This window comes from Myotis nattereri (assembly GCF_964212035.1).
Source record: "Myotis nattereri genome assembly, chromosome: 1".
Taxonomy (NCBI): Eukaryota; Metazoa; Chordata; class Mammalia; order Chiroptera; family Vespertilionidae; genus Myotis; species Myotis nattereri.
Genome location: NC_138075.1, coordinates 52,641,447 through 52,929,804, shown reverse-complemented (window position 1 = coordinate 52,929,804; position 288,358 = coordinate 52,641,447). Strand labels below are relative to the sequence as shown.

At 45.5% G+C, this 288,358-nt stretch overlaps 3 protein-coding genes across 3 annotated transcripts in view; 2 read left to right on the top strand and 1 right to left on the bottom strand.

Annotated features, from left to right (window-relative positions):
- The first annotated feature begins 104,517 nt into the window (after nt 1-104,517).
- Nucleotides 104,518-250,086, top strand: LIPC (lipase C, hepatic type). Its single transcript, XM_081100506.1, has 10 exons — nt 104,518-104,722; nt 125,119-125,250; nt 214,922-215,109; nt 217,631-217,813; nt 218,337-218,454; nt 221,046-221,279; nt 223,718-223,963; nt 234,004-234,121; nt 244,088-244,306; nt 249,563-250,086. The coding sequence occupies exons 2-10, from the start codon at nt 125,166-125,168 to the stop codon at nt 249,672-249,674; spliced, it is 1,503 nt and encodes a 500-aa protein (XP_080956632.1). The 5' UTR covers nt 104,518-104,722; nt 125,119-125,165; the 3' UTR covers nt 249,675-250,086.
- On the top strand, nt 183,249-183,503 carry LOC308526510 (small nuclear ribonucleoprotein F-like; the record flags this gene model as incomplete). The annotated part of the gene is made up of 1 exon (XM_081101616.1): nt 183,249-183,503. The coding sequence occupies one exon, from the start codon at nt 183,249-183,251 to the stop codon at nt 183,501-183,503; it is 255 nt and encodes an 84-aa protein (XP_080957742.1).
- Nucleotides 250,087-276,308: 26,222 nt separating the features above from the next.
- The window catches only part of ADAM10 (ADAM metallopeptidase domain 10), a 168,303-nt gene continuing 156,253 nt past the window's right edge, over nt 276,309-288,358 (bottom strand). The window contains exons 15-16 of the mRNA XM_081105358.1: nt 278,546-278,672; nt 276,309-276,546 (exon numbers count right to left, since the gene is read on the bottom strand). Of these exons, the coding sequence (XP_080961484.1) occupies nt 276,452-276,546; nt 278,546-278,672 (222 nt within the window). The 3' untranslated portion in view covers nt 276,309-276,451. The remainder of the gene's footprint in view (nt 276,547-278,545; nt 278,673-288,358) is intronic.

Below are 288,358 nucleotides of genomic sequence, written 5' to 3'. Positions count from 1 at the left end.
AACAATTGTGTTTCTGCTGAGTCAAGGAACAGACACAGCGGACTTGAGCTGATAAATACAGAGAGAGAGAGAGAGAGAGAGAGAGAGAGAGAGAGAGAGAGAAACACACACCAGCTAGCTCAACCATTCAGAAGGACTTTTTAACAAGTGAGGCTAGAGGCAACAATCATGCAACTTCAACGCTGCAAGATGTGGACTAGAAGAAGCTCTATCAGAGCAAACACTGTCTGGAAGGGACAAAGACAATCTCTCCTGGCTCTATCACCAGTTTGCTTCAGAACCTGAACTAAACCCCTTTCACTTAGGCTTCCTCATCTGTCGAGAGGAGGGTTCAGAAGACGTGTCAATACAAAATAAACTCAAAATGTAATGTAGAGCTAAATGCAAGAGCTAAAGTTATAAAACTTCATGAGGAAAACAGAGGTAAAAATCCTCATGACCTTGCATTACATAAAGATTTCTTAAATATGACACCAAAAGCATGATCCACAAAAGAAAAAAGAAATAAATTAATTAGACTTTTTCATAGTAAAAAAAATTGTTTTCTAAAAGACATTGTTAAAAAACTTAAATAGGAATCAAAGACTATTTAAGTCTTTGACAGAAAATATTTGTAACATATAACTGAAAAGGGATTGTATCCAAAATATGTAAAGAATTCTTAAAATTCAATAATGAGATGATATTTGAATAAATATTTGGCCAAAGAAGACACATCCATTACCTTAATCTATTATATCTCAGCTTAAATTTCATATCTTCTCAGACGCATTCCCTGACCATGGAGACCACTGTATTTGTTTCCTAGGAAACACTGCTCTAAGCCTCCTTAGATGGCCCCTTAAATAAGACGAAAGTTCAAAGCATTAAGAACATCTGTCATTCAATCTGTATTGCTCTATTAGCAACTTCTTTGTTTTATTCACAGAAGTTATCATAAATTTTTCTTGGCCCCTGCACCTCCAGAAGTTACCATAATTTGTAATTTTGTACTTTGTTTTCTATCAGCCAGAATAGTCTAGATCAGTGATGGTGAACCTATGACACGCGTGTCAGACGTGACACGTGAACTCATTTTTTTGGTTGATTTTTCTTTGTTAAATGGCATTTAAATATATAAAATAAATATCAAAAATATAAGTGTTTGTTTTACTATGGTTGCAAATATCAAAAAATTTCTATATGTAACACGGCACCAGAGTTAAGTTAGGGTTTTTCAAAATGCTGACACGCCAAGCTCAAAAGGTTCGCATCACTGATCTAAATTATGGTATAGTAATCCCACTCCCACCCCCCAAAATCTCAGGAGCTTAAAACAACAAGGGTTCATTGCTTTCTCACTCCACATGTCTGTTGTGTCAGCTGGGAGGCTCAGTGCAGGGACCAGGTTGATAGAGGAGCCACTACATGTAGTACTTCACTGGTCATTGTGCCGAAGGGCAGAGAGCTCCAGGGGCCCTCCATTAAGTGCTCAGCCCAGAAGGGATGCACATCACTTCCAGTCATGACTCACTGGCCATAGCTAGTCTATGTCCCCACCCCACATAAGGGACACCTACCACTGCACTCCTAAGGTGTGCTTGAAAAACAGAAAGTAAGAAGGTTTGGGAGCAGCTCTCACAACTCCTGGATTATTTATTTGGTTTTGTCTAAATCCCCTGATCAGAATGGCCCATCAGAGCAGGAGGGTCTGTCTTGTTCACCATTTTATCCCCAATGCCAGTACCTACTTGGTGCTTAATAACAATCTGTTGACGGGCTGATAGTTCTGGTAGTTTAGGATTTCATGACTTACACTGTTGGTTGATTGATTGTCAGCTCCCAGCAAACTGCTTAGTCAGCGGTTCTCAACCTGTGGGTCGCGAACAATGAAAATACATCCTGCATATCAGATATTTACATTACGATTCATAACAGTAGCAAAATCACAGTTATGAAGTAGCAACGAAAATAATTTTATGGTTGGGGGTCACCACAACATGAGGAACTGTATTAAAGGGTCGTGGCATTAGGAAGGTTGAGAACCACTGGCTTAGATCCTGGAGGGCTTAGAGCCCAGCTTTCCCTGGTAAATGGACCCTCTGAAAGGTGAAGAATAATTTCCAACTGCTGCTTTGCATAACTTTCTCCTTGAGGGTCTAACTGCAGAGGCAAATGAATGAGAACCTCTGGGAGTCTGGGATCTGGGAGCAGAGTCCAAAGTGGTGACTTAAAATGAAATCTCTGTAATTTTATTCTTCATCTTAAAAACTAATGTGAATTTTACATTTTGTTCCATATTGTTTCCATGGTCATAAAAACGTTTTAAAATATTTAACAGAGCTTAAATTAATTGATGCTTTACAAAAATGCGTCATGCTTATCACATGGTTTCATGGTTCCCTAACAACCTGCCCATCCTCCCAGGGTGGTATGCCCCAAGTCAGGAAACACAGCCCACCCCCACAAACCCCCAGAGTGGTATGCCCCACACCAGGAAACACTGCTCTAAGCCTCCTTAGATGGCTCACTAGTAAATAAGGCTTAAGTTCGAAGCATTAAGTACATTCTCTGCATTTCTTTCCTGGTGACTTTTTTTTTCTCTGATGGGGATAAAATTCCTATTGTGTGTGGGAATTTGCCTTTATCTAATGGAATAAGAAAAAGTTGAGAATAAAGGCCTCATTTGCTTTCCCACAGGCTGATGGACTAAATTCTTCTAAACCAGTGTTTCTCACGTATTTCTTACCATGACCCACACTTAGTGCCTTTTATATCACTTGCTGTAATGGACACTGTTGGTAACCCGTGCAGGCCGGTGCAGGCTGGGGCACCTCCCCCACTGCTGGGTGCTGGCTGCTGCAGATCACAGCTGCCCCTCCCCTGGAGATTGGCCTGACTGAGCTAGAGTCTCTTTCCAGAAGGTGATGCACCCGTTTTCCTCCAGCAGCCTGCAGGCAATGACAGATTGTTGACATGGTGGGGCAGGTGGTCAAGAAGTTTCCCCTTGCCTAGTGGTTTGGCTCAGTGGATAGAGCATTAGCCCACAGATTGAAGGTCCCAGGTTCTATTCTGGTCCAGGGCACGTATGTGCCTCTTGCAGACTCAATCCCTGGCCCTGATTGGGGCGCATGTGGGAGGCAACCGATCGATGTGTCTCTATCACATCGTTGCTTCTCTCTGTGTGTCTCTGCCCTCCCTTCCACTCTCTCTAAAAAATCAATGGAAAAATATCCTCAGGTACAGTTCAAACTTCAGAGCTCCCCCCGGGATCACGTTGAGAGCACCCCCCCCCCCCCGCCCCCCGCTCAGCTCCTCCCTGCTCCCCTCACTCCCCTTTATTCTGAGAGCACTCCCTAAAGAGACCACACTCCCCAAATCCTTGCCTTGAACTCTGCTTCTAGGGGGCCTGACTTAAGTTACTACCCAACACACACACACTACACACACACACACACACACACACACACCTCTGCAAAAAAATCTCAAGGCAATATTTATGCTTACTTTATGTGGTTCATATTGATAGTTATATAATCTGTTTGTTTAGTGCTTGTTTGTGACCCTCTAATTTGATTCCATAATCCACTAATCGGTCACAACCCACAGTTTGAAAAACACAGCACTGAACCTTCCAAGCTTACCTTTGGGAGGCTGGTGTTCAGCACACGAGCAGGTTAGAGAGAAAGGGGAGCAAAGGGACTGTGTCTCAGTGCGCACAGCAGCAGGAGTTTAGAGACACAGGAAATGGATTCTAATAGGGCTGAGCCTCTCCAGGGAGGGCCAGGGGCCCACTGCCTTCCTACACGGGGGCGGCCACCAACCTCCTCTCCAACCTCCTCTCCATTCCCGACGGGAATGTACTTACTCGGGGCTTCAGTAGGAAATGGGGTTCCAAGGAGATAAAGCAGTTTTTGACTTTGCAAATGCACAAAGATGGACATGTGAGAACATTTACCTCAGCATTCTCTCTGATGGCCAAAACAGAAACATCCCAAATGGCCATCATAGTACGACCAAACAAAGAATAGCCACGAGTCCATTAAAAAAAATGAAGAGTAGGTATCCACGTACAGACAATTTTCCATGATACACTAAGTGTGAAAATTAACTGGCCCTACCATTCACCAATATAATTCCATTTTTACTTTGTAAATATTAAGAAGTACAGCCCTAGCCGGCTTGGCTCAGTGGATAGAGCATTGGCCTGCAAACTGAAGGGTCCCAGGTTCGATTCTGGTTAAGGGCACATGCCCAGTTTGTGGGCTTGATCCCTAGTAGGGGGCATGCAGGAGGCAGCCAACCAGTGATTCTCTCTCATCATGGATGCTTCTATCTCTCTCTCCCTCTCCCTTCCTCTCTGAAACCAATAAAAATATATTAATAAATTAATAAATAAAAGAAGTACAGCCCTAGTCCAGTGGATCAGTTGGTTGGAGCATCGTCCCATACACCAAAAAGGACTGCAGGTTTCATTCCCAGTCAGGGCACATACCTAGGTTGCAGGCTCAATCCCCGGTCGGTGTGCGCTTGGGAGGCAACTGATTTCTCTCTCCCACTCTGGCGTCGATGTTTCTCTTTCTCCCCTTCCTCTCTCTCTAAAATCAATAAAGAAAGCATATCCTTGGGTGAGGATTGAAAAGAAAATTAAGTACAAATTGCCAGTTATAAAAATAGTCACAGAGATATAAAGTACATCATGGGGAATACAGTCAATAATATTGTAATCACTGTGCCTGGTGCCAGGTGGGCACTAGACTTACCAGTGCGGTCGCTTCAGACGGTATATAAATGTCTAATCACTATGCTGTAACCTGAAACTAATATAATATTGGATGTCACCTGTAAATTTAAATACATTTAAAAATTAAAAATTAAATAAGAGTTACTATGTGTGCAGTAAAAATGTGGAAGAATGCACTCAACATTCTTTGCAATAATCTGCGGGAGAATGATTAGGGCAGGCTTTCACTTCCTAAGGCCTACATGTCCACAACATTCAAACTTTTTACCACAAGCGTGATCTACTTTTGAAATGAGAAAAAGCAATAGTTTTGCTTTAAATAAATAAAACACAAAAGAAGCTCTAAGCAGCAGCACGTGTCCCTTTGAAGTCGCAGCAGCAGCCCTTCAGCAGGTATCCAGTGCTTTTAAATGTCTGAGAAACCGATTCTAGGAGATCATGCTGGGAGGCAACATCCTTGCTCTGACACGCAGACCTGTTCGATAAAATACAAATCGAGGGCATTTGTAAGCCACAGCGAGGCTCAGAAACTAGGTAACGGTCCCTGTGCACCAGAAACAGAAGAGAAACCCCACCTGGCAGCAGGACTGAGACCAGCGCCTCCGCCTCCGGGTCAGGCTCTGGAAACTGGCAAAGGGCCACAGGGAGTAAAGGAGGTGGGTGTGGGGGTGGGGGGGGGGTGGGGGCAGCACAGCGTCATGCTCGCTGCTCGGAAGGGGCCTGCCGACTGAGGCGGCTCTCCAGCTGGTGGAAGGCACTGGAAAAAGCTGGAGCTTGATTTTTTTCTTTTTAGTTCAAGGTTATTTACCCTGGATGCACCTTAAAATCACCCAGGGACTTTTTTTTGAAAAATGTTTTTATTGATTTTAGAGAGAGAGGGAGGGTGATGGAGCGAGAGGAAGAGAGAGAAGCATCAATCAGACCCCCAGGCACCCTGACTGGGATGGAACCCAACACCTAGGCATGTACCCTGACCTGGAATCAGAATAGAACCAGCGACCTGTTGGTGCACGGAGGACACTCAACAAATTGAGCCACACCAGCCAGGGCCACCGGAGGACTCCTTTTAAAAAATACCATTGCCTTGTCCAGTTGGTTTGGCTCAGTGGTTGAGTGTCAGCCTATGAACCAGGAGGTCATGGTTTGATTCCCGGTTAGGGCACATGCCCAGGTTGAAGGCTCGAACCCCAGTGTGGGGAGTGCAAGAGGCAGCCAATCGATTCTCTCTCAACATTGACGTTTCTATCTCTCTCTCTTTCTTCCTCTCTGAAGTCAACAAAAATATATTTAAAAAGAATTTAAAAACATAATTGCCCAGAAATTCTGATTTAATTTGTAAATTCTCTCTCTGTCTCTCTCCCTCTCTCTTCTAAAAATCTCTCTTGGAGATTCTAAAATACATCCAAGATTGAGATCTCACTGAAACTTTGGGCTTAGATAGAAGTAGGAAAATACAAAGAAACTCTGTCCAGGCATGCCAAGCAAGCCGCCTAGAGATAAGACCTGGAATTTCCCCAATTAGGACCTCAGCGTGGGCATTTCTAACCCTCTGTAAGGGCTAAGCCTCTAACCCTCTGTAAGGGCTGCTTTGGGACTGGAGGCTCTGGGGAGGGGGCCTAACACTGCTGGCCAGGGTGTGGTATACAGAGAGATAGATGGGGGAAATGTCCATCTAAAGGTAAATGGACAAATCCATGTATACATGGCATATTCATATAACAGAATACCATATAACAGTGAAGTTTAATGACCCATCAGTAGCATGGCACCAACATGGATAACCCTCAAAACCATGATGGTGAGTTATAAAAGCAGCTTGCAGCCCGACATGGTATGTTATGACATCATTTATTTAAAATTTAAACTTGCCCTAGCTGGTTTGGCTCAGTGGACTAGATAGAGCATTGGCCTGTGGGCTGAAGGGTCCTGGGTTCGATTCCAGAAAGGGCCCATGCTTGGGTTGTGGGCTCAATCCCCAGTAAGGGGCATTCAGGAGGCAGCCAATTAATGATTCTCTCTCATCATTGATGTTTCTATCTCTCTCTCCCTTCCTCTCTCTGAAATCAATAAAATCTATATATATAAAAGGCTAATATGCTAAGTGTCCCTCTCACTGTCTGACTGGTCACTATGATATGCATTGACCACCAGGGGGCAGACGCTCAATGCAGGAGCTGCCAAGCTGCAGTGACTTGGCAGCAGTGGTTCTCAGGTGACACACCCCGAAACCAGAGAGGAGGGAGACTGATTCCTCACAGGGCCATGTGATTCCACCTTCAGCCATGGATTATGTTGTTGCTGGGGCACTGAATCTGGTTTGCATTCCAAACCCCGTACAACAGCAACTTTGCAGAGTGCTCTCTCGCACTCCGGGACCCCTCGGAGGATGTCAGAGAACCGGTTTCGGCCCGATCCCCGCAAGCCAGGCTGAGGGACCCCACCTGCCAGAGTGAGGTAGACACCCTTTGAGCCACAGTGCCACCCCAGGTGCGGCCAGCTGGGGAAGGACCGCAGGAGATTGGCTCCAGGGCATGCCCCGCCCATCTTGCCCAGTCTGGCCCCACCAGCCACCTTCTAATTTATTTCCTTTCAATGTGCACGAATTTGTGCACTGGGTCACTAGTATAAATATAAAATTTAAACTTTAGGAAACAAAAAGCACATATTATTTGTGGCTAAATATGTATTCACTAAAACTATAAAAATAGCCATGAAAATCAAACACACCAACGTAAGGACTGCGGTTACCTGTGGAGACAGGGAGTCACACAGAGGAACAAACTTGGATGACCCTCAAAGGCATCACACTGTGTGAGATCACCCGGGCCATGCTGTCATTAGAACATTTGTGAAAAGACAAAGCCAGAATGATGAAAGCAACCTAACGGTTGCCAGGGTCAAATGATCGGACCCTTCGGTGTCCTGAGTGTGGGGACAATGTCCGTCTACAGTGTATTAACACTCACAGGACTGAAATTCACAAAGATGCACAGCGGAAGTTTCCAGGAACTCGGGGGAGAGAAGGTGGGAACTTCCGTTTGGGAAGACGAGAAACGTCCTGGAGCTGGGTGCTGGTGACGGCTGCAGAGCAATGTCAACATCTCTCATGCCACTGAACTGAACACTTAGAAATGGCTAGGATGGTAAACGTCGTTATGTATCTTCTACCACAATTTTTAAAAAAGGTAATTTAAAAAAATCATAGGACTCTACACCAAAAGATGGGGGGAAAGCCAGTTTTATTGCATTTTATTGCATGGTAATTAAAACAAAAAGAGAAAATCTGAAGCAAATTTGCAAAATGTTAAGGTGTATTAAATCTACATGACAGATACATTTACATCTGTTACTCAATTCTGAGCCCTTTTCTGCATGTTTAAAATGTCCTGCCCAGCCAATGTGGCTCAGTGGTTGAACACTGACCTATGAACCAGGAAGTCACTGTTCAATTCCTGGTCAGGGCACATGCCCAGGTTGGGGTTCAATCCCCAGTCGGGGTTGTACAGGAAGCAGCCGGTCAATGATTTTCTTTCATCACTGATGTTTCTATTTTTTCCTCCCTCTCAGCCCTCTCTGAAATCAATAAAAATATATTTAAAAAATAAATAAGTAAATGTCCTAATACTTTTTTAATAGTTTAAGGTAGAATCAAAATTTAGGGCTGCTGGAAGCTTTTGAGATTATTTCCTTCATATTCCTTACTTGAACAGAGAGAAACTGAGTTTTCTCAGTTAAAACTCCAGACCCCCAAGCCACTATTTCATGCACACTGATAATTTGGTGTTGAGGTTTCTAATTGATAATAAAATTAGGCTTCTTCAATTTGGGAGAGCTCTTGAAATAAATTTTTAAAAAACTACAAAGAGCATGCTCAACTTTCCCTAGTCTATAGGAAACAATTTCTACATAATCAGAACCCAAATAAGTATTCTAAAGAACAGAGTTAAAATTTAATTAGCAGCCTTCTTCAAAAGAACTATTCAAACAACTTTAAAGGAAAAAAAGTCACAAAAAGTGTCAGTTTTAGGCCAAGATATTCAAATTGATCTCATAAAGCATTTTAGTTTGTTTCATCTCATCTTTGCATTGGCCTATCTTTGCTCTCACCCTACTCTCTTCCTTTCTAAATACAAGTTCACAATGAATAGCTTCTGTGACCTCTCTCACCCTGTGTCTAGAGTGAGGGTTGCTTGAATTAGAACAACTTTTTTTTTTTTTTTTTTTTTTTTAAGAAAGTAATACTTTGTAAAACTCTCCAGTGGAAAAAAAATATTCTGCCGTTGCATCTTGCAGGGTTCTTAGTTGCAAGCAACAGAACTGACTTCAAAGGCCAGGAAAACCAGGTGTGCACAGGGCAAAACTTGAGGAAGAAAGTCCAGCCGTGGACCTGTCCCTCCCCCAACATAATCTTGTGTTGTTACTCTGTTTAAGACTCTGCCTCTGGGACCCATGCCGCAGGATTCTCACCTTGCTGCAGCCACCGCGAAGAATTTCTCCGCTGATGGAATGTCTTCTGTGTGTCATTCCGCTGACACAGAAGGTGTTGTGTGTGGGCATCCCGTTAGTTGAGCCTAGGTCCCTAGTCCATTCTTTTGCTACCAAGAGCTTCTGTAAAGGGAGTCTGAGCCCCACATTTCAGTGACACCCACACAATGAAGGACTCTCCTCCCCCACTAGGGAGAAAATTCAACATGGGGTAGCAAAACAAACAAGAATTGTCTATCATACTGGATGCCTATAGGCTTCCAGATACCTACCTGTGCCCTTCTTTCCTTAACCTCACCTCATCGCCCCACCCCAGCCCCTGGGCTTCCACTGTAACCCTTTGGGCAGACACTGCAATACTTCATTTTACACTTGAGAAAGTGTTTTTATACCTAATATAAATTCTTCCTAATGCACTTTACTAATTCTCTTCAATTATCCCATCAGTGGGAAGAGCAAAGCTCTTCATCACCACTCACACAACCTTCATATGTAGAAGAGCAGGTAGGGACAGCCCCATGGAGCCAGCTTGAGAAGTCCTCTTTGCCGTCCGCTTGGGCTGCCATAACAAAATTCCATAGACTGGGTGGCTTACACAACAAACATTTCTTCTCTCACACTTCTCCGTGCTGAAACTTTAAGATCAAGGTGTCACTAGAATTGGTTTCCCCTGAGGCCTCTCTCCTTGGCTTGCAGATGGTCATAATCTTACTGCCTCTTCACATGGTTGTCCAGATGTGCATGCCTGACTGTGTTCCTAATCTCCTCTTTGGATAAGGACATGAGTCAGATTGCATTAGCACCTACCCAATGCCTTCAGTTGAACTTAAATACATCTTTTTTTTTTTATGTCTCCTTTTCCCCCCATTGACCTCTCCCTGGCCACTCCCACCCCCCAGCATATGCCCTCACCCCCCTATTGTCTGTGTCCATTGGTTATGCTTATATGCATGCATACAAGTTCTTTGGTTGATCTCTTCCCCCCCCCCCCCCCCACACACACTCTCTCCCCTGCCTTCCCTCTAAGGTTTGACATCTGTTCAATGCTTCTCTGTCTCTGGATCTGTTTTTGTTCATCAGTTTATGTTGTTCATTATATTCCACAAATGAGTGAGATCATGTGATATTTATCTTTCTCTGACTGGCTTATTTTGCTTAGTATAATGCTCTCCAGGTCCATCCATGCTGTTGCGAATGGTAAGAGTTCTTTCTTTTTAACATCAGCATAGTATTCCATTGTGTAGATGTACCATGGGTTTTTAATTCACTCGTCTGCTGATGGGCACTTAGGCTGTTTCCAAATCTTAGCTATGATGAATTGTGCTGCTACGAACATAGGATGCATCTTTAAAGGCCCTATATCCAAATACAGTCACATTGTGAGATTCTGAGCATTAGGTCTTCAATATATGAATTTGCAGGGAGAAAGGGGAGACACAATTCTACCCATCACACCTTCCAGGCAAGCATTCTGTCTCAGACAGAAAAAGAAAAGAAAAGAAAGCTCGCTTGCAGAAAGCCATGGGGCACCTCCCCAATTTAGTCCTTCATCCATTCTCATTCCACCAATACTTAATGAGAGCCACTCATATATAATGACATGGTCTATATAAAACCAACAGAGTTACTTTCAAAGTGCATGTCTGGTTATGCCTCCCTTCAAGCAGAAACTACTAACGTTTCCCTGTGCCTTTAGGAAGATTCCCAAATCCGTGCATGGTTTACAAGACATTCCAAGATCAGATGCCACTTGCCTGCACAGCTACAATCCCCTCACAGGCCTTTAGCTCCTGCTAAATGACTTGCGAATAATGGTCCTCCAAACAAGTTATGCTGAGTTACTCTTCACTGTTCGATCCCAGGAAAAAAATGTGTTTGTTCAACAAATATTTAATTATCACCTCCTTTCTGAATCTGTGCTAGGCGCCAGAGCAGATAACAAAACCCCATCTTCAAAGATCTAATATGGAGGAAATGTCAGACAAATAAACAAAAATTACAATTTTTACATAAAAGTGCAATTGATGGGCGATGGAGTGCAGATGTGTGCAAATGTGTCAGGATCTTGGAGGAGGATCTCCTTAAATGTACAGAGTCACTAGTTTCTCCCGCAAAGTAATACACCAGCCTCCAAAATTAGACTAAGGAGAGGGCCAATTTATAACACAACCTGTACGTTATGCTAATACACTGCAGAAATTAAATCAGAAAAGTGGTTCTAATTATTAAGAATGAGATAAGCGACATCTTACATAACTAATGAAATGGAAATTGATTACACACCCATCCAAATAGGCAGAGACCTCAGTGGAAATTAAAATCCCTCCTTGCTAGCATGAATCCACCTCCAGCGTGTTTTCAAAATGCACTCATGAAAATCACATGGGCCAACCCCAGCCCAAGCCCCTCCCCCAAGCCCGAGGTGGCCTAGCTCATTAATCACCTGAAGGGAGCAACCAGAGTCTGCCGATGCACTAAAACAGAACCATGCAATTGGTAGTGAGGGTCATTTCCTGTATTTTTAAAACCTTCTAGCATGGTTGCCAGGAAGTTACCAGATCCAGAAAGGAGTAAACGAAAACTGGAGAGAGAATAAGAACAGGCGTGGTTAAGCCGCCAGAGTCACACAGGCTGAACCCTTCCCCCTAAGACCACGTAGAATGCTGGGTGTCACGTGTGCTTCTGTTTTCGTGCACAGCTGAGTTCACAGCCAGAAAGGGAAATTCCAAGTCATTATAACAAAGAGAGGACATAAACGATAAAGTGGTAGGTGATGCACTGACTGAGCAGTTACTCAACTGGATGAGGTAAGATTGGAATCAGTTTCCAAGGAGTTTGGGTGCAATGCAGGTGGAAACAGGAAAGCAGTCCTGAGTGCACCTGGGGGAGGGAGTGGGCAGGGACCCCTGTACAAAGCCAGGGCTCCCAAAGGGCACACCTTCAGCGAAAGGTAGACTAACAATGACATACCACGGGCACACAGACCCAGAGCGTGTGTCTTCACCCACTTTCTGGGTAAGGAAAAAGGTCCATCTCGATGGGGCACTTCTCAATGTATTGCTTTTCAGTTACAAATTCACTTTTTAGTACCTGGTTTGTGACATTGGACACTTAGGCATTTCTCCTTTACAGTAAGCGTGATACAATGCTTGGTCAGCAGAGGGCGCAGGAGGGACACTGCCTTGGGAAGGGGCTCTCCTCCTGGTTCCTCTGTGCTGGGTTTCGCTTTTTCTTGCTGCTGCATGTCTGGTCAGCAGTGTGGGTGCATAGGGACATCCAGTTCTTCACTGTCCCTCCGTGACCTCAAGTCTTCAGCCCCGGCCCCGGCCCCAGCCCAGGTCTGCGATCACCTTTCCATGGCCCTCCTGACACAGATACCATATGATCCAGACTCCATGCCCACAATGGTGTCCCAGGTCCCTGTGTGCACCCACATAACAGCTTTGGCATGGCTGCACCCCAGAGAGTTGTTTTCTGCCTGCCCCACAACTATGGATCCTCTCAAGCCTGGGCAGCCCAGGAAGCGAGGGGAGCTTTCTCCTGAGCTTAACCACATCTTCACCAATGACGTCTGAACCCCAGCCTTGGGGAGGGCCCCCATTCCAAGTTTGTCCTTCCTTTTAGCATTCTCTTTATATCTTTTTAGTTACTCTCTTATCATTGCTTAATGATTCATTCCTTAAGCTTATCAATGTAAATTATTGTGCGGTTTCTGTCTCCTGATTAGACCCAGTCTAATATAACTGATAAGTCAAAATCCCTGGCCTATGCCTTAGTAAGGGTTCGAATTTACATTATCTAGCAGGAGTAAACACAAAAACACTGTGAAGGAATATTTCCTCAGCCTAGTTTGCATGGCATTCTCACAGAAAAAAAGCATGCTGAATATGAATTCACAACCCAAAATATTTAAACTCACAAAAAGTAATCCTTCATGAAAAAGTGTTTGTTGTCAAACGGGGTAAGTATGGAGCTTAGAACTGCAATAATTTCTGATAATGGAACAGTTTTTTAAAAAATATTATAGATTGCTTAAAAAATTGATAACAGAAGGAATTACCTTAAATGTAAAGGGAATAAACAATTCAATAAAAAGACAGAGATTATATGATTTCTGTTTATTTCCTGATTTGGATGGTGTTTCCATGGGTATGTTCATTCTGTGAACATTTATATAGCTGTCCTTTTATGATTATGCACTTTTATGAATGTATCATATATTTCATATATATGTTTATAAAATACATATGTAAATTTATACATACTTTGTAGGTAAAAGAAACAAGATATTTTAGAAATAAATCACGATAAAACACTATATATGAAAATATAAAAACTTTGGGGATATAGATAAAGCAATACTTGTAGAGAAGAAATTCATTAATTAAACAACTATATTGATAAAGAAAAATCAAAGCGCTAAGAAATGAGACAAAGAAAACAGTAAATTCAAAAAAACATAGAAGGAAGGAAATCATGAGGTTAGGAAAACCATGCCTGATAAATTGTGAATATTAATAGTTTCCAGTGTCACTGTGTCCTTGCCTTCCCAGATAGTCCATCTGGGCAAATAGGACCCCTGATCCTTGAAAGGCCCTTTGCCCTGAGGGCTTTTGCTAATCCAGGCAAACATGGACTTCAGTGTTGGTAGCTTCACTGAGTGAGAAAGAAAGTAGTGGCCCAGGGCTCACCCTGAGACTGGGACTCTAATAGGAGACCTTCTTCCACATCCAGCTGGTCCCAAAAGACCACATCCTTGGGGTAAGGTAAACCCCCACCCCCACCCCCCTGCCCCCCAGGGCCCCTGGGTGCTGAGGGGAGCTGGTGTTCGACTTACCTCCCTGGTCCTCCTTTTCCTGATAGTTCTTTATGATCTTGTCATTTCTGTAACACCTTTACTAGATTTTAAAGCATAGTTTAGAAATATATATAGCATTTAGGTATATTTTTCACAAGGAAGGGTTTGAATTGCTTAGTCCAATGTTATCAGAAATCAAAACTCTATATGTGGTAAAATTGTAAAAATCTATCTGTGATAAAGGATAGAGATAAATAAACTTAAGGATAAAGGTTACCTCTGGGGTGGAAGGCAGGAAAAAGAGATGGAGGTGAGCCTGTAGGTGGGCTTTATTTGTAATATTTCATATCTTTAAAACAACAACAACAAAAGATCTGAAGCAAATTTGCAAAATAGTAACATTTATTAAATCCTATAATATGTGGCAGCAGACATTGGTGGAGTGCTTACCCAATATCCAATCTCTCCCTCTCTCTTATTTATTTACTAGAGGCCCGGTGCATGAAATTCATGCACTGGGGGGAGGGGGAGGGGGCCAGCCCAGCCTGTACCCTCCCCAATCTGGGACCCCTTGGGGGATGTCTGACTGCTGGTTTAGGCCTGATCCCTGTGGAATTGGGCCTAAACTGACAGTTGGACATTTCTCTCACAATCCGGGACTGCTAGCTCCTAACCACTCACCTGCCTGCCTGCCTGCCTGCCTGCCTGCCTGATTTCCCCTAACTGCTTCTGCCTGCCAGCCTGATCACCCCTAACCACTCCCCTGCCAGTCTGATCACCCCCTAACTGCTCCCCTGCTGGCCTGGTTGCCCCTAACTGCCCTCCCCTGCTGGCCTGGTCACCCCTAATTGCCCTCCCTCCCCTGCAGGCCTGGTGTCCCCTAACTGACCTCCCCTGCTGGCCATCTTGTGGTGGCCATCTTGTGACTACATGGAGGCGGCCATCGGGTATGAGAGCGTGATGATCAATTTGCATATTACCTCTTTATTATATACTAGAGGCCGTTGCAGGAGGATTCCTGCATGAATAGGGCTTCCTGCTGCTGGAGCAAAGCAGAGAAGGGAGCAAAACCCGCTGAGGCAGGCTTCGCTCCTGCCTCCCAGACGCTGCGGCTGGGTTTGCCCCCCCCAACCCCCCCACCCCCGCCTCCCAGCGGCTCTGGCTGGGTTTCCCCTCCTGCCCCCGGCCGCTCCGTCTGGGTTTCTCCTCCCGCTGGGTTTCCCCTCCCGCCCCCAGCCGCTCTGGCTGGGTTTCCTCTCCCGCTGGGTTTCCCCTCCCACCCCCAGCCCCTCCAGATGGGTTTCCCCTCCGCCCCCAGCCACCTCTACTTAGCTCCCTTCTGTAGTGCTTCGCTTCCATGTTGTCTTCAGTCTTTGCTCCCAGCCAGTATATGCAAATTAACCGCCATCTTTGTTGGCAGTTAATTTGCATATTGTGCTGATTAGCCAATGGGAGGCGTAGCGAAGGTATGGTCAATTACCCTGTTTGTCTATTATTAGATTAGATGATTAATGGGACCCCAACTTTGATGAGATTGATAATATCAGTTTTCCAAAGTCCCTCGTAACCTGGAATGGCCATGTGACATAGTTTTGGCCAAAGAGAGGTAGGCAAAAGTCCCAGAGAGAGGCTTCCTGATGCAATAAAACAAAAACAACAAAGTTCCATGTATGGAGAGGAGCTTTTTATGTCTTTTTTCTGCTGGAATAGAACAGGCAACAGTGGTACTCACCATTCAGACCATGAGGATAGGAGCCACCTGAGAGGGCGAGCAGGGTGGAGAAGAAGCAAGAGAGAAGCCTGGTCCTGTGGGCATCTCAGAGATGCCATATCAGCTCTGAACTGCTACCTTCAAACGTCTCCTTCTGGCAGAAAAACAAACTTTCTAAAGCCACTATTTTTTTCATTTTTCTTTTATAAGCTCCTGAACCCAGTCCTATGTTGTTCGTTGGTACATGGGTTTTATTCTATACTTTCCTTTCTGTTGAAATGTCTTATAATTAAAATTATTTTAAAATTTAAAGAAGTGACAGGAAATATGGAAAAGTAGAAACAATTTCGCCAAATAAGTGCAGCCTCTCCATTCTGTTGAGTCTAGCCAAAGGGAATTAATCGCTTCATCGAGACGTTCCCTCTGTTTCTGAAAAGTTATTCAAGCAGAATCTGATTCCTTTTCCAAGTTTGAAAATAATCAAAGTGGAGTAGTGTGCACTTCTGCTGGGTCAGAGCATTTCTTTCACGTCCTGAGCGCTAGTGGGGAGGAAGGTCGTCTTCTTGTCGGCTGGGTACCACGTTTGCAGCTGGTGGAGCTGAGCAGGTCTGACCTATGTGGCGTCACTTACTGTAATGCTGCTTGTTCATACTGTGCCATACGGTGAGTCACCTTAGGGTGGTTTTTAGCAAACAACCGAAAATAACCAGGTAGTTGGGGCAGAAAGAGAATGTATGGGAAGGAAGCTCACACGACAGAAGAAACCAAGTGGGAAAGAGGCGGAAATAAACATCTTTGAAGATGTAGTGGTAGGAACAACTCAAAGGCTTTGGCAGACGACTGACTGATGAAATGACGCCAATCATTATTTTATCCTTGTGACACTTCAGCCCAAATTCAAAGGTGAGAGAGAGAGAGAGAGAGAGAGAGAGAGAGAGAGAGATCCTTGTGAGCTAGCATCAGCCTTGGGCCTTCTTGTCTGCTATCAGGCTTGGCTTTGGAGAACATGGTGAACAGAGGCTTTATATTCTGGAAGGAAAAGCATGCCACTGGTTTGTCACTTCTCTGCACAGGTTTAAGAGTGTTATTGCTCTGAGAGTAATTTGAATGAGCGGGTCTAGATACTGTGTGCAGAAAGAAAGTAGTTTTTTTAATCCTAGAAATTCCCCAAACCCCACTATTTTTCTACAGTTTTGAATTATACAAATACTGCTGGTGGAGAATCCTATTTCTGCAGATAGTTTTGAAAGTGTATTTCTAAATGTTCCTGTCAAATGAATGTATAGGTATTATTATCAGCTGAAAAGTATACTGCTCAAAACAGGAACTTGTTAGACATTAAATCAGAAAACAGGAACCTTTAAACTTATCTTTACAAAAAATCCAAAGATCATTCCAAGGTAAAGTAGTACCTTATAACATTATTTATTTAAACAAGTAATCTATCTTAAATCAATAAATATGTAGACAATGACCCCCTGCATACAATAAGTTAGACTTACTTTTGAAATAAAAAGCTTTGCAAATCTTTGGAAATTACTTTCTGAAAATGTTCAATTCTTTTCTTCATCATTTTGAAGTTCATTAACTAAATGGCAATTTTGTTTTCTTAGACCTTTGGTTGACATTTCTATTTATTTTTAATCTGTCCTTTTGGTGTGCAATCAAAACCATTGAACAGCAAAGCAGAGCACATTTAAACTCACTATAAAAAACTGGTCTGGTTTGTGGTTCCACATAATACATGAACACACACATTTACCTCCTTTTTGTCCAGAGACCACATTAGGATGGACCTTCAGGAATAGAAAAGGACAACGTCAACAATAATTAAAATAATCAGAAGGGATCAGGGATGCATGAGAGATTTCCGTGTATTTATGCAAGATGAAAAGTGGACCAGAAGTTTCGCTTCTGGGAATGTAGTAGGTTGACTATTCTGAAGGGTTCTGCTGCTAAAAATGAAATCTGGTATACTTTACAACAAACATAACTTTAAACAATACTGAGATCACAATAAAGGGAAACCTCCAAAAGCCAAAAGTCAGAAAAGAAAAATAAAGAAGGAGGTGAGGGAGAAAAAAAGGATGGGGAAGAATCAAAGAAAAAGGGTGAGTCACACCCAAAGGAGGAAGCAGTCACCAGTATAATGTAACTTCATCCTTCATGCAGTTTATGTGTTTCTCACACCATCAAGCTATGGAATTTTGCATAATAAAAAGAACAGGAGCCCTAGCCAGTTTGGCTCAGTGGATAGGCCTGTGGACTGAAGGGTCCCAGGTTTGCTTCCTGTCAAGGGTACATGCCCAGTTGCTGGGGCATGAATGAGGCAGCAGATCAATGATTCTCTCTCATCATTGATGTTTCTATCTCTCTCTCCTTTTCCCTTCCTCTTTGAAATCAATAAAAATATATTTTTAAAAAAGAAGAAGAAGAATAGGACATACAGGAAAGGTAGGATTTGGAAAAACTCTAAATTTGTAAGGTCTCATAAAAAATTGACTGAAATCCTATATAATAAAAGCCTAATATGCAAATTGACCGAACGGCAGAACAACCAGTCACTATGATGTGCACTGACCACCAGGGGGCAGATGCTCAATGCAGGAGCTGCACCCAGCCTGCAGGCCCTAGGCCAGTCAAGGCAGGTGCCAGCAGGGGCCCCCCGCTTGTCCCTCCAGTCACCCCACAGATCAGCCCTGATTGGCCAGAACTAAGGACCCTACCCAAGCACGAATTTCATGCACTGGGCCTCTAGTATAATAATAAAAGTAAATAAACATGTACATAAATGCTACTGCCATTTTAGCTTTCTAATAAACAAATACAATAGTGGTCACAGACAAACACCAGTCTGCTTGCTGTAGTGCAGTGCTGTAGCTCCGGGTCCTGGAGAAAAGTTGGAAAGAAGGATGACATGCTCAGGCTGAAAGGCTGGGACACCAGATGTGGTGTCAGTGTTTCTTTGTGGAAAAGACTCATTGTCCGTTTATCTTTCTTTTGCTATGACCTAAAACAGAAACCCTACCTTTGTTGTTTCCCAGGTTCCTCTTTTCATAAGGAAGCTGTAAAGGCAGCTTCAGATGGGGCCAAACTCAGGGTGCCATCCGGATGCTCTGAGCACTGCGGTCTTTAGCTCCAACCATCATTCTACAGTTCAGTCAATTTGCATATTAGGCTTTTATTATATAGGATTTCAGTCAATTTTTTTTATGAGACGTTACAGATTTAGAGTTTTTCCAAATCCTAGCTTTCCTGTATTTCTTCTTCTTCTTCTTCTTCTTCTTCTTCTTCTTCTTCTTCTTCTTCTTCTTCTTCTTCAGGCCTATCCACTGAGCCAAACTGGCTAGGGCTCCTGTTCTTTTTATTACTCAAAATTCCATAGCTTGATGGTGTGAGAAACACATAAACTGAATGAAGAATGAAGTTACATTATACCTGTGACTGCTTCCTCCTTGGGGCGTGACTCACCCTTTTTCTTTGATTCTTCCCCATCCTTTTTTCCTCCCTCACCTCCTCCTCTTACCCAGGCTTCCCAGTCCCGGTCAGCACAGATGAGTACCCATCTCTCCTTTCTTTGGGTTTTTTCAAAGTGTTGTCTCTGATAGAATGTGATATCACATGTTCACTCATTTATTTAAGTTTATAATTCTAAGCTTCTCGGCACTTTAATACCTGCTTTGTTTACTACTTGGATTCATATAACCAGTGTTTACTTGTGATTGGAATGCTGTCTCTAATATTTATATTAAGAAGAACATACAAGCTTTGGAGAACAGTGCAATACGAGCTCATAGGTTATATGAATATACTGAGGAAAGAGGAAAGTTGAAGGGTGTGTGTGTGTGTGTGTGTGTGTGTGTGTGTGTGTGGTGTGGTGTGTAGCCTTTCATGAGACACTGTGTTGAACAGAGTGGCTTTTCTTTTTTAAATCCAATGTCTGGCACAATCACAAAGCACAGGCAAATTGTGGATAGGCTAATACAATTTCTAGTCTTGGCAATTTTATTCTTTTGCTTATTTATTGTAAATATGTGAATTTTCCCATTACACACAAATAGAAGAGAGTGTAACAATGCAAAGATCGAGATTTCCCCAAAGGAAAATGTTGATAACAGTTATGCAATCTGGAGATGAAACCTTGGCAAAGTATGGGCTAAGTCTGGGGTTCATCCAGGAGGCCAGGACCCTTAAAGGGGGAAGAATTCTGGTTGTAACTCTAGGTCCTGGAGGAGACAAATACCCAGTCCCTCTGGACGAAATGAACCAAATTTAAGCTCTCAGGATTCTCACAAGCCAATCTCCTTCATGAACATGGAGACATAAACTTTAAACAAAATACTGACAAATCAAATCCTGTGATATATAAAAAGATCATACATCACACACAAGTAGGGATTATTTCTGGAAATTCAAAGTTGGTGTAATACTTGTGAATCAGTTCATGTAATTCACTACATTAACAACACAAAGGAGGGGTAGAACATAAGGTTGTCTTAATAGGTAAAAGAAAGCATATGGTAATTACTCATAGCAAATTAGGAATAGAAGTAAACTTCCTTAATCTGATAAAGAGTACCCATACAAAAATCTACAGCAAACACGTTATTACATGGTGAAATCATGAAAGCATTCCCCTGGAGACAGGAAATGAAATAAGGATGCCCTCTATCTTTTTTCATTGTGCTGGTTCTAGCCAAAGCAATAAGGCAAGAAAAAAATCACAAAGATTAGGAAGAAAGAAATCACACCATCCTATTCACAGATGGTATGGTTGAGTACATAAAAATCTTAGTACATCAAAAGGTAATTTTAGAAATATTAAGTAAATGTAGCATAGTCCTTGGATCCAAAGGCAACATATGTAAAACACTTTTTATGAGTCAGAATACATAAATAGAATATGAGATATTTTAAATGATGCCATTATAATAGCATCAAAAAACTCAAGCCATCAGGGAAATGCAAATAAAAAACACAACATTATACCACTAAACACCCACCAAAATGGTTATAACAAAAAAATTCAATTGATACAAAGTGATGGCAAAGATGAGGGGAATAAGTAGCTTTCCTACACTGCTGGCAGGAGTGCAAATTGGTACAACTACTTGGGAAAACGGTTTGGCACTATCTAGTGGAGCAGAACACATATGTATTCTATGAACTAGTGATTCCACATCTAGGTATATACACAATAGAAATGTATACTTAAGTCCATCCAAAAATATGCATAATAATGTTTATTGCAGAACTACGGTAATGCCCAAATATTGGCCAGACCATAAGTGTCCATCAACATTAGACTGGATAAATAAAGTGTGATATTTTCATACAATAAAATACTCTACAGAAATAAGGAATGAAATATTAGTACATCATCAACAGGGATAAATCTCACAAACATAATGGTGAACAAAGCAATCCAGATTCAATAGAGGGCCTACTGAATAGTTACATTTATGTAAAATTCAAAAGCAGGCTGAACTTGCCTCTAGGGTTAGAAGTCAGGATAATGGGTACATTTGGTAGAAAGTAGTAAGTGAAGGAGCATGAAGGGACTCCTGGGTGGTGGTAAAGTTAGTTCTATTTCTAGTATAGGTGCTGGTTACAGAGGTGCATTCACTTGGTGAAGACTTACCAAACTTTACACTTATGATTTCTGTACTTTGGGGGGTGTAATTATACTTAAATTAAAAGGTGTGTGTTTTTGTTTTGTTTGTTTTTTTGTTTTGTTTTGTTTTAAGGAAAGAAAAGGTAGAGCCTAAAGAAACAGGGAGGTGGAAGGGGATGATTCAGACAGGAAGGGAGGGAGCAGTAATATTTTCATCTTAAAAGTGAAGGAGTCAATAGATATTTTTACCCATGGAACAAGTAATTTAAGCTTAACTATTTTGAGGTTGTGCAGGTATTGAAAAGAGAAACCTAGACTGGTGATAAGATTACAAAATGACGGCGTGTGGCAGAAGGGGCTGAAGTAATGAACTAACTCCTCATTTGTCATAGCAGGAAATTCATGGACAATGCAGACACTAGATAAAGAAACGAAGTTTCTTAAAACAGCAACTATTAGTTCATTCTCATAATCCCGTGGGGTTGCTGGGCAGTTCCTCTGTTGATTTTGCGTGGGCTCACCTGTGGCTGCATCGCCCTGGAGAGATGGAATGGCTGGACGGTCCAGGAGCCTTGGCGGTTAGCTGCGCTGCCTCAGTTCTTCTCCATGTGGCCTCTCACTCTTCTGCCGGCTGGACCAGCTTCCTGAAGTGACAGTCTCAGGACAGCACACCAAACAGTCAAAGGCAGAAGCTGCAAGGCCTATCAAAGCCTAATCTCAGAATTTGCAAAGTGTTACTTCTGCCCATGCTACTGGTCAAAGGAAGTTCCAGGGCCGACCCAGATTCAAGGGGTGGAGAAATCCACCCTGCCTCTCAGTGGCAAGTCACGTAGCAAAGGGGTAAACACAACAGGATAGGAGGAATTGTGGCCACATTCACAACCTACGCCATCTGCCCTCTGCCCACCGTTATTTACATTTTCTCACATGCAAAAGAAACAAAACAGAAAGTTAAAATTGATTGTCTCTGGACAGTAGAACGTAAGGAAGAGCAGGGGCAGGGCTTTATTTTCATCCTTAGCCTTTCCCTATTATTCTTTTTAAACACTTGCATGTTCTATAAAAATTAACATGTCTAGTGTTAAATAAGGTTTAGTATATCTAAATCCCTACCTCTGAATAGAAAAACTGAAAAAGCAGTTCCCCATCCTCATTCAATAAATGCTGAACAATATTTACTGAATATGGATTTTAAGAACTGTAAGATCATCAAGCAACTCGGGACCAATATTCTTCAGTTTTGCCCTGCCTACACTATGGGACTAATGATTCAATTTAAAAATGTGGTCGTATATGTGAAAAATGCTTCTTAAACCGGAAATGTTATATAACTCACTATACATTATCCATTGCTCCTGGATAGAAATGTTGTGCTCAGCGCAGTATAAAGCTGTGTAGAGGCCACAAAAAGGCTAGAGACTAAGGTTCCTGCCAGCAAGGAATGAACCATCTAGGTGAGGATGCAAGATGACACCCACAAACCAATTATGGTGCATCATGCACGACCGCAAGGGCCCATGCAGACAGGAACAATTACTCTGTGCACTGCAGCCTCCTCAGGACTCCACAGATAATAAGATCTTGATAAATATGCGTTAATGAAGGGATGGATCAATTACCTGGCAGCCCATCATTCAGAGCCTGGACACAGTGCCCATTGTGAGTGCTGGAAGCATCTAAGAATCCGCCGTCAGAGGAGCTGGTTGCACTTAGCTAAGGCACCAAGGCTGGGCTTTCTTTCCAATTAGCATGGGGCAAAGTCACAGTGCCACCACAGGGGAAGATGAATATCCCAGCCCAGGAGAGCCCAGGAGAGGAAAGACGCACAAAGGTAGAAAGGAGTTCAAACCAGGTGGAGGTGGAGAAATGCAAGGAGGACTCTAGGGTCTCCCAGAGCGCCCATCTTCTGCCCGGGAGCAGCTGGGGAGACAGGAAGCTGGGGGTGGGGGAAGTGAGCAGGCCGGAGTGCTAGGGACAGGATGCACTCTGGCACCTGAGGAGGAAGGAGGAACAAATCCCACCCCAGCAGGCCACAGAGGAGCCCCAGTCACAAGCACTGCTGTCCCTCCATAAAGAAGAACCCCGCCCCCACCTTAGCCTTACATTTTTATTTAGCACCCAGTTCTTACTGCAGTAACCCAGGAACACAAATTGGGCATTCTCCCGCTCCCCAGGACATGAGAGCCTTTACCGCAGGAGAGACCCACTTACGTAACTAAGGGCCTTGGAGCATCCCAGGATGGTGGAAAGCCAGCTCTGAGCTCAGGCACACTGGAGTTCCTATCCTGCCCCCAGCACTCACAGCTTGAGATCCTTACACAAGCTAACCTTCCTCAGCCTCAGTTTTGTCACTGGAGACCAGCTCCTCCTCGCAGGCTGGGAGGATGAAATGAAGCCCCATGTAAAGGTCTCCGAGAGTGATGGCTCTCCACAGCCTTCATGTGGTTAGGGAGAGCCACGGCAGTCAGACCAGGGAGGCTGCTGGAGGTGCTGACTTTTTTTTTTTTTTTTTTATTAGTTAAGGTATTACAAATGTGTCCTCATCCCCCCCTTTAGCCCCCAACCTCCCCCACACACACAAACTCATGACTTTTGATCTGGACTTGCAAAGAGGAGAATTAGATATGCAGGAATGGGTAAGCCAGGGTGTCCCAGGCGGCAGCAGAAGCAAAGCCCCAAAGCAGAAAAACTGTGGAGGGATCCTGGAGGACTTTCATTCGACTGGCTGTGGGAGGGCAGACAGGGTATCCTGGGGCATTCAGAGCCAGAGCCAGACCTTGCTCTGGAGTCAGCAGAAAGTTCTGAAGGATTTCAGGAGGGAAGTGACCCTGTCAGAGACGGAGGGGGCCGGGGGCAAGAGGCTGGTGAGGGTGGGCTGGATAGAGAGAGGGCCAGTGGGTGGTGTCTTTCAAAGAGTTCCACTCTGGCATGTTTTGGGAGAGACCTAAGGTTCAGATGTAGTATTCCTTAGGACTATCCCTTTCACAACTGGCTTCAAAGAGGACAAGATTGAGTGACAGGAGAGAAGATAAAGGGCCATGTTAATGATTGGAGAGGCAACATGGTTCAGAAAAACATCGATACAACACATCTAATCATTCACCAAGAAAACGTCTGAGCCCTGGCTGGTTTGGCTCAGTGGTTAGAATGTCAGCCTGTGAATTGAAGGGTAACAGGTTCAATTCCAGTCAAGGGCACAAACCTGGGCTGCAGGCTCGTTCCCTGGCCCCAGGTTGGGGCGGGTGCAAGAGGCAACCAATCAAGGTGTTCCTGTCATATTGATGTTTCTCTCCCCCTCCCTTCCACTCTCTACAAAAAAAAAAAAAAAAAAAAAAAAAAAATCAATGGAAAAAGTATCCTCGGGTGAGGATTAACCCAAAAAAAAACAACACCAGAAAGCATCTGAAAGTACAACCCTGCAACGTTGACGAATGAGCTAGAGTCCAGACATGCACAAAATGAAAATCGATTGCCCTCTAGATCTCCCTCAAACCTCTTAGGGTCCCATTGCCCTACCAGTACCAGCCCCACCCTCCACTGCCCAGACCCATGGCCACACCCACTGTCTCCTCAGGTGGTCGTGGGGTAGACTTTCGAATCCCTACAGCTGCTCCCCTGCTGTGGGACTTTGGGCAGGTGATTTAACTTCGTTATTGGGATCTCTGTAGTCAATTGAGATAAAGGTGAGTCCTTCGGCCGTGACTCACTGCCTGTGAGCTTTAGTCTCTTCCTCCAGCACAGAGGGAAATCTACTGAAATCCGACGGGCCCTGGGCCGAGAGTCCCTCTATGTCCCTGACCTGAAAAACTGCTGAGCGCATGTTCAGAGAGCTCATGTGCTTCCCTTTCAGGTTGGTCCAAATACACAGACACTGTTTGCTCATAATAACAAAGATAGGTCACAACCTGTGAGAATATCTGAACTTATAATAAACTTAGAGGCAGGCACTGGGGTAAATGTGCCAGAGACTTGCAGGTATCTTCAGACCAAATTGAAGGGTTAACACTGGCAAATCAATTCCCAAATGAAATCTGATTCAGAACATCTTTCTGCTGGTTTTGAAGTAAAACAGATTTATATAATGTTATTTTCCTTTTGACTCTGGCAATGATCTAATCAGAGTGTCATCATTGTCAGTTGATACGTCTCCACTGAATATTAAGCTGTCAATATCACATGTGTGTGCGTATAAACCTGGACCATCTCATGCTTTCTCATTGGGAATACAAAGCTCGTGACAAATTTTATTTTCACTACATCTAATTTGATTAAGGTCCTGGGCTAGAGTTTAATTTTTTATCTCCACATTAAAGAAGTGTGAGTGCAGATGTTATCACACTATGGACCGCCAGCGTGTCTCACATGGAACACTGGAGAGTGCTCAAGTGTGTTAGAGGCACCGTTTAAAGAGAACGTACTCTTATTTTTCAATCTCCAGTGAGCTTTACTTGCAACATTTTCTTTGCTCAGGTAATGTTCCTCATAAAAATTGAAAATAACAAAACTATATTTTAAAACATCTTTGAGTATTCTATGCCAGGCTTTCTTCTATCTACTTGGAACATGTAAGGTTTTACATGTTAGCATTAGGAATAACTTTGAAAGCAGCCTTGCTGTTCCTTTCAAACCATTCAGGTCTTTGTCTTCATCATAATCACCTCATGAGATATCACCTCATGAGATGAGATAAAGTGAGAGAATAATCATCAGAGTTCCTTCTTGCCCAGAACTAAAGCTGACTCATGAACTCAAGCAGAGAAAGATTGTATTGGAGTCACATCAGAAAGCTTGAAGAATTGACAGGAATACCTGTAAGAAAACCAACGGCATGAAAAACTAACATAAAACTAAAAGAAAACTTGATTTGAGAAAATAGAGATAATTGAAAGAATAGAAAGTATCAAATCACAAACAAGCCAGAAAGCTAACAATAACGTAAGTATCTAAAGGTAAATATGAAAATATATGTTATGTGTGAGTTATATGTAGAATATGTGTTAGTTACATATAATATAACTAATATGTCTATAAACTTAGGGTTTTATAATTCTTTAGGAAGAGTAAAAAAGCAAGAATGTTTGTAAGATAAAGTATAAGTGTTTTATAATATAAAACTAAAGCACAACTAAATAAGAAATGTGACAGAAAAGATGAGGTGTAGAAATAATATATTTATCAATCTAGGAGGTCATGATCCAAGTAATACGTATTATAGAAAAGTGAAGAAAATGAAGAGAAGAAACTTATTTAAAATAACGGAATAGCCCTAGCCAGTTTGGCTCAGTAGATAGAGCATTGGCCTGAGGACTGAAAGGTCCCAGTTTTAATAATGGTCAAGGGCATGTACCTCAGTTGCAGGCTCAATCCCCAGCCCTGGTCAGGATACATGCGGGAGGCAACCAATTGATATGTCTCTGTCACATCAATGTTTCTCTCTCTGTCTCGCTCTCTCTCCCTTCCACTAAATAAATAAATAAATAAATAAATAAATAAAATAATGGAATAGCTCTGACTGGTTTGGCTCAGTGGATAGAGTGTCAGCCTGTGGACCGAAGGGTCCTGGGTTCAATTTCAGCCAAGGGCATGTACCTTGGTTGCAGGCTCCTCCCTGGCCTGGGGCCTAGTCAGGGTGCGTTCAGGAGGCATCCAATCAATGTGTTTCTCTCTGTCTTTCCCTCTCTCTTGCACTCTCCCTAAAAATCAATGGAAAAATATCCTCCGGTGAGGATTAACAAAAATAATAAAAATGGAATAAATGTTCCAAAATGAAAGTTATGTCATCAGAGAATGACTTTGCTCTGTACAATAATATTTCTGAAAAATCCACAATGAAACAAGTGATATCAAGAATAAGGAAATATAAACAGGCTGACTTCTCATAAGCAACACTGGATGTCAGAGAAACTGGAAGGAAAATGATGTTGGAAGGTAGAATTGTATACCAGCCAAGCTATCAATCAAATGTGATTGACCCAAATAAAGACATTTTCAGACAAACAATGCCTCAATACTTCTGACTTGCTTCAGAAGTTCCTTAGGGATGTACTCTATCAAAACTGAGTGAGAACAACACAGAAAGAGAAAGAAATGGGATCCAGGAAACTCAAAAGAACAGTATACCAAAGAGAGCAACAGGTCCAATCTTGGGGAGGAACCCATAGACTCTGCAAGAGTAGCTATGTCTGAAAGGCTTACTAAACTTGAGATTGTGATACATTCCTTTTGTTAGAAAGAAAAGAAAGAAGGGAGAAAGATAAAAGATGAGAAATGTCAGGAAGGCCATAGGCTCAAGAAGATATTAATCCAAATACAAAGCAAAAGTAAAATGTGACATGATTTTAAGCAAAGGATAGAGTGAAAGAAAATAAAAGGCATGTGACCACGATATGCGCCGTGTCCCTTTCAAGTAGCCCATCGCTGCTGATATTGGACCCTTAGAAAGGGACATGCATAGCATAATGTCTGTCCTTGGAGTGGGCAATCATTAACTGGTCATGACAACACAAATGCCTTTTTAAAATCAGCCACAGGAAAGCAGGAAGCCTTTACCACAATTGCAGAACTGAATGCAAATCTTACGAATGTTGACAACATAAAAGAAAAGGTTTAGCTGACAAAAACGGGCTCTAGAGCAATTCAAAGGTTGGCTTGCATCCTCCATAAGAATGAAATTGCTGAGGAGGAACCCAAAGCAATCAGGTCAACATGAAATGCCCAAATCCTAAATTTGGCAAATTTATTTTTCATCAAAGTGCGCGTTAGAGAATTGGGCTACTTCTTACAGGAGGTAGGAGATGAAAGAAAGTGATAATCATGAGGGGAACAAAATACTGACTGCATGTGATAGAGCAAGAAACAGAGATTTAAACTTAGTATTTCAAGTTAAAAGTGTCAGCAATTGAGGAATTTTTAGAAAATAGTATTCCTGTCAAATTAGAAGAAGACATAGGGGAAGTATAGGGTCGTGCGACCTAAATCCTCATCTTATGATCATACAAGGAGTCAATTAGAAATTAGAAAACAGTGATACAAACTTCATATTCTGAATTATAGAATGAACTGCAGAAAAATAAAAAAGCGAAACAGCTAATAGAGGTTGCTTTAGGGGAATGGGACTAAGGCTTAAAAGAAGTAGGCCAGGAGAGTATTGCTTTTCATTGTAAGCTCTCTTTGCTATTTTATTGTACCAAGTGCAATTATGTCAATAATATTTTTAGGGGTGTGTGTTTGTGGTGTGTGTTTTCCTTACAGGCAAGGACCACATCTTAGCCATCTTTGTTTCCCTAGGTCTATCCTATAGTAGGCTAGTAATTTGCCTAGTAGTTGGCACAATAGCAAAAACAAAAACAATACTAGAAAACTGTTTGTTAAGCACCTACCATGCCCCAGACACTGTGTCAAGTGCTTCACATAAATATTGTTATTCTTTACACAACCCTGCAAGGTAAACATTCTACTTTTCCAATAGGAAATGGATGTAAAGGAGTTCAAAAAAAAGAAGTGTTCTGAGAACACACCACTGGTTGGTGGCAGGATTTGAACCTGGGTTCTGAAAACCGGCAGTGTTTTAATCTAAGTCCTGACTCTAAGTCTCTAAGACCTTGGGCTTTTTTTTTTTTTTAATCTAAATTAGCATTTGAATGATAATTGTGAATGAAATATTGTGAATAAATGAATGCATGCAAAATTTAAAATGAATGTCAGTTATGTTGTTCCTGTGCCTCAAGAAAATACCAGTTTATCTTGCTACAAGTATCACCATCTAGATCCAAAAAGCTTTAGGCTCATAAACTCATTATGCCTGAAATAACTGGAAGAGGCTATTGTGAAGAATAAATAAGGTCTGGTGGAAGCCAGAGGGAAAATTTAGATTCTCAAATGTAAGTGGAGAGATTTTGTCCAGTAATAGAACAAATTGAAATAATCCAGGATGAAGGAACAGTGGGAAGTAAATATACATTGAATCAACCTCAGCATTTTCAGCTTTCTTGACTAAAATTGTATTTTCATGTGGATTTAAATGGCTTAGGCATTACAGCTTTAGGCAAAATTAGTCTGTCTATGTAGCTGTGTCTTTGAGCCCAAAGAAGGTCACATGGGTGCAAGAGTGTGCCCTGCCTCAGGAGCACAGCACTGGTCCCAGGCCTTACTGGTCATTTAACTCTATCAGTGAAAAAGGTAATTTGCACCCTTATACATGGTATGTATCTATAGATTATATTCTAATATAATGGATTAAGAGGTGCATTTATAGTCCGGCTGGTGTGGCTCAGTGGTTGAACATTGACCCATGCACCAAGAGGTCACTAGTTGGATTCCAAGTCAGGGCACATGCCCAGGTTCTGGGCTCAATCCCCAGTAGGGAGCCCGCAGGAGGCAGCTGATCGATGTTTCTCTCTCATTGATGTTTCTATCTGTTACTCCCCCTTCCTCTCTCTCTAAAAATCAATAAAAACATATTTTTTTTTAAAAAAAAAAAGAAGACAAAAATAGTCCTGGCTGCTGTGGTTCAGTGGCTGGTGGGTTCCATTCCTAGTCAAAGGCACGTGTCTGGGTTGTAAATTCAATCCGGGGGGTGGTGTGTGCAGGAGGCAACCGACTAACCTCTCTCTCTCTCTCCTTTCCCCCTTTCCCTCTCTTTAAAAAAAATCAATAAGCATATCCTCAGGTGAGGATTAAAAAAACACAAACCTTCACCATGACACTGCAGTGCCTCCCTGACCCCTGAATGAGCCTTTTCAAGCATCACAAGAAAAACTCCAGGGGATGATTTCCAAGTCATATGGTTTTCATTTACCACAAATAGCTTCCTTTATTAATCCAATGTGTCAGGAGTTCCCTTTGCCATTGCTTTTTCAATTTTTTAAAACTGTGGTAAAATACACATCCCATAAAATGTACTCCCTTAACCATTTTTAAGCGTGTGGTTTCCTTTGTCTCTGAGGTTGAACAGCCATAGGTCCTCTACAAAGGCCAGGTGCTCCTTTAAAATCTGTTGGGTTATTATTAGGGGCGTGAAAGCACTTTCCCAGGCTAATGGCAGGAAGGAAAGATCTGGAATAGGAAATAGGCAAAGGGCAATAGGCTTTGCAAGGCAATGCTGCGGGTGGCCCAGTCTCCCCGGGCTGTGCCTGTCCGGTGCCCAGGGTGGCAGCTCTCAGCGGGTGGCAGAGATCAAGAATCCAATGGGGCCCAAGCAAACCTCCACAAGCAAACCTTTTGTCGAGATACAACGTAGGTGCCATACAACTTCCTCCTCCTACCTTCCTGATCTTTGAATTACTGTCAAGTTCTCAAGGGAGGATCTTCACAATTGGCCAAAGGCTAGCAGACACCGTCTGTGGTTGGATGTGGGTCACCAGACTGGCAGTTAAGGAAAACCTATCCCCACATCCTTATCCCCTGCAGGCAACAAGGGATTGACAGTCCTGAAGCCTCATCCTTAAGCAGCCTGGTGACTCCCAGCAAGGTCCAAGACCTGGGTGGGGTTACTAATTTATACATGTTTGAACAGAAAGGGACTATTTTTTTTGAAAGGGTTACAAGATTGTTTCCCTAAAATAGCTACAGAGACAGGAGGATAGAGTCTCAGGGCAGTGGAAGGAACCCCCAGAGGCACAGCTGCTCACCTGCTCCTCTGCAGGTCATCCCAGGCCTCACCTGCTCCTCTCAGCCCACCCACAGCCCTCACCTGCTCCTCTCAGCACACCTGCAGCTCTGCTCTGCAGGTCAGAGGCAGACATAAAAAAAATAAATAAATAAATAAATAAAAAACAAAAACAAAAACCCACAAAAAAAAAAACCAGACAAAACTTTCAGGATAGAATGAGCAATTTCACAACTTCCGAAATCTGTCCAGTATGCTGCATTTGCCCACACCACCTACCCCCTGCACAGATGAAACCTAATGCTTTGCCCTCCTTGGGGTCCATAGTTACTGCTCAAAGAGCACTGGGAGCAAGAGTGGCCTAAATGGACCTCAGACCCCCTTGAGCATCTTTTAAAAATCCTCTCCAGCCAGAATCTCAGACCCATCTGAAAAGGGCAGATTTAAACTTCCCGTCTCTGCTTCAGGAGCTAGCCTGGAGTCAAGGGTGTTACAATGTGAGGCTAATTACTGTAGCCTTTTAATATTCTCTTCTCCGATGCCCTCCCGGGAAGGATAAAATAAAACGCTGCATAGCAATAGGTGAAATGAATGGTGGACTGGGAACCTTCAGTAGCTTCATGACCTTGGACAAAGTAGTTGACCCAGACTTGCAATCTCATTAACTCAAAGCGAGACATAGAGAAGAGGCCCATTTCCTTTCCTTGCCAAGGCCAGGAGGGTCAGGCTGGAGCCAGGGTGTGTCAGAGACTCGCCTACCAGGGAGTTGGCACTCCCTCCTTGCAGATACAATGCTGGCTGTTCAGCATGAGGTTCCCCGTTAGAGTTCCCCACAATTTTTGCTCAGCTGACAGTCTCAGTTTTATTTGTTTGACTTGTTTTGTTGTGAGCTGCGGCATACACACAGAAGGGTATAAAAAGCTTGTGTGTGGTTTAGAAACTAGTAACATCACAAACACCTGTGCATTCACCATTCAAGGCTAGAAATGCACCCTTATCAGACCCTAAAATCCCCTCGGACCCCTTCCAGCCCACTTCCTCCTCCTTCCCACGGAGCTAGCCTTACTAGCTGACTTTTGTGTGAATGGTTCGCACTTGCCTTTTCTTAGCACCTGTGAATGCGCTTTTAACAATATATGCACTAATTTTGGTTTTGACATTTATGTGAATGCCATCATACGGTTATGAGTTCACCTGTTGACTTGCTTCTTGTGCTCAATGTTGTGTTTTTAAGATTTCTTCAATGTTATTGAGGGCAGCTGTGCATAGTTCATTCATTTTCACTGCTGTATCCTATTTCTTCACAGACTGAATGGAATATACCATAATTTATGTATTCATTCTACTGCAGATGGGCATTTGGGTTGTTTCCAGTTTGGAGCCACTAAGAACATCCCAGCTATGAATGTCCTTGCATGTGTCTCCTGGCACATGTGTGTAAGAGCTTTTCAGGTAGGAGTGGAATTGCAGGTCATAGTGTGTTCTGATTTACTAGGTAACACAAGGTAATGCTACCATGTTTTTCAAAGAGGTTGTACCAATTTATATTCCCACTAGCCGTCTATAAGAGTTCCTTGTGCACCCTTACCAACACTGTAAATGACCAACTTTATTGTTGTTGTTTTGCCATTTGTTCGTTTTTGCCGACTTGTTGTTCCCTGGCTAATGATGCAATTGGGCATCTTTTCACATGATTATGAGTCATATGTGTCATTCCTCCTCTAAAAAATGCCTCTTTTTGTTTTGGGCCCAATAGTCTACTGAGTCATTTGCTTTGCCCTTTTTGCTTCATAAAAATCATTATATATTCTGGAAGTCCTTTGTGGTTTTACATTGCAAATCTCTCTCTCCATTCTGATCACGCTCTTAAAGGTATCTTCTGATTTTAGAAAAAGTTCTTAAGTTGAACATGATTGAATTTACAGTGATTTACATATGAGATGTTTTGATCTGTAGTAGGGACAGTCCTGCCACCTTCTTCTGCTGCTTCCCAATTGTTTTGACTATCCTTGGCCTTTTGATTTTATGTATAAATTTAAGAATCCGCCAAAACAAAACAAGACAAAACAAAACCCCTATCCTTCTACTGGGATTTCACTAAATTTAGTAAAAGAGAGGAATTACATATTTATAATATTATGTTCCCATTAAAAAATGTGGTAAACATGGTGTGTGTCTGCCTGGTTTTAGGATTAATTTAAAATCCTTAAGTGAATTTTTAGAGCTTTATCTCTAAAGACTGACATCTTTTTATTTTATTTATTTATTTTTTAATCTATCTTTATCGTTGAAAGTATTGTGGATGTCCCCTTTGTTTTGTTTTGTTTTTTCCATTGACCCCCTCTACTCCACAATGCCCCTTCCAGGCCTTCACCACGCTATTGTCTGTGTCCATGGCTATGCATACATGCATATAAGTTCCCTGGTTAATCACTCCCCACAAAACTGACATCTTTTACTAGTATAAATTTATTACTAAACACTTTGTATATTTTATTGCTAATGTAAATGGTTCATTTTTTAAATTAATTGCCTCTGGTATAGAGAAATACAACTGATTTTTTAAAATATATTTTTATTGATTTCAGAGAGGAAGGGAAAGGGAGAGAGGGATAGAAGCATCAATGATGAGAGAGAATCATTGGTCAGCTGCTTCTTGCAAGCCCCACACTGGGGATTGAGCCTGCAACCCAGGCATGTGCCCTTGACCAGAATCGAACCCAGGACCCTTCAGTCCACAGGCCGACGCTCTATCCACTGAGCCAAACTAGCTAGGGTACAACTGATTTTTATATTAATTTTATATGCAAGCATCTTACTGAACTCTTATTAACTCTAATAATTCATATAGAGATTATTTTTTAATGTCTACATCTGCAATTAATGATAGTTTTATTTATTCCTTGTAAATTCATATACCTTTCATTTCTTTTTCTTGTTTTACTATCCTAGCTATGACCTCCAATACATAGTTGAGTAGGAATATTAGAAGTGGGCATCTCTATCTTATTCCTTGAACTTAAAATTTTGACTATTAATAATGACGCTTATTTTAGGTTTTTAAGAGGTCCTTTTTAGATTAATGAGTATCTCTTCTATTCTTAGTTTGCTTTAGCTGCATTCCAGAAGTTTTCAAATATAGTGTTTTCATCACATTTATTTCTATGTATTTTTAAATTTTCATTATATTTTCTTTGATCTAGGAGTTGTTAAAAGTGTTTTTTTTCATATTCAAATGTAAGGGGTGTTTTTTCATTATATTTTTCGTTATTGATTTCTAACTGAATTATATTAGAAATTTATTTATAGAAAATTCCACCTGTGCTTAAAAAGAAGCAATAATCTCCAACTGCACAGAGCAATGTTTTCTATATGCCTATTTTATTAAGTTTATGAACATTTTCCTAAAATCTTCTATCATCTTACTGATTTTTATCTGCTTAATTTATGAATTACTGGGAGAATTGTATTAAAATCTCTCAATAGCACAATGGATTTGTCTATCTTCCCTTGTAATGCTGTTATTTGATTTTTATGTATTTTGAGAAAAAAATATATATGTGGTCTTATAAGTTGAGAATTGTTATATATTTGGGGGAAATTAAGCACTGTAGCATTATGTGGCAATTTCCTTATCATTCATAAAGCTGTTTATCTGAAGTCTGTTTTTTTCTGACATTAATTTATTTTCCAGCTTTCTTTTGATTGGTATTTGCCTGTTGTATCTTTTGTTATCCTTTAACTTTCAATATTTCTACAACCTTATGTTTGAAGTATGTCTCTTATAAATAGCATATGCTAGATTATATTTCTTTATTCAGGATATTGATTTTTGTCAATATTGATTTTTGTCTAATATGTATACTAGTTACTAATATATTTCAATGTATTTCTTCCATCCTACTAGGTGTTTTATATTTGTCTCACTTTTTCTGTTCCCCCACATATCATTTCTTATAAATTAAGTGAGGTTTTTCTTTTTTGTTTATATTTTATTAGTTTTCCCCTTTCTATTGGATTATATTTGTTTGAAAATACATTCTCCATGTCTTTTCTGTTTGTGGTTGCCATAAGAATTTTAAAATGCATTTTTAATTATCTAAAAATTAATATCTTTAACCTCCTCCTGAAAAATTCAAGGTCCTTAATTTTTTTTTCAGTTCCAATAATCCACCTCACCTAATCCAATGCTTATTTTTATTATGCTTTATTATTTTACTTCCAGTATGATTTTTTTCTCTCTGAGAATTTGACATTATTATCATATTATACAGTTAAAATTTATTTAAATTTCAGTTTAGGTTTATTCATATTTATCCACATATTTATTTAACACATATGTTCACCATTCCTTTTTGTATCTCAGATATTTCTAGTTGGATCATTTTTCTCCTACCTGAAGCACATTGTATAGAATTTTATTTAGTGGGGACTAGCTGGTGATAAATTATCTGTTTTGTTTTTTTCTTTTATATGAAATATCTTTACTTTGCTCTCTTTTTGAAAAATCATGTTGCTGGATATAAAATTTTGTTAATTATTTTCTCTCAGCACATTGAAGATATTCTATTGCCCTCTGGATTCCATTATTGTGGATGAGAAATCAGCAGTAATACTAAATGGCATTTTTTGTGTGTGTAAGATCTGTAGGGAGTGGCTATAAGGTTAAGGCTCAAACTGACCTGTGGCAGGGCCACAAACAAGTCCCAGCTTGGAGGGCAGAGCCCTCCTAGCATAATTAAGCTTGACCTTATGATCCTCCCTAGTTCCTTCCTAGGTAGCTAATGGACTGTGGGAGATGCAGAAATTGCTGCCAAAACAAGGTGAAACTCACAAGAACATTGTAAACATGTTGACCACTTCCCTTGTTTTGTTTTGTGTGCTTTGACTATAAAATAAAGCTTTGGCTTGCAGGCTGGGTCTCACTGTGTCCTCATCCAGGTACAGGAGATCCACCTAGCCCCAGCTGTATTCTCTTGTCTGTCTTCTGTAGTCCTTCACTGCTCCTCCTTAGGTTCAACCCTTGTCCATGCTGGATGGGGTTCAAGATCCATTTTTCTTCTCTGGCTCCTTTTGAGATCATCTTTTTTTCTTTATTCTATAATTAGTTAAATCTAATCTAATCTAGTATGTTTCCTTTTTATTCAACCTCCTTCGTATTTGAAAGATTCGGAGTGGGCCGGGGTCGCGCACCTATGACACGAGGCCATAATGTATCAAAAGAGATTTTATTCCCGACATCTGGGTGCAGGTGGGCTGAAACCGAGAAAGGAATCAGCAAAGAGAGCAGGGAGAGATAGGTTTTTATTAATTTTTGATGGCTGCAAGCCACTCTGCTCATAAAAGGGTCTGGTCCGTCCTTGGTTCCTTCTATGCCAACTATCTTCTGGTTATCTGAGCTATGCTGTACTCAAGGCTGCAAGCTTTCTGCAAGATATCTGCTAAGCACAATAAGTTTTTCCTCTGCCCCATTTTATTCTCTTTAATTCTTTGAGTATTTATTGAAGATTAGTCAATTAGATAGCACTGAAAAAAAATTCTCAGCCATTATCTATTAGAATAGAATCATCTCCCCATATGACTGCAACTTTTCACTTTGTCCTCTCTCCCTTTCTCAATATTTTAGACTTACTTCTCAAATTTACATCTTTGATTATACCATTGCATTCACCTTCATTATTTTTTTAAACTATATCCAATTTTCTAGTTACTCTACTCATTGAAGTTTTAATTTTAATTATGTTTTTCATTTTTAGAAGTTATGTTCCATTGGTATTTTTCAAGTCTGCTTGCTCTGTTCAAATTTTCAAGCTTCCCTCTTATATCTTTAAAATATGTTGCATGGTTATTTTATTTTTAGTGTTTAATAAATTCAGTATCTGGAGCTCTTATGGATCTGTTTCTACTATGTGTTTGTTTAGTTGTTTGTTTTTCAGCTGGTTCTTTCAGTTATGATGCTTTGTTTTCTTGTGTGTTTTGTTATTTTTGACTATGAGCTGCTCATTTTCCTTGGCCATTTACCTGTGGAAACCTTGAGAGAACTGGGTTACAGCAGGATTCCTCCAGAACATACTTGTGTTTATTCAGAGGTAATGTAAGCTAGTACCAAACTGAGAACACTGTAAATTTTCAGACTTAGAAATTTAGGACCACACAGGTGGTATGACCTTTTACTGCAAATGTAAGTGAGAGTCACTGTTTGCCAACCCAAAGTGATTGTTGGAGTTGAGACAAACAAGTTTTCTTGCTCCTCTTTGCCATAAACATGTGTAATCTTTGGGATTTAAGTGTTATTTAAAGAGCTTTTATGAGATACCCCACCTTAGTCAAGCCCTGGACTTAAATCCCTGTCTCCCATTCCTATACACTCTCCAAGGCTCCAGCATTTGGCAGAAATGGCCTGGATAAAAACAAGCTTTGGTATTTGTTTACTTCCCAGAGTTCTTAGTTTCAGCTTCTTTGGGAGCTAACAAGATTTCATACTTTCTTGTTAGCTCAGAGGTGTATTTTTAAGGGTTTTAAAATAACCATCATCCATTTTTTCAGTTGTTTTGGATGGAAAAATTGTTCTGGTAATCTAATCCACCCTATTGCTGGAAGCAGAAATGATCAAGCTGGTTTATTTTTAGCAAAGGCTAATTTCCAGATCACTCTGCACCTGTGAACCTGAACCAATTTGCATGAATATTCCTTCCTCTTCTAGCTAAAAGGAATTTCCAAAGAGAATAACCAATGGACTTCTGCTGGAGAATAACAAGTAGCATGCCTGTCTACCTATCCCAGAGTCTCCCAGAAATGATGATTCTAACCTACATTTGTAACTAACATGCCAAATTACTACTACTAATAATAGCTTATGTCCATCAGGGAAAAGCTTATTATCATTTGCCAAACACTGAGCATATTATATGCATTACCTCAATATTCACAACAACTCTCTGAGGTAGGTATTATTATTTATTCCATTTTACAGATGAGGAAACTGAAGAGCAAAATGGTTAATTTGTCCAAAGAATGCAGTGGAAATGGGAGGCAGCTGGGCACCAGAGCATGCATTTATGCCTTCCCATTAGGCTATCTCTGTTGGAAGATAAGCAATCAGTGAAAAGCACACTGCCTAAGAAATATGGCCCATCAGCGACTGTTCAGGGGAGATTATTCCTCTAGCACCAGGTTTCTGAACCTGAGAAACCTGTCAGAAGTTCTTGGGGAGGGCCTTCAAAATACACCTGGAACCTACCAGGAAGAGATTCTAATTTAATTGGTCTGGGGTGGGACCCCAACATTTTTATCTGTTTGTCAAGGCTCCTCAGACAGTTCTAATGAGCCCTCTTAATTAGGACAACCCCTGGATAGCTCTGTCTCTTCCTTTGTTCACATGTTGGAACATGTTACCAGGTCTCAACTTCTCAGAAAAATGGGCATTGGACAAGAAAAACGTTGTCATCTTACTAGTCACCATCTGGAGGTCCTCAGGCAATTCATCTCCCTAAAATCAAACCTTGGTTTCTTTCTGTATAAAATGAGAGTCTGTGTTAGTGCTGACATTTAAGATTCTCAGGTTTCTGAGTGGCCATTGAATAAGCCAAATCTCTTTTGGATCAGTACTGTGTATCAGCAGGTCCGGACTGGGAGAAGGGCAGCTCTCGCTTAATTAAGCATGAGGATTATTTATGAATTTCATACATCCATCACTGCATACCTATGCATGGATAGGTATGAAAGGGTGCTGCCATCTAAGTGACCCTGAATGGTCTCCAACACAGAGGAACTTTGCTGAAAGTCCATGATCTTTCTTTCCTATTAAACACTTAAGAAAAGCAAAAAGTACAGTCTAACTAGGGAAGAGTCACAAAGGGACAAAATCCTAAAAAAAGAAGGGGAGGCCCAGATTGAGAATGTCACCCACCTACATACACACACACACTCACACACCACATACTCTTCTGCCAAGGCTGCCGAAGCCATCTGGACAGAAAGAAGCTGCTTTTAAGGAATTTGACTTTGTTGGGTCTACACATAAAATTCTCACACAGATGTTGCTTGGCAACCAAGCACCTGACTTCTCTGGTCCAACATGGCAACAGGCTCTCTCTCCTTGGCTGATTTTGAGCCCTGGTTTGCATCATCAACTTAGTCCTTCCATTCAGCGCTTCTGGCCAGAGCCTCCTGATTGCACTGGATCCCTCCCAACGGGTACCCAAAACTTCCCCTCAGGGCTGAGCCTGGGTGTCATCCTCCGTGCTCTCAGGGCTTCACAGTGCTGCTCTGCTCACTCACAGTACCCCCAACCCTCAGAAGTCAGGGGTAGATGTCACTCTGTGTCGTTAGAAAGGTGCCAGGAGCAAGCACTGAATTTTCTGAGGACCCCTGACCAACCATGAGCCCTGATTGATGACTCAACCTCACCCACTTCCGGTGGGACTCCCCCTGAGAGGTGACCTGGCTTCCCCACCAGGCCCTGGCCTGTCTCTGGATCACCGATAAGCCTGGTTCTGTCTCCTAGACACCCCAGGCCTCCTGTGGCTCCTCCATAAAGCTCTGGTGAGGCATTTCAGGTCACCAGTTCCTATAGAGAGGGGATGGGCTTAATCTGCTTCCCTCTCAGCAGTGGTTTTTAAAACCCATCGATTTCTTAGAAAGGCGTCTGGGCAGGGGGCTGAGGGGAGAGTGGTTGGAGAACAGAGGCCAAGAGCACCTGGTTTTGTACCAAATAAGCTCATGTGCTTAGTGCGTTACCTGGCGCATCCTCAGGGCTCACTGCCCCCGGCTATCATTACAGAGTACAAAGTGCTGTGGCAGATTTTTCAGGCACATGTGAAGCATTCTACATATATTCTCCGTGAGTCCCAAGGAAGTTCCTGCAGGGAAGGTACCAGTATTATCACAATGTTATAGAGAAAGAAACAGAAGTTCAGAGAGGTTAGGAAACTTATCCCATGTCACACAACCAGTAGCAGAGTCTGAATTCAAATACAAATGAGTCCCACTTTAAAACCTGGACTCTTTCCACTCTTTCAGGCTGTCTTATTTCCCCTACAAAACAGCAAGTTTCTCAAAGCATTTGTTTCTTAAAATGATGAATAAAGCAATATTTTTGAAAGGATTAATGAAATCTATGAGGGAAAAGGTCAAATGCCAATCAATGTGGTTATTGTAATTGAACATAAGACCGTACTCTGGTTTCTTGGAAGAACAAAAAGGGAAATAGCATGGTACAATGTGTCTTCCTGGGCCCTCCTTTTCTGACGGCTCTTGTTCCCACCATCCCAGCATCTACCCCTACCCTCTGCCAGCAGCTCGGTACCTGGTGCTGCATCCCCATCCACCCCATGCCCCGCCCTGTCCCTCTTCCTGCCCTCAGTGGTCATTTTCCCTGCATTCTGGGCATGCATACAAATCAGAGGATAAATCATGTGCAATAAAGGGCTGATCTGGGCAGCACCGGCGTTTGCAGATCAGGGCAGAGCACAGTGAAGGGCCGAGTTTGAGGTTTAGACAGACAGGGCAGTAGGTGTGTTCCCAATGGCAGAAGCAGGGCAGCAAGTGTATATGGGGAGAATTTCGAACAGGAGTGTCTTTGGGGATCCTACACATTAAACCACAGAGTCCTCTGCCTGCTCTGCTGTGGATTGGGCTGTACATTCGCTCAACAAGTCAGTACGAGGTGAAGCAAGTTTTACTAAATAAACCTGGAGGATCAGGACTGCTTCCCTGAACATCATGTCTATTTCCTACTCTTCTGGCATGCCGGGCAAGGGCAGCTAAGGAATCCTAGACCCAACCCAGGGTATGGCCCACCTGTGCTGCCCAGCCCCTGGAGGCTGCAGCTATTCCGAGACACTGAGAATCCATACGCGCATCGAGCGTTTACTATAGACCAAATGACTGTCTCCCACTACTATGAACCAACATTTCTCAAAGGTACCAGATACTATTGAATTTCCTGACTCCAGAACAAACAATCCTCACACGGCCTTAACATGGGCTGGTATGTCTTTTGATTTTAAGAAACAAAGTCAGGGGGAAGGGTTCTTTGGCAGCAATGTCGTGGAGTGATGAAGGAGGCAGACTCTCATGACATATCAGTCAGGGTTCTCCATAGATATAGAACCAATAGAGGCAGGAGTAATGCTGCAGTCTTGAGGCAGAATTTCTTCTCTGGGAAACCTCCGCTTTTGCTCTTAAGGTCTTCAACTGATTGGATGAGGCCCACCACTTACATCATTAATGAGAAACCCCTTTACTTAAAGTCAGCTGATTGTGGATGTCAACCACATCTACAAAATGCCTTCAGAGCAACACCTAGATTCGTGTTTGATTAAGTGACTGGATAGCTTAGCCAAGTTGACATGAAACAAACCATCACACATAGGCATCCGGGAACAGGAGCCTTCAGGCCTCATGGAGCCAGGAACAAAGGATTGCTCTGGACTTGCTACTCCCCAGACATTAATGTGACTCAGCCACCTCCTCGAAGTCTCCTCTACGCCCAACGCACATTCCTTTTGTACACTGAGCTCAAATTTTCAAGAGAGAAAATCGTATTGATTTACACCAATTTTTTCATACCAGCCCATGTTAAGGCCGTGTGAGGATTGTTTGTTCTGGAGTCAGGTGATCTCCCAATGGCCTGGGCCGTGGTTCTTCCTGAGACCAGCCAAGGGCTCCTCCTCAGAACAGATGGCTGTGAGGCAAAGACTTTCAGCTCAAAGAGAATGTGAAACACAGCAGGCCCATGACTGCACACCTGCAACATATCCGTCTACCCTCACAGCTCCGATTCAGTGTCTCCCAATCATCCAGGCACAGGCGCAAACATAGCTGCACGCAATGCACATGCTCCCACCAAGGAGACAGCCAAAGGCATGTCCTGTGTGCAGTGGCCACTTACAAAGTTTTTTTCAGCATCAAGCCCATGATGTCTTGATGATGCTTACTTCTGTGATTCTTCTGCAACCCTTCCTAGGGGTTAGTCCTTAAAATTTTGCAAACTAGGCACAAAGGATGAATGGAACCATCGCCAAAATACCTGATAAACATGATGGAAGGAAAACAGAACATTCTTAAGCTGGCCAATAACTATAATAATAACAGCTATCTTGTTAGAAAGAGTGAGGGTGGTAGAATGGACTATAACTACTCAATTTTCAGATACCGTAGCAGAAAGAGGAAAATAAACCTGAAAAGGGGGTTGGAACCATGCCCTTAATCCTAAGTGGTCCTAAGGCTGTACCTAACATTTATCGCTTCCTTCCCCCTCTTATCCAGTGTCCCTTTGCTTCCTGCCCAATCTGGTGGCTCTGACTTTTGCTATCAGCAAACATTTTGGCTGCAAATAACAGAAAATCTAGCTAACAGAGGCTTCAGTAAGTAGGGATTCGTTTTTCTCAGATAGCAAGAAGTTGAAAGCAATTTCTGGTGTTGATTTAGCTATAATCTCAGGTCGCATCTCCATTTCACTCTCACCTTTTGCTTCATGATCACAAGATGTCACCCTGGGCTCCTGGCCACGTTCAAGGCAGGAAGACCAAAGAGTGATTGACAACAACTACCTCTGGGCTTTTTATCAGCAAAGCCCAAGATTTCCTGGGAGCTTCCAGCAGGCTTCCCCTTCCATCTTCTTGGCCAGAACATCATCAAATGACCACTTCAGGCTACATTGGAGGCGGTGAAATCAAATATCTAGCAGAGAGAAAGGAATGTCATTAACTGGCATAAACCAAACGTAATTCTTTACCTGGGTCATGGCAGATTACCTTCCTCCAAACAAGACCAGCAGGAAAGAGATGGGGAAATGGCTGAGTGTTAGTGCACCTGCCTATATGATGTAGTCACAATTTTCTGATAACTTTTATAGTCTCTTGCAACCTTCTTGATAGTACGCCTTCCCTAGATAATCAACATCAAGCTCCTTCGTCAATGCCCTGTAGCCCCCACATTTATCAAAAAGCCCTTGCAGTCCTAGTTCCATAGGATTTTTATCATGTGCCTCAGCAGAAGCACATCTCCACTGGAAGGGAAACTTCCAGACCAGCAGAGTCCAGCCGCAGTGGTAAGAATACATCATCAGGCCCAAGCACGTGAATTCACAGTTGCTTTTCTCATTGTATCTTCTCTACCAACTGTTGCCAAAGGGGAGTTATATGAATACCTGTGAAATGGTTCTGACTTTCAGAAAGGTTCCTCATACTTGCAGGAGCTGGAGGCCCCTGGTCCAGTGGGAAGATGCTAAGGAGTTAGGAGCCTCCGGTGCTAAGCCTGGCCCTGTGGCTTAGCTGTGCAACCTTGGAGAAACCAGCTCTCTGCTCAGGACCTCAGCTGCATGCTCTATTAGATCAGCTGGTTGGACTAGATAATCATGAAGGCCCCTTCCACCTTGAAATATTTTCTGCTCATTTATTAGAATCTTGCAATGCTAAAACTCTATGATCCTATTACTGTCAGGGTGAACTTTCTTGCTCTTTTTAGTTTGCCTTCATTTCAGACCCTGGAGATAGACATCTCCTCATTTCCTGTAAAGGGAACGGGCTTCTCTCTAGATTAATTATCTCGAATGTTGTAGCGGCACTTAAAAGACTCCCAGTGGTCAGTGGTCATACTATATTAGTCACAACTTCGATTTCAAAAATAAGAAAAACGAAAGGGAAAAGGCAGTTTGATTCATAAAAATCTTAAATCCCCCCCAAAAGAAAAATAAAGCAAATTGAAACTGTCTGGATATTATTGGGGCCTTTCACCTTGTAGGCTAATTGGCAGTGCATCAAAAGTATCACAAGGTTCTAACAGAATTCATTAGTGCCAAAGTTCATTTATTCACAAATGGTACAAAAAGGATGGTGTACTATGGCAAATAAATCTTCATTTAAAAAATAAATGTCAAGGCTATTTGAAGATTTTTTTTAAGTCAGGGTTTTTTTATGTCTTTTTTTTCTCCAGTCAACATTATTTTGTATTAGTTTTAGCATAGCAATTAGACAATCATATACTTTACAAAGTGTCCCCCCGTCCTCCCCAAATATACCAAGTAACCACCTGGCACCATACATATTTATTACAATACTAGAGGCCTGGTGCACGAAAATTTGTGCACTTGGAGGGAGGTCCCTCAGCCCTGCCTGCCCCCTCTCATAGTCCAGGAGCCCTCAGGGGATGTCCTACTGACGGCTTAGGCCCACTCCCCCCAGAGAATGGGCCTAAGCCGCAGTCTGGCCTCCCTCTGTGGGAGGCGACCAGCCAATCAGGGGAAGACAATACCCCATCATGCCTCTGCTGCTGCCACTGCCCACCATGAGACTGCCTGAGCCTCGGCCCTCACAGCCACTGCAGTTTACCTGAGACTTGGCCTGGCCCTCATTGCCTGAGCCTCGGGCTCTCCCTGGGCAGCGGCAAACACCATCCACTCCCCCGATGCACCTTCTGGTCAAGTCCCAGCTAGTGATGCAGTGTCAAGACCCCACCCACCCGCACGCACCTCACAGCTCACACAGCCCTTCCCGCCCGCACACACCTGCTGTGCACGCAGCCTCCTGGTGATCGCTCATTGCGGTGTGAGGGCATCACGGCGTGAGAGCGTGACGACCACATAGGCTTTATTAGTATAGATTGTTGCCAGTATTCCCTATGCTTTACTTTATATCCCCATGACAATTTTGTAACTACCAATTAGTACTTTTTATTCCCTTCACCTTTTTTCATCCAGCTCCCCTTCCCTCCTCCCCTCTGGCATCCATCAGTCTGTTCTCTGTATAAGTTTGTTTCTATTTTGTTTGTTTATTTTTTTCTTTATATTCTACATATTAGTGAAATCATATAGTATTTGCATTTCTTTTTATAAAAAAAAATTTTTTTTATTGATTTCAGAGAGGAAGGGAGCGGGAGAGAGAGAGATAGAAACATCAATGATGAGAGAGGATCATTGATTGGTTGCCTCCTGCATGCCCCCGACTGGAGATCAAGCCCGCAACCCAGGCATGTGCCATTGATGGGAATCGAACCTGGGGCCTTTCAGTCCACAGGCAGACACTCCATCCACTGAGCCAAACCAGCTGGGGCTGTCTTTCTCTGTCTGTATTTTCTTAGCATAATATCCTCTAGGTCCATTTGTGCTTTTACAAATGGTAAGATTTCATTACTTTTTTAGGCTGAGTAATATACTATTGTATATATGTACCACCACTTTTATCCACTTGTCTATTGATGAGGACTTAGGTTGCTTCCATAGCTTGGCCATTGTAAAAAATGCTGCAATGAACATGGGAGTACATATATGTTTTTGAATTAGTGTTTTGGGTTTCTTTGGATATATACCCAGAAATGGAATCTTGGGGTCAAAAGGCAGTTCCATTTTTTTTGAGGAACCTCCGTACTATTTTCCACAGTGACTGCACCAGTCTGTATTCCCACCAACAATACGTAAGGGTTCCCTTTTCTCTACATATTCATGAACACTTAATATTTGTTGATTTATTGATGATAGCCATTCTGATAGGCATAAGGTGATATCTCATCATGGTTTTCATTTGAATTCTCTGATGATTAGTAATCTTGAGTATATGTCTATTGGCCATTTGTATGTCCTCTTTGGAAAAGTGTTTATTCAGGTCCTCTGCACACTTTTTAATTCGGTTGTTTGGTGTGTGTTTTTGTTGTTATTTGTTTGTTTGCTTGGTGTTGGTGTTGGGTTTCTGAGTTCTTTATAAATTTTGGATATTACCACCTTATTGGATGTGTCATTGGAAAAATTTTTGGTTAGATATAGCCCCATTTGTTTGTTTGTTTGTTTGTTTCCCTTGACAAAGGAGATATGTCTGAAAAAATATTGTTAAGAGAGATGTCAGAGATTTTACCGCCCACGTTTTCTTCTAGGAGTTTTATGGTTTCAAGTCTTCCTTTTAAGTTTTTAATACATTTTTTGTTTATTCTTACATATGGTGTCAGAAGGTGGTGTAGTTTCATTTTTTGCATGTATCTGTCCAGTTTTCCCAACACCATTTATTGAATAGATTGTCTTTACCCCATGTTCTTGCCTCCTTTGTCATAGATTAATTGGCCATATAGGCATGGACTTATTTTCAGGCTCACTATTCTGTCCCATTGATCTATGTGGCTGTTTTTTATGTCAGTAAAATCATGCTGTTTTGATTACTATAGTCTTGCAGTATTCTTTGATATCAGCATGCAAAAGCATGCTGTTTTGATTACTATAGTCTTGCAGTATTCTTTGATATCAGGTAGCATGATACCTCCAACTTTGTTCTTTTTCAAGATTGCTGTTGCTATTCAGGGTCTTTTGTGTTTTTATACAAATTTTTGGATTATTTGTTCTAGGTCTGTGAAAAACACCAATGGTATTTTGATAGAAATTGTGTTGAATCTATAGATGGTTTGGGGTAGTATGGACATTTTAACAATATTAATTCTTCTAATTCATGAACATGGTATATGCTTCCATTTATTTGTATCTTCTTCATACGTCTTTCTTTTTTACCCATAAGTGATTACATGGTGTGCTACCAAAGAGCACTAAGCTGGGAATCAATTATCAAAAACTTCTGGCTGCACTCATTGTATGATCCCAACCAAGTCTTTGTACATTCTTTAACTTTAAAATAGAAGTGATACTAATTGATACCCAGGGCTTTCATGAGAGTAAAATCACACCAGAAGAAAAACTCAAGTTTTTATAAACCATAAAATAATATAATTTTAAAACTTCTTATGAGTTCATGTGGATATAATGAAAAAAGAATGCTTTGTAAAATATACGATTTGTGATTTATAATTTGGTTTGAAGTTCAAAGGTCTTCTACATCTGAGAGTTTTTTAGATATATTTGCAAAAAATCCAAAGCAGCTGAACCAAGCTTTCTGGAAGCCAAACTCAAGAAGAGAGTGTCCATAAGAGTAAATCAACTGCCCAGTGGCTTGGACAAAGTTTCTCTCATAGTTCCTTCAGGAATGCATACAGTGAACTGTAACCCACAGTCAACAGTAGCCTTATTACAAGTGAAGAGTTTCCAGGTTTATTTCTTCAGTTGCTCTTCAGTCTGTTTACCTATCATAGAAAAGAACAATTCAGCAGAGCAATGTCACAGAGGCCCATTCAGTGAGGGCATGCCCAGAGGGCAGCTTCACCCGGAAGATGTGGAAGCAACAATTCTTAAATTTGGGTGTGTGTGTGGGTGTTGAGATTCCCTTCCACAGCCTGAAGAAAGCTACAGAATGTCTCCCTGGGAAGAAATGGACACTTTGCACAAACACAAAATACTCTCTGGGATTCCAGTTTCCGAACCCTGAGAGCCCCAGTCATGGACTAGTTAGGGTTTGTGGGGCCTGGATGGAGAACGCCTAACCCAGAGGAATGGATGGAGGGCACCTCCTTCAGGCCACCCTGCATAAATGTTTTTGGTTTTTTTCAACTGGGCTTTGAGAAGAATGAGGCAGCCATGACTTTCATGTTATGTTCTCAACATAAGCGGAAGCAGCTGCCACTCTACAGTGACATCATGAACATAGAGATTCATCATGATGTCTCAGGCTCATCAAATTCCTGCAATTAAAATCCTCATCGCCTTAGTTTACTCACTTCACCTGGGTTTGAAGAGGCCTCATCTTCAAGAACCCACACTAAGATATAGATGGCTAATGGTCCCACATTCTCCCAGGGATATTTTCATTTCAAAACGTGGCTGAGTGTTTATCCAAATGGTGACATTTCAGAACAAGTGACATAGGAAAATAAAGAATCCCAGAAGGAAAAAGAGAAGGAAAATAATCAGCAAGCACCTTCTACATGCCAGGCGCTGCGTGGATTCATTTCATTTTCCCACAAGCTGATGAACTGGGTATTGTTGTCCACTTAAAAAATATATATATATACACAGTGGGGCCTTGACTTACGAGTGTCCCAACTAACGAGTTTTTTGAGACACGAGCCGTCTCTCGGCCAATTTTTTGCTTTGAGTTGCGAGATAAAATTCGGGTTATGAGCCAGCTTCAGATACCCCACAGCTAGTTGGCGCAGTGAACGTCACAGTGAATGCCACAACATCAGCCCAGAATCACGTGTCTCACTCGTTCACTTTTGATTTGACATACGAGTAATTTGAGTTACGAGCTCCATCACGGAACGAATTAAACTCATAAGTCAAGGCTCCACTGTGTGTGTGTGTGTGTGTGTGTGTGTGTGTGTGTGTGTGTGTACATATCATTGATTTCAGAGAGGAATGGAGAGGGAGAGAGAGATAGAAACATCAATTATGAGAGAGAATCATTGATTGGCTGCCTCCTGTACTCCCACTACTGGGGATCAAGCCTGCAACCGGGCATGTGCCCTTGATTGGAATTGAACCCAGGACCCTTCAGTCTACAGGCTGACGCTCTATCCTCTGAGCCAAGCCAGCTAGGGCAACTTGTCTACTTTTTACCAAAAAGGAAGCTAATGCCCAAGGGACAAAACAACTTAATGTCATAGAGCAAAGTTGTCAACTTGTGTGCACTTTGTAATTGCCTGGGGAGCTTCAAAGACACTGGGTCCCATCACAGATATTGTAGCCTGGACTTTGGTATTTTTAAAAGATCCTTGGGGATTCCATTGTGTGGGTAGTCTGGGAACCACTGTCGGAGAGTGGATGGTGGAGATGTTAATTGCCCCAGTTCTTTCTTACTCTTCCAGCAAATATTCCACCGGGAAATATCATGTGGCCGTTCCAGTTGGATACATTTTGAACTAGATTGGTATCTGTTGGTATCCACCTGCCAATTCAAACCCCTGTCCTGTGCTAGAAATGTTGTTAAATATCTTGGAGATCATCCCTGGCAGTTTCAATGCCCATTTCCCTTTGCCCTTGTCACAACTCAGGAAGAAAATATGGGGCAAATAGCTTCCTGGGCATGCATTACACAAGCTGAAAACACCTAGCCCGTGGCCGTCCACCATGCTGACGCCAACTGGAAATGCCAACCGCAAATTGGAATATTGGCTCCATTTTTACAAGAGACAACTCAGGACTTGAGGTCAAAACATATTTTGTTCCCAAATCTATGAAGTCCATAGTCAGATGGACTCTTTGAGTTGTCTGGAGAACAAGAGATACTAAGAAAGAAATAGAAAAAAAACAGCTAAGAAATGATCTCACAGTTCCCAGCAAACTACATTTTCCTGTAACACAAAAAGCAGGCCAAACAAGTCTGAGGTTTGCCCCTCTGGGGGCAAGGAGCAGGGGAGTGCAGCTTTCCATCATTAACCAGAGTCAACCACGCTAAAAGGAACAATCAGGCAACACGCAAGGACAAGCTGGAAGCATCTGACCTCTGACCTCTATATATCTGGTCAGAGATAGTAAACACAGAAAATGAAAACAATGTGCTTCACTATTAGTTCTGTCTCATTCATAATTAACTGCAGAAGAATTTAAGTAGTGATACAGATCTTTATCTTATCCAAGGCGCCTCCTCTCTCTGCGGACCCCCAGAAAGTGGGCCCTTCTTCATTCATTTAACAAGCATCGCTTAAGAAGCTACTATTTGCAAGGAACTCTGCTGGGAGCGAGGGTAGAATGCAAGCCTGAGTAGGACACACTGTTGGCCCCCACAGCCCAGGAAACATGCTAATGAATAAGTATCATGCACTCTGGGGAAAGCTATAACTGATGCCCCAGACTAGGTGCATGGGAGCTTAGAGCTCAGAATTATTTGGCTGCTGAGTTCGGAAAGACCTCACGGGGAGGCAGTATCTGAAATATTACAGATGGATGAGTCCAGATGATCCCTACTCTTTATCCCAATTCTGTCTTCAGATTCTATAAAAGAAGAAAGAATACAGTGGAGACACACACTGGGAGAAGTTCTATATTGAACATGAAGATTCCGTAAAGCCTCAGATCAAGGGTTAGGGACTCCTTATGCATCGTTGAGGCCCAAGAGTGCCTGTTAATATCCACTGGGTCTTGAAAAGGTCAGGCTAGGGTTTGGCTTGAGGAGTATGTCATGGCATTAAAGAATTGGCCTCAGTGAGAAAACAGTGGGTCTCTTATTCTATGAATCATGCATTTCCCAGCAGCTTCTGATTCCCTGAAATTTCCCCTGGGGAGTTCCAGATGCACTGATGAGCTTTTCAAATACCACAGGTTCTTATCATGTTTGCCTTGGCGTCAGTAAGGAAACTGGGCTGAGTCTTTCACATTGATTGGGTTTCATTCACGTCCTCACCTCCTCTCCCTCTGCCTCTTTATGGGCTGGCTTGGAGTACTGATTTAAAATAAAATTTAAAAAGAAACTCCCGAAATTTCTAAACAGAGGCTTTGGGGGACAGCCCTTTGCCATAAAGAAAGCCCTCTTTCAAGGCCCACTGTCTGGAAGCTGCATCAAAGGCAGGACAGGGGAGAAAGAAAGTCATCCTAAATAAACTTAATAGCAGGCTTTGGCAGACAAGAAAGAAATAGATTTGCCAATTCGGACTCCTCTCATTCCTATCCAAACATCACTGTAGGTAGAACTTCCCCCATAAACTCACTTGGTGTGTTTATCTATTTATGGGGCAGCTATATACGCCAGGAATGGGAGGCAAGGAATCAGAGTACAGACCTGAAGGACGAGGCTCTCAAAGGAGCTTGCGCTCTATTTACAGGCATGTGCATTGATTTTATTTTTTCAGAGTCTTGAACAAAGCATAGGGGGCAGTGCTGAGTGGGAGGTAGAATCTGGCACTAGGTGTGCAAGGGCCACAAGCAAATTCTGTGCCTGAGCGTGGACAGTATTAGGGAACCCTCCCAGGTCGGGGGCAAGGAGAGTCTGCTGAAGAACCAAGTGTTTGGGACATCCATCTTTGACCAGCTCCTTGAGACTGCCCTCCCCCTCGGGAGCTGTGGGCATCCATGGCTTCAAAGGCGTCTGCTGCATTACACTGAGGACAGTGAGTCCCAGAGAAGATGAGCTGCTGAGTGAAAAGCTTCCCGGGGAAAAAGGCACTCAACCGGAAGTCAGGACATCTGGGTTCCTGTCCCAGTTTTGTGAATCACCAGGTGTGACTAGCTCTGCCTCTTTGGCCTCAGTTTCCTCACCTGCTAGATCAGGGGAATGGGTGATACCATCTTCAGGTCTCCTCCTCAGGCTTCCCCAGGACCTGGGTGGGCTGTCCCTCAGGGAGCCTCCCTTGCCCTCACCAGAGGCTCACATAGAGAGCCAGGTGGTCCAAGCGGCTTCTCAGGAAGCCAGCCGCAGAGAGGGCAGTGGACACCAGGCCTGGGAGAGACGCGTCTCCTGCTCCTGAAAGCACTGCCGGGTGGGTAGTAAATTGGTAAGTTGGCAGCCTGGTGAGCAGCCTCCAGCTTCGTGAGCCTGCCCGTTTGGGGTCACTGACGAGGCAGAGGGAACATCTGCAGGGTAATGCCACTGGGGTCCTCCTGCAGGCCCACCTTCTCCTCTCTGCCACCGAGGGTGTACTTGCCAAGTACTAACGGAGGCCGTCCTGGCCCAGAGCTTACAGCCTAGCTGGGGACAAAGGCATGGTTACAGGCTGAATTGTGTCCCTCACCTCCAAACTCACAAGCTGAAATCTAACCCCACATCCTCAGAATCTGGCCTTTTCTGGAAACAGGGTGGAAGCAGAGGTAATTAGCTAAGATGAGGTCATTACAGAGGGCCCCATCCAACATGACTGGTGTCCTTATAGAGAGGGTTAATGATGGGTCTGGTCACAGGCACACAGGAAGAATGCCACGTGAGGAGACACAGGGAGGGGACAGCCATCCACGAGCCAAGGAGCCAGGCTGGAACTGAATTCTCCCTCCCAGCCCTCAGAAAGAACCAACCTGGCCGCCACCTTGATCTTGGGCTTCTAGCCTCTAGGACGGTGAGACGACACATTTCTATCGTCTGAGCCACTGTTCGTGGTGCAGCCCCAGGAGACCTATAAAGAAGTGCACTCTACTCGAAACTGGAGCCCAAGGCAAGGCCAAACATAATATAGTAACATCTCTCTCTCTCTTTTTTTTTTTTTATCATCTTATGGCTTTTTTTCCTTGCAAAGCATATATATTTGAGATCATACTAAACATACAATTTTTGAATTTTTAAATGTTATATGAAATAAAACAAACATTTTCCCATATTATCAAAATGTCTTAGTGTCATTTTTAGTTAACTGCCTGGGATCGCGTTGGTTAGGTGTACCATAACTCAGGTTGCTCTGGCAGTAGTAAGTAATCATTAACATATGTGCCCATACACCTTTGTCTGCATTGCTGATTATTTCTCTAGGAGGTTCCCAGAAGAGAAATTACTGGGTAAAGAGTCTGAACATTTTCAGGCTTTTAAATGCCTATTGCCACATTGCTTTCCTGATCAGCTTGGAGCAGTGCTTCCCCCACACCCTCACCAGCCCTGAGTAGTGTCATCACCTTAACTTTGCAGCAGGGAGAACTCAGTCTTTTATGGCCATGATTTGCATTTTTTTTTATTGCTGTGATGACTGGTACCTCAACATTTCCCCATATATTTGTAAGCCATTTTTATTTCCTTATCCGGGAAACGTCTGTTCATATCCCCTATCCACTTTCCTACATTGGTGTTTAGTGTTTTTCTCATCAACGTAGGAACTCTTTAAAGACTAGGGCTATTAACTCCTCTACGACATGTGTGATCAGTACTTACTACTAGTTGGCTTTTAATGAAGGGGAGGGGTGTTAACTTGCATTTACCAATACTGGTCAGAATCATTTCCGCGCCTTCTTTGTCAATTAATGGCCCTATGCCTGGAAACTCAGCGTGGCGTGTTCTAATTGGGGCCAGCATGTGAGCAATGGCCTGGGAGCCAGAGAACAGAGAAGAAAGAGACAGGCGATGCTGGCAGACTTTTACCAAAGCCAGTCTCCTTCAGATGCGATGGTGTGATGGACTCAGTGTGTACACGGAAAATAAAAACGTCACCACCCCTAGACGGTGATGTATTGGTTGGCTACAGAGAAGTGCTAAGATTGATCACATCTGACATGTATACAAACTAGAGGACGGATTGCGTAGTGAAACACCCACCTCTGCCAATGGCACCGAGCTCTCCAGGCACAAAGGTGCCAAGAGTACCAGGTGGGAAGCACGAAGAGCACTGTGTCCTACACGTGCGGGCACAACGTGGACTGGGAGCTGTTGGATCAAACCCAGACGGCGGCACAGGGAAAGCGGAGGGCGGTTGCCCGGGCAGGGGGAGGGGAACGGGGAAGAGGATGAAATTCCGTTTTGGACATACTGCTTTTGCGATGCCTGTGAGATCCAGGCATGAAAGTTAGACGGGCCGCTGAAAATATAGATCTAGAGCTAAGAAGAGTCTTTCAAGCTGCAAATATTACATCAAAGTTGGGGCAAACTGAGGGTGACCCATAGACTCTTTCTTGGCTTAGCCAACAGCAAGCTGCCTTTACAGAATTCATTGCCTTCCACCTGGCTGCTAAATGATCCCATCTCTTCTTTTCTATTGACCTTATGGGTAAGCAGTTTGTTAGCTCCGGGGAGACTCAAACTCATGGAATCAGTAAATGAAAAGGGGCCCCTGTAGTCTGCATCTAGGCCCCCAGTCCAGGAACCCCCTCCACAACATTCCAGATGGATCTCACCCTCAGCCAAACATTTCTCAGGATGAGTAATTATCCCTCCCTCCCTCACTGCCCATCTACTACTGAATAGACCCCAGCAATACAGGCGGCCTTCTTGTCCTGACTGGCGTCAGCCACTCTGAGATGTCACTTCTACCCCTTAGGCTAACACAGAGCAAGTTTTTCCCTTCTCTAGACTGTAGCTGAGTATTCCATCATGACTTTAGAAATGAGCCACAACAGACATAACTACTTATTTTTATATAACATTTTTAAATTTTTTTATTATAGTTGATATACAATATTATATTAGTTTCACGGGTGTACAACATAGTGATTAGACATTTATATAGCTTATGAAGTGATCACCCTGATAAATCTCGTACCCAGCAGACGCCATGCATGGTTATTATAATATTATTGACTACATTCCCTATGCTGTACTTTATATCCTGTGACTATTTTTATAACTGGCAATGTGTGCATATTAATCCCCTCCTCTTTCTCACCCATCCTTCAACCCCCTTCCATCTGGCAAACATCAAAATGTTCTCTGTATCTATAAGTCTGTTTCTGTTCTGCTGATTCATTTATTTTGTGTTTTAGATTCCACATATAAGTGAAATCATATGGAATTTGTCTTTCTCTGTATGACTTATTTCACTTCGCATAATTCCCTCTGGGTCCAGCCATGTTGTCACAAATGGCAAGATTTCATTCCATTGCATATGTATCACATCTTCTTTATCCATTCATCTATCAGTGGATGCTTAGATTACTTCCATATCTTGCGTGTTGTAAGTAATGCTGCGATGAACATAGGGGTGCAGACAGACATAGCCATCCTTGATCTTCCAAAGACAGCGGTGTCTGTTTGGTGGGCTTGGCAAGACTCTTGCCCAGTTTTCTTTTCCCACCCAATTTCCATGAGTTGTTGTTGTTGTGTTCGTTTGTTAAAGCTTGCCCACCTCCTCTAGAGAAACTGAGTAGAAAAAGAGAAAGAAAGGTAAGCACCAATCCTGTCCATTTGCTTCTTGCTAGAGAAGATGTAAAGAAAGATGTGACGGAGAAGGAGGTGGAACTTGTCCAAGGAGAGCGGAAGGGCACCTGCGCTCTGCAGTGAGCTTCTTCCTCTCCCCCTTACCATTAAAGCGGACCAGGATATTCATCTTAAAAATAATTGTTCTTCTAAATTCGTCTTTTGCCATTTCACTCCTTTTGGAAACTACATGTGAATTTCATGCAGTCAAAAAAATCACTTGCTATTTGCCAGGCAGCATTCTAAAGGATATAATAGTGAATGAAACAAAGTTCCTGACCCTGGGGAGCTGATATTCTAGAAGAGAAGACAACAAGTAACTAATAGTTAAACTTATAACATAACCAAACGTCAAGAACTGACATGCACTACAAAGGTAAACAGAGCAATGTAAGGGACAAGAGATGATAGAACTGCTATTTTGGAGATGGGGATGAAAGAAGGCCTGGGAGATGACACTGGAGCAGAGATGGGAGTGGAGGACCGGATCCCTCCTTAGGAATATCTAGGGGAAGTGTTCTAAGATGAAAGAATTGCAAGAAATCCCTGATCAGTGTGCAACTAAGGTCAACTGGAACGAGTTTCAGCTGACTTTTCAAAGATGAAATTTCTTTTTTTTTCCACTTAGAATTGACATACAACCTTATAATAGTTTCAAGTATATGACATGTGGATTAGACATTTATATAACGTACAAAGTGATCACCCAATAAGTCTAGTACCCAAGTGAAATTATTTTCAAGCCAAATTTTGCCAATAGCTGAAAAAACTCAACATGATGTTACCTGCATTTAGAAGTCTTTAGCATTCATAACCTGGTTTCCAGTAGGTGGGACCATTGGTATATGAATGAAGTAATCAAACAATCTCACCTTTGTGGAGAGTTCCCTCACATGTTATCCTTTTTAATAATCACAACCAACCCACAAGGTAAATATTATAATTCACAACAGTGCTACAGATGGGGAAGCGAGGCTAGGAGAAGTGACTTATCTAGAGCATGGCAGAGCCAAAACTAATAGAATCTGGTGTTCTGACGCTGGTCCTGACCAAGGACATCAGCATGCACAAGTGCTCTGTATCTAGAGGAAGTTGTCAGGACTTTTCTTCTTTTTTTTTTTCCACTGAAACAAATGGTATAGAGCAGGGGTGGGCAAACTTTTTGACTCGAGGGCCACAATGGTTCTTAAACTGGACCGGAGGGCCGGAACAAAAGCATGGATGGAGTGTTTGTGTGAACTAATATAAATTCAAAGTAAACATCATTACATAAAAGGGTACGGTCTTTTTTTTTTTTTTTTTTTTAGTTTTATTCATTTCAAACAGGCCGGATCCGGCCTGCAGGCCATAGTTTGCCCACGGCTGGTATAGAGAAAAGTACAAGAACACCTGGACTTGTAAATTTAATTTCAAATCAGCACAATATCCAATATCGAAGATCAATATCTCTGTGGCAGCATGGCAATGCACCACTCAGCTCCCCTGCAGGGAAACCTGCCGGGGTGCAGAACTGTCTGACAGCCCTAGTTAGTGCCCTTGACCCCACCTCCCTGTTGGTGCCCCCAGCCAATGGCTGAGCACAGTAATGGGGATACAGTGCGGGCTCCTCCTGCTTGACACAAGCTGCCTCCAGCAAGCACCTGTGAGCTCTGGGACTCCTGTTGGCTTTTTCTACTGAATTCTTCTTTTTGTTTTTCTTTTCACAGGTGTCCAACTTGCATGATGGTCTGAAGGCCCTCCCTGCCTTCTCCTGCTTCCTCCCCCTTTCTCCTCCATAGACATTTCTCCCAATAAATCTCTTGCATGTTCAAGCTCATCTTGGCATCTGCCCCAGAGCATTTACACTGACATAATTTCTAATCCAAGTAGTTTTGTCTTACTTCTTCATAGAAGGACTACATTATCCTATATAATAAAAGCCTAATATGCTAAGTGTCCGGTCGTCCGATAGGCCATTCAACCAATCAAAGGGTAATATGCTAATGATATACTAAGGCTGCTCAACCGCTCACTATGATGTGCACTGACCACCAAGGGGCAGATACTCTGACCTGTAGGTTAGCTTTCTGCTGGGGTCCGGCCCATCAAGACTAAGCGAGATAGGCCGGACTTGCCCTGGAGCCCTACCGCAGTCCCTCCCCGGCTGGCCAACCTCCCACATCCCTCCACTGTGCACTGGTGGAGTCCCTCAGCTTGGCCTGTGCCCTCTCACAATCTGGGCTGAGGGACCCCCCTCTCCCCCAAAGTGCACAAATTTCATGCACCAGGCCTCTAGGTACTCTATAATTTATTTGTCTTTCTGGACTTGGAAAAATCAAAAGAAAAAAAAATAAATGTTTTTTTCTCAGCTATTTGTGTCCATTTAAACAGAAACATATAGGGAAACTCTAGAATTTTACTGGTATTAACTGAGGTGAGGGTTTGGCCTGAGTTCTAGCATCAGCCCTTTATCTTAGTAGCTTCCAATTTGTTTTCACAGGTCCTTGTCTAAGGGGACAACTCAACTGTTTTGTTCCCAGGCTGTGAATTCCAAGCTAGGAACTAATCAGAGCTGCCAGTCATATTCAAGTGTCTAAGTGGTTATAGAAAGTTGCTGGAAATGCTGAAGGCCAGTGTAGGAGTCTGAACTAGCACTGGCCAATAGAAATATGATGTGAGCCACGTATGTAAGTTCAAATTTTCTAGTAGCCACATTGGAAAATGGACAAAGAAAAAGGTAAAATTAATTTTAATAATATGTTTTATTTCACTTAATACACCCAAAATATTATCTATGAACATATATATAGACATTATCAATGAGCTATTTTATACTTTTTTGCACATGTTTAGACAACTCATATTTTAAGTGCTCAATAGCCACATATGATTAATGGCTACCATATTGGACAGGGCAGGTCTTGGCACTCCCTGGTCTGAGAAATCACATTTGGATATGGAGCAGCTGACAGGCTGTTTTTCCTGGTGTTCCTCTACTGTTTATAGATCCCCGCCCACCCCCATCCCATTGTAGAATTTGTCAAGTCAACACCCAAGGGGATTTATATTCAGGGCTTTGTTTTGTTTGCTAGCAGATAGAAAGTATTCATTTTGAAATAAAATATTCCTGGGATTGAGAAATCAGCTCCCACAATTATTCTAAATAAATCTTTGTAGCTAGAGAATCAAGTATATTAAAAATGAGGTTATTTCCTTCTCCATAACATGTCTGATTCTAGCAGCTCCAGCAGTTCTCATGACTGATTTCTTCTGCCCCTAAAAGTCCCCAAAGTAGCCTCTGCCAACTCACCTCTCAATCTATGCCCCCAGCAGAGGCCACCAATTATGTTCGTTACTATTATAAGGAAGCACTATCATACCCCAATTCTTAAAAACTGGAATCATAACTTAATACTGACTTTACAGGAGGCAAATATTATGTGTTTGCCTCCTGAGCATACATAAAGGGCTTTCTGAATGCCTAAGTGAGTGAATACGGGTAAAGCATTTAGAATAGCACTTGGCATTTGTTTACTTAATGCTCACCCTTATATTACCACCTCCATTTTACAGTTTAAAGAGCTTGAGTTTCAGAAAGCTGAGTAACTTGCCCAACGCCACGTTACTAAACATTCTACATCCCTTGAAAAGCTGGAATTGGGAGACCAATATCCCGAACCCTTTTACAATGTTGATGGCATTGTAAATTGGGTCAATCTTTTCTGAAATTAACGTGGTAATGCTTAACAAGTTATAAAACAGTCCAGTCCATTTTACACAATGATATTATTACTAATTATAATTTACATGGGTATCACTGTAACTCACGCTGACTGCATAAAATATTCAGATAAACACAATGCACGTTATAGCAGAAACATTTAAAAAAATCAAATGGAATCGATCACCTGACACCGATTAGATGGGCCAAGTGTTTACCAGTAGACGACAGGAAGAACTTATTCGATGCAATGAAATGCCCTACTAAACCCTATAGTGTGTTTCACAGAAAAGTATTTTATATGGCCAAAGCTTTTCATTTAGATTGGATTAATTTAAATGAAATTAGTGGTGCTATTCCTCAGTCATCCCGGCCACCTGTCCAGTGCTCGGCAGCCACAGGTGGCTACTATTAGACAGCGAAGCCGAGGGCAAGACAGAGGAGGGGCCCGATCACTGGGCTCCTTCGGAGCTGCCTCCTGTTTCTTCCAGGTTTGTGACCTTTGGGGGGAGAAAAGGCATTTGGGGTGAGGCTCCTGGCTGCTCCCTCACCTCAACCAAGGTGGCTCCGCTTTTATCTGCTTCACTGTTGACTCTACAAATAAAATTCAGTTGGAAGAAAGTGTTCCAGTGTTTGCTTGCCTTTAAGGCAGGGGTTCTCAACCTTGGCTGCACATTAGAATCACCTGGGAATCTTTTTAAAATCCTGATTTCTGGGCCTCATCCTCTGGAAATTCTGTTTCTTTGTTATGGGGTGGGGCCACAACATTAGTAACAAAGAAACAGAATTTCCGGAGGATGAGGCCCAGAAGTCAGGATTTTAAAAAGATTCCCAGGTGATTCTAATGTGCAGCCAAGGTTGACAACCACTGCTTTAAGGCTTTGAAGACTTTGGTCCTTTATCCCCTTGCTTCTCGAAGTGGTAGATTTCACATTGACATCCCCCAAGAGCTGGTGGGACATGCGCGTTCTCAGGCTCTGCTCCAGGTAATGCCTATGCGCAGTCAAGTTAAGAAGCAGTGGGCAACGTGGGTTTTTCAGCTTCATGATCTTTCCCTATGAATCACTCTCTTCTCTCTCTCTCTCTCTCTTTCTCTCTCTCTCTCTCTCTCTCTCACACACACACACACACACACACACACACACACACACACATACACTCACATTACTCACTGTTTTAATGAGTAATTAGCTCATTATGAAACCATAGTCAAACTGTGGCATTTGAAAAACACCCACAGGTCAGGGAGCGCAGCCCAGAGCATCTCCTTTCGGCAGCTGCGACCCACATGGAGCTCCTGGATTCTGAGTTAACAGCCCCAGCACCTCCGTCCTCCCCCACCCCCCGCTCCTTTGGTGGCTGTGCCTATGGAGCTCCCAGGAGAACTGTCATTGAAATAGATGCTTCATCAATGTGAGGGATGCTTAGTGGTTAATAGAATGAGCCCTGGAGCCAGATTGAGTGGATTGAAATCCCAAATGCTCTGTGACCTTGGGAAAGTCTCTGCTCTGTGACCTTGGGAAGTCTCTGAATCTTAGTGTCTCAGTTGCCTCATCTGGAAAATGGGGCTAATATTAGAGCATACATAAAGGGCTGTTTGAATGCCTAAATGAAACATTTAGAATAGCTCTTGACACATCGTGCTTTTATATAAGCAACATAAAAATCAATCTCTACAATTGTTTTAATTTTTAATGTAAGGACAGTGAAAATACAGAATTTTTTTTAAATATATATTTTATTTATTTTTTACAGAGAGGAAGGGAGAGGGATAGAGAGTTAGAAACATTGATGAGAGAGAAACATTGATCAGCTGCCTCCTGCACACTCCCCACTGGGGATGTGCCCGCAACCAAAGTACATGCCCTTGACCAGAATCGAACCTGGGACCCTTGAGTCCGCAGGCCAATGCTCTATCCACTGAGCCAAACCGGTTAGGCTGAAAATACAGAATTTTTGTTCAACAGTTTCCTATCTCTGGGCCAGTGGAAGTTTTATCCACTATATGGGGCCTATAAGAGGCATTCAAAATATGGTTGCTGAATGACTGAGTCCATGAATAAACAGATAACCAATTACAACAGGGTGATGTCCACAGAAGCTCAGAATCCTGCCTTCTCCTCCGTGCCGGAACCCCCCGGCCTTCCTGGGGACCGTGGCAACACTGTTATTTTTCTCTCCTCCTGTATGTTCACCCCAGAGCATTCCAAGAATCACTTGAGTGTAACCTCAATAAATGCTTTTCATAATTGAAGATTCAAAACCTACAGTCAGCGCACAAGCAAAAAAAAAAAAGAAGAAGTATTTACATAAGATCAGGTTGGAATACAGAGTGAGGCGAAAATACAAAATGTTAAAAAAGGTAAAAAATAGGGCTTGTGGACATTTTGCTGGAGCCCTAATGTCACTTTATTAAAAGGAGCATTCATTATTCCTCCTATTCTTCCGTAAATGGCTTTGGTCAAATTCTGCTTTCGATTTCCTCTAATGGACCCATGATGGCCGAGTCTGCATAATGCCTCAGGTCTCTGAGAGCATGCGCCTTGCCTGTTTCCGGGAATCTGATTTCAGATGCGATTTGGAGCAGCGATGGGGACATGGGGGATATTATCTTTCTCACGTACACAACCCATTCTCAACCATAGCCTTGGAAAAGTCCTCCATAGAAAAGGTGGTGAGCCCTGACCCCACTCTCCACATTTCCTGAGAAAATGCAAAGTAGACATCCCTCACTGACAAGGCGAGGGCTCCCTGCTGAGAACAAAGCAGACTGACCAGGACCTGAGCAGGGCTGGAAGGTTGCATTCTATTTGTTGGAAGCATGACTGCCTCCAGCAGAAAACAAGGTGGTGTCTGGGGTGTGTCCAGGGAGTGTGGAGAGGCTTCCTGGAGCTACCTCTGAGAGCAGTTGCCCTCTAGATGGGAGTGGCCACAGACAGAGAGCCCGGCTCATGCCAGAAGGATTCCTGGAGCTTCCAGGAGGACGGGGCACAGGGACGCTGGCCCTGGAGCCAGGAGATTTCCCCAGTCCATCTTTGTGACTGTGGCCTGCCTACTAAGTGATAAGCAGCTATGAGATGGAGGGCAGGGAAGCATGTCTTTGTCATCTGTGTATCCTCAGCCTCTGGGACTGTCACAAAGTAGATGCCCTGAAGGCTTGTGAGTAAATGAATTCATTAAAGTGGGAAGATACCAAAAATAGAGCTTCAAGCACTTAAAGGACTTGAATGCCCAGGTGAGTCTAGGGTCCCAGGAGCCAAAGCCAAGGCAGGTGGGCTGACCCTTGACAGTGAGATTTAAAGGAAGGGGATCTAGAAGCCATGTCCTCTGCAGAGGGTCAGCAACAGGTACATAGAGGGCAATGAGGAGGGTTGAGGGCAACCCCAAGGTCATTGTGTGAGGAGAGAGCCTTCCTGCAGCTTGGAAGGCAAACCAGCGGGCAGGGAAGGAGCTGCCAGCGGGGAGGGCTGGGTGGGCCACAGGTGCTTCAAAGCTGCTATTGCTGTCTGTCTGCTAGTAACTAAAATGCTGCAGCGGGAGCGGCCTGGGCTGCCCCCTTTGGAGGTGTCCTGCAAAGTTAAACCCCGACACAAGTGAGGGTCCTGCCTGACCTGACCCGACTGTGTGTGTAACCAAGATCCTGCGTGTTCATGTGTTTCCGCTCACTCCAAGGCTGTATTCCTAAGATGTTTACGTTGTGGTTTCCTCTCCTGCCCGGGTTCTCATCCAGGCCTCCTCCCCTGCCTGCATTCCTTTCTTAGTGTAACCCATGGATACCTACTGCTTGCTGCCTCCTTTTCCCACTCCCTGAGCTATGTCCTCGGGGTAGAGATGAAGCCAGAGGAGTGTGGTGGGCACAGGGCCCTCCCTGTCTCTGCTGTGGGTTGCACAGAGGAGTTCCCTGGCTCTGGCCCTCACGCTGATTGTGGAAAACAGTGATAAAACGTATTCCTGAGGAAAAGAATCAGAAAGACCTATCTTCTATAGTAAACTTCATGATGACATCATAAACTCTCTGATAAACCTTATGCTGGTGAGCATGGCCAAGAGAAGGCCAACGTTCTTGACGAAACGCTGGGTGCCGCTTCAGAGAATTCTAGACATGTCGTGGTCGGGGGAATGCTGAGTGCTGACAAAGGGACAGTCCCCATTTGAATCAATGACTAGCTCCGCACCATCTTTCTTTAAATCAAGCCCAGGCCTTCTGTCTGCTGGAGGCTCTAAAACACAAGTGAGATGATGGACCAGGATGATGAAAAGAGGTTGGCTGGGTTGTTTTCAGATGAGATCAATGTTGCTAAATGATTCAGGATAAAGTAGCAGGTGCTAAAGCAAAAGCAACTGAGATCATCAAAGGAAAGTATCACTCCAAGCACTGTTTCTTTTCTCTAAAAATGTTTGATCCTGTGTAAAAATGGTGTAACTACAGTCAGGGGCAGCTTTCGAATGTAGATGAGTTGGGCTTTTCGAACGAGTGGGAACTTTCTCATCAAAGGGGAGTAGAAGGCAAAGCCACATCAGAGAGGACATCAGGCCTTGGCTGCCGGCAACATCACATGTCCATCCCAGCTTCTGCTCCTAAATCACCACCAATGATGCCGGGCTAAAGTCTGAGTTGATGGATCCCTTTGTTTTGGTGGAGAGAGCAAGGTGTTTTGTTTTTTTCTTTTTAATTGATAAATTTTCCTTATCAATTGTTATCAATAAAATGATTCATGCTCATTGTAACAACTGAAGCAAGTAGGTATATATCCTTCCTTAAACACATATGGAAGGTGGGTTTGTCTGTTTAAGTTTCCTTAAAACTCAATTATACCCTGGCTGGTTGCTCAGTGGTTAGAGTGTTGGCCCAAGGACCAAATGGTCCTGGGTTCAATTCCCTGTCAAGGGCATGTATCTTAGTTGCTAATCCATCCCAGTTGGGGTGTGTTCAGGAGGCAAACAATCAATGTGTCTCTCTCACATCGATGTTTCTCTCTCTCTTTCTTCTCCGTCTCTCTCTTTCTCTTTCTCTCTCTGCCCCGCCCTTCCTCCCTCCCTTCCACTGTCTGAAAATCAATGGGAAAATATCCTCAGGTAAGGATTAAAACAAAATTATGATTACCTATGCATATTACTTTGTGGCTTACATTTTCCATTTAACAATATATGATGAACACTCCTCCAGGTAATACATATAGATCTAATTATTTTAAATAGTTGTCCATAGTGTGAATGGGCATACTTTATTCCATTATTTCCAATTTAATGAATATTCAAATTAATTTGTGGTGTTTTTGGTTTGTTTGATTTTTCTTTGGGCCACTATACATATTATTACATTAAACATCTTTGTAAATGTATTCTTACAAGTGGATCTTTTATTTCTGAAGAAAACATTTTTAAAAATGGCACTGTTTGGAAATTGGGATGTGTTCTTTTAAAAATAAATCTACCAAATTACTTTCCAAAATTAGAAACCTACCTGCCCAAACACAAAAAAATATGAAAATGTCAGTCTTCCTCCATCTTTTTGTTGTGACTTTTTATCGCTGTTTTCTGAAGAATATGCATTCATGGGAAAATAAGAGAGTGGGTGACCTCTTGACCTCAGCCCTCATCACATCTCATTCCCATGCCGTTATACTTCTGTCCAAACCCACAGAGCCAGTAGTACCGAGAGTGAACCCTAAGTCAAGCTGCAGACTCTGGGTGATTACGACGTGTCAGTGGAAGCCCGTCAACTGTAACAAATGTACCGCTCTCAGGGGGATGTTGATAGTGGGGAAGGTTATGCATGTGTAGGGGCTGGGGGCATGTGGGAAATCTCTATACCGCCCCCTCAATTTTGAACATAAAACTTATTTTTAAAAATAAACTCTTTTTTAAAAAAAGAAAGAACAATTCAAGTACAAATTGTGTGGTGGGCACTGTGATACACCCGCCAGGTCCTTCTGCAGGAACACAGGCCCTCTTCCCTCAGCTGCTGGGAGTGGCGCGGAGGACAGCCCTCGCTCAGGAATGGCCTCGGCTGAAAGGAGAGTCACTCCCCCAAGTCCACGTCCCATTCCTGACTAACACAGCGCATTCCTGCTCTCTTGTCTCCACTCAGGACAGTGCTGAAGGGTCGTCCATCTTTAGAACTGCCCGCAGGGTCACCAGGGCAGCTTTCCTGCAGACTCCATCAGCGCCGGCTTCTCCCTCTGCGGACCCTGCTCCCCTCCCAAGGGCATTCCTCCTGAGCTTCCCACGTGATGGTCTCTATCCCAGCTTGGCTTCCCAGAGAACCCAGATGGGAGCTGTCCAGGTTAAAAGAAAGTCACACTTGATATTCAGAGTGTGTCACCTACAGAATTCATAACATAAAGTTCTTTTGATTCTGGAGGACTGACTTCCCCATTGATACCTCCCACACATGAGAAATGCGCACACACACACACACCAGTAATTATGTTGCTTATCATTTCTGTAAAAGAAAGTTGGAGGGAGTAGGTAATTCAGCAGAACTCCTTTCAGCTTTTGCCCATTAAGTGAAAAGTGGTTCTCACTTTGTCCTTTTAATTGGCATTTCCTCAACTAGTGAGGCTGAGGATGCTCGCAGGGGTTTAATAGCCAGGTGGCTTCCTCTTCCGTGAGTTGTCTATTCATATACTTTTGCCCATTTTTCGTTTTGCTTCTCCTGTCTTTCTCATAATAATTGGTAATTAATTTTTGGATACATGTCATTTGGGCTTGTTTTATGTGACTTCCATCATTTTTAGAGATAACACTTTATGTGTTGATTTTTGAGGGGTTATTCCAGTTTTGGTTTTAAATCCATCTATACAGAAAGCTACAAGGAAGAAAGTAACTGGCTTAGTCAGCTAATAACACCACAGACTGGGTGTGTAAACCGCAGAAATGTATCCTCCCCGTTCTGGCAGCGAAGTCCAAGGTCAAGGCACCAGCGATTCGGTGTCTGGTGAGGGTCTGCTTCCCGCTTCCCAGAGAGCGGGCTCTTTGCTGTATCCTAACGTGGCCAGAGAGACAGGGAGCTCTCCGGGGTCCCCTTATTTGGGCACTAATCCCAATATCAGGGCTTTATGGCCTAGGCACCTCCCCAGGCCTCACCTCCAAACACCATCACATTGAGGATTAGGTTCCAACATATGAACTGGTGGCAGGAGGTGGGCAGAACAGCGCAAACATTCAGTCTGTAGCAGTAACCGTTACTTAAACTCTCTCCACTTAGAGACAGCCATTTGAAATTTTTCATTTTCTCTTGCAATTTTTCCATGCCCAGTTTTCATCATTGAGACCATCTTACATCAGATTTCATATATAACTTTGAATTCTTGTTTTGTGGTATAATATCATATCCTAAGCATCCCCCAGGTTGTTCAAAGCCTTAATAAACATCTTTTAAATGGCTGCCTAATAGTTTATCAAGTGGATAAACCATCGTTAGACATAATCCCTTCAAAAGTGTTAGACACGTGGATCATTTCCAGTTTATATCACAAATAATGCTATGATGAGCTTTCCAGAAATATCTGTTTGTGTTTCAGATTATTTCCTAAATACAGTCTCTATAGCAGGGGTGGGTAACCCCTGGCACGCGTGCCAAACATGGCATGCCAGTAACTTTTGCTGGCACACGAAACCCTCTCTTATAATCTTCCATTTACAATTTTTTTCTTAATATCAACTTTGTTATTTTTCAGATAAATTCAGTATAGGTGCATCTTAGATAAATAAATAATTTTACATAACAAGTTATCTTAAAGACCATAGACATGGCTGACTTTGAAATGCAGTTGACTGAATTTAAGAGTAGCTCAATTTGGAAGCAGAAATTTATTGACCTTAGAGTTGACTTGGAAAACATTGAAAAAAAGCGATTAGAGACAGAAGTACCAGAGAGAAGTGTCGAAAATGAACTATTGAGGACTTGGAATGCCATTCCAGAAAATTTTTTCTGTTTAAAAAACTTTGCAACGGCGTTATTCTCCATGTTTTCATCCACATACGCTTGTGAATTTTTGTTTTCAGTGATGAATTTTGTTAAGTCTCGTAATAGGAGTAGCCTGACGGATGAAAGTAGTAGCTCGTGCATATCTCTGAAGGTCACGAAATATAAACCTGATGCAACATCTCTGTCATCAGTGATGCAGCTGCAAAAGTCCCACTGATAATATCAAACGGAGTCATAAAGTCTTCTGTCGGACTATCAGTATACATGTATACATTAAAAAATAAATGTATTTTTCATCATCATATACTGTGTTTTTGTTGCTCGAATGAATTTTATTATTTCTTCAAGATTCTTGACATACGTACACCTTAAGAGATATCAAGTAGGCATAACATGTTCTCAAAAAATTAGGGTTGGCACGCAGAAGAATTTTGCGTCGGAGATTTTGCTGATTTTGGCACTCACTCACAAAAAGGTTGCCCACCCCTGCTCTAGAGTGTGATTGAGTTCAAAGGAAAAGCATTTAGAGGCTCTTGTTATATATCTCAGTTTGTCTTTGAGGAGTCATTTGCAAACCAATGTCTTACATCGGAAGGGAAATACAGTAGTCCCCTTATCCATGGGGGCTATGTCCCAAGACCCCCAGTGGATGCCTGAAGTCACAGATAGTTCTAAACCGCCTATATACATACTTATACATACTTACCTATGCTAAAGTTTAATTTATAAATTAGAAATAGTAAGAGATTAACAATCCCATATAATAAAAGCCTAATATGCTAAGTGTCTGATCATCCAGTCACCCGTTCAACTAATCAAAGCATAATACGTTAATGATATGCTAAGGCCACTCAACTGCTCACTATGACATGCACTGACCACCAGGGGGAGGACGCTATGACCAGTAGGTTAGCTTGCTGCTGGGGTCTGGCTAATTGGGACTGAGTGAGACAGGCCAGACATGCCCTGGAGCCCTCCCACAATCCCTCCCTGGCTGGCCAAACTCCTGCATTCCTCCCCAACCCTGATCATGCATCGGTGGGGTCCCTCGCAGCCTGGCCTGCACAGTCTCACAATCCATACTGAGGGACCTCCCCCCCAGTGCACGAATTTTGTGCACCAGGCCTCTAGTAATAAATAATAAAATAGGACAATTATAACAATATTGTGTAATAAAAGTTATGTAAATATGGTCTGTCTCTCAAAATAGCTTATTGTACAGTACTCACCTTTTCAATTAAAGGAAGCAGTTTAAGGCTTCTCTTTGGCACATCCGAATTGCCAGCATCACTACTCTTGGGACCATTATGAAGTAAAATAAGGGTTACTTGAACACGAGCACAGTTATACTGAGACAGTTGATCTGTAACCCAGACAGTTGCTAAGTGGCTAATGGGTAAGGGCCTCATACAGCATGGATATGCAAGACAAAGGGGTGGTCATGATCCAGGAGGGAGGGAGCAGGATGGTGAGAAACTTCATCCCACTACTCAGAACGGCATGCAATTTAAAAGGGATGAATTGTTTATTTCTGGAACTTTCCATTTAATATTTTTGGACCTAACTGACACTGCAGAAGGTGAAACCATGGATGGGGGGGACTGCTGTGCTGCAGTAAACACAGTGCACTCACACTTAGGCAAAGCATCGTTGGTTCCGGCCAATTCTCAGGGTATTGCATTCAATTAGGAGACGTTTACTACACCTTCTGTTTACAGGTGATTCTTTTTAGGCACTAGGGCAGTGGTTCTCAACCTTGGCTGCACATTAGAATCACCTGGGAATCTTTTTAAAATCCTGATTTCTGGGCCTCATCCTCTGGAAATTCTGTTTCTTTGTTATGGGGTGGGGCCACAACATTAGTAACAAAGAAACAGAATTTCCGGAGGATGAGGCCCAGAAATCAGGATTTTAAAAAGATTCCCAGGTGATTCTAATGTGCGGCCAAGGTTGAGAACCACTGGACTAGAGGGATATGGATGACATTGACCAAGATCCTGTTATCAAAGGGCAAAGGTCAACATGTTTGGGAGAAAGATGAACAATAATTGATTGAAGGCAGGATGGGGGGATGGCCCTGGAGTCATAAGTCATGAATTTGACCTTTGCTTTCCCCATTGAGCAGCCATTGAACCTGGACAAGCTATTTAAACCTCTCACCCTCTTTCCTCAACCTTAAAGCAGAGTCAGGCATGATCATGAGGCGACAAAAAGATAATGGATATGAAAGCATTTTTAAAAAGGGAATTGTCTTTGAAATATGTGCATTTATTATATTTTTTAAATTCTAAATGAAAGCTTTTGTAGCTTTTCTTATCTGAACAAAGTTTGATTTCAATGAGGGATGGGGCGAGAGAGATGGTAGTGCATTGATTTACTCTTCGTTAATTTTTCAAAGACATGCTTTAAGGCCATGTGACCGACAGCTATCTTTCTGGCTTTGTTACATCGCTGGAGAGGTAGGCTTTGCTAGGTAAGGACATCTCTTTATGTGTACTCCTGGGTTTTTGAAAGTCAAGAGGGGACTCTGGTAAAAGGTTAGCTGGGAAAGTTTCTTTGGGGTTTATAAGTTGACACCAGGCTCTGCCCCATAAGCACAGACCTCAGAGCCCCAAGGAATTACCTTGCCCACCCTCATCTATGAAGGGTCCTGGGGAGCGGATTCTAACACAATGGGGGGAGACTGAGCCAGGCTCCTGGACCGATGAAGCTCAGAGGATATTCTAGCACAGATTTGCAAAGAAGCAATTCCACTTTATAGGCCTATAAAGGAAACTGCAGAATTGCTTTTTATCCAACTTCTGTGGGATGGAGAAAACATATGACTCCTTTAAGAGCCCACTGCAGGGGTGGGCAAACTTTTTGTGAGTGCCTGCCAAAACCAGCAAAATCTCTGACTCAAAATTCTTCTGCGTGCCAACCCTATTTTTTTGAGAACATGTTATGCCTACTTGATATCTCTTAAGGTGTACGTATGTCAAGAATCTTGAAGAAATAATAAAATTCATTTGAGCGACAAAAAACACAGTATATGATGAGGAAAAATACATTTATTTTTAATGTATACATGTACACTGATAGTCTGACAGAAAACTTTATGACTCCGTTTGATATTATCAGTGGGACTTTTGCTGCTGCATCACTAATGACAGAGATTTTACATCAGGTTTATATTTCGTGACCTTCAGAGATATGCACGAGCTACTACTTTCATCCGTCCGGCTACTCCTATTACGAGACTTAACAAAATTCATCACTGAGAACAAAGATTCACAAGCATATGTGGATGAAACCAAAACATTGGTCAGATCTAGGAAGTCAGGGAGAGTTAAGGCAGAGGCATAGAAATTGCTCTTCCCCTCTCTAGTCAGTCCATGTCTATGGTCTTTAAAGTAACTTGTTATGTAAAATTATTTATATATCTAAGATGCACCTACACTGAATTTATCTGAAAAATAAAAAAGTCGATATTAAGAAAAAAATTGTAAATGGAAGATTATAAGAGAGGGTTTCGTGTGCCAGCAAAAGTTACTGGCATGCCATGTCTGGCACGCGTGCCAGGGGTTGCCCACCCCTGGCCTACTGGCAAAATAAGGGCAGCCTTACCTGGGGGTTTATTTAGGCACATCTGGAGGCCAACCCAAGGAGGCTACACCTTCATTCAGAGATGCTCAAGGAATAGAGAGAAATGACTGGACCACCCTCCCTAATACATCTCCCCTGGCCCTTGCCAGCCAGTCATGTAACAGCCCCTGGAGAGCAAGATTAAGGTGTCCTTCCCCACTCACCCTCAAATTTCCATCCTCACTGGTGCCCCACACGGACAGGCAGTCCCTGTGCCAGGCTGACAAGGTGCTGCAAGGATCATGGTGGACCAAGGTGGCTTCTCCGAGGTCCACTCACTCCCTTCTCCTGCCTTCCTGCAAGGGCCGTCTCCTGCTCTCAGCAATATCCCAAGGCACCTGCCTCTTCAGGAGCGAATCCTAGCTCCTCACACCTGATGCCTCCCACTGACTGTCACCAGCTACTGGGCAGCATCCGCTCCAGCTCTGCTCTCCCCTCAGGCTTCCATCTCATTGCTGTTCCCTAAAGATCCTTTCTACCCTCTGCTCTAAGATCCCCACACCTCCTGTGCTTAAAAGGGGACTCAGGAAATTCCCAGGACACTAGCCATAGCTCAGTCCCCGGTTTGTGAGTCTTCTGCCCCGCCAGAAACACGTGGAGGCTCACCTGCGCTCCCGTCCGGAAGTGGGGAGGGTCAGTGCAAGCCGGAAGGACAGCCCCCTGAGGGGAAGCCCCTGCTGGATGCAAAAATCACCATAAGAGTAAGAGTTGTTGTTTTCTGAGACCGTTTCCTAGTGACTTTCCTATTTGCCCATGTCCATCATCTCTTGACTCCTCTGCATCCCTCGGTGAGAAAGATAAGCAGGCGTTGGCTCTGCCTCACAGATAAGGAATGAAGCACCCACAGAAGCTGAGTGAGCGCTGCAGCAGAGCCCACAGCTTGGGGGTGTTGGTATGTGAAGCCCCTTCTGCTTTAGCGACAGAGAGCAAACTCCACGGGCAGCAGGGAGGCCTCCTTCGCGCTGGTGTCCATAGTGGTGTTCATGTGAGTGTCCACACCCCCATTGGTGTCCACACTGGTCTTGGTGTCAGTATTAGTGCTTCAGGGGACAAATGGTGGGTGTGCTCACAGCTAGAAATTCCAGCTGGACCCTCCTACCTTCTGTTCTCCACAAAGACTGGGGGTTATTTGGGCAGCAGTGACAAGTACAAAGGCTCTTGAGTTCTGTTTAGCCTGGGGCAGGAATGAGACCACAGTGCACCCTCCTGGGACTCTGAAAGGAGAGAAACTACACAGGTTGTGCTTCAAGCACAGCCCCAAATCCCACCGGTGAAGGCAGGGCTACCGCAGGGAGTAGGAAATCCTGCTGGGAATGAGGATGGGAGGGCACGTTCTGGACAACATTCTGGTTAAAGAGGGGCTTGTCCTTCAGAAATGAGCCATCACTGAGGTTCTGGGGGCTCTCAAATCCCAGGACTCAGGGCAGGATTCTTTCCCCTGCTCAACACACCACACACCACACACATATCACACACACAGCACACTCACACACCATAAACCACATATATATCACACACACACACACCACACACCATACACCACATACATATCACACACACACACCACACACCACACACCATACACCACATACATATCACACACACACCACGCACACATACCACACTCACACACAATATACACACACAGCACACTCACACACCATACACCACATACATATCACACACACACCCCACACACCACACCACATACATATCACACACACACACCACACACCACACACCATACACCACATACATATCACACACACACCACGCACACATACCACACTCACACACAATATATACACACAGCACACTCACACACAATATACATACCACATGCCACACTCACACACCATACACCACATACATATCACACACACATGTACCACACTCATACACAATACACACACAACACACATATCACACCTATATCACACACACCATACACCACACACACATACCGTACTCACACACCACATACACTCTGCACAGAGCCTTTGACAGTCTTGCTTCGAGCAGCCTCACAGAGCAGAGTGAAGCTTGTTAACTTAGCCACAGTGAGTCTGACACATCAGCCTCAGGGTGACGGTGATGGTTATGTTATTCACGGAGCTTCTACACCACCCAGCACTTTTTTGTGACAGGAAACCAAAGCCTCCAGCTTCCCAAAGCATCAGCCGGCCTGCTCTGGATGGCACCGTTTAGCCCATGGGACATCCTGAGGTACAGAGGCCTTTGTGGGGAGCAGCGCCCGGGGACCCTGCGTCACCTTCAGTATCTCAGGCTTTTCCAGGAAGGGCCAGCACCTTCTTTCATCTCACGTCACAGGCACACAGTGGGAGGACACAGTACGAGACTTCATATCTCTGGAATGTTCCACCACAGGAGGTAGTACAAAGCCATGGGTTTCCTCTTTTCATGTTATTTCATGTCATGAAAGAAAGCACCCACCCAGGGAGCTAGAGTCTGGAAAATATGCACATTCCCCCACATTAGCATCCCTTTGATCTACAGGAACAGCACAGAGAGGCCTCTGAATGGAGGTGGGCCAGCTCCTTTCCAGTTCACCGTCTCTGTCCTGCTTCGGGGGCAGTGATTCTCACCCCTGCCTGGAAACCAGGCAAATGTCCAAGTTCCTGACTCACGTGAAAGGTCAAGGTCAAGCATCAGAGCTAAACCATTGACATCAGCAACGCAAGCTTCTCAGGCTCCTGTTTGCACCATCGGAAAGAACACTAGACCTTTCCTGCTGAAGAAACCTGAGGGCTCATCTGCCTTCATCATTTCAGAGGAAACTTAGGGATCAGTTTCTCCCAAGTGCGAGCCTCTGACCAGCTGCACCAGAATCGCCTATGAGCGGGTCCCTCGAGTCCTCCCCCAGACTTGCTAAATCAAGATTTTAGTGGAAAAGCCTAGGAACCTGCGTTTTCAACAGACTCCCCAGGAGATCATGTACCGAATAATGTTCTAGTACAGCTGGTTCATACGGCTCTGAGACCATCACAACAACAACAACAACAATAAAATAACAACTACAATATCGAGGAGAGGCAATTCTGAGTAGCCCCAGGGACTCATCTTCTCCTCACGTAGGGGCTTAGCAAGAGCTGGCTCAGCAGGTTTGAACAAACCAGGAGAGGCTCTGTCCCCAGCCACAGAGCCCGCCAAGATGCTCCCTTTCTTCCCAGCCAGCGTGGCTCAGTGGTTGAGCATCACCCTATGAACTAGGAGGTCACGGTTCGATTCTAGTCAGGGCACAGGTCCGGGTTGCAGGCTCAATCCCCAGTAGGGGTCATGCAGGAGGCAGCTGATCAATGATTCTCTCTCATCATTGATGTTTCTACCTCTCTCTTCCTCTCTGAAATCAATAAAAGTATGCTAAAAAGAAAAGATGCCTCTTTTCCAACAAGGCTATTTCCTCAACCAGAAAGCCCGCTGACCCACAGATGTCCCCTGCCCTTCTGTTCCTACAATGAGGCAAGGTCACTCTACTAGAGCTTTCCAGGGTCCTGCTAGGTCCAGTCCAAACATGCCTTGTTGTGTCGATTCCACAAACATCTGAAGAAGCTCAAGGCCAGCTCGAGCATGATAAAAAAAAAAAAAAGGCATGGCACCCAAATGTCGGTCTCCACATAGAAGAGGCTGAGAAATTGCTCCTCTGTCCTGAGGATTAGAGGCTAAGTGAGGAAAGCCTTCAGATTTGCTCAGAAGAAGAGCTTCTCTCCAGAGTGGCCTTGAAGGGGAACCAGGGAACATGTCCTTATGATGGCCTTAAAAATGTGTCCCTTGACCTTCTGTATCATGTCAGCCTCCCACAGGAAATTGCATAGGGAATGTCTGATGGTCTGAAAGCTCAAATGTGCGCACTTTGCTGCTGACCTACCAGCCACAAGCAGCGATCTTGAGACACGGTCTCTTACCATCCTTTTCCACAGAACTCAGAGCACGTCCACCCAGAATTGTGTGCCTGCAGCAAGCCCTAAACCTTTGGCAATGTCATGGCAACCCCTACGCTACACACACACACACACACACACACACACACACACACACACACACACCACAAAGGGCTCCTGCATAGTCCTCCACTATTCCTCCTCTCCCAGTCCCATGCCCCAGTTGGATTAGTTAGGTTTCTGCTCTCCCCTGAGGAATGGGCTCTATAGGGTCTGGAGTCCAAGTTCTGAGCTGCTAATCAGGACCTGCTCCCTAGGTGACTCTGGCCCTATGTGCCTGCCTGGTCTCCACTGAGGTCCTGGCTAGTGATGAGAGCAAGGGCTTTGGAGTCAGACAAGCCTGAGCTACCATCCCAAGCCCCCCGCTTCTTCACTGCGTTACCCTGTACAATTTCCTCAATCTCTCTCAGCCCCAATTCCCAACACTATAACTATAAGACCTACCTTACAGGTTGCATTGTGGACTAGAGATGACCTTTGTAAACACCAGGCATCATGTCTGCCTAGCAGGTGGTTAGTCAATGGTGGCTACTGCTGTCACTCTCTGATAGGCAAATAACCTGTCCTCCAAAGGACCCATTCATTCAGCCAAGTCCTTGTTGAACACCTACTCTGTGCCAGTCACTGGGAATAAACCATGAACAGGACAAAACCCCTGTCCTCGTGGCACTTAGATTCATAACAAAAGAGATAGAGCGCCTGTATGAGTTTGCTAGAGCTGCCATAAAAGTACCACAAACCGGATGGCTGACACAGTAGAAATGGATCCCTGGAGGTCAGCAGGGTTGGTTCTTGATGGGGGCTGCTCCACACATCCCCCCAGCAGCTGGTGGTTTGCTAGCAGTATCTGATGCTCCTTGCATTGTAGATGCATCAGCTCAATCTCTGCCTCCATCTTGATGTTCTTCTTGTATCCAACTTACCCCTTTTTATAAGGACACCAGTCATTTTGGGGTTAAGGCCCACCCTAATGACATCATTTTAACTTGATTACCTCTGTAAAGACTATTTCTAAATAAGGTCACGTTCTGAGGTACTAGGGTTAAGACTTCAACTTATCTCTTTTGGGGATATGGACACAATTCAACCCATAACGGTGCCCCTTTCCATCCACTCATTCAGCATCATTTGATTTCTGAGTCTAATTGATTCTACACAGGCCTCCTTCCACTCTAGTTTAGTCTAGAATCAGGTGTACCAGCACGTTAGTGCTCTTAAGGGCTATCTCTAAGAGCCATCTCTGTCTCTCTCCTCTCTGCCTCAAGAAGGTAAATAACCTTGACATTGACCTTTTCCTATCTCAAAATAGGGACTGTTTTGAGACAGGTCACAGCCCTCATCCCTTTCCCAGGTCTCGGGCTTGGGCCATCTGTCCAACAGGCATGGTGCCCGATGGAGCACCCTTGCCATGGGCCTTGGGCAGGTTTCACACTGGCCCTTATACTTCCTCTTTTGCCCATGATCGTCTCATATAAATGGAGAAAGCATCTCTTTGTGAAATTGCCTATCTCCTGCAGCTTAAGTTGGAGGAATGTTTACTGATTTCGCCCTGGGGAATCATAACCATCGTGGAGCGTATGTTAACAGTTACTCCATAACACCGTTCATTTTTAGTATCTGAAATTACAAAGTGTTCCCCCCAGGATTCACCTCCAGTGGTTAACAGAATGATGGGCTCAGATTTTCTTGTCTCAGGCCTCGAAGCGACAACGTGATTGGTTCTGGTTTGTTCCCTTCAAAACAGCAACAAAACCCACCATCTCTTGATGTGAAAAAGCAGAAGGGAGCAGACGCCAGGAACAAGCCTCATCACAAAACTTCTATACGCGCCCAAAGAGGAAAAGAAAGTCAATGGCTATAAAAGAATGACAATCAATAGATTTCATTTAAACGAAGGGTCCCTAAACAAGAACCTGATATGCATTTAAAGTACAGACAGCTCCCCTATAACCTACTGAAAACCAGAGTCTTACTAGTAAAAGGAGGGGATCTGCATTGTTAAAGAGACAGTGAAGCACAGCTGGGTTTGGGAAGACCCTGTTATAGAGCCAAGGTGAATACTGCCCCATCCCACACGTGTTTCTGAGGCCCCTCCCTCCCAGCTCCCAGCTCTGCTACTCTCCAGTGGTCCCATGAGGCTGTATAATCACCCCCAGTTCCTGGAGCCAAGGAGAAGGAAGGGAGGGAGAGGGAGAGGCAGGACTCCTCACCCAGGCCAGCAGGCCAGTCAAGGGGCTGTGATCAGAAGCCAGTCACCCTCAAGAAGGGGAGCTCAGCCAAACCAAGGGATTGCCATCCCAAAGCCATGGCTCACTGGCCCGTCTGCCCATGCTGGCGGCGGCAGCCCAGCCATCCTCCAGAAGCCCGCCCTGAGTCCACCACACCTCTGCCCATGTCAATAAACTGTCAGAGCAGAAGCTTCGCGTGCAGGTCTGGGTGTTGAGGCCTTTCATGAATCTGGGACCCCATGATACGCAGCAGGAGGGTGCCAACTGCTTCCAGGAGCAGGGCTGCTGGCTGAGCTGGCCCAGGGAGAACCATTGCCAGGTGGGTGCTGTGACAGACACTTTGAGATGAGCCAACCTGGCCCAAACTGCAGGGCGGGGGCGGGGGGGGGGGGAAGAGGGGATGGCACTCCTCTCTCATTGGCACTGTCTGAAGGAGCCTCTCAAGGTGCCCAACCAGGATCTTGTCAGGATCCCAGGAAGATGCCCTTGCTCCTCCCCAGGATCAGCCATGTCACAGCTGTGCTTTCTCTCTTCCCACCTCACGTGTGGACTGTGCGAGGAAAGCTGACACCAGGGTTGGTAGGGTAGGTGGCTGCTGACTTGCTGTGATTTCATTCAATTGTGCAGCAAGCACCAGGTGTTGTAGGCTATGCCAGCCTCCATGCCTAGCAAGCCCACTGACCATACCTTGTCTCTAGAATTGGTGAATTTCACAATTGGAAGACACCCTTTGTTACGATGTCAATCTTATATCTCTGGAAGAGGAGGCCCAGGGCGTCTCTATGGTCATTTACACCTCACTTAAATTATCTGCCCGTTTTCAGAGTCTGTATCTATGTGTGGAAGGAAAAGAAAACTCCTGCTCAACTTTCAGAACAAGGTTAGTTTTTTCCTTGAAACAGCACCTTAGCTTTTCAGAACTTGTTCATGTTGTCCGAACTCGATTTCTTGGGTTGTCTTCGTAACAGCCTTCTAACTTAAGCATGGAAAGCAAATGCCATTTCTCTCATCAACAACTTAAAAAATAATCTGAAAGTGTTCATCATGTTTAAGAGCATCTGACACTTTTTAGTTTTACTTTTAGCTGAAAGGGATAAGAAAATGCTAAGTTTATAAAGGGCTGTGGCATGTTTAAAGGAACATGATTTACTAGAATTGTACATTTATTGGACACAAGAGTAATCTTAATGCTTAAGAGGGTTTGCTTACTAGTGTTGCAAGGATATCGTGCCAGGCATTTGAAGTGTTCAAAAGTAAATATATTAAATTTACAAATGCAGCTGAAGATGTTTAAGAGAATGTAATTAACTAAGTTTGTAAATGGGATTACATTTATTCTGTGCCCATGAGTTAATTGAAAATCAATGAACAAGTGAAAGTGTATGTTTGTAGTTTTTTTAACAAGAATAATTAGATGCATGAATAAAAAGACTTGAAAGTTCATTTTAATGGCATAAAGAAAACTAGCCTTTTGCATTTGAACTTGGATGTGTAACTATGCATCTCACACATGTTCTAAGTGGAGCTGCTATCTCCCCACAGCCTCCCCAGCTCAATAAATGTCAATTTTATTTTTCCGGTTGCACAGACCAAAAAATCCTTCATCATCCTTGACTCTCCTCTTTCACTCACACCAATCCAAGAGAAAGTCCTGATGCCTTTACCTTCAAAAGACATTCAGAGTCCGACATGTCTTAGGGCCTCCCATGCTGGACCCTGGACCAGCCATCATCCTTTCTCTCTGGGATTATTGCAAACACCTCCTTCCAGCTCCTCAGCCCCCTCTAATCTATTCTCAACTCAGCAGTCAGGGAGATCCTGTTCAAACAGTCAATTCATGTCACTCCTCCACTCAAAACTCTCAGAGTAAAAGCCAGAGTCTTCACAGTGGGCTGCAGGGCTCAGTGCAGACAGGCTCCCTGCCCCATTTACCCATGACCTCACCTTGCCATGGGCTCTTCTCGCCCACCCAGCTCCAGCCTTTTCCACCCATGGGCCTTGGCTGAATAGTTTGACTTGAACAGAGTATTCATTTAAGTCTGTATAATTATAGACAACCCTTTCCTCACATAACACCCCCTCCCCCAAAAAAATGTTCAACAAAGAAATCAACCAAAGACCTTGTATGCATATATGCATAAGCCATGGACACAGACAATGAGGTGCTGAAGGCCTCGGGTGGGGGATGGGATGAGCTAGAAGGGATCAATGGGGGGGAAGGGGAGGGACATACATAATACTTTCAACAATGAAGATTTAATTAAAATTAAATAAAAAATCCTCAACAATTTGGTGGTGGTTGTCTCTTTATATTTTCTTAACACAGTTTTAGAATCCAACAGAGCCTGCTCTGTCCTCAGGCCGGCCAATCAGGAAGGGGCAGCAGCAGTGAGGAGCAGAGGAGGCATAACAGCATCGGGCAGCAGGTTGGAGGGGGAGGTCTCACCAGTGAAGTACAGGGCGGCTGTGCCCCCACTCAGGCCGAGTCTCAGCTCCACCCCAGCTGTTTCCTGTGCTCTAAGAACAGGAATCTTTGGAAATATTAGTCATTTCCCCGGAACAGGCACATGCATTTCTTTTGTTCTTGAGACAAGTCTGAGAGTCTGACACCAAGTGAAATGAAGATAGGAGTTTTCTACCCAGTGACTGAGAAGAATCAGGGTGTGGCTGCTCCCCTCTGCCCCACCTGCCTCCTCCACTCAGGAGAGGGGGACCCTGGTGGCCCAGGGAGCGGGCTGCTCCTCCACTTCCTGCTGCAAATCTCAGCAACTCTTTTTCACTCAAATTTACCCTGTCCAGCCCTCAGTTTCCTCCTTCCTATGAATAGTTTTCAAAAACAAACCAAAAGCCAAAGAACAAAATGCAAAAACACTAGAGATTTACACAATCCAAAGAAGGGATGGGACCATATAAAGGAACAAACAAAACAGAATCAGACTCATCGATACAGAGAACAGCCTGGTGGTTGACAGAGGGGAGGGGGGTTGGGGGGCTGGGTGAAAAGATAACGGGATTGAGAAGTACAGCATAGGAATATAGTCAATAATATTGTAATAACTATGTATGGTCCCAAGTAGGTACTGGAAATAACTGGGGGGGGGGGGGGGGGGGAGGAGTGTCACTTTGCAACATATATGGTTGTCTAACCACTTTGCTGTACACCTGAAACTAATCCTATATAATAAAGAGGTAGTATGCAAATTGACCATCACATCCTCGCACAAATCGGCCCCCCCATGTGGTCATAAGATGGCCAGTAGGGGAGGGCAGTTAGGGGTGACCAGGCCGGCAGGGGAGGCCAGTTGGGGGATCGGGCCTAAACCGGCAGTCAGACATCCCCTGAGGGGTCCCAGATTGGAGAGGGTGCAGGCTGGGCTGAGGGACACCCGTCCCCAGTGCATGAATTTTGTGCACCAGGCCTCTAGTACAAAATAATATTGAATGCAAAAAAAAAAAAATGCAGAAGGGAGGGGGCGATCTAATCCCCCAGTCCCACGCTGAGCTCTGGTGTCCATTCAGTCCATCTTGCCATTGTTTCTCGCTGCCATTGGTGACACTGTTGAGCACAGTCCTTGGAACTTGGAGGAGCCCACACTCCTGCAGAGCTAAGCTCAGCCAGTGAGAGGCTGCGGCTCAGGCTCCCCGGTCACAGCTCTGAGTGCTCAGCGATTTCTGCCCTGAGTACACCCAGTTGCAAGGAGCCAGTCGCCCAGCCTACAGGGCAGAGATTCTCACTTGCTCTTCAACCTTCACTTTCTGCTTTCTTTCCCCAAGGAATCACGCTTCTTTTCAACCTGTGAAACTCAAAGGGTCTTATCACAACCTCTCCCCAAATAGGTTTCCCCCGAATAGAACCATCATCCCATCTCTTAAAAATAGGTTGTAACAATAGCCTCAAGGGGGTCTATCTTAGCATGGGTGCCATAACAAAACATCATAGACTGGGTGGCTTAAATAACAGACATTTATTTCTCATGGTTCTGGAAGCTGGGAAGTCCAAGGATACGATGCCAGCAGATTCAGTTCTTAGTGAAGGCCCTCTTCCTGGCTTGCAGATGGCCACCTTCCTGCTGTATGCTCACACAGAGGGAGAGAGGGAACTATGTTCTCTCTTCCTCTTTGTATACAGGCACTAATCCCACCATTGGGGCCCCACCCCCATGACCTCATCCAAACCTAATTACCTCCCAAAGATCCTACCTTCAAATACCATTGCATTGGGGGTTCGGGCTTTGGCATACAATTGAAGGGGAACACAAGCACTCAGTCCATAACAGGACCTGAAATGAAAAAAAGTCCTCTGTCTCTTTCCCCTGGGGGAAGGAGCTTCTGCAGAGCTGAAAGATTTCTTTTCCTCCAAATCTGACAAGATTGATTTGCAGGGACTTCCCTCCGTGGAACAAATAAATGGGAAACATACACATAACATGAGTTACATTTTCAGCAGGATGAGCTGCTGCACATCTTGATAAGCTGCATAGTGATCTGGCCCAGGGGCCTTGTTTTCTCATTATCTACTCAGATGACTCTCTCCAGTCACAGTAGAGATGTGTGGCAGCAGGTCCCACAAAAAGGAAAATATGTGCAAACTCTGCTTGTGTTTTCATCCCGGTTGAATCCCAGTGAGGAAAAGGACTTTCATATCCCCCTATCCACACCCAGTCAAGGCTCCACTCCCCTCTACATCTCTGCCAGTGGTTACTCAGCTTATTGTAAACACCTTCAGAACCGGACTACTTGCTGTGTCTTGCTGGTTTCCTCATGTGCTTGCTTACTTCAGAAAACACACCCTCATTTTTAGAAGGTCAGCAGTATAGAGTCGCAGACAAAGCCTGGGCTTTGGTGTTCAACGGACCTAAAATCCCAGCTCTGCCCGTTGCTGTCTGGATTGAAAGAAATGTTTTAACATTTTTGAGCTTTAATATTGTGATCTGCTAAAAAGGGAGGAAGGGCAAGAATACCCACTTCCTGGATTCCCCTGTAAATTTATTAGATAACAAAGTGCCCAGTCTAGAGTAGGCGTCAATTAATATTAGTTCCTCTTCCACTTCCTCATCACATTCCCTACTAACCTTTCATTCACTAGAGATATCTTGACTGATGATTTGGGTTAATACAGAAACACTGTAGCCAACATAACATTAATAAAAGCATTACAAGAAGTAATGAAGACATCATTATATTAAAAAGAGAGACCCTTGTCTGGCCAATAAACTCATAAATCCACAATGATAATTAATGTCCTTACTTGATAGATAATTTTTCAAGGGCATGACTCTTGCCTATGCCCCCCAAAGAATCTACCATAGATCCTATGTATGGTAGAAACTTAAGAATATTTCTAAATTGAATTATGTTCTCTTTTTGTACATTTTCTTTTAGAAAAATTTATAGAGATCATGACAAAAATATAAATAATATTTGGATATCTGTTATTTTTGCATTATCTGCTTCCATGTAGGGATGTAAAGTCTTGTGCTGCATTGAAACGGTCAAAAAGAAAAATGTATATTCTCTGAGATTGGCTATAACCCTGAGGGCTATTGCATTAACTAGGTAGTAAGTCCTAATCAAACTTCTGTTAAAATTTCATTATATGAAATTTTACACATTTCTCCTTTTAAGATACTAGAGTATTTGAAAAGTTTATTCTCAGTTACCCCTATATTCCTAGTGTCTAGCACAGTGACTCACAATATTTTATGGATGGATAGACCCATGGAGGGAACTGTGGATTCCTGAGTTTCTATTCTATTTTGAGTATATTTTCTGAAAAACATAGTGAAAGTAGAATTTAAGATTATACTTAAAAATCTAGTATATGCATTATTTACTTGAAATAATTTAAATGTCTACATTATTATTTAAGTTTTAATACTATATTCTATATGGTTCTTTGAGTTATTATATAAAGTATGGTAAGAGCATACATTACTTTAAAATCATAGAGATAACTCATCCTCTGTGAATGAATTATACAAATCAACATATAATGATGAGCTTAACCACTGCAGAAATAACTTTTCCCAAGAGAGAGTTTGTACATGTGTTGCAGTTACAAACTTAGGAATAAACTAAATCCAATTAAGGTCATTAAAATATGATTTGAGAGAATTCATTAGAAAAAAATACGAGAAGAAGAAAAGTGGACAGCAGGCAGTCTTCTCGTACAGTTCTCGGCACTGTATTACCTTCTTATATCTGTGTGTCCCCCACTCCCCATTAAACTAAAAGCTCTAAGAGAACGGGGACCTTTCTTTTTCACCATGGCGCCCCCAACTCCTAGCATCAACCCTGGCACACCATGCACTTTGGAGTTTCCAGAAGAGCCTAGATGTTCCCCTCCTGTCCCCTCCAGATTCTGAACCACTTAGGAATGGCCCACTCAGGAATCAATACATCAGCTTTCTTAATGGTAGAGCTGGAAAGCCAAAACAGTTCTATTTCCTCCTGCGATGAGATACAGGAGTAGGGAGAGCTAGGTGTCCAGGACAGACCCTCATTACCTGGCTAGGAATGTAAAAAAAATAAATAAATAAAAATACACCTTATTGCCTGGAGGGAATCAAAGCCTTTTACTGTGAAAAACTGTGGAGGGTCTAAAAACAAGCTAGCCTATAACTGTGCCATGGATGCTGGCAAGAGGATAGAAGACTCCTGGATCAGAGACAAAGAACTTGATTACTCACAACAGATGAAATAGCCAGAGTGTCAGCATGATGTTCACACCAGTTGCCTATGCCCTCCCCGCAGGCCCCATGAGGACAGTGTGGTGGCCCTAGATGGATTGTGTAACAGGAGAGGAAGTCTGAGCTTGGGTGGTTCTCCACTTTTATAGCAAGCTTGCTCTTTGTCCAGGGAGAATAATACCTCCTTTCTCAAGGTACAATGCAATCCTTCGTACTCTTACACCCATGGCATATGCAGGAAGAGCATGCAGAAATGCTCAGGGCCCATAGCAAATTGCCTCTCCCAGCACCAATTAGAACAGGTCCCTCCCCCCCTCCCCCCCCCCCCCCCCCCCCCGTGGAAGGGGAAGAGGAGGGTGAGAAGAACAGGGTGTTATTCCAGTACTTCACTCTCCTGGGGAATAGAGCAGTGGTCCCCTTATGGGAGGTAATCCTGTTCCCATATTTACCGGGATATATCCAAATCCACAAGTGTTCCTTTGTTTCACCCTTTGGAATAAATTGTAGGCAGTTTAAATTCTTCCCACTATGATGGTGAGGTTTATGTCAACGTGGCTAGGCTATGACCCCCAGCTATGCAATCCAACACTAACCTAGGTGTTGCTGTGACGGTATTCTGTAGATGTGGTTGACACCCACAATCAGTTGACTTTAAGTAAAGGTCATCCTCCATAATGTGGGTGGCCTCATCCAATCAGGTGAAAGGCCCTAAGAGCAAAGCTGAGATTTTCCTGAGGGAGAAGACATTCTCTCTCAAGACTGCAAGCTCAGCTCCAGCCTGAGAGTTTCCAGCCTCCCAGCCTGCCCTACGGGTTTCAGACGTGCCAGCCCCGACACATGTCTGGGCAAATTCCTTGCAATATATTCTCCTGGTTCTGTTTCTCTGAAGAACTCTGACCTTAATACTCACACACCAGAAATAGGTCAGAAAAAGAGAGAAACTAAATAAACTGGCAGCGCTGCTGCATCTTTGCTCACCACACAGCCCTGGCATTGCTCCCTCGGGGCCTCGAGTCTCTGGAGACCTGGGGGGACACAGGCCTCGGCAGTCCAGCCACTGTGAGATAACAAATTAGCATCTTTGCTGTTGGGTCCATATTTTCTAAACAAAAATATCAGCGCACACAGCCTGACAGATATATGTGTACTTCTACTGTGTTTATACATCATACAGGTTTGCCACCCCAATCAGTTCCACTGTCCCAGATAAACTCTAAATGCACTTCACAAAGCAACCTCTGGGCACTGCAGGATTGAGAAGCTCCCAATTATTCAACAAATTTCCACTGGATGCATGGCAGGCCAGCCACAAATCTTGGCATTTTGGACAAAAGGAAGGAGGCACCATTCCTCTCACTAATATTTCACAGCCTGCTGGGACAGAGGGGCAATTAATGAGGCGATTACAAAACTGAATACTTGCATCCTGGCAAAGCCAGACCCCAGGTACCCCCGAGGCTGTACTACTCCACCCCAGAGGGCCCCACAAGAGGTCCACCTTTCTGTGCCATTTTATCCCTTTTTAAATTCAACAAAGGCGATTGTAGTGTCCAGTTGAGAGTAACTAAATTCTTCTCTCTGCAGCCCAGGGTCATCTCAGCTTCCCACACCCACGCTGTCAGTCACCCAAGGAGAAATCATGGGGACAAGGCCCACTCCGGTGATAGCCATTCGTGGTCAGCCCGGCCTTTGCCCTGCTCAGGTAGGCTCATGGTCACCTGGCTGTCCAGGCCTCTGGACCCAGGACCCATTCCTCAAACCCTGCTTTCGAGAAAGACTGGACTAAGAAACATGACTCCTGCATTCACATCTCCTAACTGGCCTCCCCCACTGGCTGATCACTCCAGAACGTATGACTCTGCTTTCCCAGAGCCTGGTTCAGCCTAAGTGCCCAGCACCCTGTGCTGAAGGGAGAGCAGGAAGGAGTCCAAGAGACTATACAGATGAGAAAATCCAGTGGCAGAGTAAAAAAAGCACTAGTCTGCTGAAGGAGGAGTCCTAGATTTGAATACTAACAGCTCTGAACTTGTAGTGTGACTTTGGGCAAATGACTAACCTTTCTGACCCTGTTTCCTCATCTATAACAATGGATCCATAACAGTGTCATAGACATAAAGGAGATGTCATAGAGCACTCAGCTGAGTGTCTGGCAGACAGTTAACACTCCATATATGTTAATTTTACTATTATAATTATTACTAGAGGCCCAATGCACAAATTTGTGCACAGGTGGGGTCCGGCTGGCCCGGCCCCGATAGGGGTTGGTGGGGGGCAATCAGGCCAGGCCAGCCAGGGGGAAGGGTTGTGGGAAGTTGGCCGGCCGGCCCCACCCCTGATCGGGTCAGTTGGCTGGCCACAGTGCATGTCATAACGGCCGGTCATTCTGGTCGTTTGATCACTTGGCTTTTATATATATAGATAATCACCGCTCTTGACCTGCAATTCCTCATCTATAAAATAAGGGGTTAAACCAGGTGACCCCCAACTCCCTTCAAGTCCAAAATTCAGCTCCACTTAACAAATAACAATGGACCAGGAGAGCAGAGGTGCTAGAGCCCAACTTTGAATTATGTCTCAAGCGCCCAGTTCAGCTCCAGCATCCAGTTCAGTGCGATGCTATCGCGAAAGCCAGCTGAAAGGCTTCCATCCCTGGTTCTGCCCTCCCCAGTTTGACTTGTGTTTTGCTCCTGCTGCAATGCTCAGCTAACATTAAATCCTACTGCTCAGCTCACACTGTCTTGCTATTGATTGCCACATTGTGTCTCTGATTGGCTTTTGTGCATTACATATTCAGCCATGTACAGCCTGCTAACACCAGTATACATGGTCGCCTCTCAACTCCCTGCAGGCTTTCCAATGTTTTCAGAACTGTGAATTTCTTAGAGAATTGAACACATTTTTCCTTAACAACTGGTAACTTTCATTGGATGATCACATTGAACAACTAAAGAAAGGAACCTCAAAAGTTCTGTCTGCAAAGAATATAAATTACTAATGATCAATTTCAATGACTCCTACCACATGAATCATTTCAGCAAAGGACTGTTTGGGGAAAGAGAGAAGGATTGTGTCTCTTAATCTTGCACTCCCAGAATTCTGTTATTTAATATGTCCAGGGCAACAATGATTATAAGATTCACTTGAAGAATAATTTAATTCCTCAAAACTATCAGGACTCAAGTGGAATTTATAAGTGGAATTGGACAGAAGATTTGTTGCTCACTAGTTAGTCAGTAGAGCTGAACCATATTGGGTGATTTTTCTCTCGTTAATGAATCTTTCAATACTTGAAAAGTAATAACTTCTTAAGAATTGCATTTATCTGGGGCAAACAGGATAGAGCACTGTAATTTTTCTTACTTCATATGCCAGATGCCTTCCCTTTTCCAATGAAAGAAATCTCGCATTTTTCCTAATAAAGGCAGCTTCAATTTCTCTCTGCTCCTCCCCAAAAAAGAAAATCACAAGTTTAGCTAAAAATTAGATTGCAACACAGTTCACAAGTTGCACTGAATTGTCCCTGAATTGATTCCTCAAACTTAGTCCTGACTCCTAAGCAGACTGTGAGCTTCTCAGCAGTGGAAACACCAGTGGGAGCTTGTGTTTTCTCCCACATGCTTAGAACAGTGGTCCTCAAGCAGGGCGACTTTGCAGTGTCTGGACACATTTTCATTGTCAGAACTGGGCTGCGGCAGATGCCACTGGCATCGAGTAGATAGAGGCCAGGATGCTGCTAAACATCCAATGAACCGGACAGCCCCTGCAACCAAGAATTATCTCACCTGTATTAGCCAATATTCTCCAGAGAAACAGACCACTAAATATATATTTATTTTTGTTTTATTTTATTATTTTACTAGAGGCCCAGTGCACAAAAATTTGTGTAGTTGGAGGGGTGTCCCTCAGCCCAGCTTGTGCCCTCTCGCAGTCTGGGACCCTTCGGGGGGATGACCACCTGCTGGCTTAGGCCCGCTCCCCGGGGGATTGGGCCTAAGCTGGCAGTCAGACATCCTTCTGGCAGCCCGGGAGCCCTCAGGGGATGTTCACATGCCAGCAGGGAGCAGGCCTAAGCTGCAGTCAGACATCCTTAGTGCTGCTGAGGAGGCGGGAGAGGCTCCCACCACCACTGCTGTACTGGCAGCTGTAGCCTGGCTTGTGGCTGAGCAGAGCTCCCGCTGTGGGAGCGCACTGACCACCAGGGGCAGCTCCTGCATTGAGCATCTGCCCCCTGGTGGTCAGTGTGTGTCATAGTGACCAGTCATTCCCAGTGGTTCTGCTGTTAGGGTCAATTTGCATATTAACCTTTTATTATATAGGATAATATTTATAACATTGCACTGTAATTAAATATATAAAAATGTTTTAGTGTAAAGTATTGGCACACACTCTTTTGGAGGATTGCAAGTCCCAAACCCACAGAGCCCATGTCCCAGTTCACATGTGAAGGCTGGTGGGCTACTGCAGACGCAGGAAGAGCTGATTGATGTCCCAGGTCAAAGGCCACCAGCAGGAGAATTCTCTCTGACTTGAGAAGGGTAAGCCTTTTGTGCTGTTCCAGCCTTCGACTGATTCGATGAGGCCCACCCACATTGGGGTGGGCAATCTGCTTTACTTAACGTTCACTAATTTAAATGTTAGTCTATCCCAAAACCACTCTCACAGAAAGACCCAGAATCATGTTTGATCAAATATCTGGGCACTCTGTGGCCCAGTCAAATTGACACGTAAAATTAACCATCACATCACCCAAAATGTCAATGGTGATATGTTTGAGAAAGCCTGATCGAGAATCATTGTAGGCACATAATAACGGCTCAAAATGTTTGCTGTTAGCATACAACTGGCTTATGTTCACATTGAGACACAGGAGAGCTCAAAGTGGGGTTGAATAGTCAGGGAATCGTAGAGGAGATGGGCGAGGTATGAGTGGCACTTAGGTGGGCAGAGAGGAAAACAGGGGATATTCCTGAAGGGGAGAAGCCACACGTGCCTGGCACATGGGAGGGGTCTGAGAGGACTAAAACCCTATAGAAAGCCTTGAGATCATGGGAATCTTAGTAGAACAGAACCCAATATTAAATGTGAGTAAATGAGGTAGTTTTGTTTCTAAAGCAATTGAAATTATGTGTTTTAGAGAAGGGGAGCAGGGAAAAACTTATCTTTAGCACCATTTATATTTCTATAGATAGCACCACTAATCTATATTAGCACATTTTACAGATGAAGGAACTGAGACATTGAGACATTAGCCATAAGGTCTGGGAATTTTTGCTTTACAAGTCGCTTATTTAAGTCTTTCGATATGAGTTGGGTGGTATTAGATAGAGACAATACCTTTAATGTGCGGTATCATGTGGTGTTTATGGAGCCAGAGCCTGCGGGCTCAGACTGGCTTCACGACTCAGTAGCTTCATGACCCTGGGCAAGGGGCCGAACTTGTGAATATCAAATTAGCTCAGCTCATAAATGTAAAGCAGGAAGAACAGGGCCAGCACATAGAATGTGCTCAGTTATGTTGGCTGTTACTATCACCATTCCTTTTAAGGATGGTTGCTTAGCCCCAGCTACAAGGCTCTGCTGGATTTCCACCCTAATGAGCCTCCTCAAATCACCTGGTGGTGGCAAAACTGAGGAGGCATTAGCAAACCTCCTTCGGGACTTTCCCAAACTCCTTTCAACACAGATACTTCACAGATTTCTGAAAACTAAATGATTTCAATGGCACTGTTTGAGCTGAAAACATTTTCTCCTGCAGCCTCCTGATTAGGCCTGTAGTTTGGACAAGCAAGCAGTAAAAAAAGAAAAAAGAAAAAAGCATGTGCAAACTATTGCTTTGAGTAACCAGCTGAGATACAATTTCCCTAGAGGTTGGGGACCTGGAGGAGAAAGGGGTTCAGGGAGGGGGGAGAGGGAGATGTGCCCCAGGATCAGCTGGAGTTTCTGAGAGCACAGCATCAGGCTGCAGTGGGCAAGGACCCAACTAACAGCACCTTTACATGCAACTTTTGTGTCCAATTTTCAAAAGGGAGGGTGGGTAATCTCATGAAAGGTACCTCCCTGCCTTTTAATGGCTCCTCAAATGGGGAAAGATCTAAAACAGCGGTTCTCAACCTGTGGGTCACAACCCCTTTGGGGGTCAAACGACCCTTTCACAGGGGTCGCCTAAGACCATCGGAAAACGCATATATAATTACATATTGTTTTTGTGATTAATCACGATGCTTTAATTATGTTCAATTTGTAACAATGAAAATATATCCCGCATATCAGATATTTACATTACGATTCTTAACAGTAGCAAAATTACAGTTATGAAGTTAGCAACAAAAATAATTTTATGGTTGGGGGTCACCACAACATGAGGAACTGTATTAAAGTTGGGGGTCGGGGCATTAGGAAGGTTGAGAACCACTGATCTAGAAGATGTCACCAAGCTGGTGAGCGAGCTGAAGGCTGGGCCCACGAAAGGACTGGGCAGACTGAACCCAGAGAAGAGACACTAATGGGGCATCAGGGCTGCCTTCAACTAGCCGTAGGGTCAACAGTGGTAATGATAATTAAATGTTGTATGTAGGAGCCGGTTGCAAGAAGCGGTACATGGATGAGGTGTGCAGCAAAAGGATTGGTGATGTGATCAGAAAGAAGAGAAGGAGCGATCTATCTGAAGGACAACACCTAGCGCTGCCGACTGCTGCTCACGGAACAGGCACTTGGCACCCTCACTGCCCAAGCACAGCCAGGAGCCCAGCAGTGCAGGCAGCACCCAGAGCTAGTCAGAAACCCAGAACAGCAGGCCATATCCTAGGCCTAGGACCATTCTCCCCCCAGCTTTATTGAGATATAATTGACATATAATAGTCTGTAAGTTTGTGTATAATATGATGATTTGATGTATATGTTGTTCAGCATATACATGTATATACTAGAGGCCGGGGGCATGAAATTCATGCACTCAGGGGAAGAGAGGGCCCCTCAGCCCAGCCTGCGCCCTCTTGCTCACCAGCCATGATCCTGGCTTCTGGCTGAGCAGCACTCCCCCTGTGGGAGTGCACTGACCTCCAGGGTGCAGCTCCTGTATTGAACATCTGCCCCCTGGTCATCAGTGCCCATCATAGCGACTGGTCATTCCTCCATTCAGTCGATTTACATATTATCCTGTTATTATATAGGACTAGAGGCCCATTGCAGGAGGATTCCTGCAAGAATAGGGCTTCACTCCCGTCTCTGCGGCTCCTACCCCGCCCATCTCTGCCGCTTCTCTCCCGCCCGTCTCTGCTACCATGGCTCCATTGCTTGGCTTCAGTCTTCTCTCCCAGCCAGTATATGCAAATTATCCGCCATCTTTGTTGGTGCTGATTAGCCCGTGGGAGGCATAGAGAAGGTACGGTCAATTACCATGTTTGCCTATTATTAGACAGTATATGTTTACCTCAATAAGGTTAGTTAACACATCTTTCACCTCACATAGTTACTATTTTGCTGTTTTGTTGATATAATGAGAAATTGAAGATTTACTCTCTTAGCAAGTTTCAAGTATATGATACAGTATTATTAACTACTAGAGGCCTGGATTGCGAGAGGGTTGTTTTCAGGTGATGCACCCCGGAATCAGGCTCCCTCCTCTCTGGTTCTGGGTGTGTCACCCAAGAACCACAGCTGCCAAGTCACCACAGCTCGGCAGCTCCTGCATTGAGCATCTGCCCCCTGGTGGTCATTGCATAGATACCAGTAGGACAGTCAAATGGTCGGATGGTCACTTAGGCTTTTATATAGATAGACAAGAGGCCTGGTGCATGGATTCGTGCACCGGTAGGGTCCCTCGGCTTGGCCTATGCCCTCTCGCAATCTGGGACCCCTCGGGGCATGTCATACTGCCGGTTTCAGCCCAATTCCCACAGGCCAGGCCGAGGGACCCCACCAGTGCACGAATCCATGCACCGGGCCTCTAGTAAGCACATAAGATCTTTGGTTAATCTCTTCCCGCCCTCCTCCCTCCCCCCTTCCCTCTGAGATGCATCAGTCTGTTCCATGTTTCCATGCCTGTGCATTGAGTGTCTGGCCCTTGGTGGTCAGTGCACGTCATAGCTACCGGTCGAATGGTCAAATGGTTGGATGATTGCTTAGGCTTTTATATAGAGAGATACTTACCATGCGGTACATTAGATCCCCAAACTTATTCCTCTTGTAACTGGAAGTTTGTATTGTTTCCCCAATGTCTTCCCATCTCCCCTACCCACTACCATTTATTTTCTGCTTCCATGAGGCTAGCTTGTTCAGACTGCACATACACATGAGGTCATCTAGTATTTGTCCTTCTCTGTGTCTTAATGTGATCCCAGGACATTTGTGTGCATGTTCAAGTCAGAGAGGCACCACTGTGCATGATTTAATACAATCAATTCAACACAAAAATTTTGAGTTGAATATTCTCCCCACTCTACAGATGATCAAACTGAGGCCCAGCCAAGTTCACATATCCAGTAAGTGGTAGAACCAAGATACCTACCCAAAAAATCTGACTCCAGACACCACCCTCTTCTCTACACCCCAAACTCAGGCTCCTCCTGAGTTTGCTCCCAGACAAATGTGTGCTGACAACTGTGTTGATGCATGCCTAGAATGTTTAGAATTATCTGTGGAGATACAGCCATGACAAGAGTTCCTTTTCCAATATGTTTTCCAAAGTAGAACACCAGATATTCATGATTCATTCCATGTCCAAGGTTCTGTGTAATCAAGAGCCCCAGGTATTTTAAGCTTTGGGGCAAATCATAGCTATCATGTCTAAATTATTTTTCTTATTCTAAATTTGCCCTGCCTGTGTACCTTTCAAGAACAGTTCTTTTAACTGATAAACCCCTGTTTTCAAATGCAAATGTGTTTTGAAACGTATCTGCGCAATCACTTCTCCCTCAAAATCATACCACAGCCAAATTATTCCAAAGGAATCCGTAGTGAAGCACGGAACATTTTCAAGCACAATCCTGTGGTGCTTTTCATCTAAAAAGGTGACTAACAGCTTGCATAAGCTTATAACCAGACTTAAAGCTTAAAATCCCTGCGGAGTTTGCAAAGGGTATTGAGAGAACGAGCCAAACCTGGGAAACATAAATGTCTTTGCATGCTGACTTATCTACCAGTCATGAAACCAGTCTGATTTAAAATTGCTGTTACTCATTTCAGCTCCACAACCTCTATTTTCCTGACAGAGTTGAAAAAGCCTTCCTTCCTCTGTTAAGAAAAAATAGAAATGGCTCCTACCTAACACATGTTAATTAGGTCATGCAATGTGGCGAAAAGAAATCTGAAGTCAGATGAAACCCATGCACTGCTACCTGACATCGAGTGGGTGATTACAAACATAACGTTTGGAAAGACGAATGAAGCCCAGCCTCGGGTCTGGAGCTCACCAGCAATGTGACCTTGGGGAACTCACTCTCCTCTCCAGGTTCATTTTCTCTGGCCTCCATGACTTCCTAAGACTCCTGCCAGCACCATGGCCTCCCATTTTAAATCAGACCTTAATTATGTGCTAAGTAACGTATAATAAACTTAATTTGAATGATGGCATACCGACAGAGATAGTTCAGAAGCTGACAAGGCAGCACAGAAACCACTCATTACATAATGCGGGCATGCAAAATGTTGTGTACACTCCCCAAAGCTATGGAAGATGCGGCGTGCTTTTGAACAGAAGCTGCAAGGAAAGAGAGAACAAAGAAAACAGTGAGATCACGGGTGGGTGAAGTTCCCTGATAGTTTGAATGCCGTTAATTTGCTGTTTGTCTGATGTTGAAAAACCATAACCTTTGGGGACACAGCTCTTCATGTGCCAGGAAGAACTGTTTGTGTGGTAGTTTGCTGTCATTTCTTTTTCTCGGCTCCCAAGGGGATGGTCTCTCTGCTCCTATGGGCTGTTGTCACCGTAGCTCCATATTGCTTCCAAAGTGGTCACACCTGTGCCCAGGAGCGTGGCCCCCTCTTCGGCCCAAACCTACAGCCACAGACTCTGCTCTGACTGCCCCTCCTGCTGGCGGGCAGAGAACATGCTGAACATGAGAGTCCAATCGGAGCATCTCGGGCGGGGAGGGGCCTTGGTGTGTGTGCTGTCCTCCCCCCGAGTCTATTGGAGTGTCCGTCTGGTTTGTGAAAAAGCCCTTCTTATAGAATTGTACACCTGAAACCTACATAGTTTTATTACCCGATGCAATTTCTTTTAAAAGAAGAAAAAGAAGTCTTTCACTGCTGGTCCTTGACCTACAACCAACGTGTCTCTGCTCCCACCATGGAAACATTCGATTGGGCCAGCGCTAAGCAGCGGACTCATGACGGCAGTCAGAGCCTCTTCCCCAGAAACTGAGACGAAGAAAGTGAGTCTCTGTTGAGACGTTAAATTCAGCGCGTGTCTGCTCAGGTGCTGTGGGACAGGCCCTTCCGACCACCTTCGTGAACTGGAAAAGCAGAAAAAGCTCGTATCGGGGGTGGGATGTCAGTGAGGAGAAAAGGAGTCTGCGTGCCATTTGTCTCCTCTTCCAGGACCCCCTCAGGGGGGCTGCCGCCGCCGTGGGCTCCGTGAAACAGCCTGAACCTTAAAGGAAGTCCCCTTGCAGCTTCAGCGAAGGCAAGTGGGTTTCTGTTATTTGCAATAAAAAATGTCCCCATACAGTTTCCCTCCCTCGGTTTCTCTATGGGAACCTCCCAGCATGCCCAACTCCCCCATGTGACCTGGCCCTGCCTGGGGCCCTGCCGTGGCACCCACTGGCATCTCAGCCGCCTTGGGCCTCAGCTGGTAGCACCCACACACAGACTGCCTCTCGCTGGCTGCTCTGCCCCAAATGTCCATCAGTCACAGACCTCTGTCCCCAGCTGGAAACCACAGGCGGGTAAAAAGCCTGGCTGCAGGGGCCTGCCTGCTTCCTGCCTTTACTCTGGCTTTGCTATGATTAAAGCACTCAGGCTCAGTGCGCCCTGGGAGGCTGGGCACTGCTCCTTCGACCTGCTCCCCAGAGCAGACTTTGAGCTTTCGGAGAGCACTCCCCTCCCCCTCCTACCCCCAAAGCCGAGGAGACAGTCTCCTGGCTGCAGCCTGAGAGGAGGTTGATCTCATTAGCTTTTGCCGCATCCTTTATTTATAAGGACTTCCTGGGCGTCCAGGTTAAAGGCTGGCTGTGTCCAACACCCCCGGGCTTAATGAGGAGTCAGCACCATGGTGAGAAAAGTAGGTCTGGGAGATGTTTGCATTAAAGGTCACAGCAAGTGTAAAAGAGAGCTCCTCTCAATGTGCCTGGGGAGACTACCGCCTCCCCCAAAAGCTTTCCCGCACAGCGGCCAACGCGCATGTTTCCATCCCACCTGGTTGGAAGGAAGGGCAAACTGTTAGCATTCCATCGTGCAGAGGCAGTGTCTCAGAAAGCCCGCTCCGGTAGGTGGTATTATCGTCCCTCACGCACAGGCAAGCAAGCTGAGGTCCAGAGACTAAGCATTAAGCACCTTGCTGAGGGGACGCAGGGACAGCGCGGGCCTCCGGCTACAGAGCCAGGCACCTGGCTCCAGGGACTGTCCTCTGAGCAGTGGCCCTGGGAGTGTGTGCTCCGGACCCGCAGCACCAGCATCACCTAGGACAGTGGTTCTCAACCTTCTGGCCCTTTAAATACTGTTCCTCATGTTGTGACCCAACCATACAATTATTTTCGTTGCTACTTCATAACTGTAATGTTGCTACTGTTATGAATCGTAATGTAGATATCGGATATGCAGGATGGTCTTAGGTGACCCCTGTGAAAGAGTGGTTGGACCGCCAAAGGGGTCGCGACCCGCAGGTTGAGAACCACTGACGTAGGAGGACCTGGTTAGCCTGGCCCAGCCGAGACCTACAGAATGAGACACTGTCCGGCCGCCATCGGTGTTACCCAGCCCCCGGGGGTTCTGCTGCCCCCGCTAAACCCTCCCTCTGGAGAGGTCTCAGTCCAGCTGCGTCAGCATCACGTGGGGGCTGATTCCAAGCGCGCACTCGGGCCCCACCCAGACCTAGTAAGTCAGAATCTGCACTGTAACATCTCCTGGGGATTTTTTGTTCCTACATTGAAGTTTAAGAATTAAAAGGCGCAGCTCTTCACCCTGAGGCTCGAACAGTGGCATTGAACACAGCCTCCTCTGAATCCTGCTTGAAGTCCAGAACATGGGAGTGGGGTGGGGAGAGGACCCCAGGAGGGAGGAGGATGCGCTTGGGAGTGGTTTCTTTGTGAGTGGGTGGTATTTTCCTTTTCTGCCGTTTACTTCCTCACGTAAGGAGGTAATTTGGTTGTTTTCTTCATCTTATTTTGAAGCACTCTTTTCATTAAGTTGAGGCAATATTTACATTGATGCACACACAAGCACCCCCCTCCAGCCCAGTGGGAATATGGCTCTCCTTCGCAGAGGTGAGTTGCATAACTCTGAGCTAAGGAGGTAAACATGGCTTTCACTGCGCCTAGGGAAGTCAGAGGGTGACAATCCCTCAGTCCCTACCAGAGCAGTCATGCTTTAGGGGAGGCCGACCTACTCCCAGCCCAGGGCATGTGCCGCTTGTCTAAGTGAGTCCTGGTTCCATTTTTCTTAATAGTGATGGGTGTAGAAATAGGCATGTGAACATAAGTCTAACCAATGAAACAGGACAAATGAGGGTAAATGGGTCCTCAGTCTTAAAAACAAACACAAGGACCACCTCACACTCATTAGAATAGTGACTATCAAGAAAAAAGAAAAGAAAAAGAAAAAGCAAGTGTCGGCAAGGATGTGGAGAAGTTGGAACCCGGTGCACTACTGATGAGAATGTCACCGTGGAAAACAATTTGTCAGTTCCTCAAAAAATTAAAAGGAGAACTACCTATGATCCAGTAATTCCACTTGTGGATATAGAACCAAAAGAACTGAAAGCAGAGTCTTGAAGATAGATTTGTAGCCAAGTTTACATCAGCATGACTCACAATAGCTAAAAGGTGGGCGCGGTCCAAATGTCCATCAGTGGGTGAGTGGGTAAACAAAATGTGAGATAGACATGCAACGGAATATTATTCAGCCTTAAAAAAGGAGGAAATTCTGATGCGTGCTACAACGAGGCTCAACCTGGAGACATTATGGGAAGTGAAATAAGCCAGTCACAAAAAGACAAATACTCTGTAATTCCACTTACACGCGGTAATGAAATTTGTAGAGAGAGAAAGTAAAGGCAGGTTGCCAGGGGCTAGGTGATGGGGTACTGGGGGTTGTTATTGAATGCACGTAGGGTTTTATTTTCCCGAGATGAAAATAGGCCTGGAGATCTGTTGCACAGCAATGTGAATATACTTAACACTATTGAACTGTAGGCTAAAAAATGGTGAGGCTGGGAAATTTTATGTGATGAGTGTTTTACCACAATTTTAAAAAAAATTTAAAGAGACACAAAGAAAAGACCATCCCCCCTCCTGCTGCTGGATGTGATCAAGTCTTCATAGGGGACCTGCCCACACTGTGGGACCCTTTGAGGGGAAAAATGGAGGGAAGAACACACATCTTTGGTGATGCCTCCGAATCATTATATTAACAAGCCCTAGATCCGCCCAGTCTCCAGGATTCGGGTAATGTGAAGTCATATTTCTTATTGCTGAAGCTACATTGAGTGGGGTTTCCTGTTACATAGACAGAGACAGGGTCCGAAGTACCCGGGGAGAGGCCCGCAGCCGGAGGCTCAGGAAGACACGAGATCGCTTCTCGGCCTTTTGGCTAAGATCAAGTGTAGTATCAGGAAGACACGAGGCCTGGCTTTGAAGTCTGGGTCCTGCTGCCGCAGCAGTGAAATCATCTAGTGGTGACTGATGATGACTCCATGCCTGGTTTCCCATAACCACAGTTTTGTATTTTCCAGACATTGCTGTGCAATATATGCCTTTGTGAGTGATCATTACATTACTATCTCCCCTTCGGTGGCTGTCACACCCTGGAATACAATGCAGCCATTAAAATGGTGCTGAAGGGCTTTACTTAGTAACACGAAAGCTTCCTACCTGGTCATTACTAGTAAGTGGGGTCAATGGGAGTTACAAAGTGGCATGATCTAATTTCTTCCTTTTTAAATATATTTGTATTGATTTTAGAGAGGAAGGAGGAGGGAGGGAGAGCTGCAAACATCAATGATGAGTGAGAATCATTGATCGGCTGCCTCCTGCACTCCCCCTACTGGGGATTGAACCTGCAACCCAGGCGCGGGCCCTGACTGGGAATGGAACGGTGACTTCCTAGTTCATAGGTCGATGCTCAACCACTGAGTCACCCCAGCCAGTAATTTCTTATTATTAGTTCCAACTAGTTATAGATAGGTAGGCAGGCAGATAACAGGTAGATAAGTAGATATAACTGTACAAATATATGTGAAGAAAGAACGAGAGAGCAAACCAAATATTAACTGATTGTATCTAGGAGGTAGGGGTTATAGCTATGTCTTATTTTCTTCTTTTTGCTTATGTATTTTTCTAAATTTTCTTCAATGAACCTATCATATTTTATGATAATGAAATATAGGTCTTTTAAAAATCCATACGTAATATTTTAATTCGCTTTACTCATGGATACATGACTTGTCTCAAAGAGCTAAGTGTTTAATTGCCCATGTGTCTAATGTTTTCATTTTAACCATTTAGAGAGGATGTCCCCATCATGTATGAGAGAGATTCCCATCCCTAAAATGGTGTCTACTGATCTTAATTAACAATGCTGACGCACAGCTTTATTATTCTAGACTCCATTATTATGCACGGTGCCGTCCCTGGGTAATAATATTCAAGGGCTGTAGCACGCTTTGCCCCTCACTAAATGACCCCCATTGGCGGTGTTTTCCGCACCTGGATCTGCTTTTAACCGTGTCAGTGTCTTCAGGCACCCTTCCCTCTCTGTCAGTGTCTGTCCGTTACACACCCTCCCCTCCCTTCCAATCTGCAGTCTCCAATATGCTGAGCCCGTGGAGATCAGATGAACTCCGTGGTCCTCGCTGGGTGTACAGTCAAGTCGGAGGCAATCTTTCAGAGGAAGGCTCCGGAAGCTTTCTGATGAGGGCGGCCCAGAGCTTTGGAGCGCAGGCTTCCTTGCCTCTCGGCTGCGCACAGCCTTGTTTTGGCTTGCCTCCTGGTTCCCGCGTGTATTCTAAATTGGTGAAGACGCTGGAGAGCCGAGTTCAGCAAACGTGAAGTGGGAGTGTTTCTGATAACAAATAGCTACTCAATTAAGAACTAGCACGACTGATTCTCGGGACATCTCGCTCCAAAGAAGGAGGCTGCAGATGGCAAGAACAGAGCCAACTGGGGTCCCTTCTACCTCTACCAAAGTGAGGTTATTTAGGTTCACCATCTGGTTGTTAGATTCGCCAGATGGCAAGCCTGGGCAACTGCTCAGAAACAGAGTCGCTAGCCAACCCATTACCCTAGCACAGTCCATGCCGTGAACTTAACATGGGATGCACATACTAGTACATAACATGGGCAATGAGGCATCACAGAGCCATCACAAAGGCAGCCATCTGGGCTCGTGCAGGGCAACCGTGGGCACAGGGGCCATGGGGAAGCCCAGCTGAGTTCCATGCAGCAGGATGGGGACCAGGCGTGGGGGCAGGAGGCAGGGGCGGGCCTGTGCCAACAGGGGCATGTCCACAGCATTGAATCACTGTGCTTCTGTCTCCGGGACAGTCCTGACTCCTATCCAGCCTCACCTAGCTCTCAGGTTTTCTTTGCTGTTATTTTCAGTTTTGATGAAAAAGTAATGATATTTTTACACCAATGCAGGGAAACTAGGGCTGTGACTAGCGGTGGATTTGAATTCCTTGACAGTTCTAGTCCAACTCTGACAAGTGGCTTTCTTTTAGGAAACGGCGTGTGTCTGGGTTGGGGTATAGGGGGAGGGCTCATGCCCTCTGACTCTTCAGCAACAGGCTTGCGACAGAAAAGCTCCAGCTGGTCCCCCTGGGGCTGGGCACCCCCGAGAGAAAGGCCCAGAAAGAAGAGCAGTGAACCAGGCCATGCTCAGAGTCAGGCCTGTAAGTGGCAGGGACAGGGGTCTTTTCATCATGGTTCCTATCCCTTCCTATTCCCCTGCATGACCCCACACTACCCAGTGCCAGCACTGCCCAAATCAAACAGTCACTGTTATGTTTGTGGAATCAATTTCCCGACTGAGCAAACATTTACTAGCTGCAGGGCACTAGGGCAAACTGGGTGGATCGCACATGGAATCTCTCTGTATTATTTCTTACAACTGCGTGTGAATCTACAATTATCTCAAAATAAAAAGTTTAATTTAAAAAATTAAATTAGAGCCCAGCTTGGTGGCTCAGTTGGTGGGAGCATCATCCTGTACAGCAAAAAGGTTTCAATTTCGATTCCCAGTCAGGGCACATACCCAGTTTGCAGGTTCGATCTCCTGTCAGTGTGCATAGGAGAGGCCATCGATAATTCTCTCTCACATTGCTGTTTCTCTCTCTCTCTCTCTCTCTCTCTCTCTCTCTCTCTCTCTCTCGTCAATAAACATATCCTTGGGTGAGCATTAAAAGAAATCTATAAAAATATTAAATTAGAACACTTGAGTATGTATAAAAGACAGTGACTAAGCAGAAATAAAAGAAGAGATCCAGAAATGTTTACAAAGAGAGAGAGACAAACATTGGATATTCTCGTGTGGAAACGGGCATCAGTGTGTGCTGTGGGGTCCTCTCTCCCATCACTGACCCCACACTTGGCCATCCCGTGTTTGTTCATCAGTGTTACACCAGCTACGTCTTAGTGCTTAGATACTGTGTTCAACTTCTGCTACTCATTACGTCACCCAGACTGCGGCGTCTCCAGTCTCACTCGCCTGATGCCTTTCAGCGCCTGACACCTGACCTTCTTCCCTGTCTTACTCCAATATAATTCCTTCCAGGGAGCGACCCAAAACAAGCCCTTTTCATATGCCATGCCGTCGGTCCCCAGCTGTGTTCCTGGTGTTTCCCATCCCGCGTGGCACAGAGCACAGCCAGACCAAAACCAGGGGCAGCTCAGTGTCAGGGAGTCAGCAGCGAGCAGCAGGCCAGGGAGCACAGCAGGGAGAGGCCAAGAGGCAGTGAGATCCGGGAGTGGACGCATAAAACATACGATGATGTGCAGGTGGGGAAAGTGGGTGATGTTACCAGGGCCAGCCTGAAAGAAGCAAAAAGTCCCCTGAGTCATCTGGCTTAGGGAAGCTTTCGAGAACCAGTTGTCACTGTCGCCTTTTGTCCTACAAGGACTTACAGGCACCACCTGTCACCTGGCGGTGCCCGATTCAGCAGCCTGGGCGTTCACAGGGGGCCAGCCTGCCTTGGACACGTCCCTGTCAGTTGGAGCCAAAATATCTCACACAACAGTGATAGGTTAAAGCCACCAGATGCCTTCACACCCTAAATCATAGAGGAAGTCGAATGGGAGGAATAATTGACAGTGTCCTTGATCAAAACAGACACCTCTTCACAGCATATTTAGTGGGAAATACAAGAGCTGAATTCTCTATCCAGGCCGCAGTACGCAATCCATCATTGCCCAGGAAAAATGCATTTAATAAAACCCTTTAAGTTATGTCTGGAGTAGGTGCTGCATAGAGCAATTAGTCAGACAGCAGCCCAATCCCCAGGCTCAGGATGCAGTGCCAACAACCCGCATGGGGACAACAAGCACAGCGCATCGACCCAACAAATACTTATTGAGCACCCCTGCTATGTGCCAGGCACCAAGCTAGGCTCTGACATGGCATCGGAGCTGCCCTTAAAAATGTCCAAAGCAAGTTCACATGCACAATCAAATCCGATCCTCATCAAACCAAGTGACATAGGTGCTGTTATCCCCTCTTGAAGATGGATGAGCGGAGGCTCGCCGAGGTTAGAAGGAAGGCCCAAGGTCATGTGACTAGTACTTAGTGCATAGCATAGGCTCATGCCCACACCCACTTTTCTGCACTGGGAAGGAACCTCAGGGAATGCTTGCCCTTCAGGCCACCTGCACATTTTTGAACCCTTCCTGCCTGTGCGAAAGCCTGGTCCTCAGCCTCTACACTCACTCAGTGTCAGATGTCTCTGTGCGCCACCTGCTACACTCTTTCCTCAGGAAGGGTAATGTGTCCATCACGGTGCTTCAGGCAACAGGAAGCCCGACTAAGAGAGGCTCAGTCAGTAAGGACACCCAACTGGTCAAGGGGAAGGGGTGGAGTCCATGGTGCTGTGACAAGTCTGCACGTTGACAGAGGATTACTAACCTTAGTGTGGTGATCACATGGGAAGGTTTCTGTCAAATCACCATATTTTACACCGGAAACTAACATAACATTGCTTGCCAGCTATACTTAAATTTGTTTTAAGTATTTAATATGGCTAGATTTCTCCTGTTCTGTTTTAGCTGGTTTGTTTCTATTAGGCAAAAAGGAAGGACAAAGGCTGAGGGGAAGAGGTGGCCCATCTCCCAGAGCTTGCGCAGAGCAGGTGCTAGCGCCGCCCAGGTGTTTATAAGACGCCATCGCAGGGCTCTGCGTGTCTTTCTAAAGAGAAATCGCATGCCCTCTCCCAGGCAGGGATGCTCATCCCCAGCTCTCTCAATGCATTGTTTCCTGTTCCACTTCCTTAGACCCCGCTCGGACCGCCAGTGTTTTTATTTCACTTAGATTTCCCTGCTTTGTGACATCTATTTGGATTTAACTTCTTTTTTTCCCTCCACCAAAATCCCAAGTCCGGGAGCTATGTATTTTGGCACAAACACGTGGAGATCCCTGGGACCTACAAATTCTCTGTCAGGAACAGCTCGGTGCCTTTCAGGAATCTTTACTTTTATGGAGGCTGGTGTTTACCTGTTATTTTAAGTGCTTTCAAGCCCATTCTCTTGAAGTGCCTTGCCTTACCAGGAGCTCTGCCCGTTTGTTCTCCTTGCCTCTCTCATTCAGAAGAACCATCAATCAGTTTCTGAAACAAGGTGCTTCTGTGCAGAATCAAAAGCCACGCTATTGCAGCTGATGGCAAGAGAATGCGGTGGGCATTGTTGTTCATACACACAGGCCTTCGTCGCTCTGAGAAGTGCCTCTGTTTGAAATGAATGAGGCAGACAAGATTGGTGGCTTCAAACGCAGCTATCCTCCTCCGGGCTTTTCCTGTTGAAAGTCCTGTGCAGCACTGTTCCTAGAAAGTAAAAAGAATAAATAAAAGACCAAGCGGAGGCAGGCCACAGGTTTCCGATACCAGAGACATACCAGGCCTCGCCAGGCTGTGTGGCTGGACACCTGTCTTTACTTTGCAGATCTGGGTTTGCACGGTTAATGTGAAAGAAGCTGTTTATTTTCCCCCCGTGATAACGCATAAAAATTACATTTCCCTCACCAAAAGCACAGCCCAGAGTATGACAGGCTCATGTCTTTGCTGGTGCCTCTTAAGGGTGTTATTGCTGGCTGGGGTAGAATGGCCATCACAACTGTTGCCATGGTTACGGCTTTGGGGCCAGGCTGAACCTTTGCCAGCTCTTCCACCCAGCTACCATCTCCTCTGCCGCAGGGGGCCTGCTTATTCCTTGATCCATTTTGCATTTGGCTGGAATGTTGGAGAGCACATAGTTTTCTATGGTGATTCATGTCCCCTCTGTAGATTCTTAATGACCCTAATGTTGACCCTAAAGTCTTGGGCTAGTAGTGGAAAAGTTAAAACAATGTTCAGAACTCGTAGAGATGATCACCCTAATAACCGGGTTGAGGGTCATTACCTTCATCTTTTTTCTGCAGGGAGTTTGCTGTGATGGCTTGAGAGTTCAGAGCCAAACATCTGGCCCACGACTGGGGAGTGAAAAGAACAGTACAACATATATTTGATGTGTCACCTCATTCCTGAATTCACCTTCTTTTCCCACTCTCTCTTCCCTACCTAAATTATCTTTTTAATACATCATACGTTATTTGAATCTTTAAAATGTTGCCTTAAATCCTTTTGAAGCAAGGATACATAGAAAGTATAAATATATTGCTCAGAAATCCATTGCATTCTGGCTATTAGGATGGAAGAAAAAAAAAAGTACAAACACTTTTCTGCCCAGGAAGGGAAAACTGCATAATGCAAATCACCTAGAATATTTTTGTGTGAAAATCAAATGGAATAATGTAAATGTATATTTTCTGTTGAGGGAAAAAAATATATATATACATGGTGCTTGCTTTGACAGCACATATACAAAAATTGGAACTATATAGAGAAGATTAGCATGGCCCCTGCACAAGGATGACATGCAACTTTGTGAAGTGTCCATATTTTTAGATGTTGGTCAAAGGATACAAATCCCATCAATGAGATCTGTGGATCTAAGGTACAGAATTGTAACTATAATTAGCAATACTGTATTATATGCTTGGTTTTTAAGAGAGTAGACTTTAATGTTATTACCATACACACACAAAAATGTTTTTTGTGAAAGAATAAAGATGTTATCAGCCTTATTGTGGAAATCATTTTTGAAACATATCCATGCATATACATCATACTGTACAACTTAAACTTACATAGTTTATATGTCAATAATATCTCAATAAAGCTGGGAGAAAATTGCCTCCACTGCAGAGAAAAGACATACAGATATGATTGGATTCAAGAAAATTGGAATTTCTGGTACAAGGGAGGACTAAGACCCTGGCACTGCTAACATCAGGAGGCACCCTGAATAATTAGGGGAGGCTACGTGAAGCAAGACATCTGGGCAGTCCCTTCAGAAGCCTGGGATGGGCCATGGGGACACACCATACCATCAGGGAGATGCTTAGAATCCCAGCTTCTTGCACACCGTAGACGCTGGACAAATGGAAAAGGTAAGTTTAAAAATGTGTACCTGTGTTAAATTAGTTCATGGATAATCTTCAAATTAATCCAGGTAGAAATGACTTAGCAGCACCCAGAAAAGTGGATGCCATAAAGAGGTTTAGTCCTTTTAATCCTCTCAATAGTTTGAGGTAGAGGTTTTTATCTCCACTTTTTTTCAGATTCGGCTAAGAAAGGTGAAGTAATTTGTGCAAGACTACATAAGCAGTAGAGAAAAACCCAGGATTTAAGCCTGAAGCTGTCTGATTCTAAAAACAGACTATTCCCTCATTCTCCTCCAATATTTCCCAAGCTTTCCTGATGTTAAGAACTCAAATCTGAGGTCCCATCCCAGACCCACTGTATGTGAATCTCCAGGGAGGGACTTAGAACGGTATGTTTAACGAGTGATAAAAGTGATGATGCTTACCAGAGAAGTTTAAGAAAACCACTCCATTGCGTCAGGTGGGGGGCCCATATCTCCCTCTGAGTGATCCCACAGAAGCCGTCAGACATCTGAAGCCACCAACTAAAAATAAATCATGTCATTCTGGAGTCCATCAGATGGTAATATTATAGATTATTTTATTCTTCAGTTTGGCACCATAGCATTTTGTGATTTAAGGTTATCTGGATTCTAAAATTCCAAGACCATTTTGGAAAGTTAAATATGGGCTCTCATTTAAACCTCAGACTTTTTTAGCTTTCCTCTCTGTCCCTCGTTGGTCCTCAGGAGCAGAAGTGAATAAGAATTCCCTTTCACTTCCTAGCAGCTTTCACTGATCAGAGGTTCCGGCTGTGCAGGGGCTGGAGGGCTGCTGGATGCTGGCCGGAGACCCACAGGCTGAGAGTCAGTCCTCCTGTCTGGCTGCCCACCAGATGGCTTTCATTGGACGAGCAAGTTACCCGATCCAGGAAGTAGAGAAATTCATCACTGCTTGATTTGTTTTTCTTCATTTCAGGTTTTTCTACGCCTGCTGAGAAGAGCCGACTAAGCCTGCAGCTTCAATATCCATCATGAGAGCAAACAACGTATTTGTACAATCTAAACACCTCGCTAATTAAACGAAAAGCAAGGTGGTGATTCCGGACATGGCTGAACTTAAGTCAAGCTGTGAAATTCCGAAGTAGAAGCGCACAAGTGGAACTGAAACCTGAGGGGTGTTGGGGCCACCGCTTCCCAGCAACTTTAATGTAAGTTATTCCCATTCTGTCAGAGAGAAATCAGAGACATGGTTTGAGAAAAGTATGGAACTGATTTCCCCATCTCAAGCATAGATCTTTATTTTAAGGGACTTTCTTTATATACTATTGCCCAGAAACTTGCTTTGAATGATATTTCTAGGCATGATGTCTATAATAGTAAATAATGACAATTACATTTTACAAATAATAGTTTAATATGCTTCTATTTTTCAGTGTTCTTGATCTCATTTAATCTTCACAACAACTCCATGAGGGTGGTATTCTTATTAACAGAATCTTACAGATGAGCAAGCGGTGAGATTATGTAACTTGCAGGAAGTCCAAGGTCAGGCAGTAGCTGATCATCTCATATCACTATCTGCATCCCAGTGGAGTCCATATTTTTAGGCCATTCATTTCTCAAAGGACAAATTCTCATATTGATTAAAGATCGCCCTGGCCAGGTGGCTCAGTTGGTTGGAGCATTGTCCCATACACCAAAAGGTTTCAGGTTTGATGCCTGGTCAGGGAGTGTAAGGGAGGCAACCTATCAATGTGTCTCTCTCACATCAATGTTTCAATGTTTCTCTCTCTCTCTCTCTCTCTCTCTCTCTCTCTCTCTCTCTCTCTCTCATGCTCAGGAGCATTTTTTTAAAAAGCCATAAACCCAAAAATATCTTTGTTGCTTAAAATAGGTGTCTACAACAAAAAAGATGCAGAAATGTTAAAAATAAACAAGTTCAACTGTAGAAACTCATACAGCAAAAAGAAACAAAATTGATAAAGTTGGTAAAATTAATATCACATAAAAAAGATTTTGAGGCCAAAAAGATGAAGGGAGGGTGCAAAGAGGCTCTTGAATAGAATGAAAACTACAGAATCAACAGTGAGGACATGGATTACCAAAGTAAGAAATGCAAAGAGAAATAGAATAAAGATAGATAGATAGATGGATAGATAGATAGATAGATAGATAGATAGATAGATAGATAGATAATAACCAAGGGTAATGGGAAGTGTTAACTCATTATCAAGCTGACAGTCCAGGGTTTGAATTATAATTCTATCCTTTACTGCTGTGTGACCTAGACAATTCACTGTGCCTCTGAATCTTGGATTCTTCACTTAAAAATGTAGCTCTACTTTGCAAAGTTCAGTGGGGCCTTGACTTATGAGTTTAATTCGTTCCGTGACGGAGCTCATAACTCAAATTACTCGTATGTCAAATCTTAAAGTGAATGAGTGAGACACGTGATGCTGGGCTGATGTTGTGGCATTCACTATGACGTTCGCTGCGCCAACTAGCGGTGGGGTATCTGAAGCTGGCTCGTAACCTCCTTTATTTCAGGGATTAAGTATCCCAAATCTTCCTGGGTTTGAGTGGCACACCCATTCTGACCAACCATCTCTGTTCCCAGGTGTGATTGACAACCAAATGCCTTCCCTTTGTCATCCCAACTTTACTGGGCATGCATCTATCTTGCCTTTGCCCAGTCCAGTCCCCTTCCCCCAATGTTTTGCAGGGAACATGCCTATAATGTCTGATCTTCCCTTTGCTCCTTTCCTATTAATAATTAGCTAATTACAACAGTATCAATACCATCTATTTGCTAGCTTACTCATTACTTCATCTTTGCCAAGCCCAATAAACATAGGCAGAAAATTCATTTAAATTGAGCTTATAGAATGCAGCTGTAACAAGAGTGGGGTAACCAATAAAGATAAATTCAAAGAAAGCTGAAAGATTATGACCAATCACCGAATACCTTTTATAAAAGAATTGCTAATTTGGAGGGAGGGGCAGGGTGAGACTTAAAAGAAAAATTGAAGAAATGAAGACTCAAAGGGTTTAAGGATAACAGACTATCCCAAAATATGCCACTCTGTCATAAGGATCACTTTGAGCTAAGGAGCACTTGAAAAAAAGGAGATTCAAGAAAGGTATTCTAATTTCCCCTTTTCTTCCAAAAACATGAGATAAAAATTAATTCCCCTATGAAAGATGCCCTCTCAGTACCAGGGGAAAAGAAACATTCTTCCATGAAGAATAAAAGCTGAGAGAATTCTGTACAGACAGGCCTTGTTTAAATCATTCTTATCTTCCTTTATCCTCCCTACATAGTTTTGTTACTCTTCCACAATTTCCTCTTTTGTTCAACTCAGTATAAAAGCATGTAAGTTTCACCCTTCCTTTGGGTCTTCATTTCCTTAAGACGGCTCCTGTATCAGGTAAAACATACCAATTTGTATGCTTTTCTCGTGTTTGTCTTATGTCAGTTTAATGCTCAGGCCCAGACAAAAAAGCCCTAAGCGGGTAAAGGTAAAATTTTGCCTTCTCTACAGGATTGTTCTTGGCGGAAAAGACTGATGAATCTGACTACATGAAAATTTAAAACTCTGTTCAATAAAAAACACCACAGGCATTGTGAAAAGACAAAAAGGAAATAGACTGGGCGAGGGTATTTGCAATACATGTAACCACAGAGAATTAAAATTAGTAAGAAAAACACTAATGAAATAATAGAAAGATGATGGGCAAAAGGTAAGAGACAAGCAATTCATAGCAGAGGAACTTTGAATGATTAGTGACATACAAAAAGATGTTCAGCCTCACCAGTACTTAGAGAGATGAAAAATAAGGCAATGTTACACCATTTTCATTCATTAAACAGGAGGAAATGAAATAATCCAACACTATCAAGAATTAGAGAAACATTCACATTTTCATGATGATGTGTTCACTGGTGTAACCATGTTAAAGAATAAGTTGTCAACATTTAGTAACACTGAAAAGACACACGTTACAAACCAGCAATTTCACTTCTAGATGTAAACTCTAGAAGCTTCCACTTATGGACAATGGAAGTCCATTGCAGCATTGTTTGCAATAGCAGAAAAACAAACAAAAAAAGTAAACCACACAAATGATCATCAATAGGATGAACAAGTTGAGATATATTCACATTAACGTAGTGGTTCTCAACCTTCCTAATGCTACAACCCTTTAATACAGTTCCTCATGTTTTGGGAACCCCCAACCATAAAATTATTTTCATTGCTACTTCATAACTGTAATTACGCTACTGTTATGAATCATAATGTAAATATCTGATATGCAGAATGTATTTTCATTGTTACAAATTGAAGACAATTAAAGCCTAGTGATTAATCACAAAAACAATATGTAATTATATAAGTGTTTTCCAATGGTCTTAGGCGACCCCTGTGAAAGGGTTGTTCGACCCCCAAAGGGGTTGCGACCCACAGGTTGAGAACCGATGCACTAAAGGATCATTTATAACAGTTTTATCAATAGAAATAAATCTTAAAAACATAAGGCTGAGTGAAAAAACAAGTTGCTGATAAATATGTGTACATATACAAATTACAATTGTATATTTTATAGCTACATACATATGATGCAAACATATACATAGATGAAAATTATAGGCACCAAACTCAGGATGGGGTTGGCTCTGAGGTAAAAAAAAAAAAAAAAAAATGAGATTAGATTGGAAAGAGGTACACGGGTATACAGGTATTCTATTTCTTAACAAAAATAGGAAGCATATATGGCAACATTTTAGGATTTGATGGATCCAGGTATTGATGGATCCATATAAAAGGTATTCGGTGATTGGTCATAATCTTTCAGCTTTCTTTGAATTTATCTTTATTGGTTACCCCACTCTTGTTACAGCTGCATTCTATAAGCTCAATTTAAATGAGCTTATAGAATGGTGGTATTCATAAATATTCATTATACTATATGTTTGAAATTATTTTTAAAAATTGAAATGAGGACCTCAAATTTAAAATAGATTAAAAATATATGAACTAGTATATGACATAAAACATCATTAATAGGTAATTTATAAGAAAGAAAATATTAAATAAAATGGGGAGTGGTAAATTCAACTTTAACACACTGGTAAAAAAAAGTAAAATAAAATATACGTATACCATTTTGGCTTATCAATTGAAGATCAAATTGTAAAAATGTTAATAGCTAATGTTAATATGGGGAGAGGGTAGGGTGGGAGGGGAGAGCACTATCCATTCACTGGTGATGAGAACATAAAATGATATGCATTTACTTAATTTAGCAGTACATGTAAGAAGGCAAAAAAATATATATATTCATATATATTTATAACCTTTGCTTCAGCAATTCTACTTTAAGAAATTTAAACAAAGTAAGTGATTGAAAATGTGAACCAAGATTTAAGCTTAAGTATGTTCATAGCAGCATCATTCATAATAGTGATATCTTAAATCCATTGAAGTTAATTAAAAATTAGGGAATTAAGGTAATTATGGTACATCTATAAACAGAATACTCTATAGTTATTTTAAATAATATTTTAAAAGAATATTTAATGCCACTGAAATATGTCATTAATATATTAAGACAGGTTATTAAGGAGTTTGTGTAGCATGTGCACAGTTGTATTTTTTAAAATAAATACATAGGAAAAATAATTTGGAGGGTATTCATCAAAATGTCAACTGTGGCTATGTATGGATGGTGAAATTATATATATTCTTCATCAGGTATTTTTAAATTAAATTTATTGAGGTAACATTGGTTAATAATGTAGTGGTTTTCTACTCTTCATTTTCTTATTTTTCATAATAAAGTTATTGATTTTATAATATAAAAAGTTATTAAAAATAAAATACTCACCAAACTTAACTTTGGTTGATTAAAGATTTAAATATGAAACCTAATTATGGAAGAACTGACAAAAAATTGAAGTGTTTATCACCTCTCAGGGAATTTTAGCTTTCTATTAGCTTTGAAACAATTAAGTGATTTCACTATAAAAATTAGCACTACTAAAGAATTTTTAAAGAGGGGGAAATATTTCCATCAAACAGCATAAAGAATTAAGATCTATCATAAATAACAAATTCAAATTTGTAAAATCAATGTCAAGATTCCAAACGATAAATAGGTAAAAGACAGAACCGTTCCCATAAGGGAAATACAATCAGTAGACAGAGTGGGGAATGTTCATTCTCTCTAAAAATCAAAGACATGCAAATGAGAGCAATCTGAAGGTGACAATTTACATATTCTAACAGAACCCGAAAAAGTTGAATGCTAACATCCAGTGTGGGGGAAGCTGCCCAGAAATTGACTCACACATTCATTTACAACCATATTGCTCCCACCCTTTAGGCAGAAAAGTTACCAATAAGAATTTTTTTAATTTTGTTTTATTGCTTAAAGTATTACAAAGAGTATTACATATGTCTCCTTTCCCCCCCCCCCTTGCCATTCCCCCGGCGTCCCCTACCCCCCAGTGTCTTGTGTCCATTGGTAATGCTTATATGCATGCATACAAGTCCTTCGGTTGATCTCTTACCGCACCCCCCCCAACCCTTCCCAGGCTTCCCACTGTAATTTGACAGTCTGTTCAATGCTGCTCTGTCTCTGTATCTATTTTTGTTCATCAGTTTATAATGGTCTTTATTATCCATAAATGAGTGAGATCATGTGGTGTTTTTCCTTCATTGACTGGCTTATTTCACTTAGCATAATGCTCTCCAGTTCCATCCATGCTGTTGCAAATGGTAAGAATTCCTTCTTTTTTACAGCCGCATAGTATTCCATTGTGTAGATGTACCACAGTTTTCTAATCCATTCATCTGCTGATGGGCACTTAGGTCGTTTCCAAATCTTAGCTATGGTAAATTGTGCTTCTAGAAACATAGGGATGCATATATTCTTTCAGATTGGTGTTTCTGGTTTCTTGGGATATATTCCTAGAAGTGGGATCACTGGGTCAAATGGGAGTTCCATTTTTAACTTTTTGAGGAAACTCCATACTGTCTTCCACAGTGGCTGCACCAGTCTGCATTCCCACCAGCAGTGCACGAGTGTTCCTTTTTTTCCACATGCTCTCCAGCACTTGTTATTTGTTAATTTGTTGATGATAGCCATTCTGACAGGTGTGAGATGATACCTCATTGTTGTTTTGATTTGCATCTCTTGGGTGATTAGTGACTTTAAGCATGTTTTCATGTCTCTTGGCTTTCTGAATGTCCTCTTTTGAAAGGTGTCTATTTAAATCAGCCATGGGCAAACTACGGCCCACAGGCCGGATCCAGCCCGTTTGAAATGAATAAAACTAAAAAAAAAAAAGACCGTACACTTTTATGTAATGATGTTTACTTTGAATTTATATTAGTTCACACAAACACTCCATCCATGCTTTTGTTCCGGCCCTCCGGTCCAGTTTAAGAACCCATTGTGGCCCTCGAGTCAAAAAGTTTGCCCACCCCTGATTTAGATCCTTTGCCCATTTTTTGATTGGATTGTTTATCTTCCTTTTGTTAAGTTGTAAGAGTTCCCTATAAATGTTGGAGATTAAACCCTTATCAGTGATAACACTGGCAAATATGTTCTCCCATGCAGTGGGCTTTCTTGTTGTTTTGCTGATGGTTTCTTTTGCTGTGCAGAAGCTTTTTATTTTGATGCAGTCCCATTTGTTTATTTTCTCTTTAGTTTCCAATGCCCTAGGAATTGTATCGGTGAAGAAATTGCTTTGGCATATGTCTGAGATTTTGTTGCCTTTGGATTCCTCTAGTATTTTTATGGTTGCCCATCTTACATTTAAGTCCTTTATCCATTTTGAGTTTATTTTTGTGTATGGTGTAAGTTGGTGGTCTAGTTTCATTTTCTTGCATGTATCTGTCCAATTTTCCCGGCACCATTTATTGAAGAGACTGTCTTGACTCCATTGTATGTTCTTGCCTCCTTTGTCAAATATTAATTGAGCATATTGGTTCGGGTCAATTTCTGGGTTCTCTATTCTATTCCATTGATCTGTTCTTGTGCCAGTACCAGGCAGTTTTGAGAATAGTGGCTTTGTAATACAGCTTGATATCTGGTATTGAGATCCCACCTACTTTGTTCTTCTTTCTCAGGATCGCTGCAGCTATTCGGGGTCTTTTTTTATTCCAGATGAATTTTTGGAGAGTTCGTTCTAGATCTGTGAAGTATGCCGTTGGTATTTTAATGGGGAGTGCATTGAATTTATAGATTGCTTTGGGTAGTATGGACATTTTAATGATGTTGATTCTACCAATCCATGAACATGGTATGTTCTTCCATCTGTTTATGTCTTCCTCTATCTCTTTTTTCAACATCCTGTAGTTTTCTGAGTAGAGGTCTTTTACCTCTTTAGTTAAGTTTATTCCTAGGTATTTTATTTTTTTTGGTGCGATGGTAAATGGGATTGCTTTTTCAGTCTCTCTTTCTGTAAGTTCACTATTGGTGTATAGAAATGCCATTAATTGGCATTAATTTTGTATCCTGCTACATTGCTGAATTCATTGAATTTATTCTTAAGAAATAATTTGGGCCCTCGCAGGTTTGGCTCAGTGGATGGAGTGTTGGCCTGCGGACTGAAGAGTCCCAGGTTCAATTCTGGCCAAGGGCACATGCCTGGGTTTCGAGAGCGATCCCCCTCCCCCCCCCACCAGTAGGGGGCGTGCAGGAGGCAGCCAATTAATGATTCTCTCTCATCATTGATGTTTCTATCTCCCTTCCTCTCTGAAATCAATAAAAAATATATATTTTAAAAAAGGAATAATTTGGCCAAAGCAGAATGGTCCTCCTCATCTCCTTGACCTCTAAATGCTGGACCTCCCAGGGCTCAGCCCTTGGATACCTTCTCTTTTCCATCTGCTTTCACTGTTTGGAAGAGTTCACCTCTACACCCAGACTGCTCTCCTCGTGAGTCCCCAGGGAGAAAGCAGACCAGACAGAGATTGTCCTGGGGTCAGGGGTGAGGAGGGTCTTGAGGGCAATTCCAGGGCTCTGAACTCAGTCAAAGCAGCAATGAAGACAAGAGGGGCCAGCAAAGAGAGTCCGAGAGACGCCTAAAGTGAGCTTAATTCCTAATTAATTAATTCCTAATTAATTTAATTCCATAAAATTAATTCCTACGTTAACCAAACATCCCAGGCTTTATCTGCTAGGGAGTACCTGTGAGGCCCCCAGGAATTCCCTAATTGCAGTGGCCCTCAGCTCACCTGCAGGCCCCTAGATCTCAGCTGCCCTTGTCTCCCTCCCCAACTCCCTCCCTGCCACCTCCAACGTCTAAGGCAGTGGTTCTCAACTTTGGCTGCACATTAGAATCACCTGGGAATCTTTTTAAAATCCTGATTTCTGGGCCTCATCCTCCGGAAATTCTGTTTCTTTGTTATGGGGTGGGGCCACAACATTAGTAACAAAGAAACAGAATTTCTGGAGGATTAGGCCCAGAAATCAGGATTTTAAAAAGATTCCCAGGTGATTCTGATGTGCAGCCAAGGTTGAGAACCACTGGTGTAGCGAGACCCAAGCTTGGCCAAACTTGGTGCGACAGAGAGAGAAAGGCATGGGTTTGAGGACCAAAGATACGGGTGTGAGCCCAGCTCTGCCTTAGGCACATCTGAACCTCTAGGCCAGTGGTTCTCAGCCTTCCTAATGCCGCGACCCTTTCATACAGTTCCTCATGTGGTGGTGACCCCCAACCATAACATTATTTTCGTTGCTACTTCATAACTGTAATTACGCTACTGTTATGAATCATAATGTAAATATCTGATATGCAGGATGTATTTTCATTGTTACAAATTGAACATAATTAAAGCATAGTGATTAATCACAAAAACAATATGTAATTATATATGTGTTTTCCGATGGTCTTAGGTGACCCCTGTGAAAGGGTCGTTCCACCCCCAAAGGGGTCGCGACCCACAAGTTGAGAATCGCTGCGCTACACACATTAACAGCCTACCCTTTCCTTCCTTGTTTACACATTAACTGGAAAATGGACAAGGGAAGTTACTTTTTTATCAAGAGCTAAGACAAGCAGTTTTGCCCGAGCGAGATGATGCGATAGCAGAGGCTCTGGAGGCAGGGAGCCCTCGGTAAATCTGATTGTCTCCTCCTCCCAGATGCAAGAGCCCAATGACACACCGCCCGACCTCGGAGACCTAATCACTGCTGTTTCCTAAGGCAGCAAAGGGACATTCGCTCTCCCAAGAGTCCTCCGGTCGCCTGGCAGCCAGATTAGGCGAAGGGAGTGGAGCTAGGCAGTAACAAATGGCTCTCTCCAGGGCATCTCTCCAGTGGCCATCAATTTAAAGGAAGCCCAGACAGGGCAGTGTTTTCGTCCTCCTCTGCCTGAGCTTGGCCTGGAGGTGAGTAAAGCTGGCTCCAGCAGAGCACACGCTGGCTCCTCCCCAGCAGAACACAAGCAGGCTGCTCCAGAACCTGTGGGGTTCACCTCAAGGCATGAGACCCGAACTTCGGGCTGACAGGGGAATCCACGCAGGCATCCTGACCCTGATCCGTGCAGGAGTTCCTCTTTGCGGTTGAAGAGATCCCCCTTCCACCAGACCCAAAGGGGAAAAGCACACTTCCTGAAAGCAGGTGTGCACCGCGCACCGTCGGCAGGGTAGTGCGGGCCCTTCTCTCTGGTGCTCGGTGCACACGGCCCGCCAGGCGCACACGGGCTCGCTGGCCCTTCAACACAGCCCCTGGGGTCTGAGGAGTGTCAGGCTGGGGAGAGGCTCACGACCAAGTTCCTGGTCCTGACTCTAGTGGTCACCTCGCCAGCCCGTCCCCTGTAAGGAGCCCCCTGAGAGCCTTTCCCACCCAAGATTTTCCCAGGCCGTGAACCTGAGAAAAGGGACCACCTTTTACATTCAGGATTAGCTGGCCCAAGACGGATAGTGGGAATTACTCAGAAACACACAATACAACAACAAGAACAACAAAAAGAAAGCAAATATTTGGGTCAGGGGGTGCTTTATTTTTAAATGAAAAGGACTATGTAACAATTTATACAGTTAATTTCAAAGTCAAGAATAAGAGACATAGATGCTATATGTAGTTTGGGGGTTTTTTTTCCAAAAGCACTATTGTAGGGAAGGAAAACGTTTCCCTTTCTACGTCCTTTAGCTGGCCTAATAATTAAATTGACATAAGACGGACTAACAGGAGAAAAACAAATTTAATTTCGTGTGGACAGGAGCCCCACCACGAAGACCTGAGAGGCCCTCAGTCGGTCGGTCAGCGGAGGCTTCTGTGCCATCCTGAGTAAGTGGGGCAGGGTCTGCGACTTCCAAGGGGAGGACAACGAGTCACAGGGAGATGGGAAGAGCAAATGCTTAGTAAGCAGATGCTTGCCATGCACGCAGATAAGTCCTTTCAAAAATCCTCTCCGGAGGATAGGTTTTTATTTATTTTGGTGAGAGAGGAAGGGAAGGAAGAGAGAGAGAAACATCCATCGGTCGCCTCCTGTGGGAGTCCCCGGCCAGGGATCAAACTTGCAACGTAGGTATATGCCCTGACCAGAATCAAACCTGCAACCCTTTGGTGCCCGGGACCATTCCCCAACCAACTGGACCACCCAGCCAGGGCCAGATAAGTCCTTCGGATGTAAAACTGTGCCTCTGGTGACAGCTCTCTTTCTGGCCCAGGGTCCTTATCTAAATTCTTTTAGGCAGTGGGGGGGGGGGGGGGGTAGGGGGTAAAAGTCTCTTGGTACGTCTGTCGGGCCTTGATTGTCTTCAGCTCCAAATAATCCACATGTGCTGTGGCAGCACATTCGGGGCAGCCCGCCCTGAGCCCCATTGCCATAAAGAGTCCTCCTGCTCTTTATCACAGCCAGTGAGGTGGGAAGAGAAAAAGGAAGGGGCGGAACGTGTAAAGGTAGGAGAACTAGAAAGCACAACAACAAAAATCCCGTAATCAATAAAAACAATAACAGCTGAGGTGATGTGCGAAGCACAACTCATGGATTTTCTCATTTATTCTTCCCCCAACCCCCTTTTTAGAGTGAGGACCCCGAGGCACAGAGATTTTAAATGATTTGCCCACTAACAGGGCCACGCTGCAAATCCAGCTCCGTTATCACAAAGCCTCCACTCAGGCGACACAAAAAGAGGCAGCCCTTCCCCTGGGAGGAACCTGCCCTGTTACCTTCAGCATTCTGTAGCTGGTACTTTCCTCTATCATTTCTTAACAATAGGAATTAGCGGGGAAATTTTGTGTGTCAGTGGAACACTAGCATTATTGCCACCCAGCACAGCCTCCTGAGTTATCTGATTCTAGTGTCCATTGTCCTGGAGGCATTTTATAGCTCTGTAGATACCTTAGTTATGTTGCAGGTAACTAGTAGCAAGGTAACATGCAAATTCTGTCCTGAACTGTGAAGTTGGGTTGACTTCCCTCCCTCCCTGTGCAAGGAGGTATTTTTGTTTTCATCTGCACATTCATTTCAGCATTCCTTTATCGGTATACATTTGTGGCGGTTTCTGGCTTTTCCTTGGAACTGGCTATAATTCCATTACCAGCTTCTTTATTGAGTTAAATAAATAACCACATGTTTATTTTCATATCTGCATGAGAGTTATGATTTGACCTTTTAAACAATAATGATCTCTTAACAGAATTATCAAAGCATATCAAAATATCTCAGTGTTGCTTCCTGGAGGACCCTGGACATGTTCTAACCCAAATGGTTTCAAGAGTAACTGGATGACTGATATGGTGTGTAAGTTAGGTCTTTCATAGCAAAGTCTCACCCTGACAATTTCCTGTCAAGCACTCTGGTTCATGACAAAGCTTCATGGGGAAAGGCTGTGTGCCCTCATCTTGGCTGGTCTTTGTTACTGTTGATGGGGGGAAAGTCATCTGCACATAAACGAGATAAATCTATCCTGCCATAACATCTCCAGGATGCCTATCTGCTGCTATCGCTCATGGGCCGTTCCGAGTTATCGCCATCAAATAGCTGAGAAAGGGCTTCAGAACGTTTGTTTTGAAAATAATAGTAGTAAACCCATGATCTATGTCATGATCTGCAGAGCAAGCGCACAACACAATTGCATTTTTTTTAATGTTAGACACATGAAGACCTTGCAGCCAATTCGTACCTCCCTTGGCACGGCTACTTTTTATTGTGTGGGCTTTGGAGTTAGACACACATAATTCAAATCCCATCTCACCCCTCACTAGAGTATGGATTTGGGCAACTCAGTAACCTCCCTCAGCCTCAGTTTCCCTCTCTGTACATAGGGAATAATCACACCTGATTCACAGTGTCACTGGCCCCGTATGGTCAGGACCTCTAGGCTGTTGATTCGCGCAGGGAAAGAATTCAAGAGCAAGTTTGAGTGAGTTCGAAAGCAAGTTTTATTTAGGTAGAGAAAGGAAGAGGCCAGGACATGGGTTCCTGGAGACATGATCAGGGGGCAAGCCCGGAACTGCCTGCCCCCACCTGCTGCTCCCCTGGTTGCGAGTCTCACAGGGGTCTGCTGTGCAAGAAGTGAAAGTACACGTCCGAGTAGACGCGGGTGAACTTGAGAGTGAGTTGTGACCAGATCAGTCAGTTCTTAGGAATTTATGTTTCCAAGGCTGGTTGTTCCTGAATTTTGTGGCACCAAAATCCTGTGTCCACCTTCTGGTTGAGAGGGGGTCTTGTTTCTAACACAGTCCATCCCCCTCGGTCCCCTTCTACCTGTGGTGTCAATTTTTATTATAATGAGAGTACAATGAGCTTGGGGGTCGTTTTCCCGTCAATCTTTCCTCCATCTTGGATTGACCTGGTTTTAGCCAGTTCTCATTGTTGCCTTCTGCAACCACCAAAAGAATTTCCTGCCATAAACGGTTTCCCTTTGATCATGCGTGGAGGTGGGGGCTCGGAGGAGAGCACCTAGCGGCTTAGGGGCCTGTGATGTCCTTTCCTACTTCTCATTTCACTTGTGGAGAGCTTCCTGAACTGTTGTCTGTCCTGCCCCCACAGGATTGCTCCTGAGGTTTCAATGAGATCACGGAGAGAGTGTGGCATCTTCGGGAGTTAGCCCCTGAACTGTAGGCCCCTGACTTCTAGGCCTGCCTAGGAATCAATGAGTAACCACGTCAGCAAGATATTCTGTCCGTGGAAAAATGATGAGTCAGCAGCAGCCCTTGAAGCAGATCCCTGGGAACTATTCCTGATTTCCTGCACCCAAGGACTGCATTTGCTCACCCCAGAAAGCTTCCGTGAGATGAGTGATGAGACATGGTGTCAATAGCAGCTGCTCTAGAGAGACTTAGGCCCTTCCCATCCCAGCCATGCCCCCGCCCTGCCTGATACCCAGGATGAAGGCTGGGCCTTGGGTATCTCATAGTCAGAAGCACTGGGACCCAGCAAGAGAGCTCACCTGCCCAAACTGTGCCTCTGGTTTGCTGCAATCAGCCCATTCAGTCTGTTTTGATTGGTCTCTCTGAGGACCCTAGCATGATCACTTCTCAACAAGCTAACCCACACCACAAGCAGCTGGGTGATGTGAGCACAGAATCTAGTCTATGCCCACCCTCTTTCTCATAGAAGAGAAAACTCTTTAAAAACTTTAAGGATCCAGCAAGGTTCGATCTGGCTGTTCAAAACCAACTTAAATCTTTATTTCCTTTTGCTTCCAACCATAATGCAGAGAAAAAAAGTCTTCCATTCTACTGGGACTACTAAAGTCATAAAATGCATTATTGGCTCCAAAGTATCTAGTCACAAAAAAAGAATGCTCTAGTTTCTGTGGGGGGTTTTGTTGGTGGTGGTGGTGGTTGGTTGGTTTGGTGCTTTTAATTGTTGCACAAACCAGCAGCTGAAATTCGAATGGGACATGTAAATGGGCCAGCACAGAGCAGAAAACATAAAAGTAAGTGTAGGAAGAGATCTCAGCTCTTTGCTCCATAGGTACTCAGCTCTTTACTTTAAACTTGGAGGACGAGAGAACAATAGTGCTTACAGGGACCTCAAGTCCTTCTATCCAGTCTACGTGGATTAAACACGTGACCTTGGGCAGAGACTCTCCAAGCCTCGGTTTCCTCACCTGTAAAATGGAAGAAGTAATTCCTAATTTGTTCGTTACAAAAACCAAATGAACTTTGATTGTGCCAGGAGTTGTGTAAGCCCTTTCCTTCTACAGAAAAGAAAACTGACGCAGGGAGAGGTTACATAATTCACCCAAGTTCACACAGTGAGTCAGAGGCGAGCTGATAAGAAGGACAACCTGCAAAGGTTAACTGATGAGGCATGATGATCTTGAAATGCTTAAATGCTTGAACTACTTCATTCTTTCAGTCTAAAACATCATCGTCAACCTTGTTTTCCCCTTTCATTTGTGTACTGTTCTTTAAAAAAATTGATAAGAAAAAGGTTAAACTCCAGGCCAACCCCTTTCCGAATGAGGGCATGGTAGAAGCCAACTCAAACTGAGGAAGACTCCCGACTTGTTTTGCCATATCCACACATGGTGCAAGAATGTCCACACAGATCGATTGGCCTCGCAATAGAAACTTGGTCCTTTTCCTAGTGGCAGTCTTGCCCCAAGCAGGAATAAGAGAGAGTCGTCATTGTCTAGTGACAATGATCCTGAAAACTTGACAAATTTTATCTTTCAAGAGGAAGAGGGTGCAGTCCCGGGAAAGCAGATGAAGGGTGTGTGGTTAGGGAAACTGACCCTGGGCTCAGATGGCCCTGATTTCCCTCCTCTCAACCTTTTACTAGTAAGATATGGGTTTTGTCTCAGTTTTTCATCTCCGAAGTCTCAGCTGTAAAATTGGAGAAATGATAGTACCCATCCAAAAGTTATTGTTTTGATTACTCTTTTCTTAGAACCCCACATGTGGCTGCCCTTCTCAGGTATCCCCAGTTTCTGAAGACGAACACAAACAAATCCGGCCCTGAATATAAAACCCTGTCTCTCTCATCAGTGACCTTCACCTTGATCCCCTGGCTTCTCCCTTCTGGGACTTGCTCTCGTTACCTCTGTAAAATATTGATTGCTCTTCTCCTGATTAACTTTCTTATCGCCATTACACTAAAAGGAAAGGCTACATTCAGGTCATCAAATGCCAATCTCTGAAAATCTCTATTTCTTTAAGAAGCTCTTCAAATTAAGAGAGAACAAAAATGGGACAGTTTAAGACTCTAAATATAATACCATCGTTATTTTAGACTGAGGAGTGCAGACGAGAGAAACCACTGGGCTGTACTACCGTGGGCAGCGCTGAGAACTCTACTACATGCTCCAGCCGCCCTGGGACTCAGGCCTGCCTCCTTTCCAGCTCATGAAAAATGAAAGGTCCTCCATAAACCACTGGGATTTCTTGCGTGTGGAAATGACTAAAGATCTCACTAAAGTATTCAAAGACTGTTCCAAAGTATTGATGGAGTCAGGTCTTGAAGGCCTGGGGGCCACGCTATTCCTCTATGGCAGAACCTTCGCACCCTTTCAATGGAGTGCCTGTATCAGTTTTTTAAAAAATATTTTGGGTGCCCCTTCCCAAATATATGGATGTTTATTTTCTTATAAACTATACTAGAGGCCCTGTGCATGAATTCGTGTTTGGGTGGGGTCCCTCGGCCTGGCTGGTGATTGGAGCCAATCAGAGCCATCTCACCCAGTCCCAAATGGGGCCAATCAGGGCCAGCCAGGGGGAGGGGCTGAGGGAGGTTGGCTGTGGGAGCACACTGACCACCAGGGGGCAGCTCCTGCATTGAGCGTCTTCCCCCTGGTAGTCAGTGTGCGTCATAGCTACCAGCCAGTCATTTGGTCGTCCAGTCATCCAGTCGTAAGGGTCACTTAAGCTTTTATATATACAGATAGCACTCAGATATTACATAGTACGATATATAAGTTATATAGTGCGAATATATTATAAACATTATAAACACACAAACAAAATCTTCCAAGGTGATGTCTTAGTCTGTTTGTGCTGATATACTAGAACTAGAGGCCCACTGCATGAAGAGAGTCGTGCAATAGGCCTTCCCTTCCCTTGGCTGCCGGCACCGGTTTTCCTCCGGCACCCGGGACCCCGGCCTTCGCTCCGGCCGGAGCCTTCAGTCTTTGCTCCACTGCTTCACGCCTATGTATGCAAATTAACCACCAGCTTTGTGGAGTTAATTTGCATACTTTCCTGATTGGCTGGTGAGTGTAGCAGAGGGACTGTCAATTTACATGTTTGTCTATTATTAGGTAAGATACCATAGGCTGTGTGGCTTACAAACAACATATATTTGTAAATGTATTTCTCACACTTCTGCAGGCTGGGAAGTCCAAGATCAAGGCATCAGACCTTCATGAGGTCTGATGAAGGCCTCATAAATGATCATGTTCTCATTGTAACTTCCATGGAGGACAGAGCAGTGGATCTCTCTGGGGTCCCTTTTATAAGGGCACTAATACCATTCATGAGGCTTTGCCCTCATGACCTTCTTACCTCCCAAAGTCCCCACTTCCAAATACCATCACCTTGGGGGTTAGGATTCAACACATGAATTTTAGAGGAGACACCAAATGGCTCTAACATATAATATAAGGAAAATCTGAAAGATCTATTATTTTCTTCTTGTATCCCAGTAGACCTCTCAAGCAACACTCTGAGGCAATGGTTCTCAAACTTCAGGGAACTAAGAACAATTTGGAGGGCTTGTTTACAATGACATTTCTCCAGGCCCCACCCTTAGAAGTTTTGATTCAGTTGTTCTTGGAATAGGCCCATAACTCCCCCTTTTCCTGAACTATTAGCTGACTCTGACTCCAACGTGCAATTAGATTTTTGAATGACTGGTCCAGATCCTTCTGTTTTCCTAACCTTTTCATTGTCTGCTAGAATTTGAACTGTGGCCCTGCTGTTATCTACCTCCTGGACACCCTCTTGGTCCCAAGAGTGAATTAAAAACAATAAAAATAATAATTATAGCTGACATTTTTTATTTTCTTCTTGCCAGAATTGCTAAGGGCTTTACCTCTTTAAGTTACCACCTTTACTCCAATCAGGTAGGTATTATTAGTCCCGTTATACAGACAGAGAAAAGTCAAGTTCAGAGCATGAATGTCTTGCCCTAGGTCAGTGGTCAGCAAACTGCGGCTCGCGAGCCACATGCGGCTCTTTGGCCCCTTGAGTGTGGCTCTTCCACAAAATATCACGTGCGGGCGCACATGTACAGGGTGATTGAAACTTCGTGGCCCATGCGCAGAAGTCAGTATTTTGTGGAAGAGCCACACTCAAGGGGCCAAAGAGCCACATGTGGCTCGCGAGCCGCAGTTTGCCAACCACTGCCCTAGGTCACCCAGTTAGTAAGTGATAGGCCAGGGATTTGAACCTAGATCTGTCTGATTTCAAAATATGGACTCTTGACTCCTAAGCATATTTACTCTAAAATAAGGCACTATAATTTATTGAACTTCTACTGTGAACCAAGCATTTGGCTGGACTACGTCACATACAAATCTCGAGTTCTCAGGACATACTTGTGTTTATAGAGGTGTGAATCTCAGGCCACAAATTCTGCTGTGTAAGAAATGTCTTTATTTTCTTTAATCCATCTGAATTATGAGTCCAAACTTATTTTTCAGACTTTCCTGGATCCCTTCTCCCCACCCCCACCCAGCTATGCTGTAGTTCTGGATCAGACACACTATCCAGGCCTGGTTGGGAGTGAGCACCTCATCTTTTGTCATCAGTCCACACAGGTGGCCACTGAGGGGCCAGTCCTGCTCATTTACATGACCTGTTGGCACCGGAGGTTCACTACTGCTCCCACCCCATGCCAAGCACAGGGACATCTTTTGCCAGGCTGCCAGTCCACACACAGCCATTTCCTCCCTGGGTTCTTACCACCTCTAGCAGAGTCCCTAGGAAGCAAGGACTGTCCCTCTGCCCTCATGGACAATTTCTCCCTCCCCCTCCCACTTGCAAAGCCCAAGAGACTCTCTTTCTAGTGATGGGAAGGTCGGTGGGAGTGTTCCTTATTCCTTCACATTTCTTTAACACATGTTAGCCATTTGCTTGCCTTTGTTGGTTCAGTTCCCTTACCCTAAGTTCTAAGTTTTGGGAAGACAAAATATGTGTAGACTTCTCTCTACTTTGCCCTTCTTAAGTGGGAGGGAGAGCAAGGGGGAGATGGGAGAAAAATAATATTAAGTTGATATCTCAAAATATTGTTTCCAGCTCATGTTATCCCATTTTACAGGTGAGGGGACGGACCTCATTGAGGTTACATAGCATTCTGCACAGCTAGTAGACAGTAGACCAGTGGTTCTCAACCTCTGGCCCTTTAAATACAGTTCCTCATGTTGTGACCCAACCATAAAATTATTTTCGTTGCTACTTCATAACTGTAATGTTGCTACTGTTATGAATCGTAATGTAAATATCTGATATGCAGGATGGTCTTAGGCGACCCCGGTGAAAGGGTCATTCGACCGCCGAAGGGGTCGCGACCCACAGGTTGAGAACCGCTGCAGTAGACCCAGGATCTTTGGAGGCACTTGGTTGCACTGCGTCTTTGTAGGTTCATCTGCAGAGCAGGGTGGGGGGTCCTGGCAGTACCCAGAGGACAGGAGATGGCGGTGGGGCAGGGAAGAAGAAGCCAACGTGCCTAGTCAGCTGGTTTTAGGTTCCAATGTTCTGGGAAATAAATGTAAAATGGAACCCTCAGATCGTGCTTAAGGGGGCAGAGTAGGACAGGGCAAGCTAGGGAGCCAGGGCAGAAACCTGAGTGGGTGATCCCCATGCTGCAGCCTCTGGAAGGAGATGCAGCCATAGGACAGCACTGTGATTGATAGGTTCTGGCCTTGGGCCGATCTGTCCAAACCTGCTGGTGGCTTCAGACATCCTGTCTGTCAGCTTTGGGTGGGCAATGATCACCAAGTTATCTAACTGTCTACCCATTTGGGTGTCTCAGAGACACGTCAAACTCCACAAGGTCAAAACTGAATTCCTAGTCTTCCCCCAAAACCTGCTCCATTCACAGCTTTCCCCATCTCAGCTGATATCAACCTCATTGTCCCATTGCTCAAGCCCGATTCCTTGAAGTTGTCCTCAACTTTTCTCATTCTCTCACATCCCACATCCCAGTGGCCAGGAAACCCTTCTGCATTTACCTTCAACATATGTCCAGCATCCACCCACCACTCCCCCATTCCACTTCTACTGTGCTGAGTCAAGCCACCATCATCTCTTGCTGGACCACGGCAATAGCCACCTAACAGATCTCCCCACTTGCTCCCTTGCTAATAATCTGTTTCTAGCCTTGCAAACCAGAATGATCTTTTAAAAATATAATACAAATCATGCCAGGCTTCTCCTCAGAATGGTTGCCCATGTTTCATAGAGGAAAAGCCAAAGTCCTTTTAATGACATTTCCCTAACCACTAGTCTCCTTGCTGTTCCTGGGACATACCAAGCATGTTCCTACCTCAGGGCCTTTGCCCTGAATGCACTGACTGTCCTGGCTGCCTCGGCTCTCCTCTCCTGCAGAGGTAGCTCACTGAAACTTTTTCTTCAAGTTCAACTTGCAAACAAGGCTCACCCTGACCATTCTCCCACCCCCTTAACTCTGGCCCTTTAAGATCACTACCTTCTCCCACCCCCTTAACTCTGCTATACTTTTTCTTTTTCCATAGTTCTTATTGCATTCTACATAAACATCTTATTTATTGTGTCTGTTGTGTATTATTTGACTCCTTACAACCCCAAGTGTGTATCAGCTTCACAAGGATTAGAATCATGGTCTGTTTTGTTGGCTTGAAAATCCCAAATGTCAGAATAGTGCCTGGTATACAGGAGGTATGCAAAAAAAAAAAAAAAAAGTTGAACAAATGAATAAAGTTAAAATAAAACTAGAGAGTCAAGGAATATTATGAGAGTCATACACAGTATCATTTTCCCAGCCTGATGTTACCTAGTGGCCTCACTTCCTAGTCCTCTACACCGCTGGCGCATTAATTAACACAGAGGAATGAAGACTGTGTTTCTTCTAAGGTCATCTCTCCATGGGGTCCCAGCAAAGACATCCAGGAAGGCCTCTTTGCTTCTTCATACACTGAGGTTAGAGGTTTCCTGTCCCTTTCAGTTTTAGAAACATTGCCCCACAGCTCTGGCCACAGGCACCAGCGCGTTTGCTCTACTCAACCAAACACAGATCCTCTGGGAGCTCTCCGCATAGCAGAGCCCTTTGCTTTTCTTCGGGCTTAACCTGCAATTTAAAACATCACTGCCATGAGCCTGCAACCCCTTTGCAGTCCTGTCGGGGAACTTGGGCAAGCGTCACCTGCCCTGACCTCTGAGAGGATTTCCCAACACACACATTAACCTTACATTGATTAGTTTGGAACTGTGGCCTTGGCCTAAGGTGGTAAGAGTACGTGGCAAGATGTTTTATTTTCAACATGTATCAGGATAAAAAACACTTTTGTAAATCAACCTTTTTTTTGTATTAAATATACTTAGATTTGGGGTTGGGGGTAGCAAGGAATGTCTGAACACTAGATAATGTGTTTAAAGGTTAATTATTAACGGGCAGCCTTTCCTAACAAAGCATCAATAGTCAATCTGGTCTCTTCAGCTTCAGAAATTAGCACGAAGACATCGACCCCGGGCGATTCAGGAGAAATGGGAAGTCCCCTGTGTGTCTCCATTTTCTTGCTTTTGAGCATCTTTATCCAATCAAGTGCCCATGGACAAAGCCTTGGACTAGGTAAGAGCGTGCCTTTTCTCCGGAGATGGGCATGGGTTTATTTTTTTAAATGTATGTCACAAAGTGTCCCCGTGTTCTTGACTGTGTGGGACAGAGCTGGCTGCAAAGCATACCGGCGGTTCTGTTGGTAGCATGACTGACAGGTCACAGGGACATGTCGTTTCCTTGTAACAACGGGCATTTTAGGAAACCACTGGGAGTAGACGTCTTGTAAAAGCACTTGCAGCTGGCAGTGAAGTCTCTTGCTCATCTGGTTCACAAAGGGTCATCCCTCGCGGAGAACAATCGGAAAGAATTCCCGATCTTTCTGAGCATTCATTCGGCATCTGATTTGCACTTGGTAAGCACAGCTTGCAGGGAAATGCTCCGTCTTGCTGAGGTTGTCCCAGCACGAGCTCTCTGGGACAAGAAGGAAATGTGTAGAGTCCTGCTTCCGGTCAGGTCTAACGCACAGATACCATTGCACATTCTCTAGACTTCATTGTTCCTGCCCAAGTTTTACTCTGAGTCTGGGGAATCCACCAGCAATTATGCCTGTCTGGTCTGTGAATTCACAAACTAGACTGATGGCCAAAGGGATCCAAATGCTTGATCAGGTAGGTGGGTTCCAGGTTCCTGGCTGAACAGTGCACAGGATCAATAAACGATAGATACGAAACAAATCGAACAATGTGGCCAGATAAGCCTGGCCTCTGGGACTTTGTTTCTGTGCTGGTTACTGGTGAGAGACTGGTAATGCTAAGGTAGAGGCTTAGATTTTTTCTTTCCTTCCTCAAAGACGATGCTTGAAGGAGGCTCAAAAAAAAAACCACCGAGAATCAGGAATTTACTAACCAGAATGTACCTGAAAATTCCAGAACCCTTATTTCTCCTTTAAGAAATAGGGCTGTTCGTTGTATTTAATTATGATCCTGAACCCTAGGTCAGTTGATAACTTAATATTAATATTACTTATTACTGTCCACTGAGCATTTCATGTGCCAGCCACTAATGCTAATTATTTTGCATACACATCCAATTTACAAAGCCATGTTCTAAAATGATAGTAATCATTTAGAGCCATGCAGGCCAAATTGCTGGTGATCTTTATTCCCTGGGTTTGCAGGGTTTTTCTGAAGGGGCTGTCCTGAACTTTGGTTTGGAATGTTGTTTTGTTTGTTTGCTGTTTATTAAAGTACTAGAAGCCCAATGCACGAATTTGCGCACTGGTGGGGTCCAGCCAGCCCACCCTGATGGAGGCCCCTGATTGGGGGGAGGGACGCTGGGGGGCAGGGCCAGCTGGGTCGAGGGGCTGTGGTTGTTCAGGTGATTCTGCTATTCAGTTGCTGGGCCTTTATTATATAGGATGACACCCACATATAGGAAAGTGCCTATGTCATAAAGTGCTTAATACATTTTCGCAATCCAAATCCGCATCCCAGAAGCCTCTCCTGTGCAGCCCTGGAGCCTTCAATAGATTATTTTGCCTTTTGTGGAACTTTTTGTTGGTGGGCGCATACAGTATGTGCTCTTTTGCTTCTGGCTTCTTTCACCAACATTATGTTGGTGACCTTCGTCCCTGCAGCTGTGCGTGTGTGCTGGTGACTCGTTCCTCTGGCGCTGTTGCATTCCATGGTGTGAAATGCCTTTCTCCGTCTGTCTATTCTGCTATCGATTGGCCCAGACTGATCTTCAGAGGAGACATGGGAGCTGGAAGCCATCAGTGTCCGAGGTGGAGGGGGAAGGGCAGGTCTGCCTCCCCGGGCTGCAGAGTTCTGTCCACACGTCACTCTCAACAAAGCCCAAGCTGGTCAGCTGCTGTTTTCCCGGGACCTGGTTTGTCTAAAAGCTGAGGGAACCCGGCCAGTGTGTCTCAGTGGTTGAGCACTGACCTATGAACCAGGAGGTCACAGTTCAATTCCCAGCCAGGGCACATGCCCGGGTTGCGACCTCGAGCCCCAGTGTGGGGCTCGCAGGAGGCAGCCCACCAATGATTCTCTCTCATCATTGATGTTTCTATCTTTCTCCATCCCCCTTCTTCTCTGTAATGAATAAAGATATTTTTTTAATTAAAATAAAATAAAAGTGGAGGGCAGTGGCCACAGTTAGCAGGAGGGGTCCTCAGGAAAAAGGACTGGAGTCAGGAGGCCTCTTGTTCCCTTGAGAGCAGACTCTCTTGGCAGAATTCTGTCTGCGAGGAGAGAGCCAGATCTGCGTGCGCGAGGTGGGTGTGTACCTTCTTGGGTACTGCTGGGGAGCAAGCATCCCTTGTCAATGAGGATCTATTATGGTGGCAAAGCCACCTTGGGGACACTGGGCAATGTCCAGAGACATTTTTGGTTGTCACAACTGGGGAGAGAGTGCTATCGTCATGTAGAGATGAGAGGCCAGGGATGCTGCTAAACATCCTGCCATGTACACCACAGCCCCACAACGACAAATTATCCAGGTAAAATGTCTTTGGTGCCAAGGTGGCGAAACCCTGGTCCACACCAAGCTTCAACTGTCACTAGTCATGGGCCAGAAAGAACTCCCTGGAGGACCTTATAACCCCACCCCTCCATTTATTAATAATGACGTTACTAATGGACCTACTAATGCAGCCAGAGCTGCACAAATGTCTACCCCACCCCCACCACGCGGTCACCTAAGCCAGCAGTGGAGCAGCGTGGTCCATGGCTGTGGGGCAGAGCAGGGAGAGGCATCTAGAGGTTAATCTGTCTGATCCGGGCTGCAGGCCTCTCTCTCTATTGTGCTCACACCCGGTGATGTGACAGCCAGGGTCCCTAGGAAACCATTCTGCTCAATCCCTCTCCTGGGAGGCAGGTTCGCACAGTCTTTCCTGCCTGCCAGCACTAAGGGCCACAGGATGTGGGGAACCTCCTGGAGCCCCCAGGACACAGAGCTACCAGGACCCTCATCCTCAGGCCCGGGCCCAGCCCACTGGTGTTGCCATCACTGCCTCAAATGGAAGCTGCTCCTACATCCCTACAGCCCCCACCTTCCAGCTACTCACCCCCACTGCCTGCAGGTGTCTGCCCCTCCCTCCAATTCCAGCGGCAGCTTCAAATCCTAGAAGCAGCTGAAGCCCATTTACTCAGTCGCCCATTTGATTAACAGGCATGCGCAAGCATCCGCCACATGCAAGGCTGGCCAGTGTGCACCGGTTCTCAGACTTTCTGGTCTCTGGGCACCATTACATCCATAAGAACTATTTAGAACTCCAGAGAGCTTCTTTATATGGACTAGGCCAGTGATGGCGAACCTTTTGAGCTCGGCGTGTCAGCATTTTGAAAAACCCTAACTTAACTCTGGTGCTGTGTCACATATAGAATTTTTTTGCTATTTGCAACCACAGTAAAACAAAGACTTATATTTTTGATATTTATTTTATATATTTAAATGCCATTTAACAAAAAAAAATCAACCAAAAAAATGAGTTCCCATGTCACCTCTGACACGGGTGTCATAGGTTCGCCATCCCTAGACTAGGCTATCAATATTCACCATAAGAGAGACTAAAACAGACATTTTTACATTTTAATGCTTTTAAAAATAACAAATTAATCACATTAACCTGTATAACATGATGTTATGAGAAATAACTTGTATTTTCTGGACAATAACAAAGTGAATCAAAAGAATGATACTTTTTACCAAGAAATTTCTTGAATGTCTGGCTTAACGAAAGACAGCTAAATTCTTCCATCCGTTTCTGTATCCAGTCTGTTGTGGCGTGTTGCTTTGTTTGACGTGCATGAGTGAGATCAGCCCCATAGGCAGGAAAAGGGAGGACCTCCTCAGAGACGGTGCTGGGGTCTCGCCCACACTCAGCCTCTGTGCTCACGCAGAGGAGGCCCGTCAGTGAGTGCACGGCCGCCCCTGCCCACCAGGGCTCGGTGTCCAATCGGGGGGTGAAGATGGGAGCCATCTGCCCCGAAAACCGGCAACAAGGGGACCACCATGCATAAAGAATGTACCTGCAGTCATAGAACTTACTAAAGTTGATCTTCCTTTCATGATCACAGTTCTAACTGATGTCAGGGATAGGAAGAAAGCTGCTCCCCTCCAAAATAGTTGTTTGGTCAACATTATAAACAACTGCTCCGGTTACTGTTGAGTTTTATTAATCTATATGTAAACTTCAAATGAGCACATTTTCTCACCCTTTAATAAATATGATGTTCTCCGTCACCATTAATATAGAGAACTCCCAGGTAAGCAGTTGACCTCTGACACAGATTTGGTGACGTGTGCTCATTGCAAGAGGCTGGGTGGAGTGGCTGAGAGTCCTCCCAGCTCACCCAGGTCATCTCCTGCCTCCACTCTCTGGTCCTGACTGCGTGTTCCTGCGTTTAAACAAAGTGGAAAATGATAGCACAGTGATTGTAAAGACAAAGAAACAGAATCTAGAACTTCAATTCTGTTATCCTATGTGACACTTAGAGTTTGTGTGTTTAACATTTAAAACAGTAAAACAGATTTTACAGCAAACTGTGAGGTGTAATATTTTGTTTGGTAAGTAAAAATTTAGTTCTTACAGGAGGTACTTTTAATGCATTTGAGTATCTTTAAAATTGAAATGTATTCTTCTTTTTAAAAGTGTTCATTGCTCTAAAACTAAAGAACAAATCAAGAAAATAGTGATATTTAATGATTTTTGCATGAGTATTACTGAAAATAATTTTGTCGTGTAGAGCAGAGGAGTATTAAAATGATCCATTCTCAAATACATGCAGTATACCATTGAGTCTAATAAAGGAGATAAGATGTGAATATAAAATTTTTCTCAACTAGAATATGGAATGTGTTGAGTATCACTAGAGAGGAGTGCAATGCACTAAGTGATTGTGTCCCCTCAAATTTATATATTGAAATCCTAACCCCCAATATGATGGTATTAGGAGGTGGACCCTTTGGCAGGTAATTTGGTCATGAGGGTGGAGCCCTCATGAATGGCATTAGCACTCTTATAAAAGGGGCCCCAGAAGAGGGTCATCACAGAACCTGACCATGCTGGCACCCTGATCTCGGACTTCCAGCCTCCAGAACTCTGAGAAATAAATGTCTGCTGGTCCCCAGCCACCGAGTGTATGTACTATGGTACTTAGACCAAGAGCAGGTAGGGATACAGAGGAGTTTACTTCCAAGTGTGGGTGGGAGGAAGGCTTCTGGGAGGAGGCAGCATTTGAGAGGGGTCTTGCAGGATGGAATCTGAACTAAAGAGAGCGAGTCTTTCCTAAGCAAAGGTACAGAGCCAATAAAGTGCATAAGTTTTTCAAGCCCAAGCACCTTCCCAAAATAGGCCTCTGGGAAGAAGAAAAAAAGGGGGGGAGGGGGAGGGGGAAGGGGTTGGCGGGAGTAGGAAGGTATTAACAAAAACACAGGCTCACAACTGCAAACTGGAAGCAATTTGAATGCTCAACAACAAACTGCCAAGAGTGGAGGGGCCAGCTAGTTACCAAGTCTTTTAAACAAGCAGTGTTTCAAACACCGACCACTAAAAGTTCCAAGTAGTTTTGGGGATGGAGCCCATAACCCAGAAATGTGCCCTTGACCTAAATCAAACTCAGGACCCTTCGGTCCACAGGCTGACACTCTGTCCACTGAGCCAATCCAGCTAGGGCAACACTCACAGTTTCACGCTGGGGATCCTAACCCAGCGCAGGGATGAGTCAGAGGGAGTCTCAGTGCCTCCTGGCATGGCACCTCCTGGGTGTACGTTTGAGTGAGGGAGAGAGGTCAAAAGTTTGGACAATTATCAGAGGGACCTGGGACCTTGAAAAAGTTGAATAACAACGGGGCTTGTAGCTTTAGAAATGAGTATGAGGAAATTTTATATGTGATAAGGTGGGGGCAAAAAAAGGACTAAATAAACTACATGTTGAATCACGACTAAAAAAAAAAAAATTCTATACCTACATATTGCTAGGAATTCAAAGTATATTTAAAGAAATATAAAGAGTTTTAAGGCCATGGAGTACGTGTTCTGTTAAGTTTTTAAATGTAAAAGAAAAAATTTAAATTAAAGAAAAGAGACCCTGATTATCTGCAATTAAGTTGGCCCTAGATTTGTCCCTAGAGGACTCCTGGGAGAGAGACCAGGCCCTGTCCCTTAAGACCTGCCAACTCCACCCCCCTCACAGGCACAGCCAGGCCTGAATCACTCCCCAGAGGGCCTGCCAAAGGCCCTCGGCCTTCCTTCTTTCATGAGTAATACCCAGAGGCATCCAGAGGTGCTCATTCCCCTGGGGGTGTACAGGAAGCTGGGATCAGCGGAAGGCCAGCCCAGCATTCATTCCAGCCAAGTCCTATCTGCCCCCTGCTGGATGCCCTGGCCCTACGCTGGGCGGGTCTGGAGCCTCCTGAGGGTGTCACCCCCGGAGGAACAAGCCAGAGTGAGAGGACAGCAGCCAGTTTTCCACCTGCTTGTCCTTCACAGGGACCCAGGACTTACACCCATACTCTTTCATTCTGGGCCAGGTGAATAGTCCATTTTTCAGAGTAACTGAGAGGGCTGATTGTTGAAGGAATTGAGCCTGTAAACTGACCCGAACACATGAATCGCCGAGTGGCCGAGCCAAAAGTCGTCTGTCCAGTACCAAGATCCCCACTCTGCCTTCTCTCTGCCCTGTTTTCCACACCAGTGGGCACAATGCTGCAAGGCATGCTGGGTCTTAGCAGGCAAGTCAGCAAGGAGACGAGGAGGGAGTAGGAGCTGGGCCAGACGCTTGGGGTTTGAGGCCTAATTCACAAGACAGGACTGAGCAGTCTCAGGTACATTCTCCAAGGGGATGTGACCACCCACCCTGACCTCATCTAGGGTGTCCCTGGCATCCATGGGCTCCAGACAGGCAGGGGCACAGCAGTTCTCATTGCCAGGAAGGTGGTTGTAAGCTGGTCCAAGGAGGGTATCCATTTCAGAATGGGGCACTCTCAGCCCCAGATTGGGGTTCAGCCCACTAAGGACAGGGGCTGGCCAGGGGCAGGCAGGACATCTGGACCTCTGCCAAGCAGGCTGGGGGTGATGGCCAGACTTCTGCCGGGAGTGGGGTTGCTATGGTAAGGCGGGCAGTGGTGCCTGGGGCCCACCCTCCAGTTGCTCCCCCCCTGGAGGTTCAGGGTGCCAGCCTTGCTTCTCAAGAGGAGGTGTAATTCTTAGACATAGCCACTAGGCAGCACATTGCCCTCCCGACTGCTTCAAGGTTTCAGGTTTGAGAGAATCCCGGCTTCTGGAAGACTCTGGAAGACTCAGGACTGTTGGCTAACTTCCTTTTCCTCTCTGTTCATGACTCTATTTCGAGGAACACTCATAGTTTCATTTTTCACAGTGGGCTTGGGAGGCTGGTAGTGGAGAGAAGTAAACAGGAGGCAATCAAATTCATCGGAGGGGAGGCCTCCTTGCCTGTCCACCGCATTTTCACCTTCACATATACAAGTTCACATTCGGGGGCCTGGTGAAGGGTTGTGGGACCACTGAAAATAGTTCTTATGAAGATAGAAAAGTGGCAACACTGAGTAGTATTTCTGTTCCAGTGCTAAGTGGACCAAAAGCAGTATGCCTAATTGTGGGGGTCCTGTGATTACAACTCTCAAAATACGAGTGTTTGAGAGAAAAAATACTAGAAGAAAATAAGTGTACAAAAAATGCTCGTACTTCAGTTGAGTTTATATCTGAATTTTCATCTCCTCCGAATTTTATGTAATGTTAAAGTATGTCTATAGTATATTTGTTTTAATGACCTGAATAGTTAAAAATAAATTTACGTCAAAATGATATAACCAAAGGATTTGACTAGATCAGAAATTCTTGACCTTTAGTGTGTATCAGAAACTTATTCAAATAAGGTTTTATTAAATCTTATTTATTTGTAAAATAAACACATTTTATTAAATTTTTTTAATAAATTTTATTAAAATAAGATTTCTGGGCCCCATCTGCAGAATTTTTAAATCAGTGGGCCTGGGTGGACCCGGGAATTCACATTTCTAACAAGTTCCCAAGTGCTGCTGGAGGTCTGAAGACCACACCTTGAGAACCACTAGAACAGCAAAATAGAGAGTTAATGGCAAAACTTGAACAGGACTTGAACTTGGGGCTCTTCCCACAGAAGCAATGCAAGCTTCCAGGGCAACCCTGGCTTCATGCCTGCCTCTCCTTGGGGAAGAGGCAAAATATCAACATCTGTTGATCCTGGATATTGACCTCCCTCAGGGGTAGCCAAATCCCAAATAATATAAAACCCCAAGATATTTGTGACAATGTACAATAAAATATCATAAAATAAAGTATCGTCATGCTGAAAAGAAAGTGGTTCTTGAAATGGAAAAATTCCCAAGCTGTAATTGGTGGAAAAATACTAGTTGCAATAGCTAATTAACCATCCACATTGAACCACTCCTTGGCAGCCTGAAGATAGGATCAAGAAAATTCTTTTCCTATGAGCTGGGCATTACCCAGAGCTGGGCAGGGCCTGTGAGTCTCACTTGACTAGGAGTGGCCTTTCTATGATTTCGAAAAACTTTCCAGTAACAAATGTTCCCGCTTCCTGGTCCCAAGAGAAGGCAAAGTAGTGAAAACTATATCGTGCTTTATGCTGAAACAAGATCAGCAGCAGCAAATTACAGCATTTATTAATTACCTACTGTGTACCAGGCCCCACAACATGTATCCCTGAGGATACAAAAATGAAAAAGCTCGCTTCCATTCATCAAGAAGCTACCCAACTGATGGGGTTTCCAGCCCCCTATAGCTGTGTGTGTGTGTGTGTGTGTGTGTGTGTGTGTGTGTGTTACAAATTGGGAGTGATATAATTGCAACCCAATGTGATAAATGCACAACTAGGTACAAGACATCCCAAGGCCCTGAGGCAGGAGAGGCTGGCTGAGAAGCCTTCCTAGAGGAAGTGATATTGGACTTGAGTCTTGAAGGAGCAGAAGTTCGAGCAGAGGAAAAGCATGAATCAGTTTTTAAAGCTTGAAACACAGATCATAAAATTGGGAATCCCTGAGACGTTTGCTATGGCCCAGGGGTGGGGCACAAAAAGAGAAGTGGCTGGAGGCAAAGGCCTCAGAGGCCATGCTAAGGAGTTTGGAACCTCATTCTGGAGCAGCGGGTCTCTGTTGAGGTGGGTGTTTGGAAAAACAAAGGGACACAGTTGCTGGCTGCCTCTCTCGCTAGGTAGACGGCTTTATCTCCTGGCCTGACTGACTCCCCAGCCACCCTCTGATAGAAGACAATATCATCACCAGGAAAAGGCGGAGGTGGGGCTCAAATGTCACCAGCTCTGCAACTTCACCTGGCCGGCACCAACAACCTCACCTGGCCGGCACCCATAGCCTCACCTGGCTGCCACCTGCAGACACTCGTTCTTCATGCTCTTCCTGCCAGACAGGCCCAGCCATGAGCAAATCTCAGGAAACTGAGGCAGGAACACAGAACAGATGATGCTTAAACAGGAACCTTCCATTTAAAAAGTACCTTATTCTAGGTCTGATAAGAGAACCATTTGGAAATTCCACGTCATACCAACTTACAGACCTATAGCCTTTTCAGCTCTAAAATCTCCTTCCCACCAGCATGACACCCCTTGCTTCTCACAACCTCCCTGTGAAAGGCTAGGAGGCAGGTATTACTGTGACCATTTTACAGATGTGAGAGTTCACCAACCAGGGCCACCAGGAACACACTCAGAGTCAAACGGAAGTTAGATTTGTTTAGCTCACAGCAGCAAGGAGGACCCTCGGAGAAACCCAGGCGGTCCCAGCACCAAGGGTTAGAGGGGCTTCTTAGAAGGTTTGGGCTGTGCTGTGGAGACTAAGGAAGGGCTGGGAAGCAGGGGCAGTTCTGGGTTGGAGTCTATCAGAGGGAGGGGGTGAGCAATTCAATCATCAGGTCTCTTCAAAATTTAGTTAATTAATTCACGTTTCATTAATTGATTATTATCAACTCGCTCTTGCTTGGTTTAATCCATAATGATCCAGCAGGCAGGAAGACGTCAGTGGGGCTGGAGCCAGCGTTGGCGAGGGCGCAGCAGTCTCTCCCGTTTTTGGTTTCCGAGGGGCCTCCCCTCTACCTTGTTGCAAACACGGATGTGGAGAGTCTTTGTGGCCTGTTGTTTGTACGCTGTGGGCATTGTCTACCTTCCCTTGGGGACATCATGGTCTGACTGCCAGCAGCACTGGGTTTTGTTATTGTTGTGTTTTTATATTGTTGATAGTATTATCCCCCTCCTCCCAGCCCCTACCCAACCCCCACTCTCCAGGTCTTTACCACACTATTTCCCATGTCCCTGGGCTATGCATGTAAGCATATAAGTTCTCTGATTTTATCTCTTCTAGTCCCTCCACCCCCACATCAAGGTACATCATTCTGCTGCATGCCTCCCTGCTTTAGGTCTAACTTTGTTGGTCAATTCATTTTGTTCATTAGATTCCACAAATAAGTGAGATCATGTGATATTTGTCTTTTTTTGACTGGCTTATTTCACTTAGCATAACAGTCTCCAGGTCCATCCATGCTGTCCCAAAGGGTAAGAGATCCCTCATTTTTATAGCTGCACTAGCTCCCTCAGCCTGGCCTGCCCCCTCTCACAGTCTGAGAGCCCTCAGGGATGGAAGGCGACCCTGCAATCAGGGGAAGGTGACGCCCCCATCACACCTCTGCTGCTGCCACTGCCGGCAGTGCAAGCCTTGGTGGGTCCTGGTTACCTGAGCCTCAGGCAGCTCTGGGCAGCTGGGCAACCACCATCCAGGGCTTGTCTGTGCCTCGGGCCAGCCCTGGGTGGCTGGGGGGCTGAGGGGACTGGGGGACTCCAGAGGCAGGTACGCGGCAAGGCCTGCCACCCCAGCAGGGCTAAGGGAACAGGGCACCACCATCTTGTGGCTGTGGGTGCTGCCATTTTTGAGGGTGTGGCAGTCAATTAGCATATTCCCTCCTTATTGGCTGTGGGTGCTGTCATCTTTTGTGATGGTGTGAGGGTCAATTAGCATATTCCCTCTTTATTAGATAGGATAGTACCTAATCTCCTTTTATAAGGGCACCAGTCATATGGGGCTAGGGCCCACCTCAATGACCTCATTTAACCATAATTACCTCTTTCAAGAGCCTATCCAATGAGAGTCACATTCTGACATACTGAGGGTTAAGACTTCGACATGGGAATGGGTGGGAGACAAATTTTGCCCATAACTTCCAGCAAAGACTTTGAAGACCCTGTTCTGACCTGGTTACTAGGCCAGGCCTGGGGACACCACAGATATATTTTTGTTCTCTTTGAGCTTCAGCAACTCCTCAGGGGCTTCAGAATTAGAAAAAGAGGCTTATAAATATACATGAGATTGGAAAGTGAGTAGTAAGTCTACACGCTCTGAACCAGTCCAAACAGGGGCCTTTGCTGTGGGGGTGCAGGAGCCTGCTGGCAACTGGTGGTGGAAGGACTCAGCCCCTTGCAACAGCAAGATTAAGACTTTCTGGCAGTGCAAGCAATGACGGGCAGGAGACCAAGAAGGAGCCATTTATCTGGCTCATGTTGTGGGTAAGTGATAAAACGCCCTCTGGCTGGGCACCAGTTGCTCCGGGTGAGCCACACAGAGTTCTTTCTGGCCTTGAGAGGCAATCTTCCCACACAAGCTGTCTTTAACAAGGCCATTGCCTAGGCTCACCCTAACTTCAGCCCCTGAGAAAGTACCCTCGGTAGCTGCCATCTTTTCCTTCACCCCTAGCAGAGCCCAAAAGGAGGAGGCAATGATGGCTGGTGCCCAAGGATGAGCATGAGTGGGTGGAGAAACACCAGCACTCCTCTGCACGTCTGGGCTCTCGGTTCCTGGCACAGGCAGGGGTTACACCACGACTCCTGAGGGAGGCTCTGGGTGACAAGGGAGAACTGGGTTTGGAGTCTAAAAACTTGGGTCTCAGTCCCGGCTGCACCACTTACCAGCAGGTGGCCTTTGGCAAATCACCAAGGTCTCCAAGCCTCCACTAGTGAATGGGGTGACTACCAGAGACCCCCACAGGGTTGTTCTGAGGGTGAATAGGGCTCATATACGTGGAAGCACTTTGCAACTAGGCATCGCTGGCCATGAAACAAACATTTGTAAGCATTTACTATTTACCAAATCATCCTACCGTTGTAACGCTCACCTGGTTGATGTAGTACTCCCAATATTTTCCCCACTTTTTATTACAAAAGTGTCCAAGTACAGAAAAAGTTGAAAGGATGGTACAATGCATTGTCATATTCCCTCCAGATAGATTCAATAATTGTTAACATGTTATTATATTTGCTTTATCTCTATACTAGTATACGCATGTCTGTATGCATGTGTGTTGCAGAGCCATTTGACTTCTGTCTCTCTCTGTCTCTAGTATGTATGAATATATGAATACAATCATGCACTGCTTGACGACAATGAGGCTAAGTTCTGAGAAATGTGTCATTAGGCGATTTCGTCACTGTGGGACCATCAGAGAGTGCACTTACACAAACCTGGCTGGTACAGCCCACTGCACACCTGGGCTATATGGTGTAGCCTATTGCTCCGAGGTTACCACTCACATAGAAAAACAGTAGGAGAGTAGATCCAGCACAAGAGAAAAGGATGCAATCGAGAGGCGTAGTAAGCAGGGGATATATGAGGCTGCTGCTAGCGTAGCATGGCATACTGTTTTACAGCAAACACTTTTCTATAAGTAGAAAGAGTACACTCTAAAATAATGAAAAGAGTAGAGTAAATACATGAACTGGTAACATTGTCATTTGTTATCATTATTAAGTATTATTAACTGTACATAACTGTATGAGCTGTACTTTTATACAACTGCTAGCATGGTAGGTTTGTTGACATCAGCATCAACACAATGAGTTGTGTTGTAATATGAGTAGTATGCTACAACCCTATGACAGTTACAGTGTCACTAGGCAATAGGAATTTTTCAGCTCCATTACAATCCTATGGGACCAGTATCATACATGCGGCCCGTCATCGACCAAAATGTTGATATATGACACCTGACTGTGCATGCACCTCACTCCTGTCTTTCTCTCACATATATATATGAGCCCACGGTCCCAGGTCCCTTGGGGACCACTTGTCCATACCTCTTGGCTCATTGCTCTTTAATTATCTGCCAGCACACTCTCTCCCCATGAGACCATGAGGACTTCAAGGGCAGGGTGAGTCTTATCTGTGTCCCCAGGACGCACACAGGCCTGGCATGGAGTAAGCAGGTGGCAAATTACCATTGAATATCTGCCACTTCACCAAAGGGCTAAGTGACATGCACCTTTTTTTTTTTTAAGTTGATGAGTTCTAAGTCATTTCATCTGGCAAATTCCACACCTCTGCTGGAGACCATATTAAACATCCCAGAGGTATGAGAGAACCTGCTCAGGTCCTGCCCAACTTCCCCATCTAAAACCACAGGACACTGCGGTCACCTGGGGCTCCCTAGTAAAGGCTGCTCTCGACATCTGCGATTTGCCAGGGAGAAATGCTCTCCACACCAGTCTGCTCTGGAAAACACACACACCGCCACGCATCGAAGCTGGCTCAATTCCCTTTATGGATCTTGCAGAAGTGATTCTGAGTCCTTTGGGTTTCCATGGAACCAGGAAACTACTTCCAGACCAGCGCGAGTGGGAAGAGGAGATGTATAGCATGCTCGTGTTGTTTTCTGGCCTATAAATCCCCCACAATGCTCACTGCCTTAATAGGAGTTTTAAGCCTCCCCAGCTCCGAGGCTTCCTAAAGCAGAGCTCCTCAGACTTTAATGTGCATGCACATCACCTGGGGAGCTCAGCAAAGAAGTGTGCTGTTTCAGTTCAGCTGGGACAGGAGCCAAGATCTTGCATTTCTAACAAGCGTCCAGGCCAGGCCAGTGCAGCTGGTCCCAAAACCTCACAAAGTTCTAAAGAACCCAAAATCACTCCTCTCTTATGCAGTGAACTAGTAATGAGTACCTACTACTGTGCATAAGGCAGCGTGCTAGCACTGCAGGGACAGGAAAATGGGAAGAAATATGCAGGCAGGCCCGGCTGGCATGGCTCAGTGGTTGAGTGTTGGCCTATGAACCCAGAGGTCATGGTTCGATTCCCGGTCAGGGCACATGCCCGGGTTGTGGGCTCCATCCCAAGTACGGGGCATACAGGAGGCAGCCAAACAATGATTCTCTCTCATCATTGCTGTTTCTATCTCCATCTCCCTTCCTCTCTGAAACGGATAAATCATCATTTAAAAAATAATAATAATAAATATGCAGGCAAATGAGACACAGCCCTTTGCCCCGAAACCAGTTTGATATGCCTAATTACTGTGTCTAGCATTTTGCTTAAGTCTGCTTAATTCTTATAACAACCTATGACCTATAAAGTGTATGCTGTTCATCTCATTTTACCATAAGGAAACTGGGGCATGCACTGCCTAGTGGTCTTATCTAAACTGGTAAAAGGTTGCAGTGAGCTCCGAATTGAAGGCTATTTGACTCCCAGCCTGTATTTGCCCCTATACACCTGGTCTGGATGCATTCTTCATCAGGTCCTTGGACTTGAGAAGGACAGGGATAGCCCTGGACCGAACAGTCGGGGGAGAAAAGGGGAAGGTGGTGGAGTGGTACCAGATGGGCGGTTCTAAATAATCTCAGAGAGAGGAATTACGACCCAGCAGGCTGCACAAGGCTGCCTTCCCTAGGGTCTTCTGCCTGTTTCAGGTACTATCTTTTCTTTCTTCTTTCTTTAAAATATATTTTTATTGATTCTAGAGAGGAAGAGCAAGGGAAAGAGGATAGAAACATCAATGATTAGAGAGAATCATTGATTAGCTGCCTCCTGCACGCCCCCTACTGAGGATCGAGCCTGCAACCCGGGCATGTGCCCTGACTGGAATCTAACCCGGGACCCTTCCATCCTCAGGCCGATGCTCTATCCACTGAGCCAAACCAGCCAGGGCTCAGGTAATATATTTCCTACGGTGGTGGCTCAAACACTACCCACACTAGCAAACCGTGGCCATGAATTACAGTCTGAACTTTGTCACCAAATGACTGTGACTTGGGGTAAGTCACACCCTCACGTGGACTCAGGGGAGCTCTTTAAGTCCTTCCCTCTTGACCAAAGGTTTCTAAGCTCTCTCTTAGTTTCTGCTCAAGCCAGGTGAAAGCCTCATGGTTATATTACCACATGGGGTCCTGCCGCCCCACATTCTTAGCTCAGGACCACAAGTAGTCTGCCTCATTTCCGTCCCTACTTCACACATGTTTACAGGACACATATCTGCCCCAGGGCTGGGGGTGCTCAGGACTGGGGCTGCAAAGGCAATAAGGAGTGCCCTCCCCCACCCCCAGGGAGGAGACCCAAAGGAGATGGAAGGTGTTGAGTAGAATGGCCCAGGAACATGGTGGTGAGCACCTCACTAAGCATGGGGGGTGCGGGGAGAGGGGGGCTACGGGCAGGGCTACAGGGCAGCTTCCCCAAGTGCCAGGGCTCCCCTGGAATATTTCACTTCAACCCCCAGCAACCCAGGAGGTGAGTGCTATGAGTGAGCCCATTTTATAGATGAGGAAACTGAGGCTTACAGAGGTCAAGTGACAAGCCCAAAGCCACACAGTTAGTAAGGAGTAAATGGAATATGTAAAAACACTTAGCAATGTCCAGCAAGTAATAAATAAATGGGAACTAAAATGCCTTTTTAAATGTCAGAATGGGGAGGAGGAGCCAGTTAGTCTCACTCTCAGACACAACAAACTGACAAGTCAGAGAAAGGGCTCTTGACTCCCCGGGAGGACAAAGACCAGGCTCAGGACTGGCCACGCTCATGTGATGAGAAAACTGCTGAGGAGAGAAGAAAAAGGACCCTCGGGAAAGGGCATGGCAGGCTCCAGAGCCCACGGGAGGGGCAGTGCGTGGTGGAGGTGGAAGCAGGTAGTCAGGCCGGGGAGGGAGCAGTAACCAGGGCCCTTTGTCCGTGCTAGATGGCTGCTCCCCGCGGGCTCAGCGCCATGCCCCCGCTGGGTCATGGAATGCTGTGAAGCGTGTTGGAGGCCATCAATTAGTGCTTAACTCGGTGTTAACCGGGCTGTGTTTCCAAGGATGCTCCACTCCGACCCACAGCAGAGGTCAGACTCACTCCTTCTCCTTCGAGGGTTTGGAATTAAAATGCCGACCAACCCTTTCTCCCAAAGAAATTAAGATGTATCGGTCACTGTCGATATCAGCACATGTTGGCCATTATTTGAACGTCTCCTGGCTTGTCAGCGCTGATTGCTATTTACTTTGAAAGATAAATGTGGCTTCATAATCTATGCTGGTGACTGGGAGGAAGGGGTTTTTAAGTGCATTTGTTTCTTCCCTTAGAGACTCCTTATTCCACTTTATTCCGTGTTGTCTGCTGCTGTCAGCCTCACCCAGTGCCCACTCCCCCCACCTCAGATACTCCGGGGTCTTTGAGACTCTGGGACGAGAGGAGCCAGTCTGTCCTCAGTCCAGGTGCCCAGGGTGACAAGGCCGAGACTTAGCAGCAAATCGCCCAGTTCTATGGGCTGAAGCCGCTCATACACAACCTGGGGCCAGAGTGGAGACCACTAAGGCACTGGCTTGCGGAGCTACAGGTGGGCTCCCCTTGAACACTTCCGGCCTTTGTGTTGCTGGGTGGGAGCTGAATCACTTAGGTCAGTGGTCCTGACAGTGGTTCTCAGACCTGAGCCTGCGTCAGAATCACCAGGAGGATTTGATAAAACACAGATTTCCGGGTCACACTCTAGATTTCTTGACTCTAGAGCCCAGGAATTTGCATTTCTAACGCAGTCCCAGGTGATGCTAACACTGATGCTGGTTCTGGCCCACGTGAAGAACCGCCTTAGAACGAGAGTGGGAAGTCTTATGAGAGACGCAGGCAATGCGTGGGAAGTGTGAGAGGCCACGGGAGGGAGAGGTGCGGCTGCTGGCAATGGCGGGCACCATCTAAAAGGGGATTTTTATTTATCTTTTGCTGGGCCATGTATGATTGAAAACTTTTTAAATAAAATGTTTAGTTAGAGGTCAGTTTCCATTAATAAGCTGTAAAGTTGGCTCTATTTTGGAAATGCCTGAAGTGCTAATGGGCCTGGGCCACCCAGCCCATCCATCAGGGGCCTGTGATACCTAGATTACCAAGGTCACGGTCTGGCTGCTGAGACGTTTTGATAACTTTACTGGGTGACAGTTGTAAGGAGACTCCAGTGTTTATAACAGCGTCGTGGTGCTGGCTCACACACAATGGTTGCCAAGAGATGTCCCCTGTGGTAGTCAGGATTTGCAGTGAAACCGGGCCCAGGGCAAGGAAGGGGCGCAGTCCATGTGAACACCAGGAGGTCATTGGAGGCAGATGATAACTTTTTCTTTGCTTCAGGAACCTCCCGTGATAAGTCACAAGGCTGCAGTTGCCCCAGGAAATGTGCTGGGAAGAGTCATTGTGTCCTGAAGCTGGACTGCCCCAGCCTCCCCATCAAAGTCCCGTGGGCTCAGCAAGTCACTCCAGACGCACTACCTGGAGGTGGGCCTCCCCAGAGCAAAGGCCCTGATTCTCACACGTTGGAGCACAGAGGGGATGGAGGCAAATCAACACATTAGAACTGGAGAAAAGGTCAGGAAGACTGCCCATTGATGGTATTAGCTGAGGCTTTCCGTCTCAAGGACAGAAATCCAACTCTAACGAACTGAAACCAAAAAGGGAATTTACTTACATAACAGAGATGCCAAAATACAGGCTTCAGGCACCGCTGGATCTGTGCCTCTAATAGTCACCATCTCTCAATTCTCTCTCCTCCCTCCCTTTTCACCTGCCCTTCTCTCTTTCTCTTCCTCTCATGCCCTCCCTTCATGACGGCACTTGGGAGTCCCAGATGTTCTTGGACCTTAGAGCTCAAGATTCCAGAGAGACTATGATACCTTACCACATACCTCTGGCACACACTCGGGAAAGGACTCTGCTTGGCCAGGTGCTCTAGCCCCTAGATGACAATGTCCCAGAGGATGGGATCTCAACATCTCAGCCAGCATCTGCCTAAAACAAGTCAGTTGCTGCCTCCTGCAGGCACCCTCACCCTGCGTCTCCACAGTGATTCTGATAGATGACCCCAACGTGACCTCCAGATGAGAGTCACATGGGAAGGGCTGAGTAAATTCTTTGCCCACTCACTCCCACCTCCCTTCTCCCACTTGCTTCCTGCATGGCGCAGGGGAGGGTGTGGTGGTAACTGGGCCCACTTCCTTGCGAGCCCAGGAGCTGAGGCATCTGGCCCCATGTGCTGACAGCTCATTAGAGAACATGGGCGACTTCGCACCTGATGTTTCCAGCACAGGGCCTAGTGCCAGTCCTGTTCACTTGTCCTCTTTTTGCAACATGTGTTTATATAGATTATCTCAGTTGACCGCACAATGATCCTGGGAGGCGTTTAACCTGCAAGGAAATAGGCTCAGAGGGGTTAAGTCACAAGCTCAAGGTCACGCAGCCTAGTGGTAATGGTGGCAAAGGAACCTGCAGCTCCTGGACACCTGTTCTCTCCCTGCTGTTTCATGCAGAGGCCTCAGCAACACTTGTCTTACAGCAGCTCTGGGCAAACATAGCAACTAGCCAGAAAAACACCTTGTATCCAAGGCTACCGAGCAGGTGGCATGGAGGGTAGGGCATGGGATTTCCTTAGAGAAAACACCAACTGGTTCAGATCATGGGTCCTGCCCCTTGTCTTCCCAGGCCAGAGCCACCTGAACCCAGAGAACCTTGAGTTGGCTTTAGTCAGCTAGCCCCTTCGGGGGGTATAAGTTAGTACTTTCAGAGCAGGAAGCTGGGCCCGAGCTCCAGGACTGGCTGGCTGGCAGACCCTGTGCTCCAGCCCCACGGAACACCCAGCCCAGGTCAGCCGAGGTCAGGGCACCATCTGGGCCATCTAGATGGCTCTGCCCAGAATGACTCATTTCCTCGCACGGTGGGTGGAGGCTCGTGGTTGTGCTTTCGATTGTGGCCAGAGTGCATGGCAATTTTCTAATCAGCAGATGAGGCTGGCACCCCTGCCATACACAAGAGGCTTCTTTCTTTAAGTAAAGGCTTGTGACCAGCATGAGATGCTCACATGCCCGCGTCCTGGGCAGAATTTCCCCCAGGCCCAGGGGTCACATTTCCCCAGCAAAGATCAAAGCCCTCACCCTTGACAGAACCATTGTTAAATTTTCAAGGATTTTGCAAGCTGATTGTTAAGTACAGCCATTAGTTAAAAATTAAATGATAAAACCTTACAATTAAAATAAATTATGTTAAAAACACAGTAGTAAACGTTCAAAACTCCTCTGCTCCTAATTATTTTACTACATTTTACGGTTATATCTATTTTTAAGATTATTGTCACTTATGGTGGAAATACTATCTAATGATGAACTAAAGTGCATGTCTACCCAGCTCCCATTAGTAACATCACCCCGGTAGCGCAATAGCAGCCATAATGATTGTATTCACACGTGGAAGTTTATTTTACATGGTAAATAAATGGATGAATAACTAAAATTAATCAGGAGTTGATTTATTGTTTTGTTGACTGTGTAGAGAAAAGATTAGCAAAACTTCTCTATAAAGAGCCAGAGAGTAAGTATTTTCCCTTTGTGGGTCATGCAGTCTCTGTTGTAATTACTCATGTCTGCCATTGCAGCACAAAAGCAGCTACAGACAATGACAATAAACAAATGGGCACAGCCGTGTTTCAATAAAACTTTCTTTCTGAAAATAGGTAGTGGGCCAAATTTGGCAAGCCATAAATTGCTGGGCCCTGGTCGAGACTTAAAGCCATGTTAATAATAAAGATTATACTCAAAGCTATGGCATCTGGAATTGTTCCAGTTGTAAATAGCACAAAAAATTGAGGGATTATTCTTCTAGGATTCAAAAACTGTTATCTGATACAGCAAAGAATTAACTCATGTTATCGCTAAATGACTGAAGTTCTGATACACAGCTCCATTGTCATATTTGTCTTACTTTTTAATGTAAATAAAAATATCAACCAACATTCATGTCAGAATTATATGTTTGTCCTTTGAGACCAGGGGTTGACTAACAATACAAAAGTTCAGCAAAAATTGCTGACATCATTCTGCAAGGATCTATTGGCTATATAGTGTTTATAATAAAGAATATTAGATATTTTATTATTATTGTAAAATTCTGTAAAATACATTTTATATTAATAAAATAGATAACATATATGCATACATTTTTTTCCAGGGAGCTAGTTGTTAAATATTTCCCATCACACCACTGCCTGAGGAGAGGCAATACATAAAGAGAGACCTAAGTATACAGACCACCACATGCTATGAACCAGAGGCATGGTCCACAGCACAGTGTCGGGGATGGAGGGACAATCAGGAGAGCCCTTTGAGGTGTCCTGGAAGGCTTCATGGAGGACAACCTAGGGCCCTAAGGCAGCGGTCGCCAACCTTTCGGACCTCACAGACCACCAGTGGTCCGCAGACGACCGGTTAGTGACCGCTGCCCTAAGGAGTCACAGAACTAAAAATGAATGGAGGGTGGCTGCGCTTCAGGCAGGTAAATAGTGTGGGCAAATGAGTGGAGGTTAGAATGTCCTGACTTGGTCAGGGCTACCAAGAGAAGAGGGTCAGCCGTGAAAGTAGTGGGAGATGAGGTGGGGCCAGACACATTTAATGCCATGGAAACATGCCATGAGGCTGAGCAAAAGAAAAAGCAGGTTACATAATGTATGCATTCATGTTAAGGATAAAAGAAATAGATTAGAAGAAAATGCACTTAAATGTAAATAGCTCTGGGCGATAGGATTACAGCCGATTTTATTCTCATGCTCCTTAATACTTCTCTGTACCTTCCTATTTTTCTGAAGTGTTGTATATTACTCTGATAATCATGAAAACAATAAGGTTTTCTCATCTGAAGGGCATCAAGCCGGCAGCCCTGGAGCAGGACAGGGCACATCCAGCCGGATGCAGCTCAGAGGCCCTGGAGCGAGGTACTGAGGAGGGGTGTAGTATGGACTAGGGCAGCGGTTCTCAACCTGTGGGTCGCGACCCCTTTGGCGGTCGAACGACCCTTTCACAGGGGCCGCCTAAGACCATCCTGCATATCAGATATTTACATTACAATTCATAACAGTAGCAACATTACAGTTATGAAGTAGCAACGAAAATGATTTTATGGTTGAGTCACAACATGAGGAACTGTATTTAAAGGGCCAGAAGGTTGAGAACCACTGTACTAGGGTGATCCCCTGTCCTGGGAGGATTGCAGGAGCCCATGGGTAACCAGCGCTAATGGCCCCGCCCCCTGCCAGTCCGTGGGCCTCGAGGAGCCCTGTCCACACAGGAGACCTGCCCCACCCTTCGCCTCAGGCAGATGTCTTCTCTCTCTTTCTCCCTATGTACTAGTTCGCAAAGGTTTCCCCTCCATACTCACAAATGCAGAACAAATTGAGATAAACAAGAGATCCTCTGTCTTTTCAGGTTTTCACCATTGCTATTTTCCCAACTGAAGAGCATACTTTTTTTAAAAATTGCTTTATTGCTTAAAGTATTACAAAGGGTATTACATATGTCTCCTTTTTTTCCCACCCTTGACAATCCCCTGGTCTCCCCTACACCCCAGTGTCTTAGGTCCATTGGTTATGCTTATATGCATGCATACAAGTCCTTCGGTTGATCTCTTACCCCCCTCCCCTCTTGCTCCCCAACCCTCCCCGGCCTTCCCGCTGTAGTTTGACAGTCTATTTGAGGCTGCACTGCCTCTGTATCTACTTTTGTTCATAAGTTTATAATGGTCTTTATTATCCATAACTGAGTGAGATCATGTGGTATTTTCCTTCATTGACTGGCTTATTTCACTTGAAGAGCATACTTTTTTAATTGATTTTTAGAGAGACAGAGAAAGGAGAGAGAGAGAGAGAGAGAGAGAGAGAGAGAGAGAGAGAGAGAGACTTATTGTCTCACTTACGGTTGCTTCTTGTGTGTGCCCTGATGGAAGATCAAACCTGAAACCTTGGTGTTTCGGAACGGTGCTCTCACCAACTGAGCCACCCAGCCAGAGCAGAAGTAAACTTGTTTAAAAGTGCGTCTGATGCATAGAGTTGGACTACAGAACATCTAGTCCAACTCATTTCTTTTACTGATAAGGAAATAGACACTAAGGAGGTCAAGTGACATACGCAAGGGCACAGAGCAAAGTGGACACTGGTCTCCAGCAGAGCTGATACCCAGGGCCTGGCACCTCCGTTATCAGCACCCCAGTCCTGTGAAAGGAGCCAAGGGTGCATTGCCGACGGTGTAGGCTGAGCAACCCAGGGCATGGGAGCATGGAAGACTGGAATCTTTCCTCGCACTTCCCCATGGAAAGCAGACGTGCCTCCCAGTCACCCAGCTCACTCTCTGGCCCTCGCTTCTCCCGGCAGAGCTGCAGGAGTGGTGCTTTCTTCCTCCACACCACACACCTGCAATGCCGTCCTTGGGCACTGGGCTGCTTCCTCCCGCCATGTAGCATGAGACTTGCAAAGCTGGCTTCTCCTTCAAGTCTTGTACAACGAAGGCCATGCCATCTTGTGATCAGTCGCCTTCCTTGTTATTATCTTTAGTTGCCCCACCAGCCAGGTAATCCCATGTGGTCATCAAAAGGCCAAAAACATCAGCTTGGTCATTTTCTCTGTGTAAATTTGACTAAACTATATATCAGGTGAGGATTTTTATCTTGCACCTAAATAGCCAGCAGCCTCCGTGAGCCACAGGATTCCCTTCCTCTCCCTCAGGGCCAAAGCCCATGTCTTCATCCTGCCACAGCGGCTGGCTCTTTGGGCATTCTCTGCGTATATGCCGTGTTGCTAGTCTTAAATGGCATGCTCCTGGCGTACATGGAACATATCAGTTTAAGCCTTTTCTGATCAGGAGCAGCTGTGGCTACAGGATTAGGAAATACATTTTCATGATCTGGATAATAATAATAATTAAATGGCAAAAGTCTCCCAGGAGCTGGAGAGCTTTAAAAAACTAAATAAGCCTCTATTTCCATTTTTTACTCCTACAGAGATGGGACATTCTGCAGAAAACTGTGTGCCCATATATCTTTAAAAAATAAAACAAAAATATACGTGGGGTCACCAGGAGAGCTTCCTAAACGTGATGCTCACAAACTAGCCTCTGAAGTCTGGGAAGGGACAGCCACGAGCAGGGCCGGCATGTGCTACTGTTACACCAACAGCTGAGCCTCCCTGCCATGGCCCTCCACCTCCTGCCATTATAGCATCACCCAGGCAGGTGACACAAACAGCAAGCTAGGTGTACATGTTGTTTTCTCATTTAGAGCAGAGAGATTGTCCTCATCCCTGGCTCTTTCCTCCAAGACAAAACCTCTAGGATGATTCTAGACCTTCCAAAGAATAAGTCTCTTTTGAGCTTTCTCACCTCTAAATTCTCTGCCTTGGACACCTTCAGAGCCACAAGCAAACAAACAAAAAACAAAAACAAAACCACTCTGTGGTTCCTTTCCGCAGGAGAGAAGCTCAGAAACCAAACAATTCCCGGTGTCCAAGCTCTTCCCTGAAGAATCTGGGTCATCCTTACGCCCCAGGAATGTTTACCAAGTACCACCGGTTTCTGTCTCAGAACCACCCCCGTCTCTTGTCCTTGACCCCAGTGTCCCAACAGAATGGGATAAAGGGAGTTACGGCATCTTCTGAAAAGACCTGGCCCAGCATGTCTCTGGTCTTAGGAGGTGGTGTAATTGTGCACCAGGTCAACTGCAACGCCTGCCATCAGTAATATACCAAGGGCTCCACCCATGGCTTTATCGCTCTTCTAATGAGTGTTTTAAAAAATAAAGGAAAAGGTCATAGAATGTAAAGAAAGCTATCAATCTCCCTTTGGCTATAGAAGCAATAGAGGGGAGACCTGAGCAACTTGCTTCATATTTTCTAGGTGAGATATGTGTTTTCTAGTTCTGCTGGGACAAAAACAGCTGTTAGTCATTGAAAGCCAATGGCCTGGTGGGTGTGAGGTGGGGCTGGCCTCTCTCCGCACGGGAAGACCGCTGGGAAGTCTGGTCAAAATCCAGTGCCCCACCTTCGACCTTTCCCAGGGAGTAGGCAGTGACGCAGAAAGTGTCCCTTGGAGCCCTGCTTTGGGTAGTGCTCCCTGAAGGGGCAAATATTTGTGGGTGAGGTTGTATTTCGGTCCTTTGCTAAATTTGAGTGAAACCATCTTTTCAAAGCTTTGGGAGAACGGCTTCCTTGTTTGTTTTTTTCCCATTTGGAGGCCCCTTTTAGAGAGGTAACAATACACTCGCACATACACAAATCAAATCTGATCCAAACGACGACGACGTAAGTCCCGATTTGGCCCGGGGTTTTCAGGAAAGCAGCAGTTTCTGCAGGAAGCCCTATGCACCCCTAAAAACGGAAAAAATATGCAAGATGGGAGTCCACCAGCAAACAGGTGTTTCATATTCCCTTGAACCACATAAGTAGATTTTTACGTTTATGAGAAAACAAACTTTTTCCCGCATTGGGCTTGGCCGGCAGTAAGGCAGAAAGCCAGTCTGGGCTCCGTGCGCCGCCTGCAGCTGTCACAGGAAGGAACCGGAGAACCCACACCCCCTTCCCAGGACGCTGAACGGGAACAGTTTCCGGCTCCATCTACCCCTTTGGGGAGGGACAGAGTTAACTTACAGCCTCACAGGCCTGGGCGCTTGCATGGCTTCCTCCTTGGCCTGAGGGCCCAGGGTGGCCCCGGCGGGGGCCCCGGTTCCTCTGAAATCAGAACAGTAGCCAGATGTGGGTGCAGCTGGCTCACACCCAACAAGAACAGACTCTCCTTTTCCTAAGAAGGGAGAATCACCCTTGGGGTTCATGCTGAGGGCTCTCATGTGAGGCGTTTCTGGCCTCTCTGCTTCCAAGCCCGATGGTGGGTGTCAGGACGGCACCATGGGGTCCGCTCTGGAAGTCCTTGACTCTCCTAATGAGCACCACTCAAGCCTCCAAAATTCCCCAAACCCCCAGCTCCTGGAGCCTTGGCCCACGAACAGTCTGGCTGCTTCTGTCCTTAAGGATGTTCAAGACATAGTTCTGATATAAGCTTTTGGCCCTTCCCTGGAGCTCTAACTCTATGTGAGGCAGTGAGCTAGGGGCTTTGGGGAACATGGGAGGGAGAGAACAGCTCGTGGGGAAGGAGGATGCTGAGCTGTCAGGGCGCCTGGGATGGGGGAGAAAATGGAAAAGGGACGGGCCGAATGGGAGGCAGCGTGGCAAACAGTCATGGTGGGCTCTTGGGACCACCTGACCAGAGAGGAGAGGCGTCAACATTCCTGAGCCCTGTCCCGGGCGCCAGACGCCCTACCACGCCCTCCACTTAGGTTACGGTCCCATGTGCCACCCTCACTGCCACCCTGCAGGAGCTCTTACAGCATATCAGCGACTGGGAAACTCAGGACACTTACTTTTCTTGTTCAAGGTCACTCAGCCAGTAAGGGGGCAGTGCTGGGGGGAAGACACCAAGTGGCTGACTGCGCAGCCCTGCAGGTCCACTTCCACCCTGCCACCGTCACCGAGGGAGCATTTGGAGAAGCTTGGAGCCAGGAAATAATAGGGCATCAGAACGGGGAGCTGGGGAAACGGGGCAGCCTGCTGGAGGGGGCTGGGTCAGCAGCAGGAACCAGGGGACCTGAGACCCTGCGCCACACGGCCTCGGCGTGTGGCCTGGCTGGTTTGCCTCTTTGGCCCTCCGTTTCCTCTTCTGTAACCGGACAATAGGCCAGATTGGTGTTCCTCAGAAACAGGAAGCGTCCAGTCTTTTGAGCAAAGATATAACTGGAACATGATGCTAAGGGGGCTCTGTTTGGGGCCCGTCCACAGATGGGTTGCAGGGAAGAAAGCCAGCCAGCAAAGCCAGCTTCCCAGATGTGCAGAACTCCAGGTGTGAGGTGGAGAGGGTAGAGCTCAGGTGCAGAGGGTGAGGTGGTCTCTGTGGCCACGGAGAGGTCAAAGCAAGACACAAGGAACCCTTCGAAGTGGAACCTCAAAGCATTCGGAGCAGGACTGGAATAATAACAGCAATGAAAGCTAACACTTACTGAGGGCTCTGCCAGTTACCCCGCCAAGTGCTCAACGACCAGTCGGCATAACAGCCGCCGCTGAACAGTCATCAATCCCAATGGGGAGGAAACTGGAGCTTAGAGAAGCAAAGGAACTTGCGCCTGCTCAGAGCTGGGAGGTGGTGGAGTCAGGATTTGAACTCAGGCAGTCTCAGCGCCCTCCATTCACACTGACCTTCTTAGGGTGTCTCCACCTCTCCCTGGTCCAAATTCCCCTCCAACTCCAGATTCCAGCTCCTCCTTCAAACTGTCATGCCCTCTCTGTCCACCCCTCCATACCTGCCTGCCACTGTTTCCCACCATCCACGCCTGCTCCTAAGGGTCCTGGAATGTGTCATGCTCATCTGTTCCCTATCCCACTTCCCTGGTGTCCTCACCTCATCCAAGCCGCAGCCAAATGTCATCCCTCTGCCCCCAGACTGAGGCCCACCCTTCTCTTTGCTCCTATCATCTCTTTACCAGTTTCTTGGATGTATCACACTGCATGGATGATATATTTTTGTCTGTTTTTCATATTTCTACCTTTGAAGGCAAAAAGAGGCTGGACGAAGGCACAGTGCCTGGCATATAGTGGGTGCTGTATGATTGATGGATTGGATGGATAAATGAATCTGGGTCCAGGCTAGAAGAGTCCTCTGGCTCCAACCCCATCCCACTAAACAGGATCATGTGTAGTGCTTATCATACAGGCTTTCTGTGTCCTTTAATAGCTGGTACCAGTGTTCCACTTTCTGCCCTGTCTGTAATCCATCCCATTGGCTTAGACACTCACACACACACACACACACACACACACACACACACATACACACACTCATACACACACACACACTCATACACACACTCATACACACACACACACTCATACACACACACACATTCACACACTCACACACACACATTCATACACACACACACAAACACTCATACACACACTCATACACATGTGCACACACTTCTTCCCTGACTGGACCCCCAGATCAAAGCCAAAGAAAGAACTGTCCCTCCCCCGCTCTGTTCCCACTAAGACAAATTAATTCTAAGCACGAGAGGAGTGAACTCGGGCCAGGCAGGAACAGGCTAGCTGCGCGGAAGGCAGCACCTCAGAAGTGAGGCTCAGTGGAGCAGCGTAATTGCCAATTTGGTTTTCTCACCTACATGGCAGCTCCTGGCCTCCTCCTCCTGCGGGAGGGGCCCAGCCCTGGCTCAGAGGCTGCTCCGAGCATCCTCCTTCCCAGGCGGGCCTCTGCAGGCCGGACAGAGGGAGCGGCCTGGGGAGCCCTGCGAGGCCCAGCCCAGCTCTGCTCCTCCGTGGGGCCCTGCCGGCTGAGACAGGGAGCGGGGTTATCTTGGTTCTTAGCATTGACGCAAATTATCGAATCGTTCCTATATTCCTAGGTGGACCCCAGAATGCTGCAGCCTCATACTTACTTTCAAAGTCCTGGTAGGAGAATCCAAGAAGTTGATTCTAACTCTTCCTCCCAGTAGGGACCCTGCTGGAACAGCAATGGGGACCTCCAGCTGTTACACAGAGTGAAAGCCGGGGCCAGGTGCCAGGGATGGACAAACACACTGGCCGGGGGCCTCCCGCCCTGGCCTCTTTGTCCTTGTCTTCTGTGGACAGGGGTGGGAGGGGATCGTGTGTCATTTACTCCAGGGCCCAGCAGCCACTCACTCTGAGTGAAGAGTGCTGGCGGGGCCTGCAGTCTGGGTCCCAGTTTCAGTGGGTTCTGGGAACTCGGGAAAGGGGCTCAGCCCTCTGAACACTCTAGTACAGGGGTGGGCAAACTTTTTGACTCGAGGGCCACAATGGGTTCTTAAACTGGACCGGAGGGCCGGAACAAAAGCATGGATGGAGTGTTTGTGTGAACTAACATAAATTCAAAGTAAACGTCATTACATAAAAGGGTACGGTCTTTTTTTATTTTTTAGTTTTATTCATGTCAAATGGGCCGGATCCGGCCCGCGGGCCGAAGTTTGCCCACGGCTGCTCTAGTACCTGCCCTGCCTCCTGGTGGAGAGAGCTGTGATCCCAGGTGGAGTGGGCGCTGAAGTACAAAAAAGGATGTCAATGGACTTGGGGGTCACAGAAAGCTCTGTGCTCTCACTGCACTGGAGCAGATGGTTTGGAGCGAGGGAGATAAGTCAGATCCTCACCCCATGGCAGACTGTCGGGACAGCGCCGACGCACTGGTCCCCCGCTGCCCGCTTTAACCACGGAGACAAAGAGCAGAGGAAAGATTCCTGGGCAGTGGCTCTTCCTGGGCCCTGAGCAGGTGCCCCCACTGAGTCGTCTCAGACAAGGGATAGGAGACCAAGGGAAGGAGAGAATGGAAGTGCCAAGTGCCTGAGTCTAGCATCTCTCACCACCAAAACAAACAAGTCTGGATGTTAGGTTGGGGGCTGTAGCAACAATCTAATTTTTTAATATGTCTAGTGAGGCCCAGTGCCAGTCTGTGCTGGTGTGAGAGAGGGGACAGAAAAGTATGGAAAACTGATAGTTACTAACTCAATGAAAGCATGTGGGCTGGCCCAGAAACACAACCCCCTCCCCCATCCAACATGCCTTACTTCTTTGCTTATTACAATTACACACACACACACACACACACACACATACACACACACTGTCCTGGGGACTGTCCTCCATCCCTAAGTCCTTTACCTTTGCTCCCTGGATCAGTCACTGACCTCCTCTCACCAGGAAAATGAGAGAAAAACCCACCAGGTCTCTGCTCTCCCTGTGCTCATATTGTCGTCGTCCTCCCCATCCCCCGCCCCCCCCTCTCTCCAGCCCTTCTCCTCCTCTCCCTCAGGAACCCAGCTCTGGGTTCTTACCAGCTTTCCCAGTTTCCCATCACTCCCTTGGGAACCCTCAGTGCTGTGCTCACCTGGGGAGCGGGGGAAATCAAATAAAGGTACTGATTGTCTCTGAGCATTTGATTTCACAGTACATCTTGCATGACTCCCAAATATGAAGTCAATACAAATAAAATCATTTAAATTGCCTGATAGTAAACACTTCTGACCCAAAGAGTAGAAAGCTTTTTGAGTGATAGTTACATTGATACCAGAGTCACAATGACAAGTTTCAAAGATGAAAGTAATGGATTAGAAAATAAGGCAGTAGAGAAAGCACAGATGAAAGGCGTAGAACCCCATTTGAAATCTGAAGCTTTCATTTTGGGGGAAAGAATTGCCAACGGCACTAAAACAGATCATGATGAAAGGAACAATCACTTGCCACCTACTTCAGTTTTCTTTCTTTAAAAAAAAATTTTTATTGACTTCAGAGAGGAAGGGAGAAGGAGAGAGGGATAGAAACATCAACGATGAGAGGGAATCATTGATCAACTGCCTCCTGCATGTCCCTGACCAGAATTGAACCCTGACCTCCTGCTCCATAGGTCAACAATCAACATCCTCCAGTTAAAACCTCCCTAACCTCAGCCTTTTGTCCTTTATGAGCCACACCAGCCAGGCCTACTTGAGTTTTCATCCCCCACATACATGTCCCTTTCCGTCTTTCCGTGCGTGGGCCTCGGCTGTGACACAGGTTCCCTAGGCTGGTCATGCCAGTAATGTAAGTTCTGTGGGTGGTGCCACCTGAGGGACTGAATGACCTCCATCCACAGGGTTGAACCAAGCCAAACACCAGCCTGCTTCCCACCCAACCAGAGCTCCATGGGCTCCACTACAAGAGCACACAGTGGCAAACACTTGACTAGAACAGATCAAGCATCTTGTTTAGAGCAAGGTTTAAAAACAAATGAACATTAAGCATCCAGAACAGTGTTCTTTATTGCTATTCACCGGGCCGGTCCTTGAGTCCTCTCAAATTTTAGTAGAATGCAATTTCTCTAACTCACCTTTAACCTTTTTGGGGTCAGTCCCTCTGGGCTTCTTGTTTTTCTAGAATTTTCAGTGACTTTACCAGAAATCAAAACAGGTGAGGTCCTTCTTCTACTTTACCTTTAAAGTCCAAATAAAAGAATATTACTATTATTGGTTTCCACCAGAGCAAAGAAATGTGCTATTACCACGGGCCTATCCCTTCTCTGGGCATTTGGAGTGTCTAAATCTTATCCCGCCAGGACCAAGGGAGGAAGAGGACTGTCTCCTATACCTTACATCTGCCCGTGTCACTCCCGTCCTCCGAATCAGAAAAGGTCGTTTTCCCCACTCTACTGCCTCACTAACCTCAGCACTTTGTCCTTTGGAGCAGGATGTGTTTGTTGATTGATTCTATTTATTTACAATTTGTACTGATAAAGTCGACAGTTTTTACCCCTGGCTTCTGACACAGACTGTGCTCTTCCATAATGAAGATTTAAGACTTAGAAAAACAAAATATGAAATTCCACATGAACAAGGGGAAAGGTTTTAACTGGGGGATTAAAGTGATCAATTAAGTAAAGATTACATGATATTACTGACATGCAGGGCTGGGCTGGACAGAAGAGACCAAGACCGAGTGTCCAACCAAGAGTGGAGGTGAGGTGTGAGTACCGCAGGATCGCAGATCAGACCCCTAATGGCTGGAGTTCAAAGAGGATACAGCGAGCTGGAGGGAGAGGGCTCAGAGCGTGGGTCAGGCGTCCATGCGCCTAGGAAGTCAGCTAAAACAAGAGGACCCAGACAAGTCCCACGGTTCAGGAACCGGGAAGTTAGGGTCAGAGAGTGCTGTCATCGTCAACAACACTCTATGTACCCATCATCTCCCCTACTCTCTGCAGTGTGTGGTCACACTAGGTGTAGGTACACAGGAAACCAGAGAGAATCATAGCCCACGATGTCTGTCACCTCTAATTGACACAAGGGCAGAGGACTTAGACCTCCTGGTGGATGTCTAAGCATCTTCTGACGTTCTAGTGAGCCCGCCTCCTGATGATTATGCCAGTTCTAAAATAGGAAGACTTGCTCCCCAAACCAACAGATGTCTGGGCTGTCATCATCATGCCTGTTCTAAACTCACTTGTGATTTCACTGTGAAGCTCTGTGTGTGTGATTTATTAGGAATCACCTGAAAACGGTTATTTGGGAAATCTTACTAGTCAGAGGCATCTAGCCATCTCAATGATTTGTCTTTCATAGCAATGCAATGGGTCATTCTGAAGGAGCAGTTGGTCCAGCTTCCACCTCATCAGCTTAAAAAGGTTCTAGAACTCCTCCCCCACACTCTTTAAGGCGGCCTTTATCAGATACCTTGGTTTCATGAAAGGCAGACTAATGTCTCCCGTCTTGTGTGCAGTGCATTCCCTCCTTGGGTATAGGACCTTGGACCAGCTTCTTAGCTCCCTAGGCCTTAGTTTCCTCACCTATAAAATTAAAGTGCTCAAGAGACTACATTATCTCCATGGCTCCTTTAGGTACTAAGGATCTAGAGTAATTTTAAATGCTTTGCTAGCTATCTTGACCAAACTCGCATCACAGGTGAGAAACGGGCTGCAAAGACCCAACTTCCCCTCTGGTTTATACCCAGTAGGTTAGAGCCAACCACTATGTGTTATTTGGGTTACTTGCTGCTAAGCACATCATGACCTTGTCCACGTTGAAGGTCATCTTCTATTTTTCTGCCCATTCACGCGGCCCTCTTCCATCATCATTATCAACTGAGTATTTTACCTCTTAGAATTCATATGGATTCTTTCTTCTCTTTTCAAAACTGTTATGTGATAGTTATTGCAATTACCAAGTCACTTTTCACATCTCTTCATTTACAAAATTCTTCCAATTTTTGTGCATGTTTTTATTCTAATGACTAACAATTCCAGTTTTCAAAGCACTTTTCAGACGTCCATTGCTTTATCTGACTCTTGACAACAATCCCATTTTTTTAAAGTAATTTGTTACACAACATTCCTACCCATATATAATAGTTGTAACAACTTTTCTTCCTGATAAACTTTGGCATGAAATTTCATCAAATTCTTTCTGAGAATTACATTTTTTATTACTATCCATTGTATTCCTACCCAAATGCCTGCTTACCTGGAGAAGAAATCTGGTAGACCAAGGAAGCAGGAGGGCCCAACTTACAGAGGGTCATTGGAAATAAGAACTAAAATGGCCTTCAGTGACCACCTGTCGCACCCACACCTGAACAGGGGATCTAGTCCTCAGTGACCAAAAGGTACTCATTTTCAGGGGCTTCCTGGTTTGGGGTGCAGAGCCTTTGATCATGGGCCCCCATCTCTGTGAGCTCCCCCGAGTCACTCCTGAGCTCACAGTTTCTGATTTGCACATATCGGGTCCCACTTGGTAGCTTTTCCTGCCCCCAACTTGTGATCACTTTTTTTTCTTGCTTCAAAGCTGTCCCTTCCCCACTATGGCTGCTTTGACTTTAATGAATCAGCGGCAGCGTTTGTGATCTGCAGCCAGGATTTCTGGGAGGAAGGTTCCTGGGCTTTCTCAGGCTGTTAAAGAGCCCTCTGGTCTCCTGCTGGCTGTTTGCTCTGCTCCTTCTTCCTCCTAATTAATGTGTCCGTCTTATCAAGAGTGGCCTTTTCTCAGAGTAACTGAGTGATTGATGTGTTGTGTTTTCTCTTAGAACCCTCCCTGTCTGCCCAGGCTGGAATTAATTGGGGTTTGCTCGTGGTGGTAAAGTGATTTGATACATCAAACCCTGCTTACCACTTAGAAAAACCACAGCTGAAGGGTGTTCGGGCCAGTCTCAGCGTTCACAGGGTTTCCCTGGAGGGCTCAGGCTGACAGCTCAGCAGTGATCTTGTGCTCTAGGGTTAGCCGGAACCAGCTCTGACACAATGCTCTTGACCAAGTTCTAAGCTTCCTGAACCTCAGTCCTTGTGCCTGTGAAATAAGAATAATAGGGCCTGTTTCATAGGAATGTAGAGAAAATCAATTGAAATAATGCATGGAAAATGTTTGACATCGGTAAGTATCCAATGATAGACAGAGCAGCTCATTTTATCTCAGGTTATGGATGAAGACACTGGGCTCAGAGAGGTCACATGGCTCACCCAATGCCACCCAGCTCATGCACGAGCCATGGCAGAGCCAGGACCTGCACCCAGGTTCTCTGCCTCCGAGACTGGCACTCTTTCCACTTTTCCAACAAGACTTCTCAGAGCCAAGACCTGAGTCTCCTATGACAGTGGTTCCCCAAGTGTGCACCCGGGGCCACAACGTTAGCATCACCTGGGACTTTGTCAGACATGTCAGCTTGGGGCTCCCAGACCTAATGAATCAGAGCTTCTGAGGGGGCCCAGCAATCTAGGTTTTAGCAAACCCTCCAGGTACTTAGATGTGTGCTCCGGTTTGAGAACCACAGCTTCGTGGAGTGATCATTTCTCTCTTGATCTCACTCCTGAGATGGGCAGTCCACAGATCCAGCTGTGAGCCCCAACATCCCAGCCCTGTGACATTATCCTCACCAGGGACTTGAGGATAATGATAGAAAAATGCATTTTATAAACATTTTATAACTTTTTTATAAAAGTTAACCCTTCCAGCCCTGTGACATTATCCTCACCTGGGATTTGAGATGAATACCTACTGAGACTATTGAACTGTGGAGTGGTTCTTGCCCCTTGATGTACATTAGAATCATCTAAGGAAGTTTTAAAATAACACAAAGGCCCGCCCCAAACCAGTTAGCATTCTGTTATAAAGATAACCTGGGTTAAAAACCACGAAACTCAGAGCCGTCCTTGATAGATTCCATGGAACTCTACTAGGCTGGGAATATGTTTGCCTTATTAAGGTTTGTGTGCTTTACAACCCACTTCCCATAAGTTGGTTTCTTTCCTTCCTGTGATTCTCCGACTGGTCACGTCCTCTACCGCCCACTTATTTGCACACCTGCTGGCATTCATAAGGAGTATTTACTTAATATAGCTCAGCTTTGCTGCCTCTGTACACACCCTGGGTTGGTCCTGCTTGATCTAAAAAGATAGTGACAGCCCTAGCTGGTTTGGCTCAGTGGATAGAGCATCGGCCGGCCTGCGGACTGAAGGGTCCCAGGTTCGATTCTGGTCGAGGGCAATGCCGGGGTTGTGCTGGCTTGATCCCCAGTAGGAGGCGTGAAGGAGGCAGCCGAACAATGATTCTTATCATTGGTGTTTCTATCTCCCTCTCCCTTCCTCTCTGAAATCAATAAAAATATTTAAAAATAAAGATACTGACAAGCTATGATAAATATTAAACATGGACTGACTGTAGTTCTTATTTTTCTTCTATTAACTTAGAAGGCATAAGGGAAAATAGTTTTATGAGCATGTTAGAGTATTAAGGATACTAAGCTTATGCTCTGGCCCACCAGGGTCACACCCACACAGAGTCCTGGTCACCAAAACAGACACCAGTGTGTCAGCCTTCCTCGCCCTCACAGTGACCAGGAGCATCTGGCTTGGACCCAAGGCCACGACGAGGCCTTCTGCTCCATCCCCAGTGTCAGCATTTTCCTGACACTGTAATTCCTGCAACCTTCACAATGGCCCTCGGAGGGTGACTAATATTCTCACCCCCTCTTGCCCACCTGGCTCAGTGAGGAGGCTGAGACGCGTGGGGCTGCCTCGCTCACTCCAGGTGGCCTGGCCACAGTGCTTACAGCCCAGAGCTGAGGCAGACCCAGCCTTTGCAGGACTGTCCATCGATGTGACCCCGCCCTCTGGAACAAACAGGGCCCTTGGATTCTAGTTACTAACAAAGAAGGCTCCTGGGGAAGAAGCAAGAAACTAATGGAGAAAAAGGCAGGAGCTCCACCCCCAGCACACCCCGCAGGAGCACAGGCTGCCGGTGGACAGCGAGCGCTGTGCAGACCGCGGGGAAGAACTTCCCTCTGGAGGTGGGCAGAGCAGGTTCAGGGTGTGGGCTGGCAGGGGGCGCTCACTTTAAGAAAAAGAATATAAAATGATAAATACCACATTAGGTAGGAAACGACCCAAGGTGCCTTGCAAGCGAGGGCTTCAGTTTACATGTCACTTGCTACAGAGTAAATTCACCCCAACCTAGACTCCTTCTTTTTAAAGCTGTTCGGGGTGTGTGTGTGTTTCACTGATCATCCTCAGATGAGCACCCTGCCCAATCCTAGATGACTTTCCATTATTTCTGTGGAATGTGTTCTTTGAATTGTAAAAGACTCTGTAAATGGGAAATTTATTCATAAAAGAGGGTATTCACATGTTCAAACACAAAGACCAGCCTTTTGTTCATTAATTTTTATTAGTATGTTCACATGGTCAGTTGTTCAAAAGGTACAAAGGGGCATATAGTGATAAGTCTGAGCTACTTTTATAAACTTTTTTTTAAATGCATGTTTATAAAATGCATTTTTCTAATATTAAAGAATACTTGCCTAATGCAGAATTTTTAAAAAACAAAAACACAGAAGGAAACAGCTTAACCCTGTCATCCAAAGCCGAACTTAAGATCCTTTCAAACACCTTCCAAATCTGAGTAGATTAAGGTGAAGACTTGCCCTTTTGTCTGCCTGCCTTTCATCTTCCTAACACCTAACGCCACTCTCATCTTTCAAGCTGTGGGTGAAACATGGGCTTCCATAAAGAAAGGCGGAAAGAATTGAAGCATGATAGCATTTGGGGGGGAAATACAAGCCTTTGACATTTATGAAAACTTCAAGGCGTTCTGAGAATCTAAAACAAAGATGGTAAGGGGCTTTCGGCTGAGGTAACAATCCCATTCTGCAAGGATGACTGCACAGGGGGACTACTAGATGAATCCAGGCTCCATGGAGAGGAAGGCTGTGGTCCATTAGCCATGTCTCTCATGGTCATGGGGGAAGGAGGGACAGTCTCAGTGACACACACACACACACACACACACACACACATCACAGTGATCTAGGAGTGGGCTGATGGTGAATGGAGATTCGTCTAAAAGAGTGGTTCTCAACCTTCCTAATGCCGCAACCCTTTAATACAGTTCCTCATGTTGTGGTGACCCCCAACCATAAAATTATTTTCATTGCTACTTCATAACTGTAATTTTGCTACTGTTATGAATCATAATGTAAATATCTGATATGCAAGATGTATTTTATTGTTACAAATTGAACATAATTAAAGCATAGTGATTAATCACAAAAACAATATGTAATTATATATGTGTTTTCCAATGGTCTTAGGCGACCCCTGTGAAAGGGTCGTTCGACCCCCAAAGGGGTCGCGACCCACAGGTTGAGAACTGCTGGTCTAAAAGAACCATCTAGAGCAGTGATGGCGAACCTTTTGAGCTCCGCGTGTCAGCATTTTGAAAAACCCTAACTTAACACTGGTGCCGTGTCACATATAGAAATTTTTTGATATTTGCAACCATAGTAAAACAAAGACTTATATTTTTGATATTTATTTTATATTTTTAAATGCCATTTAGCAAAGAAAAATCAACCAAAAAAAATGAGTTCGCGTGTCACCTCTGACACGCGTGTCATAGATTCGCCATCACTGATCTAGAGTCAGTGCTGCAAATATGTGAATTAACTGAATGAATGAATGAATGAATGAATGAATGAAACCAAACAGAAAAGCATGACTATCCAATCCTTCTTGTGTAGAGACTTAGATAGGGGAGGTGCCTGAGGGTCCTTCACTCTCCTCTCTCTCCTTCCCCTCCCCCAGCCCCCACAGCTGTCCTCCTTGGTAATGCTGCCTCCACCAGCCCAGCCACGTGCCCTTTCCCTCTGAATACGCCCCGGGCTGCTCTCACTCTGACTCTTGCCATCTCTCCACTAGAGCTCGCTTGGGGCGGGACTCCTGCCTTGCACCGTGTCCCTGCACAGGCTGGGAGCGTTCCACACTTGCCAAATGTAACTAAGCTCTTAGGGGTGCTGCAGGTGTTGGGCCACACTCCTCGCCCCTCAGACAGGTATTGGGGACTTACTCTGCCCTTTGTATTCAGATGTAGAGAAGGTTTGGCCCATCCCCTCGAGGGGCTCCTAGTCTGAGGGTGGGGCTGGGATGGGGGGATAGAGAGTAAAGCATATACACAATTATAAGTAAGAAATTATGAAACTATAAATGTTATAAATTCAAAATGCAATTATAATAAAATCATTATAATCATTGAAATGAGATATAATAAGAGCAACTGAGAGCCAGGCATGGTGCTAAGCATTTTACTGACACTGTATTTCCTACAACCTCTACAATGGCCCTGTGAGGTTTACTAATATTATCCCCCTTTTACAAATAAACTGAGGCTTTAAGCATTTAAGTCACTCATGGAGAAGCCTTGATTCAAACCCAGTGGGTCCAGTTGTTATAAGAGGGGAAGGGGGGTCACTCAATCTGGGTTTAACTAAGAAAGGTGCGTGTTTGGGGTAACTCCGAAACCACCACCCTCCAACATTGGCAGAGGGGAGCTGGATGGCGGGGGAGGCAAAGGACCGAAGTCCCGACTCCTCAGGCCCAACCTCAACCAAGGATCGCCCCGCCCGCCTGGCCCCTGGGCGCCCGGTGTCAGCTCAGAACAGAGAAGGCAGCTGGGAGCACATGGCTCCTGCATGGCTTGGCTCAGGCTGCGGGCTGGGTTTTATGTGACCAGAGAGAGAGGCGAGGACACGGATGAGGAAGCAGAGCGTTGGAGATGAGCTACAGGAAATGCTTTTGTCTAAAAATATGCCATTTCTGAAAGAAAAACAGTCATTAGAGGGTGTGAGAAGCCCCGTGGTGAGGAAAGCAAAACAGTGAGACTCACTGGGCGGCCAGTGGAACAACAGAGAAGCCCATTACCCACCCACTTCCTGTGCGATGTGCGATTAGCGAGACTTTAGGAGGATGAAAGGCAAGCAGACAAAATGACAACCCACAGACCGGGCTCCAGGGGACAGCAGCCGAGGTAGGAGGAGGAGAAACTGTTCCAGCTAATATTTTCCTCGTGGCACGGCTGGTTCAGCTATGGGTCTGACTAAAACGTCCTGCGTACTTACTGCACGCCAGGCGCAGGGAGGGGCTTTGCCTGCATCTCCTGCAATACTCTAAACACTGAGCAAGAGGACCGTGAGCCCCAGGGGTGAGGTGACCTGGCCGAAGTCACAGTGGGTAAGGGACAAAGGCGGGGCTCCAGCCAGCCAGGCTCTTCTGACCCCAATGCCTTGCTCATTTCAATGTACCAAGCTGCTTTCACTAAGATCAAGCGTCCTGACCATCCCCACCTATACAAGCTGTACAGGGCCAGTCACTCCCATTTTCCTCTCCCTTCCTCTCTCTCTGGAAATCAATAAAATAAAAATGCTTAAAAGGATTGAGTGAGTTAGTTTATACAAAGTGATCAGCACAGGGCCTGGCACAGGGTGAACAGGGAACCAATGTTAGCAATAAAAGTGACAGGTCACTTAGGGGACACTTCTCACGCCAGGCAGCGTGCCACGCCCGTCCCTCGCATTGTCTCACTGCTCACAACCCTGGGAAGAGAGCATTCGTATTGGACCCCATTTTACAGGTGAAGATATTGAGTCTCAGCTGGGCTGGGTGATTAGCACAGAAGTGATGGCCTTGGGTTTCCAGCCCAGACCCACCTGCTCGACGTCCAGGTCCCCATGTCTCCGGTGCCGCCGAGAGCCAGCTGCTCCCAGAGCTCCCTGGGGAGGAAGCAAACCAGGCTGTCCCAGGGCAGAGCCCAATGCGATATCCAGGGGGAAACGCATGGTGCCGGGGGCCTTCCTCTCCTGTTCCATTTCATCCACATCACATTTACCCACCATCCTCCAAGGGACACACTCCATAGGGAGTGACGGAGACTAGTTCTTCTTGAGTTCTCCTTCGTGCCAAGTAATTATGCCTCCCTCCTAGGCCGGCATCATCATGTAAATCTGACTCCGCCCCCCCGTCACACAGCTGGATACACTGAGGTCCAAACAGTGACAGTGATGCACACGAGCTAGGGCACAGGGTCAGTCCTTCCGCCCGTCGGGGCCCTATTCTGCTGGCTGCCCACCAATGGCAGTGGCACGGCGCCCCTGGTGCTGTGGAAGGAGCACAGGGTTTGCCGTTGGACTCTCAGAAGCCCCGATTCTGCCAGGTGCCAGCTGTGACATTTTGGACCAGCCGTTTCGAGCTTCAGTGTCCTCCCCTATGAGACAGGCTTCCTCACAGGGCTGAGGTCAGAATCAGATGGATGGTGTGCCCCATGTTTGGGGAGCTGCAAAATGTTCTTCGGTTGCTGCCCGTTAGCAGTTAGCTCAGAGAAAATTCCTGCGGCCTTCAACTCTGTAGCCTTTCTAAGTCTGCGAAGTTGCACGATGCCCAGGGTTCTTCCCGAACCCCCACAACAATAGGGCTCATTCTGACTCAATCTGCACCAGTCAGGAGCGGGTTGTTTAGGAACAGTGGGTCCTACACCACCGAGGCATCAGGCTGAGTTCCCATTCAGTCAGTGTTTGCTGAGCTCTGGGTAGGAGTCCCCCCTGCCCAGGCTCCTTTGCATTTTAAAGATATTTTCCCTTCAACTGTGGTCCACAGGCGTCAGATGATGAAGCCCGCAGGGTATCTATCGAGTTTCTGCCAGGGAGAAAAGGGTCTCAGCCATCTCTCACCTTTAAAAAAGGAAATCCACCTTCATTCTCTCTGCCAAGATGTATCTCTGCGTGGGGCAAGGTGCTTCTGAGGCTCCATGAGCCTCAGTCTATCTGAATAAAGAAATAAAAGATGGAAGCAGGGTGAGAAAACCTCCATGGCTCATCCACAGTGGCCCGGGCTCCTGGGACAGAACTGGAAAGGGCTGAGAGAGAGGACATGTGGGTGGGGCTCACAAACATTTTATGGGCCAAGGAGCTTTTGAAATCTAATAATTTGGGGGGTTAGGGGGGAGGTTCACTATGTCATCTTAAAGGGCACAAAACTCCACCCAGAGGAAAATTAAAAGGATTCGAATATCATTACTAATGCTTCTCCCTTGAATCCTATAGAAAACATGTCTCCGTTCATCCTGCCTGTCCCTGTTGGAAGCTCCCAGAGTCTTAAAGATGGATGATGTGAAAGATAGAAAATGCCTGGGTTTTCTGCTGGCTTTAATTTAGGAAATTGCCTGGCTATGTAGTGATGGAATTTTTTTTTTTATGATAAAATACTTGATCTCCAGAGGATCCAGGCCTCAAGCACCATGTCACTTCCCCTTGACCTATGAGGTCTGGCCTGATTCTTTGGGAAAATTTGAATCACAGGACATTCTGCAGGATCCACAAGTTCCTCCATGATCTGATCCACCTACCTTTCCAGTTTCATTTCAACTCCCTCACTCCAGTCAGAGAGATATACCCTGCACCTACCCGCTCCTACTTGCCCAGGTTCTAGCTTTCAGCTCCTGCCCCCAAAAGGTCCACCTCCTCCTGCCAGCTCAGTGTACCCAAGCCTGGCCCATCCTAAAGCCATCTCTGATAACTTCCACCACCACCTGCCTTAACTCCAAGCTAGAAGTAATAACTTACCTCCAAGAAGAAACAATAATAGTAATTAGCAGTAGTACAACTTGCTTTTCTTGAGCTGAGTGCCAGGCACTTTACAAGCTCTCATTCATTTACTGCTCTCACAACCCCATCATGTAGGTATAACTGTGATTTGGCCCCATCACACAGATGAGAAAACTAGTACTTAGGGAGGTTATGTAAATTGCCTAAGGTCATATAGTTGGTAAGTGTAGGAGCCAAGAGTTGAACTCAGGGTCTGGATCTAAGTCCATGGCATGTTGCTTCTCCCAAGGACATTGCTTTTATGCCTGGACCACTCCCACCTTACATGACCAGAATTACTGCGCACTTGTTTTGTAATCTTTACAGGATTATAATTCAGTGAGCAAAGACCATGCATGATTCTTCATACCTCCAACAGCACTGACCGCTCAGGAACGAATGAGTGAATGAATGATGAATGAATGAATCATCAGGTTAGAGAGTTAAGGCAACTTTTATAAACACTGAAAAGATGTCATATCAATAAAGATTCATTTTGCACTGACCATGTGGCCCACATTCTGAAGGTCTCTAGCCCCAGAGTCGATGCAAAGGTTCATTGGACTCTCAGATGGTCCACAAATTCCTACTTTCCAACTTATAAGATCCAGTTGTCTATTGAGAACTGATTTTCAGCCTCCTAGCAGCTTCTCTGCTCATTATCACTTGGCAAACAATGTGATTTATGCATGAGACACACACATTAAGATGCAGTGTAGTTATTCCAACTGTCATAACTACTAAATTGAATTGAATGGCAATCCACTGATAGTTCAACCTCTGCAGAAAAAAAGAAATCAGCCCGAAAATAATCAATTCCACCGTATTTTACAGACATTGCCAGAAACAACTGTCCAAACAGTAGGAAGGCGATGTCATCACTGTCATTTGTTAACACATGGAGTGTTGGTGTTCAGCACCGAGACGAAGACCACTGAAATGCGAAGCTAATTTGTCCAAACAGAATTTCTAATAAATACCTTTGATTGTTCCTTTGTCTCTATCCTTCACTAAAGATAGGCAATTAGCGGCGTTTGCAATATTACAAGCAAATGAAATTGGGTCTCTGCCCAGCCGGCCTACAAAGGACTTCTACAGCAATAAAAATAATCAATTGAATTCTTCATTTTCTGCTGGGTCCATGTGATTTCCTTAATAATGTCAATGCAGGTTGTAATTTGCAGGAAAAAAATAAATGTCACTTGCATGAGGCGTGAAATTTCAGACCACAGAAATGTCACCTTTTTACGGAATTGTTTTGTTACAAGGGTATGCAGCTTGGACAAGTAGAATAGACCTCGGGTCTGGTGCCCTATTTGCCTTTCACAATATGACCTATATTTTGTCTCCCAAACGTGTCTTCTGCATTTCTCCGTTTGTACCTTTGCTCTTCGGCAGTTGTTGAGGGAGAACAGCACAATTAGGATCAGAAGACCAACGTTAAATCCACCGCTTGGCCACTCACTAGCTGGGTGAGCTTGAGCAAGTCATTTAACCTCCAAGGGCCTCCGTTTGTTTGTCTTTAAAATGAGGCACAGCCGAAACCGGTTTGGCTCAGTGGATAGAGCGTCGGCCTGCGGACTGAGGGGTCCCAGGTTCGATTCCGGTCAAGGGCATGTACCTGGGTTGCGGGCACATCCCCAGTAGGAGATGTGCAGGAGGCAGCTGATCGATGTTTCTCTCTCATCGATGTTTCTGACTCTCTATCTCTCTCCCTTCCTCTCTGTAAAAAAATCAATAAAATATATTTTAAAAACTAAAATGAGGCACATACATATGAAAGTGCCTGCTGCCTAAGTTCCCAGGCTTCCAAGACAGTGCCTGGCCCATAGTCGGAGTGCAGGACACGTTGCTTGAGCAAATGAATGAGTGACTGTTTCACACAGTATCTGGCGTGTGGTCAGCTCAAGTTAATTGTCGCTTAAAAACTAAGAATCTATACCCCCACCTCAACACCCACCTTCTTCCTCTTGGCCCAGCAAAATCTTAGCCATTCTTCAAAGCTAGTGTCAAATTCTGCTTCCTTTTCAGACGTCTTCCCAAGACCACGCCAGCTAAAAGTGATCTGACTTCTCCAACAACTCCTGGTTATCCATAAGCCTCCCTTAGAACTTGTGTTATTGCTTCTCTTCTCAGAAGGGATTTCTCAGCTGCCCACAACTTCCTGAGGGCAATTTCAGAGTCTTTAGTTCCTGTACCTCCTGGTAAAGTGCATGCACACCATGGGTGCTCCCCCAAAACCCACAGATTAACTGACATAGGGAAAGCCAAGCCCCCTGGGAGAGGGAGTTCCCAGATTCCCGACCCTGCCCTGGGGTGGCCGCAGCACCAACCCTCACAGCTCTCAGCTGAGTGCACTGTGTCTCTAACGACTTCTCCCCCATAGACGGTTTGCTCCACTTCCCATTTGTGAGCAACCGACATCCTCGCGGTGAAGGGAAACCGTATGGCAATAGCGCTCAAATTTTAAACTGCACATGCAATTTTTATAAATTAAAGACACACAGATATCCTTTGAGCCGACAAATGCACTTCTAAATATTTATCTCACAGATTGACCTGCACGTGTATGGAAAGGCATATTAGGAATATTCACTGTTGGGCGATCTATCGTAACAAAGACTGGAAATAATTTAAATGTGTAGTAACAGGGAACTGGATCAATAATTCATGGGGCATCCACACAGAAGAACACTGTGCAGCCTTTAAAACGAATGAAGCAGACCTGTACGTACGGATGTGGAATAGCCTTCAAGATGTATTAAGTGAAAAATCAAGATGCCGCCCATGTGTATGGCCTAGTCTAACTGGTGTCAAAAGAGGACATGTGCTCATGTGTGTTTGTCTGTGCAGAAAGAGTCCCTGGAACAATAGCAGTAGCTGACAGTGTGTGTGTGGGGGGGGGGGGTGTAGCAGGAGAGCCTGGAGGGCCAGAAGCAGGAGGAGGCCTATCACCATGCTTTGTATTTCATTTGTTATTATTTTCTTTCTTTTTTTTAATTGATTTCAGAGAGGGAGCGAGAGATAGAAACATCAATGATGAGAGAGAATCATTAATCGGCTGCCTCCTGCAAGTCCCACACTGGGGATGGAGCCCGCAACCCAGGCATGTGCCCTGACCAGGAATCGAACTATGACTGCCTGGTTCATAATTTAGCCAAACTATGACCTCCTGGTTCATAGGTCAGCCATTGAGCCATGTAGAGTGGGCTACAGACAAAATTCTTTAGCAAGTGCATATATTATCTTTCTCTTATTTTCCTTCTTAAATTTTTCTTTACTTTGAACAAGGTAATGCATTCACATGTATGAACTTATGAAAGACACAAACTGGTGTGGTAAAGAATGTCCCTCCCAGCCCAGCCCCCAGCCTCCCGACGCCGGCCACCAAGGGACTGATGGGAGTCCTTTCTTCTGCCCCTTTAGAGGCAGCCTGTGCAGTGCAGGTGTGCCCTTTAAATCATCATAATAGAGTGAACTGGGGGAACGCCTCCGTCGCCCTGTCACCTCTCCAGCTAACACGCTGCCCCACGTTCCCTTACACAGTCAAGTCAGCTTGCGGACGGGCTTGTCTTACTCAGGTACAGACGTGGGAAGAGCTTCCTTGGGCTTTCGAGCCAGGCAGGCCTGAGTCTTCAGTAAGTGACCTGCCCTCTCTGGGCCTCATGGCTTCACCTGGAAAAAGGGTGGGGGTGGAGGGAGCCCTGCTCTCCCTTCCTCTCTCACTGCCACATCACCACTCAGCATTCAGACTCCACTCCCCAAAATAAACCACGGACTTAAAGCAAGAAGACGGGTCACCACCTACTTTTTAAGTAAACTTGGGGAGTGAAAGAGCACAGCCAGCTGCCTCCCATCATGCCATGCTCATTGAGTAAAAACGTCTCTTAGCAAATTGTCCCAAATCAATTTTTTTTTTAATGAGTCCTCTTTTTTTCCCTACTTAGTATCGGTAATTTAATAGCTCTGCAACAAGTGCTATAAAAGCAAGAGAGCTGAGTATTTTCTAATTTATTCTCTGGGAGATGTATCTGTTAATCAAATATCTTCATTCCCTCCATACTCAAAAGGGGCATTTTTAAGGGACATTCCCAGCCATTCCAGATCACTCCTGGAGTCTTATTGGCTGTTTTAAAAGGCACGGCCCACACGGGTTTTCTTCCTGAGGACGAGCTGTTCGAGAACATTCCTATGGAAACACTGGGTGACTGCAGTGGTGTTGCATCTAGCTCAGAGGGCGGGCCACTAACTCCCTGAGGACCAACCCTGGGACCCTGTCTTCCGCGGTCGTGCTGACCGGTATGAGCAGTTAAGCCTGCAGCCTGCCTCTGGTATCTGGTTCTGTCCTTGGCATCCCAACTCTTCTTCATCACGTGCTATTCCTCTCCAGCTCTGTCTGTTGGTAACTGGACACTTGCTGAGCCACCCACCTACAGAGAGATGCCTACATCATAGTCCCTGCCCTCAAAAGGAACTTAGCATCCAAGGGAAAAGGAGACAGCACATTTGATGAAATGCAACATAATAACCACCACTCGTGAGGTGTGAGCAACATGCTGGGGGAAAATTCATTTTACTTACGTAACAAATGCTTATGTAGCGCTTCCTGTAGGCCGGGCATGGTGCTAGAAAAGGCTTTACCGATACTCACTCATTTAAGCCTTGCAACAAACTGAGGTGGATGCTATTATTATCCCCTTTGTACTTATGGGGGAATTGAGGCACAGGGTGGGTAAGTAACTTGCCCAAAGTCACACAGTAAGTAGGAGTCACCACCGGGCTCTCTGGGTCCCCAGCTCATGCTCCTACCACTGGGTACGCTGACTCTCAAAACACCTTCTCCCCCTCATTCGAAGACACTTCACTAAAATCAGCTGCAAACGGAGTGCACTGAGAATGCTACAGAGCACAGCGTGGAAGTGACATTTACACCAAAACCTGGAGGATGAACAGGAGTTAACTGGTCTAACAGGGAGGAAATTGGTTTCAAGTCAAGCTTCCTGGTGGGGAAGGAGTGAGAAGTGCTCTGGGAACGGACAAAGCCAACGTGGCGGGAAGGTGGGAGGAAGGAGGAAGTAGCTCGAGCGGTGGGCGGGGACCATATCACTCAGCACCCTTCCTACAGGCTCGGGTCGCCTTGGGACCAGGTTCTCTGGGAGTAATAGGAATCCATCAAAGGGCGTGGGCAGGGGAATGGCAGCATCAGCTTTGCACCATGCGCTGCTTTGATAACTCCGGCTGCTGTGTGTAGAGGGGCCTGGAAGAGGGCAAGAGTGGAAGCCGGGAGGCCCAGGGGAGCAGCAGCCAGGAGAGCTGCTGGAAGCTCATGGAAGCTCATGATCCCTTGGATGGGGTGAGAGGAACGGATAAAACTGGAATAAAGGAGACGACCTCTGTCCCTCTGCCTGTTTGCGCCTGGACAGGTCCTACTCTTTGTGTCAGTATCACCCGCCGCATTCCTTCCACGTCTCCCTGGTGCGGGGGGACAAGCTGCCTCAGTTTGCTGGGACTGGGGGATTTCCTGGTGTGGGGGGCTTTGGGTGCTACATCAGGCAGGCCGTGTAAACCAGGACAGTCACCCTCGTTAGGTAGCTGGATGGCCTCAACTTACTGCAAACCCAGCAAATGTCCAAATGGTTTTGTACCCATTCATTGGTTCTCTCCTCTGAGGTCCTGTGCCTAGTGCGTCCCCACCCCCTAAAGTCTGGGCAGTGTGTGCAGTCGGTGCCTGGGATGAATGTACGATGTGAGCACAGCCCAGAGAGAGCGTGGTAGAGGATGGCTCCCGCCACCCAGCAGCCACAGGAGCAAAACTCGTGGCCTGAGAGAGATGGAACCCTGGCCCAGGGAAGCCAAACAACTGGCTTTGCTTTTCGTTTGTTTGGTTCATTTGCCACCTGGAAGCTTGGGGGATAGTTTAGTGGAACCACATCCTAGATGCATTTAACTTGAAAGGATTCAACTCGAGGTGCTTGGCAAACACACCACCAGGGAGCAACACCAGAGGGGGAGCTAACAGTGCATAGGGAACCGGGGGATGGTTTCACTCGCCAGACCACTTGGTGAGCAGGTGCCCAACGTGGGTGTGAAGTGGGAGATGGGCACACTTTCCTCCTGGCCTCCCTCGTCATGTGAGTATCCTGCTGCTCTGGGTATGACGCTGACATACACGTGCACTTACATGTCGCACAGCTGGCCCCTAAACTGAAAGAAATGCCTTCATCGGATGATCAACTTGGAAAAAGAGGATGGACCCCGCACTTTACGAGTGACGAAAAGGTTTTCGAGGGTAGTTCCGGCTGCACCCTTTAGTTGGAGTCCCAGCTGTTCTGCTTAGTTACTAAGTGGCCTTAAGTCTGTAAATGACTTAACCTCCAGAACTTCAATTTCCTTCTTGTGTAAATGGTGCTGAGGGCATCAGCCGCACCTCACATCTTGCGGTGAGGATAAAATGAAGGGAATGCGTGCACAACACTTTGGAGAGTGCCTGGGACATCGTCAGTGCTATTGCTTTCAGGTAATGGCATTGCTTTTATTTGGCACTTAAATTTTTTTCTTAATGAAAAAACTGCCTAGTCAATCTGAGCAGTCCACCGTGCTCCTAAAGCAAAAGACAGGCCCTTAATAAATAGCTTCCAGGCATTTGTCACTTAAAACTGACTGCATTTGTATTTCTTGCTGATCAGTCCTATAATTTCCTACCTGACAGTTCTTGCTCCAGAACAGTGTGGCCCAAACAGGCCAATTATAGCATTTCCTTAGCGCACACACTCATTCACAGGAGCTGGGACTGAAATACATGGGCAATTAGCAGATTAACAGGATATTCTCCCCCCTCCCCTCCCCCAGAACCTCTAACACATTAAGTTGTTCACAACAGTTATTTTTAGGAAATTCAGCTGAGGTATTTGTGGGGTTTGGGGTCATCGTGTGTCTGCCGTGGAAGCATCCTGAAATCCTGTTGCCGGGAGCAGCGTGAGGGGTGGCAGGGAGGCTGGGAGGTCAGGAGGCCAAGTTCTGCCCCCAGTAACTGTGTGGCCTGGGGACGGTTGTGAAACTTGGGTCCTCGGTTTCCCCATCGATACAGGAAGGCAGGCAGACTGCTTGATCCCTAAGGCTCCTTCCAACTCAGGAATTGGGTGGTTCTGAGACCAGGGCCCACCGTTGGGTTGGCCACTGAATTCCAGGCAGCCGCCCCTATGCCTCAGCTTCCTTTCTCTGCCAGGCACCCAACCTCGATTTATCAAATCTCAGTTAGGCACTGCACTGCAATAGGTGTTTGGAAGTCTCCCTTGTACCCCTCCTATCTCGGCAACCTGTAAGAATGTCTTCGTTTTTGGTTAGGCTCCTCGGAAGGAAAACGTTCCAAGCTCTGTTGCCTTCTGGACTCCGCTTGGAATCTTTAGGGGCTGTCTCTCTGTGACCTGTCCAACCTTCAGGACACAAGGACCAGCCGAGCAAGCCTCTTCCCCTGAATAATTCTCTTAACACCTGGGGACCCCTCTGTGAGGGCCACACCCCAGTGTCTCCCATCAACCGAGGGATGAATTCCCCAATTAAATCTTACTGGGGGAGGAAAACGGCCTTTGGGAGTCCTAGTTGGATCGCTTGAGGAAGGACCTTCACCTTGACGTCTGGTTTTGTCTTTTGCAAAATGCATGTGGCATTGGTGGCTGCTCGCTAACGCCCAGTGTGCACTCGAAAGTGCACTGTAAACGCTAAAAACAATAACCGGGGTCCCTCTTGGCCTTCTTCTGCTTCGTGACATTACAGAGCTGACCCCGCAAATGAGCTGCAGAGAGGGCCCTCTCCAGAGAATTTGAAGGACACCGGAAAGTGTCACCTGCCCCAAAATACCTCCCCGTGGCCTGAGATTCAACTGTCTGTGATTCATTTAAGCACCTATCAAATAGCGTGGCCAGCTGTAGCCTACCTGCTTACATTATGAAGAAAAATTATATTCATTGGGTCCTTGCCATTTGCAATACTTTTTTTTTTTACCCTGAATACACAAAATAGGGATTATTACCCAATACATTTTTAAAATAGGAATGTGAGTTTCAGAGAATGGCCCACATGAGTGGTGGGGTCAGGACTTAACTTGGGGGGTTGGGAGGTGGCAGGCCCAGGTAGCTCGCAGGACAGCAGCCAGGGGGATGGGGCCTGTAGGAGACCCCAGCGCAGGAGCACCAGCGATACTCAGCCCACACACTAGCTCGGGTCCCCAAATGCTAGGGCGGCCTCCACCAAGACAACCAGAGTTCCTGCGGGGGCGGGGGGGGGGGGGGGCGGGAATGTTGACGCTGCTTATTTTCTGAAACAGCGATCCCCTCGGGCTAATCGGGAATGCTGTTTACAGGGCCCTCGGATGCCCCTTGTAGCTGAGTGGGTGGAGAGGCATCTGAACGTTTGGCAGGGCCGCTCCTCTGAGAGCGGGCACCGTTCATTGGATAATTACTCTGTTGTCTTCTCACCTCGGGAGAAAACGCAAGACGCCCTTTTTCCAAATCTGGCCTGTCATGCTAGCAACACTTGTATTTTTAGAAGCTGTTTTCCCTAATAGTTTCACAACCTCTAATCTGCCACTCTCCAGATGAATGTAAATTAAAACACAACAATGCACAATGAAGAAATGCTTTCTCCCACCCCAGTCTCCAGCTCTCTGAGCCCAGGGCCAGGAGTGGGTGGGGCCCCGGATTTATCTCCAAAGCAACAGGGAGAAGGAGGCACCGGGAGGAGCCGTACCTGTTCCTTCGGGCTCTGAGGAATGGCTGCCAACCAGTGATTAGGGAGGGGAAAGGCACTTGTGAGAACTTCAGGTTTCAGAGCCCGGAGCTGGGCAGTGAGAGGGCTATAATTACAGGCAGGTGCAGCCTGGCCTGACCGCAGCTCGCCTGCTGAGGAGGGAGAGAGCCGGTGAAATAGCTGGGAAGAAAAGGAGTTCACAGGGGATCAGATTTCTAGATTGCAGCCCCGAAGTCATTCTCAAATTTATCCCCTAAAATCTAGAGGTGAAGGAACAAAAGCGCCCGTTAAGAACTGGAAAAGGGAACCCTGTCGGGAGGGAGGGCCGCCCGGTCCTTTGCTCCTGACAGCATGGCCACACGAGGACAGACATCCTGTCTGCACAGCCCAAGAAGCCCCAAAGCTGGAAGCTCAGGCGCTGACAGTGCCCTCCCTCCAAGCCCAGGAGAGAAACAACAGTGGCCTGACGCAGCAAGGCACTGCCTCGCGTGGTGGAGCATGGGGGTTTGAGCCAGACAGTCACGGTCCCAATCCTGACCCTACCTCCTCCTACTAGCTGTGCCCTCTTGGGCAAGTTGCTCAACTTCTCTGAGCCTCAGTTTTTTGGCCTGTAAAGTGGGAATAATTTTACTGCTATCTTGGTTGTGAGGATTAAGAGACAAAAGGAATGTGAAGTGCCTGGCAGATGGCCTGGAACATAAGAGGTGCCAGGGTTAGTTTAGTCCAGCCGTGGGCAAACTACGGCCCACGGGCCGGATCCGGCCCATTTGAAATGAATAAAACTAAAAAAAAAAAAGACCGTACCCTTTTATGTAATGATGTTTACTTTGAATTTGTATTAGTTCACACAAACACTCCATCCATGGTTTTGTTCCGGCCCTCCGGTCCAGTTTAAGAACCCATTGTGGCCCTCGAGTCAAAAAGTTTGCCCACCCCTGGTTTAGTCTGTTCCTCTCTACCCCACCCCCACGTACCAGCAAGCAAATTCCTAAGTGATATCTCTGCTAAGTACTGGTTACAGTTCTGTAACCGGACGTTAGGCAGCAGCAGCTCCACAGTTGTACCCCCTTTGGCCAGTCATTCGGGGACAAGAATCAGAGATCCAGGCTTTAGTGGGAACCCACTGTTGCCTGACCAGGGACACACAGGCCCCTTCTGCTGGGACTGACCACAGACCGTCATCATGGAGGGCTAGGTGGTGCAGGACTGTACCCCAGTGAGAGCTCAGTGGTGCCAGAAAGGCCGCCTACCACATGATTCCAGGGCGACCCTCCGGGTGCCCACAGACCCGAGGCTGGGAGGCCTCTGTGCCCACATTCTCACGCATGACCTGAAGCTGGGAGCCTGCTCTCTGTGGCTGCATTGCTGACCCAGTTGGATATCTTGGCTTGGTCCCAGCAAGCCACAGAGCTCCCATTGTCCAGAGAGGGACTGTGTGTGCCAAGTTCAGAGGTAACACCCAGATTCTGGCAGCAGGGGAAGCTCCCCAACCCTTCCTCCCAGAAGCACAACCACCCTCACCCACATGGTGGGCCCACTTGGCTCTCAGTTCTTGCAAGATCCCCCAGTCTGTCTGCTCAGCTTTGTGAAGGGCGGGGGAGGGGCAGTCAGGCATGTGTGTGAAACCTGAACTGTGCTCTCTGCTCATGGCCAGGGAGACTTGCTAGGCATTATTATTATATAGCTGTAACATACTAATATTACTATAATTAACTAGTACTGCTGGAGTTAATGTCGCTATTACATGCCTATAATAAAACATAAGATAGCTGTCATAGCTAACCTTTAGTCTTACTGTGTGGCAGGTCTGTGTTAAGCATTATCTCACTGTAAATGTGTGAGGTAGGAACTTCCATTGCATCCCATTTTAGAGATGAGGACAATCCAGAGAGGCTAGATCACTTGCCCAAGACCACGGACAGCCAGAACGGCCCAAATTCCCACTCAGGCAGTCTGACCTCCACCCTCTGCCACTCACTGTGTCTGTGCGGGCACCCAGACCCGCAAGCTGACTGTGCTGGGGTCCACCAGTGTCTCTCTCCTGTCTTTACTGGGCGCCCGAAGTCCTCTATTTGTGTTCCTTTGTTTTCAAGCTTTCTACCCTTCTTAAGTGCAAATACTCTCTGGATGGGCTCAAAATCCACACTCGGACACCTTAGTAAGACTTATTTATGAGGCCTTTTCCTCCAGACAGCTAGCTGTGAGCAGGAGCGAGCGGCCCTTTGCAGTCTGCAGAAACACATCAAAGTTTATTTTTCATTTTCCCCCCCTCGGGTGCCTTTCATGTTTTATGCTTTTCCATTCTCCCAATGATTCAGAACTTTCACGTTGGCATAAAGAAAACAGATTCAATAAATAAACTCATTCTTCCCATCTCCCCCACCACCACCGTGATATCCCACATCCTCTTCAGACCCAAAGCATCCCTCAACCTCATCCGAGATGTTTTTGGAAAATAAAATTCACATGATTAGGAAGCTCACGTGAATAGCAAGGCAAGGAGGTCCTCTCTGCTGGCCAGTTCCTCCCCGATGCCCCCCCCCCCCCCCCCCCCCCGCAGCCTGCTTTCTATCTGCTTGTTTGGACAAGCATCTGGGGTTGTGGGATCCAGCGTATCATTGTGAGCTGCTCAAGTTCAATTCTGCAAAAATTATGTCACAAAACTGGGGCATCGTGAGGAACAAAGGAAAACAGACAAGCAATAAAGACTCCACATATATTGGACCCATATTTGAGTCTTGCCCAATATGTGTACATTAGGCGCTATTGTTCTGAATTTAAAAATATATATGGCCACATATAAATGGCTCACTGTAAACATAAAAAAGGATGCTTCTTAAGTAGTGACTTCATCTCCCAGGGGCACCTTCCTTGTAAGACGTCTGTGGAGATGGTCACAGTTAACCCAAAGGGATGAATCCCCTGCAGTACGTTTTATTCCTTGGAACAGTCCAGGATAGCAGATACACCAATAATCTACTGCTGTGGAGCAAATTACCTCCAAATCTAGCATCTATAAAACAGCAAACATTTACTCTCTCAAGTTACTTAGGGCCAGACATCTGGTAGCAGCCTCGCTGGGGGTTCTAACTCGGGGTCTTTCAGGAGGTTGCAAGACAGCAGGGGCTTCCGTCACCTCAAGACTCAATGGGGGCTGGAGAATCGCTTATGAGGGTGCTCGGCAGGCTCCGTGCCCTGCCATGGGGGCCTCTCCATAGAGCCAGTCAAGACATGGTGGCCTTCTCCCCCCCAGGAAAGAGATCAGGGAGAGGGAGAGACCATACAAGAGGGAGGCCCAGTCCTTTACACTCTAATCCCAGCAGCGACATGCCATCACTTCCACTGTCTGTTACTGCTCACACGGACCCACCCTGGTGCCACGTGGGAGGGGACCACACAAGGATGTGAATGCAAGGAGGTGGGGACCTTCGGGGCCTTCCCGGAGGCTGCCTTGCCCAGGAGGGTACAGAGCATAAGGAGCCCACAGGAGGAGGCATCAGGTTATGACCATACGCCCTTGGGGAGGTCAGTTAACCTCACTCGGCCTCAGCTTTCACTTATAGAAAAGGAGGCCAACAGAGTTGCCAGGGATCAGCACTGTCCATGAAGGCACGTGAACGAAGGGAAGGCAGCGTGATTTCCATCGTTGTTAGCAGTAGCTGCGGCATGCATTCCGGGGGCTGCTGCTCTGGTGAGCTTCAGGCCCGGCCCACGAGTAAGTCGCTGCCAACACCCAACGTCAGACAATGAAGTGCCGCAAGGCTCTGTGAGAGCTGATGGATAATTAGCCTCTCACCTGAATGCAGACAGGGCGCCTGCAGTTCTTGCTGCTCGCTGCTTGGAAATGATCTGTCCCCTATTTACATGTCCTCCCTCATCCAATTTACTTGGCGACCCTGCCTTTTCTGTGTCATAGGAAAGATGAAAGCAAGCATCGGCCCAGCACTCTCTGAATTTATAGGACACCACCCAGCGCTGGTGTCCTCAATCCCAGCTGACACCACCCAGCCCTCCGCCCCTCCCTGCCCCGTGCCTGCCCTAAGGGCTCTCAATACAAGCCCTGGTTTAACTCTGGACAGTTAGGACGCAGAGATCTTTCTCACTAGAAAATGCGCTGACCAGATAACAGTAGCCCTGGGTGGGAGTCAAGAAACTAGAGTGCTGCCTAGCCGATTTGGCTCGGTGGATAGAGCGTCGGCCTGCGGACTGAAGGGTCCCAGGTTCGATTCTTGTCAAGGGCACATGCCAGGGTTGTGGGCTCGATCCCCAGTGGGGGGCGTGCAGGAGGCAGCCAATCAATGATTCTCTCTCATCATTGATGTTTCTATCTCTCTCTCCCTCTTCCTTCCTCTCTGAAATCAATAAAAATATTTTAAAAAAGAAAAAGATACTAGAGTGCTAATCCTGGCTCTGATCCTTGCCATAGTGTGGCTGCAGGCAGGTCACTACACTGCTCTGAGCAATTTAGATCTGGCTGTCCAGGACTCTTCTGAGCCTTCTCCAAAGCCCCCCCCCACACACACACACACACTACAGCCCTCCTACCCTACAGCCCCCCCACCCCAACACACACACACACCAGAAACAAAACACATGCAACCTTCTGAGGCACCCCTCATAGTCCTATCTCTCCCTTGTGGGGTTTTCTTCCCTCCTGAGCACTGGCAGGACTCACTCGTGTGTGTCACATGCTGGGCATGGCACCATCATGGCTTTGTGCTGAGTAGTCTGTCTCATCCTCACAGCCACCATAGCTACCCCTTACTGAGCGCTCACTGCATGCCAGGCGCTATTCTGCTTCATTGAATCTTCACCACAGCCCTGAGGTCCCAACTATTATCATCTCCATCTTACAGATGAGGAAAGTGACCCTCAGAGAAAATAAGCAAGGTATTGGGAGTCACCAGCCTGTGTGAGACGGAGCCAGGATGCAAACACAGGCAGCCTGGGACTCGGGCGGGCTCTTGAGACCTCTCTCTCCATAGAGAATGTCCACTTCTTGATCACAGGCCCTGTCTCTTTGACACACAGTCAGCGTCTGCGAGTGTTTGCTGATGGAGGCCAGGCTCTGTGCTGGGCACTTTGTATGGTGAAGCATAGGCCCTACCCCTCCCTGTCCAGAGCATATGGTCCAATATGTTACACAGACAACTCCAAACTTTTCAGACTCATGGGATTGAGATGGAGATCTTTCCCAGCTCTCATTTTGCAAATAAGAAACGAGATGCCTGAAGAGAGAAGCGAGTTGCTCCTGCTCACAGCTCACTGCGGCAGCGCGGGGGCAGGTCCGGTCAGGAGGCCAGTCTAGGGCAGGGTCCCCCGTGGTCAGCTGGGGTGATTTTGCCCCTAACCCTCCGGAACATTTGGCACTGCCTGGGGACGTTTTTGGTTGTTACACCTGGGGAAGAGGGAAACTGCTCAACACCCTACGGTGCACCAGATGGTCGCCCCAGCAAAGAATTACCTGGTCTCAGATGCCCATCGTTCTGAGGCTGAGAAAGCCTCTCTATGGGACCCACCGATTCCCTGTGAGGCTCTGGCTCCTGTTTCTTCACTGGTGTTCACCTACAGTTGGACACCTTGCCTTATTCAACCTCGGTTCCAGTGCCCAACAAAGCGCTTGGCGTGGAGTGAGAGCTCACTGCATGAGAGAGGGAGGAAGGGAGAGGGTGACAGAAAAGGATAGGAGACTTGCCCGCTGGACAAAGAAAGCCAAACACTATAAATCAAGACTTCGGTTCATAAAACAGAGGACTATTGACTGTTTGAAATCAATTTTTGCACATCTTTCCAGAGAGAAGGCTAACTCTGAATCCCTCCATTACATTTCAGCATAAATTAAACCCATACTAGCCACGTGCATTAAGGAGCCGCCCGGCCCTGCTGCAGAAATCTCCCTGTTAGAGTGAGTCCTGATTGATGGGTGTGACGGAGCCCATGAGGAACAAATGCACTGCCCTTTTAAAAAATAACCGGCTCCTTCGAGGTGTCCGCTGGGAAAATTGCAGTGGTTACAGCTGCCACCCGGGAGGACATAACAGACAGCTCTCATTCCAAGGCAGCCGGGCGGCGGAGGAGGCCTGGCCAGTGGGCTGTAAATCCAAATCGGCCACCGGCCAAATGACCAATGGCTCCCCTGTCAGAGCTGGCAGGTGACGCTCCACGCCCCCACCCCGCCCGCCGCAGTGTTCAGATTGAGCAAGCACAATCTGTCAGCAGCCGCTAATTCTCGGGACTGAATGGGGAAGGGGGAGTCAGCTGTGGCTACTGGACAAGGAGAAGGGGTCTCTGCGCCCAGAGACCTTCTGGGAAATGCAGCTCCTGCCCTTTGTGGCAAGTAAGCCTCCGTGACCAACTAGAGGACGGTGTTTATCTGTCTTCTCATCCAGGCAGGGTGAGCACCCAGAACATACCCGGGCACCATCCAGTGGAAACCCCCTTGTCCGTTCCTCCCTCCCTTGCTCCGCAAATCTCCCCAGCGCCCAAGTGCGAGGAGCCCTCCCCTTCTTCTCCTTAGGCGCGCCTCTTCCCAAACCCAAATGAGGGCTCCCACCGGACACCTTTCCCAGGCTCCTCAGCGGGGCGGCACTCTCCCCACTGCACGCCCCAACTGCACAGGCGCCCCCTGCGCACCCCGGCGGGCAGTGGCCCAGCCCTGCCTGGCTGCCGTCTTTGTTCTGCCCCCACCTGCAGTGCCGTCACCACCCACCGGCTCTCTAATGTGCTGACCTGCCATGGAGCCGATGGAGCTTAGGTTTCAAGACCCCTCAGCTGTACAAGCCCCTTCCAAAGCCCCCACCTAACTGTGTGTTAGAGAGGACCCCACCTTGTGTCTGTGATTCAGTCCCCACAGAGCCTGGCTCTTCCCGCCCGCCGTGACCTACCTCCACGGAGCCCTGCATGCCTTGCACGTAACAGGTGCTTAGTTCGGCCTGGAATGGATCCCGACTATGGTTACAATTGACTAGGAATCAGTGGGTGGCAGGACAGGGAGGAGTTGTGTGTCCCTCGGCCAGGTTTAATAATTCTCCCCTCATGAACAAAAAGGAACCAATGGTGTCCTCTGTCAGCTAGTCCAGTGGTTCTCAAACTCCATCTCTTGTTACTCAGCCATGCCTTTGTTTTATGCACTGTCTGCATATCTACTTTACAGTAAAAAGAGTGAGATTTTTGGTTCCCCCTCAAGAACCAATTTTCAGCCCCTTGGGGACCATGTCACCCCTGTTGAGACTGCATGGACTCAGCGTGGTTCTCAAAGTATGAGACTCCCGTCAGGAGCAGCAGCACCTGGGAATTTGACAGAAATGCAAATCCCCAGTCCTTCCTGGAACCTACTGAACCAACCAGACACTCTGGGGTGGGCCCAGTGGCTGTGTTTCAATAAGAGCTCAGGAAATTCTGGTCTCTCCAGGGAACTTCCACTTCTCATCGAGGCCCAGGATCTGGCTGCCTAGCCCAATGGTTGGCAAATTGAGGCTCGCAAGCCACATGCAGCTCTTTGGCCCCTTGAGTGTGGCTCTTCCACAAAATACCACGTGTGGGCACGCGCGTACAGTGCGATTGAAACTTCGTGGCCCATGCACAGAAGTCAGTTTTCAGAAAGGAGATAGATGAAACAAGTATACAAGATGAGTGTGGATGGGAGAGTTGGAAGGGGTCAACCTCAGCAAACATACCTCGATCAGATTGAGGACGTTTATAGCAAAGGCCAGCTTAGGAGTACCCTAATTAAGTTAATAACAATGTACCTGCCTATATAGTTTAAGTTTAAAAAAATTGGCTCTCAAAAGAAACTTCAATCATTGTACTGTTGATATTTGGCTCTGTTGACTAATGAGTTTGCCGACCACTGGCCTAGCCCACCAGCCACGCTGGCCACCCAGACTCCAAAGCTGTCTTCCTGTTGGGCAGATTGATTGTCACAGCTGCATGGCTTTGGCCCAAGAAGGATGGGTAACGCATGCTCCAGGTCAGTTATGCTCTGGGGTGAATACGATGTGCCTCGTGAAAGGTCTTCTCGGCATCAGCACTTCTCAACTGAGGTGGATGTCAGGGTCGCGATCAGGGAGGTCTGATTCGGTACCAGAGACGCAGAAGCAGGATCCAGCTGGAGGTGGGAGAGGAGAGTACTGCAGAGACAAGGTGATTGGACCACAGGGACCAGGCAAGGGGCCGGCTCTGGTTCTAAACCCTAGATCTCCCAACAGTCTCTCAGGCAGTGAAGAAGAATGAAAGGAGCGTGGGTTTGGGGTATCAGTTCTCCCTCATGCAAATTGTGGCGAGTTTCCTCCTATGTACAATGGGGAGGATGGTGTCTATGTCATTGATTGTGGTTGAGTGAGATGTAAGCACTAGCAGATGGTGGTATTGATGATGCTAGGATGGGGGACTCTTCTAGTCCCTTCACCATTGTGCTTGCTCTCCTCTGGACATGCTCTGGCGGTCCCATGCTGCTCTTAGATGGAGTGTGATGCCCATTGTCATTTAACCAGCACAGATTTGAACAGGACTGTCACCTCCCTTTTCCAAAACACAAGCTTCCAATGATGCAGTCTAAGATCACATGAGGGTTGGTAGGAGAGACTGTATAGTATTTCCTCCTGTTGAAACTTAGAGTCAGATTTTTTTTCTCGCGGTCCGAGCTGGGGTAGGCGCTCTAGGCACCAGGGACGGACAAGAGCTGGGTCAGCGACGAGCAAGTAGCCTACAGCATTTGCTCATCGTCGCGATGAGTTTGCCCCTCAATCCCAAACCTTTCCTCAACGGTTTAACAGGAAAGCCAGTAATGGTGAAAGTGGAGAATGGAGTACAAAGCTACCTGGTATCTGTAGATGGCTATATGAACATGCAGCTTGCAAACACAGAAGAATACATAGATGGAGCCTTGTCTGGACACCTGGGTGAAGTTTTAATAAGGTGTAATAATGTCCTTTATATCAGGGGTGTAGAAGAAGAGGAAGAAAATGGAGAAATGAGAGAATAGCATCTTTTGTGGGAAATTTCTTTTTATATATATTTCTAGACAATAAAAATTTGTTTTTTTTTAAAAAAAAATTAGAATCAAGTAAACCCATAGATCTTTCCACATGTGCTGCTGTGAAGCCACAGCTCACCATCCTTTCCTGAAGCAGTTGGGCTTAGGTTCCAAGGGTAACCCTGTTAAATGTATCTTTTGTTTCAGAGTCTCTCTCTCTCTCTCTCTCTCTCTCTCTCTCTGACATTTTGGACTTTGTTTTTTGTTTCTGGTTTCACTTATAGATTCTTGACATCTGAAATTTGACGAATTCACATTCTATGTTATTATACAAATAAAAAATAAAATTTCTAAGACAAAGCCAATGGTTGGACCCTAAGTCAGAGGACAATGACCCACCAGTGCATGCATTGGTACTTTGGATACATTGGTCCAATTAGTTATCCCTCAACTTATCTTTCCACAAAGACATTGAGAAACCTTATCAAATATGCTGCTCAAAGCCTCCTCTCCTTTTTCATCCTACACCCCTCACTTACCAGCCTCTGGGTCCTATTGATTCCACCTCAGAATGCCTCCTGCGGACCTCCCTCCTGCACATCTGCAGCCACACTTCATCAGGGCCTTTGCTGTCTCCCTGGACCACTGCAGTAGCTTCCTACTGGTCTTCTCCCCCTTATACCTAGACTGTTTTGGGGAAAGACTTGAGGCAGCTCAGCATCGGGATGCTCAAATGCATCCAACTTGTCCCAGTGTAATTATTACCTGGAAGTCACTCTTCCTATATTTTATACCCTAAATTTTTTTATTTTACTTTTTTCAGTTCTACACTCTAGTATCTCTTTGGCAATGACAAATCTTCTCCCAAAATGACAAAGAATTTTCGATTTATTTTTAACATCAGCATCAGTGAACAAAGAAATCATAGTTGGTGACAGGGGTGGGGAGGGAGGAAGAAGGGAACTTAATTAGCTTTAGCTTTTAGAGGAACTTTCATCCGCGCTGATTGAACTGGGATGTGACATCTGACTGGGTCTGATCACAAGAAGGAAAGGTACATTAAATTGCCATGACTATATTTACCAGTTTCTAACAATACCATTTTTAAAACTCTCTGCAGAAGCCATTTTCCTCACGAGAAAATTACCCTACCAAGATTTTTTTGGAATAAGCAAACCCAATATTTCTTTCCTAGTTTAAATCAATTCATCTAGCTCACACTGTGCTCTGAGCGCAGACATCGGTGCAATCTTGGAGACTCTGGCTCTCCACCTCTCTGTAGCCTGAATTTAGATAGGAAAACCTAAGGATGAAAGACAAACCAGTTAGGAGGGGCAGTAAAATCCCTGCTCAGCCGCACTGCCGCGTAGGCTAGAATTCAATGGGATCCTTGAGATGTGTGGGCCAAGAGAGAGGCAGTAACTGAAGATGCTCAAGGCTGGACCTAAGGCCTGGCTAAGTAGCTGAGGGCCCCGGCCTGGGAGATGGAGCTTTGCATGGACCTTAGGGACAATACAGCTCCTGGAATATGAACACCCCACATCCTCTCCTTCCTCCTCTGCTGTTCCTCAGGTGCCCCACTCCCATTCAGAAACCCACCAGCCTTCCCCTCCTCGAAAGCCACACCACACTGCCTCTACCTGCCCGATAGTGTTTCCTCACTCCCACACTGCTCGTTACCCCCGGGACCACCTGCCCCACCACACTGTACTAGTATGTGCCTGGACGACAGGCTTGTTTGTGACTTACTCATCTATGTATCCTGAACAACGCCTGGCACATAGTAGGTGCTAAGCATATATTTCATGAAGAGAAAGAAATGCTTGTGGTGCTCATTACTCAGTTCCTGCACTCAGGTTTGTCAATTTTGTGTTCAGTTCCATGTAAATGTCTCCCTCTTTTGCAAAAACCTTATCATCGATCTGGCCATCACTCTTACTTTTGGGGTAACAAATAGTTAGCTCCAAGTCACTAATGTGTGGGCATTAGGGTATAATGTTTCAAAATTAGGAGTAAATTTTCTAAAGCTAAGACTTTCAATACCAAAAGTACAAAATGAGTGGCGCATATTCACTCATCCACTATGTATTCAATTCACAATTGAATGAGGACAGTATTACTAGTCAGGGACAAAAATGAGGGAACCAAGGCTCAGAAAAGTAAGCTCATTCACCCAGAGCTACACAGCCTGTTAAGTGGTAGAATCAGGATTTTATTGTTTTTCTGAGATTAGAGAAATTCATGTGCCCCTTAAACCCTGGTCAGAATCTGTCATGAGTAGTGGGCAGGGGGGAGGCGGGGGGGTAGCGGTTGTCAATTTGGAGGCTGGAGAAGGAAGGCAGAGGCCAAGGTGGGGGACTTGGAAGTCGATAGAGGTGGCTTGTGACAGGACTTTAGGGACAGCACAGGCCCTTGGGTGACTGGGACCTAGGGACAGCAAGGCATCTCTGCCAGGACCCCAGGAGGTGAGAGCTTTGTCATCAGAGCCTCACAGCTGGTCCTGGGCCCGTCATCACTCTATCTGCCATCCAAAGGAGCGCCACCTCACGTGTATCTTGGCACCGGCAAGTCAGGCTTCCAATGCACCGGCTCAATCCAGAGCCGGGCGAGGAGCAGGGCTCAGCCCCCAGGTGCCCACCAAAGGCAGAGAGCATGGGCCTCCGTGTCTACAGCTCCTGGAATACAATACACTGTCAGCGCCTGCCTCCAGGAGGCCCCACACCTTCCAGGGACCGAGCACAGGGCGAGCACCTGAGAGCAAGTCACCTGAGCAGCGAGAGCAGAGGCAGAAGCCACGGCGAGGTGGCACGTCAGACAGGTCTTCCCCAGCCCGTGACTCTCCAGGCACTAGGGCCCACACCAGCGGGAAAACCCAGGATAGACTGCACACGTGCACACATACACACAAACATGCGCACGCACACATGCACACACATGCACGCTCCCCAGTCCATCCTGTTTCCTCAGGTGAGCATTTTCATACAGAAACCAGACTACAAGCCCATGATCTGTTTCAAGAGCTGACAGGACAGAATTCCCAAGTGGAAAGAAGAAAAAGAAATCTCAGGAAGCCCTGTTTACTGCAGAACTCCATACCCCAGTTGGAAGTCCTCTCCCGACAGAGCAGGCCAGGGTGAGGCCTCCTGCCGGAGCGAACAGCGCCATCGGTTCCATCGACACCCCAGGCCCAGCACACAGTGGGCTTATTCCGGCCTCGCTGGGGTGGTGACCTTTCCGAGTAGAGGAAAACAAATACGCTATTGTCGGAAACTCCAGGGCAAACGTGATAAAAGCTGCCCCTTCTACATTTTTCTCTTTATACCCTGTGGCCACCTTTGGACCTTTTGGAAAAGAGATGGCTTCTGGGCTTACACAGGCAATTCTTCAAGGCAAGGCTATAAAGAAATTCCCGTTTATCCAGTTCTATTTCTAGAGCCCAACACTTCCCCCGCCTCACCCCCAGTACCAGGGGGCTTTCAGGGCAGGGACAGCACTGGACAGGCCGAGGCAAGGCCGAGCCTGGCCTGAGGGCTGCACTGCTCTGGCATCAGCCAGGGGTCCGGGGCTGCCTGCTCTCCTCGCCACTTCTAACAACTCATCTCCTAGGTTTCTGGTTAAGAACAAGTTTGGATTGCTTTTCCTTTCTTTCTCCTTCTCCTGGCAATCTCCTATGCATCCCCAAAAAGGACATTTCTACCATTACCATCAGAAACGAGATGAAAAAAGCAGGCCATCCTCAAACACCAGTGCTCTTTGTGCCAGAAAGTGGCACACGGGAGGAACAGATCCGCTCAGGCAGCCGGTGGCCCGTGTCTCAGAGCCAGAGAGCTGGGCCAGCTGTTCTCAGTGTATAAGGCCTGGTGACAACGAAGTGGTCTCCCAGTTCTTACGAGGCCCCGTGGTCACCAGGCACCGCTAGAGAAAGAACAGCCCTCACATGGTCAGATATCTTTGGGCATATCAGACCTCAGAACGTGAGTCACTGAGAAGCTGGGGTAACCCTGGGGCAAAGAGAATAAAACTCCCTGCATCCTAGGCATCAGAGGTCCCCCTCTTCTGGGGCATCTGAAACATCATGTGACAGCACTAGGAGGCCACCAGTCCGTGAATGGGCAGGGACTGAGGGCGCAGGGAGGCCACTGTAAAAGCTACCAGCTGCTGGGCTAGGGCTGGGGCTGGGGGAGCAGACGCACCGGCCCGCGGACTGACCGAGGCCTCTGCTGCATTGGGTCCAGGCTCTCTCACTAGCTACATGGCCGCAGGCAAGTTATATCAGCCTTGAGCCTCAGCTCTCTCATCTTGAAAAGGCGGAATAATCTAAGGCTGATGCATTTCCTAGGGCTGTTGTGAGGATGAAATTACTTAATATACAAAATAGTATTTAGAACAGGGCTCCGCACACTGTAAGTGCTCAATAGTTATTGTTGCTGATGGTCCACCCTGTGGGCCGGGATCCCTGTGAGGGGAGACAAGCATCTCATGAGTATAAAGATGGGTTGTTCAGATGATCTGATTGGCTGCTATTAAAACTTCCTCCCCTCGTCGAACCAAGCTATGTTTCCTTCATGCTGCACCCAGCCCCACCCCAGGCCTCCTTTGGCTAAACATCCCTTCAACCGGTCCTTGGGTGACCTGGTTTCCAGTCCCTCACCCTTAGGTCACTCTCTTTGGAACAAGCTCAAGTTGCTAAACGTCCATCTCTAAAGCCAGTTCCCACCCCCAGCAGCATCCCAAGGCCAAGACCATCGCAGACTATCCACTTCCGCTCCTGGGACTGCAGGTTGCATTCTCAGGCTGAGTCACCAGGCAGCTCTCAGGGGCCAGCGCCAAGCAGCCCCTCAAGCTCCCTACTCACAGGAAACGGCTATGGCCTCCTTTTGCTGGCCCTCCCGGGCCTCTGGTGGAGGATCAGACTGTTTGGAGTTTCCTCTTACCGAGCCAACCTGGAGGGACTTCCTTGGAGGGAATGGCGGCCACCTTGGCCACAATCTGCCCCCCTTGGCCCTGTCCTCGTGGGGTGCACCCTGCCTCGGCTGCACTTGCACCCCTTACAGCACCTGTCTGCCCGCCTCTGGTCTCACACAAAGGCCCATGTGGGACTCCTCCCCAGCACCTGTGCCTTACGCTGGGCTCTCCTCAGCCCAGGAGAGAAGAGACTGTCCTGGAAAAGGTGCCACACTCTCCGTGGCTTCGTTGGTTAGGGACAAGGGTGTTGTTTTCTGCCTTCCTAGATCTCTAAAACCACAGCTATGCTGGAGCCCAGAAACAGCAGCCACACCCAGCCTGTCCTGGAAGGGCGCTTCGGCGTCAGTTCTGCCTCGCCTGGAAGGAAGGGCACGATCCACAGAAGACACTTGACCAGCTGCTCCAGGGACAGCCACAAGGCCCTTCCGCAGGGGAGGGGCTGGGGAGAAGGCGAGGCAACGGGATCCATGCACCTGTGCCCAGTCCCCCTGCATTCCCACAAGTCTAAACCCAGACCCCTGGCTTCTGAGAAACCCATGTGGGTGGCAATACTCTCTTTCTCCAGCTGACACCAGCTGCTGAGAGGCCCTCCAGTAAAGCACGAGTTCTCCCCGGAGCCGCAGGCTCAAGCTGTGTTCTACTCAAAGCTGGCTCTGCTTCCCCGACTCCCAAGCTTCACTGGCTGCCCCGCCCCCGCCCTACCCAGTGAAGGGGCTACAGGTGTGCAGGGCCAACCAGGCAAACAGCAGCCTGTTTACCTGCCCTGATAGGCTGAGAAAGGAAATTGGTGTTCGCAATGGCTGGGCTGTCTGGGATTGCTTCTTTCTTTCTCTTACTCACCCGGGTATCTTTCTCACTAAAAGAGAAAAACATGTCTTTCCTTTTTCTTTCTTTAAACAACTGGGACCAATATATGCCAAAGTGACTGAACTTAGCTCGTGATTAAGCTTATAAATGGAATGAGATCATTCATTTGCGTGCAGATGGTGGGACATATCTATGATTGAATTACTTCTTTGAATCAGGGCCCCTTTCTCCCCCAAAAGGTATGAGTGCTTGCCTTCCTTGGATAACCAAAAGAATTCACTGAAGTGTCCTTCCTAAAATAAAGAGAGAGGGGGCACATTTCAGCCTCTGTAATTCCGGAATACAGAAAAGCAACTTGCCAGTCACTTTAAAATCCAGGCTCTGCCAGGCCCTGCTACCCTCTCTTCCTATCCAAAGCAGTCAGTCCAGCCCAGCCGCCTTCGTGACAATGACCTGAGCACGGGCCTCAGAGAGTCTCACTAGTGCACAGAGGTCAATGTGGGGTGGGGAGAGCCTTCACTCTCAGACTTTGATAAAATAGAAAATGTCTAGCCTAGCTCTTTGCCTTTCTTATAGGCCCTCCCCGCCCCCTTTATTACCACATCCATTCATATGGGAACATCTGTGTGCATCACCTTTGCTCTGAAATAAAGCTGCATTCATCCCCAAATGCGGGGCTGAGGGACAGCCTTCAAGGCTGAAGTTCCCACAAGGTTCTCATTAGTCCCGGCTTCTCTGGTACCTGTTTCTCCTCATGCCTCCTTGCACCCTGCCCAGCCCCATGTGTGAAGAGCCACTCAGTGTGTCCTGGTCTTGGTTAAAGGGCCATGAGGGGTTTTTTTTTTAACACTTCACTCTTGCTACTTTTTCTCACTGTTCTTCTATGCACCTGCCTTTCTTCTCTCCCAGCCTCTCACCCGCCTCTCTCTCTCTTTTTCTTTAATACATATATTTTTTATTGATTTCAGAGAGGAAGGGAGAGGACGAGAGAAATAGAAACATCAATGATGAGAGAGAATCACTGATAGGCTGCCTCCTGAACACTCTCTGCTGGGAATTGAGCCTGCAACCTGGGCACGTGCCCTTGACCGGAATTGAACCCGGGACCCTTCAGTCCGCAGGCCGATGCTCTATCCACTGAGACAACCCGGCTAGGGCCCGCCTCTCTTTTGAGGGCAAGTGTAGCTGGTGCTCCTTCATTGACAACGTCAGTCAATTACGTCCAGTCCTGTATCAAAGCAGGCCTTGTGCAGTCACTCCTTTGCCAACTGCTAAAAAGCCCAAAGGGGGGAAATGAGCCAAGTAAAGTACAAAAAGAGGACATGCTGGCAACGGTGGGGCCACGTTATCAGAATCCTCTCTTTGTTACTATACCCAGATCCCAAGTTCTCCTCAATGCTCTCTGGGAAAAACACCGTCCTCTGCCAGTGGTTGAGACAGAATAAATCTGTCATATTCAACACCTCGACTTCTCTCTGAAGATGCACCATATTCTCCATTCTGATTCCTTAATATCCATTAACATTGTGTAGGTGCTGGGCACACGTTGGCACCGATTCAGCGCCCTGGTAAAGGAAACAGAGACTTTAAAGTCTAAGGCACACGTTTACTCTCTCTGAGTCTGTTTCCCCATCTTCTAAATGAAGCAATGACATCTAATCCCAGGGTTCGTGTGAGGATTAAATAAGCATATGGTAGCCTAATACAGTAAACATATATATTCTCCTTCAAAACTCACTTCCCATCACCATGATGGCCTAGTTCTTGTATGCCATTCTAAAGCATAACAGCCATGCTATGGCCAGCCAGTTCTTCATTAAGCCAGGACCCTCCGTGTATTCTGTGCTTTGCCACAGCTTTTATAGGGGTACAACTATCTCCTGTACTCCCCAGCTTACACTGCTTGGTCATCAGTAGTCACTCCTGTCTATTACCAGTGAATTCTATCAATAGGCAGCTACCATTTTATCTACCAGTCAAAATTTTAGTCCTTGTAATTGGACTACTAGTAAATCCACTTTCTAACTAAATCCACATCTAACTAATGAACAGCAAAATGCTATGGATTAAATAAATTCAGAACAAAGGAGTTTATAAAAACAGCAGAAACCAGAAATATGCTATTATATTTCTATAAGACATCAGTTTCACAGTTAACAAAAATGTACAAGTATGCAATTATACTAATTCCTCCACTCATTTTGGTACATATGTGTTAAGTGCTGTATGTGTGCCAACATTGTGTAGATGCTGGGCACACGTTGGCAGGGACTCAGCTCTCTGGTAGAGGAAATAGATACTTTATTTCATTAAGTCTAAGGCACACATTTCTTCATATTTAAAATATCTCTTAAAGTGGAACATTCTATATAATAAAGAGCTAATAAGCTAATTAGACCGAACAGCAGAACAACTGTCCGACAACCTTCCAGACGAAGCTGGTTCTGGGAGGGCCGGCTGGTGCTGCAAGGGCCGAGCCCCTTGCACAAATTTCATGCATTGGGCCTCTAGTATCTTATATAAATGCTATGGGCAAGGCCATGTTGTGAGGTTGCTCAGATGTGTTCGGATTGTCATCACTTCAGCTAAATTATATACATTGTTGGGACTACATAGGTCAAGCTTAATTGCTAGTTAAATTGTTTTCCAAAAACTAATCTATGATTTGCAAAAAGGTATGGAGATGGTGGTAAAGCATAATTTGAATTTATCTCCTTGGCTTGTGGTTGTAGCATCATCCTATACACCAAAAGGTTGGTGGTTTGATTCCTGGTCAGAGCACATACCTAGGCTGCAGGTTTGAGCCCTAGTCAGGTTGCATACAGAAGGCAACCAATTAATGTTTCTCTCACACATTTATGTTTCATTCTCTTTCCCCCTTTCTCTCTCTCTAAAAAGAAAAATCATTAAATACATATTCTCAAGTGAGGATTTAAAAAAATTCTTTTTATATTTCTCATTGGAGAAATGACTGCCATCCAATAATTCCTTACAAAGTTAACAAACTAGCATTTATGGAAAGATAATCACAATATATGAAGTTGTGCTTTACTGTTTCATATGCAAAAGAATTGTCCAGCATATTCTAGGCAAAGCAAATAACAGTGGGAGAAACTGCCAACTCTTAAAATAGATGAAAGAAAGCTAAAAGCAATGAGAGGCTGCTGTGACCAATTTCTGCTTGACACAGGACTGTCATCAAGGCATCAGTTTAATTTGTAGCTGTCTTTTTTCCTTTTTAATGGTACATAAAACAAGGTTTCATACTAGCCATGCATGTTAGAGTCCATGAAATACTGTAATAAACAAGTAAGCAAAACATAAAATCATTACAGGTCCTGAAGTGTTATGACACAATCAGCAAGATGCTGTGATAGGAATAACAGGACAACCTAACTTACAGAGAGAGGTCAAGAAAGGCCTCCCTGAGGAGGTGGAGTTGGGAAAAAGTCAGCCCTACAAAGAACCAGCTGATGGTGCAAAGGCCCTGAGGTAGGAGAGAGTTCCTGTGTCCCACGGGGATGTGATCACTGCTGATAAAGTCCTGGCCTGCTTAGAAGTTGTGAGAATGTCGCGAGGCCACAAGCCAGCCTGACAAATAGCTAATCTGACACATAGCAAACACTACAATAAAAATAATTTGAAATTTTTGAAAGCATTATTATACCTCATCCTGATGAATATGTAGAGTCTAATATAGTCTAATTATTTTGGTAAAGGAAGTGCCCATGGGCAGCCCACAAAAAAAATCCATAGTAAATAACCATAGGGTGCCGGAGGAATGAATACCCAATTCGGATAAGGCAAACCCCACTTCTCTGATCTCTTAGTTTGAGCTTTTTATTCTCCTGTGCTCTTATTTTGGTGTCCTTGACAACCATGCATTTTGCAGAAATGCCATAAATTCCTTCAATCCAATAGACAATTTGGGTCTAGAGACTTACAAGATTTTAGAAGCAAATAAACCTCCAATGTACCAGGTTATCGATGAATAAACTAGCTAATATCCCATAGCAGAATGGTCTGCTATATTGGCTTACTTGCATTTAGACACCTAGATGGACCCTATAGGCCTGGAGTCAGACAGACCTGCGTTCAAATCTGTGAACTCCCTGTTCTCCCACTGACGGGTCCCGGGACATGGAGCAAGTCTCTGGGCCCCACTCCGATGATTGGGCGCTTCATTCGGTCTCTGTCTCCTAACCTGGAGCTGCCTCGGAGAAACACGAGACATGCGGTACCCGGACAGGCATGTTCTCTTTGGCTCACAACCGTGTGCGGCTTTCCATCCAGAGGCCTTGCTGGCACATTTCATTTCCCACAGGCAGGTAACCAGCCGGCTAAGCCACGCAACCACGTGCCCACCGCGTGTGAGTGCCGACCAAAGCTGGGAGAGACATCTGGGGTGCAGAACCGTCAGCCGCATCCCTGCCCTGGGCCCAGCGCATGCCTTGCCGTCTCTGTGCCTTAGGCAGGCCTTTCCTTTGTAGAGGGAACAGCTTTCATAAGAGAGATTGTCTCTTTCCAGTAGCATTCTCAGAAAGAAGGATGGAATCCTCACTCATTTCCCTGAACCTTCTCACTGTCCCAACTGTAGAAAAATTAGTTTAGCGTCTTTAATCTACAAGTATACGAAATAATAGAAAACTGAACCTCCGTATGCCCGGCACTGTGCTAAGGATTTTAAAAATTTCGCATTTAATACAAAGCACTGGTATAAGGCCGTGAGCACTAACTTTGTCTATCGTTTTTTCCTGTTTTACTCCTAGCAGCTAGCCTAGCACAGAGTAAGTTCTTTCAAAAAAGAAAAGAATATAAGAATGTATCAATGAACGATGGAGATGACATTCATAAAATGCTTGGCACATAGCTGGCACTCAAAAAATAGCAGCTTTTCCCATTGTCTTTTGTGTTTTCCAACTCGGCCCTGCTTCCGCAGGACATTTGGACGTACCCTGCAGAATGCACGGACCCTGTTCATTTTGGCCTTGCACCCACTTTACAGATGAGGAAGTGGAGGCTCTGAGGCAACGATCCCAAGGCCAGGGGTGACCAGGCCTGGGACCATGTCTCCTTTACTCAAAACCTCAGAGTCTGCAGAGATGACGGTGCTAGGAGCATCCGTAGGACCAATAGGTGTCCCAGGTGTGTCCTTTAGTCAGTTTCTGATGACCCCCACCAGGCAGGTCCAAACTCAGGGGCCCAGAGGCAGCTGCCCTGGACTCAGCAAGAGTTTGGTTTAGGCCTTTTGGGTTGTTTTATTTTGCTTTTCAAGACAAGTCAGAGGCAGGGATGGGTGTGAAAAGCCCGGACGGGGCGTCTGGTCCAGGTGGGAAGTTAGGAAGGAAGGTGAGTGACCTGAGGAGGCTGCGTCAGCTGCTGGGAAAAGGAATCTTTTCCAGATCCAGCAATCTTTAGAAGGCAGTTGGAGTCCTGGGCCTGTCCCGCCCCATCCTAAAATGGAATTGGAGTCTTAGCAGATGCACAGGCCTACAGTCCGTTACCAAATATGGGCTACAGGCAAGGGCAGGGGTGAAAGGTTAATGCTTCCCCCACCCTCCGTCCTCAAGGTGCTTACAATCAATGTGAGCAGTGAGCAAGGCCATGGGAGAGAGAGGCTCATTCCACAAACATGCGCCAGACCCCAGTGCAAACGTTCGGTCTCTCACCTCCATTAAACTAAGCAAAACAAAAACACCAACCAAAAAAAAGGTCCAAAGAAGAGCACATTGAAAAGGAACACAGAAACACGGAAAAGCAATGAGAGGTTCCTCCAAACTGGTTTGTTCCATCCCAAAGGCCAGCCGACCTGTCTGAGGCGTCCTGCCACTGAAGAAGTCAGTATTTCCCGGCCCACAGGCCCCGAATTCCACTCTGCACAGCCTGGAATCAAGGCGTGCATTTAATGGGCGCTTGGGCGATTTCGATTTCTCTAAAATTCCACATCCCTGCCTGCCGAGGGGCTGATGTGAAAGATGCCACTCCCGTGCTGTGACTTTGCAGCCTGCCCCATTAGCAAAGCTCCACTCAGAAAACATTTTTAGATCAACCCTGCTCCAGACACTTGCTCCCAAGGACAAACTAGAGGAAACTCTGGTCCAGCTCAAACCCTTCTGAGCTCTTTGATCAGAAATGAGTGAAAATGTTGGAACTCGTGTGATTAATCCAGGTGGTCTCAACAACCTTCCAAGCAAACCTCTCCTCTGGGCTCCTAGAGGCACCCTGCAGGCAGTGCTGGCCCCTTTGCCAGAATTCCTGTTAGCCAGGCCCACCCCTTAAAACAAAAAGATCTCAGAACAATGCGAGAGGTGGGGGGGGGGGGATCAAAGGTGAGGAAAGGGAAGAGGAAGCAGGTAATGAAAGAAGGGGAGGGGGACTTGAAACCAGCTGCAATTAGCACGTGCTTTGTTTTATTTAAAAAAAAAAAAAAGATAAAGTGCTCAAATGGCACAGCCCCCTCCAAGAAGCCCCCTTAGTTCAGTCTCATGAAACTGAGAAGTCTGGAGAGACCCCAGCAGCACCTGCATCCTGTCCCCACTCACAACACCCCAGCACTGGCCTCACCATATGCAACCGCCTTTCTCTTGGGCGTGGTGGGATGGGTGTTTCCGTTTCCAAACCTCAGAGTGCTTTGCTGTCAGATAAACAAACATCTCAGCCTCTGCCAACGCCGCCCAGGCGCCCAGTGGGAAGTCGTGTTGCTCAATGAGTAGCATTGCCAGCACTTCTGCGACAGGCTGGTGACAGGCTGGAATATGGTGTGGGGGGCAATCAGATGCTGTTACAGGAAAGAGGCATGAGGAGAACATAATCACAGCGGGGCACAGGAATCGCCATCATCATCATAGCCCTCATTTATATAACATTTTAAATTGCCATGGCCACGAAATGAGCAAGCAGGTCAGTCGTTCATAGTCAGAGAGACCTGGGACAGAATTCTGGCTCCTCCACTTTCTATTGGTTCAACCCCAAGGAACGTGCTGGGCCTCCCTGAGCCGCAGGGTGCCGTCTGTTAGGGGTGGGTAATGATCTCTCCTTCATAAACTTGCTCAGAGGTTTGAATGAAATAATGTCTGTAAAGCATTTGCACCTTAGGTAGACTAGTAGTGGTAGTGTTGGTACTATAGGTAGTATTTTCTATTATTTCAACTGGTATTACGTACTATTTCATTTTATCTTTACCTCATTTAGGAGAGTTTAACCCTATTTGGTTGAAGACTAAACAGAGACCCACAAAGGTTAAATGTCTTTCCCAGTCAATACACGAAGTTAATGGGAAACAAGAACTGTGTATTACTTTCTTATTGCTTCTGTAACAAATTACTACAAAATTAATGCTCTAAGTCAAGCATGTCAAACTTGTGGCCCACGGGGCGCATGCGGCCCACAACAAATATTTTTGCAGCCCAGCCAATATAACGGTATATAACAAACGTTTTAATAAAAATTTCGTAACTTAATTTTTACAATATCCTGTTATGCATAATTATTAATAACTAACTACAACGTTCGCTAATGACTGATGACTATCATCGTGTTGCATTCATTTCCCTTACGCGCCTTGCGCGCAGGCGCACCATTTCTCCCCACTAAAACTGGCAGCGAATATCTCAGCAGCTGATGGCCACATCACTAGTCTTGGACTGACTTGTTTGGTGTGTGCAACAGGAAATATTTTGCTTTCAGAGAACAAGAAAAATGGGTTTATTTGCGTTAACGCTTAAAAATGTGTGCAGTTATTCAGTGTCTGGTAAGTTAATGTTCAAGAAAAATGTTTAATTTTTATTAAAATGTTCTATTATTTTATGTTAATGATTTCAGCCCTTTGTATTCAGCATGTCTCTATCGAAATAAACCTACGTTTCTATGAAAATTGAAGCTTTGTTTCTTTGCGGCCCGCAGAAACTTACACCTTGTTTATTGGGCCCGTGTTAGCCTTTGAGTTTGACATGCTTGCTCTAAGTCACACAAGTTATCACCTCGCAGCCACTGGAAGTCCTAAGCCCGCCATTCAAGGCATTAGCAGGGCTTTGTTCCTTCTGACATCTCTGAAGAGAGAATCCATCTCCTTGTCTTGTTCAGTTTCTAGAGGCTGCCGGCATTCCTTCGTTCACGACCCCTTTCTATGTCTTCCAAGCCAAGCAGCGCAGCATCTTCCCATCTCACTCTAACTCTACTGTCTCTCTCTTATAAGGACCATGTGATTGGATTGGGCCGCCCAGAGAATGCAAGCTATAATATCCCCATCTCAAAATGCTTAATATAATCACACCTGCAAAGCCCCTTTTGCCATATCAGGTAACAAACAAACATTCACAGGCTCTGGGTACGGGCATGTAGACATCTTGGTGGAGGGGATCACTGTTCAGCCAACCAGGCTGAATCCTGTCCTGCAAAACATAACTCTTTGGGTTTGGGTTGGTTTATTTTGTTGTTGCTGTTCGTTTGCTTTTGTTTTTGTTTGGCTTTAAACTTGCATTTATTTACTCAGCAAATACTGTGTGCAGGGCACATGTATAATTTATAACCTGCTCCTCTCTAGATATAACTGCATCCGAATCAAGCTTCATTAGTGAGAAATAAAGGAGATTTGCACACATATCTCCTAAAACATCACTGACACCCAGGCTTTAAAAGTGAAACAGACCTGGGAGACCATTAGCCAATCATCCTATTTTACAGAGGCAGACTCTGGCCCAGGGTGGCAATATGACATCCCAGTGTCAGGGAGCGATTTTGTGGGAGATTGAGGGCCTGAATTAGAACTGGAGGAAGAAAAGCAAACTGAGAGGTACTTTGGAGACAAAAATCAGTGGGATTTAGTAACCAGCCGGAGATGGGGTTAAAGAGATGGAGAAATCAAGGCTGCCTAAAGTTCATAGCTTGAGGGTGCCATTGACTGGGCTAGGGATATAGAGAGGACACAGCACATTTCTAGGAAAAATAATGTATTTAATGTTTCCTGGAACTTGCACCTCTTTGGTAGCACTGGCTTAGTTAGCATCAGTGTGAAATTTCCCTTACTCTTTTTTCTCTCCATGTTCTCTCATAAGTGAGGTCATGGGGCTATATCTTCATCTGACCACCACATGGCAGTGCTTTTATTTTCAGAGCACATTTGGTTACAACAAAATTGAGCAGAAATTACAGGGAGTACTCATATATTTCCTGTCCCCACAAACATACAACATCCCCCGCCTGAGCGGCGCATCTGTTACCATTGGGGATCCTACACTGACACATCATTATCACACAAAGCTCATGCTTTATATTAGGGTTCACTCTAAGTCACCCCAGGTGGCTCGCTGTGTGGCCTCAGTTCCTATGACTGGCCAATGTTGACCCAGTGATCTTTATTATATCTTTCAGGGTTGGTCTTTGGTTGGGATTGAGGGTTATTAATTTTGTAACAGTTTTTGACATTGTGGAGACAGGAAGTATGGTATAAAGAGGCACCCTCTCAAAATGTACTCCCTAGGTTCTTCAAAAGTCTTCCCCACAAATGGCAGCTCCCGTCACCATCCTGTAGAGCACTACCCCCATGCTCCAGACGTCCACCTTCAGGCCCTCGTAGGTTTCGAACCAGAACTACTTTGGGCCAAATAGAGGGCAGTGCCACAGAAGGTGCTCAGTTTCCCTTCTGTAAATTCCCTACTGAAGCCACAGTCTGGTGAGTTAACATTCATCTCACCATCTAGAAGTGTGTCCTCCAGCTTCAGGTCCCGATGTACGATGTGTCTCTAGTGGCAGTAACGGACAGCTGACAGCAGTTGTCAGAATGGGCTTGGGCTTCCTTCTCCATCATGGGGCCACTGTTCTCCAAATAGTCAAATAAGGTTCCTTTACTCGCATGTTCCATGAAGAGATACGCTTTGTCCTGGGTGGTAATGACCTCAAACAACTTGGCAATGTCAGGATGATTTAGTCCCTTAAGAGAATGCACCTCTTGGAAGACACCAGAGGAGCCCTACCAGTTCATAACTTTCACAGCCACCTCTGTGCTGGTGGCAATGTGCCGGGCCGCCTAACCGCTGTAAAGGACACCTTGCCAATGGTGTTGAGAATGAGGCAGTTGCCAATATGGCACTCCTCGTTGGCAGAGATGGCTGCAAAGTCATCAGACATGGTGACTTAAAAAAATAAAAAATATTCTCTGAGATCACTGTGGCTTCAGTGAAGTGGATCAGTGATGAAAATACCAAAAGAAAAAGGAGGAGCAGGAGGGGGAAGGGAAGGAGGAGGAGGAGGAAGAGAAGGAGGAGGGAGAGGAAGAGGAGGCAGAGTAGGAGGAAGAGGAGGAGGAGGGGGAGGAGGAAGAGAAGAAGAAGGTGGAGGAGGAGGAGGAGGAGGAGGAGGAGGAGGAGGAGGAGAAGAAGAAGGTGGAGGAGGAGGAGGAGGAGGAGGAGGAGGAGGAGGAGGAGGAGGAGGAGAAATCAAATAAAACAAGAAAAGAATTTTTAATAAACAAAATGAAAAAAGAGAGAGAAAACAAGCCAACTAGTCCAACTCCAGCAGGTCGCTACCAATCAGCTTCCTGGGCTCTAATCGACTGAAAACTCATCCCAGCCAGGTCCTGGAATTGAAAAACACAGGAGTGGTTTGCAATTCCAGGACCTTAATTAGGTGCCTTATGAGGTCAGAGCAAGAAATTGACCAATCGTGGCTAGAGAGAAACCACAGTGGTTTTCTCACTTTTGAGTCTCATGACCCTTTTAGTCTGGTAAAAAAAAATAAAAGGACCCCCAAAGAGCTTTTTGTTTATGTGGGATGTTAAAGATTAATATTTACTTTATTTGAAATGAAAATCTGTAAGATGTAAAAAAATAAAATAAAAATGAAAAGTCTGACTTATCCTCACGCTCCAGGTCTCAGTTCAAATGCTCATTGTGACCATTCCCCTGCCAGCCTTGAAGCGAGGATGACCACCCCCTCCCCCCACCAGTATGCAGGTGAGAAGGACCATTTCTCCAGCCAGCCTAGAAGTGAGGACGACCATTCATGCAGCCAGCACCCCTTCAGGCTCAACCCACTCTGCATAACCCAAACCACTTTCCGAGGAGACCTTTCCCAGAGGTGCCATGGAGCTAGTTAACTGAGGAGAGGCAGAATAGCTAAGATGCAGGCTCTGTGTATGCAGCATCATGGCTGAGCCTCACATCCTGCTAAGGAGGAGCCAGGCACACAAGTGCATGTGCTGTATTGTTGCTGCCAAAAGGTAAACTGAGTGGGGGCGGGGGGGGGGAGGATTAAGGAAAACAGATAAGAGAGTGAAAGCTGGGTCTCGTGGGACGCTGCTCCCTGATGAGGAGACGGCGCCCACGAGCCGTGTCTTTATTTTATAGCAGATGCCACGAGGCAAAGCAGGGGCGTGATCACGTTGTTTACAGCATTCTCGTGGGTTTCAACCTCACTCAACTACATGCACCCGAACTCTAGCACAAGGCACGTGGGGCCACGTGTTCGGACCATAGGTTCAAGCTTACAACCACAGCCGTTGGCTATGATTGTGCTGGGAGGGCCCTGCCCTCCAGCTGGGACTTGCACGTGGCAATGAGAGGACCCTGTCCTTTCATTAGTCCGAGGCTTGATCCTAGCCAAAACACTGTAACTGCGCCCCATACTGTATGAGTCCATTTACATGAAATTCAAGAACAGGCAAGACCTATCTCTCATGATTGAGGTCAGAACAGTGGTCACATCACTGGTGGCATTGCCGGGAGACAGGTTGGAGGGCACCTTCCAGGAACATATGCAGCTTGAAACTCTTGGAGCAATCTATTTAGGATTTGTGCACCTTCCTGTGCATGAATTATGCTTCATATCTATAATAATAAAGGCATGATATTCTAAGGACCTTAATTAGGTGCCTTATCAGACCGGACGACCTTCTGGCCAAAGCCAAGGCTGCAAGAGAAGCCTGGGTCCCGGGTGCCGGAGGAAGCCGGTGCCAGCAGCCGGAGGAAGGAAGACCTACTCTTCCACGAATTTCATGCATCGGGCCTTTAATAAGTAAATACGCTTCACCACCTTCAAAAAAGAATGTCAACTCTGGAATCAAACTGCTTGGGTTTGAGGCTATCTCTGGCTACCTCAGAGTGTTTTATGAGAAGTTAGTGAATAGCATGGGGCACGGGGCGCACAATGAGCATTAGCATCGCTATCATTAAAGGGGTCACCCTTCTAACCAGCCATTCAAAGTGAAGGATTAAGAGAGGTGCTTTTGGCCCAGCCAGAGTGGCTCAGTTGGTTGAGCGTCCTCCTGTGCATCAAAATGTTGCGGGTTAAATTCCTAGTCAGGACACCTACCTGGGTTTCGGGTTTGATCCTCGGTCAAAGAGCATGCAGAGGGCAACCAACCCATGTTTCTCTCTCACATTGCTGTTTCTCTCTCGCTCTCTCTCACTCTCTCTCTCGCTCTCTCCCCCCTGTCCTCAGGTGAGGAATTATAAAAAAGAGAGAGATGCTTCTGAACCCCTCTGTTATCCCCTCCGCCTCACTCCCACCCCCCACTGCACTGAACACGAAGTGGTGCATGTGATATACACACTAGCCCCCTCCTCCGTAGGTACCACGACCCCAGCAATCAGGACGGGCATGTCTCCATCATTCTCTCTCTTCTTTAGTTCCTCCAGAATTCCCGCAGGAGGCCTGCGGCCTCTATTTGCAGAACTCTTTCATCGATAAACTGAATAGTTACAGGACGTGGCGGTTGTAATTAGACAGTTGGTTTCACTGGAGATTAGGGTATTGTATCTTACGAGATATTCTTGGCAGAAGTGGCTCTTGCTCTCAGCACACGTTTCTTTACATTTCAAGCCCGAGCTGCCCACCTGCCGTGAAACAGATGAACTGAGGAGCGAATGGGGCCCCATACCTTTCCCCCAACCATTTCTTGGTGGATTTACTGCAGTATTTGTTTCTTGCTACAGTCTCGCCTTCCCTTTGGAAGCTGGCTGAGTCAGAAGGAAATAAACACATGCAAGAGGGTGTAGAAAGACATTTGATGCTGTGTCCAGAAACCCGGGTTCTAGACCCAGTACCCAGGTGTAATTGACCAGCATACATTTTAACTTCTCTGCACCACAGTCTTTGTTTTGCTTGCTTTGTTTTGTTTTAATCTGTTAAATGAGTGATGGGTCTAGATTTGTGGTTTTTGAACATATGTCAGCCATGGAAGCCCTCCTACAAACAGAATCTCAAGCAGAAAACATTAAAACATGAAAGCACCGTTGTTTGGGCTGAAACAGGTGTGGGCAGTGGGAGTCTGCACTCCCCCGGCCCGACCCCCACCCCCAGCAGCCTCCACGGTAACTGTAGGGTGGTGGGGCTTCCCATCCTAGCAGCACACTTTGAGAACCATTACATTTGCCTATCTTAAAAAAATAATTTCCCAGGCAGCTAAAATCTTGTTCTAAAGTGCCCCCATTGCTCTTCATTCCATACATTCTAATCAAGAGACCCTCTGTACTTTAAGAAAACCCCCAAGTAAAATCTTACATGATCGATATCTTCACGGGAGAAGACTGGAAGGAAATGCATAGAAACAAACGTCAGGAGAGTCGTCATCCCCAGGTGACCGGACTCCCACAACAGTAATTGCAGCAGGATGTTGTGTGGTTCGCACCTTTCTGCTTCACCACCTACAGCCAACATCTGAGAAGATGCTGGCACCTCTCAAAGTGCCTGGGCCTGACGCCCACACACAGAGCCCAGCCTTCGCTGGAGCAGCCAGCACCTGCCTCCAAGACACCAACACACAGCGATGGGGGTGAGCTCAAGTCTACAGGACACAGCTCAGCAGGAAACTGTCCTGAGACAGGGTTTCCTCGAGTGTGACCCAGGGGGTATTAGTCCCAGAAATACGTGGCTACAAATAGGAATTTGGGAGGTGGCAGGGGGAAGTCTACTCCAAAATAATTGGAGTTTGAGAACACTGCGTTTAATTTGCCCCTTCTCAAGATTAAATAAGCGGTAAGCAGTAAGAGTCTTAACATCTCTGGCCACCGGGAAGCCTGATGAGTGCCCCGTAATACAATATTTCTCTAATTTACTTGGCCACAAAACTCTCTTTTCCCCATGACCTCTATTAATATCTCAAAAAACAGGTCAGGACCAAAGACAGCTACAGAAAGGCAATTCTTAAAACCTGAATTATAAGGCTTGAAATGAATGAGGAATTACAGGACAGGAAGGGAAGGGAGGGAAAGAGACTGGTTTGGGGTCTGGAGGACTTTGAGACAGGACAAAAAAAAAGGGGGACGGGAATAACCCATGATTCCAAAGGATGTCTGGAATTTCCTTCCTCTCTGTGAGTGCCCTTCTTCCCAGCTCATTCCTGGTAGACAGAGGCAGGGATTGCTGTTAGTGATCCAACAGCTGATGGCCACCAGAAGGGGGGACTGTGGGGATTAGAAGTGACTCTGTGCAAGTTCCTTGCCTGTGCACCTCGCTTCCTCTCAGTATTAGCTCACTGTGACAACCTTTCCCTAGGAAGAGCGGGAAAATGAAATGATCCTGTGGATTCAATTCTGCAAATAACCCACCCCGGTGCCAGCCCTGTGCCAGGTGCCAGGACCGCATGGATGCATAAGCCATGTTTAGCTGACAGCCTAAGCGGGAAGGAGACAGAGTCCCTCCCTCAGGGTGCGCACAGGGTCCTGGGGGCACACGGAGGGTGTCAGGAGTCTCCTGCAGCCTCATGAATCACTCACCCTCATTGCTTCCAGGTAGAGGGCTGAGGTGTAGGAAGGGAAGAGAAAACTCCTGGCAGAGAGAACTGCAAGAGCAACGTCAGGAGGCAGGAGAGGGAGGGGTGGCCTGGGGCCTCTAGGAGCAGAATGTTTGGCAGGATGGGGAGGGTGTGGACAGACAGGGTAGGACGGATCCTGCCCGGAAGTAAGCAATCGAGCTGGTTACTGCTACACTGAGTTGCACTTGCTGATAAGGAGGGGAAGAAAGAGGAGGGAGGAGTGGAAGATGACTCAGGAGGGTGATGGAGTGCCTAGAAGAAGAGAGACGTGGGAGCAGACTGAGAAATCTGGATGCAGGAAGGAGGTGGGAAGACAAGTTCAGGCCTCAACAAGTTAAACAGGTTATATAAGAAGCCTAAGCATTGGTGACGATGATAGCGATGATGATGATGATGATGATGATGATGATGATAATGTCTACGATGACAAGAACAGCAACAAAGATGACTGTGCACTCTCTCCTCCCTCTTTCTCTTCTGGCTGTAGGGGTTGTGCAGGGAAATGGCAGAAGGACAATGATCATAAGACAGAGTTCTGTCTTCTCTAGAGAGCCCTTGGGGGCAGGTAGAGCTGATGCAAATTTCCGCATCCATCTCTGACACCCTCCACCCATTCATCCTTCTGCAGAAGACATACGGGGCTGGTCCGGCTGGTCCTGACCCCCGGCTTCTAAGGAGCCCAGGTGAGCCATCTCCCTGCAGAAGCAGAGAACCAGTACCACTACACACAGAGCAGGGCCATGCAAAAACAACAAAACCAACAATACTGAGGCACCCTGCCCTCGGGATGCATTATCTTCAGGGTAGATGTTGTGTTCTAGTAGCACATTCCCTGGGGTGTTTCCAAAGCCAGACACGCTGGAGCCTTGTTCCAGCCTCGCTCTGGGCCAAGGCCCGGGCTTAACTCCAGCCTCCGACCAGCTCTGGCTGCTGCCCCCGTTCAGCTCTGGCCAGGACCACTTAATAGGCCAGGATTGTAGCCCCAGTGCTGTGGGCAGTGAGTTCTGCTAACTCCAACCTCAGGCCCCCGCTTGCCCACTCCTGTTTTGTTATGCTCCTGCTCTTTCCTGCTGGCCTCTCTGAATGCCCCTTTTTCCTGCCAAGACCTCAGGCATTGGCACATCCCAGCCCCGTCTTCACTGATCCCATGGTTCATTGTCACATACAGAGACCATCTCATTGCCACCCACACCTGGACGGGCGAGCAGGAGCTGCCTGTTTTAAAGGCTTCCCAATTTCCTCCAGAGTTTCTTCCAAAGCGCCTGGCACATCTTAGCTGCCAGTGTGAACTGTGAGTCCCCAGAGATGCTGATGGCCCTTTTCTACATTCGTCACTTTTGACACATCCAAAATATCCTCGCTCCCAACATTCCATGAGCAGCAGCCCAGATGGACGGGCTGAGGAGATGCGTCAGGTCTCTTCTGCAAGGCCTCTGAGGGGCCCTGGGCGGGAGCTTCCTGGCTGAGAAGCATGTGCTTTCCTCCCACCCCCTCCACCCCTTCCAAAGCTAAGCCAGCCGCGTGGGTACCTCGCTGCCCGGCTTCCAAGCTCTAAGCCAGATTCCTTTCATAGAATTCCTCACACATTGGCTGCCCATGGCTCCGAGCACTTTGGCATCTGCCAGGCCCACTTCTGCCCTAGAGGAAGCTGCCTGCTTGGGAATCACCTTTAGTCTTTCGGGCGACTAAGGGCCCATGGGAAGGAGCTTGACCCTCTGACCTACTCAACAGCTGAAGTCAAGGGCTCCTGGGGCAAAGCTCTGTGAAAGCATACATGCATGGGTTTACTGCTGGGCTCCTAAGCCTGTTCTGTTGCTTGATGAATCTGTTTTTATGCCACTATTGATTACTATAGATTTTTAAAATCAGAAAGTGTGATGCCTCCAGTTTTGTTTTTTCTCAAGCTTGCTTTGGATGTCTGGGATCTTTTGTGGTTCTATACAAATTTTAGAATTGTTTTTTCTATTTCTGTGAGAAATGCCGTAGGGATTTTGATAAGCATTGAACAATGAGATTGTTTTTTATTTCTTTTCCAGATAGTTTATTGTTTAGTGTATAAAAATGTGACTGATTTTTATATGCTGACTTTGTATACTGAAACTACTGAATTCATGTGTTAGGTCTAATAGTTTTTTGGTGGAATCTTTGGGATTTCCTATATATAAGATTATGTCATCAGATAACAGAGATAATGTTACTTCTTCCTTTCTGACTTTGGATGCCTTTTATTTCTTTTTCTTGCCTTTATTTCTTCCTCTTACTATGACTTCCAATATTATGTTAAATAGGAGCGGAGAGAATGGGCATCCTGTCTTGTTCCTGATCTTATAAAGGAAATCATTGCACCATTTGAATATGATGTTAGCTGTGGGTTTGTCATACATACCCTTTATTGTATTGAGATATGTTCCTTCAATATCCAATTTGTTGAGAGTTTTTATCACAAGATAATGTTGAATTTTGTCAAATGTTTTTCTGTGTATATTAAGATGATTATATATATAATTTTTGTCTTTCTATTCATGTGGTATAGCAATTGATTTGTGTATATTGAACCATCCTTGCATCCTAGATATAAATCTCACCTGATCATGGTGTATGATCCTTTGAATGTATTGTTGAGTTTGGTTTGCTAATATTTTGTTGAGAACTTTCGTATCTATATTCATCAGGGTTATCCAATGCTTATATTCTTAACCACTAGGCAAGTTATTCTCAGAATGATATGCCACCTTGGGATAATGCAGATTCTCAGGCCTCACCAGACCTGCTGAATCAGCTGCTTTGGGAATGTTTAGCGTATGGCTATGGGAGAATTCTGCCCCCCAATATAGAAGATCAGGTAAAACATAAGAGATCCTGAAAGGGAAGTATTCATTTAGCAGTGGCTTAAGGGCAGAACTCTGACTGGGTGTGTTTTTCAGTCGGAGATTTATTTCCCCATTGACCTGTAGGCTGGTTTGGCTCCAGGAGCTGCCTAATTTGGGTGGCATGGCTGGCGCACCCAGCCCAGTTGGTAGAGGCAGAGACCCAGCCTAGTAGTCTCCAGAGCTGCTACATAAGGTCGATAGACTTCTCCTGCCCAAAAGAGCTGGACAAATGGGAGAGGGAGGCCGAAATCCTCACCCCAAGGAGGAGGCTTCCTCTTTTTGGCACAAAGGCTCTTGCCAAGACATGCATCATACTGCCTGAGGGAGGTGCACAGAATTCACAGAAGGGTACTAAATAGGCTGGCAATGACCTCGGTAGATAAGTACCAAAAAGTATCTGGAAGAAACTATGTTGGGTCAGACATGAAATGGAAGAGGTCGTAGGTAAGTTCTAAAAGGATGGAGAAATGAAGTATTAAATGCCAAGCTCGGTGTCAGACGTTTCACTGAGCTTCACCCAGTTATCATATTTGCAATTTAAGAGAAAGAAAGTGAAGCTTCCAGGTTAAGTGAGCTTCCCAAGGTCACACAGCTAATAACTAGAGAGTTATTTATTAACAAATGATAGATCAAATACAGAGCCAACTGGCTCCAAAGCCAGTGCCCTTTCCACGAAACTATCCTGCCTCTGCCTCTGCCATTGTTTTCCATGGAGCCCCAGAAATTTTGGGGGTACATGTCCACGGTCTGAAGGGGGCAGACAGCCATGCCTCCAGACACAGGTGTGAAGGGGGGAGAACATGGGTCCTAAAGAAGATCTTAGCGAGAGTGGAACAAGGATAAAAGCACATGCCCGGAGAAGGTTTGCAGTCAGGACCTAGATGTGTGGATAGTGAGCTAGAGAACTGGGATTCTGGTCTTGGTTTTAATTTTTTTTAGCCAGAAAACAGCTGTGCTATAGACCCCAGGGGAGTCTCAAAGGAGATGAGGGATGCCAAGGGTCTCAGGAAAATAGGCTACAGCCATGACCTCAAGTTCTGTGAGCCTTGAGGTGACATATTGATCACACAGAGGCTCATCTTCCACATTCTATAGTCCTTCCCTCCCATCAGGACTAGCCTTTGACATGGAATCCCCGAGATTATCTGGGGAATTGGTGACATTACTCACCAGTAGGGTACTCTGGCTGCCTTCACACCAGCCACCCTATAGCTGGGTAGGTGCCTCTACTATTATTCACTCATTGAAATACTTACCAAGCTGTGTAACAATTGTCTATTTACTTGCCTCCAGCATAGTTCTTAAAAGCACAGCTGAAGTTCTTAAAAGCACAGTCTTTCTGCAATATTAAGCACATCCTGCCACATAGTAGGTGCCTACTAAATGTGTGGGGGAATGAACGAATGAATACATGGATGAATGGGATCATTGTGGGCTCTCAGTCTCCAAGATGGAAGGTTTAGGAGAGGCCAATGGCCTGCCCTCTCAGCCCCAGCCACCACACAGGGAAGCCTCGGGGACACTTGGGGGTTGGTGGGTCAGGAACATTTCCCCTTAGGGAGCCCCCAGACCCCTGCCCTAGAGAGCATCTTCCATGTATTCACTCCCATTTCCATACACACCATTCACTTTGCCTTAAGGCGTAACCTTGGGCTGCTTTCCTCCTGCTGCAAGTGCTTGTTCTTGCAAAGCGTCAGGCTCAGATTCCAGCACAGGAGGGAGTGTCCCCCGGGAACAGAGCCAGGAGTCCCAGCTCCGACTCTCACTTTTCTCTTTGCCTGATTCACTCCGGCCTCAAAAACACTTCTCTCTGGCATCTTTTATTTACTGAAACTCAGAGATAGGACAGACTTAGGGCCCACACGCCTCAGGACCAGAGGGATTCTGGCACCTTCGCCCCACCTCTTATTTTCCAGAGGTGGAAGCTGAGGCCAAGCCGGTTCGGAGGAAAAGCCAGGCCTTGACCTCTGGTCCAGCTGACTCAAGGGCCAAAGACATCGCACTGTGTCACCATGGGGGTCTCAGATCCGGCTGGTCCAAACGCCTCACTTTCCAGATGAGGATCTAGGCCTAGAAAGTTACATGACTTGCTCAAGATCAACCAGGACAAGTTAACTAGGGCCTCACAAAGATCTGCCAACAGTCACATGTAATCCACCAATAGCTAATAGTCCGGTGTGTCTAAGGCCACACTGTCTCGGCAAGCAGATGCTGCAGACCCAAACACTCGCGTGCTCAGCTGCTCGCCTCGTGTGACATGCCTTTGCTTCAGGCTCTGAGCTCTCTTCTAGGTCAGCACATAAAGGCAGTTCAACACAGCCACGCTCTAGACCAGCCGTGGGCAAACTACGGCCCGCGGGCCGGATCCGACCCGCTTGAAATGAATAAAACTAAAAAACAAAAAGACCGTACCCTTTTATGTAATGATGTTTACTTTGAATTTATATTAGTTCACACAAACACTCCATCCATGCTTTTGTTCCGGACCCTCCGGTCCAGTTTAAGAAGCCATTCTGGCCCTCCAGTCAAAAAGTTTGCCCACCCCTGCTCTAGACCAGTGGTTCTCAACCTTCCTAATGCCGCGACCCTTTAATACAGTTCCTCATGTTGTGGTGACCCCCAACCATAAAATTATTTTCGTTGCTACCTCATAACTGTAATTTTGCTACTGTAAACAATATGTAATTATATATGTGTTTTCCGATGGTCTTAGGCGACCCCTGTGAAAGTGTTGTTCGACCCCCAAAGGGGTCTCGACCCACAGGTTGAGAACCGCTGCTCTAGACCAAGCATGTCAAACTCAAAGGCTAACACAGGCCAAATAAACAAGGTTTAAGTTTATGTGGGCCGCAAAAAAAACAAAAGCTTCAATTTTCATAGAAACATAGGTTTATTTCGATAGAAACATGCTCAATACAAAGGGCTGAAATAAATGAGTAATCGTTAGCATAAAATAATAGAACATTTTGCCGAAACCAGTTTGGCTCAGTGGATAGAGCATCGGCCTGCGGACTGAAAGGTCCCAGGTTCGATTCCAGTCAAGGGCATGTACCTGGGTTGCGGGCACATCCCTAGTAGGAGATGTGCAGGAAGCAGCTGATCGATGTTTCTCTCTCATCGATGTTTCTAACTCTCTATCTCTCTCCCTTCCTCTCTGTAAAAAAACAATAAAATATATTTAAAAAAAATAATAGAACATTTTAATAAAAATTAAACATTTTTCTTGAACATTAATTTACCAAACTGAATAACTGCACAAATTAATAAGTGTAACGCAAATAAACCTATTTTTCTTGTTCTCCAAAAGTGAAATACTTCCTGTTTCACACACCAAACAAGTCAGTACAAGACTAATGACTTGGCCATTGGCTGCTAAAATATTCGCTGCTTGTATTAGTGGAGAGAAATGGTGCGCCTGCATGCAAGGCACGTAAGGGAAATGAACGCAACACGATTATAGTAATCAGTCATTAGCGAATGTTGTAGTTAGTTACTAATAATTATGTATAACAGGATATTGTAAAAATTAAGTTACAAAATTTGTATTAAAATGTTTCTTACATACTGTTATACTGGCCGGGCTGCAAAAATATTGGTTGTGGGCCGCATGCGGCCCGCGGGTCACGAGTTTGACATGCTTGTTCTAGATCTAGACCTTGGGAGCGCAATTGTGAAAGACCTATTTCAATGACCTCGTGGTCAGCCAGCCTCCAGTGGGGTGCTGACGGCCTAGCAAAGGATGTTTATGAGTCTGTCCCAATGGGCGACTTTAACATCCTGGACTGCAGAGGAGCTGCTCTTGTCGTGAGGCTCAACTCAGTCACTTCCTGTGACTTTGGTCAAGACACTTATTCTCTCTGAGACCCAGTTTCCTTTTGGGATAACGACTTGTGGGGGCATTATGAGGATTGAATAAAATAAGGAATTCTGAGTTACTAGCAAAAAGTACATGATAGCCACATAAACAGCCTTTTAACCTGCCATACCAATTCCACCTGCTCCCCAGCACCCCGTCATCACCTTTAATGAGAATGTGTGGGTCTTATGGGTTCTTAGGTTAGTAATAATCATGGCTGACACCCTGTGGGGGACTGACTTGTAAGATTGCTTCAACTCCCATGTCAGCAAAACGACCTCACCATTTAACCAAGTAATTCCATACTAGGTGATTCATCCTGGTGGAAATAATTCTCTGGGAGGAAAAACTCTCTGCTGAAGTTCCTTGCAGCTCTTTTTATGAGGGTGAAATATTGGAATCATACTGCTTGTCCCAGAGAGGGAAATGGAATCATAAATTACAAAACAGTCCCATATGGAATATTACTCAGCCTTTAAAAATGACGAGTATGAACACTGTAGGCATATGGAGAGATTCTTATTATGTAATGTGAAATGAAAAAAAGCAAAAAGCAAGCTATAGCTGCACAGTTACATGAAAAATACATTTGCTTCTGGATACAGGAAAATAAAAAGCCAATCCATTTGGATGATGAGGATGTGAGTGAGTGTATTTTTTAGCATTTTGTTTTCTGCTGTTCCTCCGCTTTTGTGCATCAACTACATTTTTTAAAGAATAAGGAAGAAAACCTGATACTTGCTCCAAAAGCTACTGAGCTGTAGGCAAGTTTCATCTGTGGAAGAACGCCTGGCACAGAGCAGGTACTCGGGAAGTGTTGGCAGAAAGAAGAATGAATGAGTCGTCCTAGGAACTACGAAGTCAGTGCTGTATACGCACGGATCGGGGGCCTGGCCACAGCAGCCAAGGTCAGAGCTATGGCTGTGTTTATCTCAGGTTTGTCCCACCCTGAGCAGAGGCCCTCTCCCCTAGTCCCAGGTCTGAGGATATTTTCAGTAGTTGAATTAATAAAAGGAAATCAACACACACACATGCACACTCACACACACAGACACTCACACACGTTAGCAATTTACAGCACGAATGTGAGGATATTTCACAAACAGCTGGGGCATATTAATGCTTGCGGCTGCTGTCTTAGGCACCTGTGCCCCCAGCTGCAGCCAGCACCTGGGGGTGGAGGGGGTGGGATAAACGTTGAATTGAGCGGAGGCCCCAGCCCAGGCATCCCGGGCAGAAGGCAGGGCCTGACTCCTGGGGCCTCTGCTGCAGAACCTTTGGCTGTCCCCTGTGCCAGCTCATTCATTGCCCGCAGCCACCTGCCTAATGATGTCCTTACCCAAAGAAAATGAAATCATTTGTTCTTGTATGAACTATTAGGACCCCTCAAACCTGAGGGCTCACTTAGGAATAGAGAAATCATTGCTGCAAGGAATGTCATATTAGAAACGTAATGGCTGCACCCGGCTTCTTCTGACTGATGTGAGGAAGCTTTGCTGCCTCGGGATCTTCCCGTCACATGGAGGGAACCCCAAGCCTCCCCAGCCTGTCACCTCACTTCCCAGGTGACACGGGGCTGACTCCCTCAAAGGATTTGACCACTTACCGTAGTTAATAGTCTCTCAAAACCACCGCCTCATCCCTGATTCTTTTTTTTTTTTTTAATTTATTAGGGTGGCATTGGTTAATAAATTGTATTGGTTTCAGGTGTACAATTCTATAACACATCATCTGTATAATATATAGTGTGGTCACTACCCCAAGGCAAGTCTCCTTCCATACCCCTAGATTGTTATCATTGGTGTGTCTTTATCGCCTCCAAAGACACGAGAAAATGATGATTTCAGAAGACGTGCCTGGGGAGGGAGCTGCTCCTACTGAATACCATTGCAAGAAATGTCCTTACTCATAACAGAATATTAGATGTCCTCACAGCTCACTCACAGACTTGCTCTGAGGCTTAAATGGGTTAATACAAACAAGACTGTTAGAAAAGTCCCTGGCACAGAATAAGCCCTCAATAAATATTAGCTTAAAAGGTGCTGAAAGTCAATCTAGATATATATGCATATAAAAAGAGAGATAAATAAGATCACACCTAAGGAGCTAATGATTCTACTTTCAGGAATCTATACTAAGAAAATTGTCATAGATTCAGAGAAATATTTATGTATAAAAATGGTCATTGGAACATTGTAATAGAAAAAAGGAGAAACCTGGAAACAACCTAAATGTCCAACAAAAAATGGAACAAGTAAGCAAACTATGACACTTTTCAAAAGCACATTTTTGAAGAATTTTAATGCTATGAGAAATAATGATGCCAGGTGAAAACCATTCACATAATATGGTCTTGGTTATAGACACTCCACGTAAGTACCCATGAAACAAACACCTGTATAAGAAACGGTTGGGAGGAAATACTCCAAATATTACTTGTGTGGTTTTCTGAATAGTGAGATTCTTTATTCACTTGGGCATTTTTCAGACTGTATACATATGCCTAACATGTACTAATTCTACAAGTAAACAAATTAAATATAAAACATATACAAGTCTATTACAATACCACCAACACAACATAAAGACATGGTCCTAGACTAGCCCAGCAGCAGAGGCAGCGGGGATAATCCTGATGGCCCCGGGGTTGCCAAGGGGACCGAAAGGGCATCTCAGGAAAGCTTCTAGCTTGAGAAATTACATGGGTGAATGATGGTGTTACAAACCACAATAGGAAATGTAGAAAGAAGGAAGAAGAATGGGTTGGGAGGAACGAAAACCAACCCAGTTTGGCCTCTCTGGGTTTGCAGTGTCCCCAGGTAGAGATGCCCAGCCAAGAGCTGGCTCTGTGCGGAGCTAACGCTTGGGGGAGGGGTTTCGGTGTGGGTGTGGGTGTGGGCCATAGCAGTGAGCTCTCAAAGCCGTGGTGTGGCTGAGGAGGATCCAGTATTCTGTGTTCTGCAACAGGGACAACCAGACAGTCATGGCGGCTCAGACACACAGGCTCCAGAGCTCCACTCCTTCCACCCAAAATGTGACCCAAAGTGGCCCTGCCTCCCTCCATAGCGAGGCTACTGCTGGGTTACAGTAAAGCGCCTCGCAGAGATTCACTGTGACGTAAATGCAGTTTGGCGCTGCAGCCACTGCTTCCAGTGAGGCCTGGAGACCACTCTCAGAGTCAGCCACATGAAACTGGCGGACTGTGTGGGAACGATGCTCAAGAAATGGCCTCTGCCTCGCCCGGTGATCTTTTTACAGTAACCCATAAGGAAACTATTTTGGGCTTCAGGGTCAGGAGAGTGTGAGCAACTAAACACCATGAATCCTACAACTGCTCCTGTTTCCCTTTTTGCTTTGGCCAATAGGAAGCTCAGGATAAAATCTGTGGCCCATCTCCAGCAGCCTGGGAGGATCACATACTGTGTGTGTTAGGGTGCTAATCTAGTTACATTTTCTGTCTTTGTAAAGGTTGTACTGCCTTTATTTTCTCTTCATTTCTATTTCTTCTACCATGAATTTTTGTGAACTACTTAAAGTAAAAAAAAAAAAAATTCTTCTATGTCATGCCCATCCATCGATTCCTAATCCTCCCAGCTAAATCCAGAGTAAATACATATAAGACAGAATTGGTCCTGTGAGGGCAACTGGGGTAAATTTTCGCAGAAAGGGTTTCACAGATCAAAAATGCAAAGTGCTGAGTGCTCCAGTCTGTCCTTATTTTAACCACACAGGCCTACGTAGCTGCTGATTATATGCCAGACACCAGAGAGACGTGAGTTTGAATCCCGACTTTGCCACTTATTGGCAGTGGGATTTGGGGTGAAAGCCTCGTCCTCCCAGAGCCTCTGTCCCCATCGCCTCGCCCATATGCCTACTGTCCTCCAGTTACTCTAGCTGCTGACGGGCTGGTCCTAGAGTCCCCGGATGGCAGGATGAAGGATGGCCCTCCCCACCTCTGTGTTGGGTCCTCCTAGGCCACCCTCCATCATCTCCCAGGAGAGAAGCGGTCATTCTCCTGGAAATGTTCTTTGGGGGCCCCCACAGCTGCGTCTCATCACTGTCTCCAGCACCTCACAGGAACCCCATTGGCCGGTGTTCTTCAGAACCTTCGGGTGGTCCCAGAGCTGGCAGAGGTGGGAGAGAGGCCGGGCTAAGCACCCTCCTTCCTCTTCTATTGCAGAGCCGTTTGCAAGGAGAGCTCGAGCTGCTAGAAAAAATGAAACGTTGCAGGAGACGAAGACCAGATTCCTGCTCTTTGAAGGGGCGACTGATAGGGGCTGTCAGATTCAGCTCCACCGCGCAGACACGCTACAGCAGTGCGGCTTCAACGCCTCTCTGCCGCTGGTGATGATCATCCACGGGTGGTCGGTAGGAAATGCTGACACATCTTTTTTGCTCTCTGCTCTTAACATTTTCTTTTTTTTCCTCCCTCCCTCGTGTGCTCAGTTCTAATAAAAAGATCGGGAGCTGGTGATAACAGCTTCATGCATAATAATTTTTGTAAAGCACATTCTAATTTTCCAAGTGCTTCCCCTCACTCTATCTCAGTGATGATCTCAATTCCATGAGTAAGCAGGGAGGGGAAACTTCATTATCTCTGCGTTTCAGGTGATAAAATGTGACTCAAAGAGGTCACCCAGCACATGAGGGCCCACAGGGGTTGCGGTCCATGCAGGTGAAGCTGCATGACTCGCAAGAGGAGGTAGGAAGCCAAGGACATCGTCTCTCAATGAAATGTTGTCTCTGTCACATAACAATCTAGAGATAGGTAATCCAAAACTGGGCAAATGGGAAGTCCTCAAGGACCCAGCTCATTGCCTTCAATGTGGCCCTTGTCCTCATAAGTCCCAGACGGCAGCTAGAGCACTAGCCATCACACCTTTACTCCAGATAGCAAAGGGTGCATACAAAGGAGTCAAAGAGCAGGGGTTTTTTATTAACAACTTTATTGATATGTAATCCACATTCCATACAATGCATCCATTTAAAGCAGCGGTTCTCAACCTGTGGGTCGCGACCCCTTTGGCGGTCGAACGACTCTTTCACAGGGGTCGCCTAAGACCACCCCGCATATCAGATATTTACATTACGATTCATAACAGTAGCAACATTACAGTTATGACGTAGCAACGAAAATAATTTTATGGTTGGGTCACAACATGAGGAACTGTATTTAAAGGGCCAAAAGGTTGAGAACCACTTATTTAAAGTATACAATTCAATGGCTTTGGTATAGAAGAGTGCTTTTTTAGGTCGGCCTCCCGGAAGCATCTGTGAAGTGCCTCCAGTTGCATCCATGGGCCATACCTAGATGGAAAGGTGGCTGAGACATGTGTAGTCTCTCAGAGGAAGTGTGGTCCTTTAGTGATGCTAAGAATGCTATTACCATGGAAGAAAGGAAGAGAATATTGTGGGCAATAACTGAAGTCAAACTAAGTGAGGCCTTATCTCCAAGCGGCCTTATCTCTGACTCCCTGGTTACCAGCCCACCCACAATTTCAAGCTAAATGCACAATAAGAAACTTCCAGGACTTGGGGGTCTGATTTATGACTTGGAAACCTTCCCCTGCCATCCAGTTGGAAATTCTCCTGAAACCCTCATCTGTCTGCTCTAGAGAACAAAAGAGGCCCATCTACCACACCACTCTTTCAACACGCATTCTCCCAGAGCCTGCCACGTGCAGGCTAGCAACCGCACATGAACCAAACAGACCCCGTGCCTGGCCTCCGAGGGTAGTAGGGAGTCACATGATGCCACGTGGGTGCAGCCACGAGATGGGGTGGCTTCTATTGCCATTCCAGAATAGCACAGAGACTCCTGCAGCAACTTCCCCCCCAGGATTTAAAGGGGTCCCCGTAGAGAAATGGAGGTTGGCAGTGAAAGTGGTGGGGGACTTTTCTGCCCCTAGAGAAGGGACCTAACATAGATTGAGGCCCAACCAACTGAGCTACCCGGCCAGGGCTGGGGAAATCTTTACTAAATGAATGGATCTTACCCCGGGGGACATGCCAATCCATCAGCTTTGCTCTTAACCTCTGCCAGCAAGCCTTCAACCACACCTTCCTTTTCTCCTCTTCCCAGACATACCGGGCTTTCCCTCTGCCATCTGCACCTCTGCCCGTGCTCTTCCTTCTAGATACCGCCCCCCTCAACCACCACCACATCCATTCTTCTCAGAGAACTCCTAGTCATCCTTTAAGACACAGCATAAATGTCTTTGCTCTGTGAACCCGTCAAAAGTGCCCTGCAAATTGGTTCTCAAACAAGGTGCATACATAGAACAATTCCCCATAAATATTTATTGAGCCCCTTCTATGTTCTGGCTCCTGGTGCTAGTCCCTAAAGCAAGCAGGATGCAGTGAGAGCGGGACGGGAGGGGGACCTGGGTGGGACTCAGAGGTACAGCAGAGCAGGCATCAGGGAGGGGCTGGTGTGGCAGCCGAGGCTGGAAGGAGACGTCCGCTTTCAGTACCCTATTGACACAAATGTCCATTGTTTCAAGGCTGGGCGAGTCCTAAAATAGGGAAATGCTGACACAGTGGTTCTCAGTTGGGGGTTGGAGGTGGTAGCCCCCAGGAAGTATTAGGCAAAATCAGGAGAATTTTTGGTTTTCATAACTGGGGACAAAGGGTGCTGCTGGCACCTCGGATGGAGGCCAGAGATGCCGCTCAACCTCCTACAGTGCACAGGACAGCCCACAGCGTACAAGCATCTGGCCCCAAATGTCATTTTCACGCTGTGGCTGGGAAACCCCTTGCCAAGCCCTTTCTCTTGGAGAGAAGGACCCAGCATTAGGCAAGAGCTGGAGAAGTAAAGGGGGTGAATAGGGAGAAAGAGGACATCAGTGCCCCTCCTGCTGATACTGACTGCCCTGTGGGCCCACGGCAGGTGGACGGCTTGCTGGAAGACTGGATCTGGCAGTTGGTGGCCGCGCTGAAGTCCCAGCTGGCCCAGCCAGTGAACGTGGCCCTGGCAGACTGGATCAGCCTGGCCCAAAACCACTACGCCATCGCCGTCCGCAACACCCGTCTCGTGGGCCAGGAGGTCGCGGCAATTCTCAGGTGGCTGGAGGTAAGACCTACCCAGCCTCCCTTCCTCTCCCTTCCCCTCCGAGGCCAAGTGCATCAGCTGGTCTCCAACCCCAGCCCAGATGGGAGAATCTCTCTGGCACACTCGCAGGAATGGAAAGGCCCGGGACCGAGACCACTTGCACCCCAACCCCACCCACTATTCTTCTCCTCCCACCCTACCTACTATTCCTTTTATGTTCAGCCCTTGGACACGCTAAGGGATCTAAACACACCCTAGCAACCACCTACCCCCACACACATGAACAGGTGGGGTCGCTTCTGCAGGGCACTCATATCTGGGGAAGATGGGCAGGCAGGCGGCAGCAGCACCAGGCAGGGCCCAGGCCGCTGAGCCTGAAAGGAGGGAGGATGGAGTCCGCAAGGGGAGGAACCAGAGTGTGAACAAAGCAACTCGTTTGTGATCAGGTACAAAGAACAGGGTGGGAGCCTGAACAAGCTGCACCCACGGAGGCCTATATCCAGGCAGCAATTCCCTGCCTGCAGCCGTCTCCCCTGCCTTCCAGGAATCGGCTCCGTTTTCCCGAAGCAACGTTCATCTCATCGGGTACAGCCTGGGCGCGCACGTCTCGGGGTTCGCTGGCAGCTACATCGGCGGAAAGCACAAGATTGGGAGAATTACAGGTACCCATGCCTGGTGACTAACAACTGTCGTCTCCAAACTGCGCGGGGCGTGGGGCACGCACATGCTTTCCGACAGTCTCACAAAGAGCACGCCCCACCTCCCTGGCGCTGTGTTGGGGTTCACGGGAGGACTGGGAGCGCCGTGTGAAACGTAAGCACCGCCATAGGCAGCTGTCCCGAGAGAAGGCGGAAATCACAGCCTCCACTCCCACTGCCTTCCCTCAAACAAATGCCTCGCCTCGTCAGGCCAAACAGGATCAGAAAAGTAGACCTTCTGTACATTTTTGTAGCAGGAAAGTTTCTTTTTCAACCTATAGTTTAAAAAGCCCAACGTGAATCAGTTAAAAAAAACCACAGCCCTATCTCTGCTGTAACATCAGCTATGTTGGTGCCTCAGTTTCCACATTTCTGAAACACACTGGTCTTACTCTGGGACCCATTTGGATTGAGGGAGGAAGCTCTGCTCCAAAAACCTCACCCCAAGCTCTATACCAACTCAGAAATTGTGCCGCACCAGCACGGCCAAGGGTTGGGGGAGCGGTGAAGGATTTAGAAAAGACAGAAAAGAGAATGAAAGCTGGGTCTCAGCGAAATGCTGCTTCTCTGATGGAGAGACAGCGACGACACCCGCAACCCAAGTCTTTATTTGATAGCCAGGTTCCACGAGGCAAAGTAAGGGCGTGGACAAGATGTTTACAATGTTCTAATCTACTCAATTACGTGCACCTGAACTCTATCAAGCCCACGTTACTCAGACACGTGGGGCCACGTGTTCGGACCATAGGTTCAAGCTTACAGCTACAGCTGTTGGCTATAACTCTACTGGGAAGGCTCTGCCCTCCAAGCTGGACTTGTACGTGGCCATGAGAGGACTGTGCCCTCTCATCAGTCCGAGGCTTGAGCCTGTCCAAACATTGTAGCTGCTCTCCACAGGAAATAGTCCTGGATACCCAGGAAGAGATAAAAATATGCAAGAAGGCCTCCCCTCCCACTCCTCAGGCTGCCCCAGAGTCACATCAGGAAAACACACCTGATCAGATGGTTCCCCAGCCACACCCCCGAGGCCCAGGATTCCTACAATGGCCCAGGCAAGGCCTTCTCAGTGCAGTGTCCCCAGAGCCCCAGGGTCTCCTCCGGCAGTTCCCTTCCGGTAATTCTAGGCTGCCAGAGCACCATGCTTTTTTCCACTTTACAAACACGCCGTGGCCTCTGTGCTTCCGGGCCTTTGCATGCACTGTTCCCTTTGCCTGGAGTAGCTTACTGCCACTCATCCACCCAGCCCTAGTCTACCTCAAACTCCTACTCATCCTTCAAGACCGAGCAGGCTAAACCCACATTCACAGGCTAAAACGATCCAAAGGAAATGTAAGATGAATAGCACTGCTATGACCATTCATTTCATCAAGTAAGAACATTTTTAGCAACTTCTACCTACTGTTATCATTACTTCATAAAAGACATTTAATTTAATTTGAAAAAAGATAGGAATAATGGCAGACATGTAAACCAAGTAAATCTGTCGTTATGAGAGTCCTTTTTTTTTTTCATCTTGCTGGTGACTGGGAGGCCTGGTCCCCAAACCAATCACTGTGCCCCCACGGCTGTGATGTAACACTCAGTAGCCTGGCTGTGAGCAGGCCCTCCCTCCACAGGAACCAGACCTAAAGGCTGAGCCAGAACCCCAGAGGCCGCATCAAGCCCAGGACCCACTCCATTCTGGGCCTTATTAGCCAGGGCCACACGTCAGAGGCAGCTGATTCCCCTGTTGACATCTTGCAGTCAGCCTGATGGAGACAGGAATATAAATCACCCAGACATTCTGTGTGTGACTGCAGAGTGCCGGAGAACAGGTGCGCCCAGGCCTCCTGCCCGCTCCTTCGCCCCCAGCAGGGATGAAAGCCAGGGCTCCGGTGGGACATCACAGGGCCTTCCAGAGAAGGTGAAGGAAGGAGAAAAAAACCTTGCGTGCATAAATGCTCCCCACCTGGGCTCAGCCAGGAGCTGCCACTGGCCTCGGGCAAACGCGGCTGGCCCTGGAGGCCCAGAGCTTGGGCAGTCCTATCTGCTCACAGTATTCTCACCAGGGAACAGGATGTCCCGAGGCCGGGCAGGACAGTCCAATGAGATGACATGAGTGTAGGAGAAAAGCCAGCTTGTTTAGGAAAATTATTGACGACATGCTGGCAAATAAATCCGTGTTCGATGTGTAGGCAAGAGCTACTTACCAGGAGCACAGTGGGTTTTTTGTATGCAAACAGATGCTCCTGAAAGTAGCTTGAGAGGCACTTAAAACTGATTTGCTTAAATAAATCAAGTATTCCCTCATCACCTGATCTCCACCACTGCATAGCTCCTGCAAGCCGCTTTTCCCCACAGATAATGCGCAGCCTGTGTTCAATTTTCAGCACCACGAAGTACTGGGGTTGTACTGCGCAAAGGTTGTGGCAAGATTTCCTAGAGAAAGATTAGGCCCGGGGATTTTCTTCTTCCTGCTACTCATGAATGTGTGACAACGTGAGAAAGCTGAAAAGAGCACCTCCCCTCTCCCTCCCTGGTGCCACTGAACCCTGCCCTTGCTCTCCGTCCGTCAGGGTTGGACGCCGCCGGCCCGATGTTTGAAGGAGCTTCTCCCAACGACCGTCTTTCACCAGATGACGCCAATTTTGTGGACGCCATCCACACCTTCACCCGGGAGCACATGGGCCTGAGTGTGGGCATCAAGGAGCCCGTCGCACACTATGACTTCTACCCCAACGGCGGCTCCTTCCAGCCTGGCTGCCACTTCCTAGATCTCTACAAGCACATCACCAAGCACGGCCTAAATGGTGAGGAAGGAGACGCGGCCAGGAGCACTGGCCTGCACTCCCAAGCTTGCACGGGGCTTCTGGATCCAGTGGAATCCACCCACTGTGTGGATTCTGGGAAGCATTTGGCAAGGATGGGGGCCCCGGGTGTGTGCTCACCAAGTCCGTTCAGAGGGGGGCTTGTGGCAGTGAGTAAGGGCTGGTGTTCCCCCAGCAGCCTCTCCTCTTTCAGACAGGGGTCCTTGGAGCCCAAGCTCTGAGGATGAGCTGAGGGCACCACCAGGAATCCCCACCCTGACCCCGACTCGGTGCAAAGTCTCTCTAGGGTAGTGGTCCTTCTCAAAGTGGAGTCTTGATGCCTGTGGCTATTCCCCCTTCTCCAGACCCTTCCTCGCTCAGGCGGCTCCCACTGTCCTGGCTCCCATGAGGATCCACACAATAGACGAGACTTCGTGACCCCTGGTCTCTCAGAGCGGGAATCCTCCTCCCACCCGGTGAGGTTTCGTCAGCCGGTCCTCCCGGACAGACAGATTCTTCCTGTTCCAAGTTCAGCTCTAAATGCGCCCTCATGACTTCCCTTAGCTCGGGGCGAGCACCGACTGTGCCGTCATCTGGCTTGTGAGCCCACATCTCTCTCAAATCCAAAACATTAACAGGTACATTGATAACAGGCACAGGATCAAAAAACAAAACTGACAGCAAATACCACACTTTCCATAAACATTTCAAATTTCTCCTTATTACAAAATATTATCCTAATTAAAGCACGCCAGCTCTCTGAAAGCCAGCTGGCGACGCCCACCGCGGCACACCACTGTCTCACCCCGATCATCCGACACCCGCTGAGAACACGCTCTCTGTGAGTGCGTCACCACCACCTCTCCCATATCAGGAGGACCTTTACATTCGACATTATCTCATCTTGGCCGGACGCCCAGCCTTCCAGCCGCCCACGCCTGAGAGAACCTTCTGGGCACTTCCCCTGCCATTCCTTACATCCCCCTGGAGTCATCGCCCCTCCACGCTGCCTGTCCATCCAGCCCTCCTCCCAGGCCCACGCCTCCCGGAGTTCAGCACTGACCTCCAGGATGGCACTTAGCAGCTAGCAGCCAAGGACATGCCTCCCTGACCAGTGAGTGCTATTGGCTCTTGTGTGCTAAACTCCGAAGTGATGGGGCCGAGTCCATTTACCTAGCTTGCCTGTCCTCGGCGTGGTTCTTCTCCGTGTTCTTCATCCTTGTGTTGGAAAGTGATCCCATTCTGGGGTGGTTCTCACCCCCAATCCTGGGCAGAAGGGAAGTTGATCGCTGCTTTACCATCCTCACCGCCTGGGTGAGGCCAGGTGAGCTCGAGGGAGTTGCTGAGTGTCTTCCCTGGTAACAGCTGCCTCGAGGAGCTGCGTGCAGATGCAGGAGTAGAGGCAGGAACTGTGTGAAGATGCGGGGAGTGGATGACGGGGGCAGCTGCTAGGGACCAAGAACCGAGGTGACGGCGCTTCGGGAAAGAGCTTTGGGCAAAGTTCCCTGTGCTCCGCCTTCCCATTAGGTACTTCCCATGCCTGGTGGTGGCTCCTCCACACTCTTGGAGCATCATTTACTAACGATTAGGTTAAGATTTGGAGACTTCAGGGGAAGAAAACAAAAGGTAGCGAGGGTTTAGGGCTGTGAGGACCTGGTCCCTGGGCTGTGTTCTCTGGACGCCCATCCCCCAGCTGGTGTCCCAGGCCAGTTACCCAGGGACGCAATGGCTGTTTCGGGGCAGAAGGGAGACCGTCAGAGGCCTGGGCTCTCAAAGACCCTTCGTGAGCCATTACCACACCCAGCCCTCGTTTCCCTCCCTTTAGTTAACAGTGGTTCTCAACCTTCTGGCCCTTTAAATACAGTTCCTTATGTTGTGACCCAACCACAAAATTATTTTCGTTGCTACTTCACAACTGTAATGTTGCTACTGTTATGAATCGTAGTGTAGATATCGGATATGCAGGATGGTCTTAGGCCACCCGTGTGAAAGGGTCGTTCGACCGCCAAAGGGGTCGCGACCCACAGGCTGAGAACCGCAGCTTTAGTAAGCGCAGCGGCATCCCACACAAGCTTTTCCCGGCCAACTCACCACCGAGGCATCGCCATGTGCGTTTTCAACCACTTTAGAAAGAAATGTGTCCAGTGGAATTACACGGTCCTGCTTGCTTAGATAACCTGATATTTTCTTAGTGACTTGGAGTTTCTTTCAAAACACCTACCGTACGTAGCACGCCGTGGTCGGGGTGCCCGGGACCAGGCCGCCGAACTAAGCAGCTGAGAGGGGTCTCCTCTTTCTGATGTTTTCGGCCACTTAAGACATGACCCACTGTCAGCGGGTCGACCTCAGCAGCACCCCTCCTCGTCCTAAAGTGCTGCTCCTCTGCCCTGAAGGGGCGTTGGATTAAAGGGGGCTAACGTCCCTCTTGCCCTGTGTTCCAGCCTTCGCCCAGACCATAAAATGCGCCCACGAGCGGTCGGTGCACCTCTTCATCGACTCCTTGGAGCACCCCAACCTGCAGAGCACGGCCTACCAGTGCAGCAGCATGGACAGCTTCAGCCAGGGCCTGTGCCTGGACTGCAAGAAGGGCCGCTGCAACACGCTGGGCTACCACATCCGCCAGGGCGGGCAGAGCAAGAAGAGCAAGCAGCTCTTCCTGGTGACGCGAGCCCAGGCCCCGTTCAAAGGTGAGTGTGGGCCCCGCAGCCTTCGCGCTACCTGGGGCCCCAGAAGCTCCCCCAAGTCTTTTCCTGGAATGGCTTCCGGTTCGGTTTTAGTGTTTCTGAAACTGCACAGATTCCCTGCAGTGATACTGACAAGGCCTCGCTCCTCCCAAGAATGTGGCCACCATGCTGCCAAGTGCTAACAGAAAAGCCTGAATTCTTTCTGGAACAATCCGTGCTGGTGCTCCAGGCCCATTACCCGAGGGTTGGCCTCTCTTCACCCATTGCCAGGGTGCCCTGAAGGTCTCGTTGTTACAGGGACCGGGTGGTGTCTCCAAATCCTGGCTAGGACCCCTGCTCCTGGCCCCCATGGGAAATACAGCTCCAGGCTACATTTGTGGCTCCTCTTTTCCCCAAAAGTTTAAATTAGCTGATGTTACAGGAGATCATGGCCCTGTCAAGGCCTTGCCAAGATGAATTTCAGCTGCCAATGTTTCCCAGTCAGACCCTCACCTTGGGCAGAAACCAAGCCCCTGCCCTTCCCTGGGTTGAACGGGAGGTCAGAGAAAGGGCTGTGGCCACGGCTTGGACTGAAGCCAGCAGAGAAATACTCCAATGAAGCCTACATTTTCCGGGAGGGAGCCAGGCGACATCTGTTGCCATTCACATTTCTGCCTAATCCTTAAACCAGCTCGTGAGTGAGTTAGCTCATGCTCACCTGCGCTTGGAAGGGGGGGGGGGGGGGGGTGGGCAGCCTGTGTTGTGTTGTTTGATTGCTTCCATGCAAATATTTGTTCCTGCAGAAGGTGAATGCATCGTCACCATCATTTTGCATTTGCACAGCATCTTATGCAAAACATGAGATGCAGCCATGGATTCCTTGTGGCTCCCACATCAGCCAAGCAAGCTGGCCAGGCTTGTTGCTATATGTCCCCTTTTAAAAGGAGAACAAAACCCGGATGGGGCGATCTGCCCACAGCCTGGAGGGAGGCCTAGCACCAGGCACATCGGCTCCCAGTCCAGAGCTCTTTTCACTCCCAGGCTCCCAAGTTCAAGCTCCCGGCCACTTATTTCCTAGGCTCAGGATTCCTCTGTTTATCTGGACTTGTGCCCTCCAGTTAGATTTCCCTTCCCTGGGCCAAGCCAGCCTAGGGACCACAGAAATCCGCCGTGGGTGGTTGGTAGCTTCTGAGAGTACTTGGGTGAGGACGGGATCTTTCCCACCTGAGGGCAGAGGGTCCCCCGGCTGCCTATGCCTCTCGGGTGGAGAGGCCTGTACCTGGGAGCAGGGGAGGGAATGTGGCAGGCCTTCTGCTTCCGGGAGCTCCCCCACCACAGGCCGCAGGGCGCCAGTGAGACATCCGTTTGGATTAACCAGCTCCTCTTTTACAGGCAAAGCCACCCGGAGTGACTAAGCCTCCCTGATCATGGCCGTTCACTAGCTCTACTTTAATCCCGGAGTGCTAGCATTTTAAGGGACTGTTCAACCCACCAATTTCACAGACAGGGAAACCGAGGCCCAAATGGGGGAATCATTTGCCCGGATCACCCAGTGGATCCTTGGCAGCGCCAGCACTCAGACCCAGACCTCCCAACAACTGCTGAGTGATTGTCGTCACCCCAGCAACCTGCCCTGGTCTGCCTGTGGGGGTGACGGAGGCAGAAGACGGGGGGCGCTGCTTTCTTCTTGAGATCAGCTGGAAAGAAGGGTCATTTTCTGCTTCCAGGGCTGGGCATGTGACGTGAGGAGCGTGGCCCAGGCTGAGGAGACCTGCTTGGGCCTGGAGGTGGGGGAGGGAGAGGAGTGTCCACAGAAGGGCCAGGGGAAGAAAGAGCAGCAGCACAACCAGGCTGAGCTCCTCCCTTCGCCAAGGTCCCCGTGCCTGACCACCCCAGGCTGCGTGTGAGCTCCCTTCCTCTTAAGGAGGCCCAGGAATCGCACTGGGGCGGCAGTACTCACACAGCAGCTACCCACACTGATGTGATCGCTTACTCATTTCTTCTTCACGCATTCCTCGAGCCAGGCAGGCACAGCCCCTGCCTCAGAGGGACAGGGGGAGACCAAACCCCTGCCAGGTGGCATGGGCTCGGTCCTGTCCCAGGAAGACAGGCCAGGAGTGCCCTGGAGACCACACTCGGGTCTCTTTATTACCCGCTGCCCATATGGATGAGAATCGGACCTACAGGGCCGGTGATCCTGGAGGCAGGGCTGCCTGAAGCTGGTAGAAGCCAAACCCCCAGCCCCTGACCGAGCTTCCAGTGATACACTGTGGCCTGCTTGGCCCCTTCCCCTCCTCGGGCCCTCCAAACCCTCCCCAGTTCTGCCTCAGTCCTTCCGGTGCGCCAAGTCCTAAACCCCTTATTGGGAATCCCACGCGGGTGAGACTCCGCCTGTGTGGGAGCAGCTGCTCACTGGGTGCTGCAGTCTGTGTAATGCTGTCATCCAATATGGCAGCCGGCAACCACACATGGCTATTTAAACTATTTACATTAAATTAAATAAAAAACGTAATTCCTCCATCACCCTTGACACCCTTCCAGTGCTCAAGTGTGTGGTGGGTGGAGCAGAGAGCATAGACATAGATCCCATCGCCACAGAGAGTTATGGCCGGTGCTGGCAGGAAGCCTATAATCCAAGCCACCAGAGCTGCACCCTTCCCCACCCACCGTGGCCACCATCAGCTCTGACTCAGGCCCCCAAAGCCTGTTTCGCTGGCCGCCTCCAGCGTCTGATGAGTGGGTACCAATTCTTAAAAGAACAGACTTGCCCAGCCCTGGTTACAGAGAACCCACAACCCATATTCTTCAAGGACATCTAATTGCACTATGCATTTTAGTGCGGGGTCTGGCTGGGCAAGATACAAATCACCTCCTGGCTGTAGCTGCACAGAGGATGACTAGCTAGGCCCTCGTTCCTGAGTCCTAAAATATTTCAACACAACCATCAAAGGATCTATTTTCTGCAGCCGTCCAGCCGTCCGCCAGAACGCGGGAAACACTGGGAGAGGACAGCGTGCGGGAACTGGGGAACAGGAGCTGAGTGGAAGGAGGCGATGTGTCGCCCACTTCCCTTCTCACTCTCTCAGGCGGAATCTTTACCAGCTTGGAGCCAGTTTTTTAAGAGAAAGGGAGGGAAGCAAATCCTCATTGAGTAAATCCTCCTTGTATCTAATTAGCCCTGGCGGCAGTCAGATGAGGCAGAGCGCGGAGGGGAGGGAGTGGCACTCAGAGGCGCCCTGACCAGGCTCCACCCGGGATGTGCGGCACAAGTGACCTCATTTATTCTTTAGTCCTCACGAGGACCCAGAGCAACCGACCGAGAGATAGGTGACAGGCAGAGACAGGTGGGTGGGGACAATGATTGATGACTTTTCCAATAAATAAATTGAGTTTCAAAGAAGTTAAATCTTCCCAAAGCATATCCTTTGTGAGTAGCACATGGCAGTGTTTGACCCTAGGCCTCTGATCTCACTGCCCTTGCCCCTTTCACCCCACACACCTCCCCCAATCTCTCGCTCCATCTCATCCCCTTTCCCTCTCCCCCCTCTCTCTTTCTCTCTCTCTCTCTTCCTGTCTCTTCCTCTCTCTCTCCCTCTCCCTCCCTCTCTCTCCCTCACTCCTTCTCTTTCTTTCCCTCTCTTCTCCCTCCCTCTCTCCCTCCCTCTTCTCTCTCCATGCCTTCTCTCTCTCTCTCCCCTCCCCCCACCCTTCCTACACTGGCCCCCCGTGGAGCGTGGGAACCTGCTTGCACTGCTGCTGCAGCTGGCAAAGCACTCTTCTCCTGGTCGGCGAGATGACCAGCTGTGATGGGGCAGTCTGTGTCTTTGGCTTTTCCCGGCTACCTCTCTGGAAGGTGTTCACTGATTTCCAGGCAGAGCTCTGGAGGAAGCAGCACAGACAGGAGAGAGAGTGGAGGCTGGGGTTTAGGACAAGGAGTGTCCAGAATTGGGTTTTGCCGCCAGCCACGTATGTGACCTTGACCTAGTGACAAAACCTCTGCGGGCCACGAAGTGATTGTGTGTGGATGGGGTGAACCACTAAAACTGGCACCTATGGGTGGGGCTCAGACCCCTGCCTGGTCAGTCCAGCATGTGGGACTGGAGCAGGTGTCACCGGGTTAATACCTTCTAGAAGCAGGCACTTCTACACATGCCGTCACATCCGCCACTACCCCGTGAGGGAGCACAGCACCCTTTTTAAAAGGAGGAAACTGATCTTCCAAGAGGCTGTGAGAGCTCCCCAGCACGTAGTGGTAGGTGATGAGCTGAACTGAAACCTAGGTGAGGACATGCCCCATGAAACACCACGGCACAAACAGTGGGCAGCAGGACACCAACCACACACATACACATGACACAACATTCCTACACACACACACACACTCACACACTCCCCTATCCTCTTACCCAGCACAAGAGCAACTACCCACGGAAGGAACAAGCATCCAATCTTGTGACATCGGGCATCACTTAAATGTGGGGTTACAGTTAAGCCCAATGTAGTCACCAACTTAGGCACACGTGCACACACACACGCGCACGCACACACACGCACACACACACACACATGCTAATGCCACCACTCGCCCCTTTTCTTCCTCCTTCGAGCCTGCTCTGGGTTCATTCCACCAGCGCCCCCACAAGAGCTGGCCGCCTCGCGTGGTGGCCTTCTGCACACCACCACCCGTGGGCCTCTCCGTCCCATGATCGTCAGCCTCCCTCTTGGGTTGGAGGCATCTCAGATGGAGGAGCAAGCCCTCGGTGCTGCAGGAAAGCAGGAGTTCCACCTCCCATCTCCGCCGGAGAAAATCGATACACGGGAAAGCAGGCCGCTTTGATGTTCACAAAGGGAGTCATGCTGTCTCCCAGAGCCAGTATCTAACGCTTCAGAATCATGTCTTCCATGAGCCCAAAAACGAAAAGAAGAAAAATGTTCTCTCTTCATCAATTTCACAGCCTGATGCTCCCCGTGCTGCCTGTGGAAACCACTCTAAGCTGTTTGAAGTGGCACGAGTGGTTCACGCGGGGTGAGAGCCCAGGGTGTCTGAACCCAGTGGACTGGTGAGGAGGCTCTTCAGGGGCCGGCGTCCCTGCCGCAGGGGGAGTTTGCATGATCTCGATAGGGGTTCTTGGACTATTTCCTGGTTTTCACCTTTCAGACCTGAAATAGTCTGTCCTCCTGCCCTGAGGAGTGTGTGTGCTGGCTGGCCTCCTTGCACTCACAGGGTCAAAAGCATTTTCCCTGCATCACTCTTTAAAACCCTTATTAAACATGTCATAAAGTGAGCAAAATCACTCACGCTTTTTCCCTTCATCTTCTTAACACACCATTGCTCTGGAAGGAGGCGTGGGGATGATAGACAAGTTGTCTTTTCTTTTCTCCCAAGAAAAACACATAGAAAAATTCAAAATAAGAATAAATAATATGTAAGTTCTCAGTATGAAAGGCCCTTTCTTTTTTAAAGATATTAATGTCAAGACTTTCCTTGTGCAGGGGACGCGGGAGTCCCTGTCTACCAGCGAGCGGGCTCCCATGGACACGAGGGGCCCTCCTCGAGGTCCACACATCTGTGAGCTCGCTCGGCCCCTACAGCTGACACACACGGCAGGTCCTGACTTTCTGCAAAGCTCCCTCCCAGGGAGACCCCGTGGGATGAGGAGGAGGGACAGATGCTTCTCATTCCGAGGATGTGAGAGCTACAGGGACCTTCGCAGTCTTCTAAGCAGACCTGGGTTTTACATAAGCACCTTCCCCAGAATCAGGCAACCATGGCGTCTAAGACATGGAAATCAATCTCCTCCGACTGGCAATTTAAGAACAAAGGAAGACAAAAACCCGTCTCCAGCACAGAGACAGGGAACATTCATCCCCGCTCGGGCGAGCATTCCGGGACAGGTGGGAGGGATCCCGGCAGCGACAGCCCAGGATGGATGTCCACGGTGAGAGCGGCAGCCGCTGGTCTCGGTGGCTTCATCGAGCAGGTGTTGGCCACAGCTTTCCTTCAGGGGCTGAGTGTCTGCCCTGTGTTCAAAGGGCAGATCCAGCTTACGGGGCCAGAGCCCCAGGAGGCTGTAGGAAGGGTCTTTGGAATCAGACAGACACCTGGGTTCAAATTCTGCTCCACCTCCTACCATCGGGGGGACCTTGGACTGCTCTCCAAAGCCTCTACCTCCTCCTCTGATTCTCCAGGATCACTGACACCCTATCTGTCTGGGTTTCAGCAGAAAAGAGGACTCCCCTGGCCTGAGTCACCAAAAATAGAGCACGCAGGACTCCTTACACTTGGCAGGCAATATTAAAGCAACCAGCGTAGGGTGTCACTGCACCCCGAACCTGACAACAGGCCAGGAAGAGCAAGGGGTGGGAATAGTCCAGGGGAATGGGAGCTGGGGAGGACTGGGGTGCAGTTACTGTGTTGTCAGGCTCCAGAGCAGGAAAGAACTAGAAAAACACCCTGACCTCTCTCTGATCTCCTGCTGATGCCTCCCAAGAGGTCAGTCTCAACCACAAACCATCCTGCAAGGCAGCCTGGGCAGTGTAGGCTGTGGGGTCACACCTGGGGTTCAGAGCGGGCAGAGGGTGAATGGAGACAGCAAGGGTCGGTGTAGAACACGCTGTCTAACCAGCCTGTTGTCCTTCTTTAGTCTTGTTATGAGGACAAAACCAACGTATGTAAAACAGTGTGTAGCCGAATGCATAGTAGATCTCAACAAATAGAGCTATTTTCTCATTAGTTCTATTCACCTGTAGGTCTTTATTGCCTTGTTTTCACACAAAGGGCCTTCACAGGCCTTCCATGCCTGGTGTGTGCTGTGCCCTATGGAGACGCAACATTAATATAACCAACACGGCCTCGGGGAGATAAGACATGGACTCTGGTACCCACGAGGCAGGGGGTGACACAGGCACGCAAGCCCTCCCAGCTGCTAACTCCCTTGCTTTCTTTCTTAATACTTTTCAAAGCTTTTCTTTTTCCAACGAGATCCTGAAAGAATACATGCTTATTGCAGAAAATGCAGAACTTGTAAAAAAGCAGAGATGAGAAATCACTCTACCTTCTCCAGAGATAAGCACTCTTAACCGTTTTGTGGCTGCCTCTCCTGTGCATTCTGCTTTAGAGTCAGTCTCATGTTACATATGCAGTTTAATAGCCTGGCTGTTGTTTGGGTCCCCCCACCCCCTCTTTTGTAAGCATTGAAATCATTCCAAAAGTATCTTTTAATGAGCTCATAAGAGTAAATCACATGGCTGGGAACTTGAGCTTGGAATCAGCAGACTCACGTCTAATTGCAGCTTACCAGCTCTCCCGCACGACAACAGGCAAGTTCCTTACCTTCGGCTTCTCTGTTTGTACAATGATGCTGGAGGGAGAACGAAGTAGGCATCTTACAAAGTTGTTGCAGAGAGAAATGAAATATTTATTTAGGTGCAATCATTAACTCAGTGTCTGGGACACAGTAAAGAGCTAAATGGTAGTTATCATAATTGTCACTAAGAGTCCATAGTCATTCCTCTACTCCTGAATATTTAGGGCGCTTCTGGTTTATTTTTAATTAGATAATTCTGTTATGACATTTTTAAACTTAAATCTTCTTTCCACACTTCAACTTTTTCCTTAGGGTACCTAAAGCTATTGGTCTCTGGTTTAAATATTTTACTAGTTTAATTCTGGAGCCAGATACATCCCAGCTACACTACTTACTACCTGTACCCTGTCTGTGCTTCAGTTAGCCCTGCTCTAAAAGATCATGATATAAGAGTTAAAAGGGATAATAGATGCAAAACATTTGGCAGTTAAAATAAATATTCGCCCACATTATTATCATGCATACTGCCAATTGCACCCTCACTTGTTTACCTCTGACAGCTTTTAGCTCTGGGCTGAGCACCAGGAGACTTCCGATGAATGCATAGTAAACTAGGTAAACATTGGTTGCCAGTGGTGTTCTTGGGTACTCTGGAAGATGCTCTGCCTCCTCATTAGGACGTTGCCCCGAGTTCAGTCCTCCCACCTCATGCTGTCCCCATCATCCCCACGTCCTGGACCCATGCCTATGGCCAGTATCTTGGGGAAGACCTTTCCTTCTGGCCTTAGTTCAACCAATAACACTATTCTCTTGTAACAGAGTTCCCTAGACAGACCTTAAGTAGTGTAAGACCTCTCCACAGGCTTCTGGGATCATAGGACAGAGTCCCTGTCTTCACCACCACCACCCAAAGGTTTGGGGACCCTTCCTGGGACTTGACCACAGCCCTTATCTTACTTCTCACCCACAGTCCCATAGCCCTGAGAGTATCAAACTACTTTGTTCTGGGCTGGAGGGTTTAAGCACCTATGATGTACAGGTCACTGGAGTAAATCCACCGCAAAGCCCAATGGGAAGGTCAGTTTGTGCCAAAGGGTGGGTTTGTATAAATAACCCAGAAACCCAGCAATACAGGCACACCCTGCAGCTGGGGTGTTGGCAACACTCCATTAGCCACAGCTGCTAGGTTTGTGTGCAGCTACCAACCTCCGGTGGAAATGCGCCTTTTAGGAGTTAGTAGAATGATTCATGAGGATGATGAATTTCCACATGCTGGGTACACGAAATGGATGGCCACATGGCTAGCTCTAGGATCTCTGCTTCCCAGTAGGAATTCTCGTATAACAAAGCTTGAAACTCAGGCCTTGAATTCTAGAGGTGATTTTCCATCTTGCTAAATGTTACTACATATCCTGATACTCCCAATTGAACTATCAGGTCATTCATCCCACAAATGTTAAGTAAGCACCTACTACGTGCAAGGCACTGTGTCAGGACTAGTGGACTAGTCAGTATCTACAACAGGAAAGGCAAGTACACAGCAAGCATACCATAAATCCCCTATCCTTTGCCCAAGACAGATGCTTGTCTTCTCAAGAGCCTGGACATGGTCTCAGAACCCATTTCAACTTAGGGCTCTAGGCAGTCCTTTCAATCACATTGTCATGCCTCGTTAAGCCTGTTTGCAATCTTGGAGCTATGAGTAAAACCCTGAAGGTACTTACAGAATACGGGCACAACAAGGAAAAGAAGTCTGAGCAGCCATCAGCCTATTTGGAATGAGGGAGGGGAATTTTGAAAGCAGCCTCATAGCTGGTTGGTATAACAATGCAGGCAAAGCCAAGGCCATCTCAGGAACCTTGGCAATGGGTCCAGGCTAAGAGCACAGATGCTGCTGTGTGACCTTGAGCTAGTCACTTCACCTCCTGAGCCCTGATTTTCTGATTTATAAAATGAAGATAATAATTACACTACCTACCTCATAGAGCTGTTATGACAAGTTAATGAGATGATGCGATGTGAAATCTGTAACAACACCTGCTTGCTAGTAAGCAATGTGTTTTTTTGTTAATGAAATATAGACTGTATTTAGGTAAAAAAGAATAAAGTACATTTTCTCTTCCAAACAACCCAGTAGAAGGACATTCTGGACATTTGCTCTGATGGAAAACATTTGGGACCAAGTACTAGAACTTGAGTTATCTACTCCCATTGGAAAATGTGCTCATTGAACCCCCCAGAGCTAGTTCCCAGGAACCGCCCCGGAATATAGGTCTGTGGTCACTGAGGCAGATGTCTCAGCTAGAATTCTGCCTCACCCCAACAATGACCCCATCAAACAGGCAAACGTAAACATGGCAGTGTGTCCTCTTGCCTTTGTCGGTGCCCAAAAGGCATATACTCTTTGATCTATGAAAGGGGACCCCTACTAAATACATGGGGTAGTCCAACAGAATCGCATCCAGAAGGTGGGACAATGCCAGATATACTGTACTCCTGTTCTACCTGCTTTTGTTGGATAATGCTTATTATTATTAATTTACAAACACAATAGAAGTCTTCTCAAGACATTTAGGAAATACAGAGAAAGAAAAAGAAAATAAAAGGCATTCATAATTCTATCACCTGTGACTAGAATTATGGGGGAGGGGGGAAAAGGTATCTACTCATCCAGACTTTTCCCTCAGCATTTTAAATTTAAATTTTTTCTTATTAAATTCTCTTTCTCTCCCTCTCCTCCCCCTGCCCTGCTCCCAGTTTATCATTATCAGTTCAAGATCCAGTTTCTCAACCAAATTGAGAAGCCAGTGGAACCAACGTTTACCATGTCACTCCTGGGAACAGAACTCGAAATACAGAAAATCCCCATCACTCTGTGAGTACAAGGAGCAGTCCGTCTATGGTGATGGCAGCTGAGTTTTCTCGCAGGGACTAGATGGACTCTGGACTTCTCAAGGGTCAGGCCAGATACAACCTGCTTTTCTCAGCCCATAGGACTGCCCCAAACACCCTATCAGATGAGACATCCACCCAAGCCCAACGCCCTGTCATCCCTCCCCGGCCTCTCCCAGTCCCACCATTTGCTTTACGTTGGCACTACCTGTGTATGCGACCGGCCCACTGCCATGTGGGCTGAGCAGAGAGGAGACCAGCGGGGCCCAGCCCCTGCGCTCAGTGCAGGAAGCAGACGGGGCAGGGAGGAGTGGTGAGGCCAGAGCAGGTGTCCACCAGAAGGCCCCGGGTGCCTGCCTTTCCAGTGACTTCTGACAAGTAGCCCAGAAATAAAACTGGTATCATTCATTTTGGCACCAATTTCCCATGCCAATCCGCCTGCACTGCCAGCCCTTCCCATCTGTCCTTCGTCCTGCTACACACCTGCTTGCAGCACGAGCCTCACACCTCCCTCAGAGGCTCCCAGCGTCACCGGCCAGGAAAGGCCCATGAGCTGCTTTTTCTCAGCATCTCGACTCGCAGTGTGGGCTCTTCTTGGGAAGTGACACTAGCCCTTCACTCGCTCAGGGAAGGTCCTCAGCTTCTGAAAATTGCCCCCAGGCATTGATCTCTGGTCTCACACTGCTTCAGTCATTCGAGAAGCATGAGCCAGCGCTCGCCCTGGAGGTAGAGAGGACCCTGTCCGGAGGCTTCTCCCAGTGTAGCGGGTGGAGGCATTCCTAAAGATCCCTGTAACATCCGGCAGGAACAGCTACATGAGCAGCCGTGCAAGGAAACTCTCCATCCGCTGTCTCCCTAAGTCCCAGGTTACCCACGCATTACCCAACCTCTCCCTGGGGGGCGGGGGTTGTTGTAAAGAGTGGAAAGGGCATCTGGGTGCTCTCAATGTTAAGGTATTACAAATGTGTCCTCATTTCCCATTAACCCCCAACCTCTCCGCCCGCCCCCCCCCCCCACACACACACACACATGCTCTCATCCCCCTGTTGTCCGTGTCCATTGGTTTGGCTTATATGCATGCATACAAGTCCTTTGGTTGATCTCTCTCCCTTACCCCTTCCCTCCCCTACTTTCCCTCTGGGAATTGATAGTCTGATCGCTATTTCTCTGTCTTTGGATCTATACCTGTTCATCAGTCTATGTTGTTCTCTATATTCCACAAATGAGTAAGATCATATGGTAATTATCTTTCTCTGACTGGCTTATTTCACTTAGCATAATGCTCTCCAGTTCCATCCATGCTGTTGCAAATGGCAATAATTCCTTTTTTTTTTTAACCACAGCGTAGTATTCCATTGCGTAGATGTACCACAGTTTTTAATCCACTCATTTGCTGATGGGCACTTAGGCTGTTTCCAAATCTTAGCTATGGTGAATTGTGCTGCTATGACCATAGGGGTGCATATATCCTTTCTGATTGGTGTTTCTGGCTTCTTGGGATATATTCCTAGGAGTGGGATCACAGGGTCAAATGGGAGTTCCATTTTTAGTTTTTTGAGGAAACTCCATACTGTTCTCCACAGTGGCTGCACCAGTCTGCATTCCCACCAGCAGTGCAGAAGGGTTCCTTTTTCTCCACATCCTCTCCAACACTTGTTGTTTGTTGATTTGTTGATGATAGCCATTCTGACAGGTGTGAGATGATACCGCATTGTCGTTTTGATTTGCATCTCTCGTATAATTAGTGACTTTGAGCATGTTTTCATATGTCTTTCGGCCTTCTGTATGTCCTCTTTTGAAAAGTGTCTATTTAAGTCCGTTGCCCATTTTTTGATTGGATTGTTTATCTTCCTTTTGTTAAGTTGCATGAGTTCCCTGTAAATGTTGGAGATTAAACCCTTATCGGTGATATCATTGGCAAATATGTTCTCCCATTTAGTGGGCTTTCTTGTTGTTTTGCAGATGGTTTCCTTTGCTGTGCAAAAGCTTTTTATTTTGATGTAGTCCCATTTGTTTATTTTCTCTTTAGTTTCCATTGCCCTAGGAGCAGTATCAGAGAAGAAATTCCTTCAGCATATGTTTGCGATTTCGCTGCCTGTGGATTCCTCTAGTATTTTTATGGTTTCCCGTCTTACGTTTAAGTCCTTTATCCATTTTGAGTTTATTTTTGTGTATGGTGTAAGTTGGTAATCTAGTTTCATCTTTTTGCATGTATCTGTCCAATTTTCCCAACACCATTTATTGAAGAGACTGTCTTGACTCCATTGTATGCTCTTGCCTCCTTTGTCGAATATTAATTGGGCATAGTGGTTTGGGTCCATTTCTGGGTTCTCTATTCTATTCCATTGATCTATATGTCTGTTCTTGTCCCAGTACCAGGCAGTTTTGAGAACAGTGGCTTTGTAATACAGTTTGATATCTGGTATTGAGATCCCACCTACTTTGTTCTTCTTTCTCAGGATTGCTGCAGCTATTCGAAGTCTTTTTTTATTACAGATGAATTTTTGAAACGTTCGTTCTAGATCTGTGAAATATGCTGTTGGTAATTTAATAGGGATTGCATTGAATCTATAGATTGCTTTGGGAAGTATGGACATTTTGATGATGTTGAGTCTACCAATCCATGAACACGGTATGTTCTTCCATCTGTTTATGTCTTCCTCTATCTCTTTTTTCAGTGTCCTGTAGTTTTTCACATATAAGTCTTTTACCCCCTCAGTTAAGTTTATTCCCAGGTATCTTAATTTTTTTGGTGCGATGGTAAATGGGATTGCTTTTTTAGTCTCCCTTTCTGTAAGTTCACTATTGGTGTAAAGAAATGCCTTAGATTTCTTGGCATTAATTTTGTATCCTGCTATATTGCCGAATTCACTTATTAAGCCTAATAATTTTTTGATGGAGTCTTTAGGGTTTTCTATGTACAGTATCATGTCATCTGCAAATATGGATGCCTTTTATTTTTTCTTCTTGTCTGATCGCAATGGCTAGTACTTCCAGTACTATGTTGAACAGGAGTGGTGAGAGGAGGCATCCCTGTCTAGTTACTGTTTTTAGAGAAAATGCTTTTAGTTTTTGCCCATTTATTATGATGTTGACTGTGGGTTTGTCATATATGGCTTTTATTATGTTGAGGTATGATCCTTTTCTTCCCATCTTGCTGAGAGTTTTTATCAAGAAAGGGTGTTGAATTTTGTCAAAAGCTTTTTCTGCATCAATTGATATGACTATGTGATTTTTATCTCTCAATTTGTTTATGTGATGAATCACGTTTATTGATTTGCGGATATTGTACCATCCTTGCATCCCCGGGATAAATCCTACTTGGTCATGGTGTATGATCTTTCTGATGTATTGCTGGATCCGATTTGCTAGAATTTTGTTGAGGATTTTGGCATCTATGTTCATGAGAGATATTGGCCTATAATTCTCTTTCATTGTGTTGTCTCTATCTGGTTTTGGTATTAGGGTGATGCTGGCTTCATAGAATGAGCTGGGAAGTGTTCCTTCCTCTTGAATTTTTTGAAATAGTCTGAGGAGGATAGGTTTTAGTTCTTCTTTGAATGTTTGGTAAAACTCTGTGAAGCCATCGGGCCCCGGGCTTTTGTTTGCTGGGAGCTTTTTGATGACTGCTTCAATTTCTTCCATAGTTATTGGCCTATTGAGATTTTTAGATTCTTCCGGATTGAGTTTTGGAAGATTGTATTTTTCTAGGAATATGTCCATTTCCTCCATGTTGTCTAGTTTGTTAGAGTTGTTCATAGTATTTTTTATTTTTTTTAAATAAATCTTTATTGTTCAGATTATTACAGTTGTTCCTCTTTTTCCCCCTCATTGCTCCCCTCCACCCAGTTTCCACCCCACCCTCTACCCTTACCACCCCCCCAATGTCCTCATCCATAAGTGTACGATTTTTGTCCAATCTCTTCCCACACCCCCCACTCTCCTTTCCCCCCTGAGAATTGTCAGCCCACTCCCTTTGTATGCCCCTGATTCTATTATATTCACCAGTTTATTCTGTTCATCAGATTATTTATTCACTTGATTTTTAGATTCACTTGCTGATAGATGTGTATTTGTTGTTCATAATTTTTATCTTTACCTTTTTCTTCTTCCTCTTCTTAAAGAATACCTTTCAGCATTTCATATAATACTGGTTTGGTGGTGATGAACTCCTTTAGTTTTTTCTAATCAGTGAAGCTCTTTATCTGACCTTCAATTCTGAATGATAGCTTTGCTGGATAAAGTAGTCTTGGTTGTAGGTTCTTGCTATTCATCACTTTGAATATTTCTTGCCACTCCCTTCTGGCCTGCATTGTTTCTGTTGAGAAATCAGCTGACAGTCGTATGGGTATTCCCTTGTAGGTAACTGACTTTTTTTCTCTTGCTGCTTTTAAGATTCTCTCTTTGTCTTTTGCCCTTGGCATTTTAATTATGATGTGTCTTGGTGTGGTCCTCTTTGGATTCCTTTTGTTTAGGGCTCTCTGCGCTTCCTGGACTTGTAAGTTTATTTATTTCACAAGATAGGGGAAGTTTTCTGTCATTATTTCTTCAAATAGGTTTTCAATATCTTGCTCTCTCTCTTCTTCTGGCACCCCTATAATTCAGATGTTGGTTCACTTGAAGTTGTCCTAGAGGCTCCTTGCACTATCTTTGTATTTTTGGATTCTTTTTTCTTTTTGCTTTTCCAGTTGGGTGTTTTTTACTTCTTCATATTTCAAATCTTTGACTTGATTCTTGTGATCCTCTTGTCTGCTCTGGATCTCTGTATATTATTCTTTATTTCAGTCAGTGTATGCTTAATTTCTAGTTGGTCCTTTTTCATATCCTTGAGGGTCTCACTAAATTTATTGGCGGTTTCTAGAATATTCTTGAAAAACCTTATAACCGTGGTTTTGAATTCTATATCCAGTAGTTTTCTTTCCTCCATTTCTGTCATTTGTGACCTGTTTCTTTGTCTTCGAATTTTTTATGCTTCCCTGTGTTGATAGAGTGGCTTTCTGTGCTGGGTGTCCTATAGGGCCCAGTGGCTCAGCCTCCCCAATTACCTGGGGTGGACACTCTTGGTGCACCCCTTTGTGGGTTGTGTGCATAGTCTTGTTGTAGGTAAGCCTTGATTGTTGTAGGTATCACTGGGAGGAATTGACCTCCAGGCCATTTGGCTGTGAGAATCAGCTGTGTCTACAGTGGGAGAACTTCTGTGCTGGAGACACCCTTCTGGGGCAAGACTTGCTTCAGTGGGGCTTTGGTGCTCACTGAGTCTGCCCCCTGAGTGTGTCCCTTATGGATCTGAGGAGTTGTAATCTGGATGGTCCCAATCTGACCACTGGGTACACTGGCACTTGGATCTCTAAGGAGGTACTAATTTAGCCTCTTCCTGAGGCTACCCAGCAGAAACTATGGAGAGATCTGAAGATTCCACTTCTTTGTTTTGGATTTGGAGGTGCCCAGATGAGGCCCAGTTGTGAAGCAATGGAAGCTGCTGTGGGGCCTTGGGCCTTCATTTGGATGTTCTGGGTCTTTCTGACCCAGCTACAGTTTGTTAGGTAATTTTAGATCTCAAGGGGCCAGCCCATTCATATGCAAAAGCCTCTGTGAACAGCTTAGGTGGGGCAGGGTCTCAGGGAATCAACAGGGTGGAGCAAACAGCTATGGCTGATCCTCAGCCCATCCTAACAGGTCCCAGGTCTCAGTGTCCTGGTAATCACTGCAAGCATCTCTGAGAGAAAGCCTCCCTTGAGTCCCGCCCACTGCCAGACAGTCCAGTTTCTCCCTGTATGAGTCTGGGTCCCCAGAGACTCACCTGGAACTGGACTCAGGGACGTTGGGAGCTTGTGCCTCCCTCCTGATTGCAAAAGACACCGGCGTCCTCTGTTGCCTGCCCCTTTCCACATGCGCTCGAGCCTCCGTACCTCTGCACTTTACTTCTGCAGCTCCTCTGGGTCTTAGTGTGCTTATCTCTTTCCTTCTAGTTGTAGAATTTCCACTCAGCCAGCCTTTCTGTGGTTCTGGATGATGTCTGTTTTGTCTTTTAGTTGTATTTTTGAAGTGGTTGTGCGAGGCAGCAATTTCAGGTGTTTACCTATGCCGCCATCTTGGTTTCCTTCATAGTATTTTTTAACAATTCTTTGAATTTCTGTGGGGTCTGTTGTTATTCTGCCTCTTTCATTTCTGATTTTGTTTGAGTCCTCTCTCTTTGCTTCTTGGTGAGCCTGTCTAGAGGCTCATCAATCTTGTTTATCCTTTCAAAGAACCAGCTCTTGATTTCATTGATCTTTTGTATTGTTTTTTTGATCTCTATGCCATTTATTTCTGCTCTGATCTTTATTATCTTCTTCCTTCTGCTCACTCTGGGGTTTTCTTGTTGCTCTCTTTCTAATTCTTTGAGATGTAGAGTTAGATGATTTACTATCATTTTTTCTTGTTTTTAGAGGTAGGCCTGTAGTGCTATAAACTTCCCTCTCAGGACTTCTTTCAATGTGTCCCATAGATTTTGGATTGTTGTGCTGTTATTGTCACTAGTTTCCAGGATGTTTTTAATTTCTTCTTTGATCTCATTGGTAACTCAATCATTATTTATTTAGTAGCGTGCTATTCAGCTTCCAAGTGTTTGAGTTTTTTGGATTGTTTTTGTTGTAGTTTATTTCTAATATTATGCCATTGTGGTCTGAGAAGATGCTTGGTATGATTTCAATCTTCTTGAATTTGGGGAGATTTTGCTTGTGACCCAATATGTGGTCTATTTTTGAAAATGTCCCATGTGCACTTGAGAAGAACGTATATTCCGTGGTTTTGGGGTGAAAGGTTCTGAAGATGTCAATTAAGTCCATTTGATCTAGTGAGTCATTTAGGATTGCTGTTTCTTTGCTGATTTTTTTCTAAAGGATTTATCTAGTGATGTCAGTGGTGTGTTTAAGTCCCCATGACTGTGTTGTTGTTGATCTCTCCCTTGTTATTTTCCAGGAGGTTTTTTATGTATTTTGGTGCTCCTACATTGGGTGCATATATGTTTATCAGGGTTATATCCTCTTGTTGTATCGATCCCTTTAATATTACGAAGTGGACTTCCTTATTTCTTGTTATGGCCTTCACTTTGAGGTCTATTTTGTTAGATATAAGTATTGCTACCCCAGCTTTTTTTTCATTTCCATTTGCCTGAAAGATATTTTTCCATCCCTTCACTTTCAGTTTGTGTGAGTCCCTTGTTCTGAAGTGGGTCTCTTGTAGACAGCATATATATGGATCATGTCTTTTTATCCATTCAGTCACTCAATGTCTTTTGATTGGAGAATTTAGTCCGTTTACATTTAAAGTTATTATTGAAAGGCACTTGCTTGTAGTCATTTCTATTTTTGTGCCTGTGTTCTTTCTTACCTTTATATTTCTTCTTTTTACAGCATTCCCTTTAGCATTTCTTGCATTGCTGGCTTGGTAGTGATAAACTCCCTTAGTCTTTTTTTGTCTGCAAAGCTCCTGATTTCCCCTTCAATTTTGATTGATAGTCTTGCTGGATAGAGTATTCTTGGATTCAGTCCTTTGCTTTGCAACACTTTTTATACCTCCTTCCATTCCCTTCTAGCTTGAGGTGTTTCTGTTGAGAAATCATTTGATAATCTGATGGAGGATCCTTTGTAGGTAACTCTCAGTCTCTCTCTTGCAGCCTTTAAGATTCTCTCTTTGTCGTGTACATTTGCCATCATTATTATGATGTGTCTTGGTGTGGGTCTTTTGGGGTTCATCTTGCTTGGGACTCTCTGTACTTGTGTAACTTTTTTCTTCCCCATATCTGGGAAGTTTTCTGTCATTATTTCTTCAAATAGATTTTCTAATCCTTGCTGATCTCTTTGTCCTTCTGGCAGCCCTATTATGCGTATGTTACTTCCTTTCATGTTGTCCCAAAGCTCCCTTAGGCTCTCCTCCTGTTTTTTAAATTTTTTCTCCAGTTGCTGTTCAGATTGAGCTTGTTTCTCTACCTTATCTTCTAACTCACTAATTCGGTCTTCTGCTTCTTTTAGTCTACTGTTGAAACCTTCCATGGTGTTTTTGATTGTAGCTAATCACTTTTCATTTCTTCCTGATTCTTGCATAGGTTGTTGATTTTTCTCATCCATCTGGTGAATGAATTGTACAACCATTACTCTGAATTCTTTTTCTGTCATGTTGCATGCTTCAATTTCAGTAATTTCCTTTCTTGGAGACTTTTCATTTTCTTTCCTCTGGGGGTTGTGTCGTCTCCCCATTCTGATTATCTCCAGATGGTTCAAACGTCGAGTTGCGTGGGCCTGGGCCATGTGCAGTGGGAGCTTCACACCACCCTAGTGTCACTAAAGAGCTCTGACACTAAGATGTGTGGTTGTGGTGGGTTGGTGGGAACCAGGCTTGCTCAGAGTCAGCATTACCAGCGCTCAATGTGGCCTCATGTGCGCACTTAGAATCAGGGACCCCGCCTGCACCATGCTGAAACAGAGACCCCCCTGGAGTGTGTTGAAAATCAGAGCCCCCTAGCGTGCGCCAGGAGTCAGAGTTCCCCAAGAATCCCGTATCAAAGTCTCTGTTGCTTCGCGCAGATTTCCATTGAGAATCAGGGTCCCTGTGTGCACATGCACCAAGAATTGGAGTCACTGGCTCTTAGTATGAATGCACAGGGAATCAGGGATCCCAGGCACAGGTGATAAGAAACACAGTCAAGTCACTGGTGCTTGGTGTTGCCTCCTGCCCGGAGAATCGGGGTCCTGGGGCCCGTGCTGTGAGAAACAAGTTCCCAGTGTTCGCGTTAGCTCCCAGGCCAAGGCTCCCCTAGCCTGCACTGCACTGGAAAAGTTCCCAGTGTTTGTGCACTTCCAGGCCAAGGCTCCCTTAGCCTGTGCTGCAAGGGACAAGTTCCCGGTGTTCACACACTTCAGGCCAAGGCTCCCTTAGCCTGCACTGCAAGGGACAAGTTCCCGGTGTTCGTGCACTTCCAGGCTAAGGTCCCTGTAGCAGCACTGAGGCCTGGGCAAGGGGTGGGTCTATCAGTTGCTGCCTGCGGGGAGGGGAATGGGCTCTGTTACTGACAGATCTGCCATGGGGATTTCTGGATTCTTGGTGTCCGTGGCTCTGTAGCTGTGGTCACAGGTCTCTGTCCCCAGTGGCTGCAGGGTCCTGGTTTGTGTCTGAGACCGGCCTGGGTGGTGCTGAGGCCAGGATCCTAGTCTCAAGCAGCTCTGTTTCCCAAGATGGCATAGTCTCTGTTTCCGTGCTGGCCACCCAGGAATGTCCGCGCTGGGAGCGGGGCTCCGCCGTCAAAGACTGCCCAGTTTAGCAGCCCCTTAGAAGACCTGCAGGATCTAACTGTCTCTAGCTCTTACACACACACACCACACACATCCACACACTCCTCTATCACTCCCTCACGCTCTCACACTCTCTCCCTCCCTGCCTTCCTGCCAGTCGCCATCTTCTGGTGCATCCTTTTAATAAATGGTTTTCTATTACTGTTGTGCTTTGTTGTTCAAATAGGAGTTTCTATTTATACGGGGAGAAAGGAGCCTTGCTGGGGAAAGGAGAGGATGGTGCGGCTCTGTTGTGTTCATCAAACCGACAGAGAGCCAACCTGGGCATCGGCCATTGCCAAAGCCCCACTGTCCCATCGGGGGCAGTTTTCTCGATTTGTTAACGTAAAAACTAGGAAGCCTGAGCTAAACAACGTTAACTAGGTTTTCACTGTGGAACTCCCCGAGCGTTTATAATATGCTGTCACAGGAAACAGTATGGTTTTCCCAATATCACTAGAAAACCCTTTTTTATCCTATTGGTTCCTCTAGTAATAATCTGTCCAACAATAGTTTGAGAAATACAGCAGGAATGACCATGCAAGTGGCAAAGGCAAACCTAACACATCCTGAATGTATCTAAGCATCACTTTGCTGTTACAAATACACTGACCGTGTCTGGTTTCCTTTGTATCTTCAAGGGGCGAAGGAATTACTAGTAACAAAACCTATTCCTTTCTTATCACCTTGGATTCGAATATTGGTGAGCTGCTCAAAATCAAATTCAAGTGGGAAAACAGCGCCGTGTGGGCCAATGTCTGGAACACGGTCCAGACCATCATCCCGTGGGGCAGAGGGCCCCTCTACTCAGGCCTCGTTCTAAAGAACATCCGAGTCAAAGCAGGAGAGACCCAGAAAAGGTGAGTGCTCATTCAACTCCTGACATCTAGTAAGCACTTTTATAATGTCACTAGAGGCCCGGTGCACGAATTCATGCATGGGTAGGGTCTGGCTGGCCCGCCCTGATTGGGGCCAATCAGTCTAGGTTGGCCCAGGGGGAGGGCTGTGGGCAATTGGCCTGCCGGCCCGCTCCCAATCGGGGTGTGGGGGGCCAATCGGGGGCAGGACTGGCCAGGGGGAGGGGCTGTGGGCAGTTGGCAGGCAGGCCCCGCCCCCTGGTTGAACTCCCGGTTGAACTCCTGGTCGAGGGGACAATTTGCATATTAGCCTTTTATTATATAGGATACTTGCATTGATCCTATGAGGTGGGCATTAGTATGTCCTAATAATGGAGGATAGACACTGAGAAAGGTGAAATGTCCAGCCACAGGTGGAAGGACCGGGATCTGCACCTGGATCTTCTGAGCCCCGGGCTAGCCTCTTCCACGGCCTGGGTTCAATAGCCGCCTGCCTCTGGGGTCTGAGAACCCCCTCGCTAGCTCAACACTTCTCAGATCCCAGCCTGTGGATGCATCATGGGGTGATGTCAGTGCTGCTTGGCCAGGGACCACACTTTGGGTGGCAAGGCCCCAGATTCGACATTTCTTTTCCGTTGCTTCCTCGGAGGAATGCTCGTAGCAGACCACAATCTTCACATCCCGCTCTGTGGCGGTGCGTTTCGAATCTCAGAGCGCCAGAGAATCACGGGGAAGCGTATTAAATATGCATCATGCCCGGCCCCACCCGCAGAGCCTCTGACTCACTGTGGTCTGAGAAGGGAGCCGCACACACATTTGTTGCTGAGACCTTCTGACGTGGACCCATGGATTGCCTTTAAGAAACCTGCTCTGCGTGATTTAGCTTCTCCCTTGGCCCCAAGGTGCTCGGGGACAATGAGGGGTTAGGGAGGGGTGGGGAATAAAGGAAAGGAAGGGTCGTCCAGCTGCTGCTCCTGCAGAGCAGAGATGCCCAACACGTTTTGCCATGGCAACCGCACTTGTTTGCAGGTCTCCACGAAAGGAGAATTCTGTCCTCCCAGGCCTTTTCCTGTCTCTTCCCCGCCGTGTTCAGGACACTGGCCTCTCCTCTCCGACTTCTTTGTTGGAAGCTCATTTCTCTCTTTGGCTTGTCCCCAGGAGGGACAGAAAACAGCAGGCTTCTCACTCCTAAACCATACACCAGGTTTCTCTGCCGGGGGTGGGGGGGTTGAGGGGGGTCAGGGCAGATGTATGCCCCCTGAGGCCCCTCCACAGCCCCACTCTGAGGGCCTATCTTCCTGGGATGCAAGGTCCTGGCTATCGCGAAGAGCACACTGCAGAGTGCTCTGCCAACAGACTTCTCCACACGATCAATTTGGAAAATTAAACTGCTTCTCCTCTTCTTTGCTTAGCTGTTCTTGCCTGGGTTTTGGGCCCTTCCCATCAGCTCTGTCTGAGCGCCACCCCTCCCACGTGCTCCCAGCTAGAGAGTGATCCCTCCAGGGCGGTGGCTGTTCCCCAGGACAGTCCCATAACTTGGCCTGAAAGGATGTAAGGAAGACAGCGCTACCTTCTCCGCTGGTGCTGAACTGCACAGCTCTCAAGAAGGAAAGAGGAGGCGCCGGCCGGGTAGCTCAGTTGGTTAGAGCATCGTCCCTATATGTCAAGGTTGTGGGTTCAATTCTCCGTCAGGGCACATACAAGAATCAACCAACGAGTGCATAGTCAGTGAAACAACAAAGCCATGCTTCTCTCTCTCCCTCTCTCTCAATCTCTCTGCACCCCTTTCTCTGTGCTCTGAACAGTCAATACATGCATGCATGCATGCATACATACATACATACATACATACATACAAGAAGGAAAGAGGGAAGGGGAGGGGACGGCACTTACCGAGCTCCTACAGCAGGCGGGCCTGGGACTGAGTGCTCCAGGGCAGTCATCTCATGGAATCTTCCCAACCACCCTCTGAAGCGGGTAGTGTTGGCTGCGCAGACCTGGAACCTTGGGCTCACAGAAGCTACACAGCTTGGGGACTTTGCTAGTAATTGTCCGAGCCCAGTTGCCACTCAGGCTTGCTGGAGTCATTGCCCATGTTGCTCGTACACTGTTCCCAGCAGGTCCTTCCTCCGTTACTCTTGGCCCCACTGATCTGACTCTCCTTAGTGGAACCGAGCGGAGTGCAGTGCTGGACATTAACACACGCACACCGAGCCCTTCTTCGTGGCTGCAGGAGGCACGTGCTGGGCTGAGGGGAAGGGCTATGGGACCTAGAGTTTTCCATCAGGAAGCACTCGGCGCCTGCTCTGTGTCTCCACATACCACACGTCATGGAGGGAGACCAAAAAAATCTGAGGGTTGGCTGTTGGCATACATGAAAACAAGATGCGTTAATTTTAGTAATAATGTGCTCCACCTCAGAGCTTCTGCAGCCTCAGTGTCCACACGGGTCATCTGGGAATCCTGTTAAAATGCAGTTCTGCTTCAGTAGGCCTGGTGGCGGGGGCTGGGGGAGGCATGAGACTCTGCTTCTCTAACAAGTCCCTGGCGCTGCTGACGCTGCTGGTCATGGACCACAAGCGGATTAGCCAGGGCCTGGGACTGCGTGGCCTAGGAAGTTTAAGAAGTAAGTTCAGGTTGGTGCTGAGGGCCGAGCTGCAACAGGCTTTGGGGGGGGGGGGGGGGCAGGAGGTGTTCCCAGAGAGAGGCAGGGAGCCAGGCACTAGGTGAGCAGGGTTTGGTGGCCCCGGCATCAGCCAGTCCTAAACTCTCATTTTGACCTCACTGCCTACCACCTCCGTAGAATAAATATGTAGAATAATTCTGAGGACAACTGTACCTCTCTGAGGCTCGGCTCTTTAATAATAAATGGGAATTATATTATGTATCTCATGAGACTAATAACAATCACTAACGTTTAATTACCTCCAACAAACCAAAATCCCAGAGCCAGGATGCAAACGCTTAACCTCATACTCTCAATCTCTCTGCTGACTGCAAGGCGGGGCAGGAGGGAGGGGGAAGTTGATTATGTCACCTGCTCTGTGACTCTGGGGCTGATTCTTCTCTCCCACAGGCACAAAGTCAGGGACAAGAGGGCCTGTTGTGGGGTGAAGAGAAAGGACAGAAAATATGAGCCCTACAGGACATAAAAAGCAATAGGCTAACCGTAATGAGATATTGCACTTCCACGATAATCATATAATTCAAAACAAAAAGCAGTGAGGGTATCCCTGGCCAACCAACCGTTGGGCGGGAATTAGAGGACCTAACATGCAGAGAAGGTACAGGTGTGGAGCAATGGGCTTTCTCCTCATAGTGGGAGTGAAATTACAGAGCGTCTGCAGCAACTGACTCAGCAACTGACTCAGCAACTGACGTGGTGAGCACCTGCCTTATGCCAGGCACTGCTGTGGGCCCCAGATATACAGCAGTGAACAGAGGAGACGACGCCCTTGGTCTCATGGAGCTTACGTTATCAAAAATTTCCGTACACATAACATATATGGCTGAGAATATGGCATGACACAGAACTTTACTTCCAGGTGTCTGTCCTGGAGAAATACTAAGTATGTCCACAAAGGATGTATGTGTGTAAAATGTTTGCTGCAGTACTATTTGGAAATAGCAAACCATTGGGAAAAACTCAGTATCTCTCCATCAATAGGAAAAAGGCTGAATGCATTGGGCTCTGTGTGTACCATGGAATCCATGCAGCAGGTGGAAAGGAAGGAGAGAGATTTATATGTACTAATATGACTGGTCTCCAAGTACATTATTTGGTGACAAGGAAAAATACCTACAGAAAACCCTTATGTTTGCATAGGAACATCAGGATATATGTAAATGTCCTAGGAAGACAGAACCCAAACCATGAAGGGGAGAGGGACGTGGCATTGGTGAAGGATGACGGAGAAAAGGGTCTTTAATATTTGACTGTATTCTTTACTACTTGAATTTTTCAAGAATGCATTTATAGATTACTCGTACCACTTTCATTTCAGCTTCATTGAAGTATATTTAACAAAATAAAATTGCTAAGGTATTTAAAGTACATCATTGTGATTTGATATACAGGGTGGGGCAAAAGGAGGTTCAAAGTTGTGCAAAACAGAGTTTATTGGAGCCTTATTTATTTGTGTTACAACTGTAAACCTCCTTTTGCCCCACGCTGTGCAAATACACTGGGAAAGGATTGCCCCATCTAGTTAATTAACACATTCATCACCTCACATATTTATCATTTTCATTGTTTTGAGAACAGTGACATTTACTCTGTTAGCAAATTTCATTGATACCATGTAGTGTTACCCACTGTAGTCACCCTGTTTCACATTAGATCATCAGACCGTATTCACTCTGTAGCTGAAAGTTTATAGCAGCTGCTCCCTGGTCCCCTTCTCCCAGCGCCCTGGGAACCGCTCTTCTCCACTTTTTCTATAAATTTGATTTTTTTTTTTTTTTTAGATTTCACATATAAGCGATACCATGTAGTATTTGTCTAGCTTATATACTACTTTAATGTTAAAAGTTTATGAGTCAAGACTTGACTTCAGATGCAATTCAAAGGAAAAAAAAAAGCCATGAACTAGAATTCTCAGTGACCACTGGAGCTGGTAGCACAAAATAGCATCTCAGGCCAAGCTGCGGGTCAAAGCAGACTGGCCGCTAGCTGGTCTCCAAAAGAGACCCAAAGCATTAGTGACGGCCTCTTTGGCTGGACAGCGTCTGCACCAATGAGAGGAAGGGGCGGGGCCTACATGACAGCCAGGCAGGGGCTGGTGACAGTGGCCTCATGCCCGGGGGCCTTTCAGACCCGCATTGACAAATTGCAGCGGGTCCAGAGAAGGCAGGCTGGAGGGAAGCCTGTCTGAGCAGGACAGTGGAAGGAGCTGCGAACGTTTGCCCGAGCCAGGACGATGTCGATTTAGTGAAAGGAGCAGCGGTTACCCTCAAATCTTTGATGAGCGGTTACAGGGAGAACAAAGGACTGCCCCTAGCACTTTGCGTTTCTATAGATCTGAAATCAGCCCAGAGCAGAGCCTGACGGATGTGGTCACTGACTTGGGTTTTGCTTTTCTCTGAAGTTATGAAAATAATTGCAAACATAAGAATCCAGGTTTTTTTAAAAAAAAAAAAAAAAACACACACACACACATAGCATGTGTTATATCAATTGAATATTTGACAAAAGATGAAACACTTCAATAAGCTCCGTCTAAAACTTAACGCTGTCTTTGCTTTATGTCTTCTGTTCAGAATGGTATTTTGCTCAGAAAGCACGGAAGACCTACAACTTCACCCAACCCAGGAGAAAACCTTTGTGAGATGTGATGTAAACTCGAAAAAAATGAAGCGAAAGAACAGATGAGTTTTCATGAAGACCCAGTGTAAAGAATAAATGATCTTATTCCTTATCTGGTATGGGTGACTTATTTGGAAACCAGTTATATAAAAGAATCTTGCATAAAGTTTAGACTTAAAGGGAGAGTACATTTCACTATTATAAACTAAGCTTTTAATAACTATATTATGTAACTTTATTCAAATATTAGTGTACCCAAATATTTCCCAATATTATCTCTGATTAAATGGTAATGTATGCAAATAAGTACAAATGTAAAACCTATTTTAGATCTCTTGTTCTAATTTAAAATGTCTTTTCCAATTAAGTCAAATTTTCCATAATTCTTTGCTAGTTTATTCTGATCAGTTTTTGAACCAAGCTGGAAAGGTACTTCTTTATTACATAACTGGTCCTTCAATAAAGGAAAATAATCGCCAATTGTCCCAGTTTTCCTGTTTTACAATGTGCACAGCAGAAGGTAATGGAGCCCGGCGGGTGTGGCTCAGTTGGTTGAGCATTGCTCCATGCACCAGGGGGCCGCTGGTTGAGTCCTGGTCAGGGCACATGACCAGGTTGTGGGCTTGATCCCCAGTGGAGGTCACGAGGGAGGCAGCCAATTGATGTTTCTCTCTCCCTCTCCCTATCTCTCTCTCTCTAAAAAAATAAAATTAAATTAAAAATCAATAAATAAGAACATATTTTTAAAAAAAAAAAAAAAAAAAAGGTAATGGAGCTCTAGCTGGTTTGGATCAGTGGCTAGAGCAGGGGTGGGCAAACTTTTTGACTCGAGGGCCACAATGGGTTCTTAAACTGGACCGGAGGGCCGGAACAAAAGCATGGATGGAGTGTTTGTGTGAACTAATATAAATTCAAAGTAAACATCATTACATAAAAGGGTACGGTCTTTTATCTCAATAGTTTTATTCATTTCAAATGGGCCGGATCCGGCCCGCGGGCCGTAGTTTGCCCACGGCTGGGCTAGAGCATCGGCCCAGGGGCTGAAGGGTCCAGGTTCAATTCTGGTCCAGAGCACGTACCTCAGTTGTAGACTCATGGCCCTTGTTGGGGTCATGCGGGAGGCACCTATCAATGTGTCTCTGCCACATCGGTGTTTCTCTCTGTCTCTCCCTCTCCCTTCTACTCTCTCTAAAAATCAATGGAAAAATATTCCTGAGTGAGGATTAAATAATAATAATTAATTAATTAATTAATGTTTAAAAAGGTAATGGAAGACTTGGAGTATCTCAAAGAGGTATCAAACCTCAAGCTGCCCAATAAATGAAATAACGATGTCTGAGCAGCAAATTCCATCGCAGAGCATGCGAAGGAAACACTAGGTGTGGTAACCACGTGGCTGTGTGTTTCAAGTAATTCGGAGAGAAGGAGCACGCGATGCACATTTCACCACCTGACCTGACATCTGCACGGGCGCAGCTCTACCCAGCTCCTAGGTCACATGCTCTTCGCCAGGGGCAGGTGAACCAGGGTTGGTGAGCACAAGAGTCCTGAAGACACGTCTGCCTGTAAATCAGTGTAAGTTATTTTGCATGATTCACTTTTATTTCCCCTGTGAAGACCCACTAAACTAAAGGGTATGGGGAAAGGGAGAGGAAAAACAGCTGCGTCCATGTTGGATTGTGTCCTGAACGCTGCTGTTGCCTGCAAACGTGTCTAACCTCACTTTTAGGTAAAGCGTGTGTGCGTCTAGAAAGGATAGATATTAAAATGAACAATATTTCCCATTATGTCTAAAATACTAGATTTACAATAAAATCATGTTTGCATTGGATTGGCATGTTTGACCATTAAGTATCCAGAACAGATTTGAAATACAGTACCCACCCACCTCGCCATCCCCTGACCCTAGGTTTCATTTTCCCAGTTTCCGTTAACCTTGGTCAACCACGGTCCAAAAATTTGACATAGAAAATCCCAGAAATAAGCAATTCATGAGTTCTAAATCGTGAGCTGTTCTGGGGAACGTGATTAAATCTTGAACTGTCCTGCTCCTATGGGGTGTGAATCGTCCCTTTGTCCAGCACCTCCATGCTGTCTACACTCCCCACCCATCAGTCACTTAGCAGCTCTCTCAGACATCAGCTCCACTGTCAGGTATCCCAGTGCTTGTAACCCTTCTTTTACTTAATAATAATGGCCCCAAAGCACAAGGGTAGTGAAACTGACAATTCAGATATGCCAAAGAGGAGCTGTAAATGCTTCGCTTAAGTGAAACGGTTTGTGTGTATAGGAGAAAACATCGCATATGTAAGGTTTGGTGTTATCCATGGCATTGTCCATGAAATCGTCACAACCAGAAACAGCCCCAATATCCACTAATACAATGCACAGGTGACCTGTGGCATATGCTTACTAACAGAATATTAAACAGCAGTGAAAAAGATGAGCCAAAGCTATGTGCACAGGACTGACTCTGGAGTGAGGCCATTTAAAGAAGCACTCACAGGCTTGTGCATTTGCACAAAGACCCCATATATATATATATGGTATGGTACAAACAAAACTACACTATAGCATTAGGGATGGATAAATAGGTGGTGAATTCTAAGTAAAAGGAATAAAATCACTAGCACAGCAGTGACACTGTGGGAACCCCAGGAAGGAGGAAGTGTGCACCAGAGTTCCAGGTGCCTGCAAGGCTGTACTTCTCACTCCAGGTCAGTGGTTCTCAGCCTTGGCTGCACATTAGCATCACCTGGGAATCTTTTAAAATCCTGATTTCTGGGCCTCATCCTCCGGAAATTCTGTTTCTTTGTTACTAATGTTGTGGCCCCAACCCATAACAAAGAAACAGAACTTCCGAAGGATGAGGCCCAGAAATCAGGATTTTAAAAAGATTCCCAGGTGATTCTAATGTGCCGCCAAGGTTGAGAACCACTGCTCTAGGTGGTGGTTGCACAAGTGTTCGTGTTTGTAACCATGTTTAAACTGGACCTATCCACTTAATGCACTCATTTTTGGCATGAATGTCACATTTCACAATATAAAAAAACAAACAAACAAGAACATAAAGGGCAGAGTTAACACCATTTCTCTACTACAGTGTGATGCATATCTCTATTAATATAGTTTCACACAAAATATAATTAGGAAATACTCATCTTTCATAAGAAAACTCGAAGTGACACAGCATAGCCTAACATCTTGGGCAGAGAACTCAATAAGCAACAACATAACAACTGGTTCACTGGAACATTTGCAGCTCCTCCCGGCATGGATCATTTTCTCTTGGGAAGATGTGCTCATCGACATCCCACTTTCTGAAGTACATCTTAGTAGGGAAGTCAAACAGGGAAACTGAATAATGCAGCCACATCTCTCCATCGCACGTGCAAAATGCTGGCTCATGCGCTGATTATACGCACCTCTCTCCAAAGAACCCGTGCGTAGGAGCCCACTCAGGAAAGATAATGCCGGCTTCTAGCCTGTAGGCAAAAGTCTGTTTGTGCTTTTACTTATAAGAGAGCATAAGGAAGAAAACGGGGCGTCGATCACACTGCAGCTGGGCTCTTCGAGGAGCCTGACTTGGAGAGGAGGAAACAAGCCCTCTATTCAACACTGAAATGAGTGCTCTCTCCTCCACCGCAAAGCTGACACCCTCAGCGTTCACCTTGATGATGTTGCCGCAAACATTGCAAAAGCTTTGATTGCACTTACGCACGTCTGGGGCGGCCCGGTGCAATGCCTGCTCTCCCACCGAGGAAAGTCAGGAGTAAAGAAAGTCAAGCGGGTGGGAAATGAAGAGCCGAGCAGGAGGCCGCCAGACGGGTAGGGGTGTGGGACTGGGTGAACACGGCGAAGGGACTCAGTACAAATGGGCAGTTATGAAAGTCATGGGGATGGAACATACAGAATAGAACATAAAGTCAGTAACATTATAAACTATGCATGATGCCTGGTGGGTACTGGACTTGCTGGGGTGATCACTTCGTAAGGGATATAAATGTCTCTAACCACTATGCTGTACACCTGAAACTAATGTAATATTGTATGTCAACTGTAATTGAAATGGAAATTTTTAAAAATTTAAAGAGACAAGAGAAAGACTACAGAGGTCAATCCCAAGGTCGCCATCTACCTGCTTACCTAATCTTCCACTACCTACTGGCCCCCAACACACCTCATGCCTTCCCATCTCTGCTTTTTCTTATACTTCCCCCCCCCCCTTCCTTCTCCTCCACAATGTCCTCCCGAGCCTAACTGAACCCTACTCACCTCTCCAGGCCCGTTACTTCACCAGTCATTTCCCAGCTCAGCCGGCCCACGGAACCTCCTCTTCACTGTAACACTGGCCTCAGTTACTCGTGCCTGGTGTTCCTCCTCCTCCTCTCAGACTCCTCTCTGCCCTCTGCCCTCTGCCCTCTCCTCAACCCTCCAGGGTTGACACCCCTCTGCTCACTCAGCTCCCTGTCTCGCAATCTCACCCACTGCTGTGGCCAACCATTCCCATATTCAAGTTCTCCCCTTTGTTGTCTCATAAGCTCAGAATGTTCAAAACTGAACCCCCTATGTCCTCCCTGCACCCCCAAACCTGCTCCTCCCTGTGCTGTAGCTCAATGAGTGTCATCAGCACCCTCCGATGGCTGATGCCAGACCCTGGGCGGTCATCCTTAATGTTTCCTCTGCTCTGGCCCCTCACCATCGAGCAATCACCAAATCCTGTGAATTCCACCTATTCTTCTTACATGTGTCTACATATCTCCACCTCTGCTGCCATCCCATCCCACCACTCTCTCCAACCTGGGTGTTTGCGACGATGTTCCAACTCTGCCTGCTGCGTCTGCTCTTCCCTTTCAATCCATTCTCATCACAGCAGCCAGAGTGATCTAAAAAAAAAAAAATCAAATCTGCCCGGTTGGTGTGTCTCAGTGGTTGACCATCAACCTATGAACCAGGAGGTCATGGTTGAATTTCCAGTCAGGACACATGCCCGGCTTTCAGGCTCGGTCCCCAGTGCAGGGCGTGCAGGAGGCAGCTGATCAATGATTCTCTCTCATCATTGATGTTTCTATCTCTCCCTCTCCCTTACTCTCTGAAAGATAGATAGATAGATAGATAGATAGATAGATAGATAGATAGATAGATTTTTTTAAATCAGATCATATCATTTTCCTGCTTTAAGCCCTTCAGATGAATTCCCAATACCCTTTGGAAAAATTCCAAAACCATTACCCCAGAGCCCAGACCTCCAGTCAAGTCTCCCCCTACTGCTCCCTCTTCACGGCATCATCCATTGTCCACAGGTCCCAACCAGCCTGCACCTTGGACCGGCCTTGGGAGCTTTAAAAGCCTCCCAGTCTCAGCCCCACCCCTGGAGAGTTTGACTACTTGGTCTGGGGCAAGGCCTAGGGCTTGACTTCCCAGCTGTCCAGGTGATTCTAACCTGCGCTACATTCGTCTACACATGAGAACATGGGTTTCAGTTCCTCCAAAGCGCAAAGCTCTTCCTGCCTCTGGCCTTCTCCGTTCTGTGGCTCACACCCCCTCCCCTTCTCCCAGCTTCTTTATGTGCTTCCAGCCCCAGCTTAGCTCTTACTGCATCAGGGATCATTTAACGAGGATCTTCCACCCGACACAAGCTTGTATCAGCTCCCCTGCTATACGTACTCTTCACGTCATTTTATTCTTCTGGTAAAATTGTTGTAGCCCTGCCGTGTGGAGCCATGAACAAAACGGAAAATCAGTACCCTGGGCAATTCTTCTCATCAGAAAATTTGGGACAACACTGATCTAGTTCAAAACCTTCCTGTCCAGGGAACATCCAACCTGCGGCTGACACTGCCAGAGCAGGGAGCCCTGTAGCGGGGTCTGCCTGGCCCTGCCCCCCCCCCCCTTGGGTTCTCCCCTGGACGCCACAAAGACCAAACTCCTGCCTCAGATACCTGAAGACCGTCGGCAGGAGACTGTGAGCTCCTTGAGGGCAGACACTGCAATGTGTTCTTGGGTTTCATTTGTGTGGTTGTTTTAAATTTGTCATTTTTGTGACATTTTACAGAAGCATAAAAGCAGCATGTGAAACAATGCAAAGATTTGCAACCACCCCCTGCCCACCCCGGGGAGTTAGTGTAGAGAAGAGTCACAGCCTGTGAAGTTGTTCCGTCAAACGCCACAAGCAATCATGTATACTCAGGGCTTTCTTGTTTTCACCAAAGTAGAATCATAGTCCACAGGTTACTCTGCAGCTTGCTTTTATTTTTTATTTTTCAGTTAATGATATATCATTAGCCTCCCTATAAGTCCGTAGAGATACATCTTTTTTCTAATCCTATATAATAAAAAGCTAATATGCAAATAGACCGAATGGTGGAACAACTGGAGCAACCAAACAACCAGTCGCTATGACGTGTGCTAACCACCAGGGGGCGTGTGAGGAACATGGCAGGCGTTGGCCGCAGCAGGATGGTGGAGCAGGTGAGTGGGGGCGCCAGACCAAGGTGGGGCGCTGGTCGCTGTCATCAGGGCAAGCGACTGAAAATAGTGGTTACTGAAAATTCTTTGTTCCTGCGCACCACGGTCCCGCCTGGCACGCGCACCTGCTGCCAGCACTGGCCCCACTCGCACCCACTGCCAGTTCCCAGCACCGGTCCCGATCACTTGGCGCCATCAGCGGGTGAAAGCGGCAACTGCCAGCCCTGATCACCCCTGAGGGCTTCTCCACCTTCCCCTGCTCCTGAGGGGCAATCAGGGCAACAGCCACCACTCACACCCGCTGGCCCCAATCTCTCCACACCATCAGCGGATGCGAGCGGGGTTGGTGCTATCAGTACATGGGAGCTGTGGTGGCAGGAGCAGGGCTGCTGGCAGACAGGGGACCAGGGGCCGTTGCCAGAGAGGCCGGACAGGGGTGCAGAGGATGGGCCAAGACCAGCCCGTGACCACTGCAGCATTGCAGCCCACAGTTCCTTTCAAGGTGCACAAATTCGTGCCCTGGGCCCCTAGTTTCTATATAAGTAGAATTACACATGCTGGAGGGGTTAGTGCAATAGTATTCCTGCTCTTCTTGCTTGGCCAAATGCCTTGTCGCTGACCCACGTTAACACCTAGAGCTGTAATTTAAATTTTTGTATGGTCATATATCCTAACATAGAAGCCCAATTCTACTACACAGAGGAGCTGTCACTGTTTTACAGAAATGTAATTCTATTATACATTCTTTTCAGCAAATTAATTTTCTTAATCAAAAATACTTCCCCAAATCTTTCTAGGTTAATTGGTTTAGCTCATTATTTTTGATGACTGTGTAATATTCTACATTGCAGAGGTGTCTTAATTTATTCAATTTGTCTCATAATGGTGTGCCTTCGCTCTGCTCCCAGCTTTTTGCCCCTCTGAAAAATGCTGCCTATAACATCCTTATACATATATACCATATATGTCTAATAGTAGGAAGTATTTCTAGCAGTGGCATTGCTAGGTCAAATATTTATATACTAGAGGCCCAGTGCACAAAAATTTGTGCACTCTGGGGTGGGGGGTCCCTCAGCCCGGCCTGTGCCCATTTGCAGTCCAGGACCCCTTGGGGGATGTCCACCTGTCGACTTAGGCCCACTCCCTGGGGGATCAGGCCTGAGCTTGCAGTCAGACATCCTTCTGGCAGCCAGGGAGTCCTCGGGAGATGTCTGACTAAAGGCTTAGGCCCCCAAGGGAGCTGTGATGAGGAAGATGGGGTGACAGAGGAGCCACGCTGTCCTGCCCCGCCGCCCCGGGTCGGGTCACACACGGACACCCGGCCAGGCCAGCGGATCGCTGCTGCCCCACCAGGCCGTCCCGGGTTGGGTCGCACACGGGACGCCCGCCGCCCCAGGTCTCAGATAGCAGACCCAGATGGCGGCGGGCAGGCAGGATGGTGCTGACCCACCCTGCCTGCTGTATGCAAATTCGCCACCATCTTTGTTGGTGGTTAATTTGCATATCATGCTGATTAGCCCATGGGAGGCGTAGCGAAGGTACGGTCAATTACCATGTTTGTCTATTAATAGATAGGATATGCATTTTTTAAAAAATTAATAGATGATGCCATATTGCTTTCCTAAAACACTGCAACTGTTTGCAGTTCCCCCAGGAATGTATGAGAATCTATTCTCTCCTTGCCTCCTTCTGGGCAGAAATAGTTATTGTTCATTTTAAGTTTTGTCAGGCTGGTGAGGAGTGTAAGTGATGACCTCATTGATACTCTACATTTCCCTACCTACTTTTAGAATTGAGAATCCTTCCATATCTTTATTGGATTTGGTTTAATGTGAACTAATTGTCCAGATCCCATTTTCTGTTAGAATTCTTGTCTTTTTCTTGTCAGGTTGTAAGAACTACATATTTTATGAAATATACGAAGCCTTTATCTTTCAGCTTCTTTGCAAATATTTTTCCAAATATACTCCTCTATTGATTTTATTTTTTTAAGATTTTTTTTATTGATTTCTAAAGAGAGAAAAAGGGAGAGGGAGAGAGAGAAACATCAATGTGAGAGAAAACATCAACCAGCTATCTCCTGCATGCCACCTACCAAGGACTGAGCCCACAACCGGGACATGTGCCCTGACCAAAATGTCAACCTTTTGGTGCACAGGACAGTGCCCAACCAACTGAGCCACACTGTACTGGGCTCCTCTATTGCTTTTAATTATAGTATTTCTTTGCTATACTGTAGCAGCATTTCTTTTATAACATACTAGAGGCCCAGTGCATGAATTCATGCATGGGTGAGAGGTCCTGCCAGCCTGCCCCAATCCAGGCTGGCCGGAGAGAGGAGCCCCACTCCCTTGTCGAACTCCTGGTCGAACTCCTGGTTGAACTCCCGGTCAAGGAGACAATTTGCATATTAGCCTTTTATTATATAGGATGGATTTCCTGACTTAGTTATAGTCTCTTTCATAATTGAATTGTAGTTCTTCTGAGATTTGTGTTTGTTTTTCTCCCTTAAAGGCTTTACTCAATCAGAAATATAATTTTCGTATATGGTGTGAGATAGAATGCCAACTTTTTTTCTTCTATATGGCTAAAAGTGAAACTAACATTATTTATTATATAAATTAAATTTTCCTTGCTGAATTGAGATCCCACTTTTATCATAAACTTAAAGTACATACTGGGAACTATTTCTTAAATCTCTGTCTTGTTACACTGATCTCCATGTTTATTTCTTTTCTAATCAAATTTAATTGATTTCAAAGTCTTTAATTTATTTGCCTACAAGGGCTTTCTATCCTGTGTATTCTCAGAGATCTAATCTTTCATGTGGACATTAAGGTAATTTAGTGCAATTCCCCTAAAATCTGTTAATATCCTAATTGGAAATCACATAAAATACAGAACTTAGTACAAGGGGGATTGGCCATTGTGTTCTATGAGGGTTTCTCATCAAGGACCATCGTATGTTTTCCATGTGTTCAGATTTTGTTTCATGTCCTTCATAAGAGTTTATAGTATTTATTTTTAATTTTAATTTATTGCTTGGTATTTTAATTTGTTTGTCATTATTGAGAATGGAATTATTGATTCCATTTCCATTTAATGGGACTTATTATTAGTGTAACGAACAGCTTTGGGTTTTTGTTTACTCTTTATCTGTTTACTTATCAAGTTGTCTTAACTCTACTTGGTTTGGTTTGGTTTTTACAAGAATCTCATGGTGCACAATCACTTTATCACCAAAAACAGAATCTACACTGATTCTTTTATTTGTTCACCTTACTGGGTTTGTCAGAAGCTCTAAGACAATGTTAGCTAAGAATGTTGTTAGTGGACACTACTTTCCATTCTTGCTATATTAAAAGTTTTAATGTGTTGCCTTTATAATACTTTTAGTTTTTGCAAGTAGACTTTATTGGATTTATGTGGTTTTGTTCTATTCTTTTCTTCTATTTTTATTAGAGATGGCTGCTGAAATTTAGAAAATGCTTCAGTAATATGTTTTCTTCCTCTTTAATTTATTCATAAAATAAATTATGTTGATAGATTTCCTGATACTGACTCACTCTTAATCCTTGGAATAAATCCTCCTTGCTTACAATGTACTTTTTCATAACATTGCTGGACTTTACTTGCTAAAATTTTACTTAGAATTTTGCATAAGTGAAACTGATCCATGCCTTTTTTTTTTTTTGTGCTATCATTTTCATGCTCTGATATTCTACAGCTTTCATTAATCGCCTTGAATAGTTTAGATAATATTGTGATAATCTTTTTATTTTTTTAAATAGAGAAAAACTCAGTTCTGAAACCAGCTGGTCCTTGTGCTTTTGCATATAATATTCTTAGGTTTTCAGCTTTTACTTGTTGATTGTATATAACATTTATTTAAATTGTTTTGTGAAATACCTTCAAGCAAGAGAAGCACAAAGTTATATATGGTCTCAGTAATGAGTAAATGAAAGTGTAACATTAAAAAATGGAAAAATCACAAAGTAAACTCTGAAATTCTAATAATTCTTCCTGAGGTAATTGAAGCAAATGCACACATTTTTCATGGAAAATAAGATTAAGCTACAGGAAAGCATTAAGTGAGATATAATACACAAAAGGGGGGGGGGAGGGAAACCAATAGATTATATGGTTAAATAGCTCAGTTAACTGTCAAAAGAAACTATGTTGGAGAACAGTAATATTTCTCCCAATTCTTAGAGATACTCTACTTAAGAGTATATTTAAATACTATCCTTTTAGAAATTATACTTGGAGTAATGTTGAGTTCTTAGAATCCCTGATAGGTTGGAGGGTTCGTTTATTGCATGGCTGATGCTCTCTGAACAGCACACGCATTTGTTTTCTAGCTTTTACCCTGAAATTCCAAATGGAATATGATGTACAGTGAATCTATTACTACTTGTATTTTTAAATAATGACATGTGTCCGCCTATAAAATAGGCCCATTAATTTAGGAATATAAAATAAGTTAAGGGATCCAATGCACTTACAAAAATTTTCTAAAAAGACACAGTTAATGGACATTAAGTTCTTTCTGTAAGAACGCTTCTAGCTCTACTCTCTCTTCTAGACTGGAATAAAAGTAGCAAAATTAAAAAGTCACAATAGCAAGTGTAAATTATATCTGGATTATTACCAGTTTAGTTAATTTTAAAAAGGAGAAAGAAATACAACAGAACAATGTAATTTTTTTCCCCAAGAAAGGAAGTTTTTACTTTCATAGTCTGGGCCAGGACTAGGAGGCAAGCTAGGCACCTCGGTCATACAGGCCCCGGAGGCAGGGTTGTGCAGGTGCCAGCCCCTCCCTGTGCCGAGAGGGAGGCGCCAGGGTGCCAGGGTTGGCACATGAGCAACTTTGTCTTCTTGAATTTTATACCCTGAGCACCTCACTTGCCTCTCATAGTCCCAAATCTGTTTCTATTAATTCCTTATTCAGACTTTCTTTTGCTTTCTTTTGTTTTCCATAGAGTTTATTCCATAGAAAAACAAGTCATTTTATTTTCATTCTTCTTTAATAATAATTGTATGTAAGTTTACAAATTTTAGCTGTTCTTCTTTAATAATAATGTAAGTTTATAATTTTTCCTCTAAGTACAGAATTTGATATAAAGTATTCTCCTTTCCACTGCTCTCTAGACAGTTTGCAGTTTTAGCTCTAAATTCCATTTTATTCCAAAGGTTATCCAGAAAGTATTCTTTAATGTATACTAGTAAATAGAATGTTCTGGACATTTTTTAATTAATTCTAATTTTATTGAATGTGGCTACACAAATTTCTCATTTCTAAGGCTTTCTTTGTGATCAAGCACATAATCAATTTTTATAATGTTCTATTAGATATATGAAAAATTTTATGTTTTTTACTGGAGGGTCTTATAATGATCTATATATCTGTTCAATTAAGTATGTTGATTGTATTATTGACTTCTTCTTTTTCTTATTTTTTGGGGGGTATTAGATCTGATCCTGAAAAAAATGTTTTCAAGTCTACAATATTTTTATCAAGTTGTCTTTGAATTTATATTGTTTGGCACACACAGATTTACCAATGTTAATTCTGCCTATGAGTTTTATGTTGTTTTATAGTATCCCTCCTATAGTGCTTTTAATCGTAAATTCCTCCTTGTCTGTTATTAATTTTGCTTTATTCCTATTTTCTTTTTTATTATATTTAATTGGTATCTTTGTAAATCCCTTTATCAACTTTTCTTTATGCTTTGTTTCTATAAAGCTTTTATACATGTTCTTTTTATTTTTTAATTTATTGATTTGAGAGAGAGAATGAGAGAGATAGAGAGAGAGAGAGAGAGACATCAATTTGTTGTTCCACTTATTTATGCATTCATTGGTTGATTCTTATATGTGCTCTGACCAAGGATCAAACCCAAAACCACAGCATATCAGATGATGCTCTAACCAACTAAGCTACCCAGCCAGGGTCTCTATAAAAATTTTAAAGGTATTTTTTTTTTCTAGATTGTGTATGGCTGGTTTATATTTTTAGCTCAATCTAAGTGGCTCTGACTTTTAATGGGAAAATCCAGTCCATTTACATATAGTGTAATGATTGGACTCCTCCTATCTTATTTTATTTATTGGTTTATTTTACTTATTTCCTCCTTTTACTTGTATTTATTTTTGCAGGTTGATCAAATTGCCATTATTTTCTTCTTTCCATCTTGTTAATATGACTCCTCTTGTAGATTCCCATTCTATTTTTAGCTATTTCCATTCCCTGATGCTCATAATCAGATACAATTTTCTTTACCATTATATGAAAGTCAGGCACATATTTCTCCCACCAAAATACTCTATTCTTCCACTGCGTCCACTCCAAACTAGAATGCTTTCACTTCCCCACCAGTTCCTCAGCCACTCCCCAGATGAGACCTTCGGAATGCTTCCCTCTTTTCAACCCACCCCCAAAGCCCGGATTTGCTGAGATTTGCTCATTATTTTTAGTTTCAGATTGTTTTTAGAAGAGTTGTCAAGGCAGACGGTGATCATTTCAGGAAAATAAGTCTTTTACAGAGTGGGGGACCCAGCCACACGTAACAGTCAGATGGACGGGATTCTCTGGACTTTGAGTATCGGTGTGGGCAATACACCCTGACTTGGGTGATATTCTCCTGAGATTGTATATTCTCCTGACCCTTTCCCACTCTTCTGGAGATTTTGAGTATATTTGCTCACTAAGTAACAGCAACTGGTAATAATTCTTAGGTTATTTCGCAAGACCGGGCGATCGGAAGATACAAGACTCTTACCTAGATCCATTTCCATACGGTGTCCTATTCTCAGTGGTCAGCAGTTTTTATATTGCGGCTTCTGGTGTTGTAGATAAGCAGTCCAATGTTAGGGTGATTCTTTCTCCTTTGGGAGTAATTGGTTCTTCTCTGTGGGAACTTGTAAGATTTTTCTCTGTTCTTACTAGTATAGCTCAGAGAATCAAGTCCCCTAGGAGGCTTTTATAAATTCTTCCTGGAACTCTGTGAGATAAAGTCTCTCTTCGGCTCAGAATCTTCTATTATATTATCGATTGCTTCTTCTGTTACATCCCCAGCCCCTCCTCTTCATCTTCATGTCTCTTTCCATTTTTGCTCTGGGCTTGGAGGTGCATCATTCTCTTATATTCGAGGACACTAATCCACATGTCAACAGTGGCCGCTTTCTCCTTCAATTCTCTTGAAATTTTTACATCAAAACCCTCTTTTTTGGTCTCAGAAAAAAAAGTTTGTGTGTGTGTGCTGCATTTAGATCTCAAGTTCTGTTTCTTTTTTGTTTCATTTGGGGGGTTTTTGTTTTGTTATTTTGTTCATGTTACCTATGCCAGCAGTTATTTCTGTACGGAGGGTTCTGCTTGTAACTCTTCTCCCTGGCTGCTGGGCCACACTAGGAACCTTATTTTCCTTTGTTTGCTCACCGGGGCTCTGTTTCAGCCACTGTGGTACCCTAAGTGGCAGCATTTCCAAAGCAGAAGGGACAGGCACAGCCTCCCCGGCCCCAGCGGCAGATGGGTTGCCAGTCCTCTTCCCAGTCGCCTCACCACTCCAACGCAGGGGCGCTGGCCACACAGCCGCACAGTCAGCTGCTCAGGAAGCAAAGAGGCTAGGGCAGTGATGGCGAACCTATGACACGCGTGCCAGAGGAGACACACGAACTCATTTTTTTGGTTGATTTTTCTTTGTTAAATGGCACTTAAATATATAAATAAATATCAAAAATATAAATCTTTGTTTTACTATGGTTGCAAAGATCAAGAAATTTCTATATGTGACACGGCACCAGAGTTAAGTTAGGGTTTTTCAAAATACTGACACGCCGAGCTCAAAAGGTTCGCCATCACTGGGCTAGGTGCACGCACACAGGCCTTCCCCACCCCTTCCCTGTTATCATTCTCAGGCAGGAAGCCCGTCCTGCCCTGCCTCTCCCTGTCAGCACTTCTGAGGCCTCACCCACATCCCAGGCCTCTCTGCCCCCTGCAGGTCCCAGGACCCGATTTTCCGGGGACAGGCAGATGGGCTAAACTGCATAGAGAAGAGAGGCAGGATGCCTTCAAGCTTTCCAGGAGCCCCTGCTCCCCGTCCCTCAGAACTTCTTGACTTCTTGTTTATTTTTGCTCAATAGATAGGACTGAATAAATGCCACTACCTACCTCAAATGAGCACAGTCTGTTCATTGTGATGCTTTGGGAAGCTAACTCAAACTGGTTTAAATTTTTTTTAATATATTTTTATTGATTGATTTCAGAGAAGGAGAGAGATAGAAACATTGATGAGAGAGAATCATTGATCGGCTGTCTCCTGCACACCCACTACTGGGGATCGAGGCCGCCACCTGGGCATGTGCCCTGACAGTGAATCAAACTGTGGCCTCCTGGTTCATAGGTTGATACTGAGCTATGACAGCTGGGCCTGACTTAAAAAAAAAAATTTTTTTTTAAAGAGAGAGTGGAAGGGAGGGGGAAAGTCAGAGAGAGAGAAACACATTACTTGGTTGCCTCCTGCACTGGCCCTGACCAGGGCCAGGGATCGAGCCTGCAACCTAGGTATGTGCCCTTCACCAGAATTGAACCCAGGACCCTTCAGTTCACAGGCTGACACTCTATCCACTGAGCCAAACCAGCTAGGGCTGGTTTAAATTTTTAAAAATTTGTTTTTAATATCACAAAAAAGAAGTCCCAAGGTAGGCTGGGTCTAAGATGATGCGTCTTTTCTTTGCTCTGCTTGGCCATCCTTGGTGTTGGCTGCTGTGGTTCCAGGCAGCACACTGAGACATGACAACATCCATAAAAAGAAAAGTAAAACCCCTTCTTATGTTATTGGCCAGATCAGGTTCCATGCCCATTCCTAATCTTGGCATAGGAAATGAGACAACCAAACACCAATCATCCCTAACTACATGGCTGTGGAGAAGACACTTCAAAATCAGGGAACACCTGCTCACGAGCTAAATGTTCTCAGTTCAGCGAGCAGCCTTTGACGTGGAAATGAGAATGCTGGCATTTGAGTGCTCACTACTATATGCAAGGTTCCTTACAAACATTCTCATTTAGTCCTTATCACAGTCCCTGAGGTGGCAAATAGTATTATCTTTCTTTCACAGATGAGGTACCTAGAGCTTAACTAGCTTTTACAAAGTCACACAGTTAATGAGCCATCATTTCCCTCATCTATAATAATAAAAGCATAATATGCTAATTAGACCGGACATCCTTCTGGACGACCTTCCAAATGAAGCCAGGGCTGCAAGGGAAGCTCAGGTCCCAGGTGCCAGAGGGAAGCCGGTGCCAGCGGGGGAGGGGGGGGGCAGGCCTACTCTTGCACGAATTTCATGCATCGGGTCTCTAGTATATTCTATAAGCACAAAATGCAGCTAGCAAGGCAGTCGGCAGCAGAAAATGCCCTTGCCCTTTACATGTTAATTGTCTTGGATCGCATGTGAGAGCTGTAATTAGGCCTCTACTTTAAGGCACTGTCATATTTCGGAGCCTGATAACTAGCTGACAGTGCAAATCCTGCATGGCGGACCACTAGCTGAGCTCTCCCTAGAGCTGCTGGGATGTGTGGAGGCATTTGGCTTTGCCTTGGAGTTTCACCTCTTTTATTATATAAGAGGTTAAAGAATCCTCTTACAAAACAATCCTCAGATCTTATTATGGAACAGCTGAGCCCTATACATTAAACACTCTTGGCTTGCACACTTATTTTATATATTCCCTCAGGCCCTAGTCGTTTTGGCTCAATGGATAGTGCAGGCCCAAGGACTGAAGGGTCCCAGGTTTGATTCCAGTCAAGGACACGTACCTCAGTTGCAGGCTCCTCCCTGGGCTGGGCCCCGGTCGGGGCTCGTGCAGGAGACAGCCAATCGATGTGTTTCTCTTACATAGATGCTTCTCTCTGTCTTTCCCTGTCTCTTCCACTTTCTCTAAAAAAGAAATAAAAATTAAAAAAATCAATGGAAAAATATCCTCAAGGGGGGGGGATTTAAAAAAAAAAAAAAAGAAACTAACAAGAATCTGGGAAGTCAAACAAGTGTTTCATACTCCCGTCTACATTTGAAACTCTTTGCCACGGGGCTCTGCAGTGTGTGTTTCCTTGTTTTCTTTTCCCTTTATAAAAGCAACAGATGCTCACAGAACCTATCAGAGGAAAGGATCCCAAAGTTCTCCTCCCCAACTCTCCTCCAACTCCCAAGATAATCACTTAACTACATGGTGTGTTTCCATAGACTCTTTCATGGCAATGCACTTATCTTTATTTATTTTTAATATTTTATTATAGAAATATTCAAATAGACATAAAAGTAGAAATAGTATAATGAAGCCCAATCTTCCCATTAGTCCAGCATCAACAATCAACATTTACAATGCACTTGACATCACGATGTACTTAGTGACTTTAAAAGTTATTTATTATAAAAAAGAACCTGAGTTCATAAAAAATTCAAGCAGTATGGAAAGATAAAAAGCAAAAAATAAAAATACTCTTCCTTTCCCAAGACCCTTAATTCCAATGCTCAGAAATAAGTTGTCAGTGTATCAATCTAGACATTTTCTATATTTTCACAAACTTAAAATTTCGCACACAAGAAATCGGACCATACATGTTTATTACTACTTGCTCTTCCACTTTCTAAACCTTAGCCTTCCTTTAGAAGTGAGTAGAGGTGGTGGGCATTCTCCAACAGCTACCGTGTCCCACTGGAAAGCACACCTAACCCAGGACTGCGGGGGAGGTGATCACTGCTTTGCTTAAGTAAATCTCTCTTAAAGCCAGAGTTACAAAGTGGGTTGTGCACACACCCAGGTGTAAGCAAAGTGACCCACTGGAGTATGGGGGGAAATATAACTTCCATTCATTTTTATACCATCCTTATAATGTTTGCATATTTTAAAATATACTAGTAGTGCAATAATACATTTGTATACTTTATAAACATTTCCGTATGAGAGGTATGGACTCAACATTCTTCAGTCTGGAGTACAAGAGCAACAAAGGGAGCCCCCTGGCCCAGGCGGCTGTGTGGAGCAGCACAGTCAGTGCTGCCTGGGAGATGAAGGAGGTTCCTGGCCTGCCCTCTGAAGCTCTGCCACCCACGCTCCGTCAGTGCTCCAAGCCCAGTGAGAATCCGTAGGCACGGAGAACCTGTTCCTGGCTGGGGACCCTGCAGAAGCACCCGCCCTCTAAGCAGCAATTCCCAAAATGTTTCTGCAGACCCCAGGCTCTCTAGCGGAGGAAATAACACAAGTTCACTAGTTTGGGAGCATGTACGGCCATTGTACAGATCATGGTCAGTGTTACTAAACTAAGTACCTCATTTGAAAAACAAACACATCAATAAATGAAAAAAGCAAAAACCTGTTTGATTTTAACTCAGCATTTCTATTTGACTCTGGAATCCATACCTATTCCCAACTTTTTTTCCCCCTGAATATTTGTTTATAAACCTAAGGAACTAGAATTTTGTGGAAAAACTTTGTACAAAAATACTGATCAGGAGGTTCCCTGCAGGAAAATACCATCTACAAAATGGTTAACTCCCACTTTCCATTATGAAATAGTTGAATACCATAGATAATTAGCTAAAGAAAACGCTCGTCCACACACACAAAGAACGAGGACCTCCAAATTTAACTTCCAAGTCAAGCTTTCTGAATCCACTTCCTCTGCCAAGAGTTATAATTTGTTACTTACACATTCCAAAGCTAAGCTGTGCTTTTCCCATTTGCACAAAACATGGTGTGCACATTTTATGTTCTATAAATAAAAGTGCATATTAGAATTTGAAAGAAAATTTCTCCCGGGGAGTGAGGGGCGGAGGTTGCTCTGCCAAGAGGATTTAGAACCAGAGATGTCAGTAGTATGGGTGCTGATAACATTATGATGAGACTAACTTTTTAGCTTATCTTATGAAATTAGCTTCATTGCCTATTTACAAAACACACCGCCTTTATTAAAACACCAATGTTTATTGAACACTTACTATAACCAAGTCCAAGGAAACAGTAATAGAGTGCAGTCCTGTAGAACCAAGAGGGAGGGGCATCCAGGCAGAGGGAAAAGCATTCCCACTGGCATGACCCGTGGTCAGGGAACTGCCCTGAAATGTCACTATTTCTAAAAGCTTGGGACAGGAAGTTTGGACTGGAGCAAGATTTTTGTTAAAGCAAGTTCATTACAGCAAACTTTTACAAAAACTCTAAGCCTCAGCTTGAGCCTAGCTCCTTGGGGAAGTCTTGGCTCACATATGCATGTCCTCTGAGCTCCTAGATACCCTGTGTTTGTATCTTTCACAGCACAAATCCTTCTGCATTATAATTGTTGGGCTCTTTCTTTCCACCAAACTATGAGCTCCCCAAGGGCATGGATTACATTCCCTGGGGGCTGTCAGTACAAGATGCAGTTAAGTTGATGTGAGTGAAAATTGAAGTGGCCACTGCGAACAGATGACTCTTTCAAGAGCGTGGTTTACACGAGGCAGGATTACATTGCAATGTGGAATGTGCTATGACAAAGATGTGCAGAATGCCAGAGAGCATATCAGAGGCACCCTTCACTCAGTATGGTCGGAGGTTTAATGGCCTCATTCTCAGTATATGGTTGTAATATCTGCCACAGTAGAAGCCAGCTCTTAAGTAAACATAGTACTAGGCAAAAATGAAAAATCTTTTTAGAAATACACAAAGGCTAGGCTTATATATAATAAGATCAGGATTTAAAACCCTATTTAACCTCTTTTTTAAAAATACGTATTTTTATTGATTTTACAGAGAGAAAGGGAGAGGGATGGAGAAATAAACATCAATGAGGGAGAAACTTCAATCTGATGCCTCTTGCACGCCTTCTACTAAGGATTAAGCCCATAACCCAGGTATGTGCCCTGACCGGGAATCGAACCGTGACCTCCAGGTTCATGGGCCGATGCTCAACCACTGAGCCACACTGGCTGGGCTATTTAATCTGTTTAATCCTTCAGATTTGGGCTCAAGCATTACTTCCATGGGGAAACATTCCTTGCCCTGCCCAACTAGGTCCCATCTCCTCCTTCAGTCCCATCCCAGCATGATGTGCATGGATCCCCAAAAGCTCCCATCATAGCATTTATCTTGGTTACAATTGCACATGTGTTCACAATTCTTTGATTAATGACCATAAGCTTCACAGGGCAGGGACATTGTTCAGTTCACTATTGTATTCCTATCATCTAGCAGAGGTGCTGGCACAGCCAAGTGCTTAAGAAATATCTGTCCAGCCCTAACCGCTTTGGCTCAGTGGATAGAGCGTCGATCTGCGGACTGAAGGGTCCCAGGTTTGATTCCGGTCAAGGGCATGTACCTTGGTTGCGGGCACATCCCCAGTGAAGGGTGTGCAGGAGGCAGCTGATCGATGTTTTTCTCTCATCGATGTTTCTAACTCTCTATCCCTCTCCCTTTCTCTCTGTAAAAAATCAATAAAATATATTTTAAAAAAAGAGAAATATCTGTCCAATGAATAACTGAGGTAACCAGTCCATGCAAATCAGCACATGCATGCCATAGGAGCCAAAGAATTCCATACAGCCTATAGGATTTCAAGGGAGAAGGGGATAAAATGGTTACTAGGACAATTCACTTAATCACAAAACTAAATAATGATAAATTAATCACAACATATTGACACCTTAATTTATAAAAACTGATTTGTGTTTAGAAATATAAAGGCTAATAATATATATACTTAGAATGAAAAATGATGGCTTAATTTTTTCATATTACCAAATAGCCTTCACTTTTCCAAAATGTTTTCTAAAACTTATGCAATGAAAGCACTTTTTATATAAGACAACCTACACTATAGCAAATTATTCTAATTCCTCTATGCTGAGATCACACAAGGTGTCTTTTTAAAGAGAGATTTTCCACCTCCAGGGATCATGATCATTTTAGCAAGAGCATAATCTGGTTTACTGTACTGAGCTACTTAACATTTATTCTAATAAGGGACACCCAGGTTACATATGGATAACCTGATCACACTCCCTGACATGTTTTAACAGAAAATAAACATTTTCTTTAAATAGCTAGCAATCCCCCCAATAACCAGTGAGCAAGGAGGGAGTTAGTGGCCTGCCTGCGAAAACTGCTGAGCGACTGATAGTTTCAAGCGTTCACCCTAGCAGTTAAAATCAATTAATCATTCCTTATAACTGGAACAGAATATAATTAATTATGTTAACTTGGCTAGTTCAAGTTTAATTCCACTAAAAAATCATTATAAAAATCATTATGAAGATAGGCCATTATCATGAATTATTGCTAGAATAAAAACAGTAATGAATGAATTTCTAGAATGAATTTCTAAATGAATCTTATTCACATTTTTAAAAAACCTTTCCAATATAAACACTGGGAGAGAAAATAGTATAATGAATCCCCAAAAACCCATCACCCAACTTTAACAATTATCAACTCATGTCAATCTTGTTTCAACTATATTCCAACACACTCCCCAACTCCAACTCCTTCATTATTTCTAAGTAAACCCTAAATACCGTATCATTTTAAGCATTTGCATCTCTAAAAAGGGCTTTTAAAAATGTAACCATTACCACACCTAAAAATAACTGTAAAAATCCTTAAAACCATCAGACATTGTTAGTTTTCCTATTTCCCCAATGGTCTTATTTTTTATTGTTTGTTCAAATCAGGATCCAAGTAAGTCTATAAATTATATTGGTAGATATATCTCTCAAGTCTCTTTTAATGTATCTTTTTTTCCTCTGTAATCCCATTGTTGAAGAAACAGGGTCACTCGTCCTGCAGTTTTCCAGTCTGGACTTTTCCTATTAAATCCCTTGTGAATTGCATCATTTAACATGTCCCTTTGTTTCCTATATTTCTATCCTATATTTCTAGTAAAGAGGTGATTAGATTCAGAGGCTTGATCAGAGTCAGATTTGACTTTTGGCAGGACTGCTTCGTAAGTGGTGTATTTCCATTAGGAGGCACAAAATGTTAAGACTGCTATCTCTTTGAAGTTATTAGAAGTCACTGGTGAGCATTGTCTGAATCCAATCATTGTTGGAGGATAAAATGGTGATAATCTATCACTCTTCAACTTATCAGTTAGGATATTTAAGAGCATACTCCAAAGGTAACTATGATTTTGTGAACTATCATTAGTAACTCATGGAGTAAAATAGGAGCTTCAATCTCTTGCAGATATTATCCTTACTGATGCTAAAATTATCTCAGCTTTGGCTAGTGGGAACATCAAGGTGGCTCCTGAATCTTTTTTAATCTAATGGCTTCCTTGCTTTCTGGTGATAGTGTTTTCTAGGCTCTTCTTGGGTATTCCTTTCCCTAGATCTGGAATTAGCCTTTATCCAAAGATGTCCAAAGCTAATAAAGTCAATTAAGGAGGAGTCTTCTACTTTTGTTTCTAATAAATTCATGTGGTTGTGTACCCGTGAATTTTTAAGCATGGAGCCCTCACATTTAAAAGAAAAACATTACCTATATGACAATATGCTAATGGTGGAAGTATTCTTACATAGTAATGGAAGGAGCATAACTTGGTACATCCAGCTGGAAGACAATGTCATAATTTTTATCAATGACCATTAAAAAACCTTTAACCCAACAATTACATTTTTAGAAATTATTAGGCTTAGGATTTCCCCTCTAGGATTGTTTAAAATAATGAACAATCTAAAAGCCCAAATGTCCAAACAACAAGAAATTGGCTAATTTTTAAATGTACAATGCATTCACAGAATGAAGTATTTAGTCATTAAAATGTAGATACCAATGTATTGTTAAACAAGAAAGGTGGATCACAAAAGTATGAATATTATGCCTTTAGCCACATGCATAGAAAAGTATATTGAAGGCTACATTCCAAAATCTTAGTGCAATGGCTGTTCTCATGTTGCCACTGCTGGTTTAGAATTTGGCATCCCTGGGTCTGTCTGCCAAGTCAAATACTACTCTTCTAACTGCTTTCCAGTTCCATTTTGTTCTTTTCTCCAATACTCCTTGTCCTTGTTGGATTATGCTTTTTTCTTTCTTCAATTGCTATGATTATAGTGGAAATTTTAAGAAAGAGCAGAGGTTAATAAACATTTTGCTGAACCCTCCATTTTTACCTATCATCTTGTTGCTTAATTTTATGAGAGAAAACACTCTAAAGAGCTTATCAGCTATAAAACATACGAATTTCTACTGAAAATAGGGCATACATATATATATCTAAGACACACAATATAACAGTACAAAACACACTTGTATGCTAATAATACAAAGTGTTGGATACAGAAACAATAATGCAAAACTAAACTGGTAATAAATGGAAAAAGAGATTCAAATGGAAGTTGTTTTTAATCAAGAACATAAAACCAGAAATGCTGAAACTGAGCTGAGCCCTGTGATCATCTGTTTAGTTATTCAGAAATCAAACATGGTTTTATAGAAACCATCATTTCTTACTATTTTAATGACTTCTCTACAGATGAACTGTCTCTGGTAGCTGTTTAAAACTATACCCAACTTGCTTTCTAGTTTTGGGAGACCTGATCCTGTAAATCTGGATCATGAACATTCCCTCTTATACCACTGAAAAATGGCTGTCCAGTTTTGTAATGCTCTTGGTACAGTGACTCTCTTAGACTTTCAATTAAAGGGATTAACCAAAAAATAAATAAATAAATATATAACACAGGCACACAGACAACAGTGTGGTGAGATAGCCAGAGGGAACGGAAGGAGGGGGGTTGATGAGGGAGACAAGGGGGGGTGGGGAATGGGGACTGAAAGAGACTTTGCCTGGGATAGTGGGCACACAATGCAGTGTGCAGGTGATGTTTTATTGAGTACACACGTAAAACCTGTATGATTTTGCAAACCAAAGTCACCCCAATAAATACAGTTTTTTTAAAGAAGAAATAACAAGAAATTAAAAGCCTTCTCAAGCACAAGCACCCACAATTGCACAGCTGCCAAGGACACTAATCCCATCCTTAGAGAAATAATAATCATTAGGTCTTAAAATGTACAGACCATATAAACAGATGTAAGGATTTAAGAGGAGTAGTTCGCTCAACTTGGAGAAATCTTCAGTTTTCACTTATCTGTGAATATGACAAAAATAAAGTTCCCAACCACAAAGTGCTGAAGACACCCCAGAAAACAAAACTGATCAGATAAAGTTTGTCTTTTCCTTAAAGAAGTCCTTTACCAAACTATATGATATTGCCTGATATTACAAGGATCACTAAGCCCAGAAACTGTAATAACTGACTTTACTGCTGATTTTGTTTGTAAGTTGCTGCCTGAATTTAGAAAACTGGAAAAAATTCTAAATAAAATCTAAGCATTCAATTTTAAGTAAAAACAAATTTGCAATCATTTGAATTAATCAATATTGACAGTTTCATGGACAAACAAAACTAAACATAATATACATTTTAATGTTTCTAAATTAAAGTAACTAAAAAGTAGGGCATGTTTATTCATTTAACAAATACTACTTACTTATAACTGGCCTCAATTTAAAAAAAAAAGAAAAAGGATTGGGGGCAGGGCACCACTGTGGACTTATAATTCTTTTTCTAGATAAGACTGGAATGTCAAGTCTCTCCTTATTTGCTATGAATTTGACAAAGCAGAAAAATGAGATTCAAAAATTTTAAATATATCTACTAAACTAGGCTTTTTTAAAAATGAGGTACTTAGCAAACTTTGCAAAATATACATTGGTATAGTAGGTTCTCAAATAACATCGTTTCTTCAACATTTCACTATAACTTTGAGTCTAGTTTATATCAATTAACCTCTGATAAAACTGGTTTCATTATACATCATTTTGCTTTAAGTTGCAGAACCTATGGACCAAGTTAAGTGAAGACTTAATGTCAATAAGACCAGTTTCCAAAATGCCAGCTCTTCCATCAAGAACACTTTTAAACACAAATGAGTAGTGACTAGCAATAATGTGAAGCAATTGAGATTATTTCAGTGTTTTAAAAATGTTCAATGTATAAATACAAAGATACCTAATCAAAATTTTTTACATGAACTCCTAACTAGAAATAAAGGTATCTATACTTGTGTGGAAAGAGACAACCCTCTTTCTACTTAACCATCTCTTTCATTTAGGAAGAAGTTGCCTAGTGGGAAGCTTCTTTTGATAGTTCTCAGAGTTCAAGAGAATGGAACCTTCAAGTTGATTTCATCAAGTCTATTTATTAATGCATTTCAAGTTTCAAAAAACCTTACATCTTTTCACAATACTTTATTTTTTGCAATTTTTAGTAAAAATTTCCAAAGTGAACAAAAAGATACTGTATAAAACACAGTGGACATTAAACTGACAGTAGTATTAGATCTTATTTGTCTTGATCCTTTTGTTTTACCACATCTTGATCTGCCGTGGAGAGTTCAGTGCATGTATCTCTTTTCAGAAAACATTTAACTTAGACTCAAAATAAAACAGGGCAGTGTATACCTGCCAAAACCTCACCACAGGATAACATTACAAGCAAAAAATGTACATTTTCCAAAGTCTACCACACTCAAGAAGTTACTAAGAACCTTTGCAGAATAAAAGTCACCATTTTAGAAATGCAAACCCACTTCCAACCTTTGCACAGTCCAAAAACAAAGGCATTTAAATGATTTAAAAGCAATTACATACATATCTACCTACTTGTTTGTTTAGAATTATTTATAGTCTATCTGGGGTTTCATGTACAAAATTTGTCTCTAAATCATGTACAAAAGGCTGTATTTTGAAAAAAGTCACCACGTACTGTACAAGTTTACAAGGAAGAGATCCCATTATTTTCTCTAGCATTTTTGGCCTTGCTGGCTTGCGTCACATTATGAGAATGATTGTGTAAACCTTATACTCTTAAGAAAAAAAGGAAAAAAAGAAGCCAAAACACAAATTTTTTCAACTTTCCCTAAATTTGCCTCCTACATGAAGCCAGGAAAATCATAGCTATTTATGTCTAATTTAAGTGATGTAGTTGGAAAACAGAAGCAATAAATATGTCACAAGCTTAAAATATTCTTGTAATGCCCCCTTCCATTTCTGCATAGCAATAAGCCTGTTAATACATTAAATGCTTTTGCTTTCTTTCTTTAAAAAGCCAATTATTTACATCTGTTTAAAAAATAATTTTTGAATGGGACATTGTGCTGTTTCACCTCCATTGCTGTTAAAGCATTTTAGGGGGGGAAAAATGTCAGAAGGCCTATCTACAATTTACTAGTTGAGCAAATCACTCTTCTTTAGTGGTTACCAATGGTCAGTGATGATATACAGAAAAATTTGTTCAAATATTTTGATAAAAGAAAGACACAGCTTTTCTTTTCCATATCAGACAAAAATCAAAAGCATAATTAGCATACTTTAGATATATGGAATCACAAATTAGAGGTTACAAAAAGAATCATTTCATTGACATAATTTCTACTGAATCATGAATAAAATGTCACCTATTAATTAAAAAATGGAATTGAATTAGAAAGTTTAAAATAAGCAGAAATCAGACACTTACATAAAGAACTAACTCTGAAGTAGTATGCTGCATATGTCCAGTTTGCACAACACAACTGTGTTCTTCAGCATAGTCACTCATGTGCTCTTAGCAGCCATTTGATAAAGACAAAATGAATATCAGAACCAACTCCATCATAAGAAAAGGGTAAATTGATTCTCATTTCAAAACTACCTGTGTAAAGCATTACAGAATCCTGGACCACTGAATACCACCATTCTGTTATCCTGAGTATGTCAATTAAACAGTAATTTTTCATTAAGAGCAGAAAAATTTTATAATACAAAGAAACATCCATATTGCAATTTCTGTTTACAATTGCACACAGAAGTACAGTGTACGTAAGAAATACATGTCTGATATAACAAGGTATGTACATTGGCAAGTGATGTCTCCAATGTTGAGGTGGTCGAGCCTCCTAGCCTTGACTGGCAGTTGAAAAATATATATATATATATATATTTCAATTTGTGATAAAAGTTTATAGAGAGCCAAGTTTGCCTGCATGTGAAGAAAATGCAGCAACGAAGAACAGGGAACACAGGGCACACAATAATATTCTAAGATTTTGTGCCATTAGGTTAAAAATATCTGTCCATAAGAAAACTGGGTTCCTTTCCCACCCCCCCACCCCCAAATTGGAATTTTCAGGCTTTAAAATTTAAGTAATTCCACCTGGTCTGAGGACATGATCTCTTGCCATTTTTTTCTTCAACTGTTATTTGTGAGGGTTTAGTTTGGGGATGACTTAATAGGTGTCTCTTTGGAGTGAAGTTTCCCATTGTAGGCACTAGGAAGAACCAAGGCAAAAGCTGCAGTTAACGTCTCATGTGTCCCATTTGATAACTCTCCCGGGGCCTCTGACGTGGGGGTTGTTGAATGGGCTGTGGAGGTCTCCTCCTTTTTAAAGTGCCTGCAAGTCACAAACAAAAGTAAGATAGATTTACTGTGAGCTTTATACTCTTTAAAAAGAAAGCTGCCATATCAATAAGAAAGGCTCTAGACTGGTACTATCCAATAGAAATATAATATAAGCCATATATGTAATTTTTAAATTTCAGTAGCTATAGTAAAAAGTAAAAACTAAATACATTGAGTATTTTTTATTCCACTGAATCCAATATAGCCAAAATATTATCATTTCAAGACATGATCAAGCCCTAGCTAGTTTGGCTCAGTGGATAGAGCGTCAGCCTGAGGCCTCAAGGGTCCCAGGTTCGGTTCCGGTCAAGGGCATGTACCTTGGTTGCGGGCACATCTCCAGTGGGGAGTGTGCAGGAGGCAGCTGATCGATGTTTCTCTCTCATCAATGTTTCTAACTCTCTCTACCTCTCCCTTCCTCTCTGTAAAAAACAATAAAATATATTTTTTAAAAAAAGACCTGATCGATAAAATAATGAAATATTTCATTTTTTTGTATACTAAGCCTTCAAAGTCTGATATGTCTTCTATATTTACAACACATCTCAATTGAGACTAGCCACTCTCAAGTGCTCAACAACCACAACTTTATAATAGACTAATGTGATTTCTGAGGACATGATTCATGACAAAGAAATTACTGAGTGTCTTTGAGCAAATGACTCAACCTCTCTGCAACTCTAATGCCTTGTCTGTAAAAACGGGAAAAATATCGAACTCATATAGTCTATATGTGAGGATGATATGATAGTGAATATAAAAATGCTTAACACTTTTTGTGAGGGTTCAGTAAATGGTGGAAAGGGTTTTGTGGGGTTTTTTAAGTTTTAAAGATAGAATTTGCTTAAAGTGAAATTAAGTACAAGAATTTTTCCAATAAATGATTATAATTGGAACTAAATTATAATTGGTAACTCATCTAAAAAGTGTTATGAGGCGCTTAGAAGTGCCTAAGAAACTGACAAAAATTCCAGAGGGCTAAACATTGTAAATTTATGAAAAGCAATGCTATAAAAATCAAATTTCCCGATTCCCACCAAGATACTATCCCAGCATGAATACTGAGCTCTCTTGCCCTAAGATAGGTAAATGCAGGAAAACAACTAAGGGAACATGGAGAACATTGTATGAAACCCCCTGTTTTAATCTGCTTTCTGTAGGGTAGTGAGTTGGCCTGAGGCAAGAGGCGTCAAGAGGAGTCTGTGGAAGGGAGAAGAGGCAACTGCTGTGCTTTAGCTCTGGTTCTCCTCTGGCATTGCCTTGGGACAATGTCTACCCAAAACCAACAGTGAACAGAGTGCTGGTCCAGGAGTCCGGAGGGCAGCATAAAGGTCACCAATACCTTGGGGAAGGTAAGGGAGAAATATATACGAACTAAATAACCTGGAGCAGTTGCTCCCTACCCTTTTCTTCTGTAAATCCCTGGAACTCATCTAAATCCTTCCTGAGGGAATGGGTGAAGACCAAACCTTAGGAATTATTTTCGGAGATGAAGAATGGTCATTAAGTGACTAAAAGCCTCCACCCTAAGACTCTTCCACTGACTGTATTTCCCCATAAGCATCATCCCTAGGGAAAATAAGCATATGTACCAGAAAATCGCTGATAAACATGAACATTAAAAACAATAACAGAAGCTCAGCTATTAGAACACAAGGACCAATAATCTAAAACAAAAACAAAAAATTTTAGAATATGAAAAGAAAACAAAAATTAAGAAAATAAGTGAATAAGTACCAAGCAAAAACAAAACTTTCTAGGGTCTAAATGTTTTTAGACACTCACATAGTCCGCCATTAGCTAGATTGGACTGATTAAAATAAAATAAAATAAAAAAACACTTAAAAATCAAGTAAATAATGCATCTAGTAATCCCATTCTCAGGGAGAAAGTGCTATAAAATCAGTTACTAAAGACTCATTCATAATTCAATTCTTCCTGCTGAATGGTTCTGTGTTATAAAAATACATACCTTGCTCAAATTGTCTTACCTGGAAGAGGTTTAGGAGGAGGCAACTTTGGATTACTACTTGGAGTATGAACACTGCATATCTTAATAAATCCAGCCATTAACATGATCAGGGCAATTCCCATTAGCAATACTGCCCACCAATTATCCTAGAAATAAATAGAGTTTCAATTTTAGAATATTTATCTATCCTAGAAATAAATAGAGTTTCAATTTTAGAATATTTATCTATACATATAAAAGCCTAAGTGACCATCCAACCGTTCTACCATCCAACGGTAGCTATGATGTGCAATGACCACCAGGGGGGCAGATGCTCCAACCAGTAGCTATGACGTGCACTAACCACCAGGGGGTAGACACTCAACACAGGAGCTGCCAAGCTGCGGTGACTTGGCAGCTGCGGTTCTCGGGTGACACACCCCAAAACCAGAGAGGAGGGAGCCCAATTTCAGGGTATGTCACCCAAGAACCACCCTCTTGCAATCTGGGACCCCTTGGGAAATGTCGGAGAGTTGGTTTCGGCCCGATCCCCACAGGCCAGGCCGAGGGACCCTACCGGTGCACAAATCCACGCACCAGGCCTCTTGTATTATATAAAATACAGAATAGAATATATTACACTTTAATTTTTAAAGAACATTTGTTGGTTGGAAGTTGTATAGATATCATGTATAAGCACATACATATTAATTTTTTAAGTATAAAAAAAGTATAAAGGAGAAAACAAAAATTACCCATGACTTCACTTCCTAAAGGAAATCACTCAATCCTATTTTCCTATCAGTCTTTTTTCCATATAGCTATGTCATACACATGGATAAACACAAAACTGGGGTCATCCTGGATATTGGTTATACTGTATTTTTCTATGGTGTTAATTATTTTCTGGTTTAAATATTTCCCCTTTTTTGGTCTACTACTCATATAGACTATGCTATGTTTGCTTTTATACGCTCCACTGACTTGAAGGTATATTACTTTAAATTCTACTACTGCACAGATTTTTATACTCTTTCCATTTTTTTCTACTCGTCAAAGTTAAGACTAAAGTTTTACCTTTTTTGAGGCTCCCTTTTCTTATTACTCTACTTCATTTGCAATTTGAGACCCAGTCTCTGTTGTAAAATTATTTTAATATGTCTTACTTTTCATTCTATTATGCATATATATCAGTGTCTGTTATATACACTGAGTGGCCAGATTATTATGACACCTGACGGTTGTAGGCAAATTAGCTATAATTTCGCGCTTAAGTGGCTAGCGGGCCAGACCATTATAAATAGGGAAGCGGTTGTTTACCACGACAGTAGAAGTGATTTATTTTCTGAAGATGTGGGTAAACAACGCGATTTAACAGCCTTTGAACGTGGGATATATTTGAACGTGAGTGGCCAGGTTATTATGGCCACCCATCAGTACTTCGTTGGGCTACTTTTTGCCTTCAATACTGCAGCAATTCTTCTTGGCATTGACTCCACGAGATGTTGAAAGGTGATGTGAGGAATCTGTCCATTTCTGTGAGATTTGATTGTTGTGGAACCAGCTGCCTGATGGCTCTTTTAACTTTGTCCCACAAATGCTCAATTGGATTGAGATCTGGTGATTGTGGGGGCCACCTAAGCAAGGTAAAGTCTCCCTCATGTTCTTGAAACCACTCCTGCACAATACGAGCACCGTGGCATGGCACTTTGTCTTGTTGAAAGAAGCCATCTCCACTGGGATAAGCCATCAACATGATAGAATGAACTTGATCAGCAACGATACTTATATGTTGTGCTATTCAGACGTTGTTCCACATGAATTAAAGGGCCCAAATCATGCCAGGAAAACATGCCCCAAACCATAACACTGCCCCCACCAGCTTGAAGGGTTATACTCATGCATGTGGGGTGCATGCTTTCATGCTGTTTCCGCCAAATTCTCACTCTGCCATCTGCATGCTGCAACTGGAAACGTGATTCATCGGACCACATGACTTTTTTCCAATGCTCAACTGTTCAATCCTTGTGTTCCTATGCGAATTGGAGATGTTTTATCTTGGTAACTGCAGACAGCAAAGATGTTCCAACAGGCCTTTGGCTTCCATATCCCATACGATGCAATTTATGGTTAATTTGCTTACAAACGTCAGGTGGTCATAATAATCTGGCCACTCACGTTCAAATATATCCCATGTTCAAAGGCTGTTAAATCGCATTGTTTACCCATATCTTCAGAAAAAAATCACTTCTACTGTCGTGGTAAACAACCTGCTTCCCTATTTATAATGGTCTGGCCCTCTAGCAACTTCAGCATGAAATTATAGCTAATTTGCCTACAGACGTCAGGTGGTCATAATAATCTGGCCACTCAGTATATATATGTATGTGTATGTATGTATGTATGTATGTATGTATAAATAAATAAATAAATAAATAAATAAATAAATATATATATGTGTGTGTGTGTGTGTGTGTGTGTGTGTGTGTATGTATGTATATATATATAAACTTATCTAAAGGTTAATGGTCTTTTTAATATGAAAAGTGGAGGATGTACATATTCTAGAAGCAGGCAAACTTTATTCAGTCTAAAAAGGGCCTAAAAATTTTACTTCTAATTTAAATCATATTAAACAAGTCAATTAGCTACACAAAGTAATAACCTTCAACGTTTGAAATAATTTATAGGAAAGTTACTGTTTCCATTCTTAATAAATTATAAGTCTATTTTGTAATTCAAAATATTCAGATTTTAACATAGCATGTACAAAATAGTCACAACTTTAAAACTATGAACTTTCACATTGGCTTAACACACACTGTTATAATACATATATAGTCATTGCTAATTATTACTAACTAGAGGCCTGGTGCATGAAAATTCATGCACTGAAGGGGGGTCCCTCAGCCCGGCCTGCCCCCTCTCACAGTCTGAGAGCCCTTAGGGGCAGGAGGCTACCCAGCAATCAGGGGAAGGCAACACCCCCATCACACCTCTGCTGCTGCCACTGCCGGCAGCACAAGCCTCGGGCAGCCCTGGCTACCTGAGCCTCGGGTGGCCCTGGGCAGCTGGGCAGCCACCATCCGAGGCTTGCCTGCGCCTCAGGCTGGCCCTGGGCGGCTGGGGGGCTGTGGGGCTGAGGGTGGGTCCGGCCACACCGTACGCCCAACCCCCTCCTGCTGGGCTGAAAGGACTGTGGGACTCCGGCGGTAGGCACAAGGAACAGCGGGTGGGTCTGGCCACATCATGTGCCTGCCATCCCCCCGGCAGGGCTAAAAGGACTGGGCGCCACCATCTTGTGGCTATGGGCGTCACCATCTTTGTGATGGTGTGATGGTCAATTTGCATATTCACTCTTTATTAGACAGGATAAAAATCTCACTTAAGAAGTTCTTTTTCTGAAGGATCACTTGTGCACTGCTGGTGGGAATGCAGACTGGTGCAGCCACTATGGAAGACAGTATGGAGTTTCCTTAAAAAACTGAAAATGGAACTCCCATTTGACCCTGTGATCCCACTTCTAGGAATATATCCCAAGAAACCAGAAACACCAATCAGAAAGGATATATGCACCCCTATGTTCATAGCAGCACAATTCACCATAGCTAAGATCTGGAAACAGCTTACGTGCCCATCAGTAGATGAATGGATTAGAAAACTGTGGTACATCTACACGATGGAATACTATGCTGCTGTAAAAAGGAAGGAACTCTTACCATTTGCAACGTCATGGATGGAACTGGAGAGCATTATGCTAAGTGAAATAAGCCAGTCAATGAAGGAAAAATACCACATGATCTCACTCATTCATGGATAATAGAGACCATTATAAACTTTTGAACAATAATAGATACAGAGGCAGAGCAGCCTCAAACAGATTGTCAAACTGCAGCAGGAAGGCAGGGGAGGGTTGGGGGGCAGGAGGTAGGGGGGTAAGAGATCAACTAAAGGACTTGTATGCATGCATATAAGCATAACCAATGGACATAAGACACTGGGGGATAGGGGAGGCTAGGGGACTGTCTAGGGCGGGGTGATAAAATGGACACATATGTAATACCCTTTGTAATACTTTAAGCAATAAAAAAAAATAAATAAATAAAAAAATAAAAAAATTAAAAAAAAAGAAGTTCTTTTTCTGATCTGGGGTCTTACAAACAGCCTATATCTTTATCCATCAGTAACAATGTAATTAAAGTAATAGAAACGAAAACAACAATGCATGCTGTCGCAAAATACCCAGGTCACTTTTCTGTATGTGAAAAGCCTTTCCTATATTTACATATTTTTAATTTGTTTAATTTTGAAGGAATCTCTAACTTATTGAAAAGTTGTAAGTATAACACAAAGAACTTTTTAAAAACTGGAACCATCTAAGAGAACATTGCTAGCATGATGCCCTGTTATACCTAAACATTTTAGCATATAGTTTCTACAATATTAGGGTGTTTTCCTAGATAACAACAACACAATCATCAATCAGGAAATTAGCAGAGATACATTACTACCACTTAAACCTCAGACCCCACTCAAGTTTCACCATTTGTCCTAATGCCATCAAATTCAGAATTACATGTTGCATTTAATCTCCTGCAATCTAGAAAAATCCCAGTCTTTCCTTGGTTTATATAATTTTGACACTTTGGAAGAGTATAGGCTAGTTATTTTGTATCAAAATGTCCTTCAATTTGGATTTCTCAAATGTTTCCTTATGATTAGATTCAGGTCATATACCTTTGGTAAGAATATCACAGAAGTGATGCTGTGTTCTTCTTACTGCATCCTATCAGTTGATACATGATTTGAATCTCATTATTAGTGATGTTAACTTGATCAGTTGACTGAAGTGTTATCTGGCAACTATCATAAAAATACTCTTTTATAGTCACTGAGTATTTTGTAGGAACATAATTTGGAACTATGTAAATATCCTGTTCTTCATCAAACTTTTAACTTATTCACTTATTTATTCCCTCATGCTTTCCTATTTTACACAATGGGTTATAATCCATTACTATGATTATTGTGTCTTTTGAACATGCCCCACAATTCTTTGGGCACTTTATTTTCTGACACAAAGCAAAAGTTCTAGGTTCATCTTGTTATTTCCCTGCCCCAGCCCTGGAATCAGCCATTTCTCTACCTCACCCTGGTTCCTTTTAGAACTGCCCCTCCTATGCAGACATCCTCCCCAAAGCATTTGTACTCTTATCCCAAGCTGGCTGCCCCTTAACAGGGCACCCTTCTCACCCTGCTAACACCGCATCCCATAGTGGTCTTCTTCCCCTTCCATCACTGCCCCACTCTGGTCAGGCTCCAACACCCTACTCTGTGCCACTGTAGCTCCCCCATCTGGTATGAATGCCTGCCTTGCCTGGCCTCACCTAATGGCTTTAGAAATGAACTGTTCAAGAAAAGAGAGCCTTAATGCTGAAAGATTTAGTTTTTTTTGTTTTTTTTTAAATATATATTTTTATTGATTTTTTACAGAGAGGAAGGGAGAGAGATAGAGAGTTAGAAACATCGATGAGAGAGAAACATCGATCAGCTGCCTCCTGCACATCTCCTACTGGGGATGTGCCCGCAACCCAGGTACATGCCCTTGACCGGAATCGAACCTGGGACCTTTCAGTCCGCAGGCCAATGCTCTATCCACTGAGCCAAACCGGTTTCGGCGAAAGATTTAGTTTTTTAAGAAAAGCTACAAATCTGAATTTTTATGTGAAATCTATTTTTAAATCCCAGCAACTCAAATTTTCTAAAAACAATATATACACCATTCAAGACATGTTTACACAGCTGAATCTGGCTTGGAAACCATAGTTTACAATCCACTTTTCTGAGCCATTTCTTGTATCCTACTGAGAGTGCCAGATAGTTTTTTTGGGTTTCTATAGAAAATAATTTTCAGCGAACTGTTCTCCCTATGAATCTTTAGGATGATATTCTCTTTCCCTTATTATATAAATTTTCTATAGTTTCCTGTTAGTTTTGGGGTTTTTTGCATTATTCATCCTCAAATAATAAATCCACTCTTTATCAGAAGTGAGGCCTGCCCTCAGCCTATCATGTGCTGACTGAGTTCTCTCTTCACTCTGCCTACTGTCACATGAAGAACTATAAGCACAGCTTCTGCCCTGTTCCCACCGTCCAGAAGCCTTCAAAGTGCGCTCTTTAATGAAGCAGGACTTTCTTCTACCTCCACTGTCTAGAATTCTGACACCCTGATCTAGTAAAATACATAAAGATCCAAAATCACCAGTGTGTATGTGCTCTTCCTTCTCTATACCAGTGATTCTCAACCATGGCTGCACATTAGAATCACCTGGAAAGTTTTTAAACCTCAGCTACCAGACCAAATCCCAGACCTAAATGGAGTAGGGAAGAGATTCTAACATCAGTAATTTTGTTACAGCTGCCCAGATGATTCCACTAAACTGAGAGCTACTGGTCTCTACCAAGGGTCAGCTAACTTTTTCTATAACGTTTCCCATCTGGAGATTCAATAAACCACAGATAGAAACAGTATTATTTTCAATCTACAGATTCAGAAGGCCAACTATATGCACTATTCTGTGTCACCTATATAATAAAGAGGTAATATGCAAATTGGTCCTAACAGCATCACAGTAACAACCAATTTGCATATTAACAGGCCAGCAGGAGGCTGCACATGCAGCAGAAGGGCTTTCTGTGCCCGGGAACCCGCAGCGGCGGGAGTCAGGCCTGGGTCCATCACCAGTTAGAAGGCATCTCAGGGTGAGGACCATCACCTCAGCCAGAGCTCAAGATGGTCACTTGGTCTGGCCCCTCCTCAGAGGCAGCCCCTTTCCTCCATGTTCACTGCAGAGGACAGACAGGGATGCCTAAGAGGCTAGGGCCATGGTGCCCCATCCCTACCCTGCCCCCCTGGCCTCCTTCACATGTGGCCCCCACGGAAGGGTATGTATAAGAGCCCTTCCTTGCTACCTCTCACCACTGTCTCCGGCCATCCCTCCGCACACAGACATACTGGCTTTCAAGGTTGCCCTACTTACTTCCTCTCACCCCCTTCCAGGGCCTCTGCTCTGCATAGGGCCTTTGGAATCCAGGGATCTGGGGTTTTACAGCAGAGCTGGGTTGGAAAAGGGTAAACAGCACCAAAGATGGTTGATATGGCCACTCACCTCTGCTTCAGCTTAACCAATTAGTTCAGCCTCAGAACGTGGCACTCAGAGGGGATCCCTACTTCCCCAGCAATGGCTCTAGGGTCTTAGCCCCAGTGCCAATCTCCTCTCCCCCTTGGCCCTCCCCACAGCTGGTGCTTGCTGCACCTCCATGTGCCTTACTTAACCACCCCTTTCTTTCTTGTTCCTACAAAGGAGGCTGCATCTTTGTATGTTATATTCATATAAACTTTGTAATGTTTCGGGGGGGGGGGGGGGAGAAACATTGACCAAGAGAATGCCGCAGTCAACATCCAGAGTCCGGCTCAGGAAAACGGAGAGAAGGAAGAATTCCATAAGTTGGCCAATGCCAAGATATTTCTGAGTGACTGCCTGGCGTGTGACAGCAGAGGAAGGAGTCCAAGTTTCTCAGCAGAACACCAAGGACTTCTTCCGTGTTCTGAACCTTTGCTTTGGTTTTCAGAATTCCCTGCTCCCCATCTGTTGGCTCTCTCCCTCTGAGGCGTGCTGTCGTCGTCACATGGGTGCAACTGGAATATTGTTTCTCGAGAGGATTGCCCCAATGTACGTATCCTTTTATCCAACGTTGAAAAAATCCCAAAGAATAAGAATGGAGACAGACTACTGTCCTTTAGGCTTAAAAAAACCCAGAAGTGTCCTGCAAAGAGCTGAGACTTGGTTCTGTCCATGCACCTCAGAGAGATTGGATGAGGAAATGGCCCGGTTTGGCCCTGACTTTACCCACTTATATTACTCTTGAAGGTGTCTTTGCAACAATGTGAATAAACTGCCACCTTTTGGAATAGGGGCTCATACGAAAGTCTGCATTCCCAACTTTTCTTGAAAACAGATCTGTGTTCTGCTGCTGTGGCCACCATCCTGAGACTAGGTCCTGTCGCTGGGAATCAGGAGGCACTGGAATGGAGGCCGTCCCTCCCCCATGCCCTTTTACATTCAGGGATTGAGCTGAACTCACTTTGGGGGAGGCCTGGCAAGGGTGGCAGGTGTCACAGATAGAAGGATAGAGAATGGAGAGGCGGACACCATGCTGGTCCTGCCCTGGGTGGGGTCAGGCAGACGAAGGCCAGCCAGCCCGCCCCACAATTGGGTGAGATGGAGTTCTCTGTGTCCACCTCTCACCCGTGGGCCCAGCCACTCCCCTCAGCTTCGGGCAGCCCTCTGTGTTCCATGACAGCACGCTCTGCCCTCGCATGCTGCTCGCCCTAAATGAGAAGAAAGAGAGCTCTTGGCCCACAGACAACTACACAAAAAGATAGGGCTCACAGTTGGCGAGTGCAGTGGCGGTGGCTGGAGCCTCTCCTGCCTCCATGGCAGCGCTAATGAACAGCGAGCTCAGTGGTAAGGAGCAGCAAGTAGACTGGCGGTAAGGAATGAGGGGTCCCAGACTGCAAGAAGGATTTCCAACTGTTGGCTTAGGCCCTTTGGCTTAGGACTGTGAGAGGGTACAGGCTGGGCTCAGGGACAGCCCCTCCCTGCCCCCAGTGCACGAATTTTGTGCACCAGGCTTCTAGTTTTAAATAAGGAGTTTGAGCATCCCCAAATCTTGGTATCTGTTGGGGGTCCTGGAACCAATCCCCCATGGACACTGAGGGATGACCGTATTTACAAAAACAGGGAGCAGATCAGATATGACCCCTGGGCCATCATTTGTCAACCCCTGTTCTACAGCCACATACAATACATTAGTTGAATGGCTACCATTCAACACTACTAGCACCTCAGTTCTATCTTTCTATCCTACTAGTTGCCTGAGAGTTTTGGAGGCGGCCATGAGTACCTAATTGGCTGTAGAAAGAAAAGTCCTATGATTGGGAAGAGCTGCTCAAATAATCGGCATTCACATGGTAAAGAAATGGTTCCCATCTCTGAGTAGATCTAAGAATTACCTCATATGTTTATTAACATACTAGAGGCCCGTTGCACGAAGATTCGTGCAACAGGCCTTCTTTCCCCTGGCTGCCAGCACCAGTTTTCCTCTGGCACCCGGGACCCAGACCATCACTCTGACCACCGCCTTACATCTCCGCTCTGGACACAGTCTTTGCTGTGGCTGGAGTCTTCAGTCTCCGGCCAGAGCTGCTCCTGTAGCTCCTTCCGCCCCCCACCCTCTCCCTCATAGCTTGATCCCTGCTTCGCCTGCAGACCTTGCCGACGGGTTCCTGGGTCCCAGGGGGCCGCCTTGCCTGCGGCCTGGCTTTCTGATCACAATCACGGGTGGCAGGCAAGGTGGCTCCTGGGTCCCGGGGGGCCGCCTTGCCTGCGGCCTGGCTTTCCAGCAGCTCCTGGGGTCGCACACGGGGGCCTGGATGGTGGCTCCCGGTGTCTCGCCCTGCCTGCAGTATGCAAATTAGCCGCCATCCTTGTTGGTGGTTAATTTGCATATCGCGCTGATCAGCCAATGACGATGGTAGCAAAGGTATGGTTAATTACCATGTTTATCTATTATTAGATAGGACTAGAGGCCCAGTATACAAAGTCATGCACAGGTGGGGTCCGGTCAGCCCACCCCAATTGGGGCCACTCAGGACGGGCCAGGGGAGGGGGGGGGGGGCCTGTAGGCCTGCGGCCCCTCCTCCCAGCCGGCCCTGCCCCCTGGTCAAACTCTCAGTCGAAGGGGTCAATTTGCATATTAGCCTTTTATTATATAGGATAAGATTACTGGG

Excerpts from the sequence above, each read along its gene's own strand:
- LIPC (XM_081100506.1), top strand. The coding sequence starts at position 125,166 with ATGGGAAGTCCCCTGTGTGTCTCCATTTTCTTGCTTTTGAGCATCTTT. Across the intron at positions 218,455-221,045 it reads CAAGATTGGGAGAATTACAG|GGTTGGACGCCGCCGGCCCG; the intron begins GTACCCATGCCT and ends TCCGTCCGTCAG. Across the intron at positions 234,122-244,087 it reads CAGAAAATCCCCATCACTCT|GGGCGAAGGAATTACTAGTA; the intron begins GTGAGTACAAGG and ends TGTATCTTCAAG.